The 288,358-nt window shown below is 43.3% G+C and overlaps 2 protein-coding genes across 6 annotated transcripts; both read left to right on the top strand.

The window, feature by feature from the left end:
- The first annotated feature begins 52,778 nt into the window (after window positions 1–52,778).
- ACVR1 (activin A receptor type 1) lies at window positions 52,779–188,863 on the top strand. Of its 5 annotated transcripts, XM_073305529.2 has the most exons (12): window positions 52,780–53,111; window positions 63,987–64,131; window positions 109,236–109,390; window positions 111,461–111,531; window positions 138,324–138,587; window positions 139,099–139,316; window positions 145,736–145,835; window positions 148,811–148,957; window positions 154,043–154,318; window positions 159,384–159,581; window positions 186,331–186,461; window positions 187,640–188,863. In XM_073305529.2, exons 4-12 carry the CDS (start codon window positions 111,468–111,470, stop codon window positions 187,772–187,774), a joined length of 1,533 nt encoding a protein of 510 aa, XP_073161630.2. In that variant the 5' UTR covers window positions 52,780–53,111; window positions 63,987–64,131; window positions 109,236–109,390; window positions 111,461–111,467; the 3' UTR covers window positions 187,775–188,863. The 5 variants fall into 5 exon arrangements, with proteins under 5 accessions (XP_073161628.2, XP_073161627.2, XP_073161630.2 ...); XM_073305527.2 differs by lacking the exon at window positions 109,236–109,390 and having other exon boundaries at window positions 52,779–53,111; window positions 63,992–64,131; XM_073305526.2 differs by lacking the exon at window positions 109,236–109,390 and having other exon boundaries at window positions 52,779–53,111.
- Window positions 188,864–189,667: 804 nt separating this feature from the next.
- Window positions 189,668–271,852, top strand: ACVR1C (activin A receptor type 1C). The gene is made up of 13 exons (XM_078847928.1): window positions 189,668–200,767; window positions 213,025–213,200; window positions 215,755–215,798; window positions 218,167–218,207; window positions 245,936–246,166; window positions 258,657–258,902; window positions 261,810–262,040; window positions 263,158–263,325; window positions 264,239–264,395; window positions 266,272–266,396; window positions 267,274–267,404; window positions 268,032–268,509; window positions 269,062–271,852. The coding sequence occupies exons 4-12, from the start codon at window positions 218,204–218,206 to the stop codon at window positions 268,155–268,157; spliced, it is 1,419 nt and encodes a 472-aa protein (XP_078704054.1). The 5' UTR covers window positions 189,668–200,767; window positions 213,025–213,200; window positions 215,755–215,798; window positions 218,167–218,203; the 3' UTR covers window positions 268,158–268,509; window positions 269,062–271,852.
- The last annotated feature ends 16,506 nt before the right edge of the window (window positions 271,853–288,358 follow it).

Here is a 288,358-nt window from a genome sequence, read left to right as displayed (position 1 = left end):
GTGCTCCCTCAGATACTTTGTAACATGTTTTGGCATGCCCTCTCATATACAATGTATCCAGCATGTCCCCTTATACAATGTTATACTTCCACAGTGTCATCAGTGATGAGTCATTGGATCTGGGAGCCCACTCCACTTAGTGTCAAACCCACCCTTGACCAAATCCCAGATTGCAGCAGTTGGCGAGTGGGGGCCACCCCCAGCTTCAGCCCTCCTACATCCCTGATAAAAACATCATCTTAATCTTGGTGTTTATAAAAAATAAATGCGGACATGCGACCTCCTGGCTGGGATTACAACCGGCCCATTGATCTGCAGCCCAGAGCAAAGGTCCCCTATGGTTGGATTTACACAATGTCTGAACTGGAACTGGCAGCCCTTCATGTGTACATCCAAGAAAATCTGGCTAAAGGCTTTATCTCTTAACATCCCGCACTGGGGTCCCAGTCCTTTTCGTGAGGCAAAAAGATGGGATGTTGTGCCTTTGTGTGGACTATTGGGCATTGTATCAGGTAATGATTCAGAACTGGTATCCCTTGTCCTTAACCTCAGAACTATTAGATTGTGTGTGAGCCACATGGATATTTATCAAACTGGACCTATCGGCGGGGAAAGCTACAACCTAGTGTATATCCAGGCGGGGGATGAGCAGAAGGCCACCTTTTGGACCCATTATGGACACTGAATACTTGGTGATGCCATCAGACTGACTAATATCCCTGCAATCCTTCAACGCTTCGTTAATGATATGTTCAGGGACACTTTGGACCAATATGTAGTTGTCTACCTCGACTATATACAAGTCTTTTCAGAAAAACATAAGCAGCACAAGTGAAAGGTTAAGTCTGTCCTGGAGAGGCTCTGACAGCATGGCCTGTTCACAAAATTAGAGAAATGTACCTTTGACCAAACCACCACAGAGTTTTTGGGGTACACCCTTTCCCCAGAAGACATTAAGACTGACCCATAAACGGTGGAACCATTTGCAACTTGGCAGTCACTTGGAGTACTCAGGAGGAGCAATGTTTTCTAGACTTTGTAAATTTTTACTGGCATTTTATCCCAAATTTCTCAGGGCAAATAACCCCTGTGACAGCCCTCCTCCACAAAACCGCCAAATCTGTCTGGTTGCTTGAAGTCAGCATGCCTTTGAACAGCTCAAAGTTGCCTTAACCATTGCACTCATTCTGGTGCACCCAGACTCAGTTTGAGCATTTATTGTGGGGGCTGAAGCATCCAACATAGCCACTGGGGCTATGCTTTCCCAGAAACACGGACCCCAGAAATTGCTGTACCTGTGTGCTTACTATTCTTGTAAGCTCACTCCAGAGGAGCAAAATTATGAGATCCTTGACAAATAATTGCTTGTGATCAAGACCGCATTTGAGGAGTGGTGCCATTACCTTGAGGGAACCCAATACACAGTGAAAGTGTACACAGATCACAAAATCATAGAGTATTTACACAAGACCAGGGCACTGAACCAGCAACAGCTCAGGTGGGCCTTATTTTTCTCTCACTTTGATTTTATGATCACCTACCACCTGGGAACCGAAAACAGTAAGGCCGATGCTCTGTTCTGCAAGGGGGGATGTTACAAAGGAGAAGAAGGCACTAACCAGAAACAACCTTAGCTCCTCAAGCCTTGCAATTTCCTTAATGTCTCACTACATAAAGATCTGGTCACCACAATTCTGTCGGCTTTAGGGTATGACCTACTAGTCAAAGAGGTGACATACCCCCTAGAATGGTCAAGAACCAAGACCAAGAGGCAATATTTCAAGTGGGGTGGAATAATATATGGTGATGGTCACATGTATGTTTTGCCGGGGCATCCCTGGTTCGAGGTCCTGCAACTGTGTCATGACAACACCTTAGTAGGCCATTTTAGACACCTCAAAACCCATCTTCTAGACTCCTGCTTCTTTTTTATGTTGACACTTGTTATAAGGATCAAAGGGTGGAGATTTGCGGTTTTGGTAGGCTAAGAACCCAGGGTTGTTGGGGTGTTGGGGCTCTGGCACTCCCTTGTCACCCCCAGTGGAGCCAGACGAAGCAACACTTCATCAATCTTGGAAGGTCAGGCCCCATAGAAAGTCCTATTAGAACACCACAGGCATGCAGTTGCCTGATTGGCTTGCACCCACTACTTAAGCCAGGAAGTGACCCAGAAGGGCTGTCTGAGCAACCATGCAGACTGTTCTTGCCACATCAGACTGCAGTCTTGCCTGAATCCTGCAATCTGCTTCTAACTCCTTTTTTCCAGATCCTGCTCTGCTTCCATTCTTTTCATGGTTCTTGCCTCATTTCTGCCCTTGCTCTCAGTTCCTGCCTTGCTCCTGCTGCATGCCTGATCCTTGCCTTGTCTCTGGCTCCAGCCCCTACGCTCCAGTCCTGTCCATTGTCTTCCAATCCTGCCTCATCTTCTGGTTACCAACTCCAACTTGACTCCCAGCCACTTCTCCCAGCCCCTCCCAATAGGCCAGACCGCCTACACCCTGGTTCCTAACACTAGCTATCTGTGCGCTTGTACCAAGTTTCCATGCACTAAGTTGCTCAGCACCCTTGTGCCCCTAGAAACCCTGTCCAGGCTCTGCGCCACTGTCACCAGGTACTTCATTGTAGAACTCTCTGAATCCAATGGTTATATGCCAGCATTGATGGTCATGGATCAATTGATCAAGAGGGTACATTTTGTCCCTTGTGACCATTTGCTTTCCGCCAAGAAGGCTGCTCAGCTCCTAATGATTCAGGTCATCTGCCTCCATGGGCTTCCTGACAGTGTAGGTTCAGATTGAGGGCCACAGTTCATTTCATGCTTCTGGTGTGAGGCACTCTGATTACTAGATGTCCACGCCTGTGCCCCTTTCACATATTGCCCTCAGAGGGATGGCTGGACAGGGAGAGTGAATCAAATCTTAGAGCAATATCTAGAATGGTCTGTTAACTACCACCAACATGACCGGTCTATCCTCACCCTGAGTTTACACACAATAATGCCAACCATGCTTCCACTGGGCAGAGCACATTTTCCCCAGTTAAGGGTTCCAGCTGCTATTCCATCCTGTGCTACTGATGGCCTCCCTGAACTCAGAAGCAGCCAACTTGGTTCAGCAGATTTACCATATTCAGGAAGAGGTAAGAGGCCACGTCAAGGATGCTAAGAAAGCTTACAAACTATACGCGGACCATAGAAGATAGGAGAGACCAACTTTTTCAGTGGGCCAGGAAAGATTGGCTATCTGCCAAAAATCTCCACACGAACAGGCCATCTCACAAATTAGACCATCAGTTCCTCAAACCTTATTGAATTTATCAGAAAATCAATCCCATTATGCTCAACCTCTCCTTACCTAGGTCTCTCAAGATGCATCCTGTCTTTCATGTTTCCCTCCTAAAGCCACACATGGAAAACCCATTCCCCAACAGGATGCAGCCACTGCTGCTGCTGGTTCCAGTTCAAGATCACAAAGAATATCACATCCAAGCCATATTGGACTCCAAATTGAAATGGGGCAGGCTGTGGTATTTCACAGATTGGGGAGGCTGTGGCCCCGAAAAGTGGTCCTGAGAACGGGCTAGTTATGTCCATACCTCTGAACTGGTGGATAATTTTTACAGGGCCCATCCAAACAAACCTGGTCCGGTGACACTTGAAGCAGTGGGGAGATGTAAGGATCCGGTGGGCTATAACCCAGTCAGGGCTCTGGGTGACTGACACTTTCACCAGACCGCCATCTGGCAGCCACGGCACAGCCATGATCAATGCACAGTAAACCCTAGGAATCACAGAAAGACCCAATTGGCAGCACCTCCCGCACTTCATAATTTAAGCCTGGAGGGAGTTTCAGGAAGCTGTCTGTGCAACAAGGCACAGGTCCCTAGCCTGCTGAGGAGACAGACCTTGCCTTGTTCCTGCATTCTTGCTTGGTTCCAGCCCTGTCCCAGCCTTGCTGCTGCCCCAGACTCAGCTCTGCTATTGACTCAGGTACCCCGGTTCTGACTCTTGGTTCCGATTTCTGGCTCTGACTCTTGTTTGACCTTTGGCTCAGACATTTTGCCTCTGCCTCTGATTCTCAGCTCCATCACTACCTCGCATAAATCACTAATCTCTGTGGAAAGAGAATGCAAAACATATCCATTCTGATCTGGAAACATTTTACGCCCGCTTTGCACAAAAGCAAATGTCACTAAAAGAGCCAAGACACTGGAAAATCAGGCCCTGTATGTGGCACCATTATTTGCATGTGTAACCCACTGGTCACCGAGAGTTACAAGTCCCCCTCAGTCTAATCCACTATCATGTGCACTCTTACTCTCGTCAATAGCCAGCCCAGGAGCAGTTTCTAACTATACTGTGTATTTCTGAAATAGAAGACTGTGAACAATATTTGGTAACTTTTAGCATTGGGATGCTGAAAGGTAAAGATCGAAGGAAGGAGCCATCAGATAGTTGTAATAAGCACTGTAGAAACAGAATTGTTAAGCGTCTTGAATTTGAATGTAAAACCATATAATCTGTCACCTGAATGCTAAATTCACTGCAGTATATATGAAAATATATTTTTAAATGTCTTAAATTATTGTTTTTATAAACATAATTATGCTCCATCAAATAAAGCACAGGACCAATCTTTTGGGAGTAAATAAACCTCTTTGCTCATCTGTAGCATTATAGGAGGCTAAGAGAGAGAAATCTTTTTATAAACTGTTGCCCAATAAGTCATAATGTGTTAGAGCCATTGGCCCCAATCCAAGTCAAATGCACTGCTCCAGCCGTGCAAAGCAGTCCTAAAGCCTTTAAGAATTTCACTGAGTAGGTGGTGAATCCTTGGGGATTCCCCTGGCACATGGGACACTCTGAGTCATATAGAGCAGCTGTATTTGCTTCTACACTGACCTCACCTGATCCACTTTCTTGTAGTGAAGTGATGAAGAGGAAAGGACAATGTAACTGGCCATCATTACACTCTGTAGATCCCCAGCTGCAAAACAACTACTCATGAACAAAGGATAACAATCTTGAAGCTCCAGGACAATGCAGATTGGACCACGGTACTGGGGCCACAAAGGTAGCTTAAAAATACCTGTGATGGGTTATTCCCATCATCTGTTAGACGAGGGGTTAAGCACCCATTAGTGTACCTGTGACTGATTGCTTCCTGGCCAGAGGAGATGGCGCTAGGTAAAGATAATTAGGTACCTGGGCTTTATAAGGAACTGATGGGAACTCAGCAGGGAGAGCTTGCAAAGGAGACAGCATTCTGCTATAGAGAGAAACTTCCCAGGGAGCAGGTCAATAGAGAACTCTGAGATGGGGCTTAAACAGACAAGAAGCTATCTAGGAGGATCCACAGGAAGTAGGTTAATTTCCTGTAAGGGAGGCCCTGACCTGAGATGGGGGAAGACTTATGAGTTCAGTAGGGAAGAGAAAAGCTAGAGGCCTGAGAACCAAAATAAGGCTGTGTTAAGCACAGACTGTGGGGAAGCAGCACAAGGAGGCATAGAGGTAAGGAAGCAGCCCAGGGAAACGCAGCATATTTGGAGAAGCAGACCTTGCTGCTTTCTACAGGGTCTGTGCGCTGGAACCCTGGGTTCCTCTACCAGCCCTCAAAGCAGGGGTATGCAAGTCCAACATAAGCAATATTAAGCCCAGGGAGTACCTGAAGACTGACACCCTCCCTCACCCCCAAAGGATGCGCTGAGGAGAGGCTGAAGGCTCTTTCATGTTGGAACCTTTTTGTGAACTTTCAGTTGGACCTTCTTGTTCTCTTGGAAGGAGACTGAACTTTACATGACTTGGCTGGAGGACAGAGCCACAGAAGACCCAATGAGAGGCAGATGGCCTGCAAGAAGTGCCAAAGATGAAGTTCCCCTTGCAGCATTGCACCCTGACATCAGTGGGCTCTATGGGTGGTAACATGGGCTCTATGGGTGGTATGTTACAAAATCTTTGCCACCTCTCCTAGCCCTTAGTTGTGCTGAGCACAGCGTAGCTGGACTAGAGGATCTGTCCCACAGCCTTACTCTGTATAAGGTTTCTGTTTCTAGACTTCAGTACTTTTCTCCTCTGTTTTATTATAAAGGTTTAGGGTGAAATCCTGGCTCTAAAGTCAGTGGAGCCAGGATTTCACCCCTATTGTTCCTCTGAGGTAGATCCAACACTAGAGCCTATTACAGTCTATCTTTGTGCACTGTTTCTGTCAAATTTAAATATTTCTAATTCAAATGTTCAACTTAATTCTTTTGTTGATCAGTAGTCCTATGAGGTATTAGTGAGTTCTGCAAGTATTGATTGCTATGGTGTGAATTAATAAAGAGCCTTACTTACAACCTGGCTTTTCTGCTTTTGAGAGTTCAATTTTGGAGAATACTTTCTGGCTTCTTTACAGTGTGGCGACTGTAGGGAGTGAAGAAGATGAAAGCAGGAACTCAGTTCCATCTACTACAAGGAAAGAAAAAAAACCCAAAGAGTACTCCTGTCTTTTTTTTTTTTTTTCTGATACAGACTAACACGGCTACCGCTCTGAAAGGGAAAACTATCACATCAAACAATAACTTTTTCAAGCCTTTTCTTAGCACAATAAGCAAAAAAGATCAAAAGTGTTAGCAAATACAGCAGAACCTGAGAAGTATGAACACCAGAGTTACAAACTGACCAGTCAACCACACACTTTGTTTGGAACCGGAAGTACAGAATCAGGCAGCAGTAGAGACCAAAAATTAAAAAAAATGCAAGTGTTGTACTGGTGTTAAACATAAACTACTAAAAAAATAAAAGTAAAGCAGCATTTTTTCTTCTGCATAGTAAAATTTCAAAGCTGTATTGAGTCAATGTTCAGTTGTAAATTTTTGTTTGAAAGCACAACCATAATGTTTTGTTCAGAGTTACAAAAATTTCAGAGTTGTGAACAACCTCCATTCCCGAGGTGTTCGTAACTCTGAGGTTCTACTGTAATGCCTATATCAAATGCGTCACCTGTCACCGAAATGCAGTCTGTTCTGGGTTGGAATGTGGCAGCTGTTTAACAGTCAACACAACCACTTTAAGACAGGCAGTGATTTAAGAATACCATATCAAGTGGAAACCCAAGGGCAATTTTGGTTGGTAGAATTTAATTGTAACATGCTTTATACAAGAGAGGATACGGGACTCTTTTATAATACATAGTAAAGAGGATTCTTTATTGAGACCACTGGACTCAGACAAGAGCATGTAGTTGTCTCTGACTCCCAGACTATTTCATTTCAGAATGGTAGCTGTGTTAGTCTGTATTAGCAAAAAGAATGAGGAGTACTTGTGGCACATTAGAGACTAACACATTTATTTGAGCATAAGCTTTCGTGGCCTAAAGTCCACTTCATCAGATGCATGCAATGGAAAATACAGTAGGAAGATACATTCTCACAGAACACATGAGAAAATGGGGGTTACCATACCAATTCTAATAAGAGTAATCGATTAAGGTGGAGGAAAAAAAACTTTTGTAGTGATAATCAGGATGGCCCATTTCAAACAGTTGGCAAGAAGGTGTGAGTAACAGTAGGGGGAAATTAGCATGGGGAAATAGTTTTTAGTTGGTGTAATGACTCCTCCACTCCCAGTCTTTATTCAAGCTAATTTAATGGTGTCCAGTTTGCAAATTAACTCCAGTTCTGCAGTTTCTTGTTGGAGTCTGGTTTTGAAGGGTTTTTTTGTTGAATAATTACTCAATTACAGACCTAAAAGTTGCGTCCAGGGAGGCTGAAGTGTTCTCCTACTGGTTTTTGAAAGTTATAATTCTTGACGTCTGATTTGTGTCCATTTAGTCTTTGGCCAAACCAGACAGTCTCCCTATGCAAATGTACATGGCAGAGGGGCATTGCTGGCACATGATGGCATATATCACATTGGTAGATGTGCAGGTGAATGAGCCTCTGATAGTGTGGCTGATGTGATTAGGTCCTATGATGATGTCCCTTGAATAGATGTGTGGACATAGTTGGCAACGGGCTTTGGTTGCAAGGATAGGTTCCTGGGTTAGTGTCTTTGTGTGTGCTGTATGAATAAACACTAGGAATGGATGAGTCATTACACAAACTAAAAACTGCTTCCCCATGCTAATTTCCCCTACTGTTACTCACACCTTCTTGTCAACTGTTTGAAATTGGCCATCGTGATTATCACTACAAAAGTTTTTTTTTCTTCTGCTGATAATAGCCCACCTTAATCGATTACTCTTGTTAGAGTTGGTATGGCAACCCCCATTTTTTCGTGTGTGTGCATGTGTATATATAATATTCCTACTGTATTTTCCACTTCATCAGATGCATGCAGTGGGCTTTGGCCCACGAAAGCTTATGCTCAAATAAATGTGTTAGTCTCTAAGGTGCCACATGTACTCCTCAGACTATTTAGTGCAGCTTGTGCTACATAGTGTCACTATACTGAATCTCCTGGACTAAGCAGTCATGGAAAGGCATGTTGACTGCAGTACAGTAACTACACATGCTGTGATTTGACCTAGACATCTGGATTACAACCCCTACTGTTGGGAAAACTAATCTAAAGCATACTGGGTCAGCCATTGCCTTGACAAACAAGGGCTGTGTTCACTTCTCAGAAGAACAAAGCTGTGAAGATGGTACAAGATAGAAAATGGTGGAAAGACTTCATTCAGCCCCATTGTCACTGCTGAGCTGACAGGTGAAATCAAAGAGCGTCTTGAAAAAAGTGAAGAGACATTTAATGACCACAAGTGCTCAGGACTCTAGTTTTAGGTCTTACCCAAAACTGAACAATTCCACCATGGTGCCTCCTGACACTATGTAGTGGTTTTGAGTTGGTAGCTGACTCAGAAGAAAGTGGTGTTTTAATAGGAGGCACTCAATTATTGTCCCCTGCTGGCAACATGATGACATTGAGATAGGACTCCATTCAAGCTTCCAACCTGCTCATTGTGTGGTGAGATCTGACGAGCTCATAACACCAAAGCCACAGCAAACCTTGTTAGATGGAAGATATGAATCCATCTTGCTTTTCCATGTTTATATTTGTGTGATTATTAAGCAGCGACAAATTTCTCTTGCTTGACTTAAATCCTCCAGAGCATCTGAGATAGTTAATATCCTCTAACATTGTTCTAGTTTCATAACTTCATTGGTCCAGATCTAAATGTTCTTGATGGGACTCTCTTTTTTGTTTTTTTTTTATCTGAAACAAGTGATGTTAAAATGCTCCTAACAGAAGCATATAAATTTATCCTAGAAATGGGTGAGTTGTTCCAATAAAATAGAACTAACAGGTACATTCTCACAGAACATGAGTCCGACTTGAACTTGTACAAGGACTGAGAAGTTTAGTTTGTTTTGCTTGGCACTTTCATTCCTTGTGTGTTTCCTTAGTTTCATCTGGGATGGAAGTACCACTAGACATGTCGTCCCACTGTTCTGGACCTAAGATGAAAGCAGGGAATATTGGCTTCTAGCTAATACATTGTGATACCAGGTATTATTTTTATATTGTGATAGTGCCATGGGGCACTGTACAGAAATCATACAAAGAAAGTCCCTGCTCCAAAGAGCTTACAGTCTAAATAGACAAGACAGCCTAGTGGTGTGGGAATGGGACAGACAGGCAAGCCAAGTGGTTTTAGTTCCATGTTATGTTTTTAATATAAAGCCCTTTTCTCTTCCCATATGCCCTGCTGCTCAATCTAAACACTCCCCCCCCATCAGCTTCCCCTCTTCTGTACAGCAAGCCCTCCTTCCACCCTTCCCCTCCTCTTCTCTCCCCCCACCCAAAAAAAACAAAACAAACAAATCCAAAAACCCTGAGGGGTGAGTGTTAAAACTCAAAAAAAAAAAGAAAAAGAAAAAGAAACTAGCGCCTTCTGGTTGTCAGTCTTAATTCAACATTAAAAAGATGGGATAGGGCAGTGGCCTTCCTGATGGCTCTGTCCTGGAGTCAGACTTGAATTTAACCTAAAGGGCTAGAAGCCTCTACATAAGAGGCTGTACTTCCATAATTTCAGCATAAGTGAACCTCCTCACCTGCTTAGATTTGCCCATCACTGGCAACCTGAACCAGCCCCTGACTATAGCTGCACCTCTCCTCAGGAGCAATAAGTCTCACTTAGATGCACCTGGATGCTTGTCTACATGGTGGGGTAATGGGGGCTAAGAGGTGTGATTTCTAAAGCACGCTAAGATGTTTCAGAGTAACAGCCGTGTTAGTCTGTATTCGCAAAAAGAAAATGAGTACTTGTGGCACCTTAGAGACTAACCAATTTATTTGAGCATGAGCTTTCGATGAAGTGAGCTGTAGCTCACGAAAGCTCATGCTCAAATAAATTGGTTAGTCTCTAAGGTGCCACAAGTACTCCTTTTCTTTTTGCTAAGATGTTGTGCACTAATTGGTCTCTATAGACCCTGCTAGTGCACTTTTATGTAGTGGTGTTTGAAATGTTATTATGTCAATGCATGCTAGGGAACCTTCAGAGTTCACACAGGGTCTATGTGGACTAATGAATTTGCAGCCCATTAGAGTGCTTTAGAAATCACAGCCCTGCAAAGTGCATTTACCCCACTGTGTAGACAAGCCCTGAGCAATGTTATGATTCCTGATGTGTGTGTCCCTTGAATAGATATGTGGACAGAGTTGGCACCGGCTAGTGACTTCTCGATACTCTTCTGGCTCTGTTAATCTGTTTCTTCACTTCACCAGATGGGTATTGGAGTTTTAAGAATGCTTGACAGAGATTCTGTAGTGTTTGTGCCTATCTGAGGGATCGGAGCAAATGCGGTTGTATCTTAGAGCTTGGCTGTAACAGAGCCAGAAGGGTACTGAGAAGGAACTGGCTTGGTGCCAACTCTGTCCACATATCTATTCAAGGGACACACATCAGGAATCATAACATTCAAAAACCAGTAGGAGAACACTTCAGTCTCTCTGGTCACTCAATAAGAGACCTAAAAGTGGCAATTCTTCAACAAAAAAAACCTTCAAAAACAGACTCCAATGTGAAGCTGCAGAACTGGAATTAATGTGCAAACTGGATACCATCAGATTAGGTCTGAATAGAGACTGGGAGTGGTTGGGTCATTACAAAACCTAAACTTAATTTCCCCAATACTAATTTCTCCCTCCTGTTACTCACACCTTCTTGTCAACTATCTGTAATGGGCCACTCTCTTACCACTTCAAAAGTTATTTTTCCTCCTGTGGTATTCTGCTGTTGATTGATTTATCTCATTAGGTCAGTCTAACGCTTGGTAAAGCAACCCACATCCTTTCATGTATTTATACCTGCTCCTGTATCTTTTACTTCATACATCTGATGAAGTGGGTTCTAGCCCACAAAAGCTTATGCCTAAATAAATCTGTTAGTCTGTAAGGTGCCACAAGGACTCCTCATTTTTGCTGATACAGACTAACACAGCTACCATTGAAACCTGTCAGTTAACATATTTGCTTCAAGGGCAATATAAATATTACAAAGATTAATCCTTTTCCAAGAGCAATCTAGCTGCAATAAACTATCTGCTCTTGAGGTCAGTTGGGGCTTTATCAACTGCTTCAGTAAGAGAGCTATACCCAAGTGTGCGTGCACACACTGGAATGTGTGAGGAAAATGAGTCAGATAAATTCAGCCTCTTCAGTTCCATTTTTATACCTATTTACTTGCTGAACTCTGACTGGCTGCTTAGTCCTGTATGGATCTGAATGGAGAAGTAATTTTAAATGTTCAGTGTTACAAATGTGTCTCCTTTGAAAGAGAGCCATTTCCAGCTGGCTTTTGTTCAAGAGACCCACCTTTCTAATGTTTTTGAGCATAGTGCAGTCTTTAGACCTTCTACCTATAAATATTAGTAGCCTCTTTCATCTTCATAAATTAAAAAAATTCCAGCTATCTACAACCACGAGCACTCTTAACAATCCCTCTCCTTTTCCTTTGTGCCCAGCAATGATTGCCATGGGGGTTTTGCAGTTGTACTGGAAGTCCAAAGAGACGTGTGGTGTCAGGGGACACCCTGAAGACACACTATTCATTACACAAACTCATTATCAAACAGAACAAGGAAACAAAAATACAACACACAGCTGCAACATTCCTATGTCTGATTATTCTCAGCCTCTTACCATACTTTAGACCAAGCACAGTCCTTCACCCTCTATTGTAGTCATGTTATTACCAGTCAAGGGCTTGAATACCACAGGGATAGATATTCACAGTATAAAACCTTAAAGAGGAAAAAAATGTATCTAGACTTATCAGTTTTCCTATCACTCACTTATGAGCACTCTTTGCACCCCTTTCCTGATGTGAGCCTGAGTCCAGGCCTTAGGTTGGATTTATGTTCAGACCCATTTGATTGCAAAATCCAGTCTGAATTAATATCAAATGCTTAAAATGGCTGCCCCTGTTCACATTCAGGAGCCATGTTGACCCTCTCCCCACTCCCTCCTGCCCTTTTAACTGGATGCAATCTAGAACTGGTTGGAAAAACTTTTGAAGTTCAAAAATTTGTGGTGGAAGGGAAAAAAGTTCCCATTTCCCCCCCCCCAGCCTTTGCTGCCTGTGTCCTTCCAGTGCCTAGCTACTTCCTCCCTTCCTGTCCCTAACTATAAAGCAAAAGGGAAGAGGGGGAGCCTCCTTTACTTCATCCTTATCCGTATGCCGAGTCTCTTTCCCATCTTGTCCAGCTTTTGCCCTTGGCCTTCACTCCTCCATAGCAGTGCTCAATATCTGGATTGGCACTAGGTCTGTCAAGCACTTGTGACAGATAGATGGCACCCAACAATTCTGAAAAAGAACAACTTGTCAAATCTGTAATGGATTTCCTAGATTTCTTTGCTGTTTTTCATTAATTACCATGGATATTTGCATTTCAACCAATTTTGCACACTCAAGGTTCATTTCCTTGTCTGATTTGATCCTGCAATGAAATCTTAATGGTAGAGTTGATATATCTCTTGAAGGAGAGTGATTTCCAGCTCTCCTTCACAAAAAGACTGTCACAATCCTTTTTTTTTTTTTATAGCTCTGTATTTCAAAAGATAATGGACCTTAGCCTAGGACTCTGGATCCATCTTTTATGCATAACCCTGCACCACTGATGCATTGGGGGACTTGACTAGGACCAGGATCAAGCCTTTTCTCAGGAAGTGTGCTGTGTGTGCTAGTGATCTTCGCAAGGCACTGGATGGGAGAAGAACTTGCCATCAACTCTGGAGTACCTGTGGTGGTACAGCATGAGCCCCTGATCCGCCGACAGGAAGGCAGAGATGTGGATTGATCCATGTAGCCCTGGCTTCACCCCTGCTGTACCCCCAATCCTGTGACAATGAGGGCACTCTGATGGAATCAGGCTTTACCACACAAACCATGAGTATTTGCTGTGTACCCTTCACAAAATCCTAGCCTTGCCTCTGTGCAGTAGAACCCACCCTGGCTCAGCCATGCAGGGGCCCTTCATACTGCCAAGGAAGGAGCTGAAAACTAGAAAAATATCTCCCACTGTTTTGTTGTGTATAGGGTGGTGGGTTTTTTCTTCCCAGCTTGGCTCCAGTACATGAATTCTGTCTGACAGCTGGGGATCTAACATCATTAACTAAGCAATAAACCGCTGAGCCCTAGAACATGTTTAGCCTTTCAGATTAAGGGTTCTCCTATCACACCCTCTGCTTTCTAAGTAGTCTGCATCTTGATACCCTCCCCAGGAACAGTGGTGTTTAAGAGTGTCCTCCTTCCAAATTAGAGATGGGCTAAGTCAGATACTTGAAGTCAAACTCATTCATATAGTGAGGGGGACTGGGTTTCAGATTTGATTCCCTTCCTGTTTTGGCTCTGGGTCAGATCCTAGACTGGATGAGGTCTCTCTTCTGGTCCCAGTATTTTATGTGGCTAGCAGGAGAAACTTGTAAGATCTCACTGTCATAAGATCTATACTGAAGCCCCGATCTGGCCTTCAACCCAAATGATAGGCTCTGGATTAGATTTGGGCTAGCACCAAACCTACCCAGACCATCTCTAGCTGAGACATGGGAGGGTTTCCGGACTGGAAAACTATTTTGGAAATTGAAGAGCTTCTCTTCCATAAAGGAAGTACAGACCATACCTCTTAAATCTTTTCCTTTCTCATGCAGTTCCCTCCTCCATCACATATCTTTACTTTATCTGCCATAGTGGTGGGGCGTGGTGCCCAAATTCTAAGTGGAGCTTATGCTAACACTGTGGGTGATGGATTTCTTCTTCCTTTTTACCCTTGGATTCTTAGTCAGGAGCCAGTGTTAGAAATGTTTCCATGGGCAAATCAGAAAGCATTTCCTTTAAAAACAGAATCTAACTGCAGTTAGATTAATGAAAACCCAAACGCTGGGTGGTTTATGGAGCACACAAATGAAGCAGTCACATCCGAACATGTCAAGTGCGTTTTCAAAGTAGAGCAGAGGGTTTTAGCCACATGACTCCCCATTAAAGTTAATAGGAACTGCACAGCCAAATCCCTGCACGCTGCTTTGATAATGTAGTGGCAAATGTTTAAGATGTGCAGATTGAGTTGACATGGACTCTTATCTCTTCAGTGTTTCTACTGCCTCCTTCACTAGTATATTTATTGAAACACCATGTACTTGTCCCTTTCATTTTTGTTCAAATCCCATGGTGGTGTATATTCAATTAAACCAATCTGAAAATCAAATGACTAGAGATACAAGAGATGGGGGGTGGGGGGGACATCTGCTGGGTTTACTACAGGCACCACACAGTTTTCAGCAGAGATTTCTGCACTGAGTAAATAAATCATCTCCATAAGCAAAATGCCCTTCTGGGCTGATTACTATCGTTCTCTTAGGTTTCAGAGTAACAGCCGTGTTAGTCTGTATTTGCAAAAAGAAAAGGAGTACTTGTGGCACCTTAGAGACTAACCAATTTATTAGAGCATAAGCTTTTGTGAGCTACAGCTCACTTCATCAGATGCATATCGTGGAAACTGCAGCAGACTTTATATATACAGAGAGAATATGAACCAATACCTCCTCCCACCCCACTGTCCTGCTGGTAATAGCTTATCTAAAGTGATCATCAGGTGGGCCATTTCCAGCACAAATCCAGGTTTTCTCACCCTCCACCCCCCCACACAAATTCACTCTCCTGCTGGTGATAGCCCATCCAAAGTGACAACTCTTTACACAATGTGCATGACAATCAAGTTGGGCTATTTCCTGCACAAATCCAGGTTTTCTCACATCCCCCCACCCCCATACACACACAAACTCACTCTCCTGCTGGTAATAGCTCATCCAAACTGACCACTCTTCAAGTTTAAATCCAAGTTAAACCAGAACATCGGGGGGGGGGTAGGAAAAAACAAGAGGAAACAGGCTACCCTGCATAAGCATTGGCCTGCTGTACCCAGGGTTGTGAGGTCAATCCTTGAGGGGGCCATTTAGGGATCTGGGGTAAAAATTAGGGATTGGTCCTGCATTGAGCAGGGGGTTGGACTAGATGACCTCCTGAGGTCCCTTCCAACCCTGATATTCTATGATTCTTTGATTCAATATTCTATGATATTCTATGATTCAGGATCTGCTAATGTATTCTGAAAACTGCTCTGAAATCCCTTTTGCAGAGGGCCAGATTCTGCCACCCATACTTATGTTAAGTAATCCCTTGCTCTAGTCCCACTGAAATCAGTGGGATTACTGTCAGAATAATGTGTACTCCCAGATTTGAACAGGGAGCCATACTCTGGTGCAGAGATATTACTGTAATTTTTAGTAACGCCCCTTTGAAGTCAACCACCTAACATAATACTAATAATGGCTGTTAGCTCTTTGGATACACAGTTCTGTCACTGGGCTTTTGCTTGTTTGACAATTTTACCCCAGGTGTTGATGTAAGCAGTGTCAGGATGAGCTCCACCCTGACATCTGGTGGTGAGGTGTGGCAAGTTGTGGAAAAGAACTTCAGGGGCCGATCTCATTTGCATAGGCACACCCACCCCGCCTAGAATGAGGCCATAGCTGCCAAAATGGTCACTTTGGCTGCTGTGGGATCCCCAGTGTCTCTGTTATTGGGGCAGGAAGAATAAATTATTATTACGCTGATTATGGGAACTGTGCTTGGAACTGTACTTGGCCTTTTGTTATGATGGAGGGACTCACCATCAACTAAGTAGCACTCGCTAGGCAAGGGTCATGGGTTTTAAAACTCTGTGACTGGAGAGAGGTTGGGGACAAGTATTAATACTTGGTGGTATGGGCCCCCTGGTGAGGGCCTTACATGCTAATTGTACTTCCTCCTCTCTCCCCTGTGGAACATCAGAGCTAATTTTGATTCCATTAGGAGTCTAGTTACAGGCTGCTGAGCTCACTTTGGGCTACTAGTGCACCAGCACTGAGGCTCCCCTACTACAAGCTGAATTCACCAAAGAGCTGAACTGACTAAGAGCTGAAATCACTGAGTGTTGTGTTAAGTAGTGGGGGAGCCTGAAGATATATTGTGGAGCAGTTTGCGGGACGGCTGGAGTGCCTTGTGGACAGGCTGGTGGAGCAGTTCGTGGGACGGCGGGAGCTGCTTGTGGGCCGCGGAGCGGAGCGGAGCTGAGCGAAGGAGTTTGTGGGGCAGCTGGCAGAGCGGAGCGGAGTCCTATGGAGCTGTGGGGTGGTCAGCTTCAGATCATGTAAGGTGCCTCTTACCCCCATCCCATCTCCACCCAGGTTGGGAGGTAAAGCTCCACAGATAAACTTTCTAACACTGGGGCTGCCCTGACCAGGGACAGAGACTTTTGGGTCATTGGACTTTTGGGACTTTGGGTGATTTGGGGTTGCCGGACTCAAGAACCAAAGGGAAAGGGGCATGCCCCAATTTGCTTGGGGTGGGTTTTTTGCTCATGGGTTGTGTTATGAATCCTGTTGGTGGTGTTTCCCCAACATAATGCCACATTGTTTCTTTCTGTTATTAAAAAGCTTTTTGCTACACTCAGACTATGTGCCTGCGAGAGGGGAAGTATTGCCTCTTGGAGGCGGCCAGCGGGGGTGGTATATATTTGTCCCAGGTCACTGAGTGGGGGCTCGAGCCGGTTTGCATTGTGTTATTGGAATGGATCCCCTAGATATTGAACCCGGCCCTTGTTACTGCCAACTCTGACGGGCAGAAGGGTTACATTACTATAAAAAATCCTAGTTGCTTTTATAAACTAAAGATTTTATGTAATTGGAGTATAAGGAAACTTTTAGTATTGCTTAATTTGATAAGGGCAGCAATTTTTCTGTGTGTGACAAGCCTAGCTCCAGTCTTTTTTCCATGCCCTGCTTTTCGGGACCACTCTTCTTTTTAAGACCTAAAGTATTTTAAAACCCAAGATATGGTCATTTAACATGATACACTATACAGGGTGTTTGCAATGCAGCCTCCTTTAAACGGATGCTAAAGCTTGCCATCTTGTGGTCTATATGATAACTGCTATCACTTCTGTGTTTTGAATATGTATTGACATTTTTACGCACCAGTGTAAGGAACTAATACTGGTGCCTTGAACTAGGACCAGCAGGAACATATTGTGCAAGTTTTCTCCACACAGCTATGCCAGTCCCTCTGTATCCTGTCCCCTGCTGTTAGTCCTTGGCCTACCTTGCCACCTATTGTACTAAATTGTGTAGCAGTATTTGATGGTGATCTCCTCTTCAATCCACGTTTTCTTGTGACCAGGTGCCTCGCTTCTGCACTGCTGCATTCCTTGTGCAGTCACATGTGTGCAAATTGACGCAAACTGCTACCAAACCCAGATGACTGCATTTTACACTGACTCTGCATAGATGCAGATGACTACCCAAAATGTAAAGCAGTGAAGAAGCAGTTCCCAGGTCACCATAAGTGTGAAGCAAGTATGCTAACGTATTGCACTGGATGCTACTATCTAGTGGATCAAAACTAAGCAAATTCTCACTGCTTATCGAAAACCTACTTCTCTAATTTTCTGGAGAAAGAGAGACATACATAAGTTTTTTAAAATGAAGTTTGAATCTTAAATACATCTATTATGATTTTTGCCTTGAAATTCCATATACCTCTGCATATGCCTACAATGCTTTTTCTCTGCATCCTTTTTGGATTAAGGCAGGGGTTCACTGAAACTGAGGATGTAGCACTGGGAGGTGGAGGGGTGGAGTGTTTGTCTTTCAAAGTTGGAAACCCTTTTTGAAAGGTAGGAAAATAAGCTGCAGCGGCAAATTAATGAACTAAATTAAAATATGTATTAAAGACCTTAGGTACCCAATCTTACAATACGTATAAGAAAAATTGTAAGGATTTATTTATTTTTTTTATAACTTCGGTCAAAGACTTGCGGGTCACCTTCCCTCCAATCACGGGATCTTTAGTTGGGCAGACTGGAAAAAATGGGGCAAGTCACAATGGATCAAGTAAAGATATGCCTTTGTGCACAAAATAGAACCATGGGCTGCACGTGGCACACTGCAGCCTATAATGCCTTGACAAATCACATCTGGCACTTGGAAAATGACCCTGCCTCCTTCTGCAACTCTTTCAGTGTCTATGGCAATGAAAAGTGTCATGGATCATGTAAGCAACCCAGCTTTCTGAGGCTACTCTTACTGTAGTGTGGAGATGCTGCCAAGAGATCAAATCTTATTCGAGGCTTATTACATGTACGGGTGAATCCGCTAGATGGAAAAGACAAGGGAAAGAGAGGGACACAGGTAAAATAAAAATTATGTCACCATTCCCATCTTCCAAGCTTTCAAACTCAGTATAATCTTTGGTTCATCTTTCTCCTTCCCTCTTTATATTCAGTCTGTCTGATTAAGGCTTGTCACTTCTTATCTTCCTCTTGAACATCAACAAATATGCCCTTTCCTGACCACTCTTTCTGTTAAGTCCCTTGTCCTTGCTCTGGTTAGCAAATCCTTCTTTCTAGCTCCTCTTCCTCTTTCCAGTCTAGTCAAAACACAGCTGCTAAAACCATCTTTCTCCTGCCACTCAGTGCACACCCGCTGCCTCAAATCCCTTCCTGTCTCATACTACATTAAATCTGAGGTCCTTCTGATCACCTTAAAGCTTCACCCCGCACACCTCCCTCCCTGATGTCATTTCCTTCTGCTCTCTCGGTCACTATTTACTCCTCCCATACATGTCACCACCTCTTAATTCTTTCTTGCACTCTTGCTTTTGCATGGAGCAATCACTCAATTCCTGTCTCTGTCTTCCCCTCCCAATCCATTTCTTTCTCTTCCTTCAGATCCTGGGTTCTGTTCCTGGCTCTGCCACTGGCTTGCTGACCTTGAACAAGTCATTTCCCCTCCTGTTAAAAAATGGAGATAATGATACAGACCACCTCTGTAAGATGCTTTAAGAACTGCATATGAAAAGTGCTCTGTAAGAGCTAGGTGGTGGAATTTTATTTATTAAAATCCACCTTTGCCAAGCAGCCTTTCTTCTCCTCTTCACCTATAAGCTCTCCTTACTTGGGCTGTTCTCCCAGGTCTAGTCTTGTACTTGTTTGTTGTATTTATCTTAGTTTGTAAATTCCTTTGGGCAGGGGATGTGCCAAGCACCTTGAACATTTACTGTGCTAAATAGATTAATTTCAATAACAAATTTGTGAGATTGACCAGAAATTCCCTCATCTTTGCGGGGAAAGAAAAATCAGCTAGGCTGGATATTTCTGAAACAGAAAGCAAGCTGAGAACTAACCAAACCGCTGCTAGGGTGCTACCACTTGCATTAACAAAATCCAGGATTTCTGGCTCTCTATTTTTAATGCACTCACCAGCATGGTATGTGACTGCATGTATCAATCTGTACATGAAATGTGACTTCTCAACCCTGTGTTCACTCCTTCAGATCATGCTGCCTCCCACAATGGTGGTTATGTCTCGTCTGGAATGCCAGTCAGTACACATAGTTTTCAGCTCTTAAGGTAAGCTTGACCAAAAAATATTTTTGTGACAAAAAGAAGGTGCTTTATTAGCTAGTTTGGATCATATAAATGAATTATTGTTTAAATTATTTCCTCACAACTGTAGTCATCTCAAATTTTATTCAGATGGTGAATTTATTAGTTATTATATTATTACTTCATATAAAAAAGTAGCAAAGAAAATTCTGACAGACAATCCAGTAGAAGATCACAGGTGCAATCTTTGGGCAATACAGAATAAAATATAGGCCTGCTACATCAACTTGAAGGGATACAGTCAAAGTAATTTTCATACCTTCTAGATCGGGGTAGGCCACCTATGGCACGCGTGCCAAAGGTGGCATGTGAGTTGATTTTCAGTGGCACTCACACTGCCCTGTCCTCGCCACCGGTCCGGGGGGCTCTGCATTTTAATATAATTTTTTAAATGACGCTTCTTAAACATTTTAAAAACCTTATTTACTTTACATACAACCATAGTTTAGTGTTATATTATAGACTTATAGAAAGAGACCACCTAAAAATGTTAAAATGTATTACTGGCATGCGAAACCTTAAATTAGAGTGAATAAATGAAGACTCGGCCCACCACTTCTGAAAGAAAAGGAGTACTAGTGACACCTTAGAGACTAACCAATTTATCTGAGAGTGATCAAATACCCAGTTGGTAATAGCTCATCTTAAGTGATCGCTCTCCTTACAGTGTGTATGATAACACCCATTTTTTCATGTTGTGTGTGTATATAAATCTCCTCACTGTATTTTCCACTGAATGCATCTGATGAAGTGAGCTGTAGCTCACGAAAGCTTATGCTCAAATAAATTGGTTAGTCTCTAAGGTGCCACTAGTACTCCTTTTCTTTTTGTGAATACAGACTAACACGGCTGCTCCTCTGAAACATGTCACTTCTGAAAGGTTGCCGACCCCTATTTTAGAAAAAAAGTTTTCATATGGTTAGCATGAATTGCCCCAAAAACTTGAAAACTGCAATCTCCTTTTCCCCAACACAATACACATCTTTGACACTGGCAGATTGCTCGTGACTTCTGAACTCTTGGTGTTTCTTAATTATTTGTATTACAGTGGTGCCTAGAGGCCCAACTGAGATCAGAGCCTCTGGGCTAAATGTTGTACATACACATAGTAAGAGACAACCTCGGCACTGAAGAACTTACTATAGGTTTTTCTTTTGAAACAAGAGTATGGCTCTCTCTCTTTTTTTTTTTTTTTAAAGCAAAACCAACCCCCTCCCATGTAATTCTTTATAAATAATCATACTTTGATCTGGCAAACAAAGTAAGAATGTTAATCATACTCTCGTCCATACCAAACTTGTGGTGTATCTGTAAATCTACAAACAGGTTAATTGATAAATATTTACATTCACTCTACAGCACTAACAGTAAATATTTTATCTAGATGATAAAGAACATCCTTTAAAAAAGGAAGGCACACTGACGTGTATATTACAAACAGATATAAAAATTAATTTAAAAATAATGCACAAGTTGAATATATAGATCAGTGGTTTTTAAACTTTTTTCATTTACGGACCCCTAAAAAATTTCAAATGGAGGTGCGGGACCCTTTGGAAATTCAACCTGTAGTCCGTGAACCCCTTCCATGGAAATCTAAGACTGAAAACTGACTGAACAGAATTAAACGATAAACGTTGTTGCACGTGCTTGCCATGGCATCCATCGCAGCGTGAGAAAGGGCGTTAAACTGTGGGCTTCTATGTTAATGACAACACTTCCGGGTTTTGACCTGTAGGTGGGGGTATTCACATACTTTTGATTGATCAGAAAAATGGAATGCCTTTTCTGTGACCTGAAATGTTATTTTCATAGACCCCTTAGATATAGTCTGCGGACCCCTGAGGTCCGTGGACCACAGGTTGAAAATCACTGCTATAGATCATTCTATTCATTCAGGCATCTATCGTGTGCTAATCACTATGGAATAGATATGCCTTTCATTACAGTATATTAAAAGAAATATATACAAGTTACCAAATCACATTGTTTTCATAAGGGGGCAAGAGAAGATATTCAGAGCTTGAGTTAAAATTAAAACAGCTAGAAAGGGCAGTGAGTCTCAGATGGTCAATGCCAATTTAAAGGGATCAGTAAATGTTACCTATGTTGAATTAATAAAATAAAAGATCTGCAGCCTCCAGTAACCAAACACAAAAGACAAAGTGACTGCTTCCTAAATATTAGCTTAGTCTAATATTGGGTATAATACAGTATTGCTAGACTGAGCTCTAATGTATTTCTGAGGTTAAGGGCCAGATGCTCAGTTACGGCTTGAGTCTGCAAAATTCTTTGCTCTCTGGTCCTGCTCCAGCAAAGCATATGCGCAAAACGTAACATTTTGCCAGCTGAGTACCAGGCATCTGGGGCTTTTGATCCCTGGGAAGGATTAGGGGGCAGACTGGAATTGTGGTATAAGTAAATTCAATTAATATATCCATTTTAAAGATCAGCATTGTTAACTCTGAAACCTAAAGATGACAATTTAAATGTCAACATTGTTAATTATTTCAGTCTATTAAAATGAATGGGGTAGTTGAGACTTGTCATAGCTGTTGTTTCAAGCTGCATGTAGACTCTGGCAGTCACCACAGTTTAATGTTAGTACACGTTTTCAAGGTTATATTTGTTACTAACTGGGCTAGAAATATACATACTCCTATATCAGTGGTTCTCAAACTTAAACAACCCGTGAACCCCTTTCACTAAAATGTGAAAACTTGTGAATGAATAAAAATGAATATTTCCACGGCTTTAAATGTAAATCTCCTCAGCATGATGCTAACAACTAACAAACTAGAAAATGAAAAGATTCACTTACCTCTCACTGAAGCAAAACAGCACTCCAGAGAAAATGACTTGGTATTAAATTAGTGAGACATCTTATCGCTGCTACACTGACTATAACGTAGTCAATGGTTCTGGCTGGTTTGGCGCACAAACACCTTTTCTTCCACCACTAGGGCCATCCCTAGGGGAGTGCCCCATGAGGGACAAATTAGCCTGGACCACCCCCTACATATAGCATGGCCCACCGCTCACTATGCCACTCATGCCACCCAACTTCCCCTGCCTGCCAAGGACAGGGGTCTGAGCTGCCACCTGCATGCCTGGGGTCCCAGCTGCCTCACTGCCCACAACAGGGCTTGGGCTGCCGGCCCTAACTGTCCGGCCCCAAGCTCCATGGGGCTCAGGCTGCCAGCCCCAACTGCCGTGGGCTCAGACTGCCAGCCGCTCCGCTGACTGGGGCTCGGCTGCACACTCCGTGGGGCTCGAATGGCCCACCCCAACTGCCCGGCCCCATGCTGCATAGGGCTTGGGCTGCCGGCGCCTCCGCTGACCGGGACTCGACTGCCCTCTCAGCACTCCACAGGGCTCGGGCTGTCTGCTCTGCAACTGGGTCCGACCTGCTGCCTCCTATGCCTGAGGTCCTCTGGCTGTCATTAAGGAAATTTTTCTGGCAAACCCCCTGTAACATTGTGTAAACCCCCAGGGGTTCACAAACCCCAGTTTGGGACCCACTGACCTATACAAATGAAAGATTAGATTCTGAAGTACAGTTCCACAGTGGGGATGGGTTCTGCTTCTGATGTGAACTATGGAGGGCCCTGGTTATAAGGATAGCTTTGTGGTTCTCTGTGGTGAAAAATCAACACCCCTGAGAGATGTACCTGCACTGACCTAACTCCCAGTGTAGACATCTCTTAATCAACAGAAAAATTCTTCCATCAGTCTCGTTATCGCCTCCCTCCCGTTGGCATAGGTAGTGTCTATACTGAAGCACTGCAGCGGCGTAACTGCACCCTAGACTTGATTTTTGAGGGAAGCTGAGCACCCTCAAACTCCTGTTGACTACAGTGGGAACTACAGGTGTTCAGTACCCTTCAGGATCATGCCCTTGTTTAGGCAGAACACTGTTATGTGTGGGAGGTAGATTTGTGTCATTCTTGTTATTTGTATATAGTGCTTTATAAAATACATCATTCATCCCCACCCCAACTCCAAGCATGCTGGAAAATGGTTTCAGAGGGCTCTGGTATCTGTAATTGTTGTACCCCTTAGAGCAGAGGTCCCCAAACTGTGGGGCGTGCCCCCCAGGCCAGCCCCCATAGGGGTGGGAAGGGAGCACCACCCAGTTCTGCTGTGGACCCACCCCCAGCCGCAGCCCCTGACCACAGCTCCGTTCCCGGCCCTGGCCCTACTCTCAGACCCACCCCCAGCTGCAGCCTTAGCTTTAGCCCCCTTACTCCAGTCTGTGTCCCTCCCCCGCCCCAGTACTGTGGCCCTGCTCCTGGCCCCGGCTCTTGGGGGGAGGGGCGTGAACAGGAGTAAGGGGGGGCGTGACCCTCAAAAGTTTGGGGATCACTGCCTTAGAGGCTCAGTCCAGAGTTCCTGGAGCTGGCAAACTCCAAATGGGGGTTACATTTGCTGCCGGATTTAAATTCAGTTTGCTAGGGAGAACATGGGGTCTTGCTTTACCCCACTCTCTAAGCAGACAAATCCTTGTCTTACAAGTGCGGTTTAGAGATTGGGGAATGGACTCAGGACGTGTAAGAATTATACATGAACAGGTCAAGTAATATAATTTGCCCTACTCAAATACTCCTATTGGTTATCCCCAAAGCATTGCTTCAGCCATCATGAGCATCAATGGGCTTGGCTACACTTGCGAGTTAGAGTGCGTTAAAGCAGCCCCGGGCTCACTATCTCACTACCCATCCACACTGGCAAGGCACGTAGAGCGCTCCTGGTACTCCACCTCAGTGAGAAGATTAACGCTTGTTGCGCCTTGGCTGAAATGCCTGGGTGTCAGTGAACGAGGTGTTGCTTTACTGTGCTCTGATCAGCCTCCGGAAACATCCCATAATCCCCTTAAGTCAAGTGGCCACTCATCTCATTGTTTTGAACTTCCTGTAGGAATGCGGATATGCCCTTTCAAAGCTCCATTTCTGACAGCCGGCATGCTTATCTGTTCCAAGACAAATCAACCATTACTGTGGAATGCTGTGTGAGAGAGAGAGAGGCGGAGCGGAGGGGAGGAGGGTCTGCTGCTGTCTGAACTTACAAGACAGCATGCTGACATGCTCTCAGCCCCCCCCAAAACCCACTCTTTTTCCCCCCACATACACACAACACACTCCCTGTCACACTCCACTCCACCCCACTCCCACCCCCATTTGAAAAGCATGTTGCAGCCACTTGCATGCTGGGATAGCTACCACAATGCATTGTTCTCTGTGGCCATTGCAAAAGCTGCTAATGTGGCTACGCCAGTGCACTTGTAGCTGTCAGTGTGGACAGATTGCAGCGCTTTCCCTACTGCGCTCTCCGAAGGCTGGTTTAACTCAAAGTGCTCTACCTCTGCAAGTGTAGCCATGCCCTATGAAAGGCTATGTACAGGAAAGAGATGTTCCAACTCTCTAGTGCTGCAAGGTTTTCAGATGCCTCTGCTAGTTACGTGAAAACATGTCCGGCTGGTTCTGAGTGGGAATTACCTCACTGTAATAGCCTTAATTCATCACCCACGTGGCAGTGTGGTGGTTGGATGGCTGCTCTGAGGAGGAGGTCCAGATTGGTGTGAAGGGGAATAATCTTGCTCCTGTTTAAATCAGTAGGAGGAGGATTGGCTCAGACTGACCTGGAATCTTAGATACTGCATATACCTTGGTGTAGATAGCCTGGCTGGGGTCCGTGAGGATGGAGTGAAGTTCCCTGGGGATGCCCAGGTAGCAGGAGTTTGAGGGCGAGTGCTCCCAGCACCTTCCTCAACATTGAAATCTCTACCCAGTGTCACAAGGGGAACCGTGCAGAGTTTCTCAAGTCTTCAATCCCTTCCCATGTATTTTTCTGTGGGAGGGTGGGGTACAGTCCTTGGATAATGTGGTCCTGGGAAAAGGAGCAGTTCAAGCAAATTTGGATCCCCCTGCAAAGCTAGTGGATTCAGATCTGCAGCTGCAAGGGTTATGATCCAGACCAGGCCCAGCTGCCATTCCATGCCATATGGCTGCAGGGGGAGACATGGCTGGGTGGATCTATGGAGTTGAGGGGGAGGGGATAGGTAATATGCTCAAAATGGCATGGGGAGGAATGGTGTGGAGCAAGAGAATAAGGGCTATATTCCGCTTCCCTATTAAACAGAAGAGGGTAACCACCACTGATGTGTCCCACCCAGGTCTGGGAAAGACATGCCGATTCCTAAGGGAGCCCACACAGCTCTCAGCATTAAATAAACTCCTGCTCCATATCATGCAGCACCTATTGAAGTGGAAGTAGTGAACAGCACAACAACACAGGCGGACTCGGTGACCCGAGAGTCTGAAGCATCCTTATCTGGAAAACTAACTCACTAGCCCTACTGCAACTAAAAAACAAAAGTGGTCTAGGGAGAAGAACATATCATAACTGAAATAAAAAATGAGGGATTTTTCCTAATCTGAATACACTAACATGGATTAATAAATAAACCAATAACACAGCAGATCCTATCTTGTTAGCAAGGGAAAAGATCAAGAGTGGTCAAGGCAGGGTTTGCACATGAGACTCTTACAAAGCCATTTGTGAAACTGAGAGCAAAGTTCATGTTTGTTCACCTATCAAGCGTGTATTGCATATGTATCTCAGTTATTGTAAAACAATGATATTTAACTTCAGTTTCAATACATAAACAACAGCACAACAAAGTCATTGACTCTCTAAATAGTCTACCTATCAAATGTCAATTTAATTTTTTTAATTAAAGGGCTGTCAAATGATTAAAAAAATCAATTGTGATTAATAGCACTGTTAATAATGGAATACCATTTATTTAAATATTTTTGGGTGTTTTCTACATTTTCAAATATATTGATTTCACTTACAACACAGAATACAAAGTGTATAGTACTCACTTTATATTTATTTTTTATTACAAATATTTGCACTGTAAATAACAAAAGAAATAGTATTTTTCAATTCACCAACAAGTACTGTAATGCAATCTCTTTATCATGAAAGTTGAACTTACAAATGTAGAATTATGTGCAAAAAATAACTGCATTGTTTTATTTTTCAATGTAAAACTTCAAAGCCTATAAGTCCACTCAGTCCTACTTCAGCCAATCGCTCAGACAACCAAATGTGGTTACAATTTACAGGAGATAATGCTGCCCGCTTCTTGTTTACAATGTCACCTGAAAGTGAGAACAGGCATTTGCATGGCACTGTTGTAGCCGGCGTTGCAAGATATTTACGTGCCAGATGCACTAAAGATTCATATATCTCTTCATGCTTCACTCATAATTCCAGAGAACATGCGTCCATGCTGATGACGGGTTCTGCTCAGTAACGATCCAAAGCAGTGCAGACTGATGCATGTTCATTTTCATCATCCGAGTCAGATGCCACCAGCAGAAGGTTGATTTTCTTTTTTGGTGGTTCGGGTTCTGTAGTTTCCGCATTATGGAGTGTTGCTCTTTTAAGACTTCTGAAAACATGCTCCACACCCCACGCCTCTCAGATTTTGGAAGGCTTTTCAGATTCTTAAATCTTGGGTCAAGTGCTGTAGATATCTTTAGAAATCTCACATTGGAATCTTCTTTGCATTTTGTCAAATCTGCAGTGAAAGTATTCTTAAAATGAACATGTGCTGGGTTATCATCCGAGACTGCAATAACATAAAATATATGGTAGGATGTGTGTAAAACACAGAGCAGGAGACATACAATTCTCCCCCAAGGAGTTCAGTCATAAATTTAATTAACGCATTATTTTTAAACAAGCATCATCAGCATGGAAGCATGTCCTCTGGAAAGGTGGCAGAAGCATGAAGGAGCATACAAATGTTTAGCATATCTGGCACATAAATACCATGCAACGCCGACTACAAAAGTGCCATGCAAGTGCCTGTTCTCACTTTCAGGTGACGTTTTAAATGAGAAGCAGGCAGCAGCATCTCCTGTAAATGTAAACAAACTTGTTTGTCTTAACGTTTGGCTGAACAAGAAGTAGGACTGAGTGGACTTGTAGGTTCTAAAGATTTACATTGTTTTGTTTTCTAGAGCAGTTACGTAACAACAAAAAAATCCGCATTTGTAAATTCAACTTTCATGATAAAGAGATTGCACTACAGTGCTTGTATGAGGTTAATTGAAAAATACTATTTATTTTATAATTTTTACAATGCAAATATTTGTAATAAAAATAATATAAAGTGAGCACTGTACACTTTGTATTCTGTGGTGTAACAGAAATTAATATATTTTAAAATGTAGAAAAACATCCAAAAATATTTAATAAATTTCAATTGGTATTCTATGGTTAACAGTGTGATTCATCATGATTAACTTTTTAAATTGCAATTAATTCTTTTGAGTTAATCACGTGAGTTAACTGCGATTAATTGACACTCTAGTAATTACAAATTTTGAGGAAACATTCATTTTTCTGCTTGTTTTTTACCTTAAGAATATTAGGGAAGTCAAATATGATTCCCCCTTTCTTGTTTTTGTTTTTGATATCAGCTTTCTCTGGCTTTTTGATGGAGTAGAAATGTTGAATCTTTATCAAAGATATCTTTTCTCCTAAGAGTTTCCCAAGCATCTGAGTTAAATATGTTAACAAATATAAGGAAAAAACATTTCACAAAGTCTGAATGAAAGTTGCTTCCCCTCACAATTCATCAGGTTTCATTTTTAATTATTTAATAATGTTGCTAGTTCTCTCCCTGCAGAAAAATTGTGCAAACAAGACCTGCATTTTTTAAAAAGGCAGAACCCTTCCCCATCCTTTGCCTTGGCTCCCAATGTCCTTAAACAAACCTCTCAGGTCTTCATACATCATAAAAGGGGGAAATGGTACAAGCTTATTCCCCTCTGCAGATCTCCTTAAGAACCAATGAAAGGTTAACTGGAAAGCTATGTCTATCACCAATGGTTTGGTTTTTTTAATTAAAAATTGCAGCTGATTAAAAGCCTGCTCTTACATTCTAGAGCTTTACAGCCTACAAACCTCTGCCTCTCCTCCACCTATGTTAGTGGCAGTGGAAAAAATACTTAAAGTAGGCCCTGTTATGGCATCTTATTGCTGCTGATGACCTGGACTGTGGCCTGAAATTACTGTACTGCTTGTATCAAATTGAAACACAAAAAAACTGTGCTGAAGTTCTATTCGGATTCTAATTAAATGGATCAAAGTTACAGAAGAGATTCATCCAGGAAAGCTCTTGGCTTTTATTTTCTTCCCCCCCACTTCCTCAATTTTAGAGTATATTAGTCAGCATCCAGCCTTCTCCAGCTACAACCAATTGTTTACCCTTCAGCTCTAACCAAATGTAGTTGCCGCTGGCTACCATAGCAACATTAGCTTAGATTTCACTTCTGCTGTCCCTATTCAATATTATTTCTTTTTCATAACTAATTTCAGAACTGCTGGTGCCCAAATACCAGGGAAGGGTTCATGACTGACCGGGGTTTTAAGTATCTATCCAGTCAAAAATATCAATAATTATCGTCAGAAAATGAGGAAAGAAAAGAGTTTGCTGGCAGAAACCAGACCAGACCGACAAACTGTGAAGGAATTTAAACATGATTTCCTTAGATAGAAAAGAGGATTATTCATACTGGGCAGGTCCTATCTACCAGGAGGGCCAGCTCAGGAGGGAGATGGGAGAGCTCTTCCAAGTATGCCCAGCTTGCCTAGTGCTATATTTTTGTCAGATCCCAAAAGCGAAGCAGAGTTTGGCCTGGGGTGGGAGGACTCCAAGGAAAATTTAGGGGCTAGATGAAGTGGAGTGGGTGAGTCAAAAAATGACACTCCTCCTTCTTTGTCAGTACTGGACAGGAGTTGCATTGGAGGTGGTATGTTTGAGACACAAAACTGAGCTTCTAGCCATCTGTGGTCATTTAATATTCCAATATTAATAAAGTTCCTAGTGTCCCAGCTAAATTCCAGTGCAGCCTTTCTTCCTATTAAACTGTAGGTCTTCATGTGAACATAGTACTCTTTTAAAATTCACATAATTGCACAGTGTGCTGTGATGTCGAGGGGTGTCGCTGTGCTCTGTAAGGCTGTGTCCACCACTGGCCTTTTTCTTACATTCAAAAGCTATGAATACTGTGTATTACTGTATTGTATATATGAGGAAAACTATGGGGAGATAAGGATCAAGGGAGATAAGAACAAACCAACAAATGCTACATCCCATCCTGATGAACAAGCAAATAATTAAAAATAATTTAAAAGTCATAATTTTTAAAAAGTGGCCTTTGCTGTACCCTGCTTAGGCTGCAGCAAAGGCTCGTGTCACTCCCTGACATGATTATGAGAGTGGGACTACCAATGAATTGCTCTGCAGTGACTGCTACCCTCCTGTCTTAATGGGTGGGACTGGGAGACTTGATTGGATCTGCAGGGTTCAGGAAAGTCTCACACTGGGGTGGGGGATGGAGTGGGAATTGTATGCAGGGCCTACTAGTGGGTGCTTTGCCACTGACTGGCCAGCCAGAAGGAGATGGGATTCAGCTTGGCTCTTTGCTCCCCACTATCATTAATTTAAACCCTTGCCTGGGTTTTTCTGCATACTCTTGCTCCATTTTAGCTGATTGGGTGAACGATCAATTAATCAAGGTGGCTCATACAATCTATTAATCATTTATTCGCTAATGGTCCCAGCACTGAACTCTTGATTGCATGGTCTGTTGTCCTTTTAGCCCCCATCCTAGTTTGGGTGGGCTGTACCATTTTCTTCCTCCTTTTGTCTTGGAGCTGAAGGAATTCTGCAGAAGGTAAAATGAGCATGGAATTAAACAAGCACCTTCACTCACTTCCAAAGGTACAGTTTGGATTTCAGTGGGCAGGTGAATACCTCCATTTTGGCTACTCTTAGGAAAGCTTGGTGCTGCTGTGGTCAAACCACCAATCCTTCTTAATAAAGTTTCTCATGCACAAACAGTCAAGTCAAAATGAACCTTCCTTTTAACCTGGAAGGTTAAATGAATCCTGTCTGACTGTGTGCATGGTAGAGGGGCTTAGGTCTAAACCCAGGGTAAGAGCCCAGATTATCTCTGCAGGATAGACTTACTCCAGAATCAGTGATGCCAACTCTTACAATGTTCTCACAAGTCTTGTAATATTTGGTATATTCCTTTAAACCCCATCTCCTGGACTCATGCCAATAATTGAGAATGTCAGCTCTTTTTTTTAAAGTACATTTTTAGCCCTTATGGTTGTGGAGAAAAGCTTGAAAACATGTCCCTGGTGTACCCTTAAAAAAAAAATTTTTTTTTAAATGAAGGTAAATGAAAAGAGACCAAAATTTATTGTGGATTTTTTAATTTTGTGATTCTTAAGCCAATCTCAAGATTTTCGGGGTCCTGACTTGTAGTTTTTGAATGCTTGGGGTGGACAGTACTGTATTTTGGCACAGGCATGCAGTCTCCACTGCCGTCTTCGTGGAGGAGATACATCACAATGCAAAGCTAGTAAGAAAAGGGTAGGAAGAAGCTCCTTTTGCATATCCACTCATCACCATTGAACAAGATTCATGTTGAGCTGGCCCTCTGAACTTTGGTGAGTGGTCGGAATTATGTATCTGTTACCCCAGTTTCACTCTGGTACAACCAGGGCCGGCTCCAGGCATCAGCGAAGAAAGCAGGTGCCTGAGGCGGCCAATAGAAAGGGGCGGCACGTCTGGGTCCTCGGCGGCAATTCGGCAGGCCCTGCAGTCCCTCTTTTCCTCTTCGGCGGCAGTTCAACCAGTTTTTGGTTTGTTTGTTTTTTCCTTCGCCGCTTGGGGTGGCAAACAAGCTGGAGCGGGCCCTGGGTACAACTCCATTGGCTCAAATATCTCAGGTCCCATATTTCATTTCATGGAATGAATCAAAGGTAATTTCATTATGTATGTCAGCACCAAAACTGATATCCTACAAATGAATCCACAGAGGAGCTTTAGTCACGCTGATCCCAACACTTGCAACATAACATAACCCATATTAGACAGAATATCTGGACAACTTCTATATGAGCTGCTAACTCCTCTGATTCCCAAGCATTCTATCACTTAGGGTTGCAATGTGGTAATGGTATTAAGAGTGTATGTAGTATATTTTTTCTGCATCTCATACACCTCTTGGTTGACTAAAATTGGAAGTGGCTTCTCATTTAGTACTGTGGTTTTAGCACCCAGGTGTGTCCCATGTTTAAACCAAAATGCATAAGGTTTCTGATTACTTTATAAGAATAAGCCTAAGGCAAATAAATCTCTGTAAAACTAGTGGAGCAAAACATCCCGTTTGACAGAGATGATCTGGATCCATTACTTCTTTCATGCTGACATTCCTATCTGCTTCAAACAGCTGCCCTGCTGAGGAGATGCTATATAGCTGTTTATAACCACTCCCCCGATCCTCTCTGTTCAGCTCACTCAAATACCTTTCACAGCTAAGTTGTAGCAGTGATAGTTTGGTATAGACCGCAGTATATTTAAACCATGCTCTACCAGGCATGCAACAATTACACTACCAAAAAAGGGTCCTATTGGATTATATAAAGATAGCTGCCTGCTAGATCATTTTGGGCTACTCCGAGAGAGCGACTTAATCAAGGCTATAACCAGGTATGTGCCAGTCACAGGAGATTTACAGAAATCTTGGACCTTCCATCTCACTTTAAATAAAGTATAATAGTATCTCACAGCAGGCTCTATCCCCTTAGCTGGTTTACTCTGTCTGCCTTTTGATATACTGCTGGGTTATTTTTGACATGTCCAATATTAAATTAGTAACAGAGATTTTATCTCTTTTCTTTTCCAGCTGTTCAGAAACATCACGGCAAGCAGACTTCAGTTTCTTGTCCCTAGTCAGATGACAAATTACACTTCTTCCTTTTGCCAGCTACTTAATCAGCTACCGGAGAGAAGAAAATAAAAATGGCGTCTGAGTGATCTGATTTATAATGACTCTCTTCTCAGTGGAGTTCATTCTCTTCTTATACTTTACTTCATCCAGAGACGTTGGGGAGTTTTACTCTATTTGCCTGAACCCAAACCTTGTACTTTGGAGATATTTGAACCTGAATCCAAATTTGACAGAAGCCTCAGGTCACTATAATGAGATGCACCATACCCCTGTATCTGATTTTCTTCCCCCACCCCCAGCTCCTAGGTCCAAACCTAACAGCTTTGGTCCATTTCTCTTTTTCATGCCTCCTTTTTCAAAATGAAGAGACAGTGTCAAGAACTGTTTCCAAGCACACTGAGGTTGCTTTCAGAACATGCAGTGCAGGTTGTGCTCATCTTGTGCTCAGTGGAATAAGGTCAGTGCTTTATAGCAGAAGGAATTGTAAGCTAGCTGGAAGAGTTTGCCATTGTCTGAAGATCTGTCCCTGTGAGAATGAGACAGCAGGCCATTAATGGCTCTTTCTATCCCCAAGAATTTCTAGGATGGATTAATCGATGGAAAAAGGGCTTTAGCAGCCAGGATCCCTAGTGATTCTTGCTGCTTCAGTGGGAGTGGTTTCAGTCACACCAACTTCAAGTGCTCAGAGATCATGAGTCAGGCCCCCAAATCAGGAGATTGGCTTAAAAAATACGAGATTTTTAGACAGTTGCATTCTGGGTTTTGAGCCTTTAGGGTTCATGTTTTTCAAGCTTTTCTCCGCAACTGAGACCATGTATACCCTAGAGAGCTTACAGCAGCATTGCTGTACTGATGCAGCTGTGCTGCTGTAAGATCTCCCATGTAGCTGCTTTAAGCTGATGGGAGAGAGTTTTCCTGTTGACGTAATTAAGCCACCCCCAAATGAGCGGCGGTAGCTATGTCAGTGGGAGAAGCTCTCCTGCTGACATAGTGCTGTTGACACCAGCGCTTTTGTTGCTGTAACTTGTGTCGCTCGGTGTGTGTTTTTACACACCCCTGAGCGACATAAGTTATACTGACAAAAGTGCTAGTGTAGACATAGCCTGAGGGCCAGAACCTTTTTTTTTTTTTTTTTTTTTTAATTTAAATGAAGGCTGTGGTTGTCACCTAATCAAATGACTCCAGGAGCTGGGGCTTTAAGAAAATTGCTAAGTATGATAGCTCCCATTGTTCATCTTGTTTCATGGGCTGTCAGAGGGGAGCAAGCTCTGTGCAGTACTGACATTCCTCTGGAGGCATGGTCCAGCAGGGGAAGGAAGCTGGACATTGGGTTCCATTTCTCCCTGAGGAATTTTTTAAAGATCATAATTTGATTATTCCTATTCAAGCTTTCACAGAGTAAGGCTATGGCTGTTGACACCAATACTGCTCCGAAGTGACGGCATTGTTTTAAACTTATCACATATCACAAGCAACAACATCTGCAACAGATTTTATTTTTAAACCTAAAGCGAAGAAGAAATATAGTGAACTGAGCAGTAAAATTCGGATATGGTTCTAGACTTTCTCGAAATCATAGGGTATTTGGATCAGAAGTTCCATTTCAGAACTGCTGCTAAGAAAGGTCATGTGGCCGTGAAGACTAGGGAAGCAGTAAATAAATTGTGACTGAGCTTGTGATTTTTGTTTGTTACTTAAGTACTTTGGCCCAGAGTCTGTCCTCTGTAAAGTCTGCTCTGGGCCAAGCCCCCTGATACATCAAGACCAGCGGCAGATGGCTGAGAACACTTTGGAAAATCCCAAATGAGTCTCTTAACCATGTCCTTGACTAGCTGTCTGTGAAAACTCTGTCCCTAGAGCACACAGCACTCTGTTCTGAAAATCCCCACAGCCCCCAAACATACACAGAGCTGCAGCTGTAGCTACTTGTGCCTGCACAAGCTTTTTCAAATTCTGGCATAATGACTAAGGACATAATCCCACTCCCACAGAAGTCAGTGGAAGACTTTCCCTTGAATTTAATAGGAGATGGACTGGGACCTTACAGTGCAACAATGAGTTACGCCTTTAACAGGAAGAACAGAAATAATAACAAAACAAAGCAATTCTCTTGCAACATTTTTGTAATCTTGACTTCACCACTTCAGTGTTGCATGAACATAGGTTGGGTTTTGGGTTTTTGTTTTTTGTTTTGCTTTTAATTTCATTGCTAGGTTTTTGTTTTAATTTTTTTAAAAGAAAAGAATAATTCTAGAGCTATTTGGAGCTCACAAGTTCTGCTGGCTTCATACCAGAGGCTGTCAGTGCTATCCACCAGAACAAGTCTGCAGACCTGCAGTGTGTATGAACTCTGTTAGTAACACCATTGGAACCGGTAAGTTCTTTGAACCGATCTTTGTATGCTTAACTTGTGCAAACCTGCACAGTGTGCATCACTTCTGAAGAGTACTGTGCGACTGCAGACTTTGGAATTGATCATAGATATCTTTGTACCATACACAGATGGGTGTGTAAGCTTGGTTCAAAGAATTTACAAGCTGCAGTGGTGAAGCCAAAAGATCTCATATGCAGCACAGGGATGCATTGCAGCCCTGCTCCAGATCAAAGCTCCCTTCTATGGTCATGGCCAGTTAAAATGTTTTAAAAGGTATTAAACACTGCTTTAAAATGTGTGTGTTAGTGGGTTGGTAAATATGACCTGCTTTTCTAGTCTAGACATAGTTTGTGTATATATGTGAGTGTATGCATGTGCTGGCTGAAAGACCAATATTCACACACTGGAGTGACTAACGTTATAATTTAGATACAATACTCTACTTTTTTAAACAAGTGCCCTTGTCCATTTGTTACTAAGTATTTGTGAGGGGTGTTGTTATCTCTTTTTTTATCTACACCCTCACTATTTTTCTCTAACAACCCTGCATAGATTAGATGACCGTAAATCTTTTCCAGCTCCAGTTTCTCTGACTGTGAACTTGGTTTGCCTAAGGTTGCCTGGCCTCTCCTAAAGGAAGCCATCTGACAACTTGGAACTCACTTTTCATCCATTCAGTGCTTCCCTGCTGTGTCTTGATTAGTGTTAGACTGTGCTACAACAGGGGAGCCCGTCCCTGGTTTGATGGCATTTATGAAACTGCAAAAAGCAGCATCTCCTTATTCACTGTTGATTATCTTAATTGCTTCTTAAGTGAACTGGCCTGTCCTTCACTATGGGTTATCCTTTAAGATTTTAACTCTTTGTTGGGAGATTGCTTCCTAATCTAAAATGAACAAACTCTCTGTTTCTTCCACAACACTGAGTCTGTCTCCACTTTTAAGGAATAAACCCTACATATCTTGTGCTCTGGTGCACAAGGAATGCAGGATCAGATCCTAGATCATGAATCGCATGGAGTAAGGGTTTGTGTATGCTACAGCAGCACAGCTATGGAACTGCAGCTGTACCATTGTGGTGGCATAGCTTAGTCATGTCTTACATCAATGGAAGTTCAGAACAGTTGTTCTGTCAATATAGTTAATCAACCTCTCTGTGAGAAGTGTCAGCTAGGTCAATGAAAGAATCCTTTAGTTAACTAGCCACATGTACACTGGGGGCTAGGTTGACCTAACTGTGGTGCTCGTTGTGTGAAATTTTTCACAGCCCTGAGTGACTTAGCTAGGTTGATCTAATTTTTAAGCGTAGACCAGGTCACCAACTAGTTAGTTGCCACTACCACTCCTTTTCAGTCCCTGGAAAAATCATGGAGCAGGTCCTCAAAGAATCAATCCTGAAGCACTTGCATGAGAGGAAAGTGATCAGGAACAGCCAGCATGGATTCACCAAGGGAAGGTCATGCCTGACTAATCTAATCGCCTTTTATGATGAGATTACTGGTTCTGTGGATGAAGGGAAAGCAGTGGATGTATTGTTTCTTGACTTTAGCAAAGCTTTTGACACGGTCTCCCATAGTATTCTTGTCAGCAAGTTAAGGAAGTATGGGCTGGATGAATGCACTATAAGGTGGGTAGAAAGCTGGCTAAATTGTCGGGCTCAACGGGTAGTGATCAATGGCTCCATGTCTAGTTGGCAGCCGGTATCAAGTGGAGTGCCCCAAGGGTCGTCCTGGGGCCGGTTTTATTCAATATCTTCATAAATGATCTGGAGGATGGTGTGGATTGCACTCTCAGCAAATTTGCGGATGATACTAAACTGGGAGGAGTGGTAGATACGCTGGAGGGGAGGGATAGGATACAGAAGGACCTAGACCAATTGGAAGATTGGGCCAAAAGGAATCTGATGAGGTTCAATAAGGATAAGTGCAGGGTCCTGCACTTAGGACGGAAGAACCCAATGCACAGCTACAGACTAGGGACCGAATGGCTAGGCAGCAGTTCTGCAGAAAAGGACCTAGGGGTGACAGTGGACGAGAAGCTGGATATGAGTCAGCAGTGTGCCCTTGTTGCCAAGAAGGCCAATGGCATTTTGGGATGTATAAGTAGGGGCATAGCGAGCAGATCGAGGGACGTGATCGTTCCCCTCTATTCGACATTGGTGAGGCCTCATCTGGAGTACTGTGTCCAGTTTTGGGCCCCACACTTCAAGAAGGATGTGGATAAATTGGAGAGAGTCCAGCGAAGGGCAACAAAAATGATTAGGGGACTGGAACACATGAGTTATGAGGAGAGGCTGAGGGAGCTGGGATTGTTTAGCCTGCAGAAGAGAAGAATGAGGGGGGATTTGATAGCTGCTTTCAACTACCTGAAAGGGGGTTCCAAAGAGGATGGCTCTAGACTGTTCTCAATGGTAGCAGATGACAGAACGAGGAGTAATGGTCTCAAGTTGCAGTGGGGGAGGTTTAGATTGGATATTAGGAAAAACTTTTTCACTAAGAGGGTGGTGAAACACTGGAATGCGTTACCTAGGGAGGTGGTAGAATCTCCTTCCTTAGAGGTTTTTAAGGTCAGGCTTGACAAAGCCCTGGCTGGGATGATTTAACTGGGAATTGGTCCTGCTTCGAGCAGGGGGTTGGACTAGATGACCTTCTGGGGTCCCTTCCAACCCTGATATTCTATGATTCTATGATTCTATGACAAGAGAGGCTTTCATAAACATTATCAAAGCAGTTTGGGAATGACATAATCATCTCAATAACCTCTTCAGCCTGTTGGTCTAGATAAAGTTGTATCAGCAATCTTGGCAGTTGGTTTATAAAGCAGGATAAGGGCAGTCCATACTCAAGAGATACTCGAACAAAACCATGGAAAACCTGGCTTGCTGTTGTGGGCCTCCTGGTGTTTTCTATAGGTGATTTGTTACTTCTGTTTTATATACCACCAGTCTTGCCATCATATATATTATTACTGTGTTGTTTGGTTGATTACCAAATAGCACATTGGATAGGGCACTTACCTGGGATATGGGTCTTTGACAGACATTGTACCAGGGTCAGGAACCTGGGTCTCCCAAGTGAGCGGGCTATGCAGTCATTCTCACTCATTCTCTGGCCCAATGACTATTTAAGTGTTTCATACAAAGTGGAACAGTTTCAATAGAGTTATGGAGAGAGTCCAGCCCCCCAAAATAGCCTATAATCCAGTGATTAGAAGAGTAACCTGCAAAGTAGGAGGCCTGGGTTCAAGTCCCTCTTCCATATCAGGTGACTTAAACATCCATTGTCAGTGCTCTGACCACTGGGCTATTGGGTAAAGTGCTCCATCACCCTCCCATCACTGTGATAAAGGAATGACTTGGCTTGGGCACCCAACTCCAGGGGAGGGTTCATGACTGTGAATCCCAAGCAGAGGGGAGCACCTCCTATTAGGTACCTAACTTGTTTTGAGGGTGGGGCTTTTCCCATGGGCTAGTTTAGGTGGTTCCCCACACAAATTGTTGGCTTTTGTGAATCTCATTCTTAGGTGTTTAACTCTTCCCATGCATTTTATAGGGAGTTTAGGCACCTAAACCACAGGTATGGATTCCACTGTGTAGCAGAGCACCTAAGTTAGGTGTTGTGCAGCGCTGAGTCTAAGTTCTCTTTGTGGATCTAGTCCAATAGTTTCTGATGAGTCCCTTAAAAGTGTCCTAGGTTTCAGCACCCATTGAATGGAGTGATATACTGGTGAACTACTAATCAGAAATAACCACTTCTGCCAACTCTTACTTATCATGATATAACTAAAGATGAAGTTCTGTTTGATGACAAGGATCATAAGTGACTATAGAGATCAATTTATGGGACTTTCAGCTGTGCTTGGCAATGGGACACTAAAAACATGTGTTAGAAGCCTTAGACCCTAAATATTTTGCTACTGTAAATGTTACCAATGAGAGATCTAGTGCATGTTTAAATGCCAAATGATAGAAGCAGTAGCCAAAGAAAGCACCTTCTTTAGCCAAGTTGGAATGGGAATGGGCATGACTAAGCCAAAAGGACTAGAGGTAAACAAACAGTTCATGCTGAGTTGGAATTGGGCAGTGCACAGAATATACACCTTCAGGAACAAACAAGGTGAGGCTGACCACATCCCTAAGTACCACAGAGCCCCATAAAGCAATGGGTTTCGTTCTGCTCTTCAAAAGCATTCTGTTGATGTAGGATGTCCTCTGAAAACTCCATGTAAAGGAAAACAGTGTCCTGTTAATTTTACACTGCAAGCTGCTGATGGAGCAGAAGTTTGTAAGTGCAGAATTTTGCTATATAGTGAGTCTTGCCCTATTTCTTTTAGCAGATATTAAGTTAGTTCTAAGCGATCAGATCCCTAGTGTTATAGACTAGTTGTTTCCAATGGTAAAAAGTTTGTTACTGTTTTCATTATAACCCCATATTTTCAGCAGCATATACTGTGACTCAACTGTATGAATTCTTGTACCCAGCGGGGGAACAATTTTAATCATTTATTTTTTGACATAATTTCAATAAATTACATTTGGCTGTTCCTGCATAACACCAAGAACATAAAAAAGAGAAGGTGTATAGCTTTGTAGAGAAAACTTTTATAGTTATAGAACTTGAATGCATTTTGGGGAGTGTTTTCGTAAAAACAAAATATGGTCTGTGATGAGTCTATAAAGCAAAGCAAGTGTTATTTTAAAAAATGGAATGAAAATGACAGTTATTCTGCTAATGTTATGAGAACATGGTTTTGCTTAATTTAATAATAAGTGCCATTTTTGCAAAGCAAAGGTGAATTAAGAACAATCAAAGATTATCGTTATTATTTATTTATTATTTGGAGTCTAATTCTGCCCCCATGCTCAGATTGAATTGTACCTTACTCCTCAAGTAGTTCCACTGAAATCAGTGGCACTACTCACATAAGTAAAGCTACTCAGATGGATAAGTGCTTGCAGTATCAGGGTCTAAGATACTATTCAACATGAGCAAAGGTGGCAAAATCAGCCCCTATATATTTGTATTACCATCTACCTTAGGACCCCATTGTGCTTCATAAACCCTATATGAAGACAGTGGCCCAGATCCTCAAAGTTATTTGTGGGAGTCAGGCATCTTTTGAGGTTCTGGGCCTGCCCTGAAAGCTCCTCAGTGCTTTTGGGGCCTGATGAATATTATAACATTTTAAATTTGAAACAATATTGAGAAAACATTGGGAACTAATAAAAACTGTGGAAGCACAGACACCTCACCTGATTTAATAAAGTTTGTTATTCTTGAATGGCCTGATCCTGCTTCTGTTAAATTCTATGGAATTTTTGTCATTTGTTTCAGAGGGACCAGAGCTGGGCCCATATAGTAACAATTAAGGATAATACACGTTAGAAATGCTAAATATTAATAGTGGGAAAATTTGGAAACATTTCTTCTCCACTATTATAACTCCACCAGTTCTTGTGTATGCAAAACTTCCACTAATTTCATTGAGGATTATAAATCTATAAGCCGGGGATCCAGCAAATATATGTGAAAAGGGACAGGGCTGGATTAACCTTTGGTGAGCTCAGCGCCAAACATGTGGGCTCCCCCATGGGGGCAATGGAGTATGGCGTGGGAGGGGGAGGGGTCGGTCCCCAGAGCGAGGGGCCAGTCAGGGGCAATATGGCATGGCAAGGGCAGCCTCGCTCCACCCAGCGCAAAGGCACTGTTTACAAACCAGCAGTTGCCAGAAGCAGAGTGGTCAGCCCAGCCCTGTCCTGCCAGCGTGCCCCTTCCCCTCAGGGGTGGGCCCATGCCATGCCACACAGCCCAACACTAGAACACACACACACCCCCGATTCCCTATGGCCAAAGCCCTCCCCCCCCCGACCCTGCCACAAATGCCCAGCACAACACCACAACTGTCCAGCACCCCACACAGAACCTCCACTCCCTGGTGCCCCAACACACAGATCTTCCCCGCCCCCTCACAGCCCAGCACCCTATGCAGGCCGTCTAGAGACCCACTCCCCCAAGCCCTGCCTCCCGGCCCCACTCACTGGCCCTGCTGGGAGGTAACTGTGTTTGCCGGGCTGAACTGCCAGTGCAGCCAGAGCTGGACACGGGGTGGGGAATCACTCCAGCCCCTCGGAAGTGGCGCGATCAGCCAGGCCAGGGCCTGCCCCTGCCGGGCTCCATCAGGACCCATTTGTCTGGAGGGGTCCAACTAAGCCCCCCACACTGCCCTCCCCCAACTGGCCGAGACTGGCCAGGCTTCTGTATCAGTCCCAGGCAGCTCAGCTCTGGGGAAACAGGTGGGGCCCCACAGGCCTGCAGCTGGAGGTGCAGTGGGGTCCGGCCAGGGGGAAGAGAGAAGCTGGCAAGGAGGCCATGGGGTGGAGAGGAGCCCTTGGCCAGCTGCCAGGCAGGCCAAGAGGAAAAAATGGTGGGTGGGGGTGGGGAGCCAGTGCAAGCGGAGGAGGCTAGGGCCCTTTCTGAGCATAGGCCCAGCTCCATGGAGCCCCTGGCGCCATTGTAAACCCGGCACTGAAAAGAGGTGTGATCCTGCACTTGTTCTGCACATGAAGTCAATACAGTTTTGCACGTGAAAATACTACAGGATTGTACATGTGATGCCACAGCAAAATGTAAGTAGTGACATCCTGTTTGAAGTTGTTTTCTAGGGGTTATATAGCTCTAAGCAATATAACAGCTGCAGTAAAATTAGTGGGGCTGTTCTGAACTCATTGAATGGGAATTTTAGTACCCCTTTCACATCTATATACCATTATTAAACCCTTAGGAATGCAAACATTCTGTAGGAGAAAGTGACGTACAGAACACTGTGTGGGAAAAAAAGGATTATCTTCAAGGGACATTGTCAAGGTTGAGAGATGCAGAATTTAATCTTGCCTTTTATTCTCTCTTTGTGATTGAAAAGTCCATGTACACACACTGCAAATTTACAGAACCTTTCATCAAAGGATCTACAAAATTATTATCATTATCCCCATTTTACTAGCGAGGAAAATGAGGCATGGAGAGATTGTGAGTTTGCTTAGGATCACAAAGCAAATAAGTGGCAGACTCCGGAACACATCTCCTGACTCCAAGCCATTTTCTCTGGCCACTGAACTCATGGGTGATTTGTGATTTTTTAACATAGGTTTCAATGCTGTTTTTTCTAAGGAAAGAAAAAAAATAATAAAAAATAATCAAATATGTAATAACAGCTGAGCACTTTTGATCAACCCTAATGCAATAATAAGTCACATCAATAGAGGAAAAACTTTCAGGAGTCAAATTTTAGTTTCAAATTTCTAGGGAGTTATCGATAATGATGTGTAGAAAGTTATACTCAAAGGAACGATAAATACCATACCTGTATATGGCTTATGCTGAGATTCATTCACCTACATATTTCTTTCTTCCACTCTACTATTCACTATAAAATCAGCTGGATGTAAATGACATGTGATCTAGTTACACTAGATAGCAAGCCAAAAACCTCTGAGTTCTAATTCTGGTTCTAACACCAATTCCTTACTTGGCTTTGAACAAGTCACTTAACCTCAGTTTTCTCCTGCAATGGTGTAGCTGTGAAAATAGAAGTGGGTAAGCTGACCAAAGGAGAAGCGGGTACATTGTTTACTCTCGACTACAGGACTGTTTCCCGCACAGTTGTGCTGTGTGGATTAGCTGGTTATCAATGTCTGTGAACCTCCAGTCAATCTACTAAAAGCCAAAAGTGAATGAAAACTCCATCATGCAAAATTTTTCTTACTAGCTGCAGTTCCCACTTTTCATAGGAAATCTCTTGAAACCTGTCATTCGGCAGAAGTGGTTTTTAATCCAAGACTATTACCCTGTTTATTACAAGCATGTTAAGCTCTTCAACCAAGATTTTGAAAAACAAGTTCCTAAAGTTAGGCTCCTAAATAAGTAGCCAGATTTTCAAAAGTGCTGAGTAGCCAACAGCTCCCGTGAAACCTCGCTGGGAGCTACTGAACTCTTGGAGACACTGGGTGCTTTTGAAAATGTGGCTATTTACTTTGGTGCCTAAATATGGATGTAGGAGCCTAACTTTAGGTTATTTTTGAAAATTATCTGTGCTGGAGTTGTATTTTCTCATTTGGGACATGCGCACACAACCTACTTGAATATCACACCCTGCAATATTTGGCAGTGTATTATGGAAAATTACTGGCTTTTACCTGAAATCTAGACTTATCTGTATTGATTTTAAAGGCATTATTAGCACTTTCTCTATTAAAACATATTTGGTTCCAGTCAGAGTACAGGGAAATGGGCTGAACACAAAGGAACTACATAGGGAAAGGAAGGACAAAATCATTCTCCCAGCTATGGGCCAAGCCATGGAACACCTCTGCAGCCTTTCTGCCCTTGTCTAAACTTGGAAAATTGGAACCTGAATTTCTCCACCAGTGCAGCCCTAATGGTAGTAGGTATAGTGTAGACAGGGCTCAGACTTTTTTTTAATCACTGTGACAGGTTAGACAGCACAGTGGTAAAAACCCCTGAATCCTGTCTACCCTACAACTTACCCATCACCCATTCTATGACCCATGAAGAATCAGAGGCCTGAATTTTCCTACTGTAGACAGCCTCAGAGGTTGCCTCTATAGGTCCGCATATACAATAGACCTGCTGCTTCTGTTCTAGGGCCTGGTCTACATTTAAAACTTATACCAGTGTAGCTATGTCAGTCAGAGGTGTGAAAAACACCTTTCTCCCCACCAGGAACATGGCTGTAACAACAAAATCGACATAGCTAATGTTGTTTAGGGACATGGTGTTTCGTTCCTACACTGACACAAAAAAAACCCCTTTCTATTGAAGTACGCTGTGTTTAAATTGGGAGTTATGCCAGTATAGTCTCAGTAGTGTAGACATATTCATTGCCTGGATTTTGGCCAGTGGATCTATGTAGTTGTTTTAAAACCCTATATACTTCTCTTAGCAACAGAATCATGTTAGCTATGACTGAACTAGGGCTAGGAAGATACATGGAGTGCAAAAAGGAGGATAGTAGTGTTTGGGGCATTCCTGCCATTTTGTCTGCTCTGAGTCTTTCAGATTTGTTTAATACTTTGTATTTTGTTTCCCCCTTCACTTTCAAGTGCTTCACTGATATTAATTAAGTGTAGCTAAGATCAACATCTAGTTCATTTAGGTTTGTGTTTTAAAGAGTTAACCCTGTCTACACTACAAACTTCTGTCAGTATAACGAGGTCGCTCAGGGGTGTGGGAAGTCCACACCCCCCTGAGCGACCTAGTTATACTGACCTAATCCCTGGTGGAGACAGTGTTATGTTACTGGGAGTGCTTCTCCTTTTGACATAGCTACCACCCCTCGGGAAGGTGTATTAACTACGCCAACAGGAGAAGCTAAGGGCATGTCTACACTGGCAGTTACAGTGCCAGCAATTACAGTGCCGCTCAGAGAGCGCAAAAGGAAAACCTTTTGTTGTGTGTATACACTGACAGCTGCCTGCGAAATAGCATGTTCACACTTGCGGCACTTGCAGTGGTGCACTCTGGGCAGCTAACCCACAGAGCACCTCTTTCTCTTTTGCCGCTAAGACTTATGGGAAGGCGGAGGGGGTTGTGGGGCATCCTGGGTCATGTCCCAATGCCCCGTGATGCATTGCTTCACATCCCGGCAATCCCTGTGCTTTCATCCACATTTGGTGCCATCTTTCAACGGTTTGTGTACTGCACACCCTGCCTCTTCGGGCTGCAGGAGTGGATCCCGAACTGCTGACCAGTATGCTGCTCGCTCTGACCAACACATTACAAATGGCAGTGGAGTTATTCCTTAAACTACAAAGGCAAGAGGAGTGTGACGTTGATCTCGCCATGCAAAGTAGCTACGACACTAGATTGCTTGTGGCATTCATGGCGGTGCTGACCACAGTGGAATGACGTTTTTGGGCTCGGGAAACAAGCACTGAGTGGTGAGGTCACGTCTGGGATGATGAGAGTGGCTGCAGAACTTTCGCATGAGGAAAGCCACATTCATGGGACTGTGTGATGAGCTCGCCCCAGCCCTGTGGCGCAAGGACATGAGAATGAGAGCTGCCCTGTCACTGGAGAAGAGCATGGTGAGTACACTGTGGAAGCTGGTTACTCCAAACTGCTACCGATTGGTCGCTAACCAGTTCGAAGTGGGAAATTCAACCGTTAGAGTTGTGTTGATGGTCTTGTGCAGGGCCATTAATCGCATCCTGCTCCAAAAGATCATGACTCTGGGCAACGTGCAGGACATTGTGGATGATTTTGCACAAATGGGCTTCCCTAATTGCAGAGGGGCGATAGATGTCATGCATATTCCAATTCTGGCACCAGACAACCTAGCCACTGAGTACATTAATTGCAAGGGATATTTCTCAATGGTTCTCCAGGCGCTTGTGGATCACTGTGGGCATTTCACGTACATTAACACAGGCTGGTCCGGAAAGGTGCACAATGCACGCGTCTTTCAGAACACTGGCCTGTTCAAGAAGCTCCAAGCGGGGACCTTCTTCCTGGACCAGAACATCACCGTAGGGGAAGTCGAAATGCCTATTGTGATCCTCGGAGACCCCGCCTACCCCTTAACGCCATGGCTTATGAAGCTATACACGGGGCAACTTGACAGCAGCAAGGAGCGGTTCAACAACGGGCTGAGCAAGTGCAGAATATTGAGTGTGCATTTGACTGTTTAAAAGCCCGCTGGTGATGCCTGTATGGGAAGCTGGACATGGCCGATGACAATATTCCTATGCTTATAGCCGCATGCTGTACGCTCCATAATATTTGTGAAGGGAAGGGTGAAGGCTTCACTCAGGGCTGGACCAGAGAGGCTCAGCGCCTGGAGGCTGAGTTTGAACAGCCAGAGATCAGGGCTATTAGAGGGGCACAGTGCGGGGCCATAAGTGTCAGGGATGCCTTGAGGCAGCAATTTGAAGCTGAAAGCCACTAATATTTGCTGCTATGCTCAGGATTGCAGTGCTTGTAATGCTAGGAGATGATTGGTGCACATGATGCAATAAGGGGGTTTAATATAATTGTATGTTGCTTTGCAGTGCTCTTTTTGCTCTCACTTAATAGAATAAAGATTGCTTTCAAAATAACACAATTCTTTTATTAAAAGACAACAACCAGAGGAGAGAGTCAAACAACAAAAATACATCAGCAAGGCGAGGAATGGGGGAAGAGAAGGTCTCCAGAGGAGGAGTGGTCCCAGGATGGCTACAGATTTGTGTATGTCCAGGGATAACACCCAACCTTCTCCTTTGGAGCACAATGCAGCGGGTGCTGTATTTCAGCAGGGCCAAACCGCAGAGGGATGGGTGTGGAGTGCAGTGGGTTGTGGGAGTACACACTGCCGGACTGTGAGGAGGGAGGAGTGGAATGCTGTGGGTAGAGAGTGGAGCCAGGAAGTTGATAACAGTGTGTTGGCGGTGTGTGTGTGGGGGGGGCACATGGGAAAGAGTTTTGTGACAGTGTCTGCAGGGAAGGGCGGGCGCGGAGTTGCTCAGTTTGAAGAGCTAGTATCTCCTGGAGCATGTCTACTTGGCGCTCCATAACATTTATGAGCCGCTCCATGGCTTCATTCTGGTGTGCCACGTTCTCCTTTGGGTCCCTCTTCTCGCTGTCCTGCCACTCCTTCAATTCCTGTTTCTCAGCAGCGGAGTGCATCATAACCTCATGCAGAAGATCCTCCTTAGTTCTTCGTGGCTGCTTTCTAATTCTGCACAGCCGTTCTACCACCGATAAGGGAGGCTGGCCTCCCAAGGTCGTCTCTGTGAAGTTTAAATGCATCATTTTACAGAAGCAGTATTGTTTGCAACATACACAACACTGATTCAGTGCTTTAAAACACAGGCAGTACTCACACACCTGTCACTAACTGGCTGACCCCAGGCAAGCACACAAGAGCCACAAGACCCCCAAAATGGTGAGTAGCTGCAGGGGCAGGGTGAATCACTCTTCTCGGACCCTGCTGTATGCTGGGCACGTGGCTCTTGAGGAGAGCTAGCACTGTATGGGGGGGGGGTTGATAATCATTCCTGTCTCCACACTTTCCACAGGATGTGATCATTATGGAAGATATCTCACTGCTGAGGGTGAGCAGGGAATCAAAGGAGGATCTTCTCCAAGCCTGTGGCTTCCGCCCTGGCCCCTATGTGGCTCACCTGTGTGCAGCAATGGTCGTCCCCCCCTCCCCCGCCCCCCGTGATGGCACAGTGGCATGGGAAAGTTACTGTTAATGGGGCAAGAAACAAAGCAGCTCTGCCAAGGAACCTGCAGCGGCGGATTGCCCAGTATCTCCAAGAGAGTTTCCTGGAGATCTCTGAGGGAGATTCCCATGAAGTGAGGGAGTCTATCAACAGCTTGTTCCACCACTCAGACTAGGCATGTGGTGGGAGACAAGCCTGCTTTCTGCAACTCTCCTGCCCCCAACAAATCGCTTTAGCAATTCCCCAAATCAGATCCACTTACCAGGGGCCTCCTCTCCACTTTGTGCTTCACCAAGTTTCTGCACACTAAGTGGCTTGGCAGCGTGTACACCTCGGGAGTTACAGCGCAGAAAGCCATTTTACTGTACAGAAACTTGCCAGTGTAGACGGGGCCTAAGCCTTACAGCTGCACTGGTGCAGCTGCACCGCTGCAGTGCTATAAGTGTAGACAAGCCCTTAGTTTGTCAGTACAGATACTGATCTGTGCTTAACATGTAGGCCTGGTCTAGGCTCAGATTTTGCACCAATTAAATCAGTAGCAAAACTGATTTAGTTAAATTGGTGCCACCCATTGGTGTGGACACAGTTGTATCAATATAAAGGTATTTATATTGTTGTAGTTTGAGCCTGACCTACATTGGTGTAAAAACTGAGCATAGACCAGGCCATGTGAACAAGTAATCCTTGTCATCATTAAGTTATGTGTTTTTCTCCTCTTTGGATTAACACTCTTACTTGATGAGTTCTCAGAGGATTATGAATAATAAAAACAGACCAGGTGACATGATACATCATAGTTTCCTCGCATTTTAATTTTCCAAATTGTGCAAGCATGTGTAGTGCGTGTGAGTTCATGCTGCCTCGCTGGGGGTTAATCCACTTAAACATTCAGGGAAATTAGCTATAATGTTTTGTCTGACATTTGTTTGCATGTCAGAGGATTTTCTATACCAGCTTCTACATAATTCAGGTTTTGTGGGCCTCACTACTGAGCATAAAAGCACCTTTCTCCAGAGTCTGCTGCAATTTAAAGTGAATTAAAATAAGTTATCTGATGTTTACAGAAACAGATCAAAGTATGTTATTATTTATAGAAAGAAACATTAAGGACTCATTTCAGAAATTAAAACTGGTTACTGTTCTGTAACCATAGTAAAAGTATCTTTGTTATTTGTTACAGAGCAGGTCGAACTATTGAGTATGAATTGTATTTGTTATGAAGTAAGCCTCATGGTTTAGTGAACCATTAACAAAACTGAGCTCAATTCTCTTTGTATTAGTTATCCATATGTGTATTCTCTGGATAGTTTGGACAATTATTTTTCAGACTATGGGTAGTTTGCAAACTTTTCACTTTGACAATTCAATATCTGTATTGTGTGGTTGGTCACCTAAATAAAATGTTAGTGTTTCCACTCTGTGGGTGACAAACATTTTAAATGGGAGAATAATTTACAAATAAATAACACACTTCTGCTACAAATACTCGTGAATAATATTCATGCTAAAATTCATCTAACTTTCAGGATTCATGTGAGTATTCAGTGATTGTAAAACTACCCAGAAATGACATAAACCCAGAAACCAAACTTGTCTTTTTTATTTACAAAAATATCCATGAATCAATTTATTTTCCTATTCAGTCACTTCAGTGCATTACCATGAGGCAGACATATGGATCAACTGATTGGATGAATTAAACTAGGATCCTCTATGATCTTACTAAAGAACAACATAACTGCCAGAATCTCCAGCATAACTGTTGGTAGAATATTTTGTTGTTATAAATACATTTAATTCTGTGGTGAAGTTCATTATATATGTTTTATTAATATTTATTAATTTATTTTTCATGTCTACAGTGACAAGATGGAAGAAACTAAGAAATAATTTGCCAGCAATAGATGACAGTCAAAAGATGAATCCAACTTTTGCATATTTCATTCTTTAGTACAGAGATTATGAAAACAGAAAACAATCAACAAAGTGGCTCATATTATTCTTATGATTGTGTCTACTTACCGCTAATCAAAAACATTATACTGCACATTTTATAATGGTATGATTTTTAGTTGATCGTTGCCTGTTAAAGCAATTAGTTGTGAGATTCCAGAGAGAGTCCAGATGAGCAATTTTTTTCATTAGCACCAAAACCTCTTCCCCATCCTGAGTTTGTAAACTGCCTCTTGTGATGAGCCCCAGATGTTGCATTTTCCTACTTTCCAAACTGTCTCCTGAACTACAGCCAACATTTCCATTTTGCTCTACAAATTCCATCTTTATTTGATTACTCTCCCATATATCAAATCTAAGTTTAATAAAAAACATTTTTTATTGAGGAAAGTATCACTGAGACCTTGTCTATACTAGTTTGCTGGTATAGCAATATATATAGTGGTACAGCTATGTTGGTAAAACTCTCCAGTGTGGGTGCAGCTTAATGTGGCCAACTGGTATAGCTTATGCCAGTTCTCTGAGCAAAATAAGTTATGCCAGCACAGGAACTTTTTTGCTGGCACAACTGTGTTTGCCCTAGAGCTTCTGCCAGAGTGACTATGTTGGTTAGGGATGTGTTGTTTTCACACTCCTGACATAGCTAGGCCAGCAAAATGTTAAGTGTAGAATGGCCATGAGTAACAATATTAGGGGCCAGATTCTGCTTTTAATTTATGTGGTTGTATCTCCCTGAGATGAACCTGGGTAACAGAGCAGCCTATGGAATTGTCTATTAGATTCTTCCAGGTATAAACTCATACCTGAAAGAATCTGAGTGCAGAGCAATACGACAAGCTTTTGTCAGCATAGTTAAACTGGTCAGGGTTGTGACAAGGTGGAATTGTCATGCCAGCGAAAGCTGCTAGTGTGGATATAGATATACTGGCAATTTTATCTTTTGCCAATATAGCTTGTTTTGCTCAGCGGGACTGGAATAAGCTAGACTGCCAAAATTGTTTTTGCTGGTCTAAGCTGTGTCCACATGTGGAGCGCTTCGCCGGTATAATATACAAGTACCGGTATAATGGCAAAGCACTCTTAAGGTATGTCTACACTCCAAAGAAAAACCTGTGACACCAAGTCTTGGAGTCTGAGTCAATTGATTCAGGCTTGCAAGGCTCAGGCTGTGGGGCTAAAAAGAGCAGTGCAGACATTCTGGCTTAGATTGGAGCCTGGGCTCTGGAACCCTCCCCACTCCCCGAGTTTCAGAGCCCACGCTCCAGCTCAAGCCCAGATATCTTCACTGCAATTTTAGCCTTGCAGCCTGAGTCCATTGACCCAGGCTCTGAGAGTTGGTGTTGCAGGTTTTTCTTTGCAGTTTAGACATACCCTTAGTGTAGACCTGACCTAACATGTTGAGACTTTATATTGAATGTAGAAAAAGAGAGAAAATGTGGCACCTGATGTTTCTTGGCTAAATCTAATGTAATAGAGGTGCAGACACTATTTCCTTAACCTGTATATTATATAATTTTAACATTAGCTTTAATAAAATTTTTAAATCAGTTCAGAGCCAGTCCAAGGCATGTTGAGTAACCGGCTGAATAGTCCTGCCCTCCTTCCCCACACTTTGTGGTATTACCTCCTAACATGCTCCTATGTCCTCCCCCTCCATCCTGAGCGATGAATTGGGGGAGGGACCATCCTTTTCTGTTTCCTAATGACAAAACCTTCTAGATTTCCCTGTCATACGCTAAAGCTCCTGGCTCCCAAGTAGTAACAACCAACCAAGTGTACTACTCAAAAATGACATCCTATACCCCCATAAATATATCCTGTTCTTTGTGGCAGTTATCCTGAGTTTACCATACATCTTGCCTCACGCATGGCCCTATAAACTTTACTGCACATCCTGCACCAAATTATCTGATGTGTCTTTTATGGGGGGGGGGGGGGGCTATAACCTATGCTTGCCAGTGGAACAGACTCATTGGTCTAGTGATTCTTTCCCCAATTATAGCTCAGCTCCCCAAGCCCATTGCACAGTACCTTTAATAGGGATGCAGGCGTACCTGAGGGCAGAAATTGGCCAAATGTTCCTAAGTTAGTTCACAGAAACATGGACGAATGCTGACTTTGTACCCTCACCTTCCCTCTTGTCCCTCCTCCTCACCTACTGCCTCCTGAATGTCAAGAAATGCAGCTCTGAATGCACAACTGCAACGCATCCTGTGATTTAGGATAGTTGCATGTACTATGTATTATTTCTTCCGTTCAATTTGCAGTACATTTTGCGGGAGCCAGAGAGGAGCAGGATCTTTAACAGGGGCAAGAGGAGCAGAAAGGAATCCAAAGCTGAAGGAGTAAAGGGAAACAAGATCTGTGAGAGACACTGGTTTGGTAGTTACTCTCTGTCTGACATGAGTGCAGGTACCGTTGGGGCTCATTGCCTCAAAAGTTTTCTACTTGTCTCTCTGATATGAATACTTGTGGCACCTTAGAGACTAACCAATTTATTTGAGCATAAGCTTTTGTGAGCTACATCGTGAGCATCCGATGAAGTGAGCTGTAGCTCAGGAAAGCTTATGCTCAAATAAATTGGTTAGTCTCTAAGGTGCCACAAGTCCTCCTTTTCTTTTTGCGAATACAGACTAACACGGCTGCTACTCTGAAACCTGTCATCTGGTATGAATGTGCATGAGCACAACAGAATATCTCTGGCAGCTCCCTGGTGTGAGTGTGTACTCTCCAGCTATCAGGTGCCCCTGACCTGCTCTCTGGTGGAGGTGCTGTCGGAGCAGTTCTATGGGTGCCCTCTCTGGGGACTTGTCTGTAGCCAAAGTTGCATCTGTGTAACATTAAATCAGTTTTTAAGAGATGTAGTTAAACTGGAGCAAAACACAGTGTGGTTGTGTGGCCAGCTCTTGCCATTTCAGGCTGAGTCATGGAATAGTTGGCGCTTTGCTTAAAGTCACAGCTCCTGGAGTCCTGGCAATACACCTCCACTTTTAAAAAAGCGGGTTTCTAGCCCTCCTGATTGCAGAGGAAAGCTGGAGCGTGTGACCAAAGTGCATCCTAATGGCTCAGACATGGGAGGCCGCTAAAGTTATTACTTTTCAAGTCAATGTCATGACTTCTGGTGGGGGTCTGACTCAACGCTTCTGACTGCTGGGGGCTGGCAGGGGCACTCTTAAACCAGGCGGCGCCGCCTATGGCTGCAGGCGGGCTGCATTAAACTCAATCCACATCAGCCGGGTTTACACCGCATTCCGCGTCTGCCCTGGGGCCGGCACCGGCGACTTTACACTCACCGGGGGCGCGGAGCGGCCGGCCGGGCGGCGGGCTGCGAACATGGCCGGGCAGGGTGCGCCGCGCCGGCCGGCCGGCAGGGGGCGAGGCGGGGCAGCGCGCCGGGCTGGAGCCGGGAGGAAATGATGTGCCTGGTTATTAATTACAGCGCCGGGCGTCCATTGGCAGAGCGGGGAGCAGCCACTTCCTCCTCCCACTCCCGCCGCAGGAGCAGCATCCCGGCCCCTCCCGCCGCCGCGGGGAACTTTGGCTCTCCGGCGTCTCGTCCCTCTGTGCGCTTCCCCCCTCGTCGTCCGCCGCCGAGTCCCCGCGGGCAGGGCTGGGGGGATGCGGCCGGGCTTGGCCCAGGGGAAGCGCCGTGATTAGAGCGCAGCGGCGCGGGGAGGTCTCGCCGCCGCCGCCGCCCCATGGCGAGGGCTGCCCGCCTCTAGCGCCCCGGGCCCGCCGCCCCGCGCCTCCTCCCTCCGCGCTGCCATGAGACGGTGAGTGGCCTGGGCGGCCTCGCGCTGCGGCGGGCGGCCCTGCGGAGCCCCCTGGGCCGGGCGCTGCCTCTGGCGGTGGGGGTCGTGCCCGGCGCGGGAGGGGACGCGCTGCCTGCGGCGGCTCGGTCCTGCCTGCAGTGGGGCCCGGCGGGGAAGTCCTGGCTCCCTGCAGTGCGCGCCGGGGCGTCGGTGCGGGCACCTCGCTACCTACCTCCGCCTGGGAGGCGCCTTCGGGGGCGCTGGCAGCCAAAACATGACATCTGCCCTCTGCTTGCCGCGGCCCTACGTGTCTCCCTCCGCGGGGAGTTCTCGGGCTCGGCTCGGCAGGACAGAGCCAGGAAACTCCTCTCCGAGCTCCCTGCCTTGCGAGCTGCCGTTTGGATAGCTTCAAAGGCAGGAATGTGGGATTCATCTTCTTCTGATGCCCACAAGGCAAATGTGGTTACAGATGGTGCCTGTTACTTTGCCAAGTTTAAACCCTTCCCTCTGCGCTGTAACCATAACAGTAAAAAGAGAAGCTTGGGAATCTTTAAATGGGTGAAGGGCCGGGGGGGGGTGATCTGGGTAGATGAATGCTGCGTTTAAATGGAGGAATTGCTATTTTCAGGGGTTCTGCTGTCACTGCTTTAAGCACAAAAACACTTTGTAGAAAGGCTGGAGTTCCCACTAGTTTTCAAGCTTCTTTTGTAATGTAGAAATGATTGGTGAACAAGACTGACACTTTCTTGTTTGGTTTCAGTTGCCTCATGCTGATTGATAAACATTACAATGAGTATCACACATAAAAAGCCATTAATTTAGGCCTTTGAAGAATGCAGCTATCTTTTGGGGTCTGGTTTCTTAAGTCTCTTTCCTGTTAGAAGAAAAGTAGTGCTTGTGGCACCTTAGAGACTAACAAATTAGCAATATTAAAACTCTGCTAGCAGAGTTTTAAAACATATGAGCAAAAAATAGAACTTGTTTCAAAATTGCTTTTCTATACCCTTTATAAATATTTTAAAATATTTATCAAACATGATTTAAAGTACACAACTGTTTTTCCAAAACATAGTCCAAATGTTACAAAGCTGTTCCTGTCATGTGCTCACTACAAATAATCAAGACTCCCTTTTCAAATGCATTGAAGTCATAGGATCAACTTGAAAATGGTTGAGGTATGATATTTCATGGTGGAAAAACCCTGCAAGATAAATATCTATTACCAGGACTTTTGGGATGCATGCTGATAACTTAAATCAAAACAAACTGAAAATATCACAATTCAGAAATGTAGAACGTGTCCTGTTGAGTGTTCCACACAGGTGTGTGGGAGATAGATACAGCCTTGATTCCTGGTCTCTCTCAAACTAGCAAGTGCTTTTGATTTAGTATGCTCAGCTCTGTGAGACAAGGGTGACTTGTATTGCTCAACAGCAATCCCATTAGCCTGATGGAGAGTGGTATTAACACAGTCTAAGGAGTCTTGTCTGGTCTAGTCTTCAGCCTTGAGAAAATTATCTTACAGTCATCTTTCTCCTTCTCCCCCAAGCCCCCAACTGTGAAAATTGTGGAGAAATGGGTATTTTAAAAATGAGGAAGGAAAATGTCTCAATTGTTGGGAATGTGAATAATTCTACTGCTCAGGGGAAGGAAAAAGTTAAGTGAAATAAACTACATGTGTGTGGTTTTTTTTTTTTTTTAAAGGTCACTTTTCTAGCCTTATCCACTTAGGATAGGCATAATAATAGCAAACTGTCTCAATTTGGAGATTGCAGGGGGAGGAGGGGATGCTCTTGCAAATAATCCAGTCCCAATGACTCTGCCTTTTTAAGAGAAGAATACTAGATATCAATTTCCACCCTATTTCTCTTACAGCTCTTGTTGTTTAGTATTTATATACAAACAACCATATCTTTGAATCACTGACTCTAGAAGAAATTTTCTGAACTATATACAATGCAGTCATCATGGGAGATGTTTATAATGGTTAATATTTTTCTCATTCTCTAGTATATGAGAAAGAAGGCAACAGCGAAAGCCGGTGTAGCAAAAGCCAGTTTAGAGAAGGCTGAAGTTTTGACAGGAAACTGATGAAGTCATGGGGCCAAAAATCCTGTGTGCATTTGAATCTCTTGAGGCCACTTCATTCATTCCTGATTTGCTGGTGTTTAGTCAATGCATTTGTGGGAGACTAAATCAAACCACCTATTTTATGTGGTATTAATGGGCTCATATCTATATATTAACGATCCTAAAGATTTTTTTATTAACACTCATTGCTTTGTGAAATTTAGGGCATAAGCATGGTGTTAGCCTTTCCAATAACATAAATTGTAGCAATGCTCTATGGAGGTAAAAAATGATCTATTTCAGAGGTTTTCAAACTGTGGTCCACAGACAGTTCGCACTAAGGTACGTGCCTGGGTGTCCGTACACAAGAGAACGAAGGGCCACCCACCTAATTAGTGGAGCTGTGCAGGTGTGATTCCACTAATTAGGTGCCTGGACTCTGGAGAAGACACACATGTAAGGTGAGGTAGTGGCCTTGGTGGTGGGGGGGAATAGGAGGGTAGGTGGGAGGGGGCAATGGGATGAGAAGAGGGGGTGGGGGGAAACTGGGACGTGTGGGGCTGTGGCAGCCAGAAAAAGGTGACTTTCCCCAGCTCCGGGACTGTGACTGCCGGGAAGAGGAAGCCCTCTTTTCCAGCCCCAGCTTGGGGGCTGCCGCTTTGGGGGAGAGAGGGAGCGACCCTCCCCCACTTCCCAGCCCAGCGGGCTGCCATGGTGGGGGACAGAGGGCACATCCATCACATTAGAAAGGTAAGGTACTGATATAAAAATGAGTTGTGCCCTTTTATTTGTAGAACACAAAAATGTTTAAGATTTTTTTGTATAGCGCTCTTATCTAAAGCGCTTTACAATAGTTAGCTAACAGTACAAAGAACATTTGGAAAGATCATTAAGTGGTCTGCCAAGACCCTCAGCAATTTTCAAGTGGCCCGTCAGTTTTGAGAACCACTGATCTATTTACAGCAGTACCTTTTTATAGTAAACTGGAAGAAGAATGCTTCACTTTCTTTTGACTTCATGCCTCCAGGGACATACCCTGCTTAAACCTACTGAAGACTGTGGGCTTGTACAGTTATCACTGAGGGCATAATCTGTCCTAGAGAACCTTTTGTTGTTTCAGAGTAGCAGCTGTGTTAGTCTGTATTCGCAAAAAGAAAAGGAGTCCTTGTGGCACCTTAGAGACTAACAAATTTATTTGAGCATAAGCTTACGTGAGCTACAGCTCACTTCATCGGATGCATTCAGTGGAAAATACAGTGGGGAGATTTATATACATAGAGAACATGAAACAATGGGTATTACCATACATGCTGTAACCAGAGTGATCACTTAAGGTGAGCTATTACCAGCAGGGGGAGGGGGCGAAGGAGGAACGGGACACCTTTTTGTAGTGATAATCAAGGTCGGCCATTTCCAGCAGTTGACAATGGCTCACCTTGATTATCACTACAAAAGGTCCCTCCCACCCCACTCCTGCTGGTAATAGCTCACCTTAATACCAGAGGTGGGCAAACTACAGCCTGTGGGACCGTCCTGCCTGGCCCCTGAGCTCCTGGCCCCAGAGGCTAGCCCCCGGCCCCTCCCCCGAAGCCACTCAGGCAGCACTCTGGGTGACAGGGCTGCACGCTCATGCAGGGCAGCGTATCTGGCTCTGGCCGGGCAGTGCGGCTGCCAGACATGCTGCTCTGAGCAGCATGGTAAGGGGGCTGGGGCACAGGGTCCCGGGGAGCTGTCAGGGGATGGGGAACAGGGAGTGATTGGATAGGGCAGAGGTTCTGGGGGGGACAGGGTACGGGGGGGTTAGATAGGGGTTGGGTCCTGGGGGGGCGGTTAGGGGTGGGGGACCTGGGAGGGGGCAGTCAGGGGACAAGGAGTGGGGTGGGGTTGGATGGGTGGGAAGTTCTGAGGGGGACAGTCAGGGGCTGGGAAGTAGTGGGAGCCTTCTATATCTGGCCCTCCATACAGTTTCGCACCCCAGTGGGGCCCTTGGGCCAAAAAGTTTGCTCACCCCTGCCCTATGCTTCTTATCCATGGAGGCCATAGTGACCATATCAAATAATTTATAAATACCCTCCAAGTGCCGTCTGTAAAGGTCTAATGTTTGAGAATAATGCCCTTCCCAAGAAGGATATGCAATTGAAGGCAGTAAAAAGGCAAAGCACCCAAATGAAGCTGCTTATAAATGCATTGCTGCTTCCTTGGATGGTTCGAACATATTTTTGGATATTACAGATTAGAGCCTATTTTTTAGAACAGATTCTCCAAAATGAAAGTAACCCACCTCATCCCCTACATTTTAACAAACAGTGATGTGTTCCATACTGTTGTTTTGAGTCCCTTGGCCCCCACCTCAATGTACCTTCTTAATATGAAAAAAGAAAAGGAGTACTTGTGGCACCTTAGAGACATAAATTGGTTAGTCTCTAAGGTGCCACAAGTACTCCTTTTCTTTTTGCGAATACACACGAACACGGCTGTTACTCTGAAACCTGTTAATATGAAAAACGCTTCTGTCTTGTGTTATAATTAACTTAGTAAAGGGCACTTGGCATGCCATATACTTTGGGAATTGCCTGTTGACCCAGATGGCCAAAGATTTATGGGTAATCCTTGCTTGTAGTTCTTCCCACTATTCATATGCCCTTTTGTAACCTAATGACAAAGTGGTCTTTTCCCCTCTGTCTCCATTTCAGGACATGCTTCAAGGCATGCTGCAGTGACTCAGATAATTTCTGCAGCCATTTCACTTTATACATCATCAGCCTTTATGTGATGAATCGTAGTCCGTCCAAAAATATAAAAGGTGGGGCTGTTTATTTAAAAAAAGAATGCCTGGGGGAAGGGGACCATTTATCTGTGTCTAATTATAATTCATGTAAATATAACACATTTCAAAGTTAGAAGCAGAGAAATGGAAATCCTGTTTGGATATTATTGATGGTGGCAGTACCAGTCGCTTTCAGTTGTATCAGCTGCTCTGTTTTACAGGGAGATCCAGTGGCAGTCACCTTGTATTTTTACTCAGTTCTTTATAAATAGACATGGCAGAACTTGATTTTTATTTTTTTAAAACAATTTTGATGGATAATATTGATGGTTTTTAAGCACTCTTGCAGTTTTTTATCAGTTTTAAATCTTCACAGTTGCCCACAATTTTGCCTTTTTTTAGGTTTTTATTGACTTAAATTTTGGCAGTTGTGTGAAGTTATGGAGGGGAGTGGTGGTCAGACAATTTATTTAATGGTGTTAGACATTGAGACTCAAAGCTTTAATGGTTAAAACACAAATTGTCAACATCACATGCCCAAATATATGAAATAAATAGCCTTAAGTCATACTCCTAAGTTCTCAAGCAACATTTGTCTGTCTTTGCCTATCTGTAAATTTCAACTATAATTGTGGGAACACTTTTTTCATTGTGTGTGGTGAAATCAGCACTTACTGACATAAGTCTAATTCTTCCAAGCCTGTTTATAATGTACTTAAAACAGTCATCGTTAACATCTTTCTAGTTTTGCTTTTGTGAGAAATGAATGTAACCATCATATTTCATAGAATATCAGGGTTGGAAGGGACCTCAGGAAGTCATCTAGTCCAACCCCCTGCTCAAAGCAGGACCAATCCCCAACTAAATCATCCCAGCCAGGGCTTTGTCAAGCCTGACCTTAAAAACTTCTAAGGAAGGAGATTCCACCACCTCCCTAGGTAATGCATTCCAGTGTTTCACCACCCTCCTAGTGAAAAAGTTTTTCCTAATATCCAACCTAAACCTCCCCCACTGCAACTTGAGACCATTACTCCTCGTTCTGTCATCTGCCACCACTGAGAACAGTCTAGATCCATCCTCTTTGGAACCCCCTTTCAGGTAGTTGAAAGCAGCTATCAAATCCTCCCTCATTCTTCTTTTCCGCAGACTAAACAATCCCAGTTCGCTCAGCCTCTCCTCATAAGTCATGTATTCCAGTCCCCTAATCATTTTTGTTGCCCTCCGCTGGACGTTTTCCAATTTTTCCACATCCTTCTTGTAGTGTGAGGCCCAAAACTGGACACAGTACTCCAGATGAGGCCTCGCTAATATCGAATAGAGGGGAACGATCATGTCCCTCGATCTGCTGGCAATGCCCCTACTTACACATCCCAAAATGCCATTGGCCTTCTTGGCAACAAGGGCACACTGTCGACTCATATCCAGCTTCTTGTCCACTGTGACCCCTAGGTCCTCTTCTGCAGAACTGCTGCCGAGCCATTCAGTCCCTAGTCTGTAGGGGTGCATTGGATTCTTCCGTCCTAAATGCAGGACTCTGCACTTGTCTTTGTCGAACCTCATCAGATTTCTTTTGGCCCAATCCTGCAATTTGTCTAGGTCCCTCTGTATCCTATCCCTACCCTCCAGCGTATCTACTTCTCCTCCCAGTTTAGTGTCATCTGCAAACTTGCTGAGGGTGCAATCCACACCATCCTCCAGATCATTTATGAAGATATCGAACAAAACGGGCCCCAGGACCGATCCTTGGGGCACTCCACTTGATACCGGCTGCCAGCTAGACATGGAGCCACTGAGCACTACCCGTTGAGCCCAACAATCTAGCCAACTTTCTATCCACCTTATAGTCCATTCTTCCAGCCCATACTACTTTAACTTGCTGGCAAGAATACTGTGGGAGACAGTGTCAAAAGCTTTGCTAAAGTCAAGGAATAACACGTCCACTGATTTCCCCTCATCCACAGAACCAGTTATCTCGTCATAGAAGGCAATTAGATTAGTCAGGCATGACTTTCCCTTGGTGAATCCATGCTGACTGTTCCTGATCACTTTCCTCTCCTCTAAGTGCTTCAGAATTGATTCCTTGAGGACTGTTCCATGATTTTTCCAGGGATTTTTCCTTCATTTTTTGTAAGGAATATAGATAGCAGCATATTGGTTGCTTTGCCTTTGTAAATGAATCATGTTACCTAGTGTTTGTTACTTAGTATATGGAATATTGTAGTCACATTCATTACTTACAAAGGGGTTTGTAACAGTTTTAATGGTGACCACAGAAGTTCAGTCTGTGTCTCTGCAGACCTTCCTCAGAGCATTTTCAGCTATATTATTTCCTGAAGCTAGTTATTAACAAACTTCCACTTAATACAAAACACATTCCTCCTATTTGTGTATCAACTATAATTCTTGATGTTCTGATGACTGTCTGTTGCTGTTTAGCCTGATATGGGGGGAGGGATAGCACAGTGGTTGGAGCACTGGCCTGCTAAACCCAGGGTTGTGAGTTCAATCCTTGAGGGGGCCATTTAGGGATCTGGGGCAAAAAATGGGGATTGGTCCTGCTTTGAGCAGGGGGTTGGACTAGATGACCTCCTGTGGTCCCTTCCGACCCTAATATTCTATGTCAAGTTGGGTAAGATTTTTCTTTTTTTTCCCAGGCTGTCTGTCCTTCCAAGTTAAGGTAACCAGGTGCTTTTAAGAAGTAGAGCAGGTCTCCACTTCCTCATTCTTAGCAGCTAAGGTACTCTTGGGGGGTAGGAGGAGCTGGAAAACCCTTTTCTCCCTTTCAGCAGGAACAGTGGCAACTTAGAGTGGAGCTTAAATTTTATGTGAAGTTGATGTAGGAGCAGGATCTAAGGACAGGATCCTTGTAGAAATCCCTGGATCCTTTCTCTTTCCTAGCAGCTTGACATTAGAAGTGAGGTTCCTGTAACCTGTGCTTGTAGATCTACCTCTGTCTAACAAGTATCTGGTAAAAACGTAATTCACTTCAGTCTACACAGCAAGAAAGAGCTGTGTTTTAACCTTGTGGTGGGAATTGTGGTGGGACTGGTACCCAGACAATGCTTAATGTGGATCCTATCCTGCCAACCCTTAAGCATGTGATAACTAATGGGGATTCTGCTAGGCTTTTGGTGTGTTTTTGACTGGGAGTTAAAGGTGTGGTATTCTAAAACAGTACTGTAGACAAGGCGGTGTAGATCTTAACACAGTTTAAGAACATGTTAGGATGAGTTATCTAATATCTCCTAAAACCATAATTTTAAATCCTACTCTAGACAAGCCCTTAGTGTGTAGCTGGGGTCTTAATCTTTCTGTGCTTCAGTCTACCACATGTGTAAATAGTGATGATGCTTCCAGGCACGTTAGAAGGCGTAATTTCCAAACGCTTGTAAAGTGCTTTGAGATCCTCAGATGGAAGGAGCTATATAAACACACAGTTTTGTTGTTAAATTTAATAGAAATGCTTTAAAGAAATACCGAAGTGAATTTTTATTACATGTAAACTATTCCCCTGTAATATTTGCAACCATTAAATAGCAACACAGTCTTAGAATAATATTTTCAAAAGTACATAAGGTGACTTAGGGGCCCAAGTCCCTGAAGTGACTAAGGGTATGTCTACACTGTAGAGGAAAAACCTGTGGCACCAAGTCTCAGAACCGAGGTCAGTTTACTTTGGTTTGCCGGGTACGGGCTACAGGACTAAAAATAGCACTGTAGGCTCTGATGCCTGGTAAGGGGAAATGATCTTGGAGCTCGGGTTCCAGCCCGAGCAGGAACATATACGCTGCTATTTTTGGTCCTGCAGCCTGAGCCCAAGTCAGTTGATCCTTGCTCTGAGACTCAGTGCTGTGGGTTTTTCTTTGCAGTGTAGACATACCTTTAGGCTCCGAAGGCCCATTGACTTTCAGTGTATGTTTTTGCAAGTGCTACCCTGTATTACATAAGAGTCAAAATGAACTGAGTGGAATCACAAAGATGACACTGTTTTTTTTATTGGATAAGCTGAGTGAGATGATATTATAGAAGATGAAAGAGATTAAGTCAGATAACATGAAGATATGACTAATATGTGTAAGAGAGATATATATATTTTTTATAAATCTGTTACCCATTTAGTAGTGGGTTTAAATATGCTGACTCAGATAGCCAAGATCAGAAATGACCAACGATTCATCAGCTAGTGTATGAAGGATATCAAGTGTTGCATCTCATTATCATAGCTATTGGGGGGAGCGTTTTCAACCTCTGATTTGGTGTTTCATTTCAGATTAGATTCATCTTAACCCTTTGCTAGTCCTCCACTTTAACTGCTGTGCTACTGTTACCTGTTAACATTTCACTGAAGTCAATGGAGCATTGGGGTATGCATGGCAGCTGAGCAGTGCATTGGAACTAGGCATTGTACCTGCTATTGGTCAGAACCAGCCTTAAATAATCTTTGCTGGCCCTGCCAAACGGTTACCAACTCCAAAAAATCCTGACTCATCCACTGTAATCACATCCTATTCTGCATTAGTGTAAATGAACAACACTGTCAATCTTCATAAATAATTAGGGTATCCATGGGTCTCTGAAATTAGAAATGTCTGTTTTTCAGGACCTACCCTCGCTAGTCTTACACCAGTGTTTAGTCTAGTACGCTTTAGCTGACTGGTCACCTGAAGGATATGCTAGCCAAGTGTCCTTGTGAAGCAGACATCAGGCTGGATGAACATGTATCTTCCTTGGGGGCAAGTGCTAGGTCTGTCATAAAATTATGTTTCTGCCCTGTTCTCCACAGTGTCTTCTGGGATAAGTCTGCCCAAGGACTGTTAACAAGAGTTAACATTATGCAGTATCCATCTACCAAGTACAAATATGTTAGTTGACAAACTTGTGGCTTTCCGTAGGGCTCAGCATCCCTACTGTCCTTTTTTCTGCATTTATTATTTAGGTTTGCCTATCTACGTTGCTCAGGGATATGAAAAAATTCACACTCCTGAACACTGTAGTTAAGGCAAGGTGTAGATGTGACTAGATGGAATTCTTCCATCGACTAGCTACCAGAGCTTGGGTTTACATAAAATGGATGAGGGGGAAAAAACCCCTTACATAAACGTAGGAAGTGTCTACGCTATGGTACTACAGTGGCATAGTTGTGGCGAATCCTGTAATGTAGACTGCCTTTGGGGGTTTGGCTAGACCAGTGGTTCCCAAACTGGGGTGCGCAAAATGTTACAGGGGGTTCTCGGGGGGGGGGAAAAATTCCCTAATGGTGGAAAGAGCTGTCCGTAGGGACCCTGGGCAGCATGGGGCCAGCAGCCTGGAGCCCTTGGACTTCCAAGAGCTAAGCAGATCAAAGCAAGCATATCTATCACATTGAGGAGATTTAAACATCAAGACTCCTTATGAGAAATGGAAAGGGAGGTGGATTTTTTTTTTTGCTGTTTTTAAAATTTAAATAGGCAAGTATTGTGTTTTAAAATTATTATGAAGAACAAGTTTAAGCTTTGTTGTAACGTGTGTTGTTTGCCTGGACTGCTCAAGACCTGAATGCTTGTGTAGGAGGAACTCTTTGAGTTGGCTTCTTAAATACCTTCATGCTGTTTCACATCTGATACTCTTTGATGAAATATAGAAGCCTTCTCTTATAACAGGCCTTATTCAAAGTGATACAAGCTATGAAAGTAAGATCTTGGAAGAGTGTTGCCTTTTTCATAATGTAATAAAAATACTGTAATGATTAATAATAGTGTGTAATCATGTATCTTTTTTTATATTTCCAAGATCACTGCTTTTTATAACTTATACTAAGGTAAAGGAGAAAATTCCTGGAAGTATTCCTTTTTGGGGGGGGTTGTGAGACTTGACATTTTAGTGAAAGGGGTTCACAGGTTGTTAAAGTTTGCGAACCACTGGTCTAGACTGAGGAAAATTATCTACCCCATGTTGTCAAAGCACAATTTAATCTTGTACTTCTGCAAGGGGTGACTGCGAACAGCTAAACGCAGCTTGCCTTGTCTGTGCTTGTGCAAAGTGGTGATAAGTGCATGTTTTTAAATTATGTATTTTCCCAGTCTAGGCAAACCAATAGTCAGATCCTGTGGCATCAGGCTCTGGACACTACTACAACACTATCGTTCCTGTCCTGGCATATAAAAGAGGATTTGAGATGATGGCTAAGAGGGCGAGACTCAGGCCAAGTCTACTCTCAGAAATTAGGTCAGTATATCTGTCGGGTGTGAAAAATCAACACCCTGGATGGACACAGTTCAATTGACCTATTCCCTGGTGTAAACAGCACCAAGCTGATGGGAGAAGTCTCCTGTTGAGATAGCTACCACCTCTTGGGGAGGTTGGGTACTATGCTAATGGGAGAAGGTTGGCGTAGGTAGCATCTTCAGTCAGGTGTGACAGTGGCACTTTTAGTGCAGACGTGCCCATGTTTCTGAAGTGCTAATTGGCACAGAGCCTAGCTACTGAGTATGGCATGAGTCTGGTAGCAAGTTTGAGATCTGGAATCGGTGGCTTTTTACTTGTGTGTTTTGAGCTCCTTCTAGTGGGGAATGTTTCCTTTTTCTACCCCATCCAGACTGAAAACAAACTTGGTTAAGAAGGAGGAAGAGGAGTCTGGTTTAGGTATTGGGGAGATAGTGGTGGGAGGAGCATGCAATCACCACTTTCTTAATAGAGTTCATTAACAACATACCTCTCTATTCTAGGCTTATTTTCTGAATTAAGAAGCTAACTGGGGTTGGTAAAGTTGTTCAAGTTAATCTGATACCTTCGGCTTCCTCCAGCCACCGCGCTGCGCTTCCCCTCTTCCCCCCCCTCCACCCCCTTTTCTTTCTACCCTGTCTCTTGCCCTCTTTGGGTGTGGGAGGAAGGGAGGTGGACCTGCTTTTGCAGACTGCTTGAGAGGAAGAGAGGGTGCTGTGACTCCTAACAATACAAGAATTCTCCACCCTGGTGATCTAAGCAGGACCAAATGAGTGAGGAAGGGCAGATCCTTCAGCACTCTGAAGGTACAGAAAGGGGGTGGGTAGAGGTACTAAGGCCCTCTCTTAGGTATTTCAGTGCAGTTGGAGCCAGCTGCCATACCCCTCTGGGGTCAGACATTTCTTGCTTTGGCTATGAACCTTAGTAGCTTGTTAAAAGGCAAACTGCAGAGGAGGGTCCAAGAGGCAGGCAGATCAGGCACCCGTTCTTCTAATTGGAGCTCTTTTTTTTTTTTTGACTGGCAAGTATCCTGCAGCTAGTGAAGCAGGTGGGTAGCTGCTGCTGTTTGTACAAATGAACAGGAGACTACTAATGGCTCTCTTTTGAAGTCATGCAAGCTGCTGATCAGCAGTAGGGGGAGAAGTCGGGGGTTTCACTTACCTCAGCAAACCGTCAAATCCTGTGCTAGATCAGTGTTTCTCAAACTTGTACTGGTGACCCCTTTCACATAGCAAGCCTCTGAGTGTGACTCCTCTTCACCCCCTCTCCTCCCCTCCCCCCCCCCAAAAATTAAAACCACTTTTAAAATTATATTTAATACCATTATAAATGCTGGAGGCAAAGCTGCGTTTGGGGTGGAGGTTGACCACTTGTGACCTGCCATGTAATAACCTTGTGACTCCCTGAGGAGTCCTGACCCCCAGTCTCAGAACCCCTGGTCTAGATGATCCACTGAACACTAGCTTAAGGAAGGCATATAGTTACCTTCAGCAGTATAGGCTGTGGGTGTACTGATCTTCCTGGCCACTTCTCACTAGGGAAACTTCTCAAAAATTGTCTTTGGCTTCCTTTCCATTTAAGAGTCTTGTTCTTTAGTCTCATGGAACAGATCCTGAAGCTATATGTAGCTTCTTGTTGGTGTTTCCAGTTACTCTGTCTTTGTTGTAGTGGGATCCTCTTTCCCATGTTGTACAAGCTTGAACATGAAACTCTCAAGGATTTGAAAGTTCCACAAACCATAGCTTAGACATGATTGTTTTAAAGTCCCTGTTTTCTTTGTTTTTGTCAGAGGCACAGCTGGTATGTCTAGCAATCCATTCCTTGATATCAGTTGTTATGGCAGATATGGCTGTGTGCTACCTATACTATTGGGATTAGATCATTCTCTCCAATTTCAACTAATACTGAATAGAAATGGAAGGCAGAAGAGAGGCATGAGGGTCCCTAGGAAACAATTGTGAAATTAAAAAAACTGCACATGTATTACTCTTTTCAGAACAGACTGCTATTTAGAGTTCTTCACTGAATTATGAGACAATTTTACTGAAGCTTTTTTATGTGGGTGGCCTGGAACTACTAGATTGTTTTAAGACTGAATTTTTTTCTGTTAATTTTTTTTCCGTGTAAATTAGAAGCTTAAAATATTGGGTGCTGGTAGAATTCTCACTTTACCATTAAAATGATCAATAAGACAGAAGATAAGCCACTAATGGAAGTATTAGTTTGGCAATAAAACTGGCAAATACAAAAAGAGAGTAGCTCAGATAATTTTGGAATTGCAGATTTTTACCAGAATATATATTCTCTTCCTCACTATGCAGATGGTGGATTATTTCCTGTGTTAAGCATTTGGGAAGGGCTGATCAGATGATACATATATTACTTAACTGAGTCATGTGTTTAAGAAACTGCAAGTCTTACTGGAACTCTCTCCTGTTACAATTTATTGAGTGTCTGGACTGTGCCCACTTAAATACCTGATCATGGGTTTAAGTAAGGATAATTCTACAAAAGGATGATGTGGAGCATAGCAATAGAATAGTCGGTGCCTTGTATGTATGTATGTAGCATAGGTGATATTCTGGCCCCTCTGAATGGCAAATCTGCTAATGACTTCACTAGGCTCAGGATTTTACCATATGGAATTATATTTCTTTGGATATAAAAGCAGTTATACATGAGCACTAATCCAGGTCCTTCACTTCAAAAACTACCGTGGGTGACTGAGTTACATTGGGGTAGGGCCTCCAACATTGCTAAAACAGACTGGTTTTGGTTGTGTGGACAAGACCAAACTCTCTATTGATCATGCTACAGCCTGAGACTTGACAAGGGTGCAGTATGATTTGGTAGCATGTTACTGGGGCCATTGGTCTCGTAAAATGGTTGTATTGTAGGTGGGTCCTTATTCTCTCCCATCTTACCTAAACAAAATTTATAGCTTGTAGTTCACTAGACAGGGTACTAAATTGGGCAATTCATATCTATTTTGGAATTGAATTGTGGTCTGATTCTCACATTAAAGAACTTGCTTTAATTTTACTTTAAACTCTGTTACCCTGTAACTTTAGCCATACATCAGATGTAGTATTAGAGTCATTTGAAAAAAAAATGTTTTGTTAGATTTGTTAAGTAAAATACTGCTTGTGGTTTTGACAAATGATTATAAATGATGGAAGAATACATGAAAGCTGTTGAAGTATGCACTGAAAGAAAATACCTCCTGTGAAGTTGTTTGTAGTGATTTAGGGTATTCTTAGAGGTGCTGTATTAACTGATTGTAAAATAATAGGCAGCATAAGGTATGCCTAAATTAATCAACTATAACACAAGTATTCTAGATTTCCTTTGTATAATTTTTTTTCATACAGCTAAAATTTTTGTCCAGACCCATATCCTTTCACTGAACATTATCTAAGCACAGTTTTTTGTACTGCTCCATCATTTCTGCTTGCCCCCTGGTATAAAATTATATCTGTTACAGAGGTGCTTACTCTTGTATAACTAGTGGGAATAGCTCAAATAGGCTGATCCCTAGGGTAAAGAAGAAATGCTTGTAACCTGGAATAAACATGGGGGTTGCCTCTTTAGCTTCTCCTAAGGGTATGTCTTCACTGCAGAGTTCACCTGGGCTCTTACCTAGATGTTACCCCGACTACTCTCCCATCCACACATATACAGCCCCCTCACCCAAGTTCAGTGGTGCTTTCAAACTAGGCTAGCTGGCTTGTCTGGAGGTATGGGTTAGAGCGCAGGTGCAACTTTACTCGGGCTAGTCACGTCAGTGCTGATAGTCTTCCAATGCTTTCCCACAATTCCCCCTTGGGACCATAAGATCAGACTAGTTCTCCCAGTTCACCCGGCAAGAATCAGTGGCTCAGCTGACTGCAGGACAAAGAACCATGGGATGTGTCCCCAGAAATGCTAGCAACACACACAGTGCAGCACCAGTGAGGATGCATTAACTGATGTAAGGGGTTTGCAGTGTTGCTGCTCATATCCAGACTAGGCTAACTCAGGTACTGCTCACCTGGCAGGGAAGATATCCTTTAGTACCTCAAGTTCAGTCGCAATCACCAAGCAGCGTGAAGGCAAGGCCTTGGAGTTTATCCATTAGTTTCCCATTTTCTATCACATCAGGTGCTGCTTTCAAGGCCCTTCACAGCTCTGAATAACTGCTCTCATATATTGTCCCTCCAACTTCAGCCTTGACTATCCCTACCCCTTTTTTTGCACTTGTGTTTGCTAGCTAGCCTTTTTATTTTTAAACCTCTAGTTAACAACTTTGTCAGTGAACTTGAGATACTTGGTTCATTTGTGAAGTCTGGTTTGGACGCTCCTCATGTATGTTCCAAGTTGTAAATATTTGTCCTTTACTTCAGCCTATGGTAATGCAAATTAATAACATGTTCTAACTTAACTGGTAGGATATTTGTTCCATTTTGGCTAGACTCAATGCAGACATGTAAAACTCCATGTTCATACCTCTGGTAGAAAGCTGCATATAATACTCCTGGGGGAATTCTGCACCAAAACGCAGTGCACAATATTTTAAAATTCTGTATATTTTATTTGTCAAAAACCACAATATAATCTCACTAGTTTCAACTATTTTGGTAATTTATTTCTAAATACCTGTCAGCAAGTATGTCTGTGACAATACAGACAACAAAAATATTCAGGAAAATGTTTTTTGACAAATAGATTCCTGATTAGGCATATCAATACAGAACTTTGAGTAATACATTTTTGTATTGTAATTGAAATGAATTGCCTACACCCCTCAGCAACAGTTCAAAGGATTGGGGGAGTCAGAGGTGATGGAGGAGCTGAGGGAGAGGGAAGTAATTGCTGGGAAGGAGCTTGAGAGTGGACCTGGCAGGTAGTTGGGTGTAGGTGGGAGAAGTATGAAACTGTTTGTTTTTTTGGGAGTGGGGATTGTTAAGGAGTTGGAGCCTCCCCCATACAGACCCCTAGCCTCTCCCATTCAGTCAGGCACATCTGCACATATTCCCATGGGCAGGGCACTGCGAGGAAGGCAGTCTCTGTCTCCTCCCTCTCCATGGCTGGCTGCTCCAGTCCATGAGCCAGCTGCCCTCTCTCCCGGTGCCGCATCCACCTTTTAGTGGGCGAAAGGTGTAACTGCAGCTTCCCTTCACTTCTCTGTCAGAATCAGTTATTCTCCAGGAGGAAAAAAAAATCTGTAGAGGACATTAATTCTGCCCTTTAGCAGTGGTGCGGAATTCCTTCAGGAGTAATATAATTATTCTGCCAGACCTATGCTAAAATCTGAGGCACCCAGCATGCATTCATTTTACCTCTCTTTCACTCTCACATACATATTTATTGTGTCCAAAATGACTTTCTGGAGAATGATTGATTGCATCAATGTAACCAGTTCAAAACTATGAAATAAAGCTCCCTTATGTTAAAATATCTTTCTGACAACGGTATGGTATTTCTGTGTACAGAAATGTGCTTTGTACATAAATGGTAATTTGTAGGAGAAAAGTATTTCTGCCTTTTTAATTAGAATTAGCTCCTCAATGATTGTTTTATACATTATTTTCCAAGAACTATGTATTACTCTAATGTAGAGTCCAAGGGTCTAAGAAGAGATTTTACTTCTCCAATGGTAGGAGAAGCAGCATGCAGTCCCTGGCCAAAGACTAAACTGACTTGCAGAGTTGCCAGAGTCCTGGGCACCTGCCTGGTGAGAAGTTAAATGTGCAGGGAGATAGCAAAGCTCAGTCTTTCCTTGTTTGGTTTGGTTGCCACTCAATGTGCAGTGGCATCTGAAAAAGCTAACAATGTTGGGAATCCATGGTATGCCCACATCTTGAAGACTGAGTGCAGATGTGGTGACCACATCTCAAAAAAGATATATTGGATTTGGAAAAGGGCAACAAAAATGATTAGGGGTCTGGAACAGCTTCTGTATGAGGAGAGATTAATAAGATTGGGACTTTTCAGTCGGGAAAAGAGATGATTTGGGGGCGATATATAGAGGCCTAAAATCATGACTGGTATGGAAAAAGCAAATATGAGAAGGAGTAAATAATACTTCCTTAACCCAAGAACTAGGGGTCACCAAATGAAATTAATAGGCAGCAGGTTTAAAACAAACAAAAGGAAGTATTTCTGCACACAACACATAGTCAACCTGTGGAACACTTTGCCAGAGGATGTGGTGAAGGCCAAGACTATAACAGGGTTCAAAAAAGAACTAGATAAGTCACGGAGGATAGATCCATCAATGGCTATTAGCTGGAAATGGGTTGCAGGGGATGGATCACTTGATGATTACCTGTTCTGTTCATTCCCTCTGGGGCACCTGGCATTGGCCACTGTTTGGAAGACAGAATACTGGGCTATATGGACCTGTGGTCTGACCCAGTATGGCCATTCTTACGTTTAGCTTACTTTGCATTCAAAGTGCCAAAGCTAAACTAAAAAAAGCCCTCTTATACTGAAGAAAGGAAACCTCCACACAGGAAGTTTTATCAGTAGAATTTTTTTGATTTTTACAGTCACATCTTAGCTTATGCCAGTATGAGTTTCCCTGTAGATGAGCGCTGACAATGATCTGCTGTGTGACTTTGCACAAGTCACTAAGGGTCAGTCCTATATGGGGAACTTGTCCGCATAGCTATGGTAGAATAGGCTAGTCTGGAAAAGCTCTCCATGTTGACATTCTATTCCAGAATAAAAATCACTGTTCCAATTAATCTGCACCGTAATTCCTGAATAAGTGTGTCGACGCAGGGAGCCATTCCAGAATAGTTTGTCATATGGCTATGATTGTCACTTTCCCCATGTAGACAAGCCCTTATTGTGTGTGTTTCTGTCTATCTGCAAATTGGGGCTAGTGATGTTTATAGTGTACTTTGAGAACTATAGATTCAGAGTGCTGTTCAGACGTGCAAAGTATTATCCTTTCTTACAAACTCGTCTTCACTCTCTGGTGAGTAATAGCTTGTTTGAATGTTCCTACTCACTTCCCCTTTTCTTCTGCAGGAGAAGCTCCTGTGGGAACTTCTAAAATTAGGCAGGCTGAGTGCAGCTAATTAACGGGACCAATGCTTTCACACCACAGGGCTGTACTGACTCAGACAACAAGTGGTCTTGCAGTGGGTATAGTACTCAAGGGTGACTTAAAAAAAAAAAGCGAGTGGGGGAAGAGAAGAAAAGAAAAATCAGTGAGATTACATTTACTTGGAGACGAAACTTGCTCTACAAACACTAGAAATCAGGAGGCACTTCCCCAATATCTGTAGGAGTGTTTGATGGGGTGTACCAGACCTTTGTGGTACCCTATTTTATCCCTCCTCAGGAAAGGAGCACTGAAGGTGGATCCCCCCAGAGAGACTGCATGGGAGCAGCCAATCCGAGCCCAACAGGCTCAGATAAAAGGAACTGCAGCGCCTTTTTCAGTTCAGTTCCTGGCTGGGACCAGTGGGATGAGGAAGGGTGTTCCTCTTCTCTGGACACAGGAGGGGACTGGCTGCATTTGCATAAGCTGTGGGACAGAGGACTTGAGAGTTTTAACCTAAGCTAAAGGGTAAAGATAAAGGGGGGCAGGTAGGAAGTGACCCAGAGAAGTTGCAGCAACTAACTGAAGGAAGTGGTACATGGCTGCTGTTTATAGTGCCCCTGGGCTGGAACCTGGACTTCCTAGGTTCCCCTGCTGGCATAGTTACCGACCCGACGGGAGAAGGGGACAAGGGTGGCTTAGAAGCCTGAGCAAAGGGCTGAATTTAAAGGGCCCAGAGCCATGGCTGAAGACTGATGAGGGCAGACAACTTTTTTGGACTCTTTTACTACCCCAGAAGGGGTTCGTTTTAACTGTGACACTTAGTCAGAGGGCTGAGCTCGGGGGGAGGGATAGCTCAGTGGTTTGAGCATTGGCCTGCTAAACCCAGGGTTGTGAGTTCAATCCTTGAGGGGGCCATTTAGGGATCTGGGGCAAAAATTGGGGACTGGTCCTGCTTTGAGCAGGGGGTTGGACTAGATTATCTCCTGAGGTCCCTTCCAACCCCGATATTCTATGAAAACCCACCAAACAAGGTTGACAACCTTTAGGGGGTGCAAGGAGCAGGGAAAGACATGCAGTAGGAGGCACTTCAGGTGAGTGCTCCATTTACTGGAGGCAGTTCAGCAATTAATCCTTTCTGTATTTTATTTAAAATTAAAAGCTTGTTGGTTCATGCTAAAACCCTTTGCAGTTGCTTGTGGAAAAGAATATTGTATCAGTCTTTTCTACAGTAGTGCAGTAGGAGACCTAATCATTGGTTAGAAAAGAGTGACTATGGGATGAAACATCCAAAGGGAAGAAGCTATAGGGGAAAAAAAAGAGTATGATAGATAATTTGCTTTTGAAGTGTAATAGATATTTTTTCTCTTTTTGCAGGCTGATGGTCCATAATGATACTAGGCCCACTATAAATACAGTGAAACCCTGCTACTGCGCAATAGTTGGGGTCCAGAAAATTTGATCGTGATAAATGGGGGGTTGCTTTATAGCAGGGTTATGAAAATTTACCATTTTGAGCCTGTCAGTTTAAGTCTTGTAAAAAAAACCAACTGTTATCCCAGCGTGTGTTAAACACAAAAATAGTAATTTAATTACATGTACATGAAAGAAACGTGAAATTGACTATACTAATCATTGCGCAGAGTGCAAAGTCAGTCTGGTTGCATGACTCCATAGCGTTTTTTAAGAAGTGATTGAAATTTAAAATTATCTAGTGTGGTCTACTTATTTGCTGCATACTGTTGGCTTCTAGCAAAGTCAAGAATGCTTCTGAGTTGGAGGATTTTGACGCTGTCCACATCTTGAGTTTCCAGCCACCTCAAACTGTCTTCTAGTTGCTTTACTGCCTCGGACACTTTTGGTGGGGGAGTCCAGGTGCCATCATCATGGTCATCGTCATTAGCGCCATTGGTTTTGGGCTCTGGTGGTGCAGCTTCATTCTTCCTGCTGACATTTGCAACAATTTCATCATCTGAGATGTGTTCCTATTATGGGGCAGATGTCATCTGCTGAAAACCAGTTGAGGATATCATGATGACTGTGCTTATATTCTCTGAGTGCTTCTTTGGCTAAACATACGTTGTCTTCAATGAATCTTGTAAATTCAGGCTTGTCGTCGTTACCATCATCATGTGTAGATGATGGAAAAGCTGGACCAAGACCCTTTATTCAGCATCGTTCAAAGCAATGTGCAGAGTTAGCATCCCAGGCTTTCCTGTGGAGGTGACAGACTTCTTTCAAGTTGAGTGACACCAGTGATGTGTCGACGGAGGAGTTGTTAGCCACTACCGTCCGCTTGATCACTTCGTGATGACAGTTTTGCTTAAATACCGATATGCCTTGGTCCAGTGGCTGGATTTCTGACGTAGCATTCTTCGGGAGATAAGAGACTTACTTACAAGATTTTCCTCTGGGGGGTGGGCCGGGCAGTTATCCAGCGGGAGGAGAGCTTTTTCCTCCTGCTTAAGTTTTCACAAATGAGCCCAAATGGCTGGCACAAGTTTTATGGAACTAGTCTTCAAATATGGAGCTATTCATCCATGTGTTCTTGCTGTTAATGTATTCAAAGGGAAGGGCCTTCATATTAACATGATGAAAACATTTGCACTGCGGAGAGCTCACTTTTCCGATCATCAGAGGTCTGACTTTGTGGCTGCCAGACTTGTTGATGCAAAACGAGAGTGATTTGGTCCTTCCTCTGCTTCAAGCCTTCTCATTTGTGACTATCAGCCCTGGTTGCAAGGGTGCGATCGGGTAACATTTTAAAACATAAACCAGTCTTGTCGCAGTTGTAAACTTGATCGGCTGTGTAGCAACCTTCCTCCAGCAACTTTTTTAAGCTCCATTGGGTAGGAATCGGCAGCATCTTTATCAGCTGAGCGGATTTCCCCAGACACAAGAACTTGGCTTATAGCGTGCCTTTTCTTGAATCTGTCCAGTCAGCCATTACTCACCTTAAATTTGGATTCATTTCCATTGGTAAGGTGATCAAATTTCTCTGCTTGAGCTTTCTGAATAGGGCCAGAAATGGGAACTCCTGAGTGAGCCTGGACAAACCATTGGTACAAGGCTGAATCTAGGCTTTTGTCATTAACAAACTTGACCTTTTTACGCTGTAAACCAGTTTCCTCTTCAAGAATGCAGGGTAGGCTATGGAGCTTTTCTTCTTTTTTCCAGCCTCGCAGAGTGGACTCGCTAATTCCTAGATCTCTAGCAAGCTGAGTTTGTTGTTTGCCCTTCTTTAGTTGATCCAGGGCATACAATTTCTCTTGGGCAGAAAACGACTTGCATTTGTGAATTGGAACAGAAAAATGTTTTTTAAAATATAAGAGATTAATAACAAGTTCATAGACAAACACCATACACATGTACAACCAGAGAACGAAGTGCAATGGGCCTGCAATGGCCACGAGTCAGTTTATCCTATAAGACCAGAAGAACGCGGTTTATTTATAAATGTCGTAAAAATATTCTGGCAAAATGCAAACAGTATTATGCCTTAAAGGGGAGCCAACTTATGATTGCGTTATATCCGAATTCACATTCTCGTGGGGCGTGCTATTGTGAGGTTTCACTGTAATTTAAATTCTTGTGTCATAGTATTGGTTGAAGCCAGTTCAATTTCTCCAGTGTAAACAAGTGCTCAATTTGGTAGAGTAGCTTTGCCTAGTCTAGGTTTCAGAGTAGCAGCCGTGTTAGTCTGTATTCGCAAAAAGAAAAGGAGTCCTAGTGGCACCTTAGAGACTAACCAGTTTATTTGAACATAAGCTTTCGTGAGCTACAGCTCACTTCATTGGATGCATGCCTAGTCTAGGTTCTTACATCATGCTCTGTTACTCTTAATCACTCCTGCAGTACTCAGACCTATTTTTTTCCTCAGTCTCAAGTTTGGGCGTCAACTGTGCTACTTCAGTGGCTGATTGTGCACCTCATGTCAAGTTAATGCAATAAAATAGGAATGTAGCTTAATGGATAAGAAAGGGAATGCAATGTTGAGGTTCAGAATAACTTACTTGCCTTTCCCACACACAGTATTTATTCGTTTGATTATTAGGTTATTAAACTTGTAAGAAAAACTAATGTTGTTCTGTGAGGTTTCCCTCTTTCATTCCTTGATTCTTTTGTGGCTTTATGCAAATAATCTACATATTTAAGGTAAAGTTTTGGTGTCTTTGCATTTATTGCCATTTCTCATAAAGCAACTTGGGGGTTTGCCCAGGCCTGTTAGAATTTAAATAGTTTTGGCTTATCTTTGAAATTGGGCTCTGAGCAGTGGAGTGGATGGGGTTGGAAGGGGTGGGTTAATACCTAGCTGTTCTGCAAGGTTGGGTAACATGGCTGTAGCACATCAGTGAACGAAGTAGATGAGGGCAGGAGAAAAACTTAATTTGCACATTTTGGAGAACAGCAGGATTGCCAGGTCATTATTTTATTGTGAATTTTGTGGTATTTATGCTGTTTTCTCGCCCCCCCCCCCGCTCCCCCAAACGCAGCTGCTGGAATTGAGAGATTTATTTCTTAAAAGTAGGTTTTTAGTCGTCTTGGTGGTAAAGAAAAGCTGGGAAACACGAAGCAAGTGACCCTAAGGCCCAGTAACCAGAAAACAAATTAAAAATACTCAAAATGTATTAAAAAATCTCATGACTTTTGGGGCCCAACTCATGATTTTCTTTCATGCTTGGATTCGGAATTTGGCAATACCAAGAGTTTGCTGTTTGGCACCAAATGTCTTATTTAGATACTCCCACCCTAAGCTATAACTGCACACAGGCATGGTTAGAGACATTTATGTTTTAACTGGTTTCTTTTTTATTATTGCAAGTGTGGAGGGACAGAAAGTTACTACAGAACAATGTTAAGGGGCTGAAGGCTAATGTGAAAGCTGTGATGTGCTGCCCCCATGAACCTGGGGAAGGGGAAGAGGGTCCCTGTCTAACTGTACTTGCACGTGGTTAACTATTGAGTGAGTCTGGCTCTTAAGCTTTGCTTATGCTACAATTATAATAGAGTTGGGGGACCCTGATCAGGTTTCAGCATAAACCTCGCCAAAACGCATAGAGTAGATGGGCTCAGTGTCTAGCATAAAGTCTGATTAAAGACACATGATAAATGGCTCTATGTTGCAACCTGTTTAGGGGTCAGCTCTTAACTGTCCCTTCTGCATTATGGGTGCTACAGCAGTTCAGCTGCAGCACCATAATATAGGTGCACACCACAGTGACCAAAGAAGTTTTTCCATTGCTGCAGTAACTCCACCTCCCTGACCAAAGCTAGCTAAAAGCATTCTTCCATCAACCTAGCTGCATCTAGGCTGGCATAGCTGTTGTGCTTAGGGTGTGGATTCTTCACACCCTTGAGCACCGTAGTTATGTTGGCTTAACTCATAGTTACAGTTCTGGTATAGCAGTGGCCTCAGTCTCCTTCTATAGACTGTCCTAACAACCACCCTGTGCGGGCTAGGGAACTGCAGTAGGTTGGTATTGCAGAGCGTGCAGGACTTTGGGATCTGCTAAAATTCTTACATGATAGTTGAGTGTGCACAGAAATGATTTTTTCCCCTGATTATCTATGGATGTTGATCCTTTTTTTCCTACCCCTAAAAATCAATGTTAAACAAAAAAGGGCTGACTGGGTACCTGTAAACTTGAGGTCCCTTTCCTCAGTCGTTTGAGTTCTCTGGTGACTCTTAAAATGCTGAAAGTGTATTTCACCCCTAAACAAATGATTGCAAAAATTCTTCCAAAAAAAGTTCGGGCTCTGGACTCAGGCCAGACTTGATGTTTCAGCCCCAAAGGTTAGTGTCACACAATACGTTAAATGGTGGGTTCTAATGAAAGTTCTGACATAGCTTGAACTAGCTATAGCCATAAAAGCTTTAATGTGCTGGCACATATACAATATGACATATATGTTTACCCTCAATTTTTGTAAGATACTTGCTTTGAGAAGTGTCCTATTGATTTTACTGTAGCTCATAGGCAGCAGTATTTGCTTCATTGGAACAAGTTTACAAATGAAGAACCACTTGGTTCTTCTCATTTGCATATTTGAGTTTAATTGTCCTTTGCAGGGCCACACACATTCTGTGTGCTGTGTTCCAGAGAGCTCAGAGCTGCAGTGTCACTGGAATTCTTACTTTGTTTTTGTTTACTGTTTACATTCTGAAAGGGTCATTACATTACATTACATTACATACTATTTACATTCAGATAGGATTCACAATATTATGTTGGTTAGAAGCTTTATTTTTCAGAGAGGTTGTTTAAAGCTTCTCCTTTCATTTACACTGCCTATTAAAACCCACTAATCCCAGTTAATATTAAAAATAGTGTTGATCACAAGTTGGTAAAGTTTTATAAACTTTACCTGAAATGTCCTTGGCGTTACACCTTAGGGTTTGTTTACACTACTGCTTATGGCGATGTAAATTCCATCATTTGGGCGGGGAGGGACCTTTTTACACCCCTGAGTGATGTAAATTAATAGACTTAGGGCTTGTCTACACTTACATTTTATAGCGCTCTAACTTGCTGGCTCAGGGGTGTGAAAAATCACCCCACTGACTGCAGCAAGTCTGAGCGCTTTAAAGGTGGAGGTGGATTACCAGGAGCACTGGGAGAGCTCTCTCCTAGCGCCCACGCAGGACCACACTTCAAAGTTTCCAGTGTAGCGATGTTCTTAAAAAGCAGTGTGGACACCGCCTTATGTCAGTGGGAGATGTTGTCCCACCAACATAGCTTCTGCCTCTTGTTGAGGTGGAGTAATTATGCTGACGGGAGCGCTTTCCCATTGGCATAGCGCAGGGGTTCTCAAACTGTGGGTCGGGACCCCTCGGGGTCACGATGTTATTACATGGGGGGTCGCGAGCTGTCAACCTTCACCCTAAACCCCGCTTTGCCTCCAGCATTTATAATGGTGTTAAATATATTAAAAAAAAATTAATTTATAAGGGGGGGGGTCACACTCAGACTTGCTATGTGAAAGGGGTCACCAGTAAAAAAAATTTGAGAGCCACTGGCCTAGCGCATCAGTGCAGCTGTGCCAACGTAGCACGAAAAAGTAGTGTAGATTTTACATTAACTTCCCTAAAGTTATTTCTTCACTTTTAATAACAACATGAAACATACAGAATGTTTAATGTTAATTTACAGTCCTTTGCCTTACAGTAGACTAACAATCAAGTAAACTACTTGATTTGGTATAGTAGATAAACGCCGAAAGAAAGCCGGGGAACTTTCGTAGTTAACAAGGAATTGTCGGTTACTTTAATAATATCAGTAATAAAGTAAAAATAGATGTTCTTGTACAGTATACTGAAATATTTCTTCACACAGTTTTGAAGTACATATAATGGCAAACCTTGTGTGAAAGAGACTACTGGTTCTGTTGTTCTTAAACAAGCCTCTTCAAAAATTTAGTCTCCTATACTTGGGATTAAGCATAAACAATAGACTGTGTGCTGTATAAACATTCTCCGTATAAATCATGGAAAATCAGTGTTAAAGAAACATTAAAAGGTTGATTTAACTCTGATTGCTTTGTAGTTTAAGTTTAAAATTAATCCTTAATTCGTATCACAAATTTCTAGGAAAACATGATTATTCTGATCAGTTTTGACACATGGGATTTTAACCCCTTAATTGACTGACCCAAAGAGACTTTTAAAAGTAACTTACCCTGACTGTATCTCTTTATTTAAATTTTGAAATGTTGAAATCCTTTTAATGGTGAAGAATAAACTAAGTTTACATGCTCGTCTCACTATATATTCTGTTCACTTTCTGGTTTTCACATGCTACCATAGTACTACAATGGTTTGATTGGAAGGAAATATGGGGAATTGTTTAACTACTATTACCAGGAGAACCAAACTGTTCATTAAGTATAAATGTGAAACCTATTCCAGAAACATTATTTTTAAGAAGGCTGGGTAAAGTTTAGATTAGTGTTTGCTAAACTTTTAAATTCCATTTAATCTTTCTCTGAATCAGCTAAATTTTGACATTACTAATAAGAGATGTTCTCAAAGTTAGCTGCTTAATACTTCAAATAAAGTCTACTCTGTATTTCCTTTTCTTTGCCTAGTTCACTTCAGCTGTACTATAGAGCAGTGGTTCTCAACCTTTCCAGACTATTGTACTCCTATCAGGAGTCTGATTTGTCTTGCATACCCTCAGGTTTCACCTCACTTAAAAACTATTTGCTTACAAAATCAGACATAAAAATACAAAAGTATCACAATACACTGTTACTGAAAAATTGCTTGCTTTCTCATTTTTTACCATAATAAAATAGATCAATTGGAATATAAATATTGTACTTTTTAGTGTATATAGAGCAGTATAAACAAGTCATTGTCTGAAATTTCAGTTCGTACTGACTTTACTAATGCTTTTTATGTAACCTGTTGTAAAACTAGGCAAATATCTAGAGGAGTTGGTGTGCCCCCAGCAGACCTCTGCCTACCCCCAAGGGTTACGTGCAGTGGTGAGCTGGAGCCGGTTCGCACGAACTGGTTGTTAAATTTTGAAGCAGTTTTAGAACTGGTTGTTAACCCACTTCCCTGCAGGGGGTGCTGAGGCTTTGATGGGCTCCGGCTGAGAAGTGATGTAATTCCTCCTCTGGCCGCCAGGGGCGCTGTGCTGCGGGAGCCATGTGGGCTGCCCCCTGGCCCTGGGCATGAGCTCTGTTGCTGCTCCCCTGGCCCTGGGGCTCCTGCTGCTGCCTGGTGGGTCCCTGGCTGCTCTGCTGGGCCTGGGCTGCATCCTGCTGCTTGGGCTGCTCCGAGCCACTTTCCCCGTGAGTACCCACCACCCTGCCTGCAGCCAGCCCCTGTCTCCAGCCCCTGCCGCGCACACCCCCCCTGCTCAAAGCTAGCCAGCCCCACACCCCCTGTCTCCAGCCAACCCCGCACCACCCTGCCCTGCCTGCAGCCAGCCCCTACCTCCCCTTGCCTGTCAGCCCCTGCCCTGCCTCCAGCCAACCCCGCATCCTCCTATCTCCAGCCAGCTCCGCACCCCCTGCCTCCAGCTAGCCCTGCCCTACCCCCCTGTCTGCAGCTGGCCCCACGTCCACTGGTGCCCTGCAGTTTCCATGGCAGTAACCCTGCACACCTGCTTCAATGAGGGGGGCAGGGAGCAGCTGGGACTCACACATGTGCACACCCTAGGTGACCAGACCTAGGGTGAAAAATCAGGACAAGGGGGTGGGGAGTAATAGGACCCTAAAAAGAGAGAGAATCCAAAATTGGGACTGTCCCTATAAAATCTGGACATCTGGTCACCCTAGCACACCCCCAGGGAGTGGCGGGGACCCACACATGTGAATCAGAGCTCATTTCTAGTTCAGGCCCATCTTTTTAAAAAAGAACTTACATCCGTATTTTCCTGGACATGTCATACTTTTTGGTTCTTAAATCGCCGTTCCGGGATTTTTAAAATTTTTAAATTTTAAGAATTCCTCCTGGGAAAATATGGACGTATGGTAATCATACTGGTACAAAAAATATATACTGTGGCACATCCCATAAATCAGAACTTTTTATAGGGAACCGGTTGTTAAGATTTTGGCAGCTCATCGCTGGGTATGTGTACTCCTGGTCGAGAACCACTGCTATAGAGAAGTGCCCCTTCAGTGCTCCACTGGTTGACCAACACCTGGCTCTGTACCCTATTCAAGTAAAGTGGCTACAGCAGAGGGAGTCAAAAAGAATGTTGCTCCCTCCATGGCAAATTGATGTAGCACTAATTTATGCAAAGTGCCCCCGTGCAATGGTAAGAGATGTATTAGAAATGTGTGCAGTGGGTGACATTCTATTCTAAATGGGCACTGCTGCTGTTCACTTTATTTTGATCATTCCTGCGCTACCCTGACCTGAGTAAAAATTCTTCAGATAAATAAGCAAATAAAACCTATGAGTCTATATAGTCCACTTACTCTTACTAGCATCAAAAGAAAATACAGGCTCTGAATCTGAATTTTACACATTTCATTTTATGAAAATGATCAGGTGCATGAAGTGCTGAGCTATGATGGGTTAAAATGCCACTTAAGGTACAGCTCCCCGACCCTGGATGCTGCTGCAGCAACAGGGTCGGGGAGCTGTACCTTAAGTGGCATTTTAACCCATCATAGCTCAGCAGTATGCTGCTGCAGCAACAGGCAGGGACTGTAAAAGCCTGGAACCATCTGATGGAGCATTCCCCCTAGTATAGGCATTATGTAAGGTAGTCAGCAGCTATCCAATGAAGCTTTCCCTGTCAAGCCCTGGTGTAGGGGGAAGGACTGACTGGGGTGGGAATGTAATGTCTAGCACTATGAGGATTCTGGGCCCTGTTGCTGCCCTCATGTAGTTCAGGTTGAGCTTCCATAATGATCCATAAGCAGGGATCCTTTTAGCTCTTGGAGTAGACCAGAATGGGGAGAGCCCAGAGGTGGTACAAAAGTGGCATAATGCCACCTTTTTATTCCCACCTTCCTCTGGGCTGAAAGGTTGGTACTCCTGCCTCTGAGAGGTGCGACTACAACTCGTACAGACGTACCTACCTAGCTCAATAGCTCAAATAACAATTGCATGAAGCTGTGGCAGCACAAGCAAGCCACTTGAGTACATAATCAGGGTCCTGGGTGGGTTCGCACAGCTCCTTTGCTGCAGCATCACTGCTACTGTTACTTGGGTATGTCTACCCAAGCTGCAGTCAATTTCTGGTTGCAGTATATACAACCCTGTAAGGCTCGGTGACGAATCTCCCCTGAGCTTGTGCTTGTTAACGCCTTAGTAGTTTCGCTGGTGGGAATGCTAATACACAGACAGCTGTTGGCATTTAAGTAAATACAGTCTAGACTTGCTCTGAGACAGATTGCACAATGTGGTAAAATGCTGGAGACCAGCCTGAACTAGCACTCCCATTAATGCAGGTGCACTTGTGGTAAGGGCAAAGGAAATCTTATGGAAGGAGAAGAGGACAGCAGTTGTTCTGCACTCTACCCTTTCATCCACAGCTGGGATGGGTGTAGGCTTTGTGATGCAAATTAAAAATTCAGACAGCAATATTAGGAGAAGTGAGAGGGTGAGGCAGCTAGTTGGTTGGACTAATGCCCCTTGCAGGGGGATTTGGAAGGAAGCTGACAATCACAACCCAGAACTGTGGGACCCTTTGCAGCAACATGCTTCACACCAGCCTATGGCCTGCCCTGCCAAGATCTGTTACCAGTGTAAGATTTTATTATTTAGAGCCATACTAGCAATGTAAGTTTTTAAGCTCCTGAAATAGTAGGCATTAGAAGCTAACACTAAAAGGCTCTACCCTTAAAAATGCAGGTGCTGTGTTGTTAATTGTTTAACATAGGCATTGGGATGTTACTTACAGGACACAGCCAGGCTGGGTCCTGTTGTGCTAGGCACTTACAAACACATCAGAGAGGACAGTTCCTACCTTTGTGTATCCCTAAACTGGTTGGCAAGTAGCCTGAATCTGACTCTGAAACACTGGGGGAAGGAGAATTATAAATTAATAAGTGAGATTTGACTTTAACTCCTTCAGGCCTAATCTTTATCCCATTGGGAGTGATGGGGAGTTTCGCACCTGACTCCTGTGGAAGTGGGATGGGGCATTAACTGGAAGGCAGTACCACTGCTTGTGTGTTTTCTGTAGTACTCACAAATAGAACAAGTTGAAACAAAGGATGAGATGGTTGCAAGATAGAGCACTTATTAATGCTGCCATGGTCGTTCAATCTTTTTTTTTTGTCATCTCTTCCCATAATTGTTAAACTATTAAGCTCACATTATTCAGCAGATAACTTGTCATATTATTCAGCCAGCTCCCCAGGCTGGATAAAAGTTAATTAAGTAACTTATTTGATGCAGGAGTGCAATCAATGAATAACGTTAAAAGGAAATAACTCCTTTAGTCAGCTGTAATCTTCAGCCTCTGCTTGAGAGGTCCCCATCTTTAGAATACCAGAGTCTTTCCTGACTGGCCTGAGATGCGCTGGCAGAGTTGGGTGGGATCCCAAGTCTGGAAGAGCAGGGGGCGTTGCATGACACATTACGCTCTGCACTGGCAGAGCTGCATGAGTGGGGGAAACTATCAGTGAGTTCTCCTCATGCTGTAATGGATTTAGCTAGTGCTCTAAGTTCTGCAACTTCGTGTGTACCCATTTAAGAGTGATATTAAAATAAAAATGGCTACTTAAAATGCAAGGTACTTCCTAAGTAACTGTTGAATAGTGAGGAGGCTACAGATGAAATATTTGATAGACTGTTGGGTTTCTTTGCCTTCTACAACATAAAGCAGTCATTCCTTAAGCATCACAAACAGAAAAACTATGTATGTTTCCAATATCAAATTATCATTTGGGTGTATCCAGTTGTTGGTTCCCAGACTGAAGCTGGCACAAGACACTTCTTCAGAGCTCACAGTCACTGCAGAGAGGCTTTGGTAAGATAGTTGTACTATATAATGGTTGGCATCCTGTCCTTCCATTGGATTGTGTTTAACAGGAACTCTTTTAATTGGTTTCCACTGTCATTTTGTTAAAACTCTATTGCTAGACAGACATTCTTGACATACGTTTGTTCTTGAAAACATACACTCTGTACTGCTTTGGTCATTAGATTCAATTTTATGTGATTGTCAGCTTAAAAAACCTCCAAACCCCTACATTTGGCAGCCTTTCAACAGCAAAGCTGCTTCCTGCAGCCTAGGACTATAAACTGTATAATTTGTCCATGGAGGCCTATGCATTACAGAAATGAAAATTCTTTCTCTGACAGCATTCATTGCTTAGTACACAGCAATTTGGCTGTTAGAAACAGCTGGTACAGTAGGATGGGACAATAGGAAGGGGAGAGAAGGAAGTACTTACTCAGAGCACCAACTGAGACGATCAAGTTACACAGTCTGTCATTAACAGAGGACACCATGTTCTAAGATATAGCTTCATGTCTGAGCAGGAGTCTGGCTCAGACAGTAGGTGTTTTACTAAACAATTGAAGAAAAATCTTTACTCTGCAGCGATTGCCCAATGCTGGCTTTCTTCAATGTTAAGTTGGGCTAAGTGTGTCCTCTGTTAGATGGAGCTATGCATTAAAGTACCTAATCTAGGGAAGTGTTTAAAAAAAAAAAAAAGTGTCTTGCTGTCCCCCCTCTTTCTTATATGTGAGGAGGGGTGGGGGATTGGTCAAACACTTGTGAAAGTATTGCTCAGAGGGCTTGTTTCAGCCTACAGTTCTCTTCAGTCTGGTTGCTGGTTAAGAAATTGACTATCTACTAATTAAATACTAAGTTAAACAGGTGACGATGGAAAAACAAGTGTTTTATAAAAACGAGGAGTCGGTGCATCTGAAGAAGTGGGGGTTTTTTACCCATGAAAGCTTATGCCCAAATAAATCTGTTAGTTTTTAAGGTGCCACCGGACTCCTCGTTGTTTTTGTGGATAAAGACTAACACGGCTACCCCTCTGATACTTGGCACCATGCAAGTGTTTTATGTGGCATGTCTGTCTCCAGTAGGTCTTTCTTCCAAAAAAACAGAGTGGTGCTGTTTGGTACATGCTTGAATTCTGTGTCTCCAGCGTGGCTTTGTGTTTCCTCTGTATTGATTTTCATGATTCATTGAACATGAGCTAAGCAAAAAGCATACTTAAATAATGCTGGAGACAGCTGTCTGTTCAAGTAGGAGATCTACTCATGGTGTAATGGCGCCAGATTTTTCTTCCATTATTTTCTCCAGTAAGGTACACAATAATAATATTTCCCTAAAAGCTTTTTCATTTCCTCTTAAGTCTCTGGTGTCTTACCTTAAAATATACTATGTTTCAAAGAACTCATATGTACTACAAACTTTAGTATGATATCTGTTCGTGAAGACCTAACTACTGTATTTCTGTGATGATCTATCTCTTCTAATTATTTTAGTTGGAAAGATTTTTGTGGGTTTGAGTCCTTATCAAAAATGTGCAGAGGGAAGAAGGAAAAAAGATTTATATTTTTAAAAGCCGATTAGCTAGCAGAACTGTTGAAAATGTACATATGGAGAATTTTAGATAAAAGCAGAAACTTATAATGGTCTGGAAGCTGCTATGTGGTTTTTTTTGGTTTGTTTTTTGTTTGTTTTAATCTGTTTGTTTGCCTTTATACAACAGAAGCTGAAGTTCCAGATGTTGTTTTGGATTAAAGATAGTGAATGGAAAAATAAGCTTTCTTAATGATGATAACAGAGTCAGACTGGCTGGTTCTGTACTGACAGGAATATGGAGAGATAAAAACTCCATTAATGGTGCATGCACTGCTGAAGAAGCCAATAAAACAATGCCGTCTTCACTGGAAAAAAGCCTCCATATTGGCGATGTTCAGTGCCAACTGCAGGAGGAGGCAGCTGCAGACAAACAACAAAAGTATTAAAATAAAAACTGTTAAATGATTTGGGGGGACTGGGTTTTTTGTTGGAGTTTTTTCTTCTCTTGCAGTTAAAGGTTACTGATCAATACTGCATGGAAAGAGAACAGGATCTTAAAATGCTTTAGCCATGAATAGAGTTTGTGGTGGGAAGGAGCAGGGGACAGAGGATGGGGAGAAGTTAATAAATCTGTCTCTGAAAGGGGTCAAGTGGCTTCTTGGTGGCTTACCACTCTGAAGGCACCTAAGATAATTCTCAGAAACTAACTGCTTACCATCACTTCTGTTGGTGTGTAGAATGCCTTTTTAAAAAAAAAAACAAAAAACTGTTTCCTACAATCCATGAGGAAGGTTTGTTTTTAAATAATGTGTTCTGCTCATTTCTTCCTCTTGATCTCAGTTGCATCCTTCTCCTGGGTCCTGGCAAATCTTACTAACAATGAATGTAGGCTTTCCATTCAGTGGAATGCCCTCCCCATCCAGTATCTGATAACATATTGTGCTATTTAACTGCTTCAGGCCTCTAACAAAACCCTCATTCTCCAGCTTCTCTGACCTTGGAGTGCAGCTGTTGTAAGGTAGTTACTTCAGCTATGCTGATTCATGGCATAGTACTAATAGTTACAGGAGGCAATATCAGCCACCCTCATGTAGTGTGGAGCTAAGCCATTGCTGATCACCAGGGATTCTAGTTTTAAGTGATACACCCCCCCCCCCCAAAATTCTCCGATTTAAAAAGCAAAGCAAACAAAAAAAAGAGAACCCCATAAAAATCTGCAATTTAAAATGAAACTCAACTTTAGTTTCCATAGCCACATAGTTATTAGTTGAACACAATTTTTTATTGATATACTGTAGAACCCTGTTTATCCAAGCCTCCATTATCTGGCTCTCCATATTAACTGAACTACTGGCTGCAGCTGACTGTCCAAGCCCCTCACCCCGTCTTAAAATAAGGGGGAGAAAGCTCTTTGCCAATTCTCTGAATTTTTGATCCCCCCCCCCCCCCCCCCCGATCTGGCCTCCCAGTCCCAATTAGATTGGATAAATGGGGTTCAGCTGTAAACTTAGTGTATTAAAAAATCAGTCACAAGAGGGGGAGGTTGAGCGCATTGAATAAGTGTCACTGGTATTTTCAGTAAAATTTAGTTTATTTTATTTTTTCACTTGTAAAAACTTAGATTCTCTGTAAAAACATACATTTTGCAATTTTCTGTGGCAAATGGATTTCTAGGATCCCTGCTGATGACTCAGGATCTAAAGCCATGTCTTTGTGACTGACTGACTGCTATTGCTTGAAATGGGGGTAAACTTCCTCAGGGCAAATAAAGGCTTTCTTTGTCTATGGTAATGGCTCGCACCAGTGTAGCTATGCTAGCCCTGCATTTCTGGCTGCAAATTTCTACTGCAAACAAGGCCTTATTCCCTGTCTACATTAGGGGATCTTTAGTGTCCTCCCTCCCCGCTTTCTCTGTCTGCCCCCGCCACCCCCGGCCCCAATGTGGCTTTTCAAGGCTTTTGCCATTTTTCTCTGGACCTTGCTCCTGCCGTTGATCTGGTTTGTACTCTGACTCTCAATTTCTTGCTCCGTTTAAGTTGAGTATTGGTTTACTTCATGCCCCTTCTGGGATGGGCTTTGCTAAGCTTATGTCTATGAGAGGCTTTCCCTGCCCCATGGGCTGTGGTTGAGATCATAGAATATCTGGGTTGGAAGGGACCTCAAGAGGTCATCTAGTCCAACCCCCTGCTCAAAGCAGGACCAGTCCCCCAACTAAATCATCCCAGCCAGGGCTTTGTCAAGCCTGACCTTGGGAAAAACTCTAAGGAAGGAGATTCTACCACCTCCCTAGGTAACCCATTCCAGTGCTTCACCACCCTCCTAGTGAAAAAGTTTTTCCTAGCATCCAGCCTAGACCTCCCCCACTGCAACTTGAGACCATTACTCCTGTTCTGTCATCTGCTACCACTGAGAACAGTCTAGATCCATGCTCTTTGGAATCCTCTTTCAGGTAGTTGAAAACAGCTATCAAATCCCCCCTCATTCTTCTCTTCTGCAGACTAAACAATCCCAGTTCCCTCAGCCTCTCCTCATAAGTCATGTGCTTCAGCCCCTAATCATTTTTGTTGCCCTCTGTTGGACTCTTTCCAGTTTTTCCACATCCTTGTAGTGTGAGGCCCAAAACTGGACACAGTACTCCAGATGAGGCCTCACCAATGTCGAATAGAGGGGAATGATCATGACCCTCGATCTGCTGGCAATGCACCTACTTATACAGCCCAAAATGCCGTTTGCCTTCTTGGCAACAAGGGCACACTGTCGACTCATATCCAGCTTCTCGTCCACTGAACCCCTAGGTCCTTTTCTGCAGAACTGCTGCCTAGCCATTCAGTCCCTAGTCTGTAGGGGTGCATTGGATTCTTCCGTCCTAAATGCAGGACTCTGCACTTGTCTTTGTCGAACCTCATCAGATTTCTTTTGGCCCAATCCTGCAATTTGTCTAGGTCCCTCTGTATCCTATCCCTACCCTCCAGTGTATCTGCCTCTTCTCCCAGTTTAGTGTCATTTGCAAACTTGCTGAGGGTGCAGTCCACGCCATTCTCCAGACTATTAATGAAAATATTGAGCAAAACTGGCCCCAGGACTGACCCTTGGGGTACTCCACTTGATACCGGCTGCCAGCTAGACATGGAGCCATTGATCATTACCCTTTGAGCCCGACAATCTAGTCAGCTTTCTATCCACCTTATAGTCCATTCATCCAGCCCATACTACTTTAACTTGCTGGCAAGAATACTGTGGGAGAATTCCTTGTGCTAAAGTCAAGGAATAACACATTCACTGCTTTCCCCTCATCCCCAGAGCCAGTTACCTTGTCATAGGAGGCAATCAGGTTAGTCAGGCATGACTTGCCCTTGGTGAATCCCTGCTGACTGTTCCTGATCACTTTCCTCTCCTCTAAGTGCTTCAGAATGGATTCCTTGAGGACCTGCTCCATGATTTTTCCAGGGACTGAAGTGAGGCTGACTGGCCTGTAGTTCCCAGGATCCTCCTCCTTCCCTTTTTTAAAGATGGGCACTACATTAGCCTTTTTCTAGTCTTCCGGGACCTCCCCTGATCGCCATGAGTTTTCAAAGATCATGGCCAATAGCGCTGCAATCACATCTGCCAACTTGTTTAGCACGCTCGGATGCAGTGCATCCGGTCCCATGGGCTTGTGCTCGTCCAGCTTTTCTGAATAGTCCTGAGCCACTTTTTTCTCTACAGAGGGCTGGTCGTCCTCTCCCCATGCTGTGCTGCCCAGTGCAGCAGTCTGGGAGCTGACCTTATTCAATGCTTTTTTTGCCTCTGTCTTCATGAACATGTTAGCTTTTTCCACATCCTCTGTCACTAGGTTGCCTCCCTCATTCAGTAAGGGGCCCGCACTTTCCTTGACTTTCTTCTTGTTGCTAACATACCTGAAGAAACTCTTCTTGTTACTCTTAACATCTCTTGCTAGCTGCAACTCCAGGTGTGATTTGGCCTTCCTGATTTCACTCCTGCATGCCTGAGCAATAGTTTTATACTCCTCCCTGGTCATTTGTCCAATCTTCCACTACTTGTAAGCTTCTTTTTTGTGTTTAAGATCAGCAAGGATTTCACTGTTAAGCCAAGCTGGTTGCCTGCCATATTTACTGTTCTTTCTACACATTGGGATGGTTTGTTTCTGTAACCTCAATAAGGATTCTTTAAAATACAGCCAGTGATCTTTACGGAGGAATTCATCTCCAGCCCTGCACATGCTGGTGTAGCCCCATTTTGAGGGAGTAGGGTACTCCTTTGAGGGAATTACAGACTAAAAGGCTGACAGTCCTGACACAGCTGGGGCAAAGTGGAGGGTATAGAAGGAGCTGGGAAAGAGTTCCCTTATTTTATCACCTGTACCTAAGATCCTACAAGTTTGGTGACCAGGTTTGTTCCTGGCCAAACAGGCAAAACCAAATGTAGTCAAGGCTCTGTCTGTGGTATTGTAATACAGTCTTCTGAGAACTAAACTTGCTTGTGTAGCTGGATCCTTCTCCTTTGCCTGGATAACTAATTGCATTCAGCTGTTTGCCTTTCAAGAGGGTAGTTAAGGAAAGAATTTAACGAAAACTCCTTAAATGACACACACATCCTAATGTTTGTGTGTAGACCAGCAGGAGAGCGAGAGAGGATTTTTAATCAGATTGTTTTTTTTTAAAAAAAAAAGTCTTTTAAACCAACATCTACTAAATTTCTATGACTGGCTGCTCTTTTGGAGGAAAGGGGGAAAGTTTAATCTGTTGACCGTCCCCACCCCCTGGCCTCCAAACTCTTCCTACCTCAGAGCAACACCCCCCCCTCCCCCGCAAAACCACAGCCTTTCTAGCCTTAACCATCATAAAGAAGCTAAGAAGGGTGATCAGCCCAATTTAAAAACTGCCTTCAAGTTGCCTTCTTGAAAAACACACAAATATGTGGCTTGTTCCCTCACATTTGTAGAGGGCCAACTGTCCAGGGATATTGTTGATGACTTGAAGCTGTGATCTTCCTTTTCTGCTTTCATCCTAAGTAACTTGTGTGGAGTCCCTTTGGACATCTTACTCTCCTGCCCTGCTCATATTTGTTTGGTGAATATATTTTAATGAACAGCTGTGCATGTGTTGAGTCACATTGCAATTATCTGATTCTGCCATAGCAGTGAGATGGGCAAAAACATGTTTCAATCTGAGTTGCTGGAAAATTCCATTAATCGCATTCTAGTTAGGAGGCTTGGGATGAGGGGAACAAAGCAAAGTGTGTTCGTATATTAAGTATTTATTATAGTTCTCTTTCCTCCCCCACCTCTTGATTTAGTGGGTAATGTGATTTGCTGTTAACATTATAGACCCTGGGAAAATAATTAGAGGTTCAGCTTTACCCTGGCAGGTAAAATGGTGCTGGGATTATTGATGTGCAAATGAAGTTAGTTACTTGTGGTAGAGCATTTAAATAGATAAGGGGTCACTGAAAAAGTTCTGTCTATAATGACAGTGCTTGCAATAGCATTCCATGAATTCATTTACTAGGTATTCAGTTTGAAATGCTCCAACCTGATAATATCACAGGCTGAAAATAAGAAACATTTGCACCTTCTAAGTTCCATGCATGTGTGAAAACACAGAACTAACCACTAGTGAGACAGTATTTAATTAGTACATTTAGCAGTCTGTAGAATCTAGACTAGCTTGCTCTTCTCTTTCTCTCACCGCCCCCTCCCCCACTTGGTGATAGAGGCTCATTTTGAACTATGGGTCTCTAAATAGTATTTAATTATTAGTCAGATATTGGGGGCATAGAACTACTCTCCTACACTTTTGATAGATGAGCAACTCCCCCTGCTTTTGCTTAGACTAGGATAAAAGGTGTATCTTTAAAATGTATTAGCCATGACATTTTTAACTAACACATTTCAAAAGAAAAGGAGGACTTGTGGCATCTTGGAGACTAACCAATTTATTTGAGCATAAGCTTTCGTGAGCTACAGCTCACTTCATAGGACGCATACTGTGGAAAATACAGAAGATGTTTGTTTTTATACACACAAACCATGAAAAAATGGGTGATTATCACTACAAAAGGTTTTCTCTCCCCCCACCCCACTCTCCTGCTGGTAATGCATCCGATGAAGTGAGCTGTAGCTCACAAAAGCTTATGCTCAAATAAATTGGTTAGTCTCTAAGGTGCCACAAGTACTCCTTTTCTTTTTGCGAATACAGACTAACATGGCTGTTACTCTGAAACCTGACATTTCAAAAGGTGATTCTGTGAAGAGGTGGTAAATCAATGTTAAAATCCAACTTTCCCTGTCCATGCAAAAATTTTCAAGTTTTAGTTAAAATGTTGAATGAATGTTTTAAAAATACATCTTTCCCGAGTAAAAAGAAAAGGAGGATATGTGGTACCTTTGAGACTAACAAATTTATTTGAGCATAAGCTTTCGTGAGCTACAGCTCACTTCACCTGAATGCATCCAATGAAGTGAGCTGTAGCTCACAAAAGCTTATGCTCAAATAAATTTGTTAGTCTCGAAGGTACCACAAGTCCTCCTTTTCTTTTTGCGGATAAAGACTAACACGGGTGCTACTCTGAAATCTTTCCCTAGTGTTCGCAAAAAGAAAAGGAGTACTTGTGGCACCTTAGAGACTAATTTATTTGAGCATAAGCTTTCTTGAGCTATAGCTCACTTCATTGGATGCATACTGTGGAAACTACAGAAGACATTATATACACAGAGACCATGAAACAATACTTCCTCCCACCCCTCTCTCCTGCTGGTAATAGCTTATCTAAAGTGATCACTCTCCTTACAATGTGTATGATAATCAAGGTGGGCCATTTCCAGCATAAATCCAAGTTTAACCAGAACGTCTGAGGGTGGGGGGGGGGAGGGTAGGAAAAAACAAGAGGAAATAGGCTACCTTGCATAATGACTTAGCCACTCCCAGTCTCTATTTAAGCCTAAATTAATAGTATCCAATTTGCAAATGAATTCCAATCCAGCAGTTTCTTGCTGGAGTCTGGATTTGAAGTTTTTTTTGTTGTAAGATAGCGACCTTCATGTCTGTAATTGCGTGACCAGAGAGATTGAAGTGTTCTCCGACTGGTTTATGAATGTTATAATTCTTGACATCTGATTTGTGTCCATTTATTCTTTTACGTAGAGACTGTCCTGTTTGACCAATGTACATGGCAGAGGGGCATTGCTGGCACATGATGGCATATATCACATTGGTGGATGTGCAGGTGAACGAGCCTCTGATAGTGTGGCTGATGTTATTAGGCCCTGTGATGGTGTCCCCTGAATAGCTATGTGGGCACAGTTGGCAACGGGCTTTGTTGCAAGGATAGGTTCCTGGGTTAGTGATTCTGTTGTGTGGTATGTGGTTGCTGGTGAGTATTTGCTTCAGGTTGGGGAGCTGTCTGTAAGCAAGGACTGGCCTGTCTCCCAAGATTTGTGAGAGTGTTGGGTCATCCTTTGGGATAGGTTGTAGATCCTTAATAATGCGTTGGAGGGGTTTTAGTTGGGGGCTGAAGGTGACGGCTAGTGGCGTTCTGTTATTTTCTTTGTTAGGCCTGTCCTGTAGTAGGTGACTTCTGGGAACTCTTCTGGCTCTGTCAATCTGTTTCTTCACTTCTGCAGGTGGATGTTGTAGTTGTAAGAATGCTTGATAGAGATCTTGTAGGTGTTTGTCTCTGTCTGAGGGGTTGGAGCAAATGCGGTTGTATCGCAGAGCTTGGCTGTAGACGATGGATCGTGTGGTGTGGTCAGGGTGAAAGCTGGAAGCATGTAGGTGGGAATAGCAGTCAGTAGGTTTCCGGTATCGGGTGGTGTTTGTGACCATTGTTTCTTAGCACTGTAGTGTCCAGGAAGTGGATCTCTTGTGTGGACTGGACCAGGCTGAGGTTGATGGTGGGATGGAAATTGTTGAAATCATGGTGGAATTCCTCAAGGGTTTCTTCTCCATGGGTCCAGATGATGAAGATGTCATCAATATAGCGCAAGTATAGCGTTAGGGGATGAGAGCTGAGGAAGCGTTGTTCTAAGTCAGCCATAAAAATGTTGGCATACTGTGGGGCCATGCGGGTACCCATAGCAGTGCCACTGATCTGAAGGTGTACATTGTCCCCAAATGTGAAATAGTTATGGGTGAGGACAAAGTCACAAAGTTCAGCCACCAGGTTTGCCGTGACATTATCGGGGATAGTGTTCCTGACGGCTTGTAGTCCATCTTTGTGTGGAATGTTGGTGTAGAGGGCGTCTACATCCATAGTGGCCAGGATGGTGTTATCAGGAAGATCATCGATGGATTGTAGTTTCCTCAGGAAGTCAGTGGTGTATCAAAGGTAGCTGGGAGTGCTGGTAGCGTAGGGCCTGAGAGGAGAGTCTACATAGCCAGAGAATCCTGTTGTCAGGGTGCCAATGCCTGAGATGATGGGGCGCCCAGGATTTCCAGGTTTATGGATCTTGGGTAGTAGAATATCCCAGGTCAGGGTTCCAGGGGTGTGTCTGTGCGGATTTGATCTTGTGCTTTTTCAGGAAGTTTCTTGAGCAAATGCTGTAGTTGCTTTTGGTAACTCTCAGTGGGATCAGAGGGTAATGGCTTGTAGAAAGTGGTGTTGGAGAGCTGCCGAGCAGCCTCTTGTTCATATTCCGATCTATTCATGATGATAACAGCACCTCCTTTGTCAGCCTTTTTGATTATGATGTCAGAGTTGTTTCTGAGGCTGTGGATGGCATTGTGTTCTGCACGGCTGAGGTTATGGGGCAAGTGATGCTGCTTTTCCACAATTTCAGCCCGTGCACGTCGACGGAAGCACTCTATGTAGAAGTCCAGTCTGCTTTTCGACCTTCAGGAGGAGTCCACCTAGAATCCTTCTTTTTATAAAGTTGGTAGGGAGGCCTCTGTGGATTAGTATGTTGTTCAGAGGTATTTTGGAAATATTCCTTGAGTCGGAGACGTCGAAAATAGGATTCTAGGTCACCACAGAACTGTATCATGTTCGTGGGGGTGGAGGGGCAGAAGGAGAGGCCCCGAGATAGGACAGCTGCTTCTGCTGGGCTGAGAGTATAGTTGGATAGGTTAATGATATTGCTGGGTGGGTTGAGGGAACCATTGTTGTGGCCCCTTGTAGCATGTAGTAGTTTAGAAAGTTTAGTGTCCTTTTTCTTTTGTAGAGAAGCAAAGTATGCGTTGTAAATGGCTTGTCTAGTTTTAGTAAATTCCAGCCATGAGGAAGTTTGTGTGGAAGGTTGTTTTTTTATGAGAGTATCCATTTTTGAGAGGTTTCAGAGTAACAGCCGTGTTAGCTCATTCTTAATCTTTCCCTGTTTGCTGTAGAGGATGTTGATCAGGTGATTCCGCAGTTTCTCTGAGAGCGTGTGGCACAAGCTGTCAGCATAGTCTGTGTGGTGTGTAGATTGTAATGGGATTTTTTACCTTCAGTCCTTTTGGTACGATGTCCATCTGTTTGCATTTGGAAAGGAAGATGATGTCTGTCTGTATCTGTACAAGTTTTTTCATGCAGTTGATAGATTTCCACTCCATACGGCTAAATGCAGTGCCTTGCATAATGACATAGTGTGATAATACAATGTGCATACAGTGTGCATGATAATCAAGATGGGCCATCCCTAGTGTTGTCATATGTTGACTTTGGTCCTCTATCTACATTATAACTTCTAATCAGGTCTTGAACGCAGTAGAATATGGGTTAAAATACAGATCCATCATGCAGCATAGGTGGGGCTATCCTCTGCTTTTATGGTGTACAAAAATCATCATACAGCCTTCAAGTTCTGTAGGGCTGGAAGCACAACACAAGTACACTTTTTAAAACGTGGGCCCGTACTGTGCTGTATTATGTTCCCCCAGTATGGTGAAATTACAGTGCAGAGACAAGACCTTTGTCAGACTTGCTTGCAACCATTATTCTAAACATCCTCTAAAATGGGTTCTCAAACTGGGGGTCGGGACCCCTCATGGGGTCATGAGGTTATTACATGGGGAGTCATGAGATGTCAGCCTCTACCCCAAACCCCACTTTGCATCCAGCATTTATAATGGTGTTAAATATGTGTTTTTAATTTATAAGGGGGGGGGTAGGGGGTCGCACTCGGGCTTGCTATTTGAACGGGATTACCAGTACAAAAGTTTAAGAACCACTGCTCTAAAACTAGCCCAAAACTCTTAATGGTATGTTTTGATTTGCAAGAACAAAATACTGTTTGATCTTTAATGGTCTTGTAAAGTTACAAGAACTAGTTTGTCAGGAAAATTCTTGCAATGTCTTTTCTGAAGCAAATCCATTTCAGGGAGGGCAGCTTCTTGGAAAGGGGAATGCAGAAGTACCTCATCAGCTAGAAAATTCCTTCTTCTGTTTTTATTTATGGCTGCGAAGTATAAACACCATCTAGTTTAAGTGTTCAAGTAGTTTGGTGGTCAGAATATCAGCATCTGCATATTCATCCTTAATGGGATTTAGCAGGCTTAATTTAAAAAAAAGAAATTCTACAAGCTAAAGAATGTTGTTCTGTCACCAAAACAGACACATTTTCATGTAAAGACTAATAAATATTCCACTTTGATATTCTGACAAGCCCTGTGTTTTCTGTAGGGAAGCAAGTTAAGATTAGAGTTTCTCTTCCCTCGTCATCTGTCACTTTGTAGCACACACCTTTAATGTGACTTAAACACTTTTTTAATAACTAATTTTGAAAAGCCTACAGACTAACAGATTTATTTGGGCATAAGCTTTCGTGGGTAAAAAACCCCAGTTCTTCAGGTGCATGAAGTCGCTCCATGCACCTGAAGAATTGGGGTTTTTTACCCACAAAAGCTTATGTCTAAATAAATCTGTTAGCCTTAAAGGTGCCACCGGACTCCTAGTTTTTGTGGATACATGGCTACCCCTCTGATACTGGTTTATCCCTGAATCTGGTTGAACAAATACTAAAGGTATTTAGAGCTAATATTACACAAGTAGAAAAGGAGGACTTGTGGCACCTTAGAGACTAACAAATTTATTTGAGCATCAGCTCTCATGAGCTACAGTTCACTTCATCAGATGCATTCGGTGGGGAGATTTATATACACAGAGAACATGAAACAATGGGTGTTACCATACACACTGTAATGAGAGTGATCAGAAAAGGTGAGCTCTTGCCAGCAGGAGAGCAGGGGGAGGGGGACCTTTTGTAGTGATAATCAAGGTGGACCATTTCCAGCAGTTGACAAGAACCTTTGAGGAACAGTAGGGGATGGAGGGGGGGAATAAACATGGGGAAATAGTTTTACTTTATGTAATGACCCATCCACTCCCAGTCTCTATTCAAGCCTAAGTTAATTGTATCCACTTTGCAAATTAATTCTAATTCAGCAGTCTCTCATGGGAGCCTGTTTTTGAAGTTTTTTTTGTTGAAGAATTGCCACTTTTAGGTCTGTAATCGAGTGACCAAAGAGACTGAAGTGTTCTCCGTCTGGTTTTTGAATGTTATAATTCTTGACGTCTGATTTGTGTCGATTTATTCTTTTACGTAGAGACTGTCCAGTTTGGCCAATGTACATGGCAGAGGGGCATTGCTGGCACATGATGGCATATATCACATTGGTAGATGTGCAGGTGAACGAGCCCCTGATGGCGTCGCTAATGTGATTAGGTCCTATGATGGTGTCACTTGAATAAATATGTTTACTAAGTTGGCATCAGGCTTTGTTGCAAGGCTAGGTTTTTGGGTTAGTGTTTTTGTTGTGTGGTGTGTGGTTGCCGGTGAGTATTTGCTTCAGGTTAGGGAGCTGTCTGTAAGCGAGGACTGGTCTATCTCCCAAGATATGTGAGAGTGAGGGATCATTTTTCAGGATAGGCTGTAGATCTTTGATGTGCTGGAGAGGTTTTAGTTGGGGGCTGAAGGTGACAGCGTGTGGTGTTCTGTAATTCTCTTTGTTGAGCCTGTCCTGTAGTAGGTAACTTCTGGGTACTCTTCTGGCTCTGTCAATCTGTTTCTTGATTGACAGTGGGGGAGGTTTAGATTGGATATTAGGAAAAACTTTTTCACTAAGAGGGTGGTGAAACACTGGAATGCGTTACCTAGGGAGGTGGTAGAATCTCCTTCCTTAGAGGTTTTTAAGGTCAGGCTTGACAAAGCCCTGGCTGGGATGATTTAACTGGGAATTGGTCCTGCTTCGAGCACGGGGTTGGACTAGATGACCTTCTGGGGTCCCTTCCAACCCTGATATTCTATGATTCTTCACTTCAGCAGGTGGGTATTGTAGTTGTAAGAACACTTAATAGAGATCTTGCTGGGGGTTGTCTTCTGTCTGAGGGGTTGGAGCAAATGCGGTTGTATCTTAGAGCTTGGCTGTACAGAATGGATCGTGTGGTGTGGTCTGGATGAAAGCTAGAGGCATGTAGGTAATATAGCAGTCCATAGGTTTCTGGTATAGGGTGGTGTTTTTGTGACCATCCCTTATTAGCACCATAGTGTCCAGGAAGTGGATCTGTTGTGTGGACTGGTCCAGGCTGAGGTTGATGGTGGGATGGAAATTGTTGAAATCATGGTGGAATTCCTCAAGGGTTTCTTCTCCATGGGTCCAGATGATGAAGATGTCATCAATATAGCGCAAGTATAGCGTTAGGGGATGAGAGCTGAGGAAGCGTTGTTCTAAGTCAGCCATAAAAATGTTGGCATACTGTGGGGCCATGCGGGTACCCATAGCAGTGCTGCTGATTTGAAGGTATACATTGTCCCCAAATGTGAAATAGTTATGGGTAAGGACAAAGTCACAAAGTTCAGCCACCAGGTTTGCCGTGACATTATCGGGGATAGTGTTCCTGACGGCTTGTAGTCCATCTTTGTGTGGAATGTTGGTGTAGAGGGCGTCTACATCCATAGTGGCCAGGATGGTGTTTTCAGGAAGATCACCGATGGATTGTAGTTTCCTCGGGAAGTCAGTGGTGTCTCGAAGATAGCTGGGAGTGCTGGTAGCGTCGGACTTGAGGAGAGAGCCTATGTAGCCAGACAATCCTGCTGTCAGGGTGCCAATACCTGAGATGATGGGACGTCCAGGATTTCCAGATTTATGGATCTTGGGTAACAGAATATCCCAGGTCAGGGTTCCGGGGGTGTGTCTGTGCAGATTTGTTCTTGTGCTTTTTCAAGGAGTTTCTTGAGCAAATGCTGTAGTTTCTTTTGGTAACCCTCAGTGGGATCAGAGGGTAATGGCTTGTAGAAAGTGGTGTTGGAGAACTGCCGAGCAGCCTCTTGCTTATATTCCGACCTATTCGTGACGACGACAGCACCTCCTTTGTCAGCCTTTTTGATTATGATGTCAGAGTTGTTTCTGAGGCTGTGGATGGCATTGTGTTCTGCACTGCTGAGGTTATAGGGCAAGTGATGCTGCTTTTCCACAATTTCAGCCCGTGCACGTCGACGGAAGCACTCTATGTAGAAGTCCAGTCTGTTGTTTCGACCGTCAGGAGGAGTCCACCCGGAATCCTTCTTTTTGTACACAAGTATAAACCTCATTAAAAGTATTTGCTACACACACAAGGTCACTTCCCAAAGTTAAAATCTGTACTATTTGCCTCTTAAAATAATGTCTGTCTGTCTCTTTCCACACAACTCCTTGGTTGTCATAACAATCTGACTTGTGATTGGCTTTTGTTTACAGTTGTGCCACTAACAATGGTCAAGCTAAGCTTTCTCTTAAAATAAGTAAGCCCTCCTTTCCCTGAAGCTCTGTGCTGCGATCTTAAGCAGCAGGGCCAGGATACTGCAGACACTTGTGATTGGATCAGAAGCATTATAGTAGGTGAGTTCAATATCTGGCATATTTGCAGGATTGGGCCCTATGTTTTCCTCTTCTATAATAGAATCTTCATTCTAAACTGGTTTTCTGGTGTTAATTAAAATGCCTCTGATTATGGGGGTGTATTGATATGAGCAATGTTTTGGCGTGGCTGCAGCAGAATTCAGGATTACCCAAACCAGTTTAAAAATATACTGTTGAGATTATTTTTAAAAAGGGGGAAAGTATTCAAGAAGGAGCTCTGTCTTGCGGTAGCAGCATATCTCCAGCATGCCTGTTGGCTTCAGCAAGCAGGCTGCAATCCTCTCCTTCCCTAGGAGCATAAAAGTGTAACCCAGTAACATTTTGAATATTAAATAAGGATATTTACATTAATGAGCTGCTGAAATATGTGGGAAGCAGCAATAACGTGTGTACTTATTGTTAAATGTCTTGCTTAATTGATGTTTAGTTTATGTGCCTGGGGTAAATTGATAAGATGCACAAAGCCAGTGCATACTCAAGTTGTTGAGCCTAACTTTCTCATGCAATTACTTGTGAATGTTTGTTGTTTGTCAATACAAATGATAGATCAGTATCTATGTGGCTGTTTTGCATACATAGAATTGTGCACAGTTTTTAAATGTTCAGGGGTGATGTCACCAGTGAACCAGATTTCAGAGTAACAGCCGTGTTAGTCTGTATTCGCAAAAAGAAAAGGAGTACTTGTGGCACCTTAGAGACTAACCAATTTATTTGAGCATAAGCTTTCGTGAGCTACACTAAGGGTATGTCTTCGCTGCCCATGTTACAGTGCTTTATCAGAGAGCTCTCCCAGCGATTTAAAAAAAGCCCACCCCGAATGAGCGCTCCTGGCGATAGTGCTGTCGATGAGCTAGTCTACACTGGCAATGCTAAAGCGCTTTAATATTCTCTAAAACCCACCCCAGTGAGAGGCATAGCTCCCAGCGCTGTTGCATTGTCTACACTGGCACTTTACAGTGCTGAAACTTGCTGCGTTCAGGGGGGTGGTTTTTCACACCCCGAGCGAGAAAGTTGCAGCGCTGTAAATTGCCAGTGTAGACAAGCTCTGTACTGGCGCTTTTCAGCGCTAAAACTTCTGTTGGGGGGGGGATGTTTTCACACCACTGAACAATGTTTTAGCGCTAAAAGTGGCTGTGTAGACACAGCCTTAGTTATTGAATGAGCATTTTTAAGAAACATTATTTTGTGTGAAAGGAAGAAGGCTCTTCAGCCTCTTCCTCTTTCATCATAGTGCTGTATTAGGCCTTGAGGTCAGTAAAAATGCAGTGAACTTGGCTACTGTTTGAGTGGAGTATGGCTTTGGCTTCTGTGAAAGGCAGTAAACCATATATAGTAACATACAGAGAGGCTTAAAAGGCACAAGTAGAGTGTAATGTGTCTTGACTCTTTGAAAGGGCTTGAAGAAAATTCTTTGACAATTCCTCACCTACTATCCTGGGTGAAAAGTACCTGCACTGCCAACCCCCCACCCCCCCAAACCTTTCTCCACAGGCTGTACCTATTTAACTTGCCAAATCTTCACTGTTCTATAAACTGTGTAACCCACCCCACACCCAATATAAAATCCTGAAGCCGCACATACCAGTTAATGAATGGTAGGCTCCCTGAATAAATGAGTTTTTGGGCTTTCCCCTTTTGGGGGAGAGGTGGGAATTGGGCCCAAGCCTCTTACAAGACTCCTCCTGGGTCTGCTCTTCTCCTGGACACACTAAGACTCCTCTTAAAGGAGCTTCACTGACCTTATTCCCTGCCCACCTCTTCCCCCTTCATATGGAAAGCAATTAGTGCTGCTTGTTCAGCTTTGTTCCTTTGGAGCCTCCCTCACCTCAAAAAAGGAGGGGTGGGAGAGGAAAGAGCCAGGGGTTCTCTGCTTCCATTCAGTCCACTTACCCAGGCAGAATTTCTCCTGTGTGAGTAGGTTGTTCCAAGCCCTGTATTTGATACTTACTTGTTCCCTCACATTATAATTTCTCTAATCAGTATGTGAGCTGTGAGTGACGGCATAGACAATAAATGTATGCTAGCTTGATGCCAACAGGGAGACCAAATGAGATTTTATTCCTGTAATTGACTATTCTACTCTGGGTGGGTGGGTGAGTTTTTGTTTTCTTCTTCTTCTTTTTTGTTTTAAAGCTAGAACAGCTATGGAAATCAAAGTTTTTCATAAGTCAGACTAACTTGTTGGATTTGTTTAGTGGATGACACCTTGGTCCAGGAGTTAGTGCTCTTCTCTTTGGTGTCTCTGCTATTGACACGCCGGACAGGAACCCAACACATCAAAACTTCGCAATGCCTACATTCTTGGTGCATCTCAGCCTGAGGCTTCCTGTCTTTCAGACTGTTTCTGCTGGGCTGAGATGTTGGTACTCTACTGATGGGTGCTTATACACATACACATGCATGTGCCAAATGCAGTGTGAGCGTGATTGACTTTCATGTCCTATCTTAGTGATGTAGGTAAGGGGATGGGTATTTTCCCCCAGGTCAGAGAACCCACAAGTGCAATTCTTCTGACTCTGGCCTGGCCTATGCTAAAAAGTTAGGTCGAGCCAGCTATGTTGCTCAGGGGATATGAAAAATCCACACCCTGAGTCATGTAGTTCAGCTGACCTAACTGCCAGTGTAGACGGCACCAGAGAAATGGAAGAGACACTGCCTCTGCTTGGGGAGGTGAATCGCCTACGCTGATGGGAGAACCCCTTCCCTCCATGTAGGTAGTATCTGCACTCAGTCAGGCACTACAGCAGCTCAGCTGTAGCCTTTCAAGTGTAGCCTAGACAAGCCCTTTGAAGGCCTTGGTTTTGTGTATTGTTTGGGGGAATATGTGTGTAAGGTCACATGATCCTCAAAACCCATCTGTAATTATTCCCCTATAACGGCAGGGTGAGGACAAAGCTTATGTAAATACTGGTTTTAATTGCTGATGAGCTCAGCGGATGTGCACCTATCATGGAAGGTAGAATTACAAATCAATACTCTCTTTTAAAAAAAAAAAAATCTTAGGTACATGCAAAATATGTGCAGCCCTTGGGGTCTTTGTCAGCTGCCACCAGCGCTGTCAGTATTTCAGAATCTCTGTGCTCCTGATCTCTTCAGAATGCTTTGAACTTGTTTAATGGGGTGTGTTCATTGCTGTGCCATATTAAGATTGAAACATAGTTTCTAATTTCTTCATTAATTGGACCTGCCTTGCTTTCATTTGGACCATTCCATGGGGGTTCAGAATGTGTGTAAGTAATGTTCATGGCCCAGTTACAGAAACAGTGCAACACGCTACTTCCAGGAAGTTGTGTTACTGTCAATGCCACCTTAGATTTTAAGAGTACCTGGTTCTCTCTTTACAGCTTCCTGATTGTAATCACCAGTAGAGCTGCAGGACTGAGGAATTCTGGGTCCTGTGTAGTCAGGCCATAAAGTGATATATTGAGAGGAGATCAGTGGAGTTTCCTACAAAGAATAGGATAATGGTTATGTATACTTTCGTGCAGTGAAAATATGAGAATCCTAAAATCTGTTTGCCATATTGGATTAGTACCCAGGCATTTAGATGGTTCAGAATGCTATCCCTTTTACAGTGCTTTATGAACACCAGTCTTAATTTTCTGAACTTGCTGTACACTTGCTCTTTCTGAATCTGTTCTCTGTCCCCAGTTTAGAACTAAAAGCTTACTTTCTATTAAGCCACTGGTCTGGAATTTGAGTTCCTTTTTGCAATGAGACTCTCACATACTGTCTTGGGATGCTAGTTAGCTTTTTAATATGCATAAAGTTTGCAATTTTAGTAAATATTTGAATTTGTAAGTTTGACTTTTTTTTTAAAAAAAAAAATCCTCTGTTTGTATTTAACTTTCCCAGTGGCCCATAGCAGCTTTAAATTTAGTTTGTTCATGAACAATCTGCTTCTTTGTACTTGACTTGGATGTGTATTTCAAGAAGTAATACTGTAACCCACTGTGTGTTTTTACTACCCTCTAGTGGTGATAGTAGCTGTAGTAATTCTTAGTACAGAAAATGCCTGTTGAATGGCAGTAGCCAGATTCATTAAAAGAAAGTTGGGGAGGGGGAATACGTGTCTGGGTATGGAATTGGAAATAAAGCTTGATGCGTTATTAGCTTCACACCAAAGTCTCTGTCAAAAATTAATGTGAAACCCCAGCAAACACAGGTGTATGATATGCCACTTGCTATTTTTATTTACTTTATTTTATTTTAATATTATTTATTATTTTATTTATTTACCTTTATTTTTAATCCATCTTTCACAGACTCTCTTGTTTTGCTTTTTGTTTTTTCCCTTGGCAATGAAAGACTTTGCTAGTTGGTTTTATTTTTGTTTCTCTTTAGTTTGTGTCTCATGTAGACAATACACAATCCTACATGCTTATAGTGCAATGCTTTACATCTGAATTGTCAGCCTTCCAAAGGAATGTTTTTACATCCAAACACTTTCCTTTGCATTTTACAAAAGTAAACCTTTCTCTTCCTGAAACTTTAACAAAAATGGAATTTGACCCCAAATTCAATACAAGAATGATCCTTTAATACAAACCACTAATTAAATGGGCAAAATTTCACCTGGGTGTCTCCAAATGTAGGTTTGACATGCATTTTGTTTTTAAAAACCTGATATTAATGGAACTTGTTCTTATTTATTTTTAATTCTAAACAGGTTTTAAAAACAAACATTACTGTGCTGTGTTGGCAACTAAAACTTTGAAGTATTGTGTTAATGAAGAACAGCCTGAAAGTGAAATTGATTAGAAACCTGTCTACCAAGCCTCTCCACTGTCCTTGCGTGCTTTAAAAGGAAGGACTTCACCATGAGGCTTAGAAACTCCAGACATCCTCTCAAACCAATTGTTTACAAACAAGATTACTCCCCCACTGTCCCACACAAATATTCAAACCAAAATGTGTGAACTAACAAGATGTGGGCCACTTTTTGTTGCATCCCATCACCTGTCTATTTAGGCCCTGGTCCTGCAAAATAGTTCTAGAGTTGTGGGCCATTGCATTTTTGGCAGAGTTCCATTAACTTCAGGATGATTGAATCCCTGGATAGAAGGGTTCATGGTTCAGATCTGGGGCTTGTATGGTCACCTTTTACAGATGGGATCTTGTTCCCCTGTGCAGCTTAGCACTTGCACACTTCTGGCACTATGTAAAGTGAGCGCCTTCATTACCTGAAGCTGAGAGAGAAGGAACCACCTCTCTCCCCCGAACAAAAAGCGTTAAATGATGAAAAGCATATCCGATTTAAAATGTGAAGTTTTAATAATCTTGGGTGTTTATGTAGGCAAGAACATTCCCATTTGACCTTCTCACAGTATAACTTTAGGAATGTGCCCATGTTTATATAGCACTTTGAAGTTATAATAAAGCACTATGGAAGTCTTAATTAGCGTTATCAGTTTCTCTACAAGGATTTCATTGTACTATTGCAATCTTCTGTGATTTATACCTGAGTATTGTAGTGCTTCTTTTAGAATATTTGTTAGTCATTGTTTAAAAAAAACCAACAACACCAAAAAAACCCCCACAAAATATACAAAGTTTTCACTATGTCCAAAGAGTTCTAGTTATGTGGGTTGTGGTGGTGGGTTTTTTAAAACACCATAAGAATGGCCATAGTGGGTCAGACCACTTGTCTGTCTAGCTCCGTATCCAGTCTCTGACAGTTCAGATGCTACACAGAGAATGAACAGAACAGGGCAATTTTGAGTGATCTATCTGTTATCCAGATCCAGCCTCTGGCAGTCAAAGGTTTCGGGACACCAGGAACATGGGGTTGCATCCCTATTCATCTTCATTAATAGCCATTGATGAACCTAACCTCCATGAATTTATGTAATTTTTCTTTTTTTGTGGGGGAGGGGGTACTTCTGGCGTTCACAATGTGCTCTGGCAGTGAGTTCTACAGGTTTGCTGTGGGTTTTGTGAAGAAGTACTTCCTTATGTTTGTTTTAAATTTGATGCCTGTTAATTTCTTTGGGTATCCTCTAGTTCTTGTGTTATGTGAAGGGGTAAATAACACTTCCTGATTCATTTCCTTGATACCATTCATGATTTTATAGACCTCTGTCGTATCCCCCTTTAATCATTTATTTTCTAAGCTGTATAGCCCCAGCCTTTGTAATCTCTCCTCACATGGGAGAAGTTCTACCCCTTATTATTTTAGTTGCCATTTTTGGCATCTTTTCCGATTCTAATACCTTCTTTTAAAATGAGGCAACCAGAGCGGTACACAGTATTCAACTTGTGGGCATCCCATGGATTATGATATTTACTGTTGTCTTATGTATCCCTTTTCTAATTGTTCCTAATGTTAGCTTTTTTTTGACTCCCACTGCACAGTAAGCAGATGGTTTTAAGAGAACTGTCTACGATGACTCCAAGATCTTTCCTGAGAGCTAATAGATAATTTCGATCCCCATCTTTTTGCATGTAAAGTTGGGATTATGTTTTCCAGTGTGTGTTACTTTGCATTTATCAACATTGAATTTAATCTCTTCTGTTTCCCAGTGACCCAGTTTAGTGAGGTCTTCACAGTCAGCTTTGGACTTAACTATCTTGAGTAATTGTATCCTCTGCAAATTTTACCACCTCATTGTTAAGGCTACGTTTTAGTCACGGGTATTTTTAGTAAAAGTCATGGACAGGTCACAGGCCGTAAAGAGAAATTCACGGGCCCGTGGCCTGTCCATGACTTTTACTAAAAATACCCACCCGGACTAAAACTTAGGTGGAGAGGGCCCACAGGTGATCGGTTCCGGAGGCACTGTGGGTGTTGGGGGATGTGGCCCGGGACCCACACTGGTGCTGCCGGGGGGGGGGGGGGGGGAGAGGAGGAGGGGAGGTTGGCAGGGCTGGCAGGGGTTTCCTACCCAGCTCCCCATCCGTGTAGCTTCTCAGTGGCAGGGGCTAGGGCAGGCTCTGTGCTGCTTCTGCCACAAGCGCCTGGGAACCACAGCCAATGGGAGCTGCGGGGGCGGGCAGCATGTGGCGTAGAGACCCCCCTCTGCCACCTATGAACTGCAGGGGGGCCATGCCAGTGGGAACTGGGGAGCCCCCCCCGCGAGGTAAATGCCTCCACTCCCCAACCTCCTGCCCCTAGCCCTGAGCCCCCTGCCACGCATCCAAACTGCTGCTGCTGGCACCAGTCGCTGCAAAAGTGACAGACTCGCAGCCTTACTAATTGTTCATCCCCCCTCTCCCCCCCCGGATCATTGATGAATATATTGGGCTACTACTGATCCTTGCGGGATCCTACTATTCACCTCTCTCCATTGTGAAAACTGGCCATTTATTCCTGCCCTTTATTTCCTATCTTTTTTTAACCAGCTACTGATCCATGAGGGGACCTTCCTTCTAATCCCATGATTTAAGGATACAATTTAGTCACATGCGGCACCTCCAACCCCGCTGCAACCAGGGCCGTGTGCAGGATTTTGCCCCCTCCGCCCCCCAGCTTGTCAGTCTCCCCCACCGTGGGGCTCCAACTGTCATTCCTCCCCCCACTTCAGCCCTCCCCTCTGCTTTTTTTTAATAAAAGTTACAGACAGGTCACGGGCTTCCATGCATTTTTGTTTGCCTGCAACCTGTCTGTGACTTTTACTAAAAATAACTGACACAATCTTATCCTTACCCATGATTGTTTAGTTTGCTTAAGAGCCTTTGATGAGGGACCTTGTCAAAGGCTTTCTGAAAGACCAAGCACGCTGTATCGGACTCGATCACCGTTCTCCATATGCTTGTTGACTTTTTCAAAGAATTCTAATAGATTGGTGAGGCATGCTTTCCCTTTGTAAAAGTCCTGTTGACTGTTCCACAATAGATCATATTTATCTGTGTCTGATCATTTTGTTCTTTACTATAGCTTCAACCAATTTGCCTGGTACTGAAGTTAGGCTTACTGGCCTGTAATTGCCAGAATCCCCTCTAGAGCCTTTTCTAAAAATCAGTGTTTCATTGGCCATTCTCCAGTCATCTGGTACAGAGGCCAATTTAAGATATAGGCTACGTACCCATGTTCTGAAATTTCATATTTGATTTTCTTTCAGAACTCTTGAGTGAACATTGTCTGGTCCTGGTGACTTATTACTGAATGGGTTCATGTCCAATCTATTTGACAAAAATCCAATAGATTATGGAAAAAACATGGGCTTGGAAATTTTTGTTTACTTAGTGCAATGTGTCATCCTCTTCAGAAAAAGAGAGCATATATTAGGTAGAATATGGTAAGCATTTTCAGTGACCGTAACTCGACGTGCTGGAATTGGTTTGTTTGCCTGGGTTTGTGGTAGGCTGATCACCTAGCAAATACCGAGACAATAGAGCACTGGCTTACATGTAATCCTGTTGGAGCAGTGGGAGTCAGCTTTGATGTTTGTTGATAAAAGGTGCAGTTTATTGGTCGGAACTGCATTTAAAAAAAAACAAAACCAAAAACCACAACTATGTCTGATTCCTGCAGGTGAGCAGTCAGGGCTGTCTTCCTTCAGTTCTCTACACTTTCTGACGCAGGAACAGTAGTTCCTTTGTCAGGTTTATCTCTGCAGCAGGAAATGTTTAATCTAAAACTTCGAGTGGCCAGGATGTCGCTGGAAAATCAAAGCTGAGAAGTCAGTCAGCTAGCTGGAGATGGGATTGTGTGGCTGAGGTGCTTATCGGACAATAAGTCTCAAATGACAGATCATTTGAACGGAAAACAGCATTGAGCTGCTCTGAGGCTATGCATCTTGGACTGCTGCCACTTCTTTCCCCCTCTGCCTTACTCCTTGCTTTTCCAGCCTACACATCAGAAGATTGCTCAGCATTGCTCACATCAGAAGATTGCTCATATACCAAAACGCAGAGGATTGTCTTTCTTTTATAACCAGTTATATCCTAATCACGGTCTGTTTTTGATGGATACGTTTCTGTTGAGGTAAGAGGTAATCTGTAGAACCTCCCTCATTGTTTTGATCATTGGCATCTGATTGTGGAGCAGATTTATAAATGAGTTTCTTTCTAAGTTTATTTTTAACTAGCTGAATTAACAGGCAACAGCAGATACTTCATTCTCTGAGCAAAATGGCAACCAGCAAGGGATCTTGACATCTCTTCCAAAGTTTTTGGCAGGCTTTCAACTATATAAATACAGTATATTGGCTGGAGCCGGATAACCACATACAGTGCAAGAACAGATCTCTGGTTCTCTTGCTTACTGGAGTCTAATTTTATTATTTGGAATTTGTTTTTTGTTCTTACTGGAGCAAAGACAAATCTTTATAGAGAACAAACTTTTTTTGCCAAGGCTTTTGATGATTTTTTTTTTGGTAGCCGTGTTGATGGTTTGCTTCTCAAAGTCCTTTTCTCTCTCTCTCTCTCCCTCTCCATCTTTCAAAGGAAAATTAGAGTTGCATTAAGGGCTGAGGCTCACGCTCGAGCTCTCTGCCCTTTGCCTTATGATCATAGGCATAGTAGGAAATCCAGTTGTTGTGGAGTAACTCAGTTGTGAAGCACTGAGGGCCACAGTAGTAATTTGTCAGAAGCTCAAGGGCTGCACCTCGTCTGCACTAGGCATAGAATTTAATTGTCAGATATACACAGGTTTTTTTAGAATGCTATAAGTGTACACAGCACTTCACAGGGCATATAGGCAAAATATTATTTGAGGCTTTCAGGAGAAGGAATGCCATGGGAATTGTTGCAAAGAAGCAGAACCTAGGGTTCTTGGTGTCTGCTTTCCCCATGAGATAACTACATTATGCATAAATGCAGATTAGAATGCTGTGTGACTGACCTTTTTGTTCAGATTTATAATACAAAATGCCCATTTTTAAATAAGCGCGTCCAAAGAGGTTTGTATAAATAGGTGTCCTCAAATAGATCTCTGAATGTTGGTCAGTCAGCAAGCTTTTATTTTTTAAATTTTATTTCATTTAATTGGAAAGCAGTGGGACCTAGTGGATGGTGACCTGGGTTCTGTTCCTGGCTCTGACACTGGCCTACTGGGTGAACTTGAGCAAGTCACTTCACTTCTCAGTGTTTGTTTCCATGTGTAAAATGGCAAGATTGATACTTACCTCCTTTTTTGAAGTGCTTTGAGGTACATAGTTGAAAGTTGTTATATTACTTATGAGATCAACTGGTTCTTCTGACCTCCTTTTTTTGGGCTCATCTGAAAATGACTCTCTAAACAGCATGATGGCCTGGGGATGAAAAACTGATCAGATGAATTTTTCAAACCGGATCCATTCACCATTAGGGAAGAAACTGTCATTTATGTTTCCTGAACATTTATTGTCCCTCTGTTTGCAGCTAAACACTACTGAAGCATAAACAGTGAATGTGGACCAATATTGACTACCACTAAGTTCTTAACATCATCCAGGCCAACGCTTACCAAAGAGCGGAACAAACACGGGAAAAGTTCGGTTTCTCTTCAGTTTTTCAAGAAACTGCCCAACTATTAAGTGCGTGTTTTGAAGGGGTGCATGAGGGGGGGATAAAATAACTTGCTGTCTTCCAATTGTCCCCTTTTCTTTTTGTATTTTATGTTTCTTCAGTATCTCTTTTGTTAGTCTGCAAAATGCCGTTCATGTTCTTATTTCTAATGTCTTAACCCACTCTTTCCTCAAGAATGTTCCCTTTTTCCTCATTTTGTTGATGATCTCCCATGTAACTTCCTCCTTCAGTGTTTGTTTGCTTTACTTTCTTCCTCTGTTCCCATGACTGTCTGACGGCCTTTTCGGGATGTGGGTCTGTGCATGTCCCAACTTCTAACGGAGGCTGAGTGTGAATTTGAGAGTTCATGCCCTTCAGATATAGGGTAACTCCCAACCCTGTACTAATAGTAGCCTCCAGGGTTTCTGGCTTAACCAACTCCATGTGGTGTAGCAGCATCACTAGAATAGATTTTTTTTCTGTCTGTGCATTTGAACCTTTGGTCTCCTGAAAGAGGCATGTGTACTGTACCACCTTTGTCCAGGCGTGCAGAAATTTATCTGGGTGTGGTCATCAAGAGAAGACTTGCTTAAGACGTCAGTTCAGATGAGACCCAGTGATGGAATGGTAGGGGAAGAGTGTTCTAGTCACATCCATCAATCTGCACAAACTTTTTTATGTCAAAAGTCCCTTCCAGCTATTTCAAAAGGCTGAAATTTTTAAGATTTGTTGGCTGTCTTCTGAGTCAGCTTTCTGCCAGGTAAAGCTTCCCTGTACCATACCCTACTTTTATTTCTGCATTAAGTCACTAGCAGCCTGGCTTAAAAAAGGCATGTTTTTCATGAGAGAGAAGTGAAGGTACTGAGTCTTCCAAATTTGATCCACTCAAACAAAAACCATTTCCAAGAAACTGAATAGGGACTATAACACTCCTCTATTAGGATAGTGCTAATCATTCTCTCCCTTGAAGAGAATAACTTGTCTTTAAACAAGCTATTGCCTCCATTTTTTATTAGAAGTGTATGAAGTTTGTTAATGCCAGAGATTTAGCATTGGAAAGAAAGGAGACCATTTTGATAGCAATCACTTGTGTTTTCCATGGAATAGGTGGTTTTCTCAGAAACCTGTTAATATATTTCTTTGCAGTGACAGTCTGATCTTATTTTCATGTGTGTGAGGAGGGAAACCACCAATTCGTGTGGAAAAACTAATGAAATACAGGCAATCTAATGAATTCACTTGTATCTAGAAACTATGCACATGCTGGAAATATCCCTTAGTTCTCTCACTAGATGCAATTGTTTTAATGTTTAGTAGCAGAGGAATAGTGTTGGGGTCACTGGAATGGAACCTTTCACAAATAATGCAGAATACAACTGGAAATTTAATTACTAAGAATAGTCGCTCAACTATGGAGTGCCCTCTTCTCTTCTAGCAACTTTCTCTGTTTTAAAGAAAATCTAATATAGTGGAATTTGACCACCAGGGTTCTATGTCTGTCTGCATTGGCAGGCAGTGCCCTTCTCCTGATACCTCTTCCACTTAAAAAGATTTGTAGTGTGTATTAAGTTCACAGTAACTTTTTTTTCCTTTTAAATCTTCCTTGTTTGGTTTGAAAGCCCAGAAATTCAATTGTGTGCCAGACAAGATTTGCTTTCAAGAGTTTGAATCTGCTTAGCTAAAACAGTATTGGAACAGGCTTTATACCCCGTAGCCTGGTCCTTGAGTAGGTGTTGTACCTGCAGTACAATACAAAATGCTAATTCTGTGAATCCCCTTCTCCCTCCTCATGTAAGAATTGCTGTGGAATTTGGAGGAAAGTAAGTATATATGTGAGAGGGGTGGGGTGCGTGTGTGTATGTGTGTGTGGTGTTTTTTGGTTCTAAAAAAAAACCACAAAAACCACAAACAACCAACCCAGACTTGCTGGCTGAGTTGTGTACATTGACCAATTTTATAAGTTTACAAACTGGGCTTTTGTTAATTTGAGTTGTGTAGTGTTTGTTTTTTTTTTTTTTTTTTTTTTAAAGTCTACTATAAGAAAACCCAACTGCTTAACTGTTGAAGTACACTTATTTTCCCTTTTGCTCTTTCTGCAGATCTACAATGATAGATGGAGTTATGATTCTTTCTCTGCTGCTACTGGCTTTTCCATCACCCAGTCTGGAAGGTAAGTAATGTGAATTACAGTGGGTTAGTGCAGCAGCTGTTAACTCCTGAAGAACCAGACTCAAATACAGCTTTAACTTTGAATCTGGTCCTAGTCTACTTTAGTGCAGTGTTCTAACCCTATACATTGACAGTTGACAAATTCTTCTTGCGAGTGATGTTTGCTTAATATTTCAGTTGGGCATTCATAGATAAGGAGATGTGTGAGGTCTTCTCTGCTGGAGGTGCCCGGTGCTCACTCAAATGAGGGTGGAAAAGCCTCAGTAGTTCAGATGAAGGTCTGTTAACCTCTGGACAAATGCTGCTCTTCTCCCTCTTACCTGAGTCGAGCACTGTTGCTCCGGTGTGTGTGTTTGATTACTAATGTCTTGACCCACTATTAGGTGTGCAAATTCTTCAGTTTTAACTGTAGCAGTTGTTGTCCAAAGTAATTTAGAACAGTGCACCTGGAGATGCATGTACTTCACTCTTCTCTTTTTTTAATTAAAAAAGATTTTTATTTTGGAAACCTAAAAACATCTGAGAATCTCTATCCGTAACTTTCTCTGCACACCCTACTGACAGGTAGGGGTGGGTTTTGTGTAAATAATGCAGGGCAAGGTGAATGTAGTGTCCAATCCAAAGCAAAGAGGAGAGGGGGAAAAAGGTGGGTAAGTGGCTGTAAACACTAAGCCTATCAATAATACAAGTAGTTTGTAGTTTTAACATGACTCTCTCCTTTTCTAATAAAAATCTACATTTGAAGCCTAAAATGTCTTGATGGTGTCACTTCAACAAAAGTATAATGAAGTGTTCTGCAAGGGAAGAGTTAAATCCGTAATGGGGCTCTCCCTTTTTTCTGGAAATTGCTGCTGTGCTGATCCTAAGTGTCATGTGACCACATGCATGGTGTGAGAGGCATAGCTGGCTTCTGGGGTGAATTTAGAGTTACGCATTTGGAAGATTGTATATCCTGATTGTTCATCACCCTATGTAAATTGAGCATTTACACATGCAAGCCACTTTGTTTTGTGTTCAACTGAAACGTTGAGTAAACTTGTCCCATAAATTTTCAAAAAGAGTGTGTCTAGTAACTCTGTCTCTCTTGTAGTGGAGTTACAGGTGTTGTAGCATGTGCAGAAAATTAGTCCTGCATTTTTCTTCTCCCCACCACCCTTTCTCTTCCCCACCTCCCATGGCTGATTTTTGTTCTCTGTATGCTGGATGACTGCTGGGATGATATACTGCTTTATTTTTTTCCTGACTTAAACTAATAGTAAAAGTGGTCTTGCTTTTTTTCTTAAGTTCTGATGTAAACAAATATGGAAGAATGTTCAACAAAAAAGCTTAGTGGAACCCATGATGCATCTTGGTTTGCAGATATCTGATCTTGCAGCGGCCAGGGATTCAATGTTCTCATAAGAATTAACCACTTTGTTTCTGAACACTTTGGGTGGGGTGGAGGTTATGGGGGGCTGGATGGGGGCGGGGGCCAGGCCACGCCTCACTGTTTGTGGAGGCATAGCCTCCCACAGCCTTCCCTACCTGGTCCTCCGTACAATTTCTGTACCCGATGTGGCTCTAGGGCAAAAAAGTTTGCCCATCCCGATCTAGCCCATATCCTGTCTTCTAGCAGTGGCCAATGCCAGATGCATCAGAGGGAATTAACAGGGAATGGTCCAACCCCTGTTGTTCAGTTCCAGCCAGGGCGGATTTGATTTAAATCACTAGTCAGGAAGACTTGATTTAATCATGGATTTCTACAAAAAGTGCATTCTTGTTGGTTGTTATAACCTTTAATACATATTCTTCACAACTCAGAGACAGATGCGTAGGTTTTCATTTTTAGAAGGTACACACTATACATTTTTAAAGTGATTTATTTTGAAAACTTTTCAGATTAGTTTTACAGTTATATCAGAAAATGATTGTTTGGTTATTGCATTTACCAAAAGTAATTGAAGCAGATAGTTCACCTCCAATGTCTTCATAAATATCTCCAATTCAACAGGTTAATCATTAATATTTGGAGGATTTTCTTGCCATGCTGTCTTAAGAGAACAACATCACCAGACAGACGTTTAAATTGTTTTATTTAACTAAAACAACAATGTTACGTATTCTGGATTTTTTTTCTTCAACAGCAAACATATTTTAACAAAACAAGCCTAAGAATTTTTGAATTTAGTTAAACATTCAAGTTTTTAAAAATTTTTTTTTAACTACAATAGTTAAATGATTTTTTTTTAAATTAAATCGACAGTGTCAGCCAGGTCAACATGAGAAACTTAAAATATTGGCTTCTGCAGCTAACTCAGTCATCCTCACCTTCATTTTCCTGTTTGTTCATAATCTGGAAAAGAAAAACAAGCTTTCTTGCTTTTTCAGGTCCCAAACGATTTCTCAATTTGGAATGAATTAGTCCAAAGGAAGAATATTTTCTTCCTACGCTGGCAGAAGAAGCTACTGCTGTTAAAAATGAGATTATCGCTTCAGCAGTTTCTGAATCCAAGTGCTTGACTTCCACCAGTTCGTTGGTGTGACTTTCTTTAAAATATCATCAGCAAACATATATTTCTTGAACGGTTCACCCTTAGCTCTGAAGTTTATTATAGCTGGCATTATGGAGGGATGTTTGCTGGATGTCCATGTCCTAGCCAACTCCTCTTCTTCAGCAGTTAAGTTTGACCCTGATACCAAGTATTGAGCTGTGAGGTAGTGCTTGTCCCATTTGTTTTTTTTTTTTAATGCTTGTAATTTAACTCTGTCGTTGCATATTTCTCTTTTTAAGATCTCACTCGGTTCTTTTCAAATTTCAACAGTGTCAGCAATAAAACAGCTATTTCCCTGCATTTTGTTCAAGGCTACAGAAATAGGCTTCAGGGTACTCAGCGTCTGTTCAACATTTCTCTTAAGCCCAATGTTGAGAACTTTGGCTGTGACAGTGCCATCTATTTTTTTTTTTCACAATTTTGTTCACAAACTGTCATCAGATTAAGCCAGTTCTTGATACAGTGCTCAAAACAGTCCACCTGAGTTCCATTGCAGGTCTTGTGGGAGAGTTAGCTTGGTTCCTCCCACTTTTTTTCAGAGCAGCTGCTGCAAAGTGGTTGCTACGGGAAGTATTTTGCAATTTCAACAAGATAAGCCTTTATTTCTGGAACACTGAAGTCTTTGGCTAGGAGGTGTATCAAATGAGCACTGCAACCGTATGTTAGCTTCGGGGACTCCACTTTCTTCTAAATAATTTCTTCTCATCTTGGTTACGTTTCCAGCATTTCTGTGACCAAGCTACGTACTAGACATTTGAATTTTTTTCCACAGTTTGTTACAGTTTTTACTACTGCTACTTGTAAGTATTCTGCTGTGTGTGCATTTCCTGATGTATCAATTGTTTCTGTAAGAAAGACATTCCCTTCTTCTGTTATCACATAAGCACATACAATAGGATCATTTGGACATTGCTCAACCTATCAAGACTTAGGTTAACAATTTTACCCTCTAAACCTTTTGCACACTGTTCCATTACTCTTTCATACACTTTATCCAGCAATTTGCTTGCGACATCTGCTCTGTTGGGTGGACTGTATCCCACCTGGTCTTAATGACTGAACCATGTTAATGAACTGTGAGTTCTCAATCATACGGAAAGGAGAGTTTGTTGCATAAACAAACTGGGAAGTTTTTTTATCCATTACCTCTTTTTGTAATCTGCTGGTTCTTATGACAAACTTATCTATGATTGTTTCTGGATGATGGAGTGTGTGTGTGTGTGTGTGTGTTTTTCTCTTTTTGCTACAGGTGATATACTGTGGCTATGTGACATACATGATGTGACTGAAACACTGTCATTGGCAGATAACTCTGAAACTATAGAAAATGATGGTGATCTTGAAGGTGGATAGTCTTCAGAATCCTGATGCATCCGATGACGTGAGCTGTAGCTCACAAAAGCTTATGCTCAAATAAATTGGTTAGTCTCTAAGGTGCCACAAGTACTCCTTTTCTTTTTGAGAATCCTGTATGTTCAGGATGGATTCTCCTAAACAAAATAAGTCAATGCAGTTATTTAATTATTACCACCACACTACACATTTAGTATTACTCATTGCATTCATTGACACTCTCTATACTACTTTAAAGATGAAATAGTACAAGGAAGATCTGCCTATTTCAGCTATTTGTTTTATATCACAACTGCATCTAAAATGATAGTACCATAGAGTAACAACTATACTTTTTGCTCAAACATCAGAATTCAAGAATAGTCCAGAAGGAAGACAGGCAGTCCTTAAGAAGTATGAAATAAAAAAGTTTACCACCTGAAGATCCTGCACGTTGAGACATGTTCCTTTCATCATCTTCAACGCAGCTTCCTCCTAAGAAGGAACACTTCTCATGATGTAGTTTCCTTCAGGCAACCAGGCCTTGCATTTCTTTGTTGCACTGTTTGCATTTTGCACGCATGCCTGTCTTACCCACGGGTAGAGGAACTTTATTAAAATATTCCCAAATTGCGTCTCTTTTATGGCCTGATGCCATTATAGGTTTTCCCTTCTAGTGAGAGAATGGTATGATAGATCTCAAATCAATGAAGGCTACTCTCAGAAAGACCTCAAGACTTCTGGAATATACTGCTCAAACAGTTTCACTTTCGTTTCTGTTGCCTGTCCCTCCCTTCTCACATTTATCTCCAGACTTCTTCTCCTTGTCAGATCTATTCCTCCCCCAACAATCTTCTATTCATTGAACTTTTTGAAACTTTGCACTTTTAGAGAGAGGTAAGGGATTGACTGTGTACACATATTTGCAGAGGGACATTAGGGTTGAGTCTGTTATTTTTCACCTATATATTATTTTATTTTAAAACATTTGTGCTGTTAAGCATGTTATCTCTGGGTACAAAAATTCACAGTTTGAGAACTGCAAGACTAAGCATCTCTGGTATCTTCTAGACTGAGCACTGATTGGGTAGATAGAAAGATTAATCTAAATCTATACAGAAGCCCCTGGAACTCCATAAGATTGGGTCCCTAATCCATGAACTATTGGAATTTATTTACAAAACTTTTCTTAAACATTACATGAATATATTGTCACATAATTTAGAATTTATAATCCCTATTCCATGATGAGATACATTATAGCTCAAAGATATCTTAATTAAAACTATCTTTAGATTGCTTTTTGACGGGGGGGGGGGGACCTTTTTATCAAAAAAAATCCAATTTAAATAGATTTTTTTTTTTTTTAATCATGGATTTGTATCCACCCTGGTTCCAGCATTTGGCAGTCAGAGGCTTAGGGACACTCAGCATGGTGTTGCATCCCTGCCCATCTTAGCTAATAGCCATTGATGCACTTAACCTCCATGAATTTACCCAATTCGTTTTGAACCCAGTTATACTTTTGGCCTTAACAACATCCTCCGACAACGAGTTCCACAGGTTGACTGAATGTTGTGTGGAGAAGTACTTGTTTTAAACCTGCTACCTATTATTAAGTTCATTGGATGACTCCTGGTTCTTGGGTAATGTGAAGGGATAATTAATACTTCCTTATTCATTTTCTCCACACCATTCATGATTTGGTAGACCTCTATCATATCTCCTTTGGTTGTCTCTTCCAAGCTGAATAGTTCCAGTCTTCTTAATCTCTCCTCATATGGAAGTATTCCATACTCCTAATAATTTTTGCCTTTCACTGCATCTTTCCCCCCCAGTTCTAACATACCTTTTTAAGAGATGGGGTAACCAAAACTGCATGTAGTGTTCAAGGTGGGGGCATATCATGGATTTATATAGTGACATTGATACTTCCTTTCTTTTAATCAATCTCTCCCCTTAGGGTTCCTAACATTTGGGTCTTGTCTCCCCCTCCCCCCCCCCTTTGGGAGGGGGGGTTTGACTGCTGGTGCACATTGAGTGGATGTTTTCAGAGAACTATCTTCATTGACTCCCAGATCTTTCTCAAATGTTAACGGCTAATGTAGACTCCATTATTTTATATGTATAGTTGGGATCATGTTTTCCGATGTGCATTACTTTGCGTTCATCAACCTTGAGTTTCAGCTGCTATTTTGTGTCCCAGTCATCCAGTTTTGTGATGCTTTGATGAATGTGAGATCCCTTTGTAACTCCTCAGTAAAGGTTGGACTTAATACAAAATTACCAAGATAGTTATCTGCAAACTTCACCCCTCACTGTTTACCCCCTTTTCCAGATCATTGATGAATATGTTGAACAACTACTGATCCCTGGAACACTGTTGTTCACCTCTCTCTGTTATGAAAAATGACCATTTATTCCTAGCCTTTGTTTCCTATATTTTAACTAATTACTGATCCTGGGAGGACCCTCTCTCTTATTTCATGGCTGCTTACTTAGCTTAAGAAGCTTTTGGTGAGGGACCTTGTCAAAGGGTTTCTAAAAATCCAAGTGAACTGTACCCACTGGATCACCCTTGTCCATATGTTTGTTTGACCGCCTCAAAGAATTCTAAGAGATTGGTGAGTCATGAGGTAGAGGCTTGTGTCTGCGGGGTGGGCTGTTGAGGGGCAGTACTGCAGTGGAATCTCCAGGAGAAATTCTGGCTACTCAGCTGAAGTTTCTTCAGGGGGACCACAAACAGCAGCTCTGTCTGTTACTAACCATCTGCACTTTTCCAGCTTTCTGGAGGGACGGAGTTGTGGTGCCATTCAAACTCTAGTCCTTTGGAGAGGCTAATACCACTGGTGGTACTAGATGGAGCAGTAACTCTGCTCCCCACCTGGACTGTAGTTGGCCTCTACTTTACGGCTCAAGGGTAGCAGAAGCTCCTTGTAATTTCCTTAGTCCGCTTTCCACACACGTGCCTTGGACCACAATTTGGTGCAGAAGTGCTAGAACTGAATGCCTGAGTTCTGGGGCAAAAATTCCCTTTACTCCTGTCTGCCTTCTAATTTTGAATGGATATTAAGTCTGCTACTAGGCCACAGCACACTTTTTTTTTTTTTTTTAATTGGGGTTTGCTGGAGTGGGTTAGCTTAGTTCTGCCCCTTAATCTAAATCTACAAAACTGCACTACTTCATGTTTGGCAGGAGAACATCCTCAGGTTTTGCAGCAGAGCTGGCCAGCTTTCTAGTGGCAATACCCTTGATCATAGCTCCAGTGCAGCTGTAGCCTGATTCTTAAGGTGCCATTAAGCCCTGCTGTTAAAGAATAGCAGGGTAGGGTCATGTGCATGCTTCATACAAGGTCCATATTTAATATTCAAGATCTATATTTTATGCGTAGGACCAAAACAAGGTCTCTCAACATGAGTTTCTTATTAAAAGAAATGCTCGATGACCTGGAGTAGCTTCATTATACTCTTAACCATCACTTTCACTCACACCTTTCTTGATCGCAAACTGGTAGTAGACTTTAATTTTTGGGCCTGATTTTGAATAGTCCATCTGATGCTGTAGCAGTGCTTCAAGAGGCAAGAGTGCGTTTGTAAGTTAGTAGTTAGGAAATTTCTTGTATGCTTTTCTATGCCCTTAACCATGAATTTTAAAGGTAGAACATTATGTCTGAGTCAGAGGATGAAGATGCTAATTTAAAATTAAGTTTAGGCTTGCTGTTGGTACTGTGATGGACAGTTTTGTCAGGGTGATGGTATGTGGTACTGAATTTACCTACATCATGTGCTGTATTTTGCAATAGTTAGGGTCCTTTGTTTTCAGTTTTTATTTGATTTAATTTTTCCCAATAATTTATTGGTGTTTATTACTACAACAAAAACAGGTGAAAATCAGTGAAAAAAATTAACAATTTTTTCTGTGTAAATATTGGGGTTGATTTTGGTGGACAGAAGGATGGGGAAAAAGTATTTGGTAGGTTAATGCTTTGATGAATGGAATTCAATGAGATTTGCTACGGAACTAAAACAGAACTCAAAACACAGTGCCAACTCTAAGTTTAAGAAAACACTATATCTCTAATCCCCAAACAAAACTTTTCATTTGAATAAACAGTTTATGGTTGTAGACTTAAAACTATTACCCTATAAATATTTACATTTAATAAATGAGCCACACAATTTGCAGTGCATGCACTCAACTTCATCCCTTTCTCCTGCTTTTGTTTTAAAAAATCTTCCTTGTGTTTTGAAACGTTTTCTGATACAGATTTTCATTTTCTTCCCATTGTAGTGTCAGATCTTTAAACTATTATCTGTTAACACCTTAAAATGTGTACATGGTGGGCATCAGATTCATCAGTACATTCAGATGTACTTCAGAGTTTCCGTGCGTGCCTGTTTGTGTGTAGCTTTGAGGCTAATACATAGCATTACTTCAACAGGCAGCTTTGCATATACATACAGACTAATGTATTATTGTAATACATATCTCATGCAATGTACTGTGTTAGAAAAATACAAGTTATTTTTATGTGTTTGATATAAAAGTAGGGTGAAAATAGGGGGAAAACTGAATAATACTTCTTGTAAAACTCAGGATTTGTTCAGTAAAAATCAGTTTAAACGGAGAACAAAGGGGTTTAGTTATACTTGACCTTTTTGGGGAAAGGAAGAAGTGGTATGGGAGGGTCTCATGTTTCCTGAAAGATGCCCACAAAACATAGAGAAGGTATAAATATATGAACTTCTTGACTTTTCTCCCTGTGTTTTCTTTTTTTTAGTTCCTCCTCTCACTCAGGTTTTCTTCATGAGAACTAAACTAGAATTTTATGGGAGCTAAATTAATCAATTGAGATTGACTTTTTGTGGTGGTGGTGAAGAGTGGCTAGACGTATCTAAATTGGAACAGGTAGAGCCCACCTGAGCCTAAGCATTACTGTTGGATTCTAGGAGTTCTGTGACCACTTGATGAAGTGCACGTTGTGTTTTCCAAGGGTGGGGAATCCCATTTTACAACATAAATACAAATCTACTTTTTTGCCTACATGGCTATCTGAGAAAACTGTGGCTGCTTTAAAATATTTAATGGTATGTCTTACCCTTTCTGTAAACGGAGGTCCTGTTGAGTTGACCAAGAAATGAAGGGTATTGCTACACTGCAATGAAAACCCAGGGTTAGTGGGACTTGAGTTAGCTAACCCTGAGTTAGAAAACCCAGCGCTTGAGCGTCTGTGCTGGTTTTTAACCTTAGGTTAAGATTTTTCTAACCTGGGCTTGAACCTGGGGCTGTGGTGTCCACAGTGCAGCTTGAAGACCTGAGTCAAACCAACTCATATCCCAGACTCCCTAGCGGCCGCCTGGAATGTGGGAGCTCAGGCCCTCAGCTCAGGGTGGTGCACTGTGAGGGAAAACTTGACTGCCCACCCTGCACATCTCAGGAAGTTTGAACAGCTGGCCCATACAGCTTGCCAATGAATATGGAGGGGGAACCTTTTCAAGAAGTTCTCTTGCTTGCTCTGTCACTCCTGTATCAGGAAACAGGCAGCGCTTCTGTGTGATGCTGGTGGATGTTTCGATGGCATTTTCTGATCCACCGAAAGTACCTGACACAGCTTATGGAAGAGGAGAGAATGAGGAGTACCCAGGCAAAACCGACTTGAATGGGTTGATGCTGTGCATTACACTTGGTACAGCCGCTGATGCCCCCTCACAGACTGCTTCTGGAGCAGGGTCACAAGCACAGACTGGTGATCTCACATAATCGTGCAGACCTGGAATGACCAGCAGCGGGTCCAGAACTTTTTCTCATTAAGGAAGCTATATTTGCAGAGCTTTGTGAGCAGCTTGCCCGAACCCGCCAATAATAAAGATACACAAATGAGGGTATTCTTGCTGTTCCAGAAGTGGAACTGTTCTGGAAGCTGGCTATGCCAGACTGCTGTAGGTCTGTTGCAGACCAGTTTGTTACTGGAAAGTCGACTGTTGGTAAAGTAGAGGCGGAGGTTTGAGGCAGTCAGGTATGTGGTTTACTCCAAGTGGCAGTCATAAAAGATATTCCTGAGGTAGTTCCTGGCTTTGAGAGAATGGGGTTTTCAAACTGTGCTGGGGCCATTGGTGGGACTGGTGCCCATAGTTTGCCCTCCTTGAGGAGCACATGTACATAAACTGCAAAGGGTGCAACTTCATTGTTACACAGGCTCTCGTGCACCACCAAAGTTGACTTATGAATGTCAACGTAGACTGCAATAGGGAAGTTCACAACGCCAGTGCTTTTGGCAAACAGGTCTACAAGATTCCTTAATGGGCTGGGACACTATCCCACCAAGTGACATTGTCATAGACTGAGTTCCTGTTCTGGGGGACCCCACATACCCTGTTTTGCCTTGGCTTATGAAGCAGTACCCTGGTGTCAGAGGCCCTGGCAAAAGATGGTTTAATTATATTCTCAGCAGGTGTAGAATGGTGGTTGAATGTCTTTTGGCAGATTGAAATCCTGTTGGAGATTTTTACAGACATGTTTGAATGTCAATGTCATCAAGTGCTATCTGCCTTACTGTGGCTTTCTGTGCTCTTCACTATCTTTGTGAAGTTGGACGTGGTCCATTTTCCCCTTGAATGGCCCTATGGCAGCGTGGGGCTACTGAATCAGTACGTTCCGCCAGAAAGTGCAGCTACCACGGCTGGAGCTGCTGCACCAAGGCAGCGACAGTCAGGGATGCTTTGTGCTCCCACATTATGGGCTTGCATGGCCCAGTGGAAGAGTGGGGGAAATAGTACCTCTATGAATCTGCTTTGCGAGGGATGAGGGGGAAAGGAGATAGTTGGTTTGGGAGAGGGCTTGATTGCTATGCAGTGTACTTATGAATAATGATTTATGAAATGGATATGATTTACAGTAAACATTCATCTAAGGAAGTTACTGAAGAGTAGACTTCTGTACCTAATTGTACAGCAGAATAGTGTTTGCTTACTAATTCCTAATTGTTCCTGATCATGTGTTTACCTGTTACAATCTGTATTTGAATGTTGAGAATCAGTGATAGCAATAAACTTTTGATGACAAACAGCTTTATTGATAGACATATTAAAACAGTACAGTAACTCCTCACTTAGTCATCCCGGTTAATGTTACGTTGCTGATCAATTAGGGAACATGCTCATTTAAAGTTGCGCAATGCTCTCTTACAACGTTGTTTGGCAGCCAGCTGCTTTGTCCGCTGTTTGCAGGAAGAGCAGCCCATTGGAGCTAGCTGGTGGGGGCTGGGAACCAGGGTGGACAGGCAGCCCCCCTATCAGTTCCCTGCTCCCCTAGGTTCCCTTTGTGGCAGCCGCCCAGTGGGCTATCGGTTGCTGGCAATTCAGTGTCCCTCCCCCCACTGCCATGTGCTGCTCCTGCCCTCTGCCTTGGAGCTGCTTCCGGGAGCCTCCTGCTTGCTGGGGGGGGTGGGGGGCGGGGAAGAAGAGGGAAGTGGGGGGCTAATGTCAGGGTGTCCCCCTGCTCCTGCCCCCCCACTTACCCCTTCTCCATATAGAGCAGGGTGGGAACACGAGCTTGCTGGCCACAGCTGCTGTCTCAGCTTCCTGATCTAATTAAAGGATCAGTGTACCTAAAGGGCAGTGCACCCCTCTCTTCCCCCTCCCCCCCCACCACCATACACAGGGTGTGTGTCTCTGTCTGCCATGCTGTCTCCCCTCCCTCCATTCGTCCTGTCTTGTAGAGTGTGAGGCTACACTAACAATATGTTAACCCTTGAGGACTCTGCTGAATGCTAGTTCATCATTTAGCAGTAAGGCATTCCCTGGGAAATATCCCACCCTCTAACTTCACCACCTCAACCAAGCTTCACAGTCATTGCTGTGTACAGTATTAAATTGTTTGTTTAACCCCCCCATTTACATTAATTCTTATGGGGAAATTGGATTTGCTTAATATCATTTTGCTTAAAGTCACATTTTTCAGGAACCTAACTGCAACGTTAAGCGAGGAGTTACTATACAACATTCACCCTTTGCCAGGCAGGCCAGCAGCCATTACCACATCAAAACTCTAGTTACAACAGAATCTTTCCAAAACAAAATAAATGCATGAACAAATGGAAAGAGTGGAAACCATGTACAAGACAGAAGCCCTCTACCATTGCATGTCCCCTGCTCCCACCCCTTGTTTCATTGTTTCCTGCTCACTTGGTGCCAGGAGAGAGGGGTGGAGGCATACACAGGGAAGGGGGTCAAGATAGTGGACTGCATGGGGCTAAGTTGCCCTGCCCAGCTGCTCGTGGGGCCCGATTTCATGGGTCACCTAGCCATGGAGTTTTTCAAGCTGTTTCTAGACTGCATCCGATGGTATGATTTAGGAGACTCAGGCTGTTGTGTGGGAGAGACAGCAGGAGCCTGTGCTCATGCAGCCATGATTCGCATCAGCTGCTCTGACATTCCTCTGCTGAGGACTGTCCTCCTGCCTTAGTCACCGTTCCTTTTCCAGGAACTGTGAAACCCTGTCCTCGCTTTCTAGTCAGCTGTCCTCTTGCTTCTTGGCAAGCCTTTTCTCTAGCCTTCAGTCCCTCAGTTTCTGGTACTGCACCTGCTTGTTGGCCCACTCCAGGACTTGAACTGTAAGTTCATCATGGAAATGCTTCCTCTTGGACCGGTCCATGAAGGCACATTGGGCCAGGCTTGCACTGAAGTGTGGGTGAGCTGTGGCAGTCCTGCGGCTCGCTGAGGTCGAGAGGCCGGAACAGTACAAGACAGAGGGTTATGATCTCAACTAGCCCAGTGCAGGAGCACAGAGAAAATTCATGTGGAATTTCAAGACCTAAAATGTTACTTTTTCTAATCTGAAATTCAGTATATTGTGAAAGGGATGTTTCAGTCCACAAAAGCTCCCTGGACACAGCCTGGTTAATCACCGTAAAAGAAATGTAGAGACAATAGTAAGTTAAAAATTCAAAACTGTTTGTTTTTTTGTTTTCTAAAAACTACAAAACTACTTGGCTTGGGGGGATGGGAGGCAGTCAGTGGCTGTGCTACAAAAGCTTTTTTTAAAACCATGTAGGTCTCTCACATTTTGGAGGACATAATATTTTGTGTGGTGCCTGATTGGCAAAGGGAGAAGTTGTTTCAAGCTGTTGGTGGGGAACCTGCAGTTAATGCAACAGAAGCATTCAAACGTCTGGGGACTGAACAGCATGTCTGAGTGGAGTGGGCTGGCCAGCTATTGAAGTTGCCCTGGAAAATATGCCCTTCCCCCCGCAATATTACTACCTATTTGGTTCCTGCTTCAGGAAAAGTGCGCAGCTATCAGTACCCAGAATTGGGTCAGAATTCACAAAGGAGTCAGCAGGGTGCTGGTGTTAGCTTCCACATGGCTTACCTAGTTATGGCTGCATGCAGACATGCAGAACTCTACCGCTTTCTTCCTCCCTGCCCCCAGCATATTTCTGGACAAAAATTCAAACATCAGTCGTCTTTTGGACAAATTATTTTGTTGCCTATTAATTACCTCTAACTGACATGGAATAGATTTGAAAATGGAACATTTTTTCTCCTTACAAGCATGGGAATGCAAGGTTATTTTTAAGAAAAGAATGCCCTAGCAAGGCATTCTTTACTTTTTGCATTTCCTGGCTACCATTTTGATAGCTGCTGACATACAATCCGTGGATGCACTCTGCTAGCCTGGGCTTCTCATATTTTTGTAGTGATTCTTAGAGCAGAAGTCCCTGCTATTACTGTATAATAAACAATAAAATGAAACCAGAAACCTACCAGGCTCAGGAACAACTTCTCTCTGTTCTGTGTCTGCTACAGGCATCACAGCAGCCTTTACCTGTGGGCGGGGGGGAGAAAGACAGCAAATTTTCTGCTGCTGCTCCTGCTCCAAAGCCTGCTCTAAGACCAGCAACAGAGTGACTTCATGGTCCTCACTCTGTGCCTGCTGGTTCCCATCAGTCTTCATGCTGGAGTCTGGGACCAGCAGGGCCCCATCCCAACTGACCAGGTCATCATGCACCACAGCTGACTCCTTGCTGGATGCAGTGCCCAGCACCTGTTCAAACTCCTCCTAAAATGGGCACTATGTCAGTGAGTTGCCTGAGGTACCATTCTGGTCCCGGGCTTTCTAGTTCTCTTTCTCAGTTCACTTAATCCATTCCCTGCACTGGCCACTGGTCCAGTAAATTTGCAAAGCTGCCAACTTCTTCACTATTTGCTGGTATGCATGGTAGTTCCTGGTTCTCTTACTAAAGTTCACAGTTCTGCTGGCACCAGAGACTATCAAAATCTGGCTGTGCTCCTATGACCATGAAGCTGTGAGCTGTGCAAAAGGTTGGTTATGTTCAATCTCCATTGCAAAAACAGAAAGCTTTCTGATGGTGTGTTTGAAGGTCGTGGTCAGAAGTCAATGGAAGGGTCAAAGTAACACTGACTCACTGAGCTGCTGCTGTATGCCAAGGAGGAGTTGCTTCCATTTTCACTGGGTCAGTTGGAGATTCTTGTGATAGAGAGGACAACGGAAGTTGGCCCATGGGATTGAGACACTTCTGATGGACTCCCAGGACCAAAGTCAAGTGGGGCTGCCTGTACCCTGCAAAGCAACAGGGCTTGAACCCAGGGTCATGACTTGACTCTGGCTCAGACCCTTCAGGGTCCTGGAACCCTGGATCTGAGCCTTGGGTTACCGTGATTTGTGTAGAGAGGGAAGAGGCTTGAGCCTCGGCCTGGCTTAAGTTGCAGCGTAGACATACCCTTAGAGTCTCAGGTAATGCACGGAGATTACATTGCTTAGAAGAAAAACTGAGTTAATACAGACCAACTGTGGCCAGAATGTCACTGGAGACTTTTGCAATTTAGTTATTGAACATAGTCATTATTTATATAAAATTAGGCTCTTAGATGTGGAAAAAAGGCTAGCAATCTGATCCATGAGCCACTCTTCTGTCTCTATTGAGTTAAGTGCATTTGGGGAAAATGTGGAACATCTGTCTCTCCTCCTCCTCCTCCCCTCCCCGTCACATCTTTGCTCTCTCCTCTCTACAGAAGTGTAGCTCTGGGAGAGTCCCATAAAAGGCCCATCTACCACAGCCAGCCTTAAGTGAAATCTCCACTAGAAAGAGGTCGGAGCCCATGCTTTGAGGCTCCTAAGCAGAGCAGCGTGCCTGGAGGGCGAGGCCACTCTTCACTTGATCTCCCACTCTAGCAGTTGGACTAGAATGGGAGGTGGTTTGAGGCCCATTTCCAGTGGTTCTGGCATCGGGGGTGGGAGGGGGTGCGCTCTTACTCTTTTTGGAGACTAAAAATCCTAAGACTAGTGTTTGAAATATTGCTCCTCAATACGTGCCCCTACCCCTGTTTGTAAAGTGGAGATAATGATACGGACCTCACTTTTTAAGTGCTTGGAGTTCTACAGATGAAAAGTGCTACCTAAGAGCTAGGTGTTATTTTATTCCCTCATTGAGGTAGAAAATAAGATTAGGCCTAAAGAGCTGTGGCTTGATGCTGGGGAGTTCTAAGAGTTTTTTGGTAAACTAATAACTCCTGTATAAAGTAAACAGCATATGCATGATCATGGCAGTCATACTGTGGTGTGGCTTGCGTTACTGCAATTGCTCAGAAAGAGGAAAATAAACTCAGGATAGCTATCTCTAAAACTTGTGGACCTTTTTGTTGGACTGCAATCATAGGAGGCATCCCTGGTTACACAGGAGTGAAGAAGGACACAGTCTTCATCTCATCTAAAGTTAAATAAAACTTTCTAATTCTAGTTGTTTCTCTCATGTCTTCTTTTCTTTGACTTGTGACGAATCCGGTCAGTTCTTCTTGGTCATTTTACAAGACAATTTGATTGGCTGTTATTTACTGCCCTGGGGAGAGTCCTGTATCCTTCACGTTGTTAGATTTAACACTTTTCATCCCCATAGATATTTCAACAATTCCAAGACATCTCAAACTTCTATAAAAGCACTGATGAGGCTTATTATAACTTGTTGGTTTGTCTGGCCCTGCTGTTGTCCTGTTGAAGAAAATAACCTGCTCAACAGTGCTGGCAATCTCAACCTCTAGTGGCAAGTGGCAAGCCTGCAAAGATATCAACCCTAATGTTGGTGGTGATGCTCCTTTATCTCAAGTGATTTGAGCTCTGTGGATTTGAAGGTTGAATTCTATTTGGTGTATCTGTGGTGTGACAAAGTTCCTCCCCTGCCTTGGTGGGTCCTGCTCTTATTGGCGGATTTTTCTAGCCTCAGAGGTTCACAGCAGCCCTCAGTTTGGCCACTTTTGTGGCTGAAATCTGCCGCTCACTCAATTAGCCTCATCACTGGCCAGCATGAGGAAAAAAAGAACAATCCGTGCAGTCTCTGCTGATCCACCTAGTGGATTGGGGAACAGACCAGAGACCTTCCCCTTTGGTGGAACCCACAGTCCAGTTCAACTCCTCTGGTATCAAGTAGGAAGTTGGGAGGATGTAGGTTTGGGGGGAACCCGGGCTTGCCCTCTACTCCGGGTTCCAGCCCAGGGCCCTGTGGATTGCAGCTGTCTACAGTGGCTCCTGTAACAGCTGGATGACAGCTGCAACTCCCTGGGCTACTTCCCCATGGCCTCCTCCCAACACTCTAGTCTCACCACAGGACCTTCCTCCTGATGTCTGATGATGCTTGTACTTCTCAGTCTTCTAGTCGTACACCTTCTCACTCTCAGCGTCTTGCGCCTCTTGCTCCCAGCTCCTTGCACGCACACCACAAACTGAAGTGAGCTGCTTTTTAAACCCAGGTGCCCTGATTAGCCTGCCTTAAATGATTCTAGCGGCTTCTTCGTTGGCTGCAGGTGTTCTAATCAGCCTGTCTGCCTTAATTGTTTCCAGAAAGTTCCTGATTGTTCTGGAACCTTCCCTGTTACCTTACCCAGGGAAAAGGGACCTACTTAAGCTGGGGCTAATATATCTGCATTCTATCACTCTCCTGTAGCCATCTGTCCTGACCTTGTCACAATGGTTAGCTGATAATCATAGTGTACAGTATGCAGTCATGGATTCATTACAGCTTCCTGCTGCATTACTATGGACAGACAAATTAATGTACTAGTGCATGTTTGTTTTTTCCCTTCTGGAGGGAAAAGCCTTCTGTCCTTTCTTGTACTGTAGATTTGATTTTTCTCATTTTACCCCACTCCTTTGCTGAAGAAAGATCACCATAGAATACTTTTTGAACATAGCTTTTTACAAATAATCTGCTCTTAATTAGTTCAATGTCCTGAAGAAAACTAGTTTTTCTGCCATTCTGCACTCATTCTGTTACCGTTTTTCATTCCAGCAGCATATATGAGTTTACTTCCTATATCCCCTCTCCTTGGGCTTCACACGTTTCCTTTTGCTTTTATCTCCGAAGTGAAATGCCACTGTTGGGTATACTTGGAATGGCAATATGCTTGGACACAATCTCTGGAAGGAAATGTATTTGAAATTTAATATTGTTAAAGCTACTGTTCAAAAGAAATTTATTGTTATTACAAAGTTGTAGCTTCAGAACTGAAACACTGCAAATAGAGGAACCAAAGGAAATTAGAGACTTTCCGGTTACTATTACAATGAATTGCTTTTAGATCTGGTTCCTGCAGTGATTTCTGCTATTAATCCAGTGACAGTATACTATTGTGACACTTCCTGGGGATTGCAAGGCACCTTTTCATCATAGGGAAGCCTTTTCTGAGCCCGCCAGAGGTGGTGAACCACCGGCCATGGGCAGCACAAGCAGTCCCCTCTTAGCCTATGCAGGCTCTGCTTGTCCCTCTGCAGGCTAGTACCAACCACCAAGCATCTGCCTGCAGTATCCAGTTCTTGATCCACTGGGCACAGTCAGAATTCCCAGATACTCTACTCCCAAAGGAACAGTACACCCCAGCTTACCAGTTACACCCTAGAACACAGCTTTGCTTAACATGGCGGCACTTAGATTATTTTCGAGACGAGGCAGGACCAGTATAAGTTTATTGAACAGAGATTCAAATGACAGCAGTCAGAACTATTGGAAAAGGGTTACATAGACAATAAAATTATAACATACATACTAGAGTCTAGACTTAACTAACAAGATAGCCTGCTGTCTAATGAAGTTCATCTTACCCAAAGTTCTTTTCCCAGCATTTAAGAGCCCTGCTGGCTGTTATGGTTTTTTTTTCTTTTTCATGAAACAAACCCATTATTTACTTATCTTTCTAGGTGAAGGCGCCAGAGTGAGTCTCTGTACCTACAGCTGTAGTCCAAAAATCCATTTTCATCTAATGGAAACAGGATAACCTCAACCCTGTTTTCCTGCCTAGAGTCTCCCCAGGGGAATTTGCAATCACTTGATTAGCACTGTGCTCAGGCAGACATTCCAGTAGACAGACCGACAAACATCTCTGCCCAAAATACTAGTTTATCAGCTTCTGGTGGCTGGCCTGAACTCAAACCTGAAAACATGATTCTGTGTGAGTGTATACATGCATCTTGTGATGATTATCATGACCAATGTGACACAGGCTTTCTGTAGAGACGGTGCATGACTCTTTGAACTAATATGCCCCAGTGATGGGTTATTCTTGCAACCATTGTGCACCACCGTGCCCTGTGCTGCTTGGCTCCAGAAGGCCCCGGATAACAACCATCTCTCTAGCTTAGCCCGTTTGTCCAAGCCAAACTTAAGATTTTTCGTAAACTTCGAAATTATAGCAATTCGTCAGTAAGAGAAGTGTGCCCAGTGGCTATCCTAGCACTCCCTGGATGCAGAGGTGAATCCAACCTCTCTATAGAGATTTTAAAGAGAGAGCTCCCACAAAATCAGAAACATGCATATTATGTATTTTCAGTAGTGAGGTATGTATGTGTTAAGTGCTTTCCAAAAATAAACATAAGGGGGCATTGTGAGCTCTATGAGGCACATACTATCTCAAAGATAGAAATTGGGTACAACCTACAAAGTAAAGTGGTCAGTTTAGTAATAGCACATTATTTCATGTGAACTAACATAATGAATATTTTGGGATGGCTGTCCTTAGATTATCCTAAATATTCAATCAAGCTGTAACCAGCCAGCTGGCGTCCTGTAGGCATCTCCATACAAATGGGTTTCTTAGATGAATGTGAATTCAGAGGGGTAGTGGCCTTGTGAAACCGCTCGCCAAGAATGTTCCATGAAGTAATAGATTAAAAGAAATAGGAATATCTTTCTATTGGTATAAAGACTTGAATATCCTAATTCTTGTGCCATATGAATAGGTTGTTAATTCACACTAATAACGGGATGTCCCTTGTGAATCATTGAATTTTGCAAGTTTGGAACGTAAGTGATCAAACTAAAATTAATTAGTTTGACAATTGTTGCTTAGCTCTAATTTTTAATACTGTGTAATCAACTAATGTTCTGTGTGTATAAAATTATAACTTGCACACATAACTGAGAACTTGCTGCAAGTCTCTGCTAGAATATCTTTAAATGTGGCAAGTCAGAAAATTTGGGGCACATCATAAAGTGAGTGCACAGACTGTAAGTATTGCTGTGTGTTTTTGTATGTTTTACTTAACATAGTATGCGAGTGTATTGGGATAAGGATGGTTAGGTGATAGAAATACGTTAACATTGGCTTCTTGCCTCATACCTTGCCTAAATTCTGCATGTAGCTTGTTCTGACTACATTCCACGACTCACATTGTTTCTTGCTGTGTGGAGGTGCTGTTCATACTTTCTGCATATTTTAGACAATGCATCTCTGAGTTCTGAGTGGCTTTCAACACTTTTCACTATTCAGGCCCTGGTCTTTTCTGTAGCTGAGCAGTGCTGGGGATGAATGTCCACTGAGCACTAGGCTGTAACCCTTAAACTTCCAGAGGGGACAGATCCTGAAGTACTAAGCAACTTCTCGCCCTTTTGTCTTATACTTGGCTTATCTAGAGAGAGGGGCACAGTTTTGGAACTCAGACTAACATTCTGTTGAGATTTAAATTACGTAAGTTTATAGAAAACGTTTTGGGTTACTGGAGGATTTATTGGTATTTGATCTTGGCTGAATCTGGGAAATCTCTTCCCATGACTCTGTGTGTGTGTGTGTGTGTGTGTGTGTGTGTGTTAAATGCCTTTTCCTGTTTGCCTCTCCTGTGTCCCCAGTATAAAATGTTACCAGCAAAATTCAGTGCTGACAATACCCACCCTCCTCCACACTACGTCATAAGAAACTGCCAGATTTTTGGATTTACCAACACTTTTAAAATACGAATTTTGGAGTTCACATTCCTGAGCTTCTGGAATCTGACCTGTTTGGTTTGTGTAGGTCTTCTCAATCAGTGGGCTTGTTGAGGTGTCTGTGGTACTCTCTTGGCTGGTGGTCTGCTCAAGTTGGAATAATGTGGTGCACTGCTCTTCACTTTGCAGTAAGCTGCTGGTGTTGTAGTATCAATACTTGATTTTGTTCAGACCGAAAAAAAGAAGTTTGAGGCTGCAGAAGCAGTGGTGGAGGAGTGTTGGCAGGTCGCCATACAATCACCTGGTCTATCTCACTAGCCCACCAGCGAATTAGGGAACCCACAAACAGGGGTGAAATTAAAATTGAGCTCTTACCGGGTATACAGGGCCAGGTTCTCCTCTTCCCCTGCCCCCTCCTTCCCCCCCAGAAGGGGCAGGGCCTTGTGCGGAAGAGGTGGGGCTGGGGTCAGCGTCCCACAGCCAGCCCATCTGCGCTGCCTGGCCCGTGCTGCCCGGGGCGCCAGCGGCAATTTAAAGGGCCTGGGGCTCTTTAAATTGCAGCCCCGGGGCAGCTCCTACCTTTTCTCCCCCCACCCCCGTTGGTGGCCGGGGGGAGGGGGGCAACGACATAAGCAGGGTTCTTTGCCACGGCAACGCTATGACATCGCTGCCCCTTTTGTGCGGCCCCCTCCCCCCCCCCCCCCCCCATAGGCGGCCCTGCCGGTACACACATGGCAGGGCTGCAGATGGAGGGGCACAAAAGGGGCAGCGACATTAAAGCGCTGCCGCGGCAGCACTTCAAAGTCAGCAGTACAGGCTGGTACTGGCAGCTAATTTTTACCGGTACACCGGCCCGTACCGCCTTACTTTCACCCCGCCTACAAAGTAAGCAATGGTGAGACCTGGATATAGGGTATATTAGCCTCATAAGAGAGACTTTTATTTGCTGTAGGCCTGAGTGTGCTGTAGCTTTTCCATGAGAGAAGAGGTGGCTATTTCATGCAAAATTTATTTTTCAACTATGAAAGTCTGCAGAAAACTCATACTAGTCTGGCCTTGATGCAAATAACTTATATTGTGCTATGATATCAGCATGTCGGCACTGAATAAATCAAGATACCAAGAAGATCTGAATCACTTACTTAAATGTGACCAGACAGTGTTATAAAGTATAAAGAGGGAATTTCCTTAGGTCAACAAAGCAGCTATTTCTTTTATTGCTCGTTAATTGAAATGACTGTTACTACAACCTATGGACTTCCTACTTGGCTTTGTCCTGGCAGGCCACTGTTTGTAAAATACTAACATCAGAAGTCTGGTGTTTTATGTTCTGCTCTGGGTGGAAGGAGACTTCAGTTAAAGAAAATGTTCATGAGGACTGAAACACTGCTGATCTGGGTGCCTGATTAAATCATTGCTGATTCAAGTGCCTGCTGGTGATGGGTATTCTCCCCAGGAGCACAGGTATACAGTTTCTACTCTCTTCAACTAAGGCAGACTACAACTAAGGGCATGGCTACACTTGCAGCTGTAGAGCGCTTTGAGTTAAACCTGCCTTCAGAGAGCGCAGTAGGGAAAGCGCTGCAGTCTGTCCACACTGACAGCTGCAAGTGCACTGGTGAGGCCACGTTTGCAGCGCTTGCAGCGGCATTGGGAGCGATGCATTATGGGCACCTATCCCAAAGAGCACCTCTTCCCATTCTTGCGCTGTGCCTTGTGGAAAGGGGGGGGGTGCGGGGCATTCTGGGTCCTGTCCCAACATCCAGTGACGCATCGTTTCGCATCCCAGCAATCCTGTGCTTCCGCCCACATTTGGCGCCATCTTTCAACGTTTTTTGTTCTGCGCGCTCTGTCTTCCCTTTTGGTCTGTGGGAATGGAGCCCAAACTGCTGAGGAGTATGCTGACTAGTCTCGCCAGCACATCACGTTTGACAGTTGAGTTACTCCTTATGATCCAAAGTGACGGTGAGGGCTCAGACGCATTGACTCAAGTAACGCATATGACATGAGTTTGCTTGTGGCATTCACGGACATGTTCACCACTGTGGAACGCCGCTTTTGGGCTCAGGAAACAAGCACTGAGTGGTGGGATCACATCATCATGCAAGTCCTGGGATGACGAGCAGTGGCTGGCTGCAGAATTTTCAGGTGAGAAAAGCCACTTTTATGGGACTGTGTGAGGAGCTCGCCCCCAGCCTGCGGAGCAAGGACACAAGATTGAGAGCTGCCCTGATGGTGGAGAAGCAAGTGGCTATTGCAGTCTGGAAGCTGGCAACTTCAGACAGCTACCGATCGGTCGCTAACCAGTTTGGAGTGGGAAAGTGGACCGCTGAAATCATTTTGATGCAAGTTTGCAGGGCCATTAATCGCATCCTGCTCAGAAGAACCGTGACTCCGACTCTTGTGGGTGGCTTTGGACAAATGGGTTTCCCTAACTGCGGAGGCGCGATAGATGATGCACATATTCCAATTCTGGCACCAGCCCACCGAGCCTCCAAGTATGTTAATCGGAAGGGGTGTTTCTCTCTGGTTCTCCAGGTGCTTGTGGATCACCATTGGTGTTTCATTGACATTAACGCAGGATGGCCCGGAAAGATGCATGACACACGCATCTTTCGGAACACTGGCCTGTTGAGGAAGCTACAAGCTGGGACTTTTTTCCCAAACCAGATCCCAAACCGTAGGGGAAGTTGAAACGTCCATCGTAATCCTTGGAGACCCCGCTTACCCTTTAATGCTGTGGTTCATGAAACCCTACACAGGGAACCTTGACAGCAGCAAGCAGAGGTTCAACAACAGGCTGAGCCAGTGCAGAATGACTGTGGAGTGTGCTTTTTGGCGGTTTAAAGGGCCACTGGCACTCTCTGTATGGGAAGCTGGACCTGGCCGAAGACCGCATCCTCACGGTTATATCCGCTTGCTGTAGCCTCCATAACATTTGTGAAAGGAAGGGTGAACGATTCATTCAGGCATGGAACTCGGAGGTTCAGCACCTGGAGGCTGAATTTGAGCAGCCAGAGAGCAGGGCTATTAGAGTATTAGGGATGCCTTGAGGGAGCAATTTGAGGCTGAAAGCCATGAGTAATGTCTGCTGCCCTGCACAGTGAAATGCGGTGGTTCCAGTGTTAGTAGGAATCTGTGTTTGCTACGCTGACTTGCAGTGCCTGTTTCTTTCCTGGGCTAAGGTATCTTTTAGTTTATGCAATAATAAAGAATGTTTTCAAAGCCAAAAAATCCATTTATTGAAAAGAAAATTCATTTATTGAAAAGAAACACAACTGCTTGGGAAACAGAAAGGGCAAGGGGGTGGGTGCGGAATGGTACAATCACAGATTTGTGTATGTCCTGTTATACTCAGCCTTCCTGTCTGGAGTGCTGTACTTCAGGATGGCTATACTGCGTGGTGATGGGGGTTGAGTACAGTGGGTAAGGGTCATAGTTTTCAGGGCTAGGTGGTGAAGTTACAGGTGTTGGGGGCAGCTGGTGGCGATAAGAACCCGGATGTTGGGGAAAGTGGGTTGGAGGTGACATGGGGGCACAAGGGAAAGAGTTTTGGGACAAGGGCTGCAGGGGTGGGGGCGGTAGTGCTCCGCCTGCATGGCTATGGATAGAATCCGCCTGGCGCTCCATTATGCTTATCAGCCGCTCCATGCTTTGCTGCCGGAGCACCGCCCTTTTGTGCCGGCACTCCTCATTCTGCTGGCGGATCCTCCTTTCACTGTCCTGCCACTCCCGCACTTTTCAATTTTTCATTACTTGAATGCTGCATTACTTCATGTAACATGTTTTTCTTGCATCTACGTGGCCTCTTTCTGATTTTTGAAGTCTTTCGGCCAGGGACGGCTGAGATCTCAAGGTTGCGTCTCTAAAGGCAAAATGCAACACTTAACAGAGGCAGCATTTTTCACTGCACAGGCAGAGCAATGATTCCCCCATACTTAAGGGCAAGAACAGTCTACACAATAGCATAATTTGCCCGTCCCAAAGCGAGCGTACACAACCAACGGGAGCCTCAAAATGGTGAGTAAGCACAGGGTCAAGCATGACTGATTGGTTTACGGCTGTACTGTTCTCTGGGTTTCTGTGCTTTGGGGAGAGCCAACAGCGGCAGGGGGCCCCTATACTGAACACTGTCCCCACATTTTCCACAGGAGTTCATTCTGGAAGATATCTTGTTGCTGAGGTTGACCTGGGAAGCAAGGGAGGATCTTCTGCTGCAATGTGGCTTCCGCCCTGGCCCATACGCAGCTTACCTGTGTGCAGCAATGGTCCCCCTGCCCCTCACGGCACAGCGGCGCGGACAAATTAACCTTACTGGGAAAAGTACCACAGTGGCTCTCCCGAGAAACCTGTGCAAGCGCATTGCCCAAGTTCTGGCTGAGACCTTTGACCTAGGGATGTCTTCCTCTGCCTCAGCACCCTCGCTCCCGCTTTGGTGCTCCTCCTCTTGCCTTGTTGAACTGGGCTCTGAAGTGTCCATGGTGGTACTCAAAGTGGAGGTAGGGTCGCCCCCAAGTATCACGTCCAGCTCTTTGTAGGCACGGCAGGTCGCAGGGGCAGCACCGGAGCGGCGGTTTGCCTGGCGCACTTTACGGTAGGTATTCTGCAGCTCCTTCACTGTAATCCTGCACTGCAGTGCGTCCCAGTCATGGCCCCTTTCCATCATGTCCCTTGATATCTGCCTGAATGTATCGTAATTCCTATGGTTGGCGCGCAGCTGGGACTGGACAGCTTCCTCCCCCCAAACACTGATGAGGTCCAGCATCTTGCCGTTGCTCCATACTGGCGATCGCCTGGCGCTGGAGATTCACTGAGAGCACTCCACTCCTGGCTGAGCAAACAGGAAGGGATTTTTAAAATTCCCAGAGAATTTAAAGGGCAGGTCTGACAGTCAGCTACCTGAGGGCAGCGCAGTTGAGTTCAAAGTGGTGCCCAGAGTGGCTAGAACAGGCATTGTGGGACACTTCCGGAGGCCGATCAGAGCACAGTAACAGACCAGGCTGTTCACACTGGTGCCACAGCGCTCCAGCAGGGGCGAACAAAACGTTATTCCACTCACCAAGGTGGAGTACCAGGAGCACTCTAGCCGCGGAGTCAGGGTGGACGGGTAGTGAGCTAGGGCTCCTTTAATGTGCTCTAACTCGCAAGTGTAGCCAAGCCCTAAGAAGACATGTGTGACATGTGAATGTTTGGTTCTGGCTGAGTAGAATCCTCACCAGACACTTGAACCCTTAACCTCATCCTTGGCTTTAAGTTTTACAGTTCTTACCAGATTTTATTCCATGTGATACTGACTCCAGAAATCTGCTAACATCTTCTCCTTTTAAGAAACAAAGTGCCACACACAATTAGCGTAATTTGTTTGATAGGGCAATGTTGTTCTTTAAAAAGGCATGCCTGTTTGTACATTCTTGAGGGCAGTGATTTGAAGACTCGAGATTTGGAGTAGCTATTGCTTTTCCATTTGTGATACAAAAATGAAAATCCTAATTTTGATTTTAGTGCCAAAAAACCCCAAACTGAGGGTTCCTTATTTTCAGTTGGCAGACGGTAGTGATAGGAACATGTCATATCGTCAGTAGATATTTTGGGAGCATCTACCATGCTTCTGCTTAGAAATTTCTCTGGTGTACATAGAAAAGTGGGAAAGAGAATGTAAATATGAGATGAATTAACACAAATGAATGTGAATGAGTATACGTAGATATGTACATAATGGTGGGCCATAGCATAAAAATTATACCCTCCTTCACCAACTCTCCAAAATTGTCTTTTCTTAGTTATTCCTGCCCACCATGATGTATGCTGTGTATTATGCCAAAACACCCCAATACTACCATCATGGCTTCATCACAAACAGGCTTGGTGCTGCTTTCACAAGGAGAATAAGTCAATAACTTATTTTTCTAAATGTAGTTAAAGTAACTCTGTCAGAGTCATTGGAAGAAATGTTCTTCAGCAGTTGCGTCTCTCCTTCCCAATGCTTTCTTGTGTCTTTTTTTTAAATAACTACCTAGACTTGAGTGTTGTCTTTCCTTGGATGGCCAATGTCTGGAGTGAACAGGAGCAGCATTCCAGCACTGCTGGATTTTAAAAGGCAATTCTGGAAAGTGACTCTGTAAGGATGAGATCATGGGCCTCCATGTTTACACAGTAACTCTTTTTTTTTTTTCTTCTTTTTTTTTAACAGTGAGACTCTTGAACATATAGGGATTTTTCTCTATCATTTTAAATAAGTGAGGGGGAAGTTTTATAAACAACGTAAGAAGGAAAGCAGAACGAGGAGGCATGGTTTGATCGGTTTCTAATGCTCCCATCTTCTTCACCACCTCCCTTGCTTTTTCTTTTTGTACACTGATGATTCAAGGTCCAAATCAAAAAGCTCCTGTCTAAGTTGTGGCTTTCAGCTATGTATGTACCCCCTGCAGGCTGTGAAAAATATATATTTGGACATTAAAAATGGGTATTTATTCAAATGGGGTGCTTTGAAGTGGAAATGCAGGTACAAACTAGTTGCTCATAAATGGACATCTTAATAAATTGGGTCTGTTGACATCTTTAGGTCCCACTTAGTGTGACTAGCACTAATTTCTATTCAGATGACTTCCTTCTTAAACAGAAAGTGAGTTAGCTGTTGTTTAATTCAGTAGACGCTATATCTTCTGCATGTAACTGAAATTAAATAAGAGCATATGCTGATGTCCCCTCAATTCTCCCCCTCTGCAGATGATGAGCCGAAGCTAAATATGGTCCACTATGAGTGTGTGTGTGAAGGCATGTCCTGTGGGAATGGAGATCGCTGCCAGGGCCAGCAGTGCTTTGCCTCCCTGAGCATAAATGATGGCACTAAAGTTTACCAGAAAGGCTGCTTCCAAGTCTATGAACAGGGGAAAATGACATGCAAAACACCCCCGTCTCCTGACCAAGTTGTCGAGTGCTGTCAGGGATATTTGTGCAACATGAATATCACAGCACAATTGCCTACTAAAGGTGAAAGGTTAATTTTAAAATAGCTATTTTATAATAAGTCTCGAGTTGGGCGTTTGCCTGTTAATGTTGTTTTCACCTAGTGCAAACTAAGGTTTGGGCATAAGTCTTTTGCCACTTGAACCAGAGGGGACTGAAAATGGGTGTGGTTGGGGTCTGCAAGCTGCATGATCAGGGTGTCACTGATTGCTGCTGAATATTGGGGACTGAGGTGAACAAAACAGTAAGTTTTGACTCTGGGTTACTGACTTTGAGAAAGCTCTCTGAAGCCAGCTGTGATTCTGAATTTCAAAAACTTGACTGGATTTTACCATGGATGGGATTGCCATAAAAGATTTGGTACTGGTGGCGGTGGGCTGTGAATGTAAACTTATATGAAGTAGCTTGGACTGTCCTGTGTCGGTATTTAGTTCAGTTGACTACAAATGAAAATGTAAGCATAATTTCTTTTGTCTTTAAACTACTATCTGTGGGAGTTCTTAACCTCCTTTCTCTTTCCTGTTTTCTTACCAAGGGCAAACCCTCCAGGGAGAAGCTGTGGGTTACAGCATGGAAATGCTAGTCATTGTTATACTGGCTCCGGTGATCATGCTGATAATATTTTCAACGCTAGCTGTGCTGATTATTCGAAAAATACAGCAAAACCACATGGAAAGGCTCAATGCTAGGGATGCAGAGTATGGCACAATTGAGGGACTCATTGCATCAAATGTTGGAGACAGTACGTTGGCAGTAAGTAATCTTTTGTATATGGTAGGAATTGCTTAACCTCTGTCTCAATTTCTTTCTCTGGTCAGGTCTACACTAGAAACTTGTGCTGGTATAGCAATGTTGGGGGGGGTATTTTTGGGGGGCTAGACGAGGAGCGACATTTCTATATCAGCAAAAGTCTGTGTGTGTATATATACAGATACACTGGGATAAAAGAGCTTTGACTGGAATAGAATATTTTGCTCAGCGAACTGGTATAAGCACTTTTTTGCTGGTATAATTTGCATCTACACCACGAGAGTTTGCTGGTGCAGCAATACCAACAAACCTTTCTAGATGTGGTGTGACAGGAGAGTAACTCAGGTTGCCTTACAAGGGTGTTGTACCTTTTAAGCTTCACATGAAAAGAGCAAATATGCATTTGTGTCCATGATGTATAACTGTCTTGAAAGGTAGTTGGGTGGGGATGTTTTTTTAATGGCTCCACAATCATATTTATTTAGGAATTTCACAGCTTGTCTCCCCTATGTTTGCTGAAGAATTTCTGGATAACTGGAGAATGAGTAAGATTTTTTTTTTTTTTTTTTGGACCGGAGAAGAGGCTGAAACCTTAGTAAATGAGAGGGAGGGGGGACTTTGTGGTAAGCAGGTTAATTGTAATCCTGCTTTATTTTTTGTATTAATTTTTGTCAACATTTACTCAGTCTCCTCTTAAACAAAAAACAAACACCCACCTCATTTGGAAAGTTCTTTCTGTTTAAATATTCAAACAACGCCAACAACTTGAAGCCTGAGAGAGTGATCGCAACTGGGAAGACAAGATTTGATATACCTGAAATTTCTAAAGATAAATACAAAGAAGATAAATTACTTTTTCTGATTTAAAAAAAAAATCTTAGGTTTTTTACATGTATTACAAGGTAACAAACAAACTAACTTTTCCTCGGTGTTGGCATTACAACCTGAATGTTAAAAGCTATGGAAAGGTTTAAAGAATGACTTGAGAGAGGAAACAGCTGAAGAACACCAGAATATTAAGATTAATATGTACTTCGACCTAGTATTTCCTTTCTGTATTTTGGGAGACCTACTCTGTTTGGCTTTTCTCCCCTGGACTGGCAGAAGATGGACACTTGGCTTTTGTAGGTGGAGAGAAATAAGTTGGTAGTTGTATGCTTTTTTTTTTTTTTTTTTTTTTAAGGTGCCCCATCTCCAACTAATGGAGCATTGCTGACTGCTTCAAGAATTTCTGCCCACTTCTCTTTGCCTGAAAGTTGGTGGATACCATGCAGGCCTAGTTGTTCGGTTTAGTAAAGCAAAGATGCTTGGGAACGGTCAAGTGTGGAAATCCCTACTCCGGGAGCTGTGAAATGATGCTTGCATTTAAACAAGTTGGAGATTATAAAGTGAGATGCTTCTAAAACCTGTTCTTGTGGATTGGTGCTGGGTTGATGGACTCAGAAACCTGACCTTCAGGAAAGTTGTTACTTGGCTAAACATTTTCCTAGGTTTGTGAGGTGACCACCAAATGGCACCATTGTCAGGCAGATTCCTTGATTGGGAGGAGGAGCAGGTTCGAACCCAAAGAGCCAATCCTGCCTCTTTTTACTGTCAGGCATCCCTACCTTGTGCCTACCCTGCAGCACAGAAACCAAGTTAGGAGTAGGTAGCAAAAATCTGGAGGGCATCCTAGTGCAGGAGAGAATCTAGTCTGTATCTCAGAATGACTCAATGTTGAGCTAGAGGCTGGTGGAAGAGGTGAGACTTCCAGCTAAGGGGGAGCAGCTCATCTAGAGCTTGTTGAGAGGAAGAGCTAAACTTGCCTCCTGTCCTGTAGCTTGAAATACTCAAGACAAACTTACTAAAGTTTTCCTGGCTGTAGAACAGGTGTGGCACAAGCTGTGGCATTTGAAGCTTCCCCATAATGCTCTGCTTCAGCTCTGCCCTGTAAAAACCACATCTATTGGCCATTCTTGGTACCTGTTCTGTCCTCTCCTCTCCCCTTCCCCCACCCACCCCCGAGTCAGGTGCTGGCATAGGAGACAGAGGGCATGGCTGCACTGGAAACTTCAAAGCGCTGTCGCAGGGGCCCTCTCGTGGCAGCGCTTTGCAGTGCGAGTGTGGTCGCGTGCGAGTGCCAGGAGAGAGCTCTCCCAGCGCTCCTGGTAATCCACCTCCATGAGGGAATTAGCTCTGAGCACAGGGAGCGCGGCTCGGAGCCTGTCTATACTAGTGCTTTAAAGCGCTCAGACTTGCTGCGCTCGGGGGTGATTTTTACACCCTGGAGCCACCAAATTAGAGCGCTATAAAATGTAAGTGTAGACAAGCCCAGAGATAGGAGCAAATGGGGGTAGAAGGCAGTGAGGTGGGAGATAAGAACTGGGGTGGGGAAGAGGATAGGATCTGTGGAGAAGAGGGAGGATAAGGGCCAGAAAGCTCTCCAAACTAGAGAACCCTCCCCAACAGAACCTGGAATAAAACCTGTTGTTCCTGAGTCTCCATATTTGTTTGTTGTCTCACAAATAGGTGTGAAATCCACTGGTAGAGTGTTTCCATCTCCCTCTAATGGCAGGTCCACATAGAAGCTAATAGTCTCCTACTGCTACCAGGTATCAGTTAGCTCAAGTGGTAGAACTGTGGATCAACTGAGCCCAACCTTGCACTTGACCCATATGGGGGTCAGTATGGCTCCACATGATCAAATTATTTTTTTTATATTTAGATTTTTTTATAAATATAATTTCCTACGTCAAAAGAATGTCAGCTTGAGAAGTCAAGCACTACAGAAGTTAGGAAATGCCAGAGTGAAGGTTGTCATGTGCAACTTTTATTCAGCCCCCTTGTGTGTATGTATTAGGTTTGGCAGAATTCAGTTTTTAATAATTTAAACTGACAATATTGGTTTTCATTTTAAAGCATTAAAATTGTCATCGTTATACGCAATTATTGGAAGGGAGGGTCAGACAATTATTTGACAGTAGGTGTTGAGATTCAAAAAGTTAAAGCTTTATAAAATGCTAAAACACAGATTGTCAATATCACATGTCAAAATATACAAAGTAAATAATCCTTAAATCAAGAAATCACACCTGTCTTTACCATTCACTCGCTAGTCCCATTTACAGAGCCTCATGCAAAAGTCTAAATTTCTGAATTTTGACTCCAATGCTCAAGCAGCTTTTTTCTTTCTTTGCCTATTTGTAAATTTCTACTATTATTGATTGATTTTTTTGGGGTGTGTGTGTGTTAGTCAATGTTTGCTGATACCAGTTAATCTAATCCAGGGGTTCTCAAACTTCATTGCACCATGACCCCCTTCTGACAGAAAATTACTACACAACCCCAGGAGGGGGGACTGAAGATTGAGCCCACCCGAGTCCCACTGCCCCAGGCGAAGGGAGTGGGGGGGGGGGCAAAGCAAATGCCCAAGGGTCCCAGGGCCCCAGCAAGTCTAATGTCAGCCCTGGCCACCCCATTAAAATGGGTTTGTGACCCAGTTTGAGAACCGCTCATCTAATCCTTCCAACCCTAATTATTATTGTCTTTTAATAACCTGATCACACCTTAGGCACAGACTCCATGGGTGCTCCGGGGCTGGAGCATCAACGTGGAGGTAAGAAAATGGTGGGTGCTGAGCAGTGTTCCCTCTACATTTTTACATCCACGTGTGGAATGAATTTTGTTGTGCCACATATCCCCTTTGTATTGGTGCACATAACAAAATGCATGTAGTGGGGGTGGGGCCAAGGGGTTTGGACTGTGGGAGGGGGCTCTGGGCTGGGGTAGTGGTGGTGAGGGCTCTGGCTGGGGGTGCAGGCTTTGGGGTGGGGCTGGGGATGACAGGTTCAGGGTGTGGGAGGTGGCTCAGGGCTGGGGCAGAGGGTTGGGGTGTGGGCTCTGGGATGGGGCTGGGGATTAGGGGTTTGGGGGTACAGGCTGCCCCCAGCTGCAGTGGGGAGAGGACTCCCTCTAGCCCTCTCTCTCTCTCTCACCACAGCAGCTCGGGGCCGTGGGAGAGGCACCTCTCCCTGACTGCAGCAGTTCCAATGCGGCTGGGCTGAGGGAGGGGCTTTCCTCCCCTGCAGCTCTGGCAGGCCTGGGCCAGGCCGCGGCAGGTCCAGGGTAGGTCCGTGCTGGGGACAGTGGGGAGAGAAGGGGCTCTCCCCCGGCCGGGGCAGGTCCATGCAGGGGGAAAGGCATTTCTCCTCACCGCAGCTCTGAGCCCCTGCGCAGGGATTAATAGGCAGCCGCGCAGCTTAGAGGGAACTTAGGTGCTGAGCATTCACTGACAGCCCCCCATCAGCTCCCTCCGGGGGCCCCGCAGATCAGAACCTCCCCCTTCCTCCCCATGGCTCCCGCTGGCCATGATCAGCTGTTTCGTGGCACACAAGAGGCTCTGGGGGAAAGCGGGGAGGAGCGATGATGCGGCATGCTCGGGGGAGGGGCCAGAATTGGGTGGGAAGAGGTGGGGTGAGGCCTTTGGGGAGGGGGTGGAGTGGGGGCGGAGCCTGGAGCAGAGCTGGGGGTCGAGCACCCCCGGCACTTTGGAAAGTCAGCGCTTGTGGATCACATGCTGTTTTCTAGAAGACTAATTCTGTCCCTCATGTGTGTGTTAAATAAATAAGTAGCGGTGTGACAGATGGGCGAGTAATAGGTTTTGAGCATGTGAGCTTTTGTTGATGACAAAAAATGCAGCCACTCCCCTGCATCCCATCCCTATTTTTTTTTTTTTAAAGTGTAGTTTACTTAGAAAACTGACATTCAAAAAGTCTCATTTTGGAATGTTCACGTGCTGCCACCCTGTGGAATACTCACAGGTTTTTAATAACAAACAGATCTTGGGTTTTAATGTGCAAGAACAACTGTGATGCTTGCTTTGGTCCCTGTGGCTTAAATTCCATTTAAAATTAGTAGGCCTTCAACGTGTTTTTAAGTGCTTTGTTGAATAGGAACGGTTCTGTTGAACTGGCGCCTTTGTGCTAGAGCTTGACTTATCTACTCTCACAAGTTGTACAGCTCTAACGATACCTCATAGTTAAAGTGGTGCAACCCCCTAGCGTGGACTCAGTTTTTCTAGAAGAAAGGATAACTTATTCCTATATGGGAAGGATTGCACTGGTATAACTGCATCTACTCTAAGAGGGGTCGTACTGCTGTGTAACTATTTCAACAAAAAATCAACTCCTGAACTGGAAAGTTAAACCAGTACAAAATCTGAATGTGGACCAGGTCTTGGAAGAATGGAAGAAAACAAACTTCTACAGCAGGTGTATATTTTCCTCTTTCAGGTTTTTCATTTCTATTGAAATTTAATCTTTCTTTAGTTTTGACTGGTAAATGAAAAGTTTTAAGTTCTAAAGATCTCTTTAAAAATGTAAGATTCCCTTTAGGGATTCTTAAAGCAAATTTTTATTTTTAGTGTTTTTTTTAAATGGTGATGTATCAACTATTAGGGGTAAACTCCTGTCTCTGTGATTAGCAAGGCCACATTTACAGCAGTGTGCAATTCTGGTAACCTTTTATGAAAAGAATATGCTAATACTGCAATTTGAAAAGGTAAAGCAAAAGCTTATGTAGATTTTTAAAACACTGCATTTTTAGCAAAAAGAATGAGGAGTACTTGTGACACCTTAGAGACTAACAAATTTATTAGTCTCTAAGGAGCCACAAGTACTCCTCATTCTTTTTGCTGATTCAGAGTGGTAGCCGTGTTAGTCTGTAGCTGTATTTTTACTTTCCCATAATCATATAGGGAGTTGAAGGGTCTTAAATTTGGAAAGGTCAAAGAAATGAAACCTCTATCATTTGGAAGGAAATCCTCCTGTGAGGCACAGAAAGTTCTAACACAAAGAATAAAGCGGATATAAGGTCATTTGAGATCGACAAATATAGGATTGAGGGGGCACAAGCTAAGCAAAGGCAGCGCAGAATGTTAAAATAATTTAGGTAGAATTTCATTACAGAGTAGCCACCATTCAGCAAACAAACTCCCAAGGGCAGTTGTAGGAGCAGTAAATGTCAATCACTTTTTCATTACAAAAAAAAATATTTGGAGGAAAATGGTGTTGTGGCAGGTACAATTGCTAACTAAAAAGTAGGAACAGACTTGAGAGGCCTCTTTTCTCTTGCGTTGTGTGAAGAAAACTTCTGACAGTGGGTTGCAATAGAAAATGACTGTATATGTAAAATTTGTATCTTTTTTCCCCAGCCTCTATTTATAGCTTCTGGTCTAAGACTGTAAACTCCTCAGGGCAGGGTGTTTGCCTATCTGCACCATGTCTAGCACAATGTGGTCCTGATGCTAATCAGGTTTCAGGGTGCTACCCTAATAATCCTTAAGATCAATATTGTGTGAACAAGTGGGAACATGTACATTGTATTTGGATAAAAAATCTACGTACTCTACGTTTCTCAAATGTTTCCTCTCCCCTTTTAAATAGGACTTATTGGACCATTCCTGTACATCTGGAAGTGGTTCTGGTCTTCCTTTCCTGGTACAAAGAACAGTGGCTCGTCAGATTACGCTCTTAGAGTGTGTAGGTTAGTAAAACTCTCTTGTTTGTATATCTAATATCAAGTCCTGGTACCACTTGAGGTTGAGCTCTAACCTCCATTCAAACAGCCTCTTTCTCTTCTCAGTACTCAAAATGTTTTCAAATAACTTCTATTAAGTGGAGTTCTCCATGCTTCTGCCAGTGGATGAAATTTTTTGGGGAAAGTTTGATGAAAAATACTTTCACCTTTTGCATAGTGTGTGCTCTGTGGTCCAATATCTGCATAGCTCTATCAGCTAAAGCTAGAAAGGAGAGAGGTCAAATATAGCTTTCAAAGTGATCAGCAAAACAAGCCAAATAAGCTAAATTTGAAGGGGACATTTAAATCCTTTTTTAAAATATGAATATATGGTGTTTGAAAGCATCTAGATATGAAGAATACAGCTTACTCGGTGGGTGTTCAGATAACTAAAAGTTTAAAATTGAATTATAGTTAAGGGGTAAAAACAAATTGCATGAGAATGTAGCTAATTATAGTGTACCCAGGTGCATTATTACAAGTATTGTGAAGATTTTCTTTAGACTCCTAGACTGTATGGTGAGAAGGGATCATCTAGTCTTACCTACTGCATATTGAAGGCCACAGAACCTCACCCATCCACTCCTGTAACAGACCCCTAACCTCTGACTAAGTTTCTGAAGTCCTCAAATCATAATTTAAAGACTTCAAGTTACAGAGAGTCCACCATTTACACTAGCTTAAACCTGCAAATGACCCATGCTACACAGGAAGATGAAAACCCCCAGGGCCTCTGCCAGTCTGACTTTGTGCAAAATTCCTTCCCAACCCCAAATATGGCAGTCACTTGGACCTGGAGCGTGTTGGCAACAGCCAGACACCTGGGAAGGAATTCTCTGTAGAAACTCAGAGCCCTCCCTTCTTGCCACCCAGCACTCTTCTTTTTGAAGGAAGGTAACAAGATGATCTTTTTTTTCATTGTTGAAAAACATTTACCTCTACAATGTGTTTGCATTTTAACTCAAGACATAAGCAATTATATCCTTTTAAAATAACAAGTTGGAGAAGGAAAAAATTCTCTTTCCATAAAGTGACTTAATGTTTTTATTTTTAAACACTAGGAAAAGGAAATAAATCCATGTGCCTCTTTTTTTTCTCTCTTGCAAAGAAAGAAACCAGGAAATTGGGTGGCCTGCCTATGCAGTAGGTCAGATGAGATGTTCATGATGTCCCCTTTTGGCCTTAAATTCTATGAATCTCTGAATGAATCTGTTTCCTCCACCTTTTTGTTTAGATTTTACTTTATTGGAGCAAGAATATAAGGTCATTTTCCTATGCTGGTAATAGTTGCTGGGTCCTTTCTTCTATTTCTGTGCTCATTGGCTCAGGCTGGGAAGAGTAAGTTCAGTTATCTACAGCCACATTAGGCTTTCGTGTTCTATAACTGCCCAGTGGAGATCCATTGATGATAACCTAGGTGTGTTCCTCATGGAACTCAAGATAGGCTAGCTACAGGCCTCCAGCATCAGTCAGTTATCTCGTCTGCTACCATAGGTCTGCTGGTCTAAACACAGGATTTTGTACAGCTCTTTATCTGTTTGCTTGAAACCAGTTACAAACTCCCTAGTGTGGATGTAGTTGCACCAGTATAAAATGTGCTTTTGTCAGTATAGCTTATTCCTCTGGATCACAATCTACACTGATAGTTGTACTAATTTTGTTTTTTCTTTCAAGAAAAATAAAGGAAAAATCATACCCCAGCCAAAACACTTAAATCAGTATGAGTGTGTTGACTAGCCTTAATGATATTAGTGCTGCTGTCTGTCTGTCCTTGGTATGGAATGTATTAAGTAGTGACAAACATTCATACTTGTGTCAAAAGCACATGTGAGGTTTTTTTCTTCAGTTTGTATTAACCAGGAGTGTTAGGATACACATGATGATCTTACATGGTCTCTGGTCTGCAGATAGTAACGTCCCATGTGTGTTTGGAACTGAGCCTGCTCTTAAGTTAGCTCAAGTTGGCAGTGTTTAGATAGGAAGGCTAAATAGCACTGCCAGTGAAAGCCCGTGGGCAGGAAATCCCTTCTGTGTGACAGCACTGCAACATCAGGGTCTGATATCTCTTTACACTTGATTACACCTGTTGTTGAATCGATGTGCCAACCCCCCACCCCTCCCCCCAACCCTTGAACGTTGGGGCAGCAATACATTGCACTGAAATTGAGGCTGACTTGTTTAGATCATGTAAATCACTATACAATAGTGAAAACTAGAACTATCAGAACATTTTACCACTTGGGCTCTGCTGTGTGGCACTCTACTGCTAATGCATTGTCATGAGCAGACAATGTGAGCAAATCTCTACACTCAGTACTAGAGACTGGTGGTGACTGGGGAAGCAGGGACCCAGTGGGGTGAGGAGCTGAGTGCGTGGACATGGAAACAGGGACCTAGAGTTGGGGGAATGGAGATTTGGTGGGGGCTGGGACACAGAGGTGTAGAAATGATTGAGATGGGAAGGCAAAGTGGGGACCCAGAGGAGGGATTGGGAGAGGAATATGGGGACCCACATACCCTGTCACGTTGGAGGGTGGAGAATGGGAACAATGGGATGGAAGACACAGAGACCAAGGCATGAGCAAATGGGTGGGTGGAGTTCCTGGGAGTCCCTGAAATAGAGGGGATGGGAGGGTGGGCCTGGCGCTCAGCAGGGATTTATTTATTTATTTATATCGCTGGAGTGCATAGGCATCCTAGTTATGGATTGGGGTGCATGTGTTTACCTTTGCAGTCTTTATGTTGTGTTTAATGTAGGCTTGTGCATTTAATTTGTTAAAGTAGCATTTCAGAGAGAGCAAGGAGCTGCAGGCAGTGCAGCTTGTTATCTTTCTATATTGTTTTATTTAGACTGGATTGACTTGAGATCTATTTATGCTAACTTCTAATTCACTGACACTAATGAACAATGTTGGTCAAAATACCGTTTTGCTTTTTGTCAGGAAAAGGCCGATATGGAGAGGTCTGGAGGGGTCAGTGGCAAGGAGAAAATGTTGCAGTGAAGATCTTTTCTTCACGAGATGAAAAATCCTGGTTCAGGGAAACTGAATTGTACAACACTGTGTTACTGCGGCATGAAAATATTTTAGGTAAGTAGAACAATCACAACCATTATACTAAAGCAGGGATACTAGGAAACTGCGTTAACTGTGAACAGTAATGTTGCGTGCGCCTCAATTTTCTAAGTGCCCCTCAAAATCCAGGGTTTGGTACATGCTTTTAGGAAAATGGAGGGGAGACACCCTTATGGGAATAAGGGAGGGATTTATAGGCTGATCCTTGAAATCAAAGGCCCATGATCAGAGTGTCATTGCCTTAATGCAAAAACAAGCTAGTGAGAAGCAGGCAGTGTGGCTGTCAGCTGATTGCTGTCAGGAAAAAGAAAGGTGGTGTGCAGCCTGGGTCTGTAGTACTCCCTCAGCCTGTGGGAGGGTGTGTGTGTCGCTATTCCCCATGGGGGGGGGGGGGTAGTTTTACACACACACGCACACACACACGTTGCAGTGTGACCAAAGGCGAGAACCAGACAATTTTGAGAGTTGTGAGACAGCTGCCCAATGTCGTTGTATTGGATCCAGGCCCAATGTTGTTTTAATCTATGTAGGCGTAATGGGGTAGGAAGAAAGAGGGGAAAAACTCTGTTTTTACTGTTGCATACTTAATGTGCTTTTTAGATTTGAGTATAAGGATTCCTTTAGACTTTATGGAGTTCACAGAAATGAGTTGCCTATGTAAGGAAAAAGACGTTACTACGAAGATGTAGTACCAAACTTTAGGAAATATTTTCGTGGTGTCTGGGTAAAGTATGTCAGGGGTGAGGTAATTGGGATTTACCAGTTCTTAAAAATACCTTTATATTCTTGGTGTAAATGGCATTTGAAATTAACGTTTACTAAGCCTACAAACTCTATCAGCAACACAAGAGCTTGCACTAATGCAGGGAGGAGATCATGAGCTGGTCTGGTTATATCATGGTACTGAGAGATTAATGAAGATGATTGTGAACAGAACAGGTTGGTTCTGCCTCTCCTTGCTCACTTAAATAAAATGTTTCTACCTTTGCACCTTAAAACATGCTAAAACTTCACTGGTTTTAGGATTACAGTTGCAAACAGGCTACTTGCCATGGCCTGACAATCAGCTGCGCTTCTGTTTCCTTGCTGATTTTCCTGCTATTGCTACTATCTTCCCTCCTCATGTGTATTTGAGAAACGCCTGTCTTTTTGGTTCAAGCTCTGGCACACGATCAGATGTTTCATATCCTTATGACCATTGCTATGAAACAGCTTCTGACCTCTGAGTTGTTAGTTTTCCTTTCATGCTCTTAACTTTTTTTGTAGGGATCTTGTGTTGTATGAACTTAATAAATCTGCTTTAAAGTCAGACTTTAATTAGAGTTGTCCTTTATGAAGTAGCCCATTTTTCCTGTATATAAATATGTACCCATTCTTTCCTAACGATATTGAATACTGAGACCCTGTATCACTTTCTCTCTCTCTCAACTGTACCTGTTGCAACACACTCTCTGTTTGGAGCTAGAAGCCTAAGAAAATGCTTTTTCTTCTCTAATTTTGTTACACTTGAATGTATTGAACCACAGTTGCATTTTTTTAATTTAGGTAGTACTTTTTCTTTCCTAGTCTCTGCCTTTTCACTGGTGCATCATTCTGAAAAATGAAAAGCAGTAGTCTGTTTACTACTCGGTGACTTTTCCCTTACCCATAACCTGTCTCACTTTAAGTTATTTTATGAAGGCTCTTTCTTGTTCCTTTCCTGTTAGAGAATGCCCTTCTGGCTCCATGGATCAGCCTCCAAGATGTTTGTCAAATGTTTCCTGAAACAGTTTCCTCTGCTTTTACAAAAATAATATTGTGGCCTCCAGAAATGTGAAATCTTGAGCTTCTCTTCCTGAGAGTGTACTGAGTTGGCTGAAATATTACCCTTTCCCAATGTTCTGCTGTTTGACTGAGTAAAATCATGTCAGTCTTACCAGATTACTGTGAAATTTGCTGGTTATTCCTTGGATTTTTTTTTTTTTAAGGCACAATGTCAAATGTCATCATATTGACAAGAAATTAGAATTTTAAAGGGAAAAGTGTGTGTGTGGGGGGAAGGGTGGGAAGTGCATTTGTTTTGTTTGGGTGTGCCCTGTGCTTTATCCCGGTGGGCTTTTATTTAAAAGAAACAACTTTATTCCCAAGTGAATAGAAACAAACTTCTATTGCTTTGACCAAAACTATTCAGGTCACTAATTTGTAGACTGTACAGTAAATACAAGAGCAGCTCCCTCTCTTTCACCTCTGGATCTTGGGTTTGATTTTGATCTAGGACACCTCTGGGGGTCTTGGTTCTCTGTTTACAAAATAAATTGTTCTCAATTTACTTTCTAGAAAGGATCAAGAAATCCAGCCATAGTTAGTTGTTGTCTTTCCACCTCGCTCTACCTCTGAGGTACCTTGCATAATAGCTGTTGTCATCCAGTGTTTGGTAGGGGGAAAAGTGATCTGACTAAAGATGCTTGACTAGGTCTTGCTAAATTTCACTTGGCAATCGGCCACCTTCTTTTGTCCACCAATCCTGTGGATGCAATTTAGAGCATCTTGGGTTTGGTGCCTAGAGCAGCTTGATGCAGCCTCAGGGAGGATCTTCTAATTTGTTTTGCTTCAGCAATTCCCAAGTGGCATTTCCAGCTACTGGAGAGCAAGCTGTTTGTTGCTTAGCCCAGAGGAGACCAAAGCCAAGGTGGTGATGGTAGCTTTAAGGAAATATCTTGATTTGAGGGTGTACTCCCTGGCTACTATGTGCTCATGATATGATTAGACCAAGAGTTGCTCACAGAGTATAAAGTAGTTATTGTTACTCTCTGCTTGCCTTCCCCAACCCCCCATATATATACTTGGCCAGGAAGGTGTGTTTTTTTCTTTTCGGAGGGACTTCACTCATGTTAATGCCTTTGTCATTCAAAGTAGGATATTATAGCACTCTACATGGGGATACATCTTAAATCTGATCATTAAACTGGTGCAAAATATGGCTGCTTGCTGTGACAGGGTCATGCCAGAAGGCTACAGGAGAGTGATTTTTTTGTTTGTTTTTGTTTTTGTTTCCCACATTTATTGGAAAAGTGACAGCACAGCAACGGATTCAGATAGCTCCTCTTGGTGTTTTTGAAGTTCATTCCCACAGTGGGCTGCGTGACCAGCAGGTTGGACAGACTGCCAAAGTCCAGCAGCTTCAGCATTTCCTTAGTATCTGGGTCAGCTTCAGTGATCTCCTGGTCAAGGGCAGAGAGCTCAGAGACATAGTTATCCCTCCTCTCTCTCCTCTTCCTGCAGTTTGATGGAGATACCTCTGACAGTCCCCCTCTGAATACGCTTCATCAGATGGGTGACATACCCAGCTATCTTGTTGTGCAGTTTCTTGCTAGGGATGATAGAAGGCAGATATATTAGGCCCAGGTTAAGTAGGTCCCTTTTCCCTAGGTAAGGTAACAGGGAAGGTTCCAGAACAATCAGGAGCCTTCTGGAGACAATTAAGACAGGCTGATTGGAACACCTGCAGCCAATCAAGAAGCTGCTAGAATCATTTAAGGCAGGCTAATCAGGGCACCTGGGTTTAAAAAGGAGCTCACTTCAGTTTGTGGTGTGCGTGCGAGGAGCTGGGAGCAAGAGGCGCAAGAAGTTGAGAGTGAGAAGGCATACGATTGGAAAACTGAGAAGTACAAGCATTACCAGGCATCAGGAGGAAGGTCTTGTGGTGAGAATAAAGAAGGTGTTGGGAGGAGGCCATGGGGAAGTAGCCCAGGGAGTTGTAGCTGTCATCCAGCTGTTACAGGAGCCACTGTAGACAGCTGCAATCCACAGGGCCCTGGGCTGGAACCCGGAGTAGAGGGTGGGCCCGGTTTCCCCCCATCTCTCTATCCCCCCCAACTCCCTACTTGATACCAGAGGAGTTGGCTTGGACTGTGGGTTCCACCAGAGGGGAAGGTCTCTGGCCTGTTCCCCGATCCACTAGGTGGATCAGCAGAGACTGCAGGGATTGTTCTTCTTTTCCCCATGCTGGCCAGTGATGAGGCTAACTGAGTGAGTGGCAGATTTGAGCCACAAAAGTGGCCAAACTGTGGGCTGCCGTGAACCTCTGAGGCAAGAAAGTCCGCCAATAAGAGCAGGACCCACCAAGGCAGAGGAGGAACTTTGTTACATTGCTTCGTGAGCACAATAGCTCACCTGGAACACCCATTTTCTGTGATCTGCTCTGGCTGCTTGTTGGCCTCAAGTAGAGTGTGTTGTTTTTGACCAATAAAGATTTAGATGGCCTGTGACCTGCCTATTTGAGGGACTGCTTCTCTCCCAATGCCACGGTGTTGGAGTTGCAGTGATGCTCAAACTGGAGCTCCCTTCCTTAAGGTGAAGAAAGTTGCTGGCAGGCCACTCAATTCTGATTTCATTCCTCACTGTGACCCAAAATAGCTCAAATCATTGGACCTCAAATGCATTTTGCAGGGCTTGCCTGTTCTCGCAGGCATTTGGGGAAGGTTTAAGATACAGAGTGAATGATGGGGCTTTGAAGTGGAATGTGGTATCAGTTGGTTCGTTCGATTATGGCTGCATTTCGGGTCAGGCTGATTGGTGGGGGTGAGCATGTATTGTATGTTATATTTTTTAATTGAGTTCAAGGTGGCTAGAGCTAGGAGTATTCACTTTATTTAGATTGCCAAAACTAATTCTGTATAGTGACTTGGTTTTCATTACAGTAGAAGGCAAATACTGAGTTATTTTAATTATTGGGAAACAGTTTAATAATTCGTATTTAAAACTGATTTGCTTAATTAACCAACATCCAAATAAAGGACATTGTTTAACATGAAATTTTAAACTGTGGATTTTAGTTGTTAAGAAGCTTGTTTGGTTTTGACCCGTAACTTGCAATTTTATCTTGTTGTAGTCATTCAAATGAAGGTATGATGCATTTTTGTGAATATATTTTAGTTGCATTTTATGCAATTTAAGACTGCTCCCTAATCTTAGTATTTATCATCTACACAGTGGCCTTTCACAAGTATGATTATATTTCGGTTCAGTTTTAAATTATAAGTTGATGATATTTTACCTCTTGATGTAGACTTGACATTTGTGTATGCTAATTTTGTTGTCTCTTTGCTTTTCTCCTCTCAGGTTTTATTGCGTCAGATATGACTTCTAGAAACTCTAGCACCCAGTTGTGGTTAATTACACACTATCATGAAATGGGATCTCTGTACGACTATCTACAGCTCACTACGTTAGACACTGTCAGCTGCCTACGAATAGTCCTGTCCATAGCCAGTGGCCTTGCACACTTGCACATAGAGATATTTGGGACCCAGGGGAAGCCTGCCATTTCCCATCGGGACTTGAAGAGCAAAAATATCCTTGTTAAAAAAAATGGGCAGTGCTGCATAGCAGATTTAGGTGAGTTTCAGTTTCCAAACAACACAAACTGTATGTTCCATAACTAACCAAATATAGTAGATAAATTTTAAGGTACTTTGAGCAATTTGTAACTTTCTTGGAAGTTAAGGCAGCCACTAGGGGGCACTTACAAGGTACTTATCCAGCTGAATAAACTTAGTACCACTTCTGATTTCAGAAACAGATGTTACATTTTGGATCATTCTCAGAGCAGGCTTCATCAATAAATAACACTTCACAGTTTCATTAATAATGTCTAGTCTATAGCATTTTAGAGGCTTTATGGATAATATTTAGGATCCAATTAACTTTTTTTCCCTCTCTAAATGTTAAATTAATGAACTTTTTCCAGTCTTCCATTTCAAAAGGAAAGGGGGGCAATTTAGGGCTTGATCCAACTCTGATTTGGAGTCAGTGGGAGTTGGGTTGAACTGGGCTCTTACTAATAATGCACTTATTGTTCCAAATGTTTTTACTTAAATCTTAAAATCCTACTAAATTTTTGCCTGTAAAACTTATTGTACAAAATATAACACTTAACTCCCTGGCACCTATAGGCCTGATCCAGCATTCCCTGAAGTCAGTGGGACTTTCACCATTGATAGTGAGCACAGAACCAAGCTTTTATTGAGTTACTTGTATTTTTAAAAAAAATTAAATACAATTTCTAGGCCGGGGGATGCAGAGGGATGATTAAAGCAACATGACTGGTTAATGTACAAGGCATTATGGTGCGATGCTTCTGTTATCTGTGCAAAGGGAAGAAAAAAGTGATAGACTAGTTGTTTTAAGACATGTTGAATGTAAGGAAATAATTGGCTGGATTTAAAAACATTGTGTGACTTGATTCTGAGATTTTCTTTGTGCATAATTCCCATTAACATCACTGGGTCTTATGACTGTGACACACATTGAGATCTGACCGTATCCCACGTAAATGGTGTTCAGCATAAATGCAGGTGCTCCCATAATAAGTAACAATCTAGCTGTATCTCTGCTGAGGGGACAGCTCCTCAGAGTCCACAGAGGGAATCTCAAACAGGAAATGGATATTTTATTTAGTGAAATAAGTAATACACATCTTTAAATTCTGTTTTGTAGAGTTCATTTTTAAGCTGATACTTAATCATCACCAGAAGGGGGCAGCATTTATTTCACTATTGAGTCAGCACCACAGAAGTGAAATGAAACCTTTTTGCAGTGGTATCTGGAGACCTCAGTGGTATAGTAGAGGGGTGTATGTTACACAGGTAGGAGCAGAAGTATTTGCTGCTGTTCGACTAACTTTGCCAGTGGGAAAAATAAATGGCCTTTTTGAATATGAAAATCTTGGCCACCTATTTATGGAGCACTCTTCTTCCTTCGTTATCTCTAATGGGGATTAACCAAAACAGGGGTTTCCTCTACAGGTTGTATTGAGTCCTTTTGTGCATGGTTGGCCTGTCTTCATTTTCTTCTGATCTGATTTTTCTTCCATTCCTCTCCTTTCCAACACTGATGTCTCTCTCTGTGCCTACCTTTTTAGCAACAGTGTGTGTAGATAGAACTGTAGTGAAGTGTAGCTTCTGATGGCTAGAGAAGTGCAGTTAAGAACCAAGTGGTTATGCATTGTATTACCATCCAAGTCACTGCTCTGGATCTGCCAGTGCATCCAGTTAAGAAATTCCTTAATTGTATAAACTAAAAGAAAAATTTGCTCCTGAGGGAATTTTGTGCCAAAAAATTAAAATATTCTGTGCACAATATTTTAAAATTCTGCAAAGTTCTGCATATTTTAATTGCCAAAATAAACACGATATCATCACACCATTTTCAGTTATTTTGGTAATTTATTTCAAAATTCTTGTCCGCAAATAATTGAAAATGGTGTGATGATATTGTGTTATTTTGGCAATTAAAATATGCAGAACTTTGCAGAAGTTAAATGTCTTTTTTAATTTATTTATTTATTTTATTTTTGGTGCAGAATTCCCTCAGAAGTACCAAGGTTCTGTGTGGTGCAGTCTGGGTGTGGGCAGCCTGGTGTGGGGTCTGGGTGCAGAGGGGAATCTGGATGCACAGGGGTTTGGTATGGGGGTCTGGGTGCCAGGGGAATAGGATCCTGCAAGGGGAGGCATGGTGAAGGTGGTTAGGACTCAGTGGGTGGGTGGGGGTGCTGGGGGGGTTAAGGTGCAGCTGGTTGGGGCTCAATGTGGTGGAGGTCCAAGTATGGAGGGCTCCTAATGCCAGGGGTGAGGCTCAGCAGGGTGAGGGCTTGGGGAGGGGGGGGTTCAATGGGGAGGCTCTGGGTGCAGGGGGCTCCTGATACAGGAGGGGGTTGGGGGGGAGTGTCACTGTACAGGGAGCTGCTCCCCCTGTCTGCCCAACTCCCATGCAGCCAAAACACCTTTCTCTCCTCCCTCTCTCCCCCCAACCCCAAAATGGTGCAAACTTTCTTCAGCTGTGGACGTTTTCTGGGGCTTGATCTGACCCAGCCCCAGCTGCTCTGTGATTTTACCTCTTCCCCCTGCTGCCTGAACAGTCTGAGCTGCTGGGGAGGGGTGAGTGAGTACTGGTGCAGCTTCTCTTTGCTTCCCCACAGAAACCATTTTCTGCAAGGAAGCAAAGGGATTCTGTGTGAGGGGCGGAAACTTTTCTGCATGTCGCAGTTGCACAGAATTTTCCCAAGAGTAAAAATTGTGTACATGTAATTGTGTACACACACACCCTTGCTCTCATTTTTCAGTGTGACTGAAAAACTCTGAAAACTGTCTCAAAGCTGAGCAGCTCTGTTTATAGAACAGTTGTAGCAGAGACGATATTTGTGCAGTCTTCCCTACGTTGGTGTCGCTGGCGGGATCACTTCTTCATTGTTGTTCAGTCCTTATCTTTCCTGATGAAAGTGTCTTCAAGAGTGCTCGTTTTCTGCTGGTTACGCCTGTCCTCTAAGATCTGGATGGGGAACTAATAAATTCATTGCCAAATGGCAGTTTGATGGTAACAAGTTTCAGTTGCTACTAATCTAGGCTGGACATGAACTAGAAGTTTAGGGAGGAAAGTCCTTTGAAATTAAAGCTTTGAATGTTTTGGAACTAGGTAATGAAATACCTAGCTTGCAGGTTTTTTACAATTGTAGCAAACAGCCTCATACTTTCTGTATAGATAATCCATTTTTTAATAAAGAAACCCAAGTGTGTATGTGGTGGCTTCACTTTAATGAATGTCTGTATTCAAGTTACTGGATTTAGGAAAATTGTAGTTTGTAGTTAGTTTGGGAGAACTATAAAAGCAATCCACATACACAATGAATCATTGCAATAGCTTTGTAGAAGAGAGCAGAAGACTTGCATATAGTACAGGACACAGAATAGTGCAGTGAATGTCACTGTTTTGAAACAAGTACTGACCTTCCTAGAGAAGATGCAAAAATGCTAAGGAAATTGAGGAGGTTATAACATAACTACTCAAGCAATGTTTAGTATGGAATATCTGTATGGAAGCCATTAATGATCCCAATAGTGATGTAAAATAAGACTTTTTTTCTTGTCCAAAACCAAGAAGCTGCATCAGTTCCAACTCTTCCCATCTTTCCTTTAAATGTTTCCTGTCAAAATCAGTAGTCTGGCACTAATTGAGACCCTGCGTAGCACTTGGGTTCACCTAGGTTTCTTGAAGTGGAAGGCAAGTACTTTAAGTTTCACTTAAAACGGTGAAACATCTGGTCTCTAAATACCACCTACAGTACAGAGAAAATCATATTGAGGATCTGGTTGCAACACTTTCTCATTTTGTAGTGTAGAAAAACACTAACTTGAGTCTTAAGCCCTTGACCTGTCATTCAACTGAACCTTATATAAGAGAAACCTGTATTTTGTCCAGTTTGGATAGTGTTATATCCGCAAATTCCCCCAAAGTACTGACATGTTCAAAGTTTGTCAGGAAAATTGCTCTGTAAAATTTGTCTTTCTATCTGAAAGGGGGAATGTATACTTAAGGACTGGAGGTGCCTTTATCTGATTAAAAGACTTAGTGTATTATCGTCCTTAGCCAGTGAAGGGGTTAACAGATTGCACATTTCAAGTTCTGTGCAAGTTCTTGTAGGAACTCCAAATTGATTGGAAGTGCACTTAAACAGCAGAAAAATGTTTTTTTTCCAAATCCTTGTTACTGTGGAAAAAAGACAGTGTTTTGAAGGAATATTCAGGAATCCTGTGACTTAATCTTCTATGGGTCTGCTGTTAAAGCGTTATCAAGTTGTCTTAAATAAGCTTGTGTTAAATTTAAGTATGAGATGTTGTTAAGGGAGTCAGGAAGAGTCTGTCTTCTGTTTTATTGCTTAATGTTGTCCTGCACTTGTCACTGTTTACTTTGGAGTGACTGCCTGTTTACCATGGTAAAATGGGTTGTGTTTCCAAATTTACTATAATTTAGTCTTTCACATAATGTTCTTTACTTAAATGTTTGGAGATCAGCATAAACCAGGTTGAGTGGTTCTCATCTCAGGCCCCTTTGATGATGTTTACTTTCTGACCTACATATGTGTTGCTGTTTTTCAGCTTTATTTTTTACTCCAGTATACATATTGGTCATGCAGTATTTTTTCCTCTCTCTGCAAAGAAAGCTCTCTTCCCCCTCAGTTTCGATGTATCCGCCTACCCAAAAGTTCCATAAATACATTTGGACTCGGGGCAGAATTGTTTTCTTTTTAAATAAGATTCCTGGCTGCCTGGTTATACGTGTAGAGAGTAACGGTGACATCCAGTGGCTGTCAAACACTTAATCCCTGGAATGATAAAATTTTATAACAGTGCAATACACATGTTTAATAGTAATCTTGTAAGAGATAGTTGGTCTAAGTCTATGGCCAAACAGGCTATTTTTGATATTTGGCAGCTAGTTTGGAGCTGACACAGCTGCTCTTTGGACAATTGAACCCTGTCTGTTGCTTGTTTTTAAGAAACCTCTGTGGTCCTTGGAATATGTACCAACTTCTGTATACAGTTCAAGTCTCTAACTGCATGTGCTACTAGAGTTCGTTTTGTTTTTTTTAAATGATTTAATAGCAACTCTGCTTTCTTTGTTTCAGGTCTTGCAGTTATGCATTCCCAAAGCACTAATCAGTTGGATGTGGGGAACAACCCCCGTGTGGGTACCAAGCGCTACATGGCACCTGAAGTCTTAGATGAAACCATTCAAGTGGACTGCTTTGACTCTTATAAAAGGGTTGACATCTGGGCTTTTGGACTAGTCCTCTGGGAAGTAGCTAGACGTATGGTTAGCAATGGTGAGTATTTGAGGATTTCTTTTTAGGACTCATACCTCTGCTTTTTCAAGAGAGGTAGGGAAACAGTAAAAGCATCTGCCATTCTAGTGCACGCTTTCCTGTTGAACTAAGTGGGCAACGTGAAAATACTGTACCTCTGAAGTGTTCGTATTCCAGATGCTTAGGCTGAACTCTCACCCACTTTGAAGGACTTAGGTTGTCTCATATCTGATGTGCAAAGTGCTTTCGCCAACTTCGGATGGGATATGGTGAAAAGCAACCCTTGTTGAATTCCAAATTGAAGATGGTTTGTGTATGATTTTAACTATTATACTGAAATGTTAATGCCAAGACGTGTTCTGATGTCCTGAGAGGATAACTCTACTCTGCTCCCCATGCTGGAGCCCATTCAAACATGTTTAGTTCCTTGAGGTATTTAAGTGAGAACTTCTAGGGAACCCAAAGGACAATATAGAGAAGGGAAGTGATATGTGTTCCGGGGTATGCTTGCTGTATATCAGGCTAAACACATTGCACTCTTAAAGAATAGAGCAGGGATCGCTTTGGTGTCTCAAGAGCTGGCTTTTGAACCATGAAGTGATGTGGTTGTGGCCTTATAGCAGTGGTTCTCAGCTTGCTACCTGTGGGCTGCTTGTGGCCCAATCAGCACACAGCTACTGCCCATGTGACTTCCTCAGGGCCATACAGGTAGTATATCTAGTGTGTGGATGTGGCCCACCTAACAGAGCTGCATATGCAGCCCACAGTGGTAAATAGGTTGAGAACCATTGCCTTAGAAGTAAGGTATGTCTTCTCTCCAGTAAGATGAGTTGAGGTAGCTACAAGGGATGGTTAAATAGAGAAGTGAAAAAATGTTATTGAAGAAATTGTTGTGAACAAATTCTCTGTGTGGATATAAAATTATCATCAGTTTTTTTGGTTAATATTTTATTGGTGAACTTTTTAAAAAGGGAGTAAAAAAGATTGAGAGACTATTTCTCAATACTTGGAAACTCAGGGTTGCAATTTGTCACTTGAGTGCCTTGAGATTTGATCTGTAACAATGAGCTTGTGTTGAGATTTAGATTCTGAACTTTATCTGAAATGGCATATTTTTCTTTCTAAACACTGAGCACTGTGGAAAGGAAACCTAATTATCAGTTGTCCTAATGAGAGTTCTGTTGGATGGGTGGTGGTTTAACCAACTGTGCAATAGGTAACCGAACCCAAGTCCACAAGGGAAATTAAGATGAGAACAAAATGTGTGCTTCAGTATGACTGACTGACTGACTGCCATTCATAGCTATGGTTAACAGGACTGGTGGTAGTTAATGGGGTGCCTGTATATCTTCACATTGCACAATAGGTTTCAGAGTAACAGCCGTGTTAGTCTGTATTCGCAAAAAGAAAAGGAGTACTTGTGGCACCTTAGAGACTAACCAATTTATTTGAGCATAAGCTTTCGTGAGTTACAGCTCACTTCATCGGATGCATACTGTGGAAACACAGTATGCATCCGATGAAGTGAGCTGTAGCTCACAAAAGCTTATGGAAACACAGTATGCATCCGATGAAGTGAGCTGTAGCTCACAAAAGCTTATGGAAACACAGTATGCATCCGATGAAGTGAGCTGTAGCTCACAAAAGCTTATGCTCAAATAAATTGGTTAGTCTCTAAGGTGCCACAAGTACTCCTTTTCACATTGCACAATAGTTTGTCTCGAAACTGTCCGCCTATAGCACAATGAAACTTTTCATACCAATTTTCAATTAAGACATTTATAGTTTCAACTAAATATGGAACTTTTTTTAGCTAGCTGTGAGAAGTTTGTTCTTCAAGTGTTGGTCCCTCTGTGCATTACACATGTGGGTACTCATGGACACCATACTCCTGAGTCTGGAGACTTTAACAAGCAATGTCCTTTGTCCCACATATGCGCATTAGATCTCCTCGTGCTCCCGAGTTGAGGATATAAGTAGTAGTGTGGGTCAACACCCTCTCAGTTCCTTATTACCTCTGCATGGTCTGAGTCGGAATCCAGTGTCATCCTTTCAGAAAACTTGTAAATAAGATTGTAAATAGTTCTTTAGGTTAGTGTAGTTTGCTTTCCCCAGGCTGGAGACGCCTTCCCCATAGTCAGGGACCATGCCCAGACTCCCCATCTTCAAAACTGTATCTCCTGCCTTAGTCACTGACAGAAAAGGAATTAATACCAGCTCTGTCCCGACCGTCTAGGTGAGACACATGTTTCAATGACATGCAGCATTTGTCGCTCGTTTCCACCAAGAACTCACACAGCTCATGAGTTTCACCTTAGACTTGATGGAGAAGGCTCTAAAGCCCCTTTCTGATCTGGCCCAGGAAGACCTCCTTGTACATCGGCCTCATCAAACAAGCAGCACCCCTCTGTGTATGTGCTTAGAAGTGGAACCCTCAGTGTCTAAGCCCAAAGACACACTCTCCAAGGCTTCTCATAAGAGTAAGGGATGCTCTCATGGGCACAAGGACAGATCCCTGTTGAGGACTGTCTGTAAGAGACACACTCCTTCCCTGAGCCCATCAAGGTCAGGTGAGCCCATACACACAGACCCTAAAGAACTGATTCTGCCAAAAAACCATCAGGGTGGAGGGTTCGGTGCGTAGGGAGAAGGATCCTGTTCCGTTGGTGATTCGAGTTCTGAAGCACAAGGGCCGTTGTTCTCCAGTCCCTTCCACAAGTGTAGCTTCAGACTGTGCGATAGTGATACAGCCGCCTGAAGAACACCCCACATGGGGTGCACAGATGGTGCCAACCATCAGAACACCCTACACATGGGGTGCACAGAGACCTATATAGCACCAGAGGATATCTTCCTCCCCCACCCACAGTCTCCCTTCTTCTCTAGCTTGGCCCTTCTGAGGGACATTACTATACCAGAAGACTATATTGCTTTGTTGTCCCAGGAGCGGTCTTTCTTACAACTATCAAGCAGGATTACCCCGGTACTGATGGCTCTGACATTACAGAAGGAGCAGTTTTTGGATTTGGACAAATCTGATGAGCTGGCCCCTCCTTCATCGTCACAGAGACCTAAGCCTGGGTAGGCAATCAAGGACTTACGGTTGCTACCCTTATGAGCACCTTGGGACCAATGGTTCCCCATGCCATGGGATCCCCTTCAAACAGTTGGCCCCTCTTTCTGGCCCTGTTGGGGACTATGGGATCCCTATACCAGATGTCCAGCACCCACCTAGGAGTCTTTGCACTCTTTCTCCTTGCACCAACAACCAGTTCCATTGGTGTGTGAGATGGAGGAAGATGCTGTACCAGAACCACAGGTACTGGTGACTCCATTTCCATAAGCAATAACAGGACTTACCACAAAGAGTGGCCAGTGGTCTCCAGATATCACTGGAGGAAGCCCGAGACTCATCATCGCCTGTTGAACATTCTGCAGCCTCAGGCCCCAGTAAGGTGGCTCTCCCAGTTAACAAGGCCATCTTGAAACCAATGAGATTGGTCTGGCACATCCCCCAGCATCCTATGTGCTCTTTTCTACCCCCTCCCCCACACACACATAAAAGGGCTGAGAAGTGCTATTTCATTTTGGCAAAGGGAGCTGAATTCCTGTTCTCCCACCCTGCTCCCAACTCCCTGGTGGTATAGGCTGCTATGGAACATATAGGTCTCAATACTTAAGGACCACCCCATCAGACCAGGGCTCCAGGAAACTGACCCTCCTGGGGAGAAAGATCTCTGCGGGCTTGTGATTCTGCATGACCAATTACCAGGCCCTGCTAGCCAAGTATGATTAACTACTCTAGGCTGGCAGCTTTTTAGAACAAACTTTTCTGTGAGGACAGAGCCAAGTTTTTCTCCCTTCTGGAGGAGGGCAAGCTGGTGGCAAAAACAGTTCTTCAGGCTGCAGCAGATGTAGCATCCAGAAGCTTAGCCACTGGTATTGTGATGAGGAGGGATTCATGGTTTCAATCCTCTGGCTTCCCTAGGGAGGTGGAGAATACTATCCAAGATTTTCCCTTTGAGTCCAGCCTCTTTAACGAGAAGATTGATGAGACTCTCCACTTGTTAAAGGACTCAGCTCAGGGTATTCCCTCTGCTCCCTGGGGATCTGCACATGGGTCTCAAGGACAAACAAGAAGGCAGACCTTTAAATCAAGACCACCTCCACCTCCTACTTGTGCATTCTGCTGTCAGAATCCGTGGGGCCTTTCTGTAATAGACAGAAGACTGAGGCCCTGCTTTTTATCCCCCTCTACTACTGCAACCTGTTCCCAGCCTGTGGTTAGGAGCCACTTTTGATGGTGAGCGGGTCTCGACTAAAACATCTCTGATGTCACCTGCCCCTTCTGTCACCTTTTTGGAGGCCGTCTCACTGTTTTGCCTGCAACTGGGAGCTAATTATGATGCATAATTTCCAAGACATAACCATCCATTAGGGATACTCCCATAGAGTTAATCTCCTTCCCTCCCTGCAAACACCCTTCCTGACCCTGTTAGAGAGCTTATTCCTTCACTCTCCCACTTCCCTGGTCCTTCTCACATGAACAGAGAGCAACAATACCCGAAGTCCGAAGGTGTAAACAATTAGATGTTTATTGGGGTGAACTTCCAGCAAGCTTAAATACAAGTTCCTTTTTCCTTATTTTCGAATCCCAACTTACTTCCTGTTTGCCCCTAATTTATATAGTAATATTCTTAGCTATACCTTAACCAATCATTCTTCTGAAATTTAACTAACCAATCCTAACATATGGTAACATAATTAGCTAACCAATTATATCCCACCACCTTAATTAGTTTACACCCAGCAAAATTAATTATACAGCAGACAGAAACAATCACAGAACAGACAGAGACCATGCCAATAAACAATAGCAAAGTGGGAACTATAATGACAAAACGATACAGAAGTGAGGATTTCACAACTACATCTATAAAGACATAAGAGTTTCCCAGCTGTGTCTATTGATAAGTGAGTTCTTACCAGACAGAAAACTATCAACCTCAATTTCCTTTTACATCTTCTAGGCACTTCCCTTTCTCTGGAGGTGATAGGCACTATCAGGACAGGATTGTATTCCTAACAGCCCAGTAGCACCTTCTTTCAATGTGACTGGTTTGGAATGTGAGGATGTGACCGGTCGCTTCCCAGCTTATGGCTGCCTCTGTCGCTTAGCCAAAGGCCTTAGCCTAAGAACAGGGCCTCAGACTGTCACAGTAAGAGAAGGACCTTACACTGGCAGACAGTGATTTTGATTCTTTCTTTTATACCTCTAACTAGCCAAGTGATAAGAATACACCTAAATTCTTAAAAGTACAGGCCTTTACAGACAGCCACTCTCAAGGCAATTCTTCAACAGGAAACAAACTCCTCATTACACTGAGGCGCCCGCCTCCGTCTCAAGGATGAGGGTTCTATTGTCTGTATTTCCTAGTCCCCAAAAAGGACAGTGTGTAGAGACTGGATATTTGGCAACTCAACATCTTTGTTTGGAAATCGGAATTCAGGATGGTCATGTTGGTGTCAGTAATCCCCTCTCTCCAAGAAGGGATGTGGTTCATGGCTCTCAGCTCTTGACATAGGAACCTCCTGTGGAAGGGGTGAACACCTATGGCTTATCATGGGCCGGAAGCACTTACAATTCTGGGTCCTCCCCTTTGGACTAGTGACAGCACCCAGAATGTTTGCAAAAGTTTTCTCTGTGGTGGCAAACCAGATGAGAAGTCAGAGCCACACAGTCTTTCCCTATCTCAATGACTGACTAGCTCCTGGTTGGTCACTCTCAACAGGAGATCAGATCAGCTAGTCAATACCTCATTCAAAGCCCTGGAGGCCTGCTTGAACAGAGAAGTCCACTTTATCCCCTACAAGGACAACAAACTTTATTGAGGCAACGTTGGACTCTGTTTCTGCAAGAGCCTTCCTCCCTGTAGAAAGGTTTTAGACAATGCACAACCTAGTTTCTTTGATTTCCCACAGACCAGTGACTACCACGTGGATGTGCCTGTCACTGTTAAGTCATATGGCAGTGTGTACTTGTCTGCCCCCCCCCCCCCCCCCTTTTCAGGCTTTATCTGCATTGCCTGCCTGGCTCACTTTGGTCTACTCACCTAACAAAGACCACATTAACTCCTGGATCATCAGCTCCTTCACCTAAGTGGTCAAACAGAGACAGGGTTCCCTTTGCCACTCCCAGCATCGCTATTATAAGTGATGCATCCCTTCTGAGGTGGGTGCTCAACTGAACAGTCTCACTGCACAGGGCATATAGACCACGCAGGAGGCCAGCCTACAGATCAACATCCTAGAGCTGCGGGTAGTTGACCTTTGCATGCAAAGACCTTCCTTCCTCTCACTCGCACCCTCCACATCCACATAATGTCATATAATGTCACCACTGTCTACATAAACAGGGAGGAGTGAGATCTCTGCTGCTTTGTCTGAAGGGAGGCAGGCTTTGGAACTGGTGCGTCAGTCACAACATCACCATCTAGGTGACCTATCTCCTGGGTATCCACAACTCCTTAGCAGACAACCTCAGCAGGCATTTTGTGGTGGACCATGAGTCGGGAAATCCACAACTCCATTCTGACAGACATCTTCATGTGCTGGGGCACACCTCTATGCGGGATCTCTTTGCATCACAAACAAACAAGAAATTCCCTATGTATTGTTCTAGGGGAACTATAGGTCATGACTCCCAAGGCAATGCTCTCCTATTGTTGTGGATGAGCAGTTTCAGATATGCCTTTCCTCCTATTTTCCTGCTTTTACAGATGCTGAGAAAGATGCATCATGACAGAGCCAATGTCTTCATTCTCCTACCACACTACTGGCATAGATAGATTTGGTTCCCAGAGCTTCTGACCATGTTAGTCCACCCTCCAATCAAGATCCAGACCTTCACAGAACTCCTGACACAGGACAGGGGCAGGTCAAACACCCCAACCTGGGCTTTCTCCACTTTATGGGCTAGTGTTTGGATGAGCATCTGAGGCAGATTGTTCTTGTTTATTCCCGGTCCAGACTGTATATAACAGGTTCCGGTCAATTCTTTCCTACTCTGGGTATCTGGCTAAATGGAAATGCTTCTCCACCTAGATACAGCACAATCAGTCTTACAAGTCCACCCAGCAGCTGTTAGTGGTGCCCCACCCCCACCACAGTAGATGCGTGCTCTGTTTTATCTACCCAACTATGACACTATTCCTGAAGGGCCTCATCAAGGCCTTTTCCAGCAGTCACTAAATCCACATCACTATGGGATCTGAACCTTGAGCTGTCGTAGCTTAGAAGACCTCCATTTGAACTTTTAGCAGCATGTTCCATGTCTCACTTCTCCTTGAAGGTGGCATTTCTAGTGGCCATCACTTCGGCCAGGAGGATCAACAAACTTGGAGCACTCGTGGCAGATTTCTTCCCCCCTCATCCCCTTTACACAAGGACAAAGTATCCTTTCACCTTCATCCTAAATTTCTACCCAGGGTTGTTGCAGAATTCTACCTTAGCCAATGTATTCAGTTACCTGTCCTTTTTCCAAAACCCCCATGCTTCCAAAGAGAAGAAACTTTTGCTCCTTCAATGTCAGGTGTGTATTGGCCTTTTACTTGCAAAGAAGTAAGACAATCAGTCTCCAAGACTTTTTGACACAATTGTAGAGAGATCCCATGGTCAAGCTATATCCTTTCAGAGGATTTCTAAGGGTATGTCTATACTACGGAATAAGGTCGAATTTATAGAAGTCGGTTTTTTAGAAATCAGTTTTATATATTCGAGTGTGTGTGTCCCCACAGAAAATGCTCTAAGTGCATTAACTCGGCGGAGTGCTTCCACAGTACCGAGGCTAGAGTCGACTTCTGGAGCATTGCACTGTGGGTAGCTATCCCACAGTTCCCGCAGTCTCCGCTGCCCATTGGAATTCTGGGTTGAGATCCCAATGCCTGATGGGGCTAAAACATTGTCGCGGGTGGTTCTGGGTACATATCGTCAGGCCCCCGTTCCCTCGTTCCCTCCCTCCGTGAAAGCAAGGGCAGACAATCATTTCGCACCTTTTTTCCTGAGTTACCTGTGCAGACGCCATACCACGGCAAGCATGGAGCCCGCTCAGGTAACCGTCACCGTATGTCTCCTGGGTACTGGCAGACGCGGTACGGCATTGCTACACAGTAGCAGCAACCCCTTGCCTTGTGGCAGCAGACGGTACAGTATGACGGGTAGCCGTCATCGTCATGTCCGAGGTGCTCCTGGCCACGTCGGCTGGGAGCGCCTGGGCAGACATGGGCGCAGGGACTGAATTTGGAGTGACTTGACCAGGTCATTCTCTTTAGTCCTGCAGTCAGTCCTATTGAACCGTCTTATGGTGAGCAGGCAGGCGATACGGATTGCTAGCAGTTGTACTGTACCATCTTCTGCCGGGCAGGCAAGAGATGAGGATGGCTAGCAGTCGTACTGTACCATCTTCTGCCGAGCAGCCATGAGATGTGGATGGCATGCAGTCCTTCTGCACCGTCTGCTGCCAGCCAAAGATGTAAAAGATAGATGGAGTGGATCAAAACAAGAAATAGACCAGATTTGTTTTGTACTCATTTGCCTCCTCCCCTGTCTAGGGGACTCATTCCTCTAGGTCACACTGCAGTCACTCACAGAGAAGGTGCAGCGAGGTAAATCTAGCCATGTATCAATCAGAGGCCAGGCTAACCTCCTTGTTCCAATAAGAACAATAACTTAGGTGCACCATTTCTTACTGGAACCCTCCGTGAAGTCCTGCCTGAAATACTCCTTGATGTAAAGACACCCCCTTTGTTGATTTTTAGCTCCCTGAAGCCAACCCTGTAAGCCGTGTCATCAGTCGCCCCTCCCTCCGTCAGAGCAACGGCAGACAATCATTCCGCGCCTTTTTTCAGTGCGGACGCCATACCAAGGCAAGCATGGAGGCCGCTCAGCTCTCTTTGGCAATTAGGAGCACATGAAACACCACACGCATTATCCAGCAGTATATGCAGCACCGGAACCTGACAAAGCGATACCGGGCGAAGAGGCGATGTCAGCGCGGTCACGTGAGTGATCAGGACATGGACACAGATTTCTCTGAAAGCATGGGCCCTGCCAATGCATGCATCATGGTGCTAATGGGGCAGGTTCATGCTGTGGAACGCCGATTCTGGGCTCGGGAAACAAGCACAGACTGGTGGGACCGCATAGTGTTGCAGGTCTGGGACGATTCCCAGTGGCTGCGAAACTTTCGCATGCGTAAGGGCACTTTCATGGAACTTTGTGACTTGCTTTCCCCTGCCCTGAGGCGCATGAGTACCAAGATGAGAGCAGCCCTCACAGTTGAGAAGCGAGTGGCGATAGCTCTGTGGAAGCTTGCAACGCCAGATAGCTACCGGTCAGTTGGGAATCAATTTGGAGTGGGCAAATCTACTGTTGGGGCTGCTGTGATGCAAGTAGCCCACGCAATCAAAGATCTGCTGATAGCAAGGGTAGTGACCCTGGGAAATGTGCAGGTCATAGTGGATGGCTTTGCTGCAATGGGATTCCCTAACTGTGGTGGGGCCATAGATGGAACCCATATCCCTATCTTGGCAGCGGAGCACCAAGCCGCTGAGTACATAAACCGCAAGGGGTACTTTTCAATAGTGCTGCAGCTCTGGTGGATCACAAGGGACATTTCACCAACATTAACGTGGGATGGGCGGGAAAGGTACATGACGCTCGATTCTTCAGGAACTCTGGTCTGTTTCAAAAGCTGCAGGAAGGGACTTTATTCCCAGACCAGAAAATAACTGTTGGGGACGTTGAAATGCCTATATGTATCCTTGGGGACCCAGCATACCCCTTAATGCCATGGCTCATGAAGCCGTACACAGGCAGCCTGGACAGTAGTCAGGAGCTGTTCAACTACAGGCTGAGCAAGTGCAGAATGGTGGTAGAATGTGCATTTGGACGTTTAAAGGCGCGCTGGCGCAGTTTACTGACTTGTTTAGACCTCAGCGAAACCAATATTCCCACTGTTATTACTGCTTGCTGTGTGCTCCATAATATCTGTGAGCGTAAAGGGGAGACGTTTATGGCGGGGTGGGAGGTTGAGGCAAATCGCCTGGCTGCTGGTTACGCGCAGCCAGACACCAGGGCAGTTAGAAGAGCACAGGAGGGCGTGGTACGCATCAGAGAAGCTTTGAAAACCAGTTTCATGACTGGCCAGGCTACGGTGTGAAAGTTCTGTTTGTTTCTCCTTGATGAAACCCCCCGCCCCTTGGTTCACTCTACTTCCCTGTAAGCTAACCACCCTCCCCTCCTCCCTTCAATCACCGCTTGCAGAGGCAGTAAAGTCATTGTTGCTTCACATTCATGCATTCTTTATTCATTCATCACACAAATAGGGGGATGACTACCAAGGTAGCCCAGGAGGGGTGGTGGAGGAGGGAAGGAAAATGCCACACAGCACTTTAAAAGTTTACAACTTTAAAATTTATTGAATGCCAGCCTTCTTTTTTTTGGGCAATCCTCTGTGGTGGAGTGGCTGGTTGGCCGGAGGCCCCCCCACCGAGTTCTTGGGCGTTTGGGTGTGGAGGCTATGGAACTTGGGGAGGAGGGCGGTTGGTTACAGAGGGGCTGCAGTGGCAGTCTGTGCTCCAGCTGCCTTTGCTGCAGCTCAACCATACACTGGAGCATACTGGTTTGGTCCCCAGCAGCCTCAGCATTGAATCCTGCCTCCTCTCATCACGCTGCCGCCACATTTGAGCTTCAGCCCTCTCTTCAGCCCGCCACCTCTCCTCCCGGTCATTTTGTGCTTTCCTGCACTCTGACATTATTTGCCTCCACGCATTCGTCTGTTCTCTGTCAGTGTGGGAGGACAGCATGAGCTCGGAGAACATTTCATCGCAAGTGCGTTTTTTTTTCTTTCTAAGCTTCACTAGCCTCTGGGAAGGAGAAGATCCTGTGATCATTGAAACACATGCAGCTGGTGGAGAAAAAAAAAGGGACAGCAGTATTTAAAAAGACACATTTTATAAAACAGTGGCTACAGTCTTTCAGGGTAAACCTTGCTGTTAACATTACATACATAGCACATGTGCTTTCCTTACAAGGTCGCATTTTGCCTCCCCCCACCGTGTGGCTACCCCCTCAACCTTCCCCCCTCCCTGTGGCTAACAGCGGGGAACATTTCTGTTTAGCCACAGGCAAACAGCCCAGCAGGAATGGGCTCCTCTGAGTGTCACCTGAAGAAAAGCACTCTATTTCAACCAGGTGACCATGAATTATATCTCACTCTCCTGAAGGTAACACAGAGAGATAAAGAACGGATGTTGTTTGAACGCCAGCAAACATACACTGCAATGCTTTGTTGTACAATGATTCCCGAGTACGTGTTACTGGCCTGGAGTGGTAAAGTGTCCTACCATGAAGGACACAATAAGGCTGCCCTCCCCAGAGACCTTTTGCAAAGGCTTTGGGAGTACATCCAGGAGAACCGCGAATGCCAGGGCAAAGTAATCCTTTCACATGCTTGCTTTTAAACCATGTATGGTATTTTAAAAGGTACACTCACCGGAGGTCCCTTCTCCGCCTGCTGGGTCCAGGAGGCAGCCTTGGGGGGGTTCGGGGGGTACTGGCTCCAGGTCCAGGGTGAGAAACAGTCCCTGGCTGTCGGGAAAACCGGTTTCTCCGCTTGCTTGCTGTGAGCTATCTACCACCTCATCATCATCATCTTCTTCTTCGTCCCCAAAACCTGCTTCCATATTGCCTCCATCTCCATTGAAGGAGTCAAACAACACGGCTGGGGTAGTGGTGGCTGAACCCCCTAAAATGGCATGCAGCTCATCATAGAAGCGGCATATTTGGGGCTCTGACCCAGAGCGGTCGTTCGCCTCTCTGGTTTTCTGGTAGGCTTGCCTAAGCTCCTTCAGTTTCACGCGGCACTGCTTCGGGTCCCTGTTATGGCCTCTGTCCTTCATGCCCTGGGAGATTTTGACAAAGGTTTTGGCATTTCGAAAACTGGAACGGAGTTCTGATAGCACGGATTCCTCTCCCCATACAGCGATCAGATCCCGTACCTCCCGTTCGGTCCATGCTGGAGCTCTTTTGCGATTCTGGGACTCCATCATGGTCACCTCTGCTGATGAGCTCTGCATGGTCACCTGCAGCTTGCCATGCTGGCCAAACAGGAAATGAGATTCAAAAGTTCGCGGTTCTTTTCCTGTCTACCTAGCCAGTGCATCTGAGTTGAGAGCGCTGTCCAGAGCGGTCGCAATGGAGCACTCTGGGATAGCTCCCGGAGGCCAATACTGTCAAATTGTGTCCACAGTACCCCAAATTTGAGCCGGCAAGGCCGATTTAAGCGCTAATCCACTTGTCAGGGGTGGAGTAAGGAAATCGATTTTAAGAGCCCTTTAAGTCAAAATAAAGGGCTTCATTGTGTGGACGGGTGCAGGTTTACATGGATTTAACGCTGCTAAATTTGACCTAAAGTCCTAGTGTAGACCAGGGCTAAGTGGTTTTCTGGCTGCATTATTAGAATACTACAGACTAGCTTGCATCCTGCCTTCTGATGGTATATTGACCCACTCTACGAGAGTGCAGGCTGCTACCAGGTGGCATCCCTGAAGGAGGTCCCTATGCAGAGCTGTCACCGGGAGCGTCTTATATGTTTGCTTAGGCACTGTGTGCTAGTCCAAGCCTCTGCTGCAGGTGCAGCAGTGGGATCTGTGGTGCTGCATGTATGGTGGATTCCTCGCACCTACCTCCAATCTGATAACTGCTTGTCAATCTCCTATGTGTGGAATACACATAGGGACCAGCACTTGAAGTGGAGGTTATTTACTGTAAATGGAGCTTCTTCGAAATGTGTGATCCCTATCTGTATTCCACTACCCACCCTCCGTTCCCTCTGAGGGCTGCAGATGTGATTGGATTCGCGGTAAGAGGAGGAACTGAGAGGGTATTGATCTGTACTGCTTCTTATACCCTTGCTTGGGAGCATGAGGAGATCTACTACTGCTTATGTGCGGGCCAATGGACACTGCTGTTAAGATCACTGGACTCAGATGCATGGGGCACATGTGTACTCATGTATGGAGTACATATAGGGCCCACACATCTCGAAGAACCTCGAGTTCTAGTAAGCAACCTCTACTTTGAAGTTTTGTCTGAACTCTTCCTTGCCATCTTAATTCTAACCTGGCTTAATTGGTTACGTTGGTATTTTTTAGGTTCATAGACCTTCGTGTTGTATTATATATTAAGTGTTTAAATTTGAAAAATTACTAGTTTCTATTGAGTATTATTACACTATTACTATACACTATTACTTCCCATCTGAGTAGAATGTTGGTCTGTATTACAGTAGCTCCTGTTTCCAGTGCCATAAGTAATTCCTCTCATTTTTATGTTTTTAAATATTAAACATCAAGGAGGAAATTCTTATTCCTATCTCATAGTAACTGTGGAAGTCGCTGTCAGGTGGTCAATCAAATGATGTAGCTGGATTTGTAAAAGAGCTTATGTAGGGTATGTCTACACTTCAAGCTGGGAGTATGATTCCTGGTTCAAGGAAACATACTTGGGCTAGCTCTCATTGAGCTAGCGCTCTAAAAATATAGTACAACTGTGGAGGAGCAAGCTTCAAGATGAGCGAGCCATCTTGCGTATGTAGCTATGGTCTCAGATGAGCACGTACATGGTGGCTGGCCCATCCTGCAGCTCGCATTGCTGCAGCTAGAGATGTGAATCACATCCCACACTCAGCGTATAGATAATCTCCTAGTTCAGTGGTTCCCAAACTTTCACAACCTGGGAGTCCCTTTCACTAAGATGTCAAGTCTCATGAACCCCCTCCTAAAAATAAATATTTCCAGGGATTTTCTCTTTTCCTGAAATATAAATTATAAAAGCTTGGAAACATGATGTTTGTTTTTATGACATGCTTATTACACACTATTATTAATTATTATTTATCATTAAAGTATTTTTATTACATTATGAAAAAGGCAACACTCTTGCAAGATCTCACTTTCATAGCTTGTATCACTTTGAATAAGCCTATTATAAGACAAGGATCCTAGGTTTCATCAAGGAGTATCAGATGTGAAACAGCATGAAGGTATTTAAGAAGCCAACTCAGAGTTCCTCCTACACAAGCATTCAGGTCTTGAACAGTCCAGGCAAACCACGCATGTTACAACAAAGCTTAAACTTGTTCTTCATAATAATTTTAAAAACCGCAAAAAATATCCACCTCCCTTTCCATTTCTTATAAGGAATCTTGACGTTTAAATCTCCTCAGTGTGATAGATATGCTTGCTTTGATCTGCTTAGTTCTTGGAAGTCCAGGGGCTCCAGGCTTCTGGCCCCGTGCTGCCCGCAGTCCCTAGGGACAGCTTTTTCCACCATTAGGGAACTTTTCCCCGAGAACCCCCTGTAACATTTCACACATCCCAGTTTGGGAACCACTGTCAAAGTTTAATGACTGACAGCATGTGCCAAGTGTTAAGGGAGAGGTAATCTGCTCTTGTGTCATAGGTGGCAGGAAGCAATTTTCAATTGTGTATGCTCTGAACTTGTATTGGCAGGATGCTGGGCTTAATGTTCTGATCAGTATGGCAGATCTTGCATCCATTCTGTAACTGTTGATCTAGTTTAGTCTTTTCATAAAGACAATCAGCTCCTATAATACTGAGTAAATTATTCTATCTGCTAAGGACTGTTTTGATGACACAATATTTTCTAACATTCCCCCTTTCAGTTGTTGATTAGTTTAAGGAAGGACACAACATTAGCAGATTTTTTTTCTCTCAACTTAACTTGCAGTGTTCAGATGCCTCACGAGGCCACACCAGCACTCAATCAGTTATTAGAAGATTTCTTTTTTAAGCCTGGTGATCAGTACTGCACTCTATGCCTAATACAGCCTCATCAGCTCACTGCAGCTCATTCTCTTGCTTTTGAATAGATTCCCTAGTTAGTTTACAGTCTCTCGTCAATCTTTCTTATATTTCATAGAATCATGTGACTGGAAGGGACCTCGAGAGGTTATCTGGTCCGGCCCCCTTCACTCACGGCAGGACTGAGTATTATCTAGACCATTCCTGACAGGTGTTTGTCTGAGAGGTGTTTGAGACTCCACCTCTTATTGCTATTACTTCTCAATCTCACTGATTTCTAATACTATAATCTTGTTGACCATCAATGCTAATTGTGACATACTGTAACTGAAAGAGAATTTAGACTCTATACCTGTTTTCACAATCCAGGCAGCTTTGCCTCATATTTTTCTACAAAGATTTGCCTATTAACTAATGAATTACATTGTATTTCATACAGTCATTATATACATTGTGACAGGGTCGGGCCAGATGGCTAAAGGAGAGTAATTTTTTTTTTTGAATCAGAAAAAATTTTTATTTGCATAACACTTGCAAAGAATTACCAAAAAGGAAAAAACAAAACTATGCAACAAAACAAAAGGAAACGCAAGGTATAACACAGCAGCCTTCAGGAGGGAGAAGTGTTCAGGCTAGCTTGGGCCCAGAGCGGGGGGGCTTCCTTGACACTCACGGTCTTCCACCCCCTCGAGTTACCTAGTGCCACGCCCAGTGTCATCTATTTTCCTTTCCTGAGAGTGCCCGACAAGATGGGCACGGCTGCAGGGTGGACAGTTTGGGGGGGAGACGTACATCCACGTGTGATAGGACCCCTCCTAGGTGACGGTGATGATGGTATCCACAGCAGCAATGGCTGGGGCTGGGGTCTCTTGCTCTTCCCCTCAATCAAAGGGTCAGACGGAGGGAACCGGATGGGGCCACCGAGCAGAGAACCTCGGACAGCGCCCACTGCTCCTCGAAGGCGTTAAGGGAGTCGGTGGATGCTGCTTAGAAGAACTCCGCCCGGATACTTGAATGTACTGAGGATCGGAAAACGGCCCTACAGTCGCAGGACGCTTCATTGGCCAACCTCCTCTCTCTGGTTTTATAGATGGCTGTTTTAACTAGGGCTAGGAGAAGGTTAACCAGGAGATCCCGCGACTTTGTGGGGCCACGGATGGGGAGTGTGTAAATAAAAAGGTGAGGGGAAAAGTGCAGCCAAAAGCGTAATAAAATATTTGTGAGGAGCTGGAAAAGGGGCTGCAGCCTGGCAGACTCTAAATATACGTGTGCCAGGGTTTCCCTCACGTTGCAAAAAGGGCAAGTATCCGGGATGGGGGTGAACCAAGTCAAAAACACACCCATGTTCACAGCTCCGTGAAGGAGCCACCAAATAATGTTCCCGACGGGCCTTGGGACAAAGGTGGAATACAGGCTGGCCCACCGGGGCTGCTCACCCTCCAAAGGTGGCAGGAGGTCCCACCACTTTGTATCGGGGCGGGACACCAGGGTGAGGGCGTGAAAGGGTGTGAAGCGTGAGTGTGTATAGATGTTTCCTTAGTGCAGTTTGGAAGCTGACCGGCTGCAGTTCATGCAGCCGGTTCGCGGTGAAGGGATGAGGGTTTTGTTGGGATCTAGGGGGTAGGGGCCCAATTGAAAGGTCCAGTGGGCCTGGGGTACAGGGTGGGCGGGGTGTGCCCTCGCGCAGGGCTCGGCTGAGATAAGCCCGAGCAGCTGGCGTCAAAATGGCCTTCACCTCCTGAAGTACGCGCCGGGGGGTATGAGGTCTGGAGAACCCCATGCGCCGAGCGAGCGTCAGGGGATCAAGCCAGTCTCCCCGGTCGTAGTCCAGGAGGTCTCAGACTCTCGTGACTTCTGCCAGGACCAAACTCTGGCGCACCGAGCGGGACTCCGCCACCTGCACACGGAGCTGGGGGTTGTGTAGCAGGGGCTCCGCGAGGAGATCCGCTCCCACAGTGGCCGCCGTGGACCTGGTTGTTGAAAAGCGTTTCCAGGTCCGGAGGAGGTCCTGGTAGAAGACCGGCAGCCCGGAGAGGTCTCGCGGAAAACCTCTCGGACAGAGATAAAAGAGCTGCCGTATCGGAGCCCTTGGAAGCGGCGCAGGAAGGCGTGCGCTAGTATGCTGCACGTCGAACTACCTGCACTATAAAGGAGCCTCTGCAGGGCCTGGAGATGGAAGACACAGACCTGAGTGTGCAGACACTTCAGGCCCTGCTCTCCTTCCTTCAGGGGTAGATGAAGAACCCCAACAGGGGCCCAGTGTATTCCTGACCAAAAGAACTCCAGAATTGATGTCCGGAGGTTGGTAGGAAAACCCGGGGCCAGGACCAGGGTGTTGAGCCGCTACCAGAGCATGGACAGGATTAGTTGGTTAAGCACCAGCGCTCTCCCTCGGAGAGAGAGACATTGGAGTAGCCTCGTCCATTTCCAGAGCCGCTCTATCACCCCGCCTTCTAAATTTAGCCAGTTCTCCGGCGGAGAAGGGTGCGTGGCAGAAAGGTAAACGCCTAGGTAGAGCAGCGGACCCGCACTCCACCAGATGGTCTGAAGCGCGGGTGGGAGGGAGCTCACCTGCCGCCAGTTCCCTACCGCCAAGCCAGAGCTCTTGACCCAGTTGACTCAGGCGGAGGAGGCTGCCGAATAGATGGCCTGGCAAGCCTCCACCCGCTCCAAGTCGCCCGGGTCCTGGACCACGAGGAGCACGTCATCGGTGTACGCCGACAGGACCAGCCTCAGCTCCGGCTCCCGCAGCACCAACCCTGTCAACCTCCTTCGGAGGAGATAGAGGAAGGGCTTGATTGCCAGAGCGTACTGCTGGCCCGAGAGGGGGCACCCCTGCCTTACTCCTCGCCCGAAGCTGACCGGTTCGGTCAGGGTCCAGTTGAGCCTGACCAGACACTCTGTGGAAGCGTACAGCACCCGGAGAAAACTCTCAGACTGAGGTCCGAATCCAAACACCTGCAGAGTGCCCAGGAGGTACCCATGGTCCACTCTATCGAACGCCTTCTCCTGATCAAGAGACAGGAGGGCGAACGACAGACCGTTTCTACACCTGAGTTCCAAAAGGTCTCGGATTAGAAATAGATTGTCAAAAATGCTGCGGCCCAGGACAGTGTAGGTCTGGTCTGGGTGGATCACATCCACCATCACGGACCCTAGCCGCAGCGAGATTGCTTTCGCTACGATTTTGTAGTCCGCGCTAAGGAGCGAGACGGGGCGCCAATTTCGTAAATCATGGCGGTCCCCCTTCTTCGGCAACAAGGCGAGCACTGCTCACCTGCACAAAAGAGGGAGGACCCCTCCCTGCAAGGACTCAGCCCAGACAGTGGCTAGGTCTGGGCCACGGATGTCCCAGAATGCGCGGTAGAACTCTACGGTCAGCCCGTCCATGCCGGAGATTTATTGGTGGGCATGCGACGGAGGGCTTCCGAGAACTTGGCCAGGGTGAGAGGCAGCTCTAGTCGGTCTTGGTCGCCCACGCTGACCACAGGGAGTTCGTCCCAGAGCACCCTGCAAGCGCCAGGATTGGTCAGATCCGGGGAGAAAAGGCTTGTGTAGAAGTCACGGGCCCTCCCACACATCTCCACTGGATCCGTGAGGGAGGTGCTGTCTTCTGCTAGAAGGCAGGTGACGTGTTTCTTGGCCCCCCTTGTTTTCTCCAGGGCATAGAAGAAACGGGAGCCGTGATCCATCTCCCGAAGGAGGCGGATGAGGGATCGAACAAAGGCACCTCCGGCCTTTGTCCTCGAGGGCCCGGAGCTCCTCCCGCTTCTCCTGGCATGCTTCGCAGAGGAATGGGTCCTCGGTGCTGGCGGCCAGACGCCTCTCCATCTGTAAGACCTCCCTTTCCAACTGCTCTATCGCCGCATTTCTCTGTCGGTTGGTGCCCGGGGGCAGTCATGGCAGAAGAGCTTGGCGCGCACCTTCCCTAGATCCCACCATCGCCGCGCTGAGGGAAAGGCAGGCCACTGCTTTCGCCAGGCCAGCCAGAACTCCCGGAAGGACATCACAAAGCCCTCATCCTCCAACAGGCTGTTGTTAAAATGCCAATAGGCCGGCCCCGGCCTCTCTGTACGGAGGGAGGCTGTTATGGTGGCTAGATGATGGTCGGAAAATGGGGCAGGCCGAATGTTGGAGGAGTGGCTCGTGAAAGATGGAAACGGGATAAATAAGTACGGTCCAACCGAGAGTGGTGTGACCGATGGGCCTCCACCCGGACAAAGGTAAATGTGGATGTGTCATCCGGGTGGTGGTCACGCCCAGACGTCCACTAGGGAGTGATGTTCGACTATTTCTCTGAGAACGTTCGCGGCGGCTGGGCTCAGCTCAGCCCCTGAGTGGTCCTGCTCCTCAAGGGTGGTGTTAAAGTCCCCTCCCCGGACTAGGCACTCATGAGAATCTAGGGCGCTGAGGAAGGCGGACACCCGCTGATAGAATTGCGGCCCCTTCGGGCTCGTTGTTGGGGCATAGATGTTAATGAGGTTTATCACGAGCCCCTTAATACGGATCCGGAGATGCAGCAGGTGGCCCGGCACGGCCTCAGTGACCCCTAGCACCTCGGGCCGTAGGTCGGGGGAGAACAGGGTCACCGCTCCAGCCTGTCGAACCGTGAAATGGCTAAAGTAGACCCCGTCCTCCCACTCCAGCTGCCAGCTGTCCTCGGTGGTTGGATCCTTATGGGTCTCCTGCAGGAAAACCACAGAGTACCCCCCTTCCCGAAGGAAAGAGAGCACCTGGGACCTGCGGAGAGCCATCCTACAGCCCCTGGTGTTCAAAGTTGCGATAATGAAAGGCGTCATGGGGAGGGCTGGGGGGGGTTCCTTGTTGGCGGGGGTGTTCGCGGCCCCCGGCAGGTCGCGCAACAATCCGTGACCCGTCCCGTAAGTGAATAATTTATCACGGAAGCTGCGGACCCGCCCGTAGGCCTCAGCACCTTGCCTTCCTGTCCCTCTACCCTCCCTTATAAGGACCCTTGTGGCCTGGAGGATTTGGTCAAAGTCCCCCTATCGCTGGAGAGCTAGCTGTACCTTGTTGCAGGAGCCACGGGAGTCTTCTAAAAACTCCCGCAACGCTTTCTCAGTTATTCCCTGGTGGGGCTCTTGGTGCAGCCTCGTGGTCCGCTCAGGCAGGCAGGCAGGGTGCGGACCACCAACGGCAGGCAGGCAGGGTGCGGACCACCAACGGGGCGTCTGACAGGCCAAAGTTATTAGGTCCATCTCAAGCCTTGGGGTAGAAGGGGATGGCGGAGGGAAAATTGCAGCTCCTAATGGATCGCGGCAGGAAAATGCAAAGGCAGCTCCTTGGGGGGGATCCGCAAGAAAAGGGAAAGAAATAACTCCAGGGGTGGCAATAGCATTGCAAGAGGAGGTGAATTGGGCAGAGACGAGTGGGGGCAGAGGCAAGGCTCTGGGCTTCGGGAGGCAAGCAGCTGAGAGGTGGCGCCTCCCGAACAAATTCGAGGGTTAAGGGGGTGGGGAGGGGGCTCCCAGTGATGCTTTGGCGCAGGGTCTGTGGTGGATTTGGCAGCCACAGCATCAGGTGGTGGACTACCTTCTGTAGGGTGCCTGCCCGGGAAGGCGGTTGGGGGAGGGAGCATGGGGAAAGGGGGACTGGAGGTTGCCCAGATCGAGGCCAGCCAGCAGTAGGTCATCCTCTCCCTGGGTGACCGGGGTCAAACCTAGGGCCTCGATCTCCTCATACATGGAGGAGAGGTCGCCTTCCGCTACCCCAGGGGTCTCCCCTCTGGCACCCACTTTGATGGTTGCCTCAGGGTTCGCTGGGGGTTTGGGTGATATCCGGGCAGAAGGGGCTTCCTCAGGGGTCTTAGAGGGGAGGGTCTCCCGTGGAGGGGGGATCCTACCTTCCAGTGCTATCTTATCTTCCGTCCCCGACACCGGCGGCTGGATCTCACTCGTGGGCAGATTGGAAGGCTCAGTGTCAGTGCCTCCCTTCCTGGTCTTCCAGGGGCCTCCGCATCGGATGGGTGCAGCGGAGCTTGAGCCTTCTGCTTGCCTCGCTTTCCCTGGACTAGGGTCCATCCCTCCATAGCATCATCTGGGGGCTGGTTAGCAGGGGTTGTGTCGGGGGGCAGAGGCGATGGTTCAGGGACTCGGGGGGGGTAACTGTGAGGCAGCATGAGGGAGGGAGGGTTCCCTTTGGGGCATCTTTGCTGCACTCTCTTCCATAGGCTCTGCCAGATTGTTAGCAGCGAGGGCGGGGCTCCCTCACTCATCTGGGCGTTGTAGGGGAGGTGTCCCTTGGGCCAGGGTGGGAGTAGCGGTGGATCGAGCAGGAGGAGAGGTGGTTTCAGGTGCCGGACGGCCAGGGGTATCGGCAACGACGGAGCCGATGCCCTGCCGGCTCTCGGGGGTCTCAGGTGCCCCTCCCCGCCGGGCCAAGGGGCAGTCTCTTTGGACATGCCCCGCTGATCGGCAGAGGTAGCACCGGGCCTCTCCTGTGGAGTAGTAGACCTGATAGCAGGCTCCCTGGTAGGGGACTAGGAAGGACCCCTCAAGCGCCTCTCCGTCACAAAGCTGCACTTGCCGGCGGAACAAGAGGATGTGACTTAGGGTGGGGTCCTTGCAGCCCAACGGGAGAGGGCTGATGACAGAGACGGGTTTCCCCAGGGTGGAGAGGGCGGATAACGGGGCAGCATTGGGTAGAAAAAGAGGGACGGAGGTCAGGACTAGGCGGATGTCCAGGTCCTCTAGCAGCTCCAGGGGGACAAACACCCCCCGCCACCGCCAGGCCCTTCTCCACTGCCTCCTGGGCTGCAGCTTCTGATGCTAAGGAAAAGACTACCTTCCCGTACATTTTGGAGGCCGCCACAATAGCCACAACACCCTCGCCAACGCCTGCATGTGTCTCTCCACGTGGGGCGAGGTGGGCACCAGGAGGCAACTGACACCGTGCTTCCTGGTCATGGTGGGAAAGGGGCCCCGGCCGCTATTGATGGTAGCGGAGGCAGTGGGTGGGTGAGATGATGAGGCGGCAGGCGGGGGGGCTGCCGCCGCCCGGGCATACACCCTGGGGGCCGGGGGAGGGACCAGTGGGGAGGGACGCTGTGGTCGATGACAGGGTCACAGCGGTGGGGGCAGCCCCTGCCATGGAGGGCCTGGTGGTTGTAGCAGGGCCCTTTCCGTTTTTCACACCCTGGCCTTTCTGGCCAACTGGGGGGCTTCTCCTGGAATCTGGAGGGGCGGTGGACGTGGCAGCGGTGGTAGTCGCCCTGGTGCTTCCTGCTGCCGATGCCCCAGCGGGGGCGGTGGCAGGTGTTTTGGCAGCAGTGGTGGGGGGAGAGGCTTGGGGGTTGGGCGGGGGGGGGTAGGTGGGGGAGGGGCAGCTGAGGTTGTTAGAGGGGCCTCACCCCTCTCATTCCCCGCCATCGTGAGCAGGGAGAGATGGGGAGACACCAGAAGGAGGAGGGGGAATGGGGAAGCAGATTAACCACTTCTCCCTGTTGGGCTGCAGGCGGGGGGGCGGGGCAAATGGGTCGGACTGGACAGAGGGAGGAAATAGGAGTTGGGGTCAGGTAGTAGGGGCAAACTGTGGGGTGGACAGTCCGGGGCGGGGGGGATGTGAACCCACGCGCGTTTGTCCAAAGAGTCTCGTTTGGTCAGCTGTTGTTTCTGGTCCGGACAGTGAAATCAAGGCGAGCAGCTGAATCCAGAGGCAGATGGCAAGTTGCCAGCAGGGATGGACGGCGGGGGGGCTGTGACGGTTGTGGTGTTGGGGGGGCGGAGGAGGGCACCGATGGATCGGGGGCAGCTCCGTGCCACACCTCCTGCACCCTGCAAACGCAGTCAAGACACAATCAAAACTCCCCCCACACAAGAGTACAGTTCAAAAGTTACTCAGTCTTACGGCCCCCTCCACGATGGTTCGTAGCTTCCCTGGGCAGTTTTTCTGTCGGCTGCCTTCTCTTCCGGGTTTTGTAGCTTTAAACAGCGAGGTTTTCAGCAGGCCAGGAATGTCGGAGAGATAAGATGATTCTTCTCGGCCCTGTACAGGTCCACAAACAAACAGCAAAATGGTTAGGTCTGGGGGCTTCCACTCCCCTCCCCTCCTCCAGGGAGCGGGTCGGCAGTCCCCCCACCTGGGGGTTTCAGCCGGAGCAGTAGCAGCGTCCAAGGGCAGGCGTGGGGGGGTTGGCAGCTAGCAGGCAGCACTCAAATGGGAGCAGAAAAACAGCAAAAGAAAAAACCAAACAAAACAAAGAAAAAGCATCGGGCATGGTCGTGGGGGGAAGCTGAAGCAGGGGCAAAAGGTAAGAAAGCCCAGGCCAGTGGGCTATAGGAGAGGAGTAGAAAGCAGATAGATTAGTAGCAAGCTAAGGAGGTCCCTTTTCCCTGGGTAAGGGAGCAGGGAAGGTTCCAGAACAATGAGGAACCTTCTGGAGACAATTTAGACAGGCTGATTTGAACACCTGCAGCCAATCAAGAAGCTGCTAGAATCAATTAAGGCAGGCTAATCAGGGCACCTGGGTTCCAAAAAGGAGCTCACTTCAGTTTCTGGTGTGCATGTGAGGAGCTGGGAGCAGGAGGCGCTCGGAGCTGAGAGTGAGAACGCGGACTGTTGGAGGCCTGAGGAGTACAAGCATTATCAGACACCAGGAGGAAGGTCCTATGGTGAGGATAAAGAAGGTGTTGGGAGGAGGCCATGGGGAAGTAGCCCAGGGAGTTGTAGCTGTCACACAGCTGTTCCAGGAGGCACTCTAGACAGCTGCATTCCACAGGGCCCTGGGCTAGAACTCGGAGTAGAGGGTAGGCCCGGGTTCCCCCCAAACCTCCCAACTCCTGGTCAGACACAGGAGGAGTCGACCTGGACTGTGGGTTCAGAAAAACGGCCAAACTGAGGGCTGCCAGGAAGCTCCAAGGCGAGCAAATCTGCCAATAAGTGCAAGACCCACCAAGGTAGAGCAGGAACTTTATCACAACATGCATGTATGACAAGGTGACATTGTAGAAATGAGTGATCAGGTGAAAAATACCATCTTGGATGCAAGCTTATCATTAATTCAATTATTGAAAAGCTGGCTTCTATATGGGAGCATTGAAGTATTTTCTAAGTTATGAAAGGGATACTTAAACTGGTAACTGGCATGGGTTTAGGGTTGTTTTCTTCTCTTGCAAGTGAAGAAGAGAAGGATATCATAGTTCACAGTAACAGCTCTGTTACGATAATGCGGACTAGAGGTTACGGTGGCTTGTTGACATAGTCTCACAGTTATTGTGGAGCCAACAGTGATCCCATAGGATCCATGAAGTTTGGCATGGTTGTTTAAAATATTTTTGACTTAACAGTTAGAATAAAGGCCAGATCTGGTTCCTTCTAGATTTAATATAGTCAACTATGACAATTAAAAGTAATTAGGCAATTTATTATACTCAACAATGTATACCAGACCAAATGAAAATAGTAACTTAAAATAAATCCATGATGTGTTTGAGGTGATAGAGGAAAGTTTCTATTAACATCCTAATGAGGTTTGGAAATGAAGCTGAAATTTAGATCAAACTTCAAATATAAATGCAATTCCCCTCCCTTTTTTCCCAAAGGTAGGCCCTAATGTGTGCCTTAGCTTGGTATTTCTGCATTGAGATGTTATAAAACTTCTCCCTCTTGTTCATTTTAACTGATGAAATGCTGGTTTTACACTTCACACTTGTCAACAGTTGAAGTATAGAAATAGGGACTCTTGAGAGGAAACATAGGGATGTCTCCACTGACTACTCTAGACTAAGCCTTGTTCTGGAGCGACAGACTAGAGGATGTGGGGAATAGGGTAGAATATAAATATTGTGCTAAAAAAACTCCTATAAGATGGTGCTCAGCACGTCTGAAAATCAGATCCTTCTCAGGGTGACTATATGAAGTGCCCCAAATCACTAATAACGTCTGAAAATGTAGGTTAATATTACTTTACATTGCATATAATGGAATCTGCTCTTCTGTATGCATATCAAAGCTAATTTTGCAATTAAGTTTAGTTAAAATAGGCTGTTTCCTTTTCCATCTCTGCCATCTATTGTATCTTACACATTTATCTGTAGTTCAGTCATACGGTTACATTAATCATGTTGTAAAGTAGCTTACTTAAAGAGGGATAAACAAGATTTTACTCAAGTAAAATTGAATGAACCTATCAGAGTGGCTTATGAAGTAAACCAAGTTGCTTCAATATATAAAGTGGTTTCAGGATTTTCTGTGTCAAAGCCCGTTGAACTTTTTCTTGTTTTCCATACCTTGTCACACACAAACCTCAATGGACTTCTGTGCTTCCTGCTTTGGTTCTCCAGCTATTCCAGTCTATGCCACGCTGTTTCTTAGTCCTTTTTATAAAGCTAGTTTTTTTCTGTTACTTTTTTTCTATCTGTCTTGGTCATTCCCCTGGTGCTGTTGTGTCAGAGCATGCTCTGTATTTGTTTTAAAGCCCAATATATCAGTTAGTGGGGCTTTTTTATCTTTTCAGAGCTTGTCCACTTGGTTTTTGCATAGTTTCTTGCAACATGTGTTAAATCCTTATGCTTAACAATCTGTTCCACCTTGTATCTAGCTGTGACACTCTGATTCTCTTTTCCAGACTTGAAGAACAGCTCTGTATCTTGTCTGTGTGTATGTTTACACTGCAGTGAAAAACCTATAGCTGGCCTGTGCCAGCTGACTCTGGCTCTGCAAGCACAAGTTGGCTGGCAGGGGCCAACTGCAAGCATCTAGTTGTTCTGTAGACATACTCTCTGTAACTAACAGAAAATGGTCCAATAAAAAAATGTTACCTCACCTACCTTCCCTCTCATGGTTTGTGCCAGTTCTGATTCTTTTGACACCGTGTGCATATTCCACATGTGGGTACTCATGTGCAGCATATGCCTAAGTTCAGAGATTTTATTTAAGTACTGTCAAGCAAATTTTGAGGCTTCTAACATTTTGAAATTGAGCTTATGCTCCCCACTCACTTAGCCTTTTGATATCATATGACACCTGCTTTACAATAGGTCTTTAAGAAAGAGAACTACTTTATTGTGAGGTGGCAATGTGAGAGCATATAGAGACTTAAGTTCTTCTCATCTTCCTCCACGAGTCATGAAAACCAGTTATATTTGTGGTCAACCAATCGAAGCCAGCATACAGATCTTGACGTTTTCTGTTAGCATTTTGCTAACAAAAATCCCATTCCTCTTCAGAGTCAGTCAGTTCGTGTCAAGGAGTTAATGAATTCCCAAGGGATAAGAGGAGTTAAAAAGCCATTTTGATCATTTACACTTGCAGTAACAGTTGCAAACTCTGAGTTAAATATGTCCTGGGAGGAAATGCATAGGCAAAACTAGTACCCTTTAGTAATAGTATAGTTTAGCACTGAATTTACCTTTTTTGGGGGGGAGGGGGTTGCTTGTCTGGAATAAATTACTGCTTTTTTGTTCGACATAGCCTTTAAAATGTGAGATGCAAGGTTTCCTGGTGGTTAGCTAATGTCTTTCACCAGCCAGCTACCGGCCATACATTTGTGAATCTCATAGATTCTCTGTCCCTTTGTTAATTTGGGAAGCAGCGTGGTTTAGCCGGCTAAGCGTGTTCCCTTTTTTTTCAAGGAACTTTTTGAGTTCTAATCCTAGTTCTGCCACTGATTCACTGTGTGGTTTTGAGGAATTTCTCTATGCCCCAGTTTCTCCACTTGCAAAATGGGTCTGATGCTTGCCTACCTCGTAAGTGTCATACATACTGATTAACATATTGAAGATGTAAATCTGTGTGTGTGATAAGAATTAGTAGTTGTATGGATGTTGCAGGTGGTTAAATCATATAACCACAGCCTCAGTGCAGAAATGTCTTACTGATGAAGTCACTAAAACCCAGCAGCACAGTAATGTAATCTACGTCTGTTTTAGGTATTGTAGAAGACTATAAACCTCCATTCTATGATGTGGTTCCAAATGACCCTAGTTTTGAAGATATGAGAAAAGTGGTCTGTGTGGATCAGCAAAGGCCAAACGTTCCCAACAGATGGTTCTCAGACCCAGTAAGTATGGAAATCAGAGGTCATGTCTTGAAATGTCAGCTCATACCTTTTGCTCCTTTTGCAATAATCTTTTAGTGTAAACTGTTTTCAGCTGTTAATATTTTGTTTTTAGTTGAAATGGTCTTTGTTGTTTATTGCTAAGATAATTGCTTGCAAACATAGATGGCCAAATGTGCGCTGATTCCTGACTGTATGTTAAAGGAAAAACCACAGCGAACAAGTTCTCACCAGGTAAATTGAAACAATCTAATCTCTGATATAAATCCAGACTGATTTTAAAATAGCCACACCCACTGTGTGCATCTTATTCTTGCTCTTCAGTAGAAAATCATGTGGGTGTTGAAGTAACCTATGTAAGGACATGAGGATCATAAATATGCAGATTTATGTCAAAACTTTGACTTTTCTCCTCTCCCCCAAAATAAGGGGCCATATCAATAAATATTTTTAACAGGTCAGACTAAAGTAGGAAGAGAGAAAATCTTGATTTTTCTTCACCAAAATCAATGTAATTGTGCCCTCAAATATCCTGTCAGCACTTGAGTAACTGGTTTGTTGTCTGTTTCTGAATATATGGAATTATGGTTTAATCTCTGCAGTGTTTTATGTATATTTGACTCACATTGTTGGCCATGGACAAATAAAATAAACATCAGCTATATATTACTTGAACTGTGCTGCCACGTTAGACAGCTCTGTTTCCCAGATATACAAACTGCCCTAGGTATTTTAAAATTACAAATGGAAAATGCAAGTAATCTTTCAGTGCTTTCTATGTTTGTTATAGAAAACTTACTTTTTGTTGCATTATTTACAAATTTAGTAATACTATTTACACTATTTAGTAAAACTGTGTTCTTTTTAAACATTCAAATATAATTTTTATCTGACTGTACCCTTTTAAATTGCACTGGTCAGGGCATCTTCTTGACACCCCCATCCCCTTTAAATACTGTTTCAATTTATTCAACAAATGAAACGGGGGGGGGGGGGGGGGGAAACCCTGCAGAAATTTGAAGGGATGAAATCAATTTTTGGTATGCGTAAACCAAGTTGTAAATTTTTTTGTAAAGATTGGAGTATTAAGAAGGCAGTAAGGCCAATGAAACTTCAGTGAGCTTATGATCTGTGTGCTTATATACAACTGTCTTTTTTTTTCCCCTCTCTCTCTCTTCCAGACACTAACGGCTCTTGCCAAGCTGATGAAAGAATGCTGGTATCACAATCCATCGGCAAGACTAACAGCTCTGCGTATCAAAAAGACTTTGACCAAAATTGATAATTCCTTAGATAAACTGAAAGCTGACTGTTGATGTTCTTGTGGTGCTGTCAAGATGGAAGGCTTTTGTCCAGTTCAGAAATATTCTGGCCTGAAGAGGTCTAGGACTGGTCCCGAATGGCTTCTTAGAGGCAGATGTTCTTATTTAGCCATTCATTTGGGAAACAATGGAACCATACGAACCCTGCTCAGTGACTGTCGTGGGCATTTCACAAAGGGTCAAACTATAGAGACTTATGCTGGATGTACTGTTGCAAAGATAGTGGCCTGAAGGAAGACACAGAAATCCTAAAACAAGATCAGGGCATTAAACAATGGCTTTGAATAGCTTTTTATAGAGTCTCCTAGTCACTCCTGGGACAAACACATGGAAGTGGTAAATTTTAATCAGCAATATCGCCTGTGCTTCTCCTCTTTATTGCACTAGGAATTCTTTGCATTCCTTACTTGCACTGTTACTGTTAATTTTAAAGACGTGACTTGCCAAAAATGATTGGCTATGTCCCCCATTGATCTGTGTCTGAACAATAGGAAATCGATTTGATAAACTGAAAATGTAACCGTCAGATTTTAGCTGCATTTTACATGTGTACTGATGTTTACAATAATGCTGAACATTAGGAATTTCTCATTTATACAAAACTTGCAAATTATTTATTACTAATGCACTTGCCAGTTTTAAAAAACTGAATAAGTGCATAAAGTTAAAGCTTATTTTTATGTGGCCTCTTTCATTATTTCTTACACAGACGTTTTTGTAACACAGTATAATCTGAAACAGAAATTGCTTTCTGTATTATCATATTACAACCTGTTAGTCACATTTTAAATGCTTCACTTTTGTAGGTATGGTCTGTAACATAACTTCCGTTCAAATGTGGAACATATATTTAGCCACTACCCACACGACACCGCATCTAGTGTCTTACTGATCTAGAACATGAAAGCAATGTAGGACTTCAGTAGATTTTTAAGTCATGAATGCTGTGGGAAAATGCATTTTTTCTTCTAAGCTCTACATAATGTGCATTTAAACTCTTCCAGAAAAGCTATTTTGTTTTTAATCTACTTTTTCTATTTAGTAGTTATTTGTATAAATTAAATAGAATGTTTTCAAGTCAAATGAGTGTTTTTAGTTAATGCCTATTAGTAACTAGTTTCCAGTTTCTTGTATATTTCAGTGATCTTGCAAGTTTAAGAGAGCAGGTCCATGTCAATCCTTGGATGGGACATGTAGGTGCTGAGGCATATGTTGGCATTCTTCCCTTTTGAGTCAGTACTGAACCTGTACGGTTAACTAGTTGCCACGTCTCACCCAACAGAGATGGCTGAATTTCAGTGCCTGGTGAAGGCAACTCTGTATATGTGCTGCATATCAATCTGTAGGATCAAAGATGGAAGGAAGCCATGATTATTAGTTGTTACTACAAGATAAATAGCAATATAAGTGGTAATTTGAATATTCCATATCACTCAAACTGAAGAGTTATAGATGCCTGGTGCACAATCATTTCATATTGACCAAATGATTTGGGGAGATAATTCGGTTCTGTGTATTTACTGAAGACAGACACCTTTGGGAGGGAGATGGCTGACAACCGGAGGCTCCTTGACACCTGCCTGAAAGAACCACTGTGCTAGGAACCCCCAGAAACTGCACTGTGTGGTGCACAGGTGCTGTTGATTGATTCCCAATAAGGACTGCTGGGGGAACCTGTGCAAAGTCCACTCTTGCCTGGTGCTGTGGTTCTCCTGTGTCTGGGCCCCTCCACATCTTCAGAGCTGGGTGATTGTGCAAGTTTACAAGTCTTAATAAACTAGGAAAATGGTTGGCTCAGAATATCGTGACAATTTCTGTTCCTTTCTTGAGCCTTAGAACACACGTTTATGCAATGGTTTGACACACAATGATCCTAGAAGAATTAATATCAACTCAAATGTATTATTTTAACTAGTTAGCTCTTCTACTTTGCTGTGGCTGTGTGAGCAGAGACTCACTCGGCAGAGGGTCCATTCACTTGCAGCGAGACCCAGAGATACCAGCAGCAACTGAGGTTTAAGAACTTGGGTAAGGAACCATATTTTCATGTTTGTAATCCGCACTTAGTTCTATCCTATGGATCCATGGTCCTTGTGGAGATATCTGAGTGACAAAGTAATATAAATATGAACTATTAATAACAGTTCTCTTGCTGCTTAGTGTGATCCAGGTGCTGATGCTGCACTGCAGTGTGAAAGGTACATTGTATTTTAGTGAAGTCTCTCTCTCTGACTTAGTGGTTTCCTGCAGTTTGCTGCTGTTCAGCTTTTCCCCCTGCATCGCCTCCCTGCTGATGGAATCATAAGAGATAAATTTCATGTTTGAACTAAAGGAAACTAGTTACATTTGTGTTTTTTTCCTTGCTGCCACATTGTCAGTAGATTAAGTACCAGTGAGTTGTAGTTTGTTTCGTTTGTTTTTTCCCCTTCAATAGAAAAGGTAATTATGGGTTGATCTGGTCTTTAGGTCTTGTTAAACAAGTCGTCTTGTATGGTTACATCTTTATTTCCAAGCAAGTCCACTCTCTCTTTGCATCCCATAGAGCTACTGTCAACATGAAAAAGGAGTATATCAGGAAAAATCAGAATAGATGTTTGTAAAGCAAAAACTTCTTACTATATCCTCCCTCCCACTCCCCCTCCCCCATTCCATTAAGAGAAGCAGTCAGTACATGGAGCATCATGGCTTTGCCTGCTAGAAGGCAAGAGCTGTCAGGTGTGATGAATGTAGAAGCTTCTCCCCACTTCCTTTGTTTTGTCTCCTGACCACGGAGCAGGAGTAGAAGTGCTCTCTCACTGTAGTCTCCATTTCCAACTCAAGAGGATTCAGCTACTAAGCAGCCAAAGCCAGGGACCCAGAAGTGTCTGCCTTCAGTCTTTCTTGGGGCTTTGCTTGGTTTGAAATGGGCTTTGCTGCAACTCTCCCAGCACTGCCGTAATCTCTCCTACATCCAGCCACCTTGCATCAACTCAGCTAAGAGCTGGTCAGTTCCTTTCTTCAAGGCTTACCCTCTGCTCCAGACATACTAGCGCCTTCCAGTGGTAGTACCATTCTCTTCTCAGTGGGACTGTGATTGCAACACCCTACCTGGTCTCATGGCAGGCCCTCTCCCGGATCCCCCATCTTGTCCCCTACTGTTAAGCTCCGCTTTTGTTGTCCATTTGAGCAGTGTACCTGCCATCAATGGATAACACAGTAACCCACTGACTGATTCACTTTCAGTTCCCAGCAGGCAAATGAAGTATCAAAAAGGTTCAGCCAGATCTGCCACTGAGAATTCCCATCATGTTAAACTGGTCGGAAAAAATTCGCAACTACTGCCTGTAGTTAACTGACTCTAGAGCTTCGCAGATTGACATCCACTTCCGGTACTTAGGGAAGGCTGTGGTTTCACCTCTTCTTCCAACTCCTTTCCCTATTTCCCTGGTCTGTTGATGGTTCTCAGAACGCTCAAGGAAAAGTAGCTAGAAACAATTCCACCTGCTTCCTGGTGACCTTACTACACCATCTGTGATATCTGGATCTCATGATCTCAGCAGTGGGAGAATCCTGGGCGCACTTCTTCTCTTGGACTGTTTCTGGAGCCTATCCCATTCATTCGTTCCTGGCTAACTCACCTCTAATTACATCACACCTGGGAAAAGGCTTAATCAGAAAGTTTTCTGACACTTGGTTATGAACATTCTGAGTCTTGGATTTATTTTAATTTCTTCTGGCAAGAAGTTCAATAGTAAAGGCCCCACCCCAAGTATGCCTGGCTCCAGGACCTTGTAGTGTAAACCTGCAGTCCAGCTGTATCCTCACTGTGTGGAATGCAGTGGGAGGGTTTCAGTGTGTGAGGCAGTCTCAAGGAAGGGAGTTCCCATTAAGGACATAATAGGTTACCTAGTTCCCTACTGTTCTAGACCAGGAAAGGATGAAAGAAATGGAATTTTATGACCTGAGTAAGGACATCTCTGGAGACACAACTCTGTCTCTGAGGTAATGTTACCAGCATTCTGGTCTGCAGACCTGGCACTGCTAGTTATTGAAGAGGAATGCTTGAGAGCTCATTATAAATGTAGAGTAGAATTTTCTTTTGTTGTGCCTTTATTAAACAATTTTAGACACCAAGATTAGGTTGGGCAGAGGAACATGCTGCCACACCTGATATTTATGAACAGCACCTTTGTTGTTACTGGCACGGTGCAACCAGGTTTGTGCAATGACTTCCGCTCTCCCTAAACTACTGACAAAGATGAGTCACAACATCTTACTATCTGCTGGGGAAGTGCTGATTGCAAAAAATAAATCTGTTTCTTTGCACCATTGAGTCTTCAAGAAAGTGTTCATGTAAAAAATGGCATTTGTGGTTGGCTCCTTACTTTATTTTACTATAGTTCCTGATGCTGTTTGGATTATTAAACACTTAACTGTTGCGTGAGGAATCTCCTATTATCCACAATAGGATTCCTCAACACAGTGCAAGTTACTGGGCTGATTTTGGAAATTTGTGTTCTAATTTCCAAGGAGCTTTTCTTCCAGGCAGTGGTCTGAAATCCAGGACATTTATGTTGTAAACTTACTTTTGGATATGGACTTGCCGAGGAACTTTAAGTACGTAGGACTGGAAGGGTTATCTTTTCTAGTCCCCTTGCTATTTCAGTCAACCACAACATATAGTCCCACTCAAATTTATGCTCTGTTTTAAAACTAGTTTGGTGGTTTGCCCCCATTGCTCCCATTGGAAGTCTGTGCCAGAACCTCATTTCTTTGATTAGTAACTCTCAAATGTAATTGACTCACCTGAGAAGAGCCATGTAAGCTAAAGAACAGCATTGGCCCAAGACCAAATGACTGATCTGGCCAGGAATTAGCTGAGGTTGGAAATTGAGTCACATTTCCCCAGCCTATAAAATAGGGATAATGAACTAAAGTTGTAATGTATTTGTAAAGTGCTAAGTAAGTGCAGTTATTAAAGCCAGCTACTGGTAGAGATGGAGGGGAAAAAGCACTGAGCATCCTGGCTCTCAGCCTGTGGTAATCCCTTAACCAGGAAGCTCTTTGGAAGTACCCATAGTTACTGCTTCTCTTTTCATATCCAAATTCCCAGTGTGGATGTTTGAACAAAAATGGCATTTTGTGTTGACATCTTGATTGTGAAACAGTATCCGGAAATCTTCAGTGAAAATCTGAAGTTTCACAAAACTGCTTCAATTTTGGGGGTGTTGTAAACTCAAAGCAAACAAATGTCATTGGAAAAAAATTCAAAATTTATTTGGCCAGCTCTAGTAAATAACAATAGATCATTACTTTTCTGATCTAGTATCAGAATTGAAGCGGGGATCTACGCCATTCAGTAACATGGCCTGGAGGCAAGATTTCCTAGAAATTGAAGAAGGAACAGACCTACCATATTAAATCATCTGCCTGCTGAGTGCAGGATTTTGACTGTCTTTGGGTTATTTAACCACATTTTCAGGCACCTGTCTGCATGATCATGGAAGACGATCCACTGAATTCCATAACTGTTTTCCAAAGATTTATGTGGTTTCTTGATTTTATTTAAAAAAAAAAAAAGTAATTCTAGAGTTTCTAGAGGCTGTAGATGGAGGTAACAAAAGACATCCAGTTCCAAACAAATGCTGATCATGTTCCCTGCATGTTTACTGAATCAGTGTTCTTCAACTTCACCCATAATACCTCCATATTTTAAAGAGATTGGGAATATTAATATATTATGACCTTACTGCAACAGATTATATTTTTATTACTATGGAGATGGCATTAGTCGCTCCTTAGCTGAAATGGCATTATTTTTGTCCCTGCCAAATGTGTGTTCGGCACTTTGATATACGCCTGGGATCTTCATTCAAATAAGAGATAGGACATGCTACTAAACTTCAGTAAGAGGAGAATGCCGTTTGTGTTTAAATAAAAACAACCAGGTACGCATTAGTAGTACTGTAAATATTCAATTAGCTATCTATGGAAACAAATTGTACTTGTTCCATCTGTCCTTTTAAGTTAATAGGATAAAGATTAAAAAAGGATAAGCATTAAAGAGAATAACATTCTGTTCTAAATAGTTGATTGTTTTTAGTTCATAATATATTTCACTTAGATTAATACCTAGTATGCATGTTTGAAGGAGACTAGTGCTCTGTTCGTGGTATCATTTTAGAGTTGTGGCAATGAACACTATAGTTAGGACTGAGAAGGCGTTACTGTTAAAGTCCCATTTTTTCACTTGCTCATAACTTCTTCATCGTCTGTTTGGGCTGAAACTTTCTATGCTCAGTCTCTGCTCAAAATTGAATTGATCTGGGAAGATTGAGGGACATGGATGGAGCCATCTGAGACTCAGAAAAGAAGTAGGACTTTAACACCAGATTTTTTTCCCCCCTCAAAATAGGAAAGGACATGAAATTCAAATTTAGCATAGTATTAGTCCTCATTGAGAAAGGGAAAACCTAAGATATTAAAAGGTCTTTTAAAAAAAAAAAGTTAAAGATTTAGTCAGATCTGTCCATCTATGCACAGTAGAAGAGTTTACATCTAGAATTTTGGTTTAGGTTAAAGTGTAAGTACAATGTATAAAATGTAGGGCATGTACTATACCATGACATTCATTCTTGTTTTGGAATAATACATTTGTCTCACCCACATCTAAAAAATCCTTTCAAAACCTCATCCGAAAACACATTGTGCACAGGCCAAAGAAATACCAGGAAAAACAAAGTTGTCTTAGTAGACAGAACAGTACATGGTGATGAAATCTGCTTAGTGTTGGATATAAACACTTGTGGAGCGATTCAAAATATATGTCTTAGCCAAAAGTGGGGCCTGGGAAATGCAGGGCTAGAAACTCTTATCCCTCTTGCAGATCTGGAAAATGCAACTTCTTGTAATTATGGAATTTTATTTCTCTAGGTCTCAGACTATTGGTACTAGAGCCTGATGAATCTCTCAACTTTGCGAAACCACAGTGGTGCACTTCTGACCTGCAAATAAGTACATTTAAGAAAGCTTAGAAGTCTTTTGAGGGGAGCAGAGGAGAGGTTAGCTACCTCTTACTGCTGACTCCTCTGTGGATTAATTTGTTTTGTAGGATCCTAACTCCCTAATGGTGTTAAACGCTGATGTTGTGTTGATGTTGCACCAATTCACAATTGTATTGCAACACTAACTCCATTCAGTGATGAAATGGCTCATTGGTTCTTTCTTACTGTGGGCTGGTGCGTGGGAGGGGAAGAAGAGAGGAAGGACTCTCCTTTGTCTCTCGTGGTTTGGAAGGAGGATGTGGTTTGGAAGGAGGATGTGTTCTTTCTGATTCCTCTGGTTTCCTGAAGATCTGTCTTCTCCAGCACCCTGTATTCTAGCCAACCCCCTTCCTGGTTGCTCCAGCTGTTGGGAACGAAGTGTGTGATCTCCATAGCTTTTTAAGGATCTGATCCAAAGCCCACTGATGTCCATGGGAAGCAGAGGCACAATAAGTTTTATTGGGATCCTGGACACAGAACATTTGGGCCACCCACACCTGGGGCCCCCAAATTGACAGGGCCCCTATCAGCCTGTGTGTTAATCCACTGCTGATGGGAAGCTTCGCATGGTCTTCGGCGTGTTCAGGATCAGGCCTTAATTCCCTGCCTTGCCTCATCTCAAATGTGGGGAGAAAACACAGCTCTCAGACCTGCACCGAGTTTGCTCAATGTTTCCTGCACATTTGTAGATACCAAATGGGATCTGATCTCCTAATGTGTCTGTTTTCCCTTCCTGGATTTGAGTGAGCAGGAGCACTTATGTACAAATGTATGCGAGAGGCCCCCAAAAGCCATGTGGGAACTCAGGAACAGCAGGCTGAATATTAATGTAAGAGTATTCTCATGTTAGTCAAATGGGACCTCATTATAGATTGTTGGACACATCACTCAGATAACACAAGACACACCATTTATAGAATGCTGTACAGAAGCAGGAATAGGACAGCTGGAGTCATTCTCTGACTAAATAAAGTCCTCACTAAGAGCTTCACTCGCCTACATTAGGTAATTTGTTTTTCTTATATTAGAAAATGTCAGACAAGAAGAAAGTGAAAGCTGTAATGGGCGGCCTCTCTGAAATGGAGAGATTAACAACCAAAAGATTGCCAGAGTACAATGTTCAAAGTTGCAAAATGAGGAGAGGGGGAAAAAAAAACATTTGCCTTTTGGCTTAGAGACTGTTTTTTCTTGTTATACTATTTGCTCTACATGATCTTGCAATCTTTAATATTGCAAAACAGATTCTAAATGGTTTAATATTTGTCCTCTTGTTAGAAATTGTTTATCATTCAAACAGGAAAGCAGGGGGACAACTCTAAACACTTCCTGACAGCTATTGTAGCCACTGTTTATAAATTTTAAACAATATAATCCCTAATGTAGTGATTCACCAATAATTTGGCTAAAGGTCAGATGTTCATATTGCAAATAAGGTTTCTGGCTCTGAAATTATGATGAAGCCGGTGTATCATGTCTCTTGTGTTCACACTCTGGATGAATTTTAAATGAGTAATTACTATCTAAATTAATTAGAAGATAGACCGATAACTTTACAAGCAGGTCAAAGGTATGCTATCATCTTGAATTGTTCGAATAAATTCCATTTTCTTATGGAGCACTGTTTAAATACTTGGACCTCTGAAAGTTTGTTTAAAGGGTTTCTTTGCTACTCTGTGTTTTATAAGGCTCTTGGAATTAAATCAAAGTTGCTCAGGCCATCCCCTTCACTCCCTCCCCTTTGTATCTTTGCACATTTCTACCTGTTACCTTTTCAGTTTCAGTTTTGCTTTTACTGTAGCTGGCAAATATCTTCCAGAAAGGGGTGCTCAAAAAAATTAAAATAGCCATTAGGAACTTTCCAAAATAAATACACTGATAAATGTGTCTCATAGCAAGAGCAATCAATGCGTTACTCTCTTCTGTACATTCATTATACTCTTTACTACTAATTTATCATAATATATTCCAAAATCCATGGTTATTCCCATAAACTAAACTGAGTAACAGATGCATATCATGTGATGTTTACAGAAAGAGAAGCATATACATACCTGATTAGGAGACAGCATTTCAAGTACACCTCTATGGTGTATATGAACTGCCATGCTGCATCAGAGCAGTGGTCCATCTAGTTCAGTATGCTATGTATGGTGGTGGTCAGTACTAGATGGTTCAAAAGAATGTACAGGAAATCTTGCAGTACACAATTATGGAAAACTGCCTGGGGAAACTTATTCCTAATCTCAATCACTTATTGTGCTTCAATGTTCAAAATGAGAAATTATATCACTTAATTTAAAAAAAAAACTGTCAAATATCTGATGCTGTTTGAGTTTATATTTTCTAGACATTTTAAATTTTGTTGCTTTTCAGTTTCATTGAATGTCCCCTTCTTGAATTAAAGAAGTTCATTCAGGTATACTCGTATGCCAGCTATTGTGTTGTATACCTCTGTGTCCCCTTTTATTAGTCCTTGTCTTTACGGTCTCCCCTCAGATGGAAGTTTTCCCTTCTTTCTGATTATATTAATAGCCCTTCTTGAACGACACCTTCTATGTCTGAGGTCTTGTTTATGCTACCGGGGTAAAAAGAAAAGGAGGACTTGTGGCACCTTAGAGACTAACAAATTTATTTGAGCATAAGCTTTTGTGAGCTACAGCTCACTTCTTCGGACGCATTCAGTGGAAAATACAGTGGGGAGATTTATATACGCAGAGAACATGAAACAGTGGGTGTTACCATACATACTGTAATGAGAGTGATCAGGTAAGGTGAGCTGTTACCAGCAGGAGAGCGGGGGGGGGGACCTTTTGAAGTGATAATCAAGGTGGGCCATTTCCAGTAGTTGACAAGAACGTCTGAGGAACAGCAGGGGGAGGGGAATAAACATGGGGAAATAGTTTTACTTTGTGTAATGACCCATCGACTCCCAGTCTCTCTTCAAGCCTAAGTTAATTGTACCCAATTTGCAAATTAATTCCAATTCAGCAGTCTCTCGTTGTAGTCTGTTTATGAAGTTTTTTTGTTAAAGAATTGCCACTTTTAGGTCTGTATTGAGTGACCAAAGAGATTGAAGTGTTCTCCGACTGGTTTTTGACTGTTCTAATTATTGACATCTGATTTGTGTCCATTTATTCTTTTACATAGAGACTGTCCAGTTTGGCCAATGTACATGGCAGAGGGGCATTGCTGGCACACGATGGCATATATCACATTGGTGGATGTGCAGGTGAACGAGCCTCTGATAGTGTGGCTGATGTGATTAGGCCCTATGATGGTGTCCCCTGAATAGATATGTGGGCACAGTTGGTAACAGGCTTTGTTGCAAGGATAGGTTCCTGGGTTAATGTTTTTGTTGTGTGGTGTGTGGTTGCTGGTGAGTATTTGCTTCAGGTTGGGGGGGCTGTCTGTAAGCAAGGACTGGCCTGTCTCCCAAGATCTGTGAGAGTGATGGGTCATCCTTCAGGATAGGTTGTGGATCCTTGATGATGCGTTGGAGAGGTTTTAGTTGGGGGCTGAAGGTGATGGCTAGTGGCGTTCTGTTATTTTCTTTGTTGGGCCTGTCCTGTAGTAGGTAACTTCTGGGTACTCTTCTGGCTCTGTCAATCTGTTTCTTCACTTCAGCAGGTGGGTATTGTAGTTGTAAGAAGGCTTGATAGAGATCTTGTAGGTGTTTGTCTCTGTCTGAGGGGTTGGAGCAAATGTAGTTGTATCGTAGAGCTTGGCTGTAGACAATGGATCGTGTTGTTTGGTCTGGGATGAAAGCTGGAGGCATGTAGATAGGCATAGCGGTCAGTAGGTTTCCGGTATGGGGTGGTGTTTATGTGACCATTGCTTATTAGCACTGTAGTGTCCAGGAAGTGGATCTCTTGTGTGGACTGGTCCAGGCTGAGGTTGATGGTGGGATGGAAATAAGTCGACCTAAATTACGCTACTCCAGCTATATGAGTAACACAACTGGAGTCAAGGTAGCTTAGGTAGACTTATCCCGGCGCTGCGTCGATATACCTTACTCTTCTTTGGGAGCTGGAATACCAGAATTGACCGGAGAGCACTCTGCCATCAATTTAGCAGGTCTTCACTGACCAGCTAAATCGACACCCCCTGCATCGATTGCAGTTGCATCGATCCCCCCGGTAGTGAAGATAAACCCTGAAATAAGGATTTTCAAATCTTTCTATATAGTCCCCATAGTTCGTCTAAATTGAAATTTCCCCTATCAGGTTAGTGCACACTTTAAGGGTATGTCTATACTACCCACTGGATCAGCGGGGGTTGATTTATCGCGTTTAGTCTAGTCGTGATAAATCTACCCCTGAGCGCTCTCCCATCAACTCCTGTACTGCGCCGCCGTGAGAGGCACAGGCAGAGTCGACGGGGGAGCGGCAGCAGTCAACTCACCATAGCGAAGACATAGCGGTGAGTAGGTCTAAGTACGTCGACTTCAGCTACGTTATTGATGTATCTGAAGTTGTGTAACTTCTCCCTCTCCCTGCCCTCCGTCCCCCACAGTGTAGACTAGGCCTAAGTGGATTCATGCAAAGGATACAGAGATGTTGAAAGCAGCACTTTCAGGTGAAGCTGGATGGGAGCCTCTAAATGGCTCTGACAAAAATGAGTAGCCCTGAATAGTGGTTTTATTGTCTGTGGTGTCTGCTGTAAATTTTTATCCATGTGGACTGCCTTTTTTTTCCCTACAGCTGCTTAACATTTTACGCTATTTCTGTTCTGTGTAGATTCTCATGTCATTCTTAGAGCGCCTTCCAGTAGTGCATTAAGTAACATGGCTAACATCTGTTGTGTGTTTCATTCATTGACTTACCCTCTCTCTATGGCGTGGGCAGGTGTTATGTGTACAGTATAGTGTGTTTGGGTTTTGGTAGGGTTTTTAATATATACATCCTGCTACATTTTTAAGTAGGAGAAGGCAAGATCAACAAGGGGTACCTCACACTTGGAGCAGAAGGTGGTGAGTTTGTGACAGTGCTCAGTTCCCCCAAGTTCATGCCTCCATTCAGGATTGGCTGCCGAGAAAGCTGTCTCCTACACAGATGATCTTTTAAACTTGTGATAGAAAGTGTCATTGTGCCTGAGGAATGGAGTTCTTCCAGGAAGGGCACTTTAACACATTTCCATCCACTCCTGCTACCTTTCTCAGGTGGGACAGCAGTATCCTGTGGTCAACAAGATCCAATGTTGCAGAGCTCTCCAGGAGGATGAGAATGAGGCTTTTGTCCTCCATCCATTCAAAGAAATTGTCAATCAGTGCAACTAAATTTCTTTTGACCCTAAGTATATTTGATTCAGTTGAGTTTGTAGTTGGCCTTTTACTGGCTGCTTTGACTTTGCTCGGGAACAGATGTGATTTTTTTTTTATGGTTTTTTCCCATTTTGGTTTTATTCACTAATCATGTTTATTTGCTGAGTTCAATTAAAAACTTCTAAAATGAAGATAGGAAAGCATTTGCCAATCATTACTCCTATTTCCAAAGTGTCTCAGATCCCTAGGATATGCTGTTTTTAGACCTAATGTGAATCATGCCATACATACTTTTACCTTGGGAATTAATTTGTTTTAATGGCCTGTTAAGGCTGATTCCCCTCTCTGGCACTTTGAGTGCAGACAGTGGGGGTCCACAAGGATTCTAAAAATTAATACTGGCCACTCCAGGCTAGTATTAAACTCCCAAAGTTACAACTTCTCTCTAACCTTGGATAGGTAGATGGTGCCACCACCCAAATGCAAAAAACCCCTTTGAACCTGGGAAGGTGCACTTGGGAATTCCTCCCTGTGGGGTTACCTCAAGCTTGCGCTCTCTCTCACGCGCGCACGTGCTCTCTCTCTTTCTCTCTCACACAGAAGAGCTGAGAAGGAAAACAAAGGAAGTCAGCAGTTGCTACTAATTAAACAACATATGCACAAACCTCTCAGGACACACAAACCCAATCCTGTTCTTAAAAAAAGGTAAATTTTATTAAAAATAAAGAAAATACATCTTGAACTTAGGCTATTGCTAGATTTAAAAAGAGCAAATATAACAATTAAACATCAAGAATGGTTTTCTTGAGGTTCAGCTTAATAGTTACAAGCAAAACAAAAGCATTTGGGGGTTAGCACAGAGGAATCCACAAGCCATAAAGAAATAAACTTAATCGTGTCTTCCTAGACATTTCCTGAGCTACTTACATATCTGGGGGTTTCAAATGAGTAGTTTCTAGGTATGATCTGGTGATTTTCATACCTGGCCCACAGCTTTTTACAGCATAGCTCCAGCCCTGTGTCTGCTCTGTCTCCTCTCTCTGGAGAACAGACAGACAAAGGGAAAGTTTTTTTCCCAATTTTAAAAAGTTCTAGCCCTCCCATTGTCTCTTAGGGTCACTCCCATCTCCCACTCCCATCCTTTTACCCATGTGCTTTTTTTTAACCCTTTACAGGTAAAGCAAGTAGAGAACAGCTACTAACAGGGATTTTGTAGCTAGCTGGCTGGCCGGCTGTCCATAAAAGGGGGCTCCCCCTCCCTTCATTTATCACAGGCCTCCAAGTGATTGGATTTTTTTTTTTAAACACAAGAAATCTGGCACTTGGTATGTCGAAGGCCTGCAGAAGATGGAAGAGGCAAGATTAAGGATCATTCAGGAACCTAATACTACAAGGTGCTGATAATTGGATATGAGGGGTACTCGTTAGTCCACAGGATCATGTGCTAGAGTAGTTCCTGGTCATGTCGGGTGTTTTTTTTTTAATTTTGCATCCTTTTCTCTTGGCCATGTGTTACACATAGGAGAGCCTGTTCCTGCAGTAAGGTCCGTTAAGGTGAACCTCTGCTCAAGTGAACCTCTGCTCCCATTCAGAATCCCCTTGACTTCAATTGGATTCTGTGGCAGCTAGTGTCCACGGTAATGGACCCTGATGCAGGATTTGGGGCATGTGGGGTAAGAGAATGGTCTATATTTGTAATTGATACTTCTGCTTTAATAAAAGCAAAATTTAGAAAACTGCCCTCCTGTTCCCATAATGATAGCAGTGCGATCAAAAACTCTCAACTCTATATAGTTTCCGTTTTAGTTAGAGCTCAAAACCAGCTTGAGTTTAAAATGCAAGTTGGCAAGCAACGATGTTCTAATCTCTTCTTTGAAAACGAAAAAAAGGACAATGTCCATTATATGAACTTTGTAAAGAGACTTCTAACCGCTTTGGAAAGGGACTCAACTACATAGTCTAACAAACCTAGATCTCCTTCTAAATAGTTACTTAGGTTAGACTGGAGACACACCAGTAATGAAATAGAACTGAAGGAATAAGTGAGAGAAAGCAGAAGAGATTTATGATTTACTCAAAAGTTATACTTTGTGGGAGCTATGTCAGTAAGTGAGCTTCAAAACATCCTAAATGTGCTTAAAACTAGGCAGCTTTTATTACTCATGGATACTCTAAATGCCTAAATCCTGTTTGCCTTACTGAAATGAAACCCACTGAAGTTGGCGGGGGGGGGACAGACCCTGACCAAGCAATTTCTTCTTAATTCAGATAGGTTCAGTTCTGAATTTGTTGAAAATCATATATTAGAATAGACTACAGTAACTCCTCGCTTCACGTTGTAGTTATGTTCCTGAAAAATGCGAGTTTAAACGAAACTATATTAAGTGACCCAATTTCCCCATAAGAATGAATGTAAATGGGGGGGAGGGGGTTAGGTTCCAGGGAAACTTTTTTCACCAGACAAAAAACAATATTTTAAACAAACAATTTAATACTGTACACAGCAATGATGATTGTGAAACAGGAGGCTCCCGGGAGCAGCTCCAAGGCAGAGGGCAGGGACAGCACATGGCGGTGGGGGGAGGGACAGCTGAACTGCTGGCAACTGATGGGCTGCTGCCGCACAGGGAACTTAGGGGAGTGGGGAGCTGATGGGGGTGGGGGGGACTGCAACGGGCTGTTCTTCCTGCAAGCAGTGGACAAAGCGGCGGCTGCCAAACAACGTTATAAGGGAGCATTGCGCAACTTTAAACGAGCATGCTCCCTAATTGATCAGCAATGTAACAATGTTAACCGGGACGACTTTAAGTGAGGCGTTACTGTACAAATGGAATAACATCATATGGAAAGGTGCATCTTGAAGATAAGTGATTGCTAGCATCAATGTTGAGTCATTCAATGGGAGCCTTATAAAAGTATATAATACTTGGCAGCATGTGCTGTGATAAGTTAAAAGCATATGGGAGCCTCTTCCCTATTAAGTATGATGAACAAATAACTTGCTGACCATGTCACTCTTCATTTATCATAACAGTAAGATGATATAATAAAATCTAGCTCTAGGCAGGATATGTCCAAATATTCAGAAAAGCATTGTCAGATAGTTAAATATGGTACCCAACAATATATTTCAAGTGGTGTGGATTGGTCAATGTCAACATCGTTTCATATTGCTGCTCTCATATCTTCAGGTCTTAGGTAAAATAGTCTAGTTTGGGATCTAAATAAACAACAACAGTGCTTATTATAAGCAAGCTAATAATAGTTTGGATTTTTAAATTCTTTTTAATTGCTCTTAATGTGATTGCAAAAAAGTTGAACATTTACTTCTGTAAACCATATGCTAAGGAAGTGCTTTTTCACCCATCTATACACTGGGAGTAAATGTTTTTTAATGACATGATTTAACCCTTTCAATCAAAGATCTGAATTTAAAAGGAAGAGCCATTGAAAATAACCATTTAGCTTTTTGAAAAACTTGAAATTATTGTGATTCTTGAGCTATTTGATGGAATGAACCCTTGTGTGGCCAATGTCTCTCATTTTGAATTATGTGGTATTCATAGTTGAATATCTGAATATGGTTTGTTTTCTGTTTGTAAACTTCTCTCTATATTTCTTGTAATAATTCCTCTTTCCCCCACCTTCTAGCTTCCCTCCCTTCTCCATTCTCCTTCATTTAAATCAAAAAATAAAATATCCAACATTGCATGTAATCAGTCCCCAAACAACTGTGCTTTGCTGAACCCTATTCCTCTCCACTCTTTCTATGAACACTTGGACGACTTCTCTTGCAATCCATAGGGATTCATTCTCCACCTCTTCATCCCCAAGAAGTCCCTTCTAGTTAATCTTTAGGTTTCTCCTCAGGTATCTGAGTTCTTTTATTCGGTTTCACTTCTGCCATTGCCAGTATGGTCTCTAGAGTTTTTTCCTATTCTCCTTTTCCTGAGTTTTGCTGTCTGTCAGGACTTTTACAGTAGCTTAGCTTTAGTTACTACCTCTGGAATATTCTTTTGTATGGTTGAGTTTCGGGTTTCTATCCCAATTGACTGGAGTGTTCTTACCCCCATATTTATTGTCTCTTATGGGATAATACTGATTTTGAAAGCAGAAGAGTTTGAATGGGGATCTCCATCTGTCGCTGATACTTGCCCTCCTGAGTGCTGCTGTAATTTCCCTCCGCTCTCTTCTCTTAAAAAAAAAAAAAAAAAAAAAAAAAAATTAGGGCAGAGAGATCATGGAAAAATTGCAACTTGTGGTCTTACATTACGAGCACGGAATGCTCTCTAGCTTTTTTTATAACTAAACTTTCTGCTGATAATCATGAAACTTCACAGTTTGGTCTCTGGGCTATTGGCAGGCCTTGGGAGAAGGAGCTGCACTCTATGTAGTCGGTCAATTTTTATCTCTTCCGTACAGTTCGGCTGTAACAACTCCGCAATTAAGGTTTTTACATGCCAGACTGAGTTTCCTCCTGTAGCATTTTCAGACATTCCTTTAATTCTGATGTTGGGGAACTAGTAGAATAACATGGTTGTCTGAAGCCTGAGCTCTGACGGGATAGCAAAGTAATCTGCCTCCATCGACCCCACCTCCCTCCCTAAACTCCCCTCCAAAATCAGAGCAGAGAGTTGCACAGGATGAATTCTCTTTTAAAAATCTGAAATTTAAAAAGATACCAAGAGGAGTGTGTCCTGCTCACAGCATAGAGACCTCTCAGACTCCAAGTAAACGTGGTAGCCAAATCAAGCAGAAAGGCCAGGACTGAAGAAAATCAAATAGCTACCAAAGCAGACATTTTGGGGCTGATCACTGAATTAAAGGCCATGAGATATGATCTGACGACCGAGCTTCTACCGTTAAAGGAAGTTACTGGCTTGGAAGAATGAGTCACTGTGCTAGACACTGGCCTAAGAGAAGAAAGTGACAGAGAGAGAGAGGCAGAGCCACATGGCATTGATGGAGGAGAGAGAGAGAGAGGGAGATGCAGCTTAAATCCGTGCGGAGGAGACCAAAGCCCTGAGGTAAGTGGGGAAGTGGGACACCGGGAGCATGAGCAGGAGCATGTGAGAGGGGAGGGCTCCTGCCTCATACTGATAAAGAGGGGCGATCAGCAGGTTATCTCAAGTGCCTATACACAAATGCACGAAGCCTGGGAAACAAGCAGGGAGAACTGGAAGTTCTGGCAAAGTCAAGGAATTCTGATGTGATTGGAATAACAGAGACTTGGTGGGATAACTCACATGACTGGAGTACTGTCATGGATGGATATAAGCTGTTCAGGAAAGACAGGCAGGGCAGAAAAGGTGGGGAAGTTGCACTGTATGTAAGAGAGCAGTATGACTGCTCAGAGCTCAAGTATGAAACTGCAGAAAAACCTGAGAGTCTCTGGATTAAGTTTAGAAGTGTGAGCAACAAGGGTGATGTCGTGGTGGCAGTCTACTATAGACCACCAGATCAGGGGGATGAGGTGGACAAGGCTTTCTTCCGGCAACTCACAGAAGTTACTAGATCGCACATCCTGGTTCTCATGGGAGACTTCAATCACTCTGATATCTGCTGAGAGAGCAATACAGCGGTGCACAGACAATCCAGGAAGTTTTTGGAAAATGTAGGGGACAATTTCTCGGTGCAAGTGCTGGAGGAACCAACTAGGGGCAGAGCTCTTCTTGACCTGCTGCTCACAAACTGGGAAGAATTAGTAGGGGAAGCAAAAGTGGGTGGGAACCTGGGAGGCAGTGACCATGAGATGGTCGAGTTCAGGATCCTGACACAAGGAAGAAAGGAAAGCAGCAGAATACAGACCCTGGACTTCAGAAAAGCAGACTTTGACTCCCTCAAGGAACTGATGGGCAAGATCCCCTGGGAGAATAACATGAGGGGGAAAGAAGTCCAGGACAGCTGGCTGTATTTTAAAGAATCCTTATTGAGGTTACAGGGACAAACCATCCCGATGTGCAGAAAGAATAGTAAATATGGCAGGCAACCAGCTTGGCTTGACAGTGAAATCCTTGCTGATCTTAAATACAAAAAAGAAGCTTACAAGAAGTGAAAGGTTGGACAAATGACCAGGGGTGAGTATAAAAATATTGCTTGGGCATGCAGGAGTGAAATCAGGAAGGCCAAATCACACCTGGAGTTGCAGCTAGCAAGAGATGTTAAGAGTAACAAGAAGGGTTTCTTCAGGTATGTTGGCAACAAGAAGAAAGTCAAGGAAAGTGCGGGCCCCTTACTGAATGAGGGAGGCAACCTAGTGACAGAGAATGTGGAAAAAGCTAACATACTCAATGCTTTTTTTGCCTCTGTCTTCATGAACGAGGTCAGCTCCCAGACTGCTGCACTGGGCAGCACAGCATGGGGAGGAGGTGACCAGCCCTCTGTGGAGAAAGAAGTGGTTCGGGACTATTTAGAAAAGCTGGACGTGCACAAGTCCATGGGGCCAGATGTGTTGCATCCAAAGGTGCTAAAGGAGTTGGCGAATGTAATTGCAGAGCCATTGGCCATTATCTTTGAAAACTCATGGCGATCCGGGGAAGCCCCGGACAACTGGAAAATGACTGACTAATCTAATTGCCTTCTGTGATGAGATAACTGGCTCTGTGGATGAAGGGAAAGCAGTGGACGAGTTGTTCCTTGACTTTAGCAAAGCTTTTGACACTGTCTCCCACAGTATTCTTGTCAGCAAGTTAAAGTAGTATGGGCTGGATGAATGGACTATAAGGTGGATAGAAAGCTGGCTAGATTGTCAGGCTCAACGGGTAGTGATCAATGGCTCCATGTCTAGCTGGCAGCCGGTATCAAGTGGAGTGCCCCAAGGATCGATCCTGGGGTCGGTTTTGTTCAATATCTTCATAAATGATCTGGAGGATGGCGTGGATTGCACCCTCAGCAAGTTTGCAGATGACACTAAACTGGGAGGAGAGGTAGATACACTGGAGGGTAGGGATAGTATACAGAGGGACCTAGACAAATTGGAGGATTGGGCCAAAAGAAATCTGATGAGGTTCAACGAGGAGAAGTGCAGAGTCCTGCACTTAGGACGGAAGAATCCAATGCACCGCTACAGACTAGGGATTGAATGGCTAGGCAGCAGTTCTGCAGAAAAGGACCTAGGGGTGACAGTGGACGAGAAGCTGGATATGAGTCAACAGTGTGCCCTTGTTGCCAAGAAGACCAATGGCATTTTGGGATGTATAACTAGGGGCATTGCCAGCAGATCAAGGGACGTAATTGTTCCCCTCTATTCGACACTGGTGAGGCCTCATCTGAAGTACTATGTCCAGTTTTGGGCCCCACACTACAAGAAGGATGTGGAAAAATTGGAAAGAGTCCAGCGGAGGGCAACAAAAATGATTAGGGGACTGGAACACATGACTTATGAGGAGAGGCTGAGGGAACTGGGGATATTTAGTCTACGGAAGAGAAGAATGAGGGGGGATTTGATAGCTGCTTTCAACTATCTGAAAGGGGGTTCCAAAGAGGATGGCTCTAGACTGTTCTCAGTGGTAGCAGATGACAGAACAAGGAGTAATGGTCTCAAATTGCAGTGGGGGAGATTTAGGTTGGATATTAGGAAAAACTTTTTCACTAGGAGGGTGGTGAAACACTGGAATGTGTTACCTAGGGAGGTGGTGGAATCTCCTTCCTTAGAAGTTTTTAAAGTCAGGCTTGACAAAGCCCTGGCTGGGATGATTTAATTGGGGATCGGTCCTGCTTTGAGCAGGGGGTTGGACTAGATGACCTCCTGAGGTCCCTTCCAACCCTGCTATTCTATGATTCTAAATTGGATGATATAGAAAACAAACTAAGAAGGAATATCAGAATTAAGGAACTGCATGCATGAGATTTCTAATGCCCACGTAGAACAGATGGCACCTTGGGTTCAAGGCTTCAGCCAAAAATAAATAAATAACAAACAAGCCACTTTACATAATACATTCGACACTTTGCATATGTATATCTGGACACTCTTTCATATGTATATTTTTTTATTCAGGAAAATCCTTTCAGACCCCTTCCTCAGAGTCAGATTCCTACTGGAATCTTGATGACCCTATCTATCAATTAGGAATGAGATGAATTTGGCACTATACCCTGCTGAAGCTAGTTCACTGCTGTGGGCCTTCCAGTGTCAGTGAGATAGTAATAATACAGTGAATTATATTATAGGGCTAAATTATGCCTGCCTCTGTTGTGGGGGGAGAGGGGTGCTAGAGGAGGAGAGAAGGTACAGGAGAGTTCTTCCTGCTGTATCCTCTGTCCTGTTGCCACTGTCATTGAGCCATGTCTGAAATAAGTTTGGGAGTTCCTCAGGACAGGGACCTCGTCTCTTATTTGTATTGGAATACAGACTTTCCCACTTTTGGGTGCTAGTAAAATTGAACAGATTATTTTTGTTTCAGGCTTTGATTTAGGTAGGCAAAGGGGAAGGAGGTAATCCAAAACAACAAACTAATTATTAGAGCTGACCTTTTCTTTTTAAATGGATTAGTTTTCTATCAGACAATATACTTTTGTCAAAATTGAAAAGTTTCATGGGAATATACTGATTTTGATACTTTCAGTTGGGGGGGGCAACTAACCAAATTGTTTCCACTTTATTGTATCACTTCAACAATGTTTTTTGTTTTGACTTTTATGTTCTATTATAAAATATATTTAAATATTTTTTATTTTATTATGTAATATTTTGTATTACGTTATGAAAACAAAACGTTTTTACCTTTATTCAAATGAAATAATTTAATTATTCTGAATCAATTTTTCAGAATATTCATTTTGTGGGAAGTTATGAAATTTTAGCTTTTAATTCTGATTCAGAGAAAAATAAACTTTGAAATTTTGGAATTTGCTATGGAATGGGAATTCTGTTTTTGACCATTTCTACTAATGATCATAAATGTAGTAAATGTCTACATAATGCTTTACTAGGAAGACCAGCTCATGCTTCTTACAATTATGTCACCCTATGTCACAAAATAAGAGAATTTTCTTGTAAGTATCCAATACAGTTAAAAAAAAAAAAAAAAAAAAAAAAAAAGCCAAGTCCTGAGTCCACAGGGGTGTGTCATTCCATTGTATAGCACCAGGAAATGCAGTTATCGGAGACTTTGAAATGTTAAACCTTTATGATTGAGTGTAGAATAAGCAAGAACAAGTGGCTAGTCGGCAGGAACGAATGCAGTCTGATATTGCGTTTTGTGGATTTTTTAAAAAAATAAATCCACAGTGTGGTGGAGAGGACAGAGGAGGACTTTTATTTTTGCACCTGTTATATTTTGTGTGGTTTCTCATGTTAAATCCCAGTAGCTTCTTCTATAAATTGTTTCTGATAACTGGTTCTGTCCTGCCTATAGTTCTTCATAGTTCTGCTCTCTGATCTGAATCTCCCATGATGCACCACATTCTCCCTTTTGGGGAGGGAAGAGGGTGCATTATTGATCTTCCTGGCCAGAGACCGCAGCCCATTGAGGAGAACGGGAACATAAGGCACCCAAACTACAATTCCCATGAGACACCACAATGCTATTTTGACCCAAAGTATTTCAGCTTTGGGTTTTGTCCAGCCCCTCCCTGACACACACAGGCATATCATGTCTATATTTGCCACTGTCAAGATTTTTATTATTTGAAATCGTTAGTTATAGGGTGATAACACAAGAGTACCAGTGCATCACAATTCTCAGGTTGATCTGAGCAGTCCCAAAAAATAATCAGAAAATTTTAGGGATGGATATTATGATGGATGGAAAACCACTCCTGGAAGAAGGTCTCATTAAGCCTCCAAGTTTGGCAGTTGAAGTATGCAAGGTCTGGGCTAGTCCCCTGCTTTATGCATTAGAATACTTGGATACCTGTTCTTCAAGGACAAAGGAAGAAACTCTGATATCTTTTATTCCATGTATGAAAACAGATTCTAATGTCTTCTCATTTGCACCAACCAGGTGAAGGGAATTACTTTTAATTTCAAATCATCACAGTTCAAGGGAAAAACAGGAACAAGGAAGGAAGCATCAGTCCGCAATTGCACCACCATTTGGCAAAGCTGAGAGCTTTCTGGGGGACTGCCATGTTGCTTCATGATCCCTGTTGGTACAGAGACCTCCAATGAAACAAACACCTCTGATGACAATAGAAAGCAACCATGAATAAAAAGAAATTAAGGAGGGAAGCATTTTTCTGCTGTGCCCCTGGGATGAAAGTTAACAGCAGCTTGTGGGGACTGATTACAGAGCTTCCTTTGTTTTAGGAACTCTTGCATCCAAGTGGTGTTTTTTGCTATGGAATGGGAATTCTGGAACTAGCATCCAGCCTGCACTATTGCAGATACACATCCACAGAGGAAAGGCTTGGACAGTACAATAGTTCATGTGCAGTTAAGTCTTCGTAATATTAATTAAAGGACCTATGGTAGCTTAGGCTGGAGATATTGTACTCAAGGAGGGTAGAGAGACAGCTGAACACTGACCCAGTTTTTATTTTGCTGTCCTTGAGATGATCAGTCTAGCTTCGCAACATAAATACAACAAATATCTTAAAATCTGCTTTAAATGAATGTTAAGGGTCAAACCTAACGCCGCCCCCCCGCAAAAGGAAACAAAATTCTGAGTTAAGCCTAACATAGTGACCATAACTTTATTCTGCTGTGCTTCTGTAATGTAACACGTGCAAGATGATCCACTGCCCTCAGAACCCCTGATTAAGGACCATCTGACTTGTAATTCTAGGGAACAACAAAGTTAATTAAGAATGGCATGGCAGTCTTGACCTAAAGAATTAATTGCTTTTGTTGCCTTGCTGTCTAGATTTGTAAATTGGTTTTAATTAGCTTTTGACATATTTTTCCTTGAGTGGGGGAAGTTTAGCATTCGCTTCTCATCCCCAATTCTCAACCCTCCATGATCTGCAAAGTCTGCAGAGCAGCAGTATACTTTACCAAATGTATAATATGCAGTGTATTGTGTGGAGAAATATATTAGAAGATGGCTTGCATGATATTTTGTGTACATGTAGAACTTGCTATCAAACAGTGAACACACTTTGAAGTGTGTAGTCATTAATTTTCTCATGGAAGCTCTCTGGCTAACTTGACATATTTTATTTGCATGTTAATCAACTGTACAATAGTGTTTGGGGCATCTATCTTATATTTAAACTTAAAAACTGCTAAATTCTAACCCTTTTTGGGTTATTTTATTTCTTATATTTTAGTCTTTCTGCTATAGTATTAATGGAGTTTCTAACTTTCTAATTTGCCTAGCTGTTAACATTTGTGTAAAAGTAATCACATGGAAGTATTAAACCAGCATGTCTCAAATTAATATAACTTAGTTCAAGAATATAGATTTCTTCATGACAATACCATCCTATATCAGCCTGAAACAAAGGAAAAAAAGAATATTTTACTATCTGGTTACCACTTATTAAGTTCCTGACTCTAATAAGGATCTGTTTAACCCAACATTCTTTAATTATTTCAAACCACAGTGGTTGTTAAGCAAACAAGTCACACTGACCTTAAAGTAATTGTCTAAGAATGATTCTTACATTACACTTGTTTACTCATGGCTACTGAAAAGTCTTTTTTCTGAGGATTAAATGAATCTTTACCTGTTCAACATTTTAATTACTTTCACCATCTAAAAATGCTCTTAAGGAAAATATTAAAATGTTTATTTAAAGAAATAAAAAGAGTGCCACCAAAAACACATGAAAGTTTGTGCATTTAAGGCCTTAACCTGGAAGGTGCAGCATGTTCTTCACTCCTTTTGCTAATAAAGGTACTGTATATAACCCATAACAAAATGGCTGAAAGTCCATGCAGTACTAAGGGCTTGGTGATAGAAACCATCAGCTCCCATTGGTTTGCCTTGGCTCTTAGTACTGTATGAACTTTAAACTACATACTCAATAGCTCTCTCCCTATGGTGGACTTTGATCAAGATTACTTAATGAGGATCAGCACAGTCGAATCAGTGAATTCTCTAGCTTAATTATATTTATCATTCATTTATTATGTACTGATATACACAAACAACTAATAGGAAAAGGCATAAGAGAGAGATATTTGGATTAATATTTCTTTCAGTTTTCATATTGTAGCAAAATATTGATTTTAATATTGTATTATATTGTGTGTGTGTGTGTGTATATATGGTATACTTAATACTTTAATGTACTGAAACATTTTTCTGGGATTTCATATCTTTAGAAGATTTTGAAATTTTGCCTTTGTGTTTTGATACTGAAAGGATTATTTTCTGAAATGTCAGAATTTTCCACAGGATGGAAATTCCAGTTCCTGACCATCTCTACACGTAAAATTGTGCAGATGCACATGATCTCATGTTAATCTGAAGGAACATTTACCATTATATCTTTACAAGGCATATTTGAAATGCCATCATGATCCCATATCATCTCCTGGGCAAGGAGATTTGAGTGAGGGTAGAATTGTGAATGCACTGAAATTTCTATTTTGCAGGGAAATCTGTTTTGAAATGTATTTTTATTCTGAATCAAAATGAAATGTTAAATTTCTCATGAAACAAAATTTTCAAATGTCTTTTGGATCAACAGAAATGTGTTTCAATTTTGACTTTTTAATTTTTTAAAATAATATAAAATAAAATTTATTTTGAAAGTCACTTTGAAATGAAAAATCAAAACATTCCATTCTGAAAATGTCTGGACCATTTTCACATTAATGAAACACTTTGTTTCAATATTTTTCTCAAATAAAATTTCATCAAAAGTGACATGTTTGAGTAGAAAATTTAGATTTTCACAAAACACATTTTCCAAAGGAAAAATGTTTGGAAAATTTTCTGCTAGCTTTACTTAAGGGTATTGCCATTCAAAAGACTGCAGCGTAATGTGAATGATCACCTTCTTTCTTCCAGTTTAGATGTACTCACTGTTACATGTTAAAAAGTTGTCTCCTCCCTTTCCATCCCCAGAGAACTGACCAGTGAAGCTCCTGAGTCCAGAAGTGGCAGCGATAGGTATCTGCTTCTGCTTGTTCTCATCCTATCCTAGAGAATCCAACAGTGGGCTCAATGAGAGCCAGAAAAGGATAATTGATTTTTTCCTGTCTCCTCTATCTAATTGATTTCATAACCCATGAACTAGGAGGGTAAGTACTTGTTTTGTGTGTTTGCAAAAAAAGAAAAAAAAAAGAAAAGTGTCCTATATTTTCTCAACGGGAAACCAATAGGTTAAGTGACTTCCCTTATGCCGCACAGCAAAAGCAGTTGCAAAGTCAGGACTATGGCTTGTCTACCAGGGAAAGAGCACAGAATAGCTATAAAAATTGTCAGAATAGAAAAGGGCAACGAGTGCCTTTGTCCTGTTTACCTGAATCCATGTTCAGAGTGGATTCAGTTAAACTGCAAAAAGGCCCTTGTATTGTGGAGTAAGTGGGAAGCTAGTGCAGAATAGCTATTGAGTTTTAAATTCACATCATAGTTTATTCTGCAAGAGCTTCCTCATGTAGACAAGCCCTTAGAATTCATGAGTTCCTGACTCCCCACACTTTACTAATCTGCTAGACTATATTGCCTCAAAAACATTTTTTCAATAAATACTGGGTGAAAAGAAGATCTAGAAAGGAAACCTTAATAAACCAGAATGGAGATAAAGCTGCAGTGGAAAGGGACTACAGATGATTAAGAGTTAATAAAGACCATGTCAGTGTAACTATGACTATACAGCTGGTAAAGGAATACTTGACAAATTACATATGTAAAGTCATCAGGTGCTCACTGGGATGCTTTCTGGGGTTTTAAGGGAACTAGCATAATAATTTTGAAATGTCATGTAGATAATTTTGAAATGTCATGTAGAACTGGCCAGGTACTAGAGGGCTGGAGGGAAAAAATGTTGTTAGCGTCAGTCTTTTAAAAATAGAAAAAAGAGCAGCTCTAGCAGTTACTATCCAGTAAATTTAATTTGAATCCCTAATTAAAATAATGGAACCAATATGAAAAGAAAAAACCCCTAAACATTTAGAGAACAATGAAACCATGAGCAATAGGTGGCATAAAAAACTCATAAAGCACACAAATTTGCTTTATTTGATTGAATCACAAAATTAGTGGGTGAGAGAGAGAGATTAACCATGGTGTGTCTAGAGATTAAAGAATTTGATGTAATTTGTCATGAAATCATATTGGATAAAATAATTACAACCAACCTGGGACCAGCTGACATCACATGGATTGAAATACATCTGAAGAGCTGTAAATAGAGTAAAAAGTCTGAGTGGTAGCCGTGTTAGTCTGGATCAGCAAAAACAACAAGGAGTACTTGTGGCAACTTAGAGACAAACAAATTTATTTGGGCATAAGCTTTCGTGGGCTAAAACCCACTTCATCAGATGCATGGAGTGGAAAATACAGGAGGCAGAATATTACACACACACACACACACACACACACTCACACACACACACACACACACACACACACACACACACTACATGAAAAGATGGGATTGCCTTAAGTGGGTTTTATCCCACAAAAGCTTATGCTCAAATAAATTTGTTAGTCTCTAAGGTGCCACAAGTACCCCTCATTGTTTAGAGTAAAAAGTGTTATCTAAGAAGGGATGTACAGTGAAGTGCTGCAGATACTAGTACTGGTGTGAGGCTTAGTTTAATTAAGCATTTCTACTGAGCTGAAAGAAGTTACAGTTGCAAATGACCTATACTACATCATTAAGTGAAGAAAGACAAATTGTTCAAAAAGCACTTTGAAATAGAGCAGAAATACGGACAAGAAATACAGAATAAGTTTGGGAAGAGATACTTAGAAACCAGTAATGCCAAAAAGAACTAGGGATGATAATGAATAGGAAATTGGATTAGGGCTGATGTTACGATCTTAAAACAAGTAAATCCAGACTCTTGTGTAGGAACAGGTACAAGAGCTCCAGTAACCTGCTTCTCTGCTATTTCATGTATTGCTGACTTCACTAGCACTGCTGGGGCTCTCAGGCTATAAAAACATGGTGGCCTTAAGGAGAAATTACACTACAGCAAGTAACAACATATTGGGCGGGGGAGCCAGCACTGTTCTGGGATGCTTATACTGTCTTAGACCCAGGGAGATGGCAGTCCTCCTTTGTAGATCACTGGTGAAACCACGCAAAAGACACTGCATACTGTTCTGGATACCACAATACCAGAAAGATATTGACAAATTGGAAGGTATTCAGGAAAGAATACTGAAAACTAGTTAGGGGTGGAAAGATTCTGGTGTATTCGGAAAGCTTTAAAGTATAGCTTGGCTGAATGGTGACCAAAGGGAGGGTATGAAAACTATCAACATATTGCTGAAAGATGTAAATGCTCTGAGAAGGGAATAGATTGTTTAAGGCTGGTTTTAGGCTACTTTTATAGCTTAGAGCATACAGTTATAACTGGGTGAATTATTATTACTTTTTTTAGTTCAGTAGCCAAAGTGAGAAATCTGAACAAATGTCAGTTTAAGTGGAATGAAACATTCCATTCAACCTGACATTTTGTTTAATTTTCAGCTGTGGTTTTTTACCCTTCTTGTTTTTAGTTAAATCAGCTAAATTTCTAACCAAAATGTCATTCTAAAACAAAAAGATGAAATGTTTAATTTAGAAAATATGGAAACAAAACATTTCAACTTTATTGAAATTTCTCCCCCTTTTTTTTTCAGCTAAAGCTCTTCACCAATTTTTGTTGTGTCCAGTTCCACATGTGGTAAGATGCAATTACATCTTGGTAGGATGTGGTGAAATTAGAAATGGAATTGAGCTGTGAAGTTTGGATCTGGATCTCAAGAATCCCAGATTTCAGCAAGCTTTGGACCTGTGGTTCTGTCTCAAGACCATCTCTAGATGAGACAAAATGAAATGAGATAAAAATAGCATGTGATTTAAAATAAGGAGAGATCATCACATGGTGAAGAAAACTTGTGATACCGAAAGCCTGATATGAGACTAGCATGGAATAATATTCATGCTGTAAGACAACCATTCCAATATTCGGCGTTATCAAATGCTACAACCTCACTTGGGCTTTTCAGTTTGCACCCAAAAGCCATGTTATTTTGTTACTCTGATGCCATGATGCTTATTTTTTTAAATACAAGATTCAATTATGCCCTAGTTTTGTACATCCAGTGTCTTTTATTTATTTTAATTAAATTAACTACGAGTAAAATTATTTCAGTCTAAACTGTCTTTATGTACTTTGATACTCCCAGTAAAGCAGCTATTACTTTTTTTTTAACTTTTTTGTCTGCATAGGACCACATGATCATAAGATTTCTAAGGAATTTAACGAAATATATATGTCAACTGACTTTACTTTACCAGATATGAAACAATTTCCACAGATGTTTAAAATTAAGACCCATAGCTGTGATGTATATTCTTTTAGTGTAGCTCACATGCCTACTAGCATTTATTGTTCTGATTTTATACAGTCATTCCACTGCCACCATCCTTCTGATTTCTGAGGAGGTTTAGCTGAAGCGAATGTATAATACCAATTATACAAAAGCACAGTTTCAAAGTTATCCTCTATGGAAATTCCTGTTTTATAATATGCCCACTCCTGTTCTCAAAGCAAGTGGATAACTAGCTAAATCTGGCAACCACTGCCCTTCTACTTGGCTTGCGCTTCCAGAACACAGACCCAATAGTCCTAGCCAAGGCTAAGAAACAACATGCATCTGTAGGACACTTGTCATGCCTTTCTGTAAATCAGATTGAATCCCCAGCAGCACATGCTGAGCAGGCAACCCGATGACTTCTTTCATGATGTTGCACTTGCTGGATCCAAGGCAGGAACTACAGGTAGCAGTGGCTAGAGGAAGGATGTCAGCAGCAGCAGCAGCACCCGAGGGACTCAGCACTGGTGTCTGACTCCCTCATCTCTCCTGCATCAGGCTTTACTAAGCTGTCCCTAAGCAAACACACCCAAGCCCAGCGGCTGCATCCACAGCATCCAGCCAAACCCCCAGTAGCAACAACCTGTGACCCACCCACCCACAACTTTACTTTATACCTGTGACCCACCCTGTAATGCCAGCAGCTCACCCGCATCATTCTCCCAGCACCACATCTTCTGCAGGCTCACCCACAACCTCTGCATCCCTCTCCGTAGCCAGCAAACCACCCCAGGCAACCCAGTAGCCACAAGCAATCAACGAACACCCACCCCCTACAACTCCAGGCACTCCACCACTGCCCCTTCCACCTTCACTGTCCCTAAGTGTCCCCCAGCCATCCTGCTACTGCCTTCCCACATCAGCCACCAGTTTCCTTCTAGTCACCCCAGCCATAGCTGCCATATTTTATACAGATGCATGCCGTACCCCTTGAGGCAGGGTGTGTTGACTATAAATGGAAGTCTGTTTTGTGCAAATTTATAAACCTACAAATTAACTCAAAATGACACATGGAGCTACATAAAACTTGATGGCTGTGCATATTTCAGAACACTAGCTGCAACTGATCTTGTGGCATGTAAGCTATACCACCTTGGTCTAGGATACTTGTCAGTTAAGTTTGATAAACTGGGCTGGGTTCCTCCTTGGTGATCCTGCTAAATCACAGTGTTGTAGGAAGCCCTGCTGGAGATTCAGTAGCTGGCCCTCTTTCTATTTGAGCTAATATAGGGTTAGGGGGCTCTGTGCTGTCAGAGACAATGTTTATAGAAAAGAAACAAAACAGAGGTTCCTAACAATTATGGCCACTAACTAATCTATGGTACTTTTCTCTGGTGACTTGGTCAAATTCTAATTTTTTAAAAAAAAAACAAATATTCAGCTTTCCTAGCTTCCTCCTCACCATTTCTTTTAGGTGTGGTATTGTATGCTCTTCTTTCACAAACTTTGGTGTCATTTCAGTGCACTGTTACACAGTTCCATGTTTCAATCCGCAGATGGCTACATTTCATTAGCCTGTAATATGATCTTTCTGCATAATTTGTATACATTGCATCTAGGTGGTGTTTTAGGATTCTTTGAGATGAAAAGGGGATATTTAAGCCTAAAATATTAGTATATTACTCAGTTAAGCTTTGCCTTAAAATGCTTTTTTTCCTTTTCATTTCTTTGTAGTTCTTATCTCACTAGCTGATTTACTCGAGGAGGTCCTATGGGTAAGTGTATTGTTTCCTCTTGAAGAACAATATTTCCTACTGATTACTCTAATGTGGATATCTTATGCCAGTGTTTGGCCTCTTAATAGTTGCTGTGGCAATGAGTATGATGATATAAAAACATGATTACAAGTAAATAGGTTATGACTGTGAGATAATTGTTTGTTTGTGCAAAAATATTTAATATCATAGGCCCAGATTGTCCCCTGGTGATCCGTGCAGGCTTGAGTCCACTGTCCACAGATCCCCCAGCTATGCAGAGGTGACTTAACCATGTCTGTGCTAATGTGTGTCTCTTGACTCTGCAGCAGGGTTTTTCTATGGGGAAGGGATGATCTGGCCTCTAATTTGTGGGAACACACGAAATGAAATTGACTTTTGTCCCTTAATGTTAATGTGAGTGTTAAATTAAGCTCCATTAAATAATAAAATGGCTTTGTAGGCACAGGGCTTACCAGGAAAAAAACATGTCTTCTTGCCCCTGGTAGGAGCCAGCAATCGCAGGTTGAGTACCTAGGGCATCCTGCCCCTCCAGCTAGAGCCCCTATCTGATACAGGCACAGCAGAAGAGAGTTTACTGCTCCGGCTGTTCTAACCCCTTCACCGTAGTGCTGATCAATAAAATATTTTTTGTGAATATTTATAGAAACCGAATACAGCTTTAGAGCTGTTCAGTGTTTTCCTTAACTGTTACAGCGCTGAGCTTTGGGAGCTGTATCTCAGCGCATTTTGCAACAGAGCCCACTTCCACTCGCTGGAAGCCAATGACAAAGCCCCACGACTTCAGTAGTTAGCAGGAGTGGGCCCATAAAGTGGGACATGGAAGATCGTCTTTATGTTTTTTCTTCAAGTTGCTTGACTATATAGTTTTTTTACAACTTAGGAAAGGGGCTGTTAAATCACTAGCACCTGTTGGTTTTTTGAAGCCAAGCCCGTAGATGCGTATGAGGGTGGAAGATCACTCTGCAAAGCCTAGAACCAGTACTAGTGTGTTATAAAAAGGGGGACGGGCATTTCCCCCCCCCTAACAAAGTAGGGAGGGCTGCTAGCTAAGGAGAGCAGACTACCCGCGGGCTAACCACACGTGCTGAACGACACCGGTCTGCCGGGCGATGGTCTCACCCACCCACCGTCTAAACGATCAAGCAGAGCTGCACGACGGAGACTAAATCTGAGCAGACTCTTCAGAGCCCGCCGCAAGCCGGTGTAGGAGATGCTCTGCCGGCAGCCCGGGCGGTGCAGCCCGCCAGCAGGACGCTCCCGGGGAGCCCCGCTGCGCCGGCAGTGCCTGACCAGCGCCTGAACCCCTAGCACAGCCCGCTGTAGGCGGGCCCGGCTGGGCGGGAAGGTGGGCCCGGCCCGGGGCGGGGCGGAGCTGGCGGAGAAGCCCTCCCCCGGCTCAGGGTGCCGCGGCCAGTGGTGCCCGAGGAGCGCCAGGCGCACGGCTGGGAGTGGGGGGGGGCGGAGCGGGGGAGCCACCGCGACGAGCCCCGCTGCACCTGGCCGCTGCGGCGCCCTCAGCCCAGCACCGCGGCCATGCGGCGGGCGCTGCTGCTCCTGTCCGCCGCCGCCTCGCTCTGCTCAGGTACGTGGGCACGGACCGGGGCGGGAGGGTCCTGCCCAGCCGGGCGGGCTGGGAACCGCGCGGGGTCGGCGGCTCGGCTCGGCTCGGCTCGGCTCGGCTCCAGGCGCGCTTCTGCCTCGCGCCGCTGCACCCGCCACCGGGGACAAACCCGCCGTGGTCGTGGTGCGCTCCCCGCCGGCTCTGAGCCCCTGCCCGTGCCGCGCTGACGGCGGGTCAGCCCCTCTTGTTTCGCGGGCAGATGAGACGCTCAATGCGTTTTATTATTATCCTTGTCCGCATGTCTGCGCGCACCGGCGCGAGGTCGGGTAGGGTTTGGAATAAGGAGACCAAAGCTACGAACTGACGTGTTCAGTCCAGAACCCTTATGGTAACAGAGAAGTTTGCGCCCTGTGGCTTTAAGAACTGTTGCCTCGTGTGCAGGGATTTGCACATGCCAAGGCACTGCCAGGGCGCCCCGCTTTTCAAAAGATGACTTGAAGCGAATTGTTTGTCCTGCCGATCAGAGTTTTTTGTGTGTATTTGTCTGTGGCTCCGCGCTGTGAACTTCAGGACATCACAAGTTTGCGACTCCTGGTGTGCGCCCACTTGGGATACTTTAGAGGTAAGGTTGCAAGATGTCACAGGTCTGTGTATGTATATTACGGCGCAATGTTTCAAAAGTTACTAGGGACTTTTGGGTGCCCAACCTGAGACATCTTGAAGAAGCCTGATATTCAAACTCCGCACTAGCGAAAAATCAGACCATGGGGTCAGTTGGGAATTCAAAAAAAAAAAAAAAAATTAAGAATCTTCAAGTTGGGAATTCAATTTGGTAGTCACTTTTGAGAATTTGTGCATACTGTTTTCAGTATTTATCAGTTTTTCTCATTCTTTCAAATGTGGATTAGTACAGTTACTTAGAGTGGAGAAAAACATATTTAAATGACTTTTGTATTGCAGTGCAGGTTGCAGCAGATATGCACAAAGAACCTAATCCCCTATTCTATGTGAGCCAGAGTTCCTATTGACTTCAGAGAGAGGTTTGGATACAATACAAATGGGGCCCAGTCTGTTCTCTAGAAATATTTCATACATTTTTTATTTAAGCACACAGAAAAATATATTGCCATCAGTTACAAAAGCTGGCTTTTCTCTTTCCAGTCACCTCTTGGATAGTAGTTTGTTAGGCTGATGTTCCTTATGTTACACAGTAAATGGAGACACATGGTTAGCAAATGAAAAGAAGCTCTACATGGGCTCTTGATAAACAGCCCAGTAATTGAGTTTAAAAGAGCCCAGTAATTGAGTTTCTCTTTCTGTATGCTGGTATGCTTTTTAGTGCTATAGTGAAATGAAACTGTTTTAATGGGGTCGCTAGGGCTGGCATTAGACTTGCTGGGACCTGGGGCCGAAGCCCGAGCCCCACCACGCGGGGCCAAAGAACGAGGGCTTCAGCCCTGCATGATGGGGCTCAGGGTCCAGGTCCTCCACCTGGGGCTTCTGCTTTTGGTCCCTCTTCTGGGGCGGTGGTGCTCAGGCTTTGGTGACCCTGCCTGGGGTGGCAGGGCTCAGGCAGGCTCAGGCTTCAATCCCCCCTCCTGGGGTTGTGTAATAATTTTTGTTGTCAGAAGGGGGTCATGGTGCAAGGAAGTTTGAGAACCCCTGCTTTAGAGGCTAGATTCTTAATGTAGGGAGCAGCGTCAGGATCATTTTGTGCTGCTGTACCTTTACAAGTTTGAGGTCAAAGAAGTGGCTGGATCTTTGAGGGAGTGGCCTTCGTTCTGCTTCAGGTATCCAGTCTTCACAATCACCAAGCCCTGATCCTGTGCACTTGGCAGAGACACCTCTATAGGTATGTCTACATTGCACTAAGAGCCAGCCCCCTAGCCCAGGTAGACATTCATGCTAATGGGGCTTGAGCTAACACATTAAAAATGGCCATGTGGATGTTGAGAGCTCAAGCTGCCACCAGAGCCACAAATCCACCCAACTGACCCCCTGGTCTGAGCGCGGGTGATTAGCCCATCTCCACTGGAGCCGGAACATCCCTGCTGCTATTTTTAATTCCCACACAAATTTTAGCTCTGGCAGAGCTAACACAAATCTGTCTACCCAGGCTGGGAGGCTCCTCCTAGATGCAGGGTAGTCATACCCTGTGGGATCAGGAAGAATAATGCATGACACATGCTGCTGACCTGATGAACCTTCCCCCATCCTGTCTGTGTGCCTCGCACCTCAGGCTGGCCCTGTTTTAGATCCCCCTCAGACGGTGACATTGCGGGGAGCACTGAGAGCATCTATCATATTTTTTTTCTGATATTCAGCCTACCTCCTCCTCCTTGTACCCACTCATTGCCAACTTCCTATAATTCTTCTCCATCCATGGTATATACTTAAAAATGTGTTAGAAATGGTTAGCTACCTTCCCCTCTTCCTTCACGACCTGAATAGATGCTTAGTCTCTCCTCATAAGTTAGCCTTTCCAGACTCTCTATTGGTCTTCTTTCAGCAAACTTTGGATTATCAGTATTTATTTTGGTGGGAGTTGGGGGTATGCAGCCTATTGCAGGATTGGGCCCAATATTTGTACATCAGATCAAAGTCAGCTACCTGTTAATATTTGGGGTTTATAGAGTGTCTGAGGCATGTAGTGTATGGCTTATATTACAGTACATGTTGGCAGTGCATGGGACTTAATTATAGAAGTGAATATAATGTATTTATTAAAAGGGATACATTAACCAGATATTTCCTTGCTTTTAAGAGTTTAAGTGCATGTGTAATCTACACAGCTGCTGGGTGTGGTGTTCTGTCACATCTAGTGACATTTAGAGAGAGAGATCAAATTAGTGTGCTCTACAGCCTTAGCTAACAGCGAGTTGGCTTTTAGCTCATGTGGTAGAGGTTCACGCATTAAGATCCAGAGGTGTGGGGTTTGATCCTGCCTGCTGATTGAGGTCTGTTGGCATTACACATGCTCCCCTTAAGACACATTGTTTTTTTAATTAAGTTTTTTTCTTTATAGGAATTAATAATAAAATGTGAAAACCACAAGATCATCCCTGTAGTTGTTATGAAAGGCATGGCTGTTTCTGTGGATGCCATTTTGTGTGTGTATATATGAGAAGGTGTGAGTGTAAAATAAACATACAGGAGCAGATCTTCAGTTGGTGTAATGGAGCTACATCAATTTACACAGCTGGAATCTGGTGCACAGTAATTGTCTAAAATATCTTTTTCTTCAGAATAGGTATGTTATTGGCTTTCTTTATGAGAGGACCAGAGGCAGGACAAGCTGCTGTTGAGAATAGTCAAATAACAGACACATGTCAAAATACCAAAAGAGAAAATCTGTTTGTTATGAAAGAAGTAGCTATGTTGAAGCATTATCACATGACAATCTTTCTATGCCACACGATTGCAGTCATAGTGAGCTTCAAACACAGTGAATCTTGAGGCTGAATTCTCTGTCACACCCCTTGTGTTCTGAACAGAGTGTTACCAAGAAGTTGAATGATAAAATACAAGCTTAAAATATTGAACAAGGAGAAAATATTGTGTCATTTGATTAACAGACCGGTGTATGTATGTACAGTGTGTGAACGAGCCTTTCATTCAGCTTGTTAATTACCTTGCACAATTAGTAATTTCTAACTTGTATTGTGCTTTTTTATATATGATACATGCACAGATATAGCTTACATATATATACACCCATATTTTTTTCCTGTCCATCTCTTTATGTACTTAGAGAGAAGGAAAGAAACTAAAGAACCAAGTAACTGAGCTATTCACACCATGTAATTTACTATTAAAATCAGCTACTACCTTGAGGGCCTTAAAAGTGGTCAGTATAGTGCCAATCTTAATGATAATAATAATTGATAATTAATAAAAAGCTAAGATGAGCTAAGGACTGTAGAGAGTTGGGCCTTACATCAGTAAGAAAATAGTTGAGAAGATAGTTAACTCAAATTATAAGGGATTGTCTTTTTTCTTCTGTGTTGGTAAAGCATCTAACACATTGGGGTCCTGGTCCATGTTCTAGGGCCCCTAAGGGCTACAGTAATACAAATAACACTGTGTCTAGATGAGAAATATGAGCATAATAAAAATGAATTAATATGGTCTTTGTAAGGGTAAATTTTGGCTCTTTGACCTATTAATTTCTGCAATCCGGTCTAACAAAATAGTAGATATGAGAACTGGAGGTACAATTTATTCTGACTTTTTTGAACAGGCCTTGGATAGTTGCTTGCAAGAGGTTGCTAAGGAAGCTTAGTATCCTTCCCCCCTACCCTCCCCCGCCCCCCAATTTGGATGCAGTTCTATTGATATAAAGGTGTTTATGCTGGAATAGCTATTCCTGTACGGAAAGAGGAATGAGGTATAGCACTGTAAGGCACCTTTGTACCCATATACCAGCTTTCTCCCAACGGCATAGAGCGGCTATATGGGAGACCTTACAGTGGTGCAGCTGAAGCAGTACAACAGTGCTGCTCTAGGGTCTGTAGTGTAGACATAGCTTTAGTACTAGAGTGTGAGAGGTAGACCTGTTGTGGAATAAAAGCCTGTTTAAATGTTAGGAATCAGATTAGGAATAAATGGCTCCCAAGTCTGACTTTGGAGTAGATGTTAACAATAAGCATCTGAAGTAGCTCTACTGCTAACATTGGTGTCAAATATTTTTATTGACAGCTTGCAAGATCACAGATTTTTGTTTCTTTGAAACCTCTTGGAAAGCTCAATATTGGAGGCCATAAAGGCCATTTGGTGTTCTTGCAGGTCAATTCCTATGTTCCTGTGAGAGAGACTGCAAAGATGTATCATTAACTTCCAAGTTCCTTGATATAACACTGAGGCCCGGTCTACACTGCTGGTTAAGTCGATGCAAGTTACATCGCTCAGGGGTGTGAAAAAAATCACCCCTCTAAGCAATGTTTATATTGACCTAATGTGGTGTCTACACTGCGCTATGTCGGTGAGAGATGCTCTCCCATCGACTTAGCTCACACTTCTCAGGAGGTGAAGTACTGAAGTTGCCAGGAGAGTGCTCTGCTATCGACTTATTGCATCTTCACCAGACCTGCTAAATCGATGTGACTATATCAATCTCAGAAGTGCCAATTTAATTTAGCAGGCCAGTGCAGACAAGCCCTGAGACATCAGACTCTGATGACAGCGTTGGAACTTCTAAAAGAAGGGCTGGAGCTGTCCTGTCAACAGGGATGAAAGTAAGTCTAGGGACTTACCAGTACGAGGCTGGGCTGGGGCCAGCTCTGGCCCCTGGAAGGGGCTGGGCTGGGGCCAGTCCTGGTCCACCCTGTACAGGCAAGTGCCTCCTTCCCCCTCCCCGAGGTTACAGCGGCAGCCGAGGGCTCTGGCAGCTGTTTAAAGGGCCTGGGGCAGTAGCGGCGGCCAGAGCCCTGGTCCCTTTAAATTGTCCCCGGAGCCTGCCGGAGCCCTGGGGAAGTGGTGGTGGGGCTTCGGGGACGATTTAAAGGGCCTAGGGCTCAGCCGCCGCTACTGCCCTGGGCCCTTTAAATCCCCGCCCCAGCCCTGCCGCTGCTACCCCAAGGCTCCGCCAGCGGGGCTGTGGCAGCAGTTTAAAGGGCCAGGGGCTCCAGCCGCTGCTGGGAGCCCCAGGCCCTTTAAATTGCACCTGGGGAAGCCGATCCACGCTGGTACTGGTGCACACCGGCTTACTTTCACCTCTGCCTGTCAAGGAACTTCAATACTTGAGACTAGTATAATAGTCTTCTCTGCTTGCTGTTGGCCTGGTGAGGGGGTAGAAATGCTACTATTGCCAACTGATAGAAATTCACCTTTATCTTAAAGGTAACCTGTATGGGGAAGGGAAAAGGTATCTTTTTTTTGTTTTGTTTTTCATTATGGTGTATAAAAAAGACCTGAAATGTGTATTTTTAAAGGTTTTGTTTTCTGCTTATTTTGTACATTAGAAATCAGATCTGATCTAGTCTGGAAGACTGATAACTGGAGAACTAGTGAAATGATGACATAAGCGCAAAGAGAATAAAAGCTGAGCAACTGAAAAAGGAAGAGATTTGCAGACACAGGCCATGATTTTTAAAGGTATTTAGGCATTGCTGTGCTCAGTGTTTGCAACTCCTACCTGATTTAGGAGCCTAGCTTTTGTTTTTGATTTAGGCACTGGCCCCTAAGTGCCTAAAACCCTTTGATAATGACATTTAGATTCCTAAATCACTTAGCCATGCTCAGCATTGTAGCACCTATGTCTAGATACCTTTAAAAATTTGAGCTACATTGTCTAGAAGTCTTCACTTTTGTTTTAACAAAACAAACAATTTAGCATAGACAACTAAAACATCGAAGAACAAAAGCCTCTGTTAAGGATCCTGTCCTCCTACCCCTTAAACTGAGCTGTGAGAATTAACAATATACATAATCTGTGATCCCCCAACAAATCTTCCCTCAGAGCCAGTGAAGCCCAAAAATTGACATCTGATTGCTTCTAAAGAAGCATAAAAGGGCACAAATCCACCTTTTTAGAAGATTCTTGCAGGCTACTGCTTTCATTTGTTGTTGTTTTTGTTCATGGTCAATTGTTGTTTTCTTCTTCTGCTTCAGGTGACAGATTTTTTTTTTTCTTATTTAACTTTTCCATATACAGCTCTCGGCTGACTTCTTTCCTTGAATTTTTCTGTCTTTGATGTAAGCTTCTTCCAGAGGTATAAGTGTTTCTTTTCATTAGCTTAAGACTTCACTCTAGTACGAGCTCTATTTTTTGTGGTAGTAAGGGTGGATTTAATTTAAATCAAATTGATTGAAATCATGATTTAAATCATTCATCAGGAAGACTCTATTTAATTATGGTTTTCTACATAAAAGTGCATTCTTGTTGGTTGTTATAACCTTAATACATATTCTTCACAACTCATCTCAGAGATAGATGTAGGTTTCATTTTTAGAAGGTACACACTATACATTTTTAAACAGTGATTTATTTTGAAAACTTTTCAGATTATTTTAATCTATATCAGAAAACAAATGATTGTTTGGTTATTTCATTTACCAGAGGTAACTGAAGCAGATATTTATGAAGTCATTGGGAGGTGAACTATCTTCAATTCAGCAGGTTAATCATTAATATTTGGAGGATTTTCTTGCCATGCTGTATTAGGAGGAGAACATCACCAGACAGACATTTAAATTGTTGTATTTAACTAAAACAACAACGTTAGGTATTCTGGATTTTTTTTCTTCAACAGCAAACATAATATTTTAATTAAACAAGCATATATCCCTCACTTCTCACATTTATCTCCAGACTTCTTCCCCTTGTCCAGATCTATTCCGCCCCCAACGATCTTCTATTCATTGAACTTTTTGAAACTTTGCACTTTTAGAGAGAGGTAAGGGATTGACTGTGTGTACACAAACTTGCAGAGGGACAATAGAGTTGAGGTCTGTTATTTCTCACCTCTATATATTTATTTATTTTAAAACATTTTTGCTGTTAACAAGCATGTTACCTCTGGAGACACACAACCACAGTTTGAGAACTGCAAAACTAAGCATCTCTGATGGTATCTTGAACACTGAGTCCCATTGGGTAGATAGAAAGACCAACCTTAATTATCTGGACAGAAGCCTGTGGAACCTCATAAGATTGGGTCCCTAATCCATGAACTATTGGATCTCATTTACAAAACTTTTCTTAAACATTACATGAATATATTGTCTCATATTATAGAATTAGAATTTATAATCCCTATTCCATGATGAGATACCTTTGAGCCATAATGTATCTTTAGATAGCTTTTTTCCCTTAAGAAGCATTTTATCAAAAAAATCTGATTTTTTTAATTTAAAAAAAAATCATTGATTTTTATCCACCCTGGCTAGTACCGCTCTCCATCCAAGGGTATGTGCATTTCAGTCATGGATGTAGCTTGTGAAACACTGAGATCCTGCAGGATAAAAGATAAATACAAATACAGTTTTTCATGATTAAACCATAAAAATTGGCTTTGCGGTGATTCATCTGCAGTTCAGTTTTCTGACTCAAATAGTTGAGCCTTTTGTCATAACCACCACTATCTCCTGTCTATTTTCTATAAGGAAGCTGATTTCTTCTAGGGAAAGCAATGCTTACCAGGATTCATGTCCTGGTCAATTCTTCCATGCACTCACTTTTGAAGTGTATAACCTAGAGGTGCACACAAACATTGGAAAATTTTCCAAAGCATTTTTTTGCTGCTTCATTTCAGGCTATTTTGGGGGCTTCATATTTTGCTTTTATGCTACATTTGACAAACTAGCAAACACTTTTTATTCTCAGAAAACAGCATTCTTGCAATGGAAAGAAGCCCATTTAAAATTAAAATACATTGAATATGGCATGGGTTTTTTATTTTCAGAATTTTAAGTTACTACAAAAGAACTCAAATATTGAGCGTATTCATCTCTCATTGTGACTATTTCACACACCTTTTTATATAAGCCATTTTAAATTTTATTGAATTCATAAAATTTAGCTGCTTACCTGGTAGCATCTTGTTATAATCCTCCGTTATAATGTCTCTTCTCTTCTTCCCTTCAGTAGCTCTCTTTTCATGGATATATAGAGTTTTAAGACCAAAAGGGACCATAAGATCATCTAGTTTGACTGGATCTAGTCATAGACCATTTCATTTCACATTGTTACCCCTGTATTAGGGTTGCCAGGTGTCCAGTTTTCAACTGGAATGCCTGGTCAAAAAGGGACCCTGGTGGCTCTGGTCAGTATCGCTGACTGGGCCATTAAAAGTCCGGTCAGCAGCACAGGTAGGCTCCCTACCTGGCTCTGCGTGACTCCTGGGAAGCTGCCAGCATCTCCCTCTGCCTCCTAGGTGGAGGGACGGCCACAGGAGCTCTGCACTCTTCCCTTGCCCCCAGTGCCAGCTCAAGTGCTCCCATTGGCCAGGAACTATGGCCAATGGGAGATGGGGGTGGTGCCTGTAGATAGCCCCCAGCTAATTAGGCTGGCAGCTGTTTCCCCTTCACCAATCAGGCACAAGTTTCTCTAGCCAGCCCCAATTTACCTCTCTTAAAGGGAGTGGCATGACAGAGGGCTGGCTCAGGAGTCCCAGCGCAGTGGCAATGCAGAGAGCCATTTGGTTGTGCCTCTGTTTAGGAGCCAGAGGGAGATGCCGGAAGCTTCCTGGGAGCTGCCTGAGGTAAGCGCTGCCTGCAGCCCACATGTCCTCCTGCACCCCAGCCCCCTATGCCAGTCCTAAGCCCTCTCCTGCACCCCAAACCCCAGCCCCATCCCAGAGCTCACACCCCCAGCCAGAACCCTCACTCCCCCCCTGCACCCCAACCTCCTGCCCCATCCCAGATTCCCCTCCCACACCCTGAATCCCTCATTTCTGGCCCCACCCTGGAAACCCCAGCCCAGAGCCCGTACCCCCTCTGAAACCCCAACCCCCTGCCCCAGCCTGGAGCCCTCTCCTGCACCCCAAACCCCTCATCTCCAGCCACACCCCAGAGCCCGTACCCACAACCAGAGCCCTCACCACCTCTCTCCCCGCACTCCAGCTCTGCCTCAGCCCAGTGAAAATGAGTGAGCGAGCGAAGGTGGGGGAGAGCAAGTGATGGAGGAAGGGGGGTCTGGCCTCAGAAAAGGGGCAGGGACAGGTGTTTGGTTTTCTGCAAATAGAACGTTGGCAACCGTACCCTGTATTGAGCCCAATACTTTGTTTGACTAAAACATATCTTCTAGAAAGGCATCCAGTCTTAATATGAAGATATCAAGAGATGGAGAATCCACCTCTTCCTATGCTAGTTTAGTTAATCACTCTCACTGTTAAAGCAGAAATAAGGCACACATTTTTAAATTTGTCTGGGCCCTGTGTCCAGTCATTGGTTCTTTCTTATGCCTTTCTCTGTTAGATTTTAAAAGAGCCTGTTAGTAACAGGTATTTTCTGCCTGTGAAGGTGCTTTTACACTCTGATCAAATTACCTCTCAATCTTTTTTTGATAAATTAAATAGATTGAGCTTTTTAAGTCTCTTGTTATAAGGCATTTTCTCCAGCCCCTAAATAATTTTTGTGGCCCTTGTTTGTTCCCGCTTCAGTGTTTCAATATCCTTTTCTGAAATGTGGACATCAGAACTGTATGGCACTATCTGTCTCACTAGTGCAGTACAGAGGTAAAATCAACTTCCTACTCATTTCTCTGTTTATTTATCCAAGGATTGTGTTAACCCTTTTTGCCACAGCATTGCACTGGGAACTAATGTTGAGTTGCTCATCAGCTATGACCCTTCAATCCTTTTCAGAGTTATCTCCATCTCCTCAATACATGAAGAGCACTTTACATTCATTTTAGGAGTTTTAAATCATCAATCATAGCTTCAAAAGCCAGATTTAAAAACTTATTTTTACTTTTCAATCATGAAAACTTGTAGAATCTTGAAGAAAATACATAATGTGAGAAGAAAATTTAACTAGTTTTGCAATTTTATTTGACTTCTTTTCTTTTGTATGGTTATTTTATGAGAGTCACATTCTTCCTGGTCCTTCAGCACGTGTGCAGTGATAGGGAACTGTGACAGGGTGCTGTGCTGGGACTCCTGAGCCAGCCCTCTGTCATGCCACTCCCATTAAGAGAGGTAAATTGTGGCTGGCTAGAGAAACCTGTGCCTGATTGGCAAAGGGGAAACAGCTGCCAGCCTAATTAGCTGGGGGCTATCTACAGGCCTAGAGGAAGGAAGCAGGGAGGAAGCTAGAGAGTAGAAGGAGAGGGGTAGCTCAGCTTTCATTCTCTTTGCTCTCTTATGTCATCATTTCACTAGTTCTCCAGTTATCGGTCTTCCAGACTAGATCAGATCTGATTTCTAATGTACAAAATAAGCAGAAAACAAAACCTTTAAAAAAACACATACATTTAAGGTCTTTTTTATACACCACAATGAAAAACAAAACAAAAAAAAGATACCTTTTCCCTTCCCCATACAGGTTACCTTTAAGATAAAGGTGAATTTCTATCAGTTGGCAATAGTAGCATTTCTACCCCCTCACCAGGCCAACCGCAAGCAGAGAAGACTATTATACTAGTCTCAAGTGTTGAAGTTGCTTGACAGGACAGCTCTAGCCCTTCTTTTAGAAGTTCCAATGCTGTCCTCAGAATCTGATGTCTCAGGGCTTGTCTGCACTGGCATGCTAAATTAAATTGGCACTCCCTGTGTGCTGCCCCTTCTCCTCGAGACCCCGCCCCTGCACTACCCCTTTTCCCCAGCCCCCACCATTATTCTGCCTCTTCCCTGCAAGACCCCACCCCCCACTTGCTCCCTCCCCCTCACTAGCCCTTGTGATATGGCTTGCCGCTGTGGGTGCGGACATATGTAAAAGATGGCTAGTGGATCATGGGTCAGATCGTAGGTTGATCCTGGTGGATGCTGTGGAAGTATAACATTGTATAAGTATAACATTGTATAAGGGGACATGCTGGATACATTGTATATGAGAGGGCATGCCAAAACATGTTACAAAGTATCTGAGGGAGCACATGTAGGGACAGTTAGCTTTTGAATGGAGAAGCAATTAAGATGGAGCCAGCATGTCTAAGAAGCAGGCATCAGAAGGGAAGGTGTGAAGGGCAATTAGTTAAGTTAACTGGAAGCTGTTAAAGGAGATTGTTAAGGGTGGCAGGTAATTGAAGATACGTGACTGGTCTCAGGGATCTCGAAGGGTGGTGACTAAAATCTTTTTCTTCTTTTGTCTGTAACTTCTTTGTAACTTGTTCTCCAAAAAACTGTATAAATTAAGAGACACAAGCCCCACTCGGAGGGCTCACTTCTAAATGTATTAGCAGAGCAGCTTTGCTAATAAAACAGAGTGGTCTGATAAATTGTGAGTCTGAGTCAAACTTTGACAATTGGAGGTCCCACCGAGATGGCAAGCGGCTTCACTGAGGCTGTGTGATCCCTGACTGCCTTGCAGGACGATCGTGGCAGCCGGCGCCTGGACGCTTAGTCCAAGCAATCCTCCACAAGACAGAAAGGTACACAGCAGCAGCGCAGTCTACGCCATTGAACTTGTTGGTTCCCACTCTGTTCGGGTAGGGGTCTTTGGATCCAGCTTCTGGAATCAGACGTCTCAGGTAATTATTATTTTTGTGCTTTAACCGGTTTGAGGACTGTCTTGTCTTTGTGTCTATCCGTCTTCCCCGTGGTGTGTGTGTGTGAATCTGGGAGCCATCTCTGTCCGGAGACTGGCTGACCAAGGGGTCCCCGTCCCCACGGTCTGAATAAGTGGAATCTGCACAGCTGCAGCCGCTGCACCACACCTTGGGTATAACCCCTGGTGTGAAAGCAAGGGCAGTTGAGGCAGTAGCCTGTGGGCTCCTTTCTGTGTGTTGCACCAGTTACCGCTCTGCTGAGCCCGAATTTCCTTCTTGTGTGAGTGCTGTGTGAAGTCCTCCTTGATGGGTAATCAGAAGTCTAAGGTAGAACAGTTCCCTAAGGGAACTCCAGCTTATTTTATGTATTTTAGGAGGGGACTCTTGTAGGTTTCTTGAAAAATGGTCCAAATTAGCTCTAGAGAACCCCAAATTGCAGTGGCCACTGTTAGGTCCTTGGGACAAGGATCGAGTGGACGCTTTAAAAAGCAAACTCATCCTCCCAAAAACCAAATTGGAGAGAGGAGAAGTAGACTGCTTCATGCAGTGGTGGGAAGAGGCAAATCGTAGATGGACTGAGTCAAAACTCACCTCTCTTAAAAATTCTATCAAAAAACTAACAGTTCAATTGGATGCAGTCTCTCCCACCACTAGTCCGAGCGCTCCCCTTTGCTCAGTCCTGTGCAATGTTCCGGATCAAACCCGACCCCCACCATACTCCTGTGCAAATAAGAAATCAGAAAAGGAAAAATCTTCAGTGACTACAGATAATGAAAGTGAAGAAGATACCCTCATTGGCCTTGCAGCTCTGCAAAATATTATGAAGAAGAAATCCAAAGCAGACTGCAAAGATTCTCTTGACATTTCTTCTTGGAAAAGAGAACCTGATGGAAGGTTAATGAGACTCTGATCAAACTGTTGTGGCACCCTTACAAGTCCTTAAGATGGGAGAAAGTGAGTCCATATGGGATTATAAGCCCTGGACTCGTACGGAACTTTTATCTATAGTTAAAAGTTTTCCCAAACCACAGGAAAACTCTGTCAAATTTGCTGAGGAGTTTCTGTTAATCTGTGAAACCTATGAACCCTCTGAGACAGATCTCCTCCAACTGTGTAAATTGTTAGCTCCTGCCAGTTATTATGAAAAATGGTTGGCTGTCGCAGACTGGCCAGCTGAGGCACGCCACTCAACCATAAAAAGTACTGGCCCAGATTCGGCATACAGAGACCAGTGTATGGCTCTTTGGAAGCGCTTGCATCAAGCCATTCCCAAAGTGTGGTCTCCTAAAACAAACTGGACAGCAATACGTTGCTGTAAGCAAGGGCAAGGAGAAAGCCCAGGTGACTATAGGTCCCGGATAACTGATATTTTCCTACAACATTCAGGAATACAAGAGCCCGATGTAAATGGGCAGGGGGCCTTGGCACATGCATTTGTTGATGGTCTTCTCCCTGCCACAGGCAGCATGTTAAAACGAATAAGTGTGGGATGGGAGACTGAAACCATGGACAAATGGGAGCCATCTCTGGGTCGGTCCCCTCTCTGAGGAGCATGCATTCCTCCTCTCTAATTTCACCCCTGCAAACCTTCTGGGACGGGACTTGCTATGCAAACTTGGCTGTTCTATTTACTGCTCCCCAGATGGTGTCTATCTGCAAATCCCTCAGTCTCCCTTATGTGATTCTGTAGCCTCCCTGCTATCTGAAACTTCCCTCTCCACTCCAGTCCCTTGCTGTCCCTTAACTCCGTCCCTAGAGCACCTAATCTCTCAGGTTCCTTCCTCCCTATGGCCATCTCACCCATCTGAAGTGGGCCGATTAAATACTGACACAGTTCGGATTACTGTAGACAATTCCAAACCTATGCCTCGCCTGTCTCAGTATCCTTTGAATCCTGAGGCAGAGGCTGGGATTGCTCCAGTTATATCTGCATTAAAAGAACAAGGAATTATTGTCCCTTGTTCCAGCCCCTGTAACACCCCTATCCTCCCAGTTCAAAAGGCTGATGGCAAATTGTGGCGATTTGTTCAAGACCTTCGAGCTATTAACCGTATTGTCATACCTTCTTTTCCAGTGGTTCCTAACCCTGCTACAATACTAGCGTCTATTCCTCCAAATGCAACCCACTCTACTGTTGTAGATTTGTGCTCCGCTTTCTTCTCTGTCCCAGTTCACTCTGAATCCCAGTATCTCTTTGCCTTCTCCTACAAGGGTCAGCAATATACATGGACTACCCTTCCCCAGGGTAAAAGAAGGGTATACAGAGAGTCCATCCTATTTTTCTCAAGCCTAGCCAGGGATCTCGCTGATCTGGTTTTCCCATCAGGATCCACACTGATCCAATATGTGGACGACTTACTCCTGTGCTCCCCCTCTCTGTCTGCCTCAGAAACTGATTCACTAACACTTCTCACAGCTTTAGCAAACAAGGGTCATAAGGCTTCTCACACAAAATTGCAGCTCTGCCAAACTTCTGTCACATACCTAGGCTTCCTTCTCTCCCAGGGCTCCCGTACACTCTATCCAGCCCGGGTACAAGCCATCCTTAGCTTTCCCCAGCCTTGCTCTCCACGCCAGGTCAGAAAATTCTTAAGCATGACAGGGTTCTGTAGGCAATGGATACCTCAATATGCTTCTCTGGGTAAACCACTCCAAGAACTCACTGGATCCTCTGTACCTAACCCCATGCCATGGCCACTTGAAGCAAATGCTGCTTTCATCTCCCTTAAGCAGAATTTAGCCCCTGCCTTAGGGTTACCTAACTATGACAAGCCTTTTACCCTTTTCTGTCACGAACAATCTGCTTGTGCCCTCGGGGTTCTTACTCAGGAGCACGGTGACAGAAATCGCCCGGTGGCTTATTTTTCTGCAACCTTCGACCCTGTAGCCCAGGGTTTACCCCCTTGCCTACATGCTGTAGCTGCTGCAGCGCGCCTGGTCGAGATGTCTGAGTCCCTTGTCCTCTGCTCTCCTCTCACTTTCATGGTTCCCCATTCTGTGGAAACTCTCCTTCTGCAACGCAACACTGCTCCACCTCTCCTCTGCTCGCCTCACTAGGTATGAACTTTTTGCTGCTTTCAGCCTCACATATCACTATTAAGCGCTGCTCCCGGTTAAACCCTGCTACCCTCCTTCCTTTACCTAGTGATGGTGAACCCCATGACTGCCTTGCAACTGTCTCTGCTATCACTGTCCCACGCCCCGACCTTTCAGATGTACCTCTCCCTAACTCTGACCTGGTATTATTCACTGAGGGGTCCTGTTATAGAAATGACCAAGGCCACCTTCTTGCAGGGTACGCTGTGGTCTCTCTCTGAGACCATAGAAGCTGCACCCTTACCCTCTGTGACCTCTGCCCAGGTGGCTGAACTGATTGCTCTAACCCGTGCCTGCTTTCTAGCCGAGGGGCTCTCTGCCACTATTTTTACTGATTCTCGGTATGCCTTTGGGGTTGTGCATGACTTTGGCACCCTCTGGCAGGCTCGAGGTTTTCTTACATCTACTGGTACCCCTATCAAGAATGGCTCCTACATTGCCGCCCTCCTGTATGCAGTTTTACTACCGTCTGCGTTGGCAATTAAGTGTACTGGCCACTCAGCGGCAGACACCGAGGTGGCAAAAGGTAATGCACTTGCTGATGTTGCTGCAAAACATGCCGCCACTATAAAACCTTCACCAGAAGCGTTTCTTGGTCCCCTCTCTGTCTCTGTAACGCCACCATCCCTGTCTCATCTCACTCAGCTCCAGGATTCTGCCCCAGAAACAGAGAGAGACTCCTGGAGTGCTTTGGGTTGCTCTTTGCATTCTGATTCCCTTTGGCGATCGCCCACCGGTACCTTTGTAGCCCCCCTCTCACTCTACCCGTCTCTAGCCGCCCTGCTACATGGTGTTTCGCATGTCAGCAAGGAGGGGATGGTCTCTGCTATGAGTAAGGCGGGGTGGTGGGCTCCCCATTTCAGCTCCTTTGCAACCCGCCACTGTGCCGCTTGTGTTACTTGTCAAAGCCACAATGTAGGCAAATATGTAAAAGTAACACAAGTGTTCCGGGGTTTGCCTCAAGCACCTTTCCTACACTGGCAACTTGATTTTGTACAAATGCCAAAGTGTCAGAAATATGAATTCATTTTAGTTATAATATGTCTGTTTTCAGGCTGGATTGAAGCCTTTCCCTGTCGCAAAGCTGATTCATTGTCCGTTGCAAAATGTCTGTTAAACCACATTATCCCTACCAAGGGAATTCCTGCCACTTTGTCTAGTGACCGGGGAACACATTTTACTGGAAAAATTGTTCAACATCTAAACCAGGTATTACATGTCACCCATCTGTTGCACTGCCCTTACCATCCACAGAGTGCAGGGGCAGTTGAAAGGCGAAATGGTGTGCTTAAAAATAAGCTGGCAAAAATCTGTAGTTCCACAGGGTTAAACTGGCCAGCTGCTTTACCGCTGGCCCTTATGGAAATTCGGTCATCCCCATCCCAGAGACACAAATTGAGTCCATTTGAAATCATCATGGGACGCCTTATGCGAACAATGGCTACTATTACCCCAGCCCCAAACCTAATTCACAGCACGCTCCTCCAGTACTGCAAAGAGTTAATGCAAGCTGTGAGCTCCTTCCATTCGCAGGTGCGAGCAGCTTGGCTGACGGAACCCACCTCTGCTGCCTGTCACACTCTTGAGCCTGGTGATTGGGTCTACCTGCGGCACCACCTTCGGAAGCACGCCTGGGAACCCCGTTGGAAGGGTCCATACCAGGTGCTGCTCACCACCCAGACAGCAGTAAAATTATCCGGCATCGCTGCATGGATCCACGTCTCACAGTGTAAGCCAGCGCCACCTCAAGGGGACCAAGCACCTCTGTAAGACCACGCAGAACCAGCTTCAACCCCAGAAGACAAAGAGGAACAGCCTGCAATACCTTACAATCTGCGCTCTCGTAAGGGTTGCCAGAAGCAGAGGGTAAGCAGACAGCAGGACCCAACAAACAAGAAGCAGTAGTGAGCCTAGCGCCTGCTGCCTGGTGGACGTAAAACCGTGACTGCGGTTCCCTCGAAAGGGGTTGTCGGAACCAGAAAGGGTCCTGCTTCCAACATGTGTCCTTTGAGAAGCTTAATCCTCAGCTACTGTGTCCTGAGGGTCTGGGGAATCCAGAGTGACAGTGACAATTCTTTCATCCAACAACAGGTGCAGATAGCCCAGATCCTGAATATTTCTAATTGCTGGGTCTGCAGCCACATCCCAGCTCATTCACAAGCTAGTATCCCCACCATGGCAATCCCTTTGAATTCCTCAGAACTTGCTGGAGAACCCTATCCACTTAAAAGGACATGGAAGGAAAATGACACTTGGGGGCTGGGAAAAACATATGTTCCTAAACTTATAAGTGTGGTGAAAGGAAAGGGCCACTGGTGCTGGGTGTGTAACGGGACAGGGCTGAATCTAGGGAGGAGCAGCTGTCTCCAATACATCGAGTCCCATGGTGTATTGGACTATTCAAATAAGGTTGGAGAATGGCGAACCGGGTATGGAAAGATAAACTTCCTCTCAACCTGGGACCAAACCAAAGATTCAATCTCTTGCTCCCCCTACAGCCTCCCTGAGAAAAACGGCACCATCTACAAATGTCATGTGAATGCTACCTCTTCTCCCAGTGAAAATCATCCTGTGCCCTTTGGGGGATACTATTCCTCCTTCGTAAATTCTTACATGTCAAAGGGTTGCAGTCAACCCTTCCCAGCTTTAATGGGACATCATTGGGTTTGTGGGGAAAATGCTTACACTGTGTTACCAGCAAATTGGTCAGGTATCTGTTATCCTGCTCAGCTTTTCCCACAATTCCGGGTGCTTCAATCCCTCCCATGAAATCGCCTCCGTAATTTCAGGCGAAAAAGGAGGGACTTGCCAGATGCTAAATGGTATGTGGATAACATAAGTCCCCTAACTTGGGAAGAAGCTGTTGGCATTTCTTTAGTCCCAGTAGGGGGGGTAATCCACCATGCAAAAAGGCTTTTAAGGTTACAAGCGGTGGTTGAGATCATGGCCAATGAAACAGCAGAGAGCTTAAAAGCTCTAGCCAAAGAAGCAGGAGCGGTCCGACAAGTGGCCCTCCAAAACCGTCAGGCATTAGATATAATACTGGCAGGCAAAGGAGGGACCTGTGCTCTAATTGGAACAGAATGCTGTGTATACATACCTGATAATACTAATGAGGTAATAAATCGTGCTAGCCATCTGGAGCAAATTGCATACCTTCCCCACGAATAACCAAGTTCCTTGTGGAAATGGATAAGTAACTTATTCAATTTCTCTAGTCTGGGAAACTGGTTGTTTCAAGGAATCCTGACTATCCTATTTGGAATTCTAATAATCTTTGTGTGTTTTCAATTGATTTCTTGTTGTATCCAAAACTGCACAAGACACACCATCCATCAGGTTACCCCTAACCAGAGTGCTAATCTAATGTTGTTAAATGTCACCAGTGAAAGTAATGAAAAAGAACGATTGATGTATGGAATCCAGTAAGTCATTGGTCATCGGCGTAGCCTTGACTAAAAGGGGGGATTGTGGAAGTATAACATTGTATAAGTATAACATTGTATAAGGGGACATGCTGGATACATTGTATATGAGAGGGCATGCCAAAACATGTTACAAAGTATCTGAGGGAGCACACGTAGGGACAGTTAGCTTTTGAATGGAGAAGCAATTAAGATAGAGCCAGCATGTCTAAGAAGCAGGCATCAGAAGGGAAGGTGTGAAGGGCAATTAGTTAAGTTAACTGGAAGCTGTTAAAGGAGATTGTTAAGGGTGGCAGGTAATTGAAGATACGTGACTGGTCTCAGGGATCTCGAAGGGTGGTGACTAAAATCTTTTTCTTCTTTTGTCTGTAACTTCTCTGTAACTTGTTCTCCAAAAAACTGTATAAATTAAAAGACACAAGCCCCACTCGGAGGGCTCACTTCTAAATGTATTAGCAGAGCAGCTTTGCTAATAAAACAGAGTGGTCTGATAAATTGTGAGTCTGAGTCAAACTTTGACAATGCAGATCAGATGCGGATTCACATTTTTGTATCCGTGCAGGGTTATACAGATCAAGCCTCAGAAACTTCCCCTGGCTGCAGGAACCTCTGCACACTCTGTGTGTGTGTGTGTGTGAGAGGCTCGGGGGGAGAAGGGGGGGTCTGGGTGTGGTGGAGTCCGGATGCGCCGGGGTTGGGTGGATAAGGGGAGCAGCTCCCTGTACAGTGACCTCCCACATGATCCCCCTAAACCCGCACTTGCTGAGCCTCAACCCCTGTGTCAGGAGCCCCCAGAACCTCCCACTGAGCCCCACAAACTCCCACCCTGCAGAGCCTCATCCTCTGCCTCAGGAGCACCCCACCCCACTGAGCCCTAACCTACCAAGCCCACCCCAGCCTCCCCCAAGCCCTAACTACCTTCTCTGGGACTGCCCTGCAGAGACTCATTCTCCTGGCACCCAGACTCCTCACCAAGCTGCCCACACCCACATTGCACCACACAGAACCCTGGTACTCTTGAGGGAATACTGCACCAAAAAATTAAAAAATGTAAAATTCTGTGAAGTTCTACATATTTTAATTGTCAAAATAACATAGAAACACAATAACTATATAATCACACCATTTTCAGACAGCTGCTACTCTGAAACTTGCCTACAAATGGCTGTGTGCCTCAACTCCCATTGAAATTAAAGGGACACAATTGCCTTAAAGATCATACTTCTATCTGAAAATATTTCCCTGCTCTTGTTAAAAGTTCCTCCAATGGTTCTATACCTAAAAGATTAGAGAGCCTGTTCTCTGTTTTCGTTCATTTTGTGCATGTGACAGAATTTTTTGTGTGTTCAATTTCCCTGTTTTCCCTGTGTAGGCATGTAGTCAGTTTTCTCCGTTGTTTGTATGGGTCTTTCACAAATCAATGCAGAAGAGAGACAATTTTTAATAATTTTAAAAAAGCTATTGTAAAACTGCAAAAAATGGCTGAGGTATGGAGAAGCTGGTGGTGTATGTGAACTACTATTTTTTTCTAAATTAACTAGAGTTCAAGTTGGTGGTGTCTTTTTAACCTCAGTGAACCAGAAGCATAAAATCAGTAACTCTGTCCTGAAGAACAAATATTTAACGACTACAAAATGTTGTCCTTCAGAGAGTAATTAATGATTTTATGCTTCTCTAGCCGGCCCCCCCATGGTGGCCTTGTCCACCAGACTTTGCTGGGCCATAGTACTAATCTGAATGTGGTGTGGAGGGGGATGCACAGGCACTTTATATGACAGCTGCACTTCCTTATTTGCATAGAGGTGTAGGGCTTGGTAGATAAGTGCTGCTAGAGAATTGCATCCTTAAGGAATTGGGCAACCAGGACTAGATGCCAAACAGCTGTTTGAGGCCAGGACATATTTCAGTCTTGTTGCTTTTCTCCTAATTACCCAAGAACAAGAGAATGTAAAGTTTTAAGGACACATTGTTTTGCTTGCTTTCTCACTTTCCATTACTAATTACATAATCTTTTCTATCAAAGCTTAAATACACAATTTCCCCTGCTTTGGATTTGTCTTTTTCCAGTTCACAAGTATCTTATTTTGCTACGTTAGTTCTAATGTTGCAAAAATTCTTTTGCTTACATCTCCATCAGTGCACCATCAGCAACATGCATATCAGTATCTATGGGAAAGCAGTTGTGTTGTAGGGGAATGCTATGCATTCGTTTGGGTGATTCTTGGGATGATTGTGCAGGGTTTGCTAGATATAGCTGATGCTAGCACTGAGGAAATAAGCATCGTGTTCAAACCATTATGAAGACAACTCTTCTCTCCCCTTTCTTCCTCACCCCTAGAATTTTTAAAGAAAATGTGTGTTGAAAATTTCCCAGCCTCTCTGTAGAAGTAGGAGATACAATCTGTCGCAGAATTGTTGTAGTTCTGTATGTAAGCCTTTTGCCAGGTGGAGTTGGCAGCAACGGGGCTGGGTTTAGTATGTAGGGGTTCCTCTTAATAATACAGAACAGAACTGGCTTGAGCCACAATCCAGTAATCTGGGAAAATTTACCACCACCTTCCCCACACGCAGGCACTAGTCTGTGTAGAACAAAAGGGAACTTTGATTAGAAGCAAAAAGGAACCAAACATTAGTTTGGGAAAAAAACACTACCACATTCAAAAGCATGCAATCATAAGCAAAAACTTGACCCTGCAGTATATTGGGCAGTGTCCTTTGCCTCAATTTCCCACCTTGTGGTGGGAGAGTCTGACAAATCCCTTTTACACATCACCCATCTCTGCCTCTGCTGCACCCCACTCATAGTTGGCTTCACCCAGAGTTCAGAGGTGTGTTCATAGGAGTTCACCTCCCAACTCAGAAAGGGTGGCGGGGCAGTGTGTGTGTGTGGCATTGAGCAATGTCTCTCTGGTCGCTGAGTGCCTCTGCAGTTGCTGTTTGCCACTCCTCTGCTGTTTTTGTCAGCTGCTGCTTGCTTGCTTGCTTGCTTGCTGCTGTTGGACACTCACTGCCGCTTTTGTGGTGCATGTTCTGAGGTTCTGCCACTTGACTCAGGTCTTCAGTGATTTCACTGGGTAGCAGGGAACCTCACTGCCAGTATGTTTGGAACATATCAAGTGGGTCTAGTGGATCAGTACAGGTCACAATTGCAAACCCTGGCTGTAGTAATAGCTGTAGCCTGGCCACATAAATGTCCTTTCCCCTGCCCCTAACTTGGGTGGCAGGATTTAGCTCACCCTCTCCTAGACCATGTGTTGGGTCATTTAGTCTGGTTTTGTTGCATGGGAGACCAGAATTTCAGCCCTTAGCATCCATGAAAAGTGTCAATTTGGTATCTGGGTATTTTGTTAAATTCTAGTCAATAATCCTGTGATTAGAAGACAAAGCAAAAACTAACATTAACTGTGGTAAAAAACAAGAACATCACCCTAGCCCTTTAAGAAGGGAGGTGGGAGGGAAAGGATGAGCTGCAGACTAGAATCTTGTTTTCTACCAAGAGCACAGATATTTTTTCCCCTTCCCTGAACAGGAAGATGTTGAAATTGATTTTTTGGCTTCACAGTGCTGACAGCTGAATTAACCTTTCTTCCATAACTTTAGTTGTTACGGGCTACTGGCCTCTAGTAATTCTATTGAATTATTATTATAGGCCAACGTGGGGCTGCTGAACTACTTTTTGTTAAGGTTGCCTAGCACTTATTATAAGACCCTGTTTTCAGTTACTTATAATTTTGCCAAACTAACTATTTGGGATGAAAATGTGGATGCCAGCATGCCTCAGTCTCTGTGGGTGTAGAATTTTTTTTTATTTCTTTTTTTAAAATTTCAGTCCAAATTGTTTGGCTGTTTTTGAGAACAAGGCTAGGAAGCATAAGTTATTTTGGCCATGTTAAAAAAATGCAACCTTTTCTTTGAACAGCACGAAGACCCCCATGATTTGGAGCAGGGACCTAAAATTTGGCAGGAGGTGGCCTTTATGTCAGGATGTATCTTTTTGCCATCTCCATAAAAATCAACCCAAGGTTTGGCCTAGTTATGAAAAATCACAGTTTGCACATGCTCAGTAGAGACTTCTTTGATTTCATCAGCTAAAATCTGTGAAGCTTCCATCCTCACTGAGTGTGCTTCACCTCTCAGCTCCTACATATGATTGGACATGCACCATCCTCATGGAGAGACTGAACATGCTTCCTCCAGGTCAGGGCTTCATAGGTGAACCCAGACTTTCCCTGTAATGGCTGCTCCCAGATGCTCTGGTCTGAGTTGGGGCAGGTGTCCTTTCTCTTTGCCCTCTATGACCCCCCCCGCTGGCATACAGGCAGCGTAGAGGAGAAAGATGTCTGATTGGAATGAATTCAGCATAAAACTTGGACAGCGGGAGAGGAAAAGGAGATTTGGACAAGGCCTCTGATGAGCCTGGGACAGGGGAGAGGGTGGAGAGAAACTGGGACCGGCTGTGCAAACAGACTCCGACTGGGAGCTGGAGGAGTGGTGAGGGGAGACTGGGAGCTGGGATGTAGGGGAGGCTGGAACAGGGAGCTGGATGGGGAAGGGATGGAAGGAACTGGTTGCCAAAGATATTGGAACTGGAAGCTAGTGTAGAGACTGGGACGGAACCAGTGAGGAAAACAAGTTGGGGAGGACGACTTGGGATCCAGTTGGTTGGGGTAAGAATGTTGAGATCAGATTCGGGGAGTAGAAGGAGAGTGGCTGGGACTAGGAAACAGTGTGGGGAAAATGGAGGCAGGGCAAGTCAGAAGTTTGTCTAATTCAGAGCAGGGTTATTAACTTGCATCTTCCACATCCTACTTGTGTGCCCTAACCACAGGCTATTGGCTATTCTGGGGTGAGTCTCTCTGCTTTTTTGGGAAATATTTTGGAAAGTCTCTGGTTCATCTCTGTGGAATGGGAATCTTGGACATTTTTGCAGGATAGGAAAACAATTTCCTGCATATTTCTAGTCCTATGGCAGACTGAAGCAGTGCCTGAAGTACGGCAATAGAAAATACCACTTTGCAAGTAGTAGCTAGAACAAGTGCTGAGGCAAGGTCCTTAGCTGCCCTTAGAACTATCTACATGATTTCCAACCAGCTGCATTTGGAGTCATACCCCAACTGGTGCCAAGTCTTTGGTCAAAAGGAGGAAACTGGACATTGTCCAGAAAGGGAACTGTGCAAGAATCACAGGAGCAGCTTTGTCCCATTCCCAGTATCAAGCAACCATGGAAATGCCAGGACATGAACGAAACCATCCATCCTCTACTTCAGATTACAGCAATACAACATGTTCCCATCCTATTTTTAGCTTCAGAGAATTAGGAATAAACAGAGCAGGGCTCCATCTGAAACATCTGAATCAATTGCTAAAGAAGGCTTTCCTTTCACATTCCCATTTTATAATCCCGCAGACAAATGTTTCATTTTGCATATGAAGGCCATCTTTTTTTATTTTCTGTTTCAGTCATTACCACTTGATCTGATAAATGCTACTGGGGTCTCTTCCAAGATTATGGTTGAGTTAATATTGGCTTTAAGGCAGAAGGAAATTCACGTGTATTTCCTCCTGCACAATTTTTCTGATCAGCCCTCCATACAGAGAGAACACTGAAATGAAAACACCATGTTCTTGGAGCATCTTGAATTCAGGACAAACACAAACATATAATGCCAAGGAAGTCAGTTATGGCCAGGGGCTGAGGATGACTACTCTCATGAAAATGAAGGTGACCATAAAAGAAAAGTGACATCAAAGAAAGAAAAATCTGGTTCTTATTGAAGTTTATTGAGATTGCTGATCTCACACAGACCTGCTTCAGTGAACCAGAGTTCATATGAAATTTAGCCAGCAATTCTTATCTCCTTTGCATCTCACTCTATCACCTCTGTTGTCAGAAATCAAGGTTCCATTTATGTTCTCAGATTATTAGATTTTTTTTTAAAGAGGTCCATCCTGTAGTGAGCAAGGCAGAGCTATTCTTATGTCAGATGCCAACTGGGGGCAGTGGAGGGGGCTCATTTGAGTCCCAGTTCAATCCAGGGAATGGTGTCAGAAAGGGCACAATATCCACCCTAACCTAATGATTCACTGATGTCTCGGTGCATTATTCCCTCCCTGTTTATCAGACTTGTTCTGATCATGCCATCAGTGTGTCTGATGGAGTTTTCATAAACAAAAGAAGAAGAACCCTATCTGCCCTATCGCTGAGAAAAATCAGCTTCTCTTATCCTGAGTAGAGCAAAGGTTGCTATCTCTATGTGTAGTGCCCACAGAGGAGGAGATGAACACCAAGACCTACCTGGTAAATGTTGAATTAAGCAGAATGGAATCTGTACTCCAAACTATCTTCACTCATTGTAAGTCCATTTGATGGGCTAGTGATTGACTCTCTGTTTTTGGACACTGCAGTAAAAAGCCCTGAGGCTTCTCCATGCGTCAAGAGCTGGGATGTGATGTGGTGAATGATCTCCTGCAAAGATGGGCAATGTCTCTGCTATATGCCTTTCCCACCTTTTCCAGTGCTCCCCAGGACCATACAAAAGATAAGAAAGAGAGAAATAGTGGTACTCTTTCAGACTTTCTGGCTGAAAAGGCTATGGCTCTCAGGTCTGATTAATCTAGCCCTGGACCTTTTGAGGTCTCCTTCTTTCAGAGGCCTGCTATTGCAAAAACCAATCCTCCAGACAGGTTCAAAATGGACACATGAAAGAAGTGATTCATTCTCATGTTCCCTAGAAGGAAGTCAACAAACATAACATATTGTTCCTGTGATACAAAGAGCATAGCTTAACTACCAGTGCACTTGCATAAGGATGTCCAAGCTTCTGGGGACAACGACTGAGAGAACTGGAGCCTCTTGTTCCCCCCCGCATGCTTGGCCCTTGTTCCCAGAAGCTGAGCCCTGGCAGAGAGTGAGAAGCCGCTGCTGCCCCTCTCAGGCAGCTGGCTACACTGCACAGAGCAGTGAGTGAGAGCAGTTCCATCCCGCTCCCTGCCCGGGCCCGGCTGCTGGGGGAGCTGCTGACCATGTCGCGGGGGAGCCAGCGCAGTAGGAAGGCAGAGCCCCTTTCCTCTCCCCCCGCCAGCAGGTAATGTGGGGCGGGGACAGCACGGGGGCCCTGGGCTGGGGTTGGGGCTGGGGCGGAGACACGTGGGGAGGTCACAAGTCCTCCCCTTTAGCTTGTGCCCCAGTATGGGGAGGCACCAGTCATCTATGCCCAGGCTTAAGTGTCTTGCTGAATGTGAGTGTACTTAAGCACATGTATGAAGTTAAACATGTGCTTAAGTCTTCTGCTTAGTGATGGCTTAGAAACCTTGGCAGAGGTATTGCAATGAATCCATGGCACAACTGAGAATAGAAATCAGGAATCTTGACTCCCAGTCTCCTTATCTAAACAAAAGTCAATCTTCCTTGCTCTGAATTACTAAATAAATGTACATTGTATGTGATGAAGTTCTATTGTGTTTAGTGAAAAATAATACTTTTTAAAATATTTTTCAGGTCTGAAGTGTGTGTGCCAGTTGTGTGAGCATACAAACTTCACCTGCCAAACTGAAGGAGCATGCTGGGCTTCCGTCATGCTAACTAATGGCAAAGAAGAGGTGATAAAGTCTTGTGTATCCCTGCCAGAGCTGAATGCTCAAGTCTTCTGTCATAGTTCTAAAAACATTACAAAAACAGAATGCTGCTACACCGACTTCTGCAACAATATAACACTCCACCTGCCCATAGGTAAGCAGTATCTTATGAATAGGCTGTGTTTGAATTATCATGACAGGAGAAAAGATATATTGCAATTTTAAATAGGTCCACATTCTTCCCTCGGACACTTGTGTAGCTCTCACCGTAGCCAGTGGAAGGTGTGTGCACAGCTGACAGTGGAACGTTGATGAAGGAAATAAAAGAAATTTGATTGCTTAAAAAATCTTTCTGATGGAGTATCTTAGTTTAGAATTCAAACTGCTTTACTGGTGTCCTATTGAGACCTTTCCTAAAATTGTAACCAGTATAATGGAGACATTGTACTGTGTAGCAGCAAAGAAACATATTTTTTGTCTGTGAATTAAAGATTGCTTGGTCACAGAGAGCTGTGTGTATGTTTTGCCAAGGGAATGGGCCCTGCAGAAATTATTTCATTTGTGTCACGGGTGATAGTGTCACAGGTGATGATACTTTACAAATAAATGGTAAGACTGAGTTCCTGTCCCCAAGGATTTTACAGTCTAAACTGGACATACAAATATTTAAAGGTTGAGGTCTAGAATTAAATGTCTTGGATGTACAAACAGGACAGAGAGGTTGGAAAATGTTTGTATGCTTCCAATTAGGGGGATAATTAGATACCCATTTTTATTTTGCTAGTTGTTAATTCTGTGACTGAAAGTCCCCTCCCACCTGTGGGCAGGGGGATATCTGCATTTGTTTTTTTATTCTAGCCATTGGTACGGGCCGCTGTCAGGACCTGTAACATCTTTCTCCTCATTTTGACTAGTTACTTCTAGAGTCCTGTAATTTTAAGTATTATCTCATATTTGATATATGTGGTTGAGAAATTAGTAAAGCTCATGTTGGAGTCTGTTAATATAAAGATCAGAAGGGCAAAGATGGGAGCAAGTGTGTAGTATTGCTTTCTGTACAATTCAGGGCCAGTTTTGCGTATTATGTTTATTTGGGACAATAGAATCACCTTACATTCTAAGACCTCGCTGTTCAGTACATAGTGTAGCATATGAGAGTGAAATCGTTTCTTTCTATAGCATTGGCAAATTTGTTTGTAAGTCTTGAGTTTTCAAATTCTGCAAAAGGCTTGTAGCAGCTGATTGAACAGTTTTTAGCCAGTGTTATATTGGTGTCATTGAACCTTGCCAAATATGGATGGATTCGTGGTTCCAATTAGAGAGGCAAACGTGAGGAAAAAGGTTTACTCTTCTAGGAACTCTATACCATAAAATTGGTGCCATATTTGAGTCTGGCATTCTCAAAAGTTATTTAACAGTGAAAAGATTATTTATTGCTTTTTCCATTTGGGATTTAGTTACAGAAAAACATTGCACTTTTCCCCTTCAGTTTTTAGTTAATCCACTCCTATTTCAATAACCTTTCAGGTAGTATAGCATTTATTTGTAAAGCCTGTTACTTTTATACAAGATGTTCACATATTCATAGTGTGTATTATAATTAGTCATGTCTGTTGTGATGTTACACAGCACTTTACTCAGCGAGTTGGATAAGTCTATTGCTCGGAAGATTTTGTAATCCAGCATAAAATGAGATACGGGACAGCACTTCAGGGAAGGCAGAGGAAGGAGGAATTACTGATGAAATGAACAAAGAGGGAAAGATTCCTGGAACCTGTGGGTTAAAGATGTAGTATGAAGGAAGTAAGGTGGGTGGTTTCCAGGGAGGCTTAGTAAATGAGAAATGGGAGCTCCATGTATAGGGAGCAGCATAATAGAAAGACAAAGATGAAAGTATGTGATAAAGAAGGGAGTAGTAAGAGGAGTAGAGTAGGAGAAATGTAGGGAGAAAGTGGGACACTTGGAAATAAGACCAGAGGCAAGGCCTTCTAAGTGAGGATGAGGAGCTTGTATTTGATTCAGTAAGATGAGGCTAATGCACAATCAAAAGGGGTGTGTGTGATCACTTTAGTAGCAATATTTTGGACACACTTAAGGTGAGTGGGAGTATTTCATGGTTTTCTTACGTAAAGATGTGTGAGGATATAATAAGCAAATCTGACCTCTGGCCTTTTCCACACCAGCATTTATACCTCTGCTTTTCCAACCTCCACCATCTTTCTGCTCTAGCTGTAGTCTATATGCTTGGGAGATGTCTCCTATAGAATATTTTTCCCATTTCGTCTGGGCCTGCAGGTCATCTTTGTCTCCCGAGAGACGGGGTTTGGGCAGACAACAAGGAAAGCAGATGCTGTTGCAGAAGTTTTCACCTGCAGAAGAGAGAAAGATGGGGCAGGATTCTGTAGAAAATTCCAGAAGGAAGCAGGAGTCTTGCAAGAGGGAGGTGCTGTCTTACCCAGTAGTTTAGGGGGAGAACTTTCATTTGGAGTTGAGGGAAGGAAAAAGAGCTTTGGAGAGGGAGGTGAGATTGACTGACGAAAGAGGAGAAGTGATAGGTGGGTATACTTTTCTCAGCTCCCAGTCAATCACTCAAATTAGAACCTCCGGAAGAAAGAGTATATTCCTTCTTTGGGAGTCTGAGATAAATCTACTTAAATTTACATAAACATTTACAGCCCTTAAATAACGACATGTTGCAGGAATGATCCTTTTCAGTTGATGCTTGCAGATAGCTATTAGTAGTAATTATGTTCTTGTCAGCAGCTTTACTACATACATACATAAATACATAGCACAGAGAATCAAAATACTCTTGATTTAATAAAAAGTGCAGCTATTGGAAAAATGGAACAAATTTAACAATATATTCATAGATGTGCTTTCCATAGCCTTTGTGTCTTTCCAACATTTGAATGGGTAGTTGCAAAACATTTGGTTTCTTATTACTGTTAGCAGTGAGGGTAATCTACTTGGGCTAAAAACTGAGCCCTTTGCCCTACACATTTTGGAAAGTTCATGCTAGTTGCAACTACAGAAGTGCCAAGGTTACTTGATTGCTAATCTTTTCTGACAGTCCTTTTATATATTCTTCATATTACAGGAAGAACATTGTCTAGGTCCAAGTGAAAGCAGGTTTCTTGGAAATTGCTGATTTGTAGGCCCCAAACTCTGGATCCCTTAGGGCTGCTTTGCTCCATATTTCTGGTGCAGTGTGTCCCCAAAGCTGGTGTGTCTGTCCCTGGAAATATTAGAGACACAAGGTGGGTGAGGTTATATCTCTTACTGGACCAACTTTTGTTGGTGAGAGAGACAAGCTTTCAAGCTAAGAGTTCTTTCTCAGGTCTGGGAAAGGTCCTTAGAGGATCACAGCTAAATAAAAGATGGAGCAGATAGTTTAGCATAAGTAGTTAGCATGTATTCTAAGGGTATGTCCACACAGCAAAGAAAAACCCACAGCTGGTCTGTGCCAGCCGACTTGGGCTTGCAGGGCTCATACTGTGGGGCTATTTCATTGCTATGTAGGCTTCTGTGCTCAGGACAGCTCCGCAGTCCAAGCGCTGGGAGCCTTTGTCTGCTGGCACAGGCCAGCTGCAGGTTTTTCTTTGCTGTGTAGACATATCCTAAGGGACCATTCAAGGTGAAGTGGCCCATTAATACTCCTGTAGTCATAGGACAAAAATGGGGGGTTAGTGGGTTTCAGATTGTTATAAGAAGTCATTAAACCAGTGGCTTTATTAAGACCATAGTTTTTAGTGTCTAGCAAAGTTATGAATTTATCCTGGCTCTTAGACAAGCCTGGAAGCTTAATGGCTTTTGTGCCAACCATGTTCCTGTGGCTGGCATAAGGAGTGTGTCCAGGGGAAGGATGTTGCTGGAGTTTCCCTGAATCTTAGCTATTTCCAGCTGCCATAATGACACAATGAAACCACTGGCAGTTACTGTGTAAAATAGCTTCTTACTCAGCAGATCTGCAGACTTCTGAATGCAAAGCAATATTTGTTTTGCCTCCATGACTAAAATAAACATTACTGGTCTTTACTCCCATGAGCATGGCAGAACCTACACTGCTGAAAGAGTAGAACTTTTAACTCTGAGGAACAAGTACCTAAGAGGTTGAGGGCTGAAAATTTACAAATACTTGTGAGAAGTTTAAAGGGAGTTTGGTGAGTAGTTAATATTTTAAGATGATTAACATTTTTGTCACAGTATCAATAGGAATTGGCCATTGTCTGCTACTAATTTTCTTTTTGACTATGAAGGCTATTATTTAAATGAATGGGGAAAAGAAGCTGTTTGCATAGTGCATATGAGAGCATAATCAGGAGCAGGCATATGTTAATGATCAATTTGTCATTGCTGTGAAATTATGAACACAGTGTTAAAATAAAAAACAAAATTGGGGATAGTTTAATGGTTTGCCAATGTGATTTAGTGCCCAACTTGTGCATCCACAAGACCTTATTTCCATTGGCATTTGGCATTTACTGCATGCGAATATTTGTGTGCACAATTTCATGCTTAATTACACTTTATTGAAAACTTAAAATGTATTCTTTGAAATTATAGCCCTGCTTGTAACCATGCAATGTCACAAACACATAAATGGGTATGTTTTCAGATCAAGGTGGATGGGGTGAACAAATTCTCATTTAAACAAAAAATTTAAAAGCAGAGCACAAGAAATATATAAACTTTGCCCACAAATATAAGATTAGTTCAGTAGGAAGAACAAGTTTTGACTGATGATGTGGGTATGCCATACTTCCTACATCAAAAGCTCATGTTCTACATATGTCAAAAGTGGCTTTTTAAAAAATTGTGTTAACTGATGACTGATGTGTTATGAGGGATGCTTACCAGAAGGCAGTTTGTTTACTTTGTGCAATTTGCCTGTTCATGAATTTCCTTAGTAAAGGCAAAAATGGCAGCATGTACTGTTCAACAACAGAATCTTTGTCAATTCTCTCATTGTTTTTCTTCCTTTTGGCTGAGACAGACAACTTGATTTTCTTGCATGAGCCAAGACTAATAATTCTTCTTTTGCACCTGAGGAAGTGGAAAGGTGTGACAATAAAAATATGCAAACACTAACACATTCTGGATAGCTAAATTTTGACAGAATAACAGCTCCTGGCAGTGACTTGATTTATATCCCTTTATAAAATTTGCCCTGGGTTAATGTTAATACAGTGCAAAATTAATTTGCATTGATCAGTATTGTCTAGGTTTTTATGTTGCTTGGAGTTTTTTGCTTCTGCTTAATATTTCTAATTCTAGTTTTTCCTGCACAAATCTGTGACTTGAGTTGACCTTTCTCTGCCAATAGGTAGAGTCCAAACAAATCTTGGTACACTGCTTCCTGATTGGTCTTCTTTTGCTTCTATGTACTTTCAGTGTGTAACTGGTTATTTTGAGGAATTGCTAATAAGATCTGTGAGGGGTATTTTTGTTGTGCTTTTTTCCCCCAGGTTGCAAACTCAGTTAATAGGTGACTGACCTTCCTAGTTTATCAGGTCATATTCCAACTTTGCAGTAGTTGATGTACAGCTACTAGGCTAGTGTATAATTTGGAGAGACTTTTGGCCAGGTTGATGTATAATTGAGGAAGAAAAAAATCTGTGACATGGGAGAAAGGAAAGAGAAACCATGTAATGTGCATCTCAGATGTACTAAATATGTCACCAGATCATGGACTGATAGTACTTAGAGACGTGTTCACTGAATAAAACCCATATTCCCTATCATCAAAGATACTTGGAATATTAACTGAGACAAGGCTTTGGTAACTTGTCTTGCTGTCATGGTTCAGGGGCAAGCTGCATCCATGATCTTTTCCCCCAGTGTGTCCAGTGGGCGTTGTTTCCAAGTGACAAACTGCTGGGTAAACACCATTATCCCCAGTTTACGATGGAGAAATTCATGCTCAGATTTGTGTACAGGTTTGCAAAATTGTCATGAAACTTTATCTGCCCAGGTGCAAAATTGACTGGCTTGCCCTTTTCCATGATGACAAGAAAGAAAAACCCAATAACTTTTTGGCATGGTAAGTTATATTAGTATTTCCTAACCTAATATACTTGTGTTCATAGTAATAGGATAGATCGGTCTTAGGCAATGTATGCAGCTTGTAATGTTATCCATTTATGATTTGGTGACAAACTCACACATATGATGAGATACAGACTCTACTTTTAAATGTTTAGTTTCTTCTTCCCCAGACATGCTTCTGGGATTCCAGCTTCAAAGAGGGGGGAAACTGGGAGAAAGAGTGCAGAAAAAATTGACAGCTCTCATGTGCACTTTTTTGCTTGACATCAAAGCACTGAAGGGAGACAGGATATCTAGCTAGACTTTGTGCTTGGAACAGACTTTTTGCAGAAATTACATTTTCTGTCCTGTGTCTCGGGTACTACAATCTAGGAATAGAATAACGAGGATTTATTGGATGAGATTAAAATAACAATAGTGTCACAATTTCAGGGTAACTGCACCTGTATCACCACCTCTGTGGACAGGGCTGGCCTTATCATGAGGCGGCCACCTCAGATGCCGGACTGTGGGGGGGCACCACTAGGACCCAGAGTTTCAAAGCTTTGGCCCAAGTGAGGGGGCACTGGGGCGTCATTTGAGCTCCCCGCCTCAGGTGCAAAATGTTGTGGGACGGCCCTGTCTGCGGTCCACTCTAGGAGTGCCCAGATAGGTCTAAGAGTTCCAGCCATCACCTGTCTCTAGGCAGGAACCCTTGTTCCACTCCCTTCTTACTGGGAGTTTTATCCCTTGCAAACCAGTCTGCCTATGAGCCAGAACCTGTGTGCAGTTTTCTCTCCGAGGTCTATGAGCAGTGTATTGCCAGCATTTACAAGTTACCACACAGCTCTTGCTAAGCAAGCACATTTATTTTTAAGGTAAAAGCATTTTAGATAATACATAATAAAAATAATAGATTTAAACACCCACACTAAACATACGAGGAATCACCCTTCAGTCTTATGGGGCCCTAATAGGTCAAAATCTTTTCAACCCTTTGGCAAAGGGTGGAACCCTCCTTGGACCAGAAGGTTCTGTCCATTCGCTGGATTACAAGGGAGGCCATGAGTCAGTTTAAACACACAGCTTTTCTATGTCAAAAGCTCTTTTTTTGTCCGCTGGTTTCTGGAAAATTCAGTTTGATCCTATATACGCAATTTTTAGACCCACAGCCCAAGCCCTGAGAGTCCAAGTCAGCTGACATTGGCTAGCCAGGCCGCTAGTGTTTTATTGCAGGGTAGATGTGCCATTAGTCTAGTTTTCTAATTGTCTGGCTTGATGGAATATTGTAGGGAATGCTCCTACTCTTTATGTACTGATATATGGATGATCCCATGAAGTATCCAGCTCCAGCAATGTTGTGACTGTATTTACTGCATTTCCTATGGGATCCTATTTCTCATTCCCTGAAGGAACTTCCAGAAGTCCAGTTGTTTCAAGGAACAGTGAGGAGTTGGTTTGGGGACAAAGAGCTGATTTAGTAGTTCTTTTGCTCTTCTGATACACTTCTAGCTGTGGCTACAGTGGACCCATTTGTGTTGAGTTTCCTGAGATTTTATCTTAGTTTACTCTGAATACACAGAATGAGATGGTGGGAAGTGTGTGAGCATGAGGTGGGGGGTTGGGAAGCTATTATTTGTGGACTGTTTGTGTTGCATGGATTTTTAAATGAATTTTTTGTACATGCAGCCAACACTTTGTATTGATTAACTTTAATTAATTGATATATTGAATATATTGAAATTTGGGGCCCAATCCTGTAGTCCTCAGGGTTTTGTGGACATTCTTCAAAGGTACATTATGAAGTTTACTTGCTTTTGATATTTATAAAGTATAAGAATAAAAATTGTGTATTTTCAACTGTTTAATATTAAAATAGCATTCTCTTCTGTTGCTTAAAAATGCCCTTTGTTAACAAAAGTGGGAAGATACCTCATAGCGTAGTTTGAAATCATTAGGCAGCTGCCAGATGTGCTGCTCTGTTTCATACATATTAATTTATAGACAGCTTCTTTTTATATAGTAAGTAGTTGTTTTAAATAAGGGTTGCAACTTTTTGATTCAGGTTCACTTAATGGCTTTAAACAGTTAAGAAGAAAATCCTTTTCTTAGGTTCCCGAAGAGATTAGCATTACACATTTATTTTGTCCATTTAGGTTAGAATTGCTGATTGCGTCGTCTTTTTTCCACATATATTTTGAAAGTTTTTGTATTATTTGTCCTATTTGTGTGAGTTCATACCCATTGTGCTCTTTTTCTTAGGACCTGTCTGATAGACTCACTGTGTGTTTGGGCTTACATTGGTTAAAATAATTAACCAATCATTAAGTTAATAACAGACTGAATTTTGCACTTCCCATCTCTTGCTTCCTGGTTGGCAGCAGAGGCTAGTTTCATTTCTCTCTGATGCAACAAGTAGAAGAGAATAAGGGCTTGTCTCCACTAGAAAATTGTATCACTTTAACTATACTGGTAACCTTCCCACTCCCCCACCAGTGTGGATGCAATTGCGTGTAGTTGGCAGAATTCTATTTTTATTTTATTTTTATAATTTTGACTGATAATATAGAAGTTTATTAAGCATTTTAAAATATTTTTATCTCTTTAAATTTTCAATCCTACAAAACTATGGGTTTAAAATATTTTTTTCTATTTTTATCAGTTTTCACAGTTGTGGGAAATTATGGGTGATCAGAGAATTATTTAATGATAGATGTTAAGAGTCAAAAAGTTAAAGCTTTATAACTTACCTTTGTCTCTCTCATAGCTACATACAATATAGATATTATATATTTTTCAAAGTGGGCCAGCCAGCTTCTCCCTCTATCTTCATCTCTTCCCCTTTATCCTAAGATTTTGGATGTACTGTATCCTGAAACCCTGAGGTATAATTTGCGCTGTACTGTATGTGTACCTTCACATTTTCATAAACTGAGATCAAGACTTTTGTCTCTAAAACTCTAAATGCTATAAATGCCTTAAGATTCTGGTTCATTCAGTGCTCTTTGTCAAATTTTATCTCTGGGGGTCTGATCAGTGCTTTGGTTCTACAACTGAGCGATTAGCTTATCTAATGTCACGGCATACCTGGTGGCTGAACTCTGACTTTGTCCTCACCCACAACTATTTCACATTTGGGGACAATACATACCTTCAAGTCAGCGGCACTGCTATGGGTACCCGCATGGCCCCACAGTATGCTAACATTTTTATCCTCAGCTCTCGTCCCTTAATGCCCCTACTCTACTTACGCTACACTGATGACATCTTCATCGTCTGGACCCATGGAAAAGAAGCCCTTGAGGAATTCCACCATGATTTCAACAATTTCCATCCCACCATCAACCTCAGCCTGGACCAGTCCACACAAGAGATCCACTTCCTGGACACTACAGTGCTAATAAGCGATGGCCACATAAACACTATCCTATACCGGAAACCTACTGACCGCTATACTACCTACATGCCTCCAGCTTTCATCCAGACCACATCACATGATCCATTGTCTACAGCCAAGCTCTACGATACAACCACATTTGCTCCAATCCCTCAGACAGAGACAAACCCCTACAAGATCTCTATCAAGCATTCTTAAAACTACAGTGCCCACCTGCTGAAGTGAAGAAACAGATTGACAGAGCCAGAAGAATATCCAGGACAGGCCCAGCAAAGAAACAGAACGCCACTAGCTGTCACCTTTGGCCCCCACCTTAAACCTCTCCAGCGCATCATCGAGGATCTACAACCTATCGTGAAGGATGATCCCTCACTCTCACAGAACTTGGGAGACAGATCCTCGCTTACAGACAGCCCCCCAACCTGAAGCAAATACTCACCAGCAACCACACACCACACAACAAAAACACTAACCCGGGAACCTATCCTTGCAACAAAGTCCATTGCCAACTCTGTCCACATATCTGTTCAAGGGACACTGTCATAGGACCTAATCACATCAGCCACACCATAAGAGGCTCGTTCACCTGCACATTTACCAATGTGATATATGCCATCGTGTGCCAACAATGCCCCTCCGCTCCATGTATATTGGCCAAACCAGACAATCTCAATGCAAAAGAATAAATGGACACAAATCTGACATCAAGAATTATAACATTCAAAAACCAGTCGGAGAACACTTCAACCTCCCTGGTCACTCAATTTCAGACCTAAAAGTCGCAATTCGCCAACAAAAAAAACTTCAAAACCAGACTTCAACAAAAACTGCAGAATTGGAATTAATTTTCAAACTGGACACCATTAAATTAGGCTTGAATAAAAACTGGGAGTGGATGGGTCATTACACAAAGCAAAAACTATTTCCCCATGCTATTCCCCCCCCTACTGTTACTCACACCTTCTTGTCAACTGTTTGAAATGGTCCATCCTGATTATCACTACAAAAGGTTTTTTCTCCTGCTAATAGCTCACCTTAATTAATTGGTCTCGTTACAGTTGGTATGGCAACACCCATTTTTTCATGTTCTCTGTGTGCATATATATCTTCCTACTGTATTTTTCACTGCATGCATCTGATGAAGTAGGTTTTAGCCCACGAAAGCTTATGCTCAAATAAATTTGTTAGTCTCTAAGATGCCACAAGTCCTCCTTGTTTTTTTTTTTGCTGACCGAGACTAACATGGCTATGATGTTATCTATGATGACATTGTTTACAAAAGCTGAGCTGTTGACAAAACTCTGCTGCAAGGAATTTGCTAGATTTAGGCTAGTAGGTGTCACTGTAGCAATGTATTTTCTAGGCTTGTTTTACTTGAAAAGTAAGTTGACCTGTAACTTTGGACTTTGGCCTCTCAATATTTGTGTTGCATTCATGAAAACATGCATTTTACACGTTTTAACTGTATTCTAAACATTGTTATGAAGATTATATATACACTACAGTAGCATGTACTACACTTTCCCCTTGTGAACATATACTTGTGTTTGCAACTTCCCACGATAAGATTGCGTCTTCCCTCATGTACAAAATTATGTGCAAGTCTACAGATTTATCATAATTGCAATATCTTGACATTTTGATGAGATTTTTTTTTCTACGACTATTGTAAGAAATTTATAATGGCATAAGTTTATAAAGCCTACCAGTCTGCAGGCTCTTAGAAGTTATAAGAACAGTGCTTAATAGCTAGAGTATATTACAAAAGCCTGTAAATTGCATCTTTCATTGAGTGCTTGGTGCAGCCTTTTGCTCTGAGATAAATTTCACAGATGTCCGAATGCTTAGGGTATGTCTATGCTGCAATTAGACTCCTGCAGCCGAACCATGCCAACTGAATCTGGCTCCTGGGGCTTAGGCTAAGGGGCTGTTTCATTGCAGTATAGATGTTCAGCCTCTGGCCGGAGCCCAAGCTTTAGGACCCTGCGAGGTATTTGCAGTGTAGACATACTCGGTGTGACACATTCTACTGCTAGACGCATCTCATTGATTTGGAAGGGAATTGTGTAAATACATCCAAGGTCAGAATTGGCCACTACATTAAAGGGCTCTGAGGGGAACCAGGGTGAGAATTTTGCTGTTAAGAGTATTCTGTACAACTGGCTTTCATACACATGCTGTAGTGATTTTTACTGTGGTTACCAGGATTTATATAATTCTAGAGTTACAACTACAACCTATGAAGATGCAAAATTGTGATGTTGCCTCTGTATTTGGAACTGGATTTTTTTTTTAAACCAGACAAGTATTTGCTCTGATTCTGAGTAAATTAGAGAACAGACACATTTTTCTGGAGTAAAAATGATTAATACATTGATCCAAAATAGGAGATGAAAATAGTGTTGGGAGAGACAGATTAAATTTCACCTTACTTTTTACCTCATGAGTGACAGTAATTTTATATAAACTTTTCTGCACCCTTACATGTGAATGTACATTAACCTGTGATGATGTAACTATAGGATATAAGTCTACAGTGCAATGTAAACCCTGGGTTAGTAGAACTCAGGTTAGCAGACCCTGGGTTTGTTAAGCTTGGGCTTGAATGTCTATACTCATTTGCAACCCTATGTTAGGAACTGTTGAACCCTGGGTCCCCACCTGGGGCTCCAGTGTCTACACTGCATTATGCAGGTCTGAGTCTAGCCACCCATTTCCAAGACTTCCCAGTGCCCTCCCAAAATGTGGCTGCTCTAGCCCTTTTTTTGTGGTGCAGTGTAGGAGAACTTGACTGTCCACCAAATATGAGTGTCCAGAGGACCAAAAAAGTCATCCAGCAGGACTATGGGATCCTGTTGGTAGACTCCCAGAACACGAGTCCAGTGGGGCTGCATCTACACTGCATAGCAATAGGGCGCGACTCAGGCTCTCCACCCTCATGGGGTCCTAGGACCCTGGGTCCGCGCCTGGGTCAGTGTAATTTGTGTGTAGACAGAAAGGGGGTTAGGTCTGAACCTGAGTTTGAACCCTGGGCTTCCACTGCAGTGTAGACACACCCATAGAAAGTAGGGCTTTTACCCACTGCCCATTGTGTATTCAGTAATTTGAAAAGACACTCTTATTGACTTCAGTGTATTTTGGGTCATGCCTTAAAAGTAAAATTTTAAAACATTTACAGTACACTGTATATTGATTTGTTGTAATGTAATTTTTCTTTAAGCTTCAGAATCTTCAAGCAGACCAAACCTAGGACCTGTGGTGTTGACAGTGATAGTTACTGTGCCAGTTTGTATCTTGTCTATAGCTGTAATGCTGACTGTATATACATGTCAAGGCCGTCATTGTACATTCAGAAAGAAGAAGCGACAAAATATTGAAGAACCTCTATCTGAGTGCAACCTAGTAAACTCTGGAAAATCTCTTAAAGATCTTATTTATGATATGACAACATCTGGGTCTGGATCTGGTATGTATGCACTCCTAAGCAGACTAAAACGTCTATATTTATTAATGAATAGCCAGGAGAACAGAATCACAACATTGTGTTCCTTTTTCGTAGTTCAATAGGCGAAGTGATGGCAGTTAAAGTTTCCACTGTCAAGTACAGTACTATTGGTTTGTGTGGGTATTCCTGCCACTTGGAATGGGAAGTACTACTAGAACCTATAGTATCTTTCTTATGATAAGGAGGTTAAAAAACTGTGCCCACTGCATGAAATGTGTTGTCTTATGGAAAGAAATGTGTGTCATAGCTTTAGGAGTTTGTCAAGACAAAGTATTACCTAAAGAGATTTCATGTTTATCAGGGTAATTGCATGGTATGCTAAGTCAATTGATGTGGGGATCTTGTTAAGTTAAAGTGATATGAAAAGATGCCACAATGCCAACGCTATACTTCATAATTATCATATTGGGCTGTTGTCTGTATGGGCCAGATTTCTGTAACAAGAATGGTTTGTTTAGAATTGAAAATAAATAAATGGTGCTTAAAAAAACAGATTTAATAAAACATATATTTTAGACAGCTCGTTGTTGAGTGCAGTCAATAGACTTAGGCCTTGTTTACATTGGGGATTTGTCACAGTTACAGCTAGCTTTGGCTAGCTAATTGTGTAACTATTATTGCAAACCCCTAACACAGAGAGAGCCACAGTATACACTGGTGCAGCTTACCACGCTTTCAAACAAATAGCGGTTTTGCCTGTCCACATTATAGGGTGTTCTCCAGTAGCTGGCCACTCACAGCTGTAACGGGGGGCAAATCTTGAGTGTAGGTAAGGCCATAGCAGTTATGGCATGAGAGCGGGATACAGGGGTAACAGGGAACAGGCAGAAGAAAGAGAATCTGAACCAATGTAAAAATTACAGCTGTTTAAACCTAAATGTCACTGTTTCTAAAAACAGGCCTTTGATACTGTTCCTCTGGAAAGATTGGAATACTTGGTACAAAATGTATTCACACATTAGAAGCATTCTTATGTGTACTGCCAACAAAAATATAGTTTTTCATTGAGGTTAGTCGGATTAATGGTGTCAGAGAGAGTGAATCTTTTGATAATCCAAGAGAAATCTGACAATAAACCAAGTGAAGCAGGAGTCACTGTTAGACGATCCAAACAATAATAGAATTTAAAGGTACTTTGTAAGGTGATTCTTTTTGTATGCATGCTTATGCTTATCAAGGATATATGTCCTAAATTCAAAGGTCAGTCTCATGATGGTGATTCTTGGGTGTTTCTTGAGCAAAACAACCAAAACTATATTGAAATAAATATAGTTTTAGATTACTAAAATTGCTTAAATCTAGCTCCACAGTAAGACCAGTTTGTCATTCTTTTATTATGGGCGGACCAGGTAGCACCTCCTGTCATTAAGGTAGTTTGGCTCTTCCCATTATAAGACCCAGTTTTTGGTTGCTTATAGCTTTTGCTGGATTTTAATCATTTTAGGCTGAAATTTTCCATGCTGGGTATCTCCATCAGGCTGATTTTTTTTTTTTAATTGTAGTCAAAATGGTTCAGCCACTTCCAAGAAGGTGGCTAGGGAAAAATACATTGTTTTGCCCACGTTTTTTAAAAAAAATGTGGCCATCTTTTTTTTTTTTTTTTTTGGTGGAAAAGCTCTAACCCTGCTTCTTCCCACCCTCCAGTTTGTAGCAGGGACTTAAAATTTAGCAGGGACATGGCCTTTATGTGAGGGACATGCCTTTTCCATTCCCTTCAAAATCCATCCTCATTTAGCCAAGTTAATATTGTAGTTTGCACATACTCAGAGACTTAGATTTTAACTACTAAATTCCCAGGAGGAGTCTGTCTCACTGAGCATGCTATCTTCTGTGGCCAAGCAGGACTTTCCCTGCAGTTGCAGTTTTGGGATATGCTGCAGGCCATGCTGGGTCTGGGCACCTGCACTGAGAGCAGGGAGACTGTTTCTCTTTTGCTCTCAGTGACTTCCCTACTAGGCCCAGGCAACATGGAGGAGGAAGCTGCCTGATTTGAATACAAAGGGGACAAGAGCTGGACATACCAGAGTGACAGGGGGAGAAGGTTGGGAGATGGAGTTTTGCAGAGGAGACTGGCACTGGAGGCTGGTGAGGAGAGAAAATTTTCCTTTTCCCCACCAGGACGCAACCAAGACCTTTTTGAAGATTTATGTGAAAAATGAGGCAGGCAGGCAGACAAGCCCCATCTCCAGAATAGCCAACAGGTTGGTGGTTAGGGCACTCACTGGATGTTGAAAAGGCAGGTTTAAGTTCCTACTCTAAATGAGGCAGAGCAGGGACTTGAATCTTTCTCACGTCCAGGATGGAATTTCTGATAAAAAAACATTCTCTGTGAACATTTTGTTGCAGCTGGTATGTACCCGTGAAAAGTTTAGTATCAACGAATCAGTATTTTCTGCTGAAAAGCTGTTTGATTGAAATATTACTGACCAGCTTTACTTATTTTTGAGCCAAATGATTTATTGCATTGCTGCTTCAGCATGTGGACGTCTGGAGTTAGTAACATCGCTAGGATAGTTTAGAGAAAGAAGTCATGCTTATCCCTATGTCCATATGTGGAAGATTGCTCACATTCTTATACTAAGATTCAACTGAAAATCATAAAGAACCATGATAATATACATACAGTTCAAGGAATGTTTGAGGTAGATTTACAATCCCTCACTCTGTCAAGGATTGTGCATAATTCATGCCTTCTCTGTTTATCCACTTTGGTTAGTCAGAATTGGAAAAAAGTAGTCACAGGAAAGTATGTGTATGTTACTTGTAAGGCCATGGTAATTACAACATATTAGAATATATGTTTTTAATTTGAATTTAATAATAATTACTAATGCACTCTTTTACAACTATCCTCATTCTGTTCATTAGGTTTACCTCTACTGGTCCAAAGAACAATTGCAAGAACAATTGTTCTTCAAGAAATAGTAGGAAAAGGCCGATTTGGTGAAGTCTGGCGTGGAAAATGGTGTGGGGAAGATGTAGCTGTGAAAATCTTCTCCTCAAGGGATGAAAGGTCTTGGTTTCGTGAGGCAGAAATCTATCAGACAATTATGCTGAGACATGAAAACATCCTGGGTTTCATTGCTGCTGATAACAAGGGTATATAGTGTTTCCAAACATAGTTTCACAATGTTTGTTCTCTGCACTATGGCAGCCCAATGAAGTTGATTTTTCCACAACCCCTGCTCTATTTTGCTAAAACAGAGGGATGTGTGTTTAATGATTTGAGGAGCTGATTAGAAAAACTTATTTTAAATCTGATCATTAGGATTGTGAGATCAGTTTACAATTTTTAGGCTGCAGTCCTTCGTTAAGCAGACCTCTGTATCTGCATGGAGCCATCAGGCTCTGCTCAGATGCAGGCTTGAATGGAGTTCAGTGTGGGATTAGGGTCTCACTGATTTAAGTGAAAGTTTAAATGAGTCCTATTTCTATAAGGTAGTTCATTAATTAGAATAATGCTTGGTAAAATATTACTGAAAGATTGACTATTTATGCTATCAACTTGATAATCAAGCTGCAACAATGCTTTATACCCTCCACTTTAAGCCATACATCTATAAAAATAGATCACTTTATACAGATAACATTATAGGAGGAAAAGAACTAAATATGGCAATACATCGGAGGAAGTAAAGTATGATATGAGAATGTCTTGAAATTCAAGATTGCTGTACAAAAACCTTGTAAAAACATTAGTTCATCTTTAATTCCAAGAGCTACAAGAATTGATGATGATCTTGCTATCACTGGAAAACAATGAGCTGCATTTCCTTTGGTTCTCTGGTTGTTGGTACTGTCACCAGCTCTTGTGGGGGGAAACAGAGCACCCCTCATTTTTGGTGGCCATATATTCAAAAGGACTTAGCTTCCAGAAGCTCCTGTTGTTCTCAGCAGGAAGACTAGTGCTAAGCACTTTTGAAACTCAGGCCATTAATCTGCTGGGATCTCTGTGCTGCATAACATACCGAATATACAATGTAAAATGCATGCAGTGCAGCCTCCCTTAGCGGGTATGCATATCCACTTTGAAATTCTGGATTTGAAACCACTCCTGTGGCATGGGGGCTAAAAAAGAGTGGTTAAATAGGGGTGGTTGTTTTTTTTTAAATCGGCTCACCTTGAATATTCTGATCCTTTTGTGTTATATATATATATATATAAAAAATTTGGCTAGTTCTTTACAATGTTAAATAAGATTATTTTCTTTTGGTAGATAACGGAACTTGGACTCAACTGTGGCTTGTATCTGAATACCACGAGCAAGGCTCCTTATTTGATTATTTAAACAGAAATGCTGTGACCATTGATGGTCTGATTAAGCTGACACTTTCAATAGCTAGTGGTCTAGCACACCTTCATATGGAGATAGTTGGTACACAAGGTATTTGTATTTCTCTTTAATATATCCTTTTTTAGGAAATATGAGTGGAAACTTTGGGTGGTATTTACAAAAATGCTTTAGCTTATTAGTCACAAGGAACGGTAAAAGACTTCTTTTACAAACAGCTGTCTTTAAAGCTGTCTTTAAAGATTGTAAAATAAATTAAATAGAACCCTAAATGTAGATGGTGCTTTATAAATAGAGACAATTAAAAAAATTACCTTATTAAATAATAAAATTAAAAAATTACATTTTTAGTGGTGCTTGCAGTCTACACAGCCACCAAAACATCTAGCAGTACAAATTCCACAGCACACTGAAAATAGAAAATTCTGGAGTGGCATAAAATTAATTGAATTTAATATCAAACAATGTAAGGAATATTGTACTGATTTTCATTTTCATTTCATTGTCATTATCATTTTAATTAAATTACACAATGGAGGTTTTTATTTATCTGAAGCTGCCACAAGTTCTCCACTCCACTCCACTGGAGTGTCACAGAATCCAGGGGATTTTGCTGTAGAATTCAGTTACTTGAGGTTTTGGAATATACTCAGCGGAGTCCATCTGTCTCCAATGTTGACTAGTTTTTTTTTTTTTTTACACGTCCATTGGAGAAGCTGGGATATAAGAGGCATGCACCAGCCAATGCATATCTGAGTAGAGCAGGAGCATGGAAAACAGGATATTTTTGGTTCCTGAAACATGACTACAGTTTGGGAATAAATGAAATGTATGAACAAAAGATGCCTTGGTTAGGCTCCTCTGGTTAGCATTGGCACATGTCCAGAAACTATCTTGTGCTAAATACAGCCCTAATGTTTTTCTATGTTGAGATGGGAGATGTCAATAAACAAGCTGTGTTTTAAGATTCACAATAATGCTTTTAGTTGCCTTTTTGTCTTAACAGGCAAACCAGCTATTGCACATAGAGATTTGAAATCTAAGAACATCTTAGTGAAAAAAAATGAAACCTGTGCCATTGCAGATTTAGGACTTGCTGTGAGACATGATGCTGTATTGAACACAATTGACATACCTCAGAACCCTCGAGTGGGAACGAAGAGGTAAGACATCTTAAATAGACAAGATAAGTATTTTTCCTTAAATATTAGGAAGATCTTTTCAGCCTGATTTCCATTTCTGTGCAATTTCTGAGCACTGTATGAAGCAGGCATGCTCCTTCTTTTCCCAGCCCGTTCCCCTTTCTTTTTGACCTCTGCCTGCAGCATTTTGCCAATTGGGGCAGATCTTAACCCTTAATCTAAGATATCCATGTTTTGTGATAGAGAACACAAGGTGGAAATGGTCCAACCCTTCTTGTGGACATAAGAGTATTTTGGGACCTCTCTGGATTTAAAGTAAAAGTTTCCAGTGACTTGGTTATGATTCTGTTTACAAATTCAGACATCAAATTATAGGTAGTCAGGTGCTCCTGGTTTGCCTGTGCGCCCCATGGCTTTAAATATTTGGTTAATATGAATATTAAATACTAAAGTTAATATGAATACCAAAGCTAGTGAATGACTAGTTGTTAAACACCTTATTACAGGGTGACACTGGTCCTTTAAGTGGGAGCCAGGCCTGTGCACTTGTGCCTTATCAGCACACTGCAATTTGACCAGGGCTAAGAGGGCACCTCGGTGTAGAACAAGGAGAAAAGAGACTTGGTGAATCAAAGCTGCCTGAGTGGGAGTCAGGGGCACGGGAGAGATGTCTGTGGAAGGTCGCAGAAGGAAGCAGAAGGTGTTTCCTGGGGGAAGTCTGAAGGCAAGGAGAGCCTCAAGAGGGGTTTGCTGGCTGGCATCCCCGAGCCAGAGAGCCAGGGCTGAAGGCAGGAGCCACAGCAGAGGGGAGTTTCCTGCCTGCTAGCTCTAAGCTGGAGAGCTGGAGCCAGGCCAGAGAGGGTGGAAGGTGGGGGAACAGCAGAAGAGCTTACCTGCTGACATCTCCAGGACTGGACTTAGGAGCCAGGAGCGAGCCAGGGGAATTGAGGGATGCTTCCCTGGCAAGGATGCTCCCAGCAGAGAGGCTCTGTGTGGGGGTACCTGCTGGGAAGAGCAGGGTTGCACTCCATTTTGAAGGCCTGGAATTGCTGTCATGGTACAAGGACAGAGGAGAGCTGACACGGAGTCCAGCCATGGTCAAAGGGGCCAGTGTGTGATATGTGGGGCATCAAGAGACAAGATGTCTGGAGTTTTAATGACTGCTTGCACTGGCCTGAGAAATGTACTATATGTTTGGGACTTATGTTTTGGACCATTTGTTATAACCAACCCTAAAGAAGGTGGTGGTGTAGCAAGAGAGCCTGAAGTAGAGTTAGGGACTCTAAAAAGGGAAACTGAGGCAGGTGTACCTGTCATGCTGCAGCCTGTTGCAGGACCACGCTCCAGGCAGGGCTGCCGCCTTATGCACACCACATATCTTTAGGTCCTCCTGCCCGTGGTGATGACAGCCACATTGCATCCTGTCAGCACTCATGGGGGTAGTAACTGCAACATGTTTTCACCCTTGACTGCATGCTCAGCTGCTACCTTTACTCCACTCTTTACTGTGGTTAGAATTCATTTTCATTCTCTCTGAAGTCTTTGATGGTGCTTTTCCACACTAATTTCATTAAATCCAATTAGTTTGTTTTGTAGAGCACAGTTTATTAGTGAAAAGCAAAATAAGCATTGAGATGAAATATAAATGGAGGTAGAATAAAACTCTTTGGCTGGAGTAGCTACCTACCTCTTGCATTTTCATGGCTATTAGTCATTTAACAACATGTAAGGATTTTCATCATAGAAAGTCCCTTGTTTGACACACAAGTCAATGACATGCAAGTCAATGGAAATTGAGGGTGGCTCTCCAACATGTTCCAAACCCTCTCCATGTCAGATATTAGAATTTTTGTTAGAACTTTTGTAAATTGTGCACATGTGTATGACTTTTTTAAAGGTACATGGCTCCTGAAATACTTGATGATGTAATGAACATGAGCATCTTTGAGTTCTTCAAACGTGCAGACATATACTCTCTTGGTCTGGTGTACTGGGAGATATCACGAAGATGCTCAATTGGAGGTAAAATTTTTGGCTGTTTTATGTTGCATTCCAGACTTGATAAAAATAATTTAAAGGAATTTAAAGGAAATACGTTCATACAATGTATGTACCAATTTTAACTGAATTTTCCATATTGTGGAAGGAGAAAGAGTTGCAGGACTTAAAAATTTCCTGTTGAGCAATTATTGATATGAAAGAGTTAACAAGTGAATAAAGTACAGTTAATGCCCATCTGATTTAATTATTCTGAAATATCAAAAGCAACAAAACAGATATGTAAATTATTTTTCAGTTCCCCTGTCAAAGAAACTAATGTATATAGTAGAACTCGTTAGAAAACCAGTTCCTCCCATGCAATTTCCCTATTGATCGGTTTCCAGTCTGCAGGAAGTTTATCTTTCAAAATCTTGATCTGAAAAAATCCACAAAACTAACCTCAGATGATGATGAACTTTTGTGCTGGCAATATGAAAATAAGGGACCCATATTGTCAGGGAATGCAGTAGACCTGCTCACATTCTGTAGTGTTTAGGTCGCAAGGGTTGGCAACAAAGAAACCTCTACTAGTTTGGATTTTACATGGTTTTGAACCAAGAAGATGAAACTCCATTCTCTCCGCACTTCCACCAGATCTTCTTTACTCCTAAGCTCCCTTCTCCCAAGGCCCCAAGACCACTCACCTTATCTTTGTTATCTTTAGTGGCCTTCTTCCCAGGGCTGCCTCCAACCAGGTCTTTTTGGCCTACCCACTGCTGCAATTCAAAGGGGGTTGGTGAAGGGGGTAAGGCTCTTCTATCCTAGAACTCCACAGGTGTATCTAAATGAGTGAGCACAAGGACAGTGATGTTTAGTATGGAACCTAGTTAGGGAGTATGGTTTCTTTTTTCTCTTGTAGGAATCATTGAGGAGTACCGGTTGCCTTATTATGATGTTGTGCCTTCGGATCCCTCCATAGAAGATATGAGAAGGGTAGTTTGTGAACAGAAACTGAGACCAAATATCCCAAACCAGTGGCAAAGTTGTGAGGTGAGTTTCCCCAACCCCCATTTTTAGAAGCATATTTAAATTTATTCTTTAAGGCTGGGATTTTCAAAGTAGCCCAAGGGAGTTAGGTGCCAGACTTCCTCTCTATTTCAGTGGGATTTGAATGCCTAGCTTTTTAGCTGGCAAAAGCAAGGAGCTTTTGAAAAGCCTGGAAGAACTTAAATGTGCAGGTTGGGTCACTCTGGAGCCAGTCGCTAACCCGAACCCCTCTCTGTAGTGTATGGGGAGGCAGCAGGCCTTAGGGAGGTGGGCAGTCCTACCTCCACCTTGCATGCACTCTTGTACCCCTTCTCCTGCTCCTCCCACAAATACCCACCGCTGGGCACTGTGTGGCATCCCCTGATGCCCATTCAAAATCCCTCCCCTGCTGAGTGCAAGAAAGGGGCACTTTTAAGGTGAATATGGTGAAATGGGCCTGACGGCACTGCATATCAAAGAACTCTTTTTCTCTTTGACCGAACCAAAACAAACCTTTCTAAATTTCTGTAATTTCTGCTGGAATATTATTTCAAAGTATTCTATTATATCTTGCATTGGAGTATTTTTAATTGATGCTGCACTGAAGCAGTGGATTTTTTTAATCCTAAACCTCTTTTTCTTTGTCTTAAGGCACTCCGAATCATGGGTAGAATAATGCGTGAGTGCTGGTGTGCTAATGGGGCAGCTCGACTAACTGCGCTCCGCATTAAGAAGACCATTTCGCAGCTCTGTGTAAATGAAGATTCCAAAGCCTAAATGGGTGATTTGGGGGAAAAGAAGGAATCATTCTCTCCATCTTTTTACATGCAATTTTTTTTCTGTCTACCTCACGTATATACAGTGCAGTATTTAAGTGCCAAAACCACAGCACTGAAAAATAACTTCATAGTTGGCTACAACCAGCTGCAACTTTTGGTTGGTGTTGCTGTTTTTATAAAGCAAATCACCAACTCATGTTGTTTTTTTAAATTAAAGTTCATATTAGGAAAATAGCAGAACTGAACTACGAAACAACATTCCATATTTAAACTATTTTATTATTCTTAAGCTTTTTATTCTAGTTAAAACCAAAATACACTGTTGATGGAATGCATGGGTTTAAAGACAGGTATGTAAAAGAAACCACATCTGTGTTATCCTCTAACTAAAACCTGACCAAATTCATTGAGCTTCTTAGGTGTTTTCCCATAGAATCCTGTACAATATTATGACAATGAAGTGCATTTATATGTTGTATTAATCATTTAGTAACCAATCAATTAAGAATATTCCACTGAAAATGTGTACTGTGAAGCTAAACATGTGAGTCAGTCAGTCTCTCTCTCTCCCACCCACCTCTCTTTTTTTAAAGATTTGTTATTACAGCTCAATTTGCAACACCGTAGTTAAGGTTTGGCAGTATTTTTGTTATCTACCCCTATTTCAGGGATTAATCAAACTGCCATAAACACCTTCTCTGAGCTAACTGTTTCAAAATCTCAACCAAGGACCAGTTTTTCTTTTTATCAAATTGGAGGAAAAGTAATTTGGGCAGTATTTCCTGGTATTTGTGGGGGGAAATTATAGGAATGCTACAGTGTAATCTAAAAAGCATGTATTTTTTCACCAACCTTTTTATAGACCATTAGTCAAAGTTTTATTGTCTTTTGGTATTTTGCAGAGTGAGAAGATCTAACAAAGTTATTTGCTGTAAAAGCACAATTTATTGGGTGAAATTGATCCAGATGCAGAGACTCATACAAGCTAACCTGTACCCTGTGTACACCAGCACAGATAGTTGTGTTTGAAGGGGGCCAAGGTGAAGTCCACAAGATTTGTAACTCTGAACCAGCAGTTCCCACACTGAGGGTGAGTGGTATAGACAGTGCTCACAGAGATGGTGCTAGCCCATTGGGGCCCCAAGGCAGGAATATTTTGGCCCGCCCCCACACAACACATAATAAAAAGTGAATAGGAGCACCCCCTTGATCTGCTCAGAGCACTAAGCAATTGCTTAGTCTGTTTAAGCCTAGTGCCGGCTCTAAACGTTCAAGACTATAGGCTGGAGCAGTAGTACTCATGAATGGTTGTATTGCGGTTCCTGTGTTCTGACCTGGCTTTGGGGGATGTATTTCCCTCCCACAGACCACTTCCCCCATACTTAAAATATTTTTAAAGAGTCCAATCCACTCTGCAGACACAGGAACTTTTTCAATGTTTCTAGCACAGGAATGTAATACGCATGTGCAACAGTTGAAGAAAATCTGTGGATTTAAAGGGCCAAAGACAAGGGTGCCAGAACCTTTGCAGAAGTGTGTGTGTGTGTGGGGGGGGAGCCGCACTGGTGCAGGAACTGGAAGGTTCCGGGGACCATGCCCCCCGCCTCAACTTTTTAACATGAGTATAGTTTGGGGGGCAGGGACAGCATTTCTTCCCCCCCCCCCAAACACACACACACACACAGTAAGCCTGGTGCAGGTGTAGAGCAATGCTGGCAGGGGCTGCGCTTTGTGCTGCTCCAAGCCTACCCAAGGTTTGCCTTTGAGGGGGCAATGCCACCCCTACCCCTCCAATTACACCCATATTAAAAAGTGTGAGGGGGGGCACAGCCCCCTGCCTGTCCCGGTTCCGGCATCATTCTCCACAAGTGCTCATTGACATAAGGCTGTACTGGCTTCTTCAGAAGGGTCAATCAAATATGCATCTCATTAACGGCCCCAGGGTATCAGGTAAACAGGACATCAAAATGACCCCTAAATAGTTATTTTCACAATAATGTTAGCTTACAAAAGCGTAGTATCAATAGGCGTTTTAAAAGGTTTGTAAATATTCTGGTATTTCATGATTTCCTGTAATGGATTGGCAGGCATGTGGATAAGTAACTCTCATACACTTTGAGACAGATTTTGTTCATATGTCTTTGATTTTGTTTTATTACAAAAATAATTTCTTATACCCACTATAACCACAGTTTAAAAATATATATATCAAACCCACATAATCCAGGAAATACAAAATTAGATCTACAAATCTCTCCACTCATCACTGATTTTGGGCAATATGGTCTTTTATTATGGTTTAGGGAGAGGAGGAAGTCTTTACAAGAGTGGGTGATCTTACATAGCATAGATACTTGATAGTTTTTGTGAGTGTGACTAATCTCTGTCATTGGGTCTTTTGACTTCTGGTTTACGTGGTAAAACCAGGAATGTAGCTTTCAGTCAGCAGTGTCAGTGATCCATGTTTTATCCTGACATGTTGACTTCTGGTGCAGTGGATGTTGTTTGTTCTTTAAATCGATACTAGTGAGATGTAGCATACATGTTTGTAGAACTTATACAGTCACTTTACACTGCTTAAAGTGAGGTGAAGATAGTTATTTGTGGCCCTTTAATTAGATTGTAGGTTAGACCCCAGATTTGTAAAGGTATTTAGGTGTTGCTCCACTCAGCATTGCAATGCCTAAGTCACTTTTTAAAATAATTTTTAGCATGAGGTAGCAGGGTCTACATGGTCAGATAGTGCATGGCAGGCTAGACCATTGTAGATTTACACCTGGGCTTGCTGCACACTAACTGGCGATGTAGATAAGCTCTAAGTCTCCTTTTAAAAAATGACTCAGTCAATGGGACTAGGCTCCTAAATCAGTTGGGTATTGCAGTGTGGAGTAGAACAATGCCTAAATACCTTTAAAAATCTGAGCCTGTCTCTAATGAATAGCTAGTAAGTTTTATTTCTGTATGTTTTGATTTACAGTCAAACTGAATATATATTTTTAATATTTTTATATCTTCTATATGTATAAATTATACCAGGCAGTTTTGTCACATACACACACTTTCTAATGTACAATATTTATTTGAAAATTAAATGAAAAGTAACCAACCACTACAATTCTGTTAAAAGATAATCTTGTTAGTCTTGTGTTTTATCTGTTTACAAAGTTTAAAGATGATTTGGATCTTTTTAATATCAGTGAATGTGCAAAAACAGAAGAATCCAGCATATGAGCTCATATACTGTAATTCAAAACTATCTTGCATTTAAAAACAAAAATTGTCAAGGAATTTCTTTGTGAAAGGGCCTGATCCACCTCCCACTGAAGTCAATGAAAAGGCTCCCATTGACTTCAGTGGGAGCTAGATCAAGCTCAAAGTACTTCCAACTACTTTTCAGATACGTTTTTATTTATATGAGGCTGTATTTTCAACAGTGATCAGGGCCTGCAATTGGGGCTAGATTTTCCAAAGTGTTCAGCATCCAGCAACTCCTATTTATTATTTTCACTATTCCCTTAGGTGTTATCCATATAAAAAAGAAACAAAATACTTGTGAATTTCCACTGCAACACACCTACACCAAGTGAAAAAATTTAAAATGGTCTATAGCATAAAAATAATCTATTAAAATATATTTAAAAGATGTCTAATATTCTTACTCAAAATCACTTTTGGTATTCTGAAATCCAGTGTAAACCCAATTATTTGAAGTAACTTTAAAAAATGGTTCCAATGCAATTTTGGATTCCTACTATTCATTCTGTACTAATATTACTCTTCTGTGTACAGTATCTGATACTAAAATAAAAACTGAACCCACAACTGCCTTCCCCATAAGTTTTGATCTTGCAATTTCCCTTTTTTCATTAACAAGAGGTTGTGCTAGACCTGTTGCTGCATCAAAGCTAGGCAGTATTTTTAGTTAATTTTTTAGTTAAACTATGGAATTAAATCATGCACAGAGATAATTTTAAAGAAACAAGGCTGCTGCTGCTATTCTTTGGAGTGTGACTTAGATGTGCATTGAGTTCTACAGCTAATGAAGATAGTATCCCTGCTAAGGATTTTCTATTCTAAGTAACTGTCCTTCATACATAAGTATAACTCCCATGTTAGAGTTCTGTTATAAATATTATGTGCTTTTTAATTCTATGCTGCAGGTTGACTACTAAATGCTATAAAATCTCACCTGCCCCAGTCTAATTTCTACCCCACAAAATCCTAACATTTAGACTACATTAATTACAGTGATTCATAGAATAAGATTACAGATGGCGCCAAGAACTTGCGGGATTCTGTAGTGCCCTAGTGAAAATATAGGCAACAATGAATTTATCGTGACATAGTAAATGAAAGGAAACAAGTTTGATAGGAAAATTTCTTAATACAAAGAAAAACAAATAATTATATAATTCTACCTTTCCCACATCTGCTTTCATCTTCCAATGTGCAAAATAAATTGCCCTGCCTATTACCAACTCATTTTATTCAAAATTGGTTTTCCAAGTCATGTCACTTCATTTTTTTTTCATGCTCTCACTCTCCATAAAATTATATCTATCTATCTATATAGGTTTATCTCTTTTCTTAGCTGCATTTCCATGATTCTCTATTTGTTTCCCTACTTCTTCAGTTTTTCATCCTCTTGCTCCTATCAGTGTAAGTCCTTCTTTATTTATTTATATTATTTTCTCCTTTTTGTTTCCATTTCCCTTATGGAAAAATCCTATAAAGTTTAATAGAGGATTAAAAACGTTTCTGTAGAATTATTGAACTATCCTGGAATTTGAATTATATTCCTCCTACAGAATTGTATAGGTTGCTTCAAAAAGATTTCATCCCTAGTAAATCCATATAGAAGTTTCCCATGAAGGTCCCACTGCCTATGGGGTCATGGCCTCTACTCAGCATTCCCTTGGACTCAAGCATGTAATTGCTTTTTGCATCACATTTATTTTGATTGTATGTTCTGGGTAAACTGGCCTTGAGCCAAATAGCATCATATTAATTGTTTTGATAACTGTAGTATTGGTTTAAAAACATTTCCATTAAAACTCATAAACCATACAACTTTCCTAAATTTCCAACCCAAGAGGAGACCTTTTTTTCTTTTTTGGTTTCTGCCCCAAGGTAAGCTCATTCTCTCGCTCTCTCTGTTTTTAAATCTGAGCCGATTGTGTATTATGTTTTGAGTTACAGTGGGGAAAACACTACTTGTTTGTGGGAAATGATTGATTCTCCTGGTATTCCACATTTCTGGGACAGGGACTATCTCAAATAAGTAGAATATTTCACAACTGAAAATTTTTTTTTAAAGTGTGGCTGACATAAAGAGGCACAATTTACCATTTTGTGCTGCCTGTTTGTGGACCCAGGGACTCATTTTCCTTTGAATAAAAACCCAGAAAATGAAATGTAAAAACTTACATCAATGCAACATTAAAGTCGCATGGTTTAAATCTTACCTGCTGCAGCACCTGGCTCTTTTTTTAAAAAAAGTTTCCTCTGTGAATATTAACTCTGCCACACACTAAAACCCTGACAGTGTTTTAATGTGGGTCTTCCCCTCCCCCACCCCACTTTGCTATCTTTATTTGTATTAAACCAAATTTATCTGAATTAATCCTATGTTGAGCCTATACTTTCAGCCCTTATTAAATACTAGCCTTCTCTTTGTTACTTCACTGTTCTCTGTAACAATTCTTTATTATCTCATTTCAGTAATTATAAATAATCTAGGAATGAAGAGTATGGAACTTGTATCAAAACATTTTACAATAATAATGTGAAATTCTTCTCTCCAGTTTGTAGTGTGTGCCTTTTACCATAGCAAAGGTCTGCATTGCTCTGCAGCTAAACAATGTAGAATATACAGTAGATATTCACATTGCAGATTGGACAGAATCTGGCCCCATTTTCATCAGCATTTGAAACACGGTCTCAGACTTGCCTTAAAACACCCTCTGTTTAACTTTACAGATGTTTACAACATTACAAATAAAAGGTTAACTCCTGCCCACCTCGGGCAAAGCTCCCAATTCTATGGAATTCCTTAAGAGTTTTTCCTTTGACTTCAGTGAGGCATGGATCAGGCTGCTACTGATTGCCAGGGCCAGGGCCGGCCCATTTTGGCATCTGAGGTGGGGAGCTCAAATTACACCCCCATGTCCCCTCGCTTGGGCCAAAACTTTGAAAAGTCTCAATTCTGCCTTCTTCCTGTCCTACTTCTCTCATGGTACTGGTCTGCTACCTACCCCAATAAGGGAGAACTAACAAAATGCCTTGTTCAAAAATTTTAAATAACACTTAACTTTCAAACACCTGAACAGCAAATGTAATTTATCTTGTCTGCGTAGTAAACACTGGCATTTTTATCTGTTTGAATAATCAAAGTGGTGATTTCCGTGCCGCCTTGGTTGCAAAGATTTGGACTGCTTCCTGAAGGTCCACAGTCTGGTCCAGCTCATGCACTATTGAGATGGTTGCAAGGCTGACCAGCCTCTCCTGTGTCATTGTGGAGTGTAGATGTGTTTTTATTAACTTCAGCTTGGAGAAGTTGCGTTCTCCACTGGCAACTGTTACAGGAAGTGTTAGAAGTATGTGCAGAGCAACAAAAGCATTTGGAAAGAGGGTGGTCATTTTATTTGTGCACATATATTCCAGAACAGCCTTTGGAGTTGATCCTGCTGAAATGTATTTTGAAAGGGCTTTCAGTTCATCACCTAAATCACTTGCATCAATATTGCACATGTCGTCATGTGTCAACACTGTCTCTAGTGCCCCGCATTGCTGGTGTAGGTCTTCTTCAGGTATAGTGAGGAGTTTCGGAATATCATACAACATCCCAAATATAGTGCTGTGTTCCTTGAGCTGCATGAAACGTTCTTCAACTGACTGTATTGCACAATCTAGCACCTGGTTAAAGAATTCAACTTTGAATTGTTGTTTGGGGGTCTCTTATGGGATTATCCCGTGCCTCGTAATCAAAATGTCATTGTCTTCTTCAGTGACTCTTGTATTCTTGAATGGGTGGGAAAATAGCTTCAGTGTGAAGTTCCTCTGCCAACTTCTGTGCACTCTTCAGAATGTTTTGAAATCCCTCATCTGACCGGTAAGACTGTAGGTCTGACTTCGCTTTGTCCAGTTGTTCCATTGCGCCAGATATATCAAGGTCAACACTCTGGAGTCTCTTGCTTACAACATTTATTTCAAACAGTATGTCATGCCACAACACTAAGCCACACAGAAATTTGAAGTTATGTATGTTTCTGGTGATTCCATTTCCCTCTGCCACTGTTCTCCCACGAACAGTTCCTGTCATAGCACTATCCTCCATAATGACAACTATGGCATCATCTATCTTCCCAATTTGGCGTTTGATAGGCTTTATCGCCTCCACTCGACTTTCCCATCTTGTGGCACTCAGTGGTCTCAGTGTCAGAGAGGATGTTCCCAGATGTTGCTTCAAAATTTGCCATTGATGAGTTGATGCAGAGAAAAATACAAAGATGCTTTGAATTGCATTAAAAAATTCAGCAGCCTCACTAGAAGCTGATGCTGCATCACTGACCACCAAATTCAATGAGAACTTCATGGAACAAAAAAAGCTTGAGGGTTTAACTCTCGGATCCGTGCCTGCACTCCTCTGTTCTTTCCTCTCATGTTGGCACCATTATCGTAGCCCAGACCTCTCATGTCAGCTATCGCAATTCCCGTATCTTCCAGCTTTTTAAGAAGCACATTTGTTATACCAGCTCCTGTAGTATCATCAATGTCAATAAATTCTAGAAAATGCTCTCTGACAGTCACCATTGCAGGGGCATTTTCACTAGTTTCTGTTACAAAACACACCATTCGAGCCATTTGTTCCATATGGCTGATGTCAGGTGTGCAGTCCAGAATAACAGAGTAATATCTTGCTGACTTCAGATCTGCCACAATCTTCTGTTTGACTTTTGTTGCCAGTAACTGTATGATCTCATTTTGAATTGTTTTTCCAAGGTAGTGGTGTGTATACATTTCTTGGGTGGTGACTCTTCTTATATACTCCTGGAGTACAGCATCAAACTCAGCCATCAGCTCCACAATTTTAAGGAAGTTTCCATTGTTTGGCGCACAGGGTTGATTTGAAGTGCCACGCAGTGCTAGGTTTTGGGTAGCAAACATTCTTACAATGGCAATGTACCTTTTCAGAACATTTTGTCAGTAAAGAGACTCTGATGCAATCTTCTCTTGATGCTGATCACCTTAGTGTCATCTCAAGCTCTTTCCGCCTATGGAATGCTCTCTGATGATTTGCTGCCTTCCATGGCATGCTAGATTTCTAGCCAGATTTTTCCAGTCCTTTGTTCCTGTAGAACCCATATGGCTGGAACATTAGACTGGAAGAGTTTGCAACAAAAACAGTATGCAGCATTCTGGGTTTTTGAGTACATAAGCCATCGCCTCTCCACTTTGTCACCATGGGGGATTTCAAACCAGAAATGTGTTGGATGGAAACTTCTATTTTCATTGTCTTTGGGGAACATGAAGTTTTTTCTCTTGTTGTGGCCCAGGCAGTACAAGGAAGTCCCTCAGGCTACTGCTCAAGTGGGTCCACAGTCCTGGATCTTCTAGACTTAAGGAACTAAACTCAGCAGCAGCTGTTTCTTGCACCTCCACCACACTCTTCTCTGATCTACACTTTGCTTCAGGAATGTGCATGGTTACATCCATTTGAAATGGAGATATGGATGCTGCAGTAGCTGCCAGGTCACCTGCACTCTGACTAACGGGAAGATCAGGCATCTCCTCACCACTCATATAGTCACTGGGGCCGGAAGGCTCACCATGAACATTTGTGTCTGTGTATCTCAGGAGAGCTCCTTCCTGCTTAGATAGAAAAGCTTCCTTTGCTTTTTTTCTTTTTTTGAATGCTGCCCCAGAGGGGCATTTTCTTCTTTCACTCATGACTACTGTTCTGTGCCAGCTATAGTGGCTCTCAACACTCAGTTGAAGGGGAGAAATAAGCAGGCTGGTAGCAGGGCCTGAATGAGGGAAGATATCAGCATCTTAAGGGCCTAACTGGCTCCTACTACTTCAGTTGACTACCTGTTCTCCTTAAGTGGGTTCAGGGAAGCAGCAGGAAACAGGAAGCTCCCTGAGAAGCTGGAGTTAATCAGTCCAGGCTGCTGGGGTGCTAGAGAGGTACATAAGAGGCTCCTCCTCCTCTCTGTCCCTGCAGCTCCTGCTGCTTTCTGTTATTCCCTTTCAATTTTTCTCCTGCCTGCCTGTTATGTCTCTTGTGCCCTCCTTCCTCCAGCACAGCACTCCACCATCTCTGTGCATCTGGAGCAGAGAGAATACATATGTACCAGCAGCAGACACAATTTTCTACACTCTGGGACCTCGTGCCCCCCCCCCCGTCCCTCCCACAGTCTGGCACCTGAGGCGGCCGCCTCAGTTCGCCTCATGGTAAGGCCAGTCCTGCTGATTGCAGTAAGGTAACTCAGATGCAGTGAGCAAGGTTTGGCCCAAAGACCTGAGCTGTCTTCAGGCAAATCTTTCACTAAAATTAGTGGGACTGATTGTGATCTCAGTAACACCAGCATACATCAGGAGCAATTCCATGGCAGTTAACAGATCAGAATCAGAATCTTGTATAAGATCAGAATCAGACCCAATGGGAGGCTTTTGAGTAGAGAGTTCAGGATTGCAACCTAAATAAAATAGAATTTACTGTGAAAATGATGCCGGCAGAATACATCTCTATATATGTGAAGATTGTGGCTCACAAAAACCCCATTCTTCAGGTTCTAGTTTTATAAAGTTGTTTTTGCTGGTTTCTAAAGCATCATGCTACCTATGGTATGTTCTATATAAGAAATAGAACTAATTATTAGTTACCTTGTATAAAATAAAACCATCTTAACTGCATATTGCAAGCTGCATATTTGTGATTTGAAATACTGTGGTAGGGATCATCTCTTGAGACACATTTGTCTTCATGAAGTTTTTAGAAAGGAATGTAAATGTTCCTTTTATTAGACTGCACCAGTTATGAATGTACAGGGAAATAAGCATTAAAAAGTACAAAATATTTCTACAGTATGTGACGTGCAATAAATTGTATCCAAAGGCTTTGAATGTATTTTGTGGATAAATAGACTGAATGCATTTTAAACATAACTCTTGAGTTTTAGTGACTAACTTTTATGGAGCTCAATCCCCAAAGAGAAATGTGCAGTATTTGTCAATGTACAAGTCTCTGTATAAGCTGTGCATTTTATAGAAATATTAATATGTTATCTAGAAGTAACAGAATATTTTAGAACTTGGTATAGTACTTAAAAGTGATTAAATCAACCTTCACTGTAAAATATTTAACCTAGCATATACTGAAGCAAGTACAAATATTTATTTTTTAAAAAATTGGTTAATGTTATTGCTTAATATCGCAGCTGCCTCTGGATGTAAATAATTTGTTTAAATGTTGTATTTTATTTGCATAATTCACATATTTTCAGAAAGTGGCAATTGTAATAAATTAAGTACTTCACCATTGTTTCTGTGAAGCATAAAATTCTATTTTAAATTAATTTTAAAAAGTTGTATTGTCTAAAGCTTGGATAATGCTTTCTGCGTTGTTGCATTCTCTTTCAATAATGGGTCCTGGAAGCCTTCTTTTTACTCAGCAGGCAAAGGTCTTAGGAGTCTGAGCAAACTGGCATGGGAAACTTAAATTAAAATATTTGTATAAGGTGCAGTGTCACCTGTCTTTTTGCCACAGCTTCCTCTCTAATAGAGGAGATTGTGTATTGGGCCCCACACACCTCACTCTGGTGGATCCTAAAGCTCATGCTCTGTGCATACCCATAGATTTTAGGCTCTAAATGGGGACGCTCCGCTCTTCCCCAGGCTCCAGTGGCAGATTGGCTAAAAAGGCTGCCAAATTGCCACCGGCTGCCTTTCTGCCCACTCTCTGTGGTCTCTGAATGCTGGGGGTGGGTGGGTTACTGATGCAGTGAGCAGCAGTAACTTATTATTTTGCTTCCTCACTTCTGGGGGGGGGGGGAGGGGGCGACGTGCTGCAGAGAGTGGAGGTTCCTGTGGTTCTACCACTCCTTTCCCACTCTGCTCTTACCTGGAAATTTGTATAGTGGCCATCAAGAGGACAGACAGCTCCACATTTGGGAGACCAAACCATGTATCTGCCTTCCTTTCCATGCAGTATCTTCTTTGTGATTAGGGCTCTTTGCTCCTCTCTGTAGGTCATAAGTGGAGGGGAGAATGTCTTGCATTAGGCGCTTCTTGTTTTAGCCAAGGTATTCTACTTTCCCTAAAGCATCACCCATGAGTTTTGCACATTGTTTGGGCTTCAGTATGAAGCTGATGAGCCAAATTCTCTTCTCAGTTATAACAGTGTAAATCTGGCATACTCCATTGATTTCACTGGAGTTGCTCTGGAGTAAGAGTCTGTTTAGCAGAAATTAGCCTCAATTTAGAAGCACTTTTTAAAGTTTATGCATATGAGTCCCTGGACTCTGACACTATTGTCCCTGGTTTGTACTAGGAAGAATAAGCAGAGAAGGGGCCCATCCGTGGGAAAGGAGAGAACCAGGAGTAGCAAAGGTTAAAGAAGGTGTGACAAAGTCAGGCTGGACGGCTGCAAGAGGGCGCTGGAAGGCCAATCTGTTAACCCTAGAATGTTAAAGGCCCTTTTCCCCTACAAGCTGAGAAGGGGTTACCTCAGGTCAATTAGGGACACCTGAATCCAATTAAGGGCTGCCTGAGACCTTTTAAAACCCCTCCTCTGGTGAGAGGAGAGGGAGAGAGACAAGCTGTGGCCAGGTTAGTGGCAGCAGGGATATAAGTTTCTCCAGGGTGAGAGACACTGCTCCTTCTCATTGGGGAAACAGCCAAGCCTGAGTGTCTGTTATGGGAAGGACTGACACCCCGGGGGCAAACAGGATAACACTCTGCCCCCAGTGAGGAGACAGGGGAAAAGATATCCCCTTGTGTTTTTGTGTTTGTGAGGCTGTTTCCTTTTTTGTTTGGTGCAGGATCACCCCTTAGGCTAGCGTTGTCAACTTTCTACTCACACAAAACCAAACACCTCTGCCCTGCCCCACCCCTCCGAGGCCATGCCTCCCCACTCATTCCATCCCCCCTTCCCTCTGCTGCTGGCTCTTTCCACCCTCACTCACTCACTTTCACTGGGCTGGGCAAGGGGGTTGGGGTGTGGGAGAGTTGAGGACTCTGGCTAGGGGTGCGGGCTCTGGGATGGGGCCAGAAATGAGGAGTTCAGAGTGTGGGAGGGGGCTCCAGGCTGAGATGCGAGAGGTGATGAGGGCTCCAGCTGGGGTTGCAGCCTGTGGGGTGGGGCCAGGGATGAGGGGTTTGGGGTGCAGGAGGGGGTTCTGGGCTGGGGAGGTGGAGTGGAGGGGTTTGGAATATGAGAGGGGACTCTGGGCTGAGGCAGGGGGTTGGGGTGTAGGAAGAGGTAAGGGCTGGGGGTGCGGGTTCCGGAGTGGGGCCAGAAATGAGGGGTTCAGAGTGTGGGAGGGTACTCTGGGATGGTGCAGGAGGTTGGGATGTGGGAGGAAGTATGGGCTTTGGGCTGGGGGTATGGGTTCCAGGGTGAGGCCAGAAATGAGGGGTTTGGAAGGTGGGAGGGGGAACAGGCCTGCGGCAGGGGGTTCGGGCAGGGAGGGTGAAGGTTCCAGCTTGGGGGGGGGGTGGACTCTGATCTGGGGATGAGGGATTTGGGGTGCAGGATGAGGCTCTGGGCTGGGGCTGAGGGGTTCAGAGTGCAGGAGGAGGCTCTGGGCTGGGGCAGAGGGTTAGGGTATGGTGGTGTGTGAAGGGGCTCTGGCTGGGGGTGTGGGTTCTGGGGTGGGGCTGAAGGGTTTGGGGTGCAGGAGGGATCAGGGCTGGGGCAGGGGGTTGGGCCTGGGAGGGCGTCAGGAGTGCAGACTCCATGTGGCACTTACCTCAAGCAGCTCATGGAAGCAGTTGCATGTCCCCCTCCGGCTCCTATGTGGAGGTGTGGCCTGGTGGCTCTGCACGCTGCCCCCTCCACAGGCGCTGCCCCCACATCTCCCATTGACTGCGGTTCCTGGCCAATGGGAGCTGCGGGGCTGGTGCCTGGGGCAGGAGCAGTGTGCAGAGCCCCCTGGCTGCACCTATGCTTAGGAACCAGAGAGGGGACATGCCGGCTGCTTCCTGGGAGTTGCGCAGCGCAGGAGGCTAGCAGGGAGCCTGCCTTAGCCCTGCTGTGCCGTGCCACCAACCGGACAGTCAACGGCCTGCTCAGCAGTGCTGACCTGAGCTGCCAGGATCCCTTTTTGACCGGCTGTTCCTGTTGAAAACCGGACACCTGGTCACCCTACCTTAGGCCGACCTTGATGCCCACCCTGAAAATACTGCGAAAAGGGGGGAGACACACACTGTCCAGAGGTGGGGCTGATTTACCCCAGGCCTGCCACTGCCAGAGGGGGAAATGCTAAGTCTGGTGAGATGAAGGAAGTGCCTTGCCACAAAGGGAATTGATTTACTGACTGTGGAGGCTGTGCCTATGAGTGAGTGACACGAATGAGGCATGACCCAAAACAAAATGCAGAACATTTAGCATGGAATTCAGTGAAATCTGCAGAAGCATGAGAGTAAGGATAATGAGTAGGTACAATAATGACAATTTCCAAGTGACAACAAAATATGATGGAACTTTGTAATTGCTGGCAAACATGAACTAAGCAACGTTAAAGAGGCAACTGGTGTCAAAACATTTAAGGCAAAGTTTTTCAAAAATAGCCACAGGATTTAGGAGCACGTGTCTAATTGACTTTCAATAGGATTTGTGCTCTTCAGCCCCTTAGGTACTTTTGAAAATTTCCCCCTAAGTAACTATTGTGACTGGCTGCAATTATCCATGATTTTAAAAAAGTCTAATTCAGATTTGTAGAGCTTGTGTGTATGTGTAAATATGTATTGTGGTAAACCCAGGACAAACACCTACAAAAGGGGGGTAGTAATTAGTTCCAGGGGATTAAAAGACCCCTCCCTATCCACCGAGGAGAGAACCAAGGGGCAATAAGGTTCAGCTGGAAAAGGGGTTGCTTGGGAAACAATTAGGTTCAGCTGACTCCAGCTACTTGGGACCTTTTTAAACCCTTCCCTGGGTGGAAGAAGGCAGGGAGTGAGAGGAGCTGCTAGTGGGCTGTTTGCAGCAAGACACCAAACCTTCCTAGCAGGGAGGCTGCACTTGCTCCCCAGAAGGGAAGGAAAACAAGCACAAGGGACTGACTGAGGAGAGGAGTAGCAGAACCCTGTGCCACCTATAAGGATTCACCTTGCCCCAAACCTGAGTCTCCAAGGCTAAAAAGGACTGAGCCTACTGAGGTGAACAAGATATTTTGCCACAGTATGTCTGTATATTTACCAGCTCTACAAATTTATATGTATGTATATAAAAACAAAAAGGCAGGACATAGCTCTCTCTGATATCTGGAAAATGCCAACCATGCTCTGGGCACTCTCCACACAATCGTAGTAATAATCACACCCTACATATTTTAGGGAACTCTTTGCTTGCCATATATGCCTCTGTTTTAAAAACCGTTTTTTAAGTTCTTAAATGGAGATGGGAGTTCTGAACAGTCTAATCTGCCTTTGGTAGCTTGTTAGTGAGAGCAGTCTGCCATCTGCTGGACTACAGTAAGATGTCATCCTATCTGTTTTCAGACTGCTGTTGGGTTAATGATGGATTAAAAAATCTTGTGTGTAGAGGAAATCAAGTTTTGCCCTTTCACTGCATGTGTAAATTCTTTCTCTTTCAGATTTTTTTTTTTTACCATGAAGAAAAAACAGTAGCTTTGCCGTTGGTGGAATGAAGCCCTACGCTGTTGTAGCGTATGTATGTATGTACAATGTTTTTTCTGAGTATAGCTCCTAAAGCAAAATAATCTATACTGGAAAAAACATTTTTGGTGGGATAGTTACATCTATAGTGAGGGCTTTTGCCTATATAAAAATGTCATAAAAACCATCATACACCTACAGACATTACTATACCAGCAAAAGTTTTAAGTATAGACCTGGTCTTAATGGTTCTGCATGTAAAGTGTTTGTGATGGAAGGTGTTGGAGAGGCTTTTTTTTTTTAAAAGGCTGAGGGGCTGTGTACAATTGTGTGCCCTAAAGTAGTGTATGCAACCACAAATCAGGTATGTGTTTGTCAGTGACCCTGAGGTTTTAAAAACTGTCTATTATTAATGCCATTTTTGTTTTTCTTTTAATTTGTATGGTTTATTTTTCAGGATTTTTCAGGGACTGATGGATAGTGGGATTTAGGGAAGTGTGCAAGCTTAAGAGTGCCAGCAAAAGAAGGAGGCGTAAACCTCCAAAGAAAATACAAAGGGACAAAAGAGCAGAACTAAAGCAAGAATTATCCAGAACCAATGGGTCTATACGATGTCTTTATTGTGCTCTGGATATGGATTCAATTTTCTTTCCTCAAAATTTATTTCACTTGCTTTTAAATGAATTGTAGCATTTCACTATGGGCTTTATAAATGCCTCTGTATCCTTTGCTGAATTTAACTTATTCCAACAATATAAATCACAAGACAGCAACTTATGAATTTGTCTCTTGGCCAGTACACTCTCCTATGCCTTTGGAAGTTAGAGTCGGGTGACTACATTTTAAGATTTGGTCACTTACTAACAGAGTTCAGGGACAGGACCAGATCCTGCACTCACTTATACCGGTGTGACTAAGAGCAGGATCTGGCCCATAGTTGTCCCGTGTTTGGGACCAGAAGAAATAAAAACTAACTCGAAAGAGAAGGCAGGAATTTTCTTTAAAATCTTTCTACACTTGTGGTTTTCTAAAGTGTAATATTAATTTCTTCCAGAGGTTTAAGTGAATCTGTAATAACTTAATTAACTCAATGTTCCACATACTATATATTAAGTCTTGCAAAGGTGTTCTTTTAATATGCCACAACCTACCTTTTTAATAGAATAATCTCTCAAAGGCAGGTTTCTGAGCACATGGTTGGCACTCAATAAATAATCATGATGCCACTGAGTTGAAAAATTCAGAGCTGAATCCAGATCGAGCCTTAGGGAATGGGGAAGTGTTTGAAGTTGGATTTGGCTCAAGCCAGTCTGAGAAACTGAGGGATGGTCTGTTGAAAACTGCTCTCATGGCACAGGTATGTTGCGGCATCAACAACAGCATTAAATTTCCTGTTTAGAAATTTATTTCTAGAGACATAAGGATTAAAAACGTAGCAGGAAAAAAGAAAAGGAGTACTTGTGGCACCTTAGAGAGACTAACCAATTTATTTGAGCATAAGCTTTTGTGAGCTACAGCTCACTTCATCGGATGCATAAATGTGGAAAATGCAGTGAGGATGTTTTTATACATACAGACCATGAAAAAATGGGTGTTTATCACTTCAAAAGGTTTTCTCCTTCCACCCCACTCTCCTGCTGGAAATAGCTCATCTAAAATGATCACTCTCCTTACAATGTGTATGATAATCAAGGTGGGCCATTTCCAGCATAAATCCAGGGTTTAACAAGAAAGTCTGAGGAACGGGGGTAGGAAAAAATAAGGGGAAATAGGTTACCTTGCATAATGTCTTAGCTGCTCCCAGTCTCTATTCAAGCCTAAGTTAATTGTATTCAATTTGCAAATGAATTCCAATTCAGCAGTCTCTAGCTGGACTCTGGTTTTGAAGTTTTTCTATTGTAATATCGCAACTTTCATGTCTGTAATCGCATGACCAGAGAGATTGAAGTGTTCTCCAACTGGTTTATGAATGTTATAATTCTTGACATCTGATTTTGTGTCCATTTATTCTTTTACGTAGAGACTGTCCAGTTTGACCAATGTATATGGCAGAGGGGCATTGCTTGCACATGATGGCATATATCACATTGGTAGATGTGCAGGTGAACGGGCCTCTGATAGTGTGGCTGATGTGATTAGGCCCTGTGATGGTGTCCCCTGAATAGATATGTGGGCACAGTTGGCAATGGGCTTTGTTGCAAGGATAGGTTCCTGGGTTAGTGGTTCCGTTGTGTGGTATGTAGTTGCTGGTGAGTATTTGCTTCACGTTGGGGGGCTGTCTGTAGGCAAGGACTGGCCTGTCTCCCAAGATTTGTGAGAGTGATGGGTCGTCCTTCAGGATGGGTTGTAGATCCTTGATAATGCGTTGGAGAGGTTTTAGTTGGGGGCTGAAGGTGACGGCTAGTGGCGTTCTGTTATTTTCTTTGTTAGGCCTGTCCTGTAGTAGGTGACTTCTGGGTACTCTTCTGGCTCTGTCAATCTCTTTCTTCACTTCAGCGGGTGGGTATTGTAGTTGTAAGAAGGCTTGATAGAGATCTTGTAGGTGTTTGCCTCTGTCTGAGGGGTTGGAGCAAATGTGGTTTTATCGTAGAGCTTGGCTGTAGACAATGGACCGTGTGGTGTGGTCTGGGTGAAAGCTGGAGGCATGTAGGTAGGAATAGCAGTCAGTAGGTTTCCGGTATAGGGTGGTGTTTATGTGACCATCACTTATTACCACCGTAGTGTCCAGGAAGTGGATCTCTTGTGTGGACTGGTCCAGGCTGAGGTTGATGGTGGGATGGAAATTGTTGAAATCATGGTGGAATTCCTCAAGGGCTGCTTTTCCATGGGTCCAGATGATGATGATGTCATCAATATAGCGCAAGTAGAGTAGGGGCATTAGGGGACGAGAGCTGAGGAAGCATTGTGCCACTGATTTGAAGGTATACATTGTCTCCAAATGTGCAATAGTTATGGGTGAGGACAAAGCCTGAAAGTTCAGGTAACGTTTGTGACTTTGTCCTCACCCATAACTATTTCACATTGGAGACAATGTATACCTTCAAATCAGCAGCACTGCTAAGGGTACCCGCACGGCCCCACAGTATGCCAACATTTTTATGGCCGACTTAGAACAACGCTTCCTCAGCTCTCGTCCCCTAATGCCCCTACTCTACTAACAAAGAAAATAACAGAACGCCACTAGCCGTCACCTTCAGCCCACATATCTATTCAGGGGACACCATCACAGGGCCTAATAACATCAGCCACCCTATCAGAGGCTCGTTCACCTGCACATCTACCAGTGTGATATATGCCATCATGTGCCAGTAATGCCCCTCTGCCATGTACATTGGTCAAACTGGACAGTCTCTACGTAAAAGAATAAATGGACACAAATCAGATGTCAAGAATTATAACATTCATAAACCAGTCGGAGAACACTTCAATCTCTCTGGTCACGCGATTACAGACATGAAAGTTGCGATATTACAATAGAAAAACTTCAAAACCAGACTCCAGCAAGAGACTGCTGAATTGGAATTCATTTGCGAATTGGATACAATTAACTTAGGTTACCTTGCATAATGACTTAGCCACTCCCAGTCTCTACTCAAGCCTATTTCCCCTTGTTTTTTCTACCCCTTCCCCCCCCCCACCCCGCCCCATTCCTCAGACGTTCTTGTTAAACCCTGGATTTGTGCTGGAAATGGCCCACCTTGATTATCATACATATGGTAAGGAGAGTGATCACTTTAGATAAGCTATTTCCAGCAGGAGAGTGGGGTAGGGGGAGAAAACCTTTTGAAGTGATGAACACCCATTCTTTCATAGTCTGTGTGTATAAAAACATCCTCACTGCATTTTCCACTTTTATGCATCCGATGAAGTAAGCTGTAGCTCAAATAAATTGGTTAGTCTCGCTAAGGTGCCACAAGTACTCCTTTTCTTTTTGCGAATACAGACTAACATGGCTGCTACTCTGAAACCTGTCAGTAGGAAAAAAAGTAGGGTTAGATAGCTGCAGGCCATCTGGTGGATTGACCCAGGCATTGCAGCAGTAGTTCTATACAGAGAAGTTAGAAGAGTTTAGCTCAAACTAGCTTCAACAGGGAAAGAAGTGAGATGAGACAGGCAAGGCTTGTGCACGGTCATGCTCATTATGCATTTTGTAATGGTATTAACATTCTTTGAATACCCACAATAACATCAACAGGCTGGACTGTAATGTGGTTTTTCGTTTCAACCGCACAAGGAAAGGAATAGAGGTAATGGTCGAATAAGCCAAGATCCAATATGTATAAAAGGGCAAACACCTTTTGGTATTAAGCCAGAATTGCTGAGTCTGATTCACTAGCAACAGAAAAGAACATTAACAGGTACACTACAGCAGGTAAGGAAATCCTGAACACCATATGAAAAACATTTTGTTGGCATTTGCCCATGAACACAAAGCTATTTCCTCCTTCAGCTGACTCCTAACAATATGGTAAAATCTTCAATTTCCTGATCCTGTTTTATTTTCCAAGTTCCTTCTTGAGTATCTGGTAGGTATTTGCTAAGACACAAATATAAACTTTCCTGCTGTGGAAGTGAAACTTCAAATGACTAGGAGACTAAATGGAGGGCAATTTTTTTCTTTTTAAAAGTGCTACACTAAGTAATGAAAATGAGTATCCACATTTTCTATTCTTAATATTGTGTTATATAGCAGGTGCTAGAAAATATAACTACAGGAGAGGAAACAGCTAAAAAACTTATATGGGAAGTGAAAGATGGGGTGCAGAAAAGTTACATGAAAAATTACTGGGGTTGGTATGAAATTCAAGTTCAGATGGACTTTCATAGCAGGGGAAAATTCAAATATATTGAGTTAAAAATAAATCTATTTACCTTTCAGATGTTTCATGATATTTTTTTGCCATAATTTTCATGGCCCATATCTTACTGTATTTCCACCTCATCACTCAACTTCTCCTGTTTTGTCTTTCAATCAAGTCACAATGCTGAATCATTAGATTATATTCTTACATTGAACTAATGTCAGGGACACAGGGCTGTGACAACACTGCAAGAACAAATAGGAGAAGGTGGACACTAGAGGAAAATTTTGTTTGAAACATTAATATACAGATACTATATATAACACAACAATACTGAAACTGACTCATGACATTCATCTTGAGTAAACATTGCAATGAACTAATGTGTGTGTGTGTGTGTGGAGGGGTGTACATGTGCACACATGCTCTTGCCTGCTCTTGGGTGGAATCAGAACTGTTAAGCCATGTGTCAGTAGGTCTATACTGCCAGCCGCTGACACGGATTGTGGTAGGGAGCTGTGCTTTTAGACCAGGATCTAAGTTCTATCCCTGCTGTTAA

Source organism: Lepidochelys kempii, chromosome 11 (assembly GCF_965140285.1).
Source record: "Lepidochelys kempii isolate rLepKem1 chromosome 11, rLepKem1.hap1, whole genome shotgun sequence".
Lineage (NCBI taxonomy): Eukaryota > Metazoa > Chordata > Testudines > Cheloniidae > Lepidochelys > Lepidochelys kempii.
This window is presented reverse-complemented; position numbering and strand designations above follow the sequence as displayed.

Bases quoted from the DNA above. Each gene is read 5' to 3' on its own strand.
- ACVR1 (XM_073305527.2), top strand. From the start codon at position 64,082: ATGATGGCTAAGAGGGCGAGACTCAGGCCAAGTCTACTCTCAGAAATT. The intron at 138,588-139,098 runs GTGAAAGGTTAA...TTTCTTACCAAG, and splicing joins AGCACAATTGCCTACTAAAG to GGCAAACCCTCCAGGGAGAA. The intron at 139,317-145,735 runs GTAAGTAATCTT...CCTTTTAAATAG, and splicing joins TTGGAGACAGTACGTTGGCA to GACTTATTGGACCATTCCTG.
- ACVR1C (XM_078847928.1), top strand. The intron at 262,041-263,157 runs GTATATAGTGTT...TTCTTTTGGTAG, and splicing joins CATTGCTGCTGATAACAAGG to ATAACGGAACTTGGACTCAA. The intron at 263,326-264,238 runs GTATTTGTATTT...TTGTCTTAACAG, and splicing joins GGAGATAGTTGGTACACAAG to GCAAACCAGCTATTGCACAT.